Raw genomic sequence first — 288,358 nt, 5'->3', positions numbered from 1 at the left:
ACAGAGGTACGTGATGCGCAGGCGCGCTCGACGCAAGACCGAACTGTGCATGCGCGGTGGTGCAACGAACGCCATGACGTCACGACGTGCGGCAACTGCGGAGCCGCACATTTAAAGCGGCAATGTCCTGCAAGAAACCGACAATGCCTCCGCTGTGGCAAGGTGGGCCACTACGCTGCCTGCTGTCGAGCAGCTCAACCTGCCAATGTTCCCCAATTCCGACAACCTCGCAGGGACGTGCGGACCATTCAGCCTCCTTACTACGAGTCGTGCCCAGACGATATCCAGACCAGTGACACAGGCGACCGGGACGCCTTCCGTGTTGCGGTCATTGATGGGAACCGGATGTCTCCACCCAGGACCCATCAGCTGTTGCAAGTGAACACTGTCAATCCGGGTGATGAATGGAGTGCCACCCTAATGGTCAACCGATCACCAATAACATTCCGTCTGGACACTGGCGCCTCCGCCAACCTCAGAGCATGGTCAGCCTTATACGCCATGAAGGTCAGACCACCAATTCGGCCATCGCGTTGCAAGATGGTCGACTACAACGGGAACGTTATCCTGGCTATGGAATCCTGCCAGCTCCAGGTGACACACAACACACACACGGCCACACTCTCATTCGAGATAGTCGGATCATCAAAGGACTCCCTGCTAGGCGCACAGGCATGCAATGTTCTCTCCCTCGTGCAACGAGTCCACGCTCTGTCTCCAGAAGGCACATCTGACTTCCCGGATGCAGAATTCAGGGCACAGCTCCAATCGCTCCTCGCCCACAACCAGGAGGCATTCGAGGGCATGGGCACACTGCCCTACACCTACATAATTCGGCTCAAACCGGACGCCACCCCGGTCATTCACGCACCTTGCAGGGTCCCAGAGCCACTCAAAGACCGCCTCAAGCAGCAGCTGCAGGATCTCCAAGACCAAGGGGTGCTACCCCGGGTCACGGAGCCCACGCCATGGGTCAGCTCCATGGTCTATGTTAAGAAGCCCTCCGGCGAGCTCCAGATCTGCATTGATCCAAAAGACCTCAACAACAACATAATGAGGGAACACTACCCCATACCCAAACGGGGAGAGATCACGAGCGAAATGGCCCGGGCAAAAATCTTCACAAAACTGGATGCCGCAAAGGATTTTTGGCAGATCCAATTGGATCAGTCCAGCCGAAAGCTGTGCACCTTCAACACCCCTTTCGGCAGGTTCTGCTACAACCGAATGCCATTTGGCATCATCTCGGCATCCGAGGTCTTTCACAGGATCATGGAGCAGATGATGGAGTGCATCGAAGGGGTGCACGTCTACGTGGATGACGTCATCATCTGGTCCACCACATCAATCGTCTCCAGCGCATCTTTGCCCGCATACGGGAAAACGGCCTGCGCCTCAACCGAGCTAAGTGTTCTTTCGGCCAGACCGAGCTGAAGTTCCTGGGGGACCACATTTCCCGGTCAGGGGTCCGTCCGGATGCAGACAAGGTGAGCGCCATTACAGCCATGCCGCAGCAGGCAGACAAGAGAGCAGTGCTAAGCTTCCTAGGCATGGTCAACTTCCTGGGGAAGTTCATTCCCAACCTTGCCTCCCACACGATGGCTCTGCGCCACCTCGTCAAGAAGTCCACGGAGTTCCAGTGGCTGCCCACACACCAGAAGGAATGGGAGGAGCTCAAAATTAAGCTCACCACAGCCCTGGTACTGGCGTTTTTCGACACTAAAATTTAGACTGATGCCAGCCAGTCCGGCATTGGGGCGGTACTCCTACAGCGGAATGACACTGCGTCATGGGCCCCGGTCGCCTATGCCTCGCGGGCCATGACCCCCACAGAACAGCGCTACGTGCAGATCGAAAAGGAGTGCCTGGGTTTGCTGACCGGAATAGACAAGTTCCATGACTACGTGTATGGTCTCCCCCAGTTTACCGTTGAGACTGACCATCGCCCCCTGGTATTCGCCGGGAAACTGCAGCTGACCCCCTTCTACAACGGGTGATGCGCCACATGATGGGATGGTGGCTCAAAGGACAATGCCAGCAGTTCTATAATGGCCGAGACGACTTGGCCGTCATTGATGGTGTCCTTCTAAAGCTGGACCGGATTGTGATTCCGCACAGCATGCACAAGCTGGTCCTCGACCAACTACACGAAGGCCATCTGGGGGTCAAGACGTGCAGACGGAGGGCCCGAGAGGCGGTATACTGGCCGGGCATCAGTGATGTTTAGCACAGGGCTAAATCACTGGCTTTGAAAGCAGACCAAGGCAGGCCAGCAGCACGGTTCAATTCCCGTAACAGCCTCCTCGAACAGGTGCCGGAATGTGGCGACTAGGGGCTTTTCACAGTAACTTCATTGAAGCCTACTTGTGACAATAAGCGATTTTCATTTCATTTTTCATTTCAATATGGTGCTCAACTGCCCCACCTACCAAAGGTTTCAACCGGCGCAACCTCCTGAGACGCTTCAGCCCCATCAGCTGGTGACGTCCCCCTGGGCGAAGGTGGGTGTGGGCCTTTTTCACCCGCTTGGCAGGGACTATGTAATTGTCATTGATTACTTTTCAAACTATCCAGAGGTCATACGCCTGCACGATTTGACATCGTCCGCTGTCATAAGGGCCTGCAAAGACACCTTCGCTCGCCACGGCATTCCGATTACTGTCATGTCGGACAATAGGCCCTGCTTTGCCAGCCAGGAATGGTCGTCCTTTGCTGCTTTGTATGGCTTCACACACGTGTCGTCCAGCCCTCTGCATCTCCAGTCCAATGGAAAGGCGGAGAAGGGCGTTCACATCGTCAAGCGGCTCCTCTGCAAGGCTGCTGCTGCTGGATCGGATTTCTGCCTAGCCCTGCTGGCCTATCGCTGGGCCCCACTAGCCACTGGCCTCTCACCAGCCCAGCTGTTGATGGGTCACGCCCTCAGGACCACTGTGCCATCCATTCTGGTACCCACAACCAACCATGCTCCAGTACTACACAGAATGCAACAGCAGCGCATTCGCCAGAAGATGGCGTATGACACACGGGCAATTGATCTTCCCGCCCTGGCGCCTGGAGACGACGTCCGCATCCACCTACCAGAAGGTAGCTGGTCAGCACCTGCCGAAGTTCTCAGACGCGTGGCTCCCCGCTCGTTCCTGGTTCGCATGCCTGATGGATCTGTTCGTAGGCGCAATCGCCGGGCTCTTCGCCTGCTTCCACGCTCGCTACGGGAACTTACACCGGCACCGCGCCCTCCTGTTGTTCCTGATATCGACTTTGTGGAGCTTCCTGCCACCATTCCCCTTCCGTCGTTGCCCATGGCCAGGCCCATTCCTCAGCCGGTGGATCCAGACCCACCCTTGAGGCGGTCAACCTGAATTCGTCGCCCACCTACTAGACTGGACTTATGAGCCTGTTCGTACATTGAACTCATAATACCACTGTGTTAATATGTTTCTGTTCTTCCTTGTCGTTACAGGAGTTTGTTTTTGTCATTCAACATTTCCCCGTTCTTTGTTTATGGTACAACCTTGTTGTTATGTTGCACCTGACATCGCCCCTTGTATATAGTTTAGCCCCATGTACATGCTGTAGATATTGCGCACACACAAATTCAGCTGCACTCAGTACCCATCTCTATTTATAACCACATAGGCACTTGTTCTTGTAAAAAAAAAGGGGGCATGTCATGATCTACAGGTAAACATCATAGCACAAACATACATACATACTGATGGACAGATCAACGGACCAATCAACATAAACAAAACACCACAGCCAATCACAGGCAAGAGCATACACAGTACAAAACAGGGAACACGACACTTCCTGGGCATTCCAGCAGGAGACAGCTCCGGGCACAGAGCTCATAACAAGCCACTCAGACATCCACCATGTGCTGAGTGCCACTACTAGATAGTATTAGGAATAGGTCCACAGATTCAAAGGTTATGATCGAACCTCAGTGACCAGTTTACCACTGTAAATAAATGCTAGAAATAAAACTGAGTTGTACCATTCGCAACCGTGTTGGTTCGTCTGTGTAGCAGAGTACCCAACACATCAATGCCAACATGCAAATGTGGATCCAATAGCGGGCAACAGCAGGGCAGCTTCTGCCTGAACACACACTATGATGAGATGTCTCCCTCAAGTTGTTGCACATTTTTTTATTCCCATGTTCAGTCTTTATCTTATTCATGATACTTTCTTGGCAATTTCGTGCTAATCTAAAATCAGAGATGTTAGTGCTGCAGAGTGGCAGTAGCACGCATGTCTAGCTCAGGTACATTAAGTGGTCAGAACATATAAAACTCCTTGTGCATACTCATTATACACACTCAGGCCAGTTAGAGTACGGGTCAAACAGAAAGTAAAGTTCTGTCTAAGCTGCCAATTAAACACTGAGGTAACATATTGTACTGATTAGATATGGAATTAAACACTCCTCGGGTCATGCGCAAAACGGACTAGACACCAAGTCAGGTTCCTTCTACACTGTACTCCATGGAAAAACTCCAGGGCACGCATAACATGGATTACATTCAGAATAAGGCTCCCTCTACGTTGTCCACCATAAAAATACTCCAAGATGAGATAAGGCACAGGTTTGATGTAGCTGGACATTTTGTCAGACTCCTCGACGCAACATTGAGTTCAACAATTTTAGACTGCAACCTCTGCCTCATTTTGTTTCCTGTTTCTTTGTTGGGTTGGTTCTTTTCTCTCTCATTTGATTTTGGTTTCAGATGGAAGATATTCCTGATCCTCCCACTCACACCCCTGTAGACACATGTTTTGTTTCTTTACTTGTCCCTTTACAGCAGTGAAATAAATAACCAGATTTTTTTAGGTGTTGGTTAAGGCATTGATATTGACTGGGCCATCAGGATTTTGCTGCTCTTCCTTAAACAGTGCGCTGGGATCTTTTCACACCTACGAGAACAGACAGGGCCTCAACTTAATGCCACCGCCTGAAAGGCAGTACAACATTGCCTCTGCTGGAGTATCAGACGGGATCATGTGATCTTGTCCGATGACCTATTGATTCAAAGATGAGAGTGCTACCATTGAGCCACAACTGACTATTGTGTCATAAGCCACTGTGGCAGCCGTTTCCTTCAGCCTAAATTAAACTCCAGTTAACTTATCTTCTCGGGCCTACAGAATCTTTATGCTCAGGTTGCATACGCAGAATAAGGGCAGGGAACAGACACCAGGATTGTTATGGAGGTGACGCCTCCTTATTTAGTTGTGGTATGACAACTGCTCAGTCCAAGATCGCAAGAAATTGCAGACTGTGGTGAACTCAGCCCAATGCATCACACAAACTTGCCACCCCCACATTGATTCTGTAAACACCTTTCGCTGCCTCAGGAAGGCAAACAGCATCATCAGAGACCCCTCCCACCCAGGCATTGCCTTCTTCCAGACCCTTCCATCAGACAGAAGGTACAGAAGTCTGAAGACTCGCACATCCAGACAAAGGAACAGCTTCTTCTACAAGACTCCTCGGACTGATCTGTTACCTGTAAGAACACTATTCACGACGCCCTATGCTGCTCTTGCTCATGTATTTGCTTTGTTTGGCCCCTTGTTCCGCACTGTAACCAATCACTGTTAGTTGTTGTACCATTTGTCAATGTTCCCTGTTGATTATTCTTGTGTCTACTATGTATGTACTGTATACGTTCCTCGGCTGCAGAAAAATACTTTTCACTGTACTTCGGTACATGTGACAATAAATCAAATCAATTAATCAATCAACCAGTTGATAGAGCTCTCAATCTACAATTGGAGGAGGCGCCCTGAGACAAAGGTACCAAACGGAAGGGATGAGTAAGGGTCCTCGATTGGAGCCTTAGGGGGAGACCTGAAATCCATCTCTGACTACACAGCAAGGTTTGCTGCTTCCGCACAGCAGAAATCACACCTTCACATTCCCTCATAGTGATGGGGAATCTCTTACCAGATTCGCGCTTGTTGAATTGCTTCCTTAGGCTCTGAGCGGCCTTGGGTGGCACGTCATCATCTTCCTGGGGCACCTAGTGAAGGCCTTGCTGTCACTGTTTAAATTAAAATGCTGATGAACAAAGCTTGTAGCTGAGGCTGGTGCAGCAGCCAGCTGTACCACTCAACATGTCATGAGTCAGACTTTCCATTGTACACGGCTGCTGTGACGTTGTAGGATAATGAATAAGGAATGTCTTCCAGATAGAGTGCTGTAGGGAGAGACTAGCAGTACCTCATAAACAAAAACAAGAACATATGGACTTGGCAATGTCATTTGGAAACAATGAGTAATGCAATGTTTGGATTGTGCTAAATCAGCCCTGTAATAACTTGCAATCCCCAAAGTCAACCAGCCCAGAGTTCTACCTTTATATAGTGAGCCAGAGTACAGTATTTGGTGCAATGACCATGCAGCTTGTGGAATTTGTCCACTCATTAGTACATATGTTTGTTGTGTGCAGGTGGCCATGTATCTGTGCATTTGTGTCCATTTAAGTGTTTTGTTCATGCATCTCCATATCATATTTTGTGTGATCATCTATCAATATATTTCTGTAATAGTATACCTGTTAGTGTATATTTCTGTGTGCATTGTTGGTTGCATATCTGCCTGCTGTGTGTGTTTATATATCTGTGTCGACAGTGCATGTAGGTTAGTATAGTGATTGCCTCAGTATACTAGTCTGAGTCAGTGTCAGCAAGTCTATGGGGCAAATGTTAGCCCAGAGCAAGTTTCAGGTGGGCTGCTATGAGATGGGGAGAGTGGGGCTGGTGCCAAATCCTGGCTTAGATTTCAGCCCCAGGGTATTTTAGCTCTCAGGCCCTGGGTAAATTAAAGAAATATATATTTTTAATAAGAAATGTTTTTCCAATATGACATCTTTACAACCATATTCATACAACAATTATAATATTTCAAACCCCCCCATCCCCTAAAACCAAACCCAAACAGAACAAAAATCAATCCCCGAGATCCCCTGACACCACCCCCCACCAACCCTAAGATCTGACGGTGACCAGCTCCCTGAAATAGGAAATGGACGGCTGCCACCTTCCGTCGACCCCCTCAAGATATATTTGATACTTTCTAAATGTAGGAACTCCATCAGGTCATTTAACCACACTGCGGCGCTGGGCAAGACCGAACACTTCCACCCAAACAGCACTCTCCTTCGGGCTATTAGCGAGGCGAAGGGCAGTACATCCACCTTCGCTCCCGTCTGCAGCTCCGGTAAATCTGAAGCCCAAAGATAACCATCAAAGGCCAAGGCTCCAACTCAACTCCGAGAATTCCTGACATGGTGCTGAAAAAGGAGACCCTAAAGCTCATAAGCTTAGAACAAAACCAGAGCATGTATGTATGATGAGCCGGACCCCTAGAACACGGCTCCCACCTATCATATTCTTCTGAGGCTCTGAAACTGGAACCTCTACATGCACACCTCTCCATCCACCCCCACACGGATTCTGTCCCCGTACCAGCCTCCACCTTTTCAATATTCGCAGCCAACTGTAGAATAACAGTTGTGCAAAGCCAGGCCCCTCGACTGTCTATACCTTTGCAAAAACACCCTGCGAATCTGTGGGATCTTGCCTGCTCAAATAAAAGCAGATATCGAGCACGATCTAACCTAATGGGAACAGAGTCCCGTAATGAACGTATTTAGTGGGGTGTTTCCTCCGCACCCCATAGGGCACCCCCAGTCCCTGGCATGGGAAAAATGCACATGGGCACCTTGGCACTGCCTGCACCCCTGCCAGCACCAGCTGGGGACCTTGGAAGTGCAAGGGACCAGGTTGGCAGTGCCAAGGTGTTCAAGTGGCACCAGCAGTGCCAGTGCCACACTGCCCAAAGGGCAAGCACCCAGGAGCCTTCGATCCCCTGGAGACCCCTACAAGTGGCATTTTGCCTACTCCTCATTTGTGGAGACCAGCATTGAACAGCACTCATCCAAAATCTCCAAGGCAACAGGGGTTAGATCCCACATCTCAGGTAGATCATGGAATAGCATATTAGAGTGAGACTAGCTGTCTCACTGTAATATGCAGATTTGCAAAAGAATGACCCTGCTCACAATGGGCGGGATTCAGATCACAACGTCTCGCGAGATCGTGCTAGATCTCAGGAGGCGTGGCCATCCGGGTATATCCCAGAAGAGGGATCTCCCAGCATCTATGGGCCGGACCGCGCTGTCTTTCGGGTGCAACGTGGCCGGTAGATCGCGGCTATCATTTTACTGACTTTCATAAAGAACGATTTCGGGAGGAAAACTGGAATGCACTGAAACAAGAATTGAAACCTTGGGAGGATATTCATCTTTATCGACTGAATCTTAAGGTTCTATGGTGGATGTCTCCTCATGTGTGACTACTCCGCTACATGTTGCCACGCAAAGTCCAGCAGGTCCTGGGTAAATATGAAAGGCGGGTCTCCCATGCGTGTCAAGAATGGCAATCTTGCCTACGTTCTGGCAGTGCTTTCTGACAGGCCTCCAGAGACATAGTAGCTTCTGTTCTCCATTTCTCTGAACAACATGTGGCAACTGTGCTCCCCCAACTCCCAGAACATTCCGAGAACCATGAGAAAGGTCCCTCCCTGTATCATATCCTTCACTGCCCATCTATTAAGCACAAATAAACATTTCTCATTCTCAGTCCACCTCTTTTTGGTGCTTTCACAGCAGCCACTAACAGCATTCCTTCATCACAAGGTAATTATTGTTATTCCTTTCTCACTTCAAACTCCAATTATTTTGTTTCCATTAATGGGCTCAACTTAATGAAATGAAATGAAAATGAAAATCACTTATTGTCACGAGTAGGCTTCAATGAAGTTACTGTGAAAAGCCCCTAGTCGCCACATTCCGGCGCCTGTTCAGGGAGGCTGGTACGGGAATTGAACCGTGCTGCTGGCCTGCTTTAAAAGCCAGTGATTTAGCCCAGTGAGCTAACCCAGCCCCCAGGGCAACTGTGTTCCTTACAACAGTCCCAAACGTTGGATGCAAACCCGCCTCGGCCACTAAGGAGTTGATTTTAGACAATTCCAGAAACTAATTAGTTGCAGGCAGGACTCTTGTCCTTTTAAGGATGAGCTCACCTCCAAGTGCTGCCAGCCAAATGATGGCCAGCAGCTCTTAAGTTCCAGGAGTGTCACTGGGGGTAATGGCTGTTTGAGTTTTGAAATGTAACTAATCTGATTGACACATCCAGTTTTCCATAGTCATGTGAGTATGCCTTGAGATTGACTCTTAAAGTTTGGTCAATGAAGACTGTCACTGAGCCAAGACCCTAAGGGAGTTCTACTGCCCTGCTACTTAAAACATGGTGTCAGGAAGCAAAGGAAAAATTGATTTTTGAACCCAGGAAATAATGCAGAGAAGACTGTGAGAACAAAGGAACATAAGAAAGATTAACATTTTCACAAGAGATGCTGAAAAGTAGAAAGAAAAACAGACAAAGGCTGCAAGTGAAACATGGGTTGGAGAAAGAAGACACAACTCAGAAAGGCACACAGAAAGATTCAAGTCTGCAGAAAGCTATGAAAAATACAACAAAGGAAAAGCACTGAGCTGCAGAAAAGGGGCAATGGAAAACAGGTAACGGCCGAAGTAAATACTGAGTGAGTAAATGAACTGACTGCAATATGTTTTCCCATCACATCTCCAATATCATTGGATTGTGATAACCTGGCAAAACTGCCGAAAACTATAATTAACAAACCTGAACTGGTAGTGGTAGCCACATTTCTAACACGGCTGTGGAGGGCCTGCTACAAAATGTATACCACCCTAAACGTAACTGATAAGCCAAGCCAACAGATGGCAGAGATTCTGAAAACCTTGAATGCATATTTTGAACCCGGAGTGAAAGTTACATATGAACATTAGGTATTCAACACTAGAGCTCAGAGTGAAAGTGAGACCTTTGAATGGTATGTGACGGCAGTGACGCAGCTGGCAGAATCATGTGAATTTGGACAGCTAAAAGATGATCTGATTAAAGATAGATTAGCCTTAAGCATGGGAGACCTCTCGGTGAGAGCAAGTTTACTGAAGGATGAGGAACTTACGCTTAAAGAAAGTGATAGACTTGTGTCAAATTGCAGAAGTTGTGAAACGTCAGCTAGAGCATAAGTATGGAAGAGCAGAGCAGGAGATACATAATGCTGAGAGACAGTTCAGAGGTAATTGCAGACAAAGGGCAGGATGAAAGTCCTGTGGAGGACAGCATGCAAATGAAAGGAAGGATTGCCTAGCATGTGGAAAGCAGTGTTTTAACTTCAAAAAGCTTGGGCAGCACGGTGGCGCAGTGGTTAGCATTGGTGCCTCACGCGCCGAGGTCCCAGGTTCGATCCCGGCTCTGGGTCACTAGCCATGTGGACATTCTCCCTGTGTTTGCGTGGGTTTCGCCCCTACAACCCAAAGATGTGCAGGGTAGGTGGACTGGCCACACTAAATTGCCCCTTAATTGGAAAAATTAATTGGGTACTCTAAATTTAGGGAAAAAAAGCAGAATCATTTTGCACTCAAGTGCTTGGCCAAAAAACTCAAAACAAGGGCAGCACGGTAGCCTTGTGGATAGCACAATTGCTTCACAGCTCCAGGGTCCCAGGTTCGATTCCAGCTTGGGTCACTGTCTGTGCGGAGTCTGCACATCCTCCCCGTGTGTGCGTGGGTTTCCTCCGGGTGCTCCGGTTTCCTCCCACAGTCCAAAGATGTGCAGGTTAGGTGGATTGGCCATGATAAATTGCCCTTAGTGTCCAAAATTGCCCTTAGTGTTGGGTGGGGTTACTGGGTTATGGGGATAGGGTGGCGGTATTGACCTTGGGTAGTATGGTGAGCCGGTGCAGACTCGATGGGCCGAATGGCCTCCTTCTGCACTGTAAATTCTATCTATCTATCTAAGCCTACACAGATGGAGCCTGATGAAGAATAATACATGATAAAACAGGATCAGTCAAGATTATAGGTGACAAATATTTTGTGACTGTTACCATGATGACCGCAGAAGGAAAGTATCTAGCAAACAAGACGTGTCAGATAAACACAGGTGCATCATACAACATAATGACCGCCAGAGATCTTCGTGAAGTGGCTCAACATGGAGCCCCGACAATGAAGCCCTCGACAGTAGGATTGGGAGTATGTGGTGGGACGATACTCATACCAAATCAGTCTGAGAGCCCAATGCAATGACTGGAAGAAATTTAAAGTTCCAGATCATAGATGGCATAGAATGGCCACTCATTTCAGCTGAAGCTATTCTGAAGCTTAGACTGGTAACTCTGAAAGTGTCAACAGTGAGTCACAATGCGCCACAGTACACTAAACCAGTGACGGCAGAACAGATCCAAGAGGAATAAGAAGAAAGTGGAGTCCCCAACTTCCATGGGACAGGTGGCTTCTGGAGGGAATGGCAAGATCAGGACTTGGCTACCCGGGAAGCATTTTGAAGAAATCCTTCTGGAGTATTGGAATTCTATCACATAGCCGTGAACTGATGCTGAGAAAGGGTTAGAATGTCTACCAGTAGAATATCCTCGCGAGGCAGATGAGAGTGTAAGACCAATTCATCATCTGCTGAGAAGGGTTCCAACTGGATGCAAGGGGCTGGTTTAGCACACTGGGCTAAATTGCTGGCTTTTAAAGCAGACCAAGCAGGTCAGCAGCACGGTTCAATTCCCGTACCAGCCTCCCCAAACAGGCGCCGGAATGTGGCGACTAGGGATTTGTCACAGTAACTTCATTGAAGCCTACTTGTGACAATAAGCGAATTTCATTTTCATTTTCATTTCAACTTCCCTCAAGTCAAGCCTAAAGTACAAGATAGAAGAGCTGGAAAAGAGGGGAGTAATCAAAAAAGTGTTGACTCCTACAGACTGATTAGCAGCATGATAACAGTGAAATGACCTGGAAAGCTGTGAGTACGCTTATACCTAAAGGATCTAAATAAAGGACTGAAGTGATCTCACTACCCCTGCCAACCACTGGAGGAATTTTGCTGCAACTTGCCAAGGCAAGGATATGCATGACCCTAGATGTGAAGGGTGGCTATTGGCAAGTGAAGCTGAATGGAAGCAGCAGTTTTGTAATGACGTTCTGGACGCTGTTTGGGAGTTATAGGGGTGCATGTGCTGTTTGGCATTTCCATGGCTCCAGAAGAGTAGCAATGCAGACAGCATGAGATAGTCAGTGATCTTCCTGGAGTGTAAACCAAAGTGGATGATCTACCAGTTTATGGATGTGAAGACACAATGGAAGAAGCCATAGTCATGATCAGAATTTAATACAGAAAGAGCTCAGCAGATGAGCAAGAACAAATTGCCACTGAAGATGCCTGAAGTCAAGTGCACAGGTCATATATTGATGGCAAAAGGTCTTTGCCTGGATCCTGACAAGATGAGAGCTGTAGCAGAGTTCAACAGATGTGAAAGCAGTGCAACCATTTGTTGGATTTCTGAACTTTTTAGTTTAATTTTTGCCTAATTTGTCAGCAGCATGTGAATCATTAGTCAAGCTCACTGCCAGGATGTGCTGTGTTATTGAGGAGCAGAGCAAGAAGCAGCGTTCACTGAAATAAAACAGCTAGTGACAGCAATGCCAATGCTGAGTGAGGTACTATGATAGCAATGAGAAAGTCACCTTGCAGTGTGATTTCAACGAGATGGGTCTGGGAGCAACTCGGATTCAGCAAGAACAACCAGTCGCATTTGCATCCAGGGCACTAATGCAAACGGAAGGATGCTACGCAGATTGAGAAAGAGTGCCTAGCTATTGCTTTTGCCTATGAGCATTTTCAGCAGTACCTGTTTGGGAGAGTCAAAGTAACCATGGAGTCCGACCACAAGCTCCTTCAAAGCATTTTTTGGAAACCGTTACTATCTGCTCCAGAGGGACTGCAAAGAAGGTTACTTCATTTACAAAGATATCACCTGGATGAGATGTATAAGCAAGAAAAACAGATATACATCACAGCCATGCTGTGGAGAGCAGAGCTCCCCATGAATAAAGTTGAGGATACTACAACGGAATGCAATATCATCCAGATTCAAAGTGAAGTAGCAGCTTGATGTGATCTGAAAGCCATCAAGCCAACAGAGACAATGGCTCTGACAGACAGGCACCTTGTTCAAATCAAGTGAATTACCCAACAAGATGCAACTCTACAAGTATTAGAAGGAGTAGTGATGAAAGGATAGCCAGAGAGCATCAAGGCCAAACCTGTGGTCACAAGAGCACATTGGGCTTTCCGAGATGAATTGACAGTCCAAGATAATATCTTGCAAAGGCCATGATTCCTCAAGAAATGAGAGCAGAGATGCTGAAACATATCCCCACAAGCCATCAAGGAATCAATCATCTCTGAGAAAGGTGAGAAACATGCTTTACTGGCCAAAAATGAGCAATGAAATTAAGGACCACATTGACCAATGTGATGCATGTGATGAGTACTAAGCTATACAAGCTAGAGAGTCATTGGTGAGCCATAACATCCCAGGCAGACCATGGATGAAGCTAGGAGTAGACTTTGGCAGGAACTGATTATCTTATCACTATTCTGATTACTGGAAGTTAGACCAGCTGACATTAATGTCGATGAGAGAGCTAGTATAATGCCTGAAAGTCCACTTCTGTCAGTACAGCATTCAAGACATTGTGATGAGTGACAATGGCCCTCAGTTCAAAAGTGAAAAATACCGTCAATTCACAAAAGATCAGGAAATTCAAAACTACACATCATTTCCAAACAAAAAATTGCCGACTAAACAGAAAGGTTGTGGTGGCAGTGAAAATCGCCAAAGGATTCATCAAGAAATTGAGCCAATCTAGTACAAGCTAATCCTTGAGTGGAGAAGCACATTGACTAAGGCATGGAAAATAGTCCTGACCAAAAACTAATGTTCTGTCAAACATGCTCTTCCAATAGCAAAAAAACTACTGAAAACAGAAGTTGTAACAGGTGTGAATGAGACGATTAAGGTAAAATGACAGAAAGTAAAATTTCAGTTTGACAAACTGCCAAACCATTACCAGGGCTGAACATTGGAGAGACAGACAGGATAAAAGTCTTTAGTGCTCTCAAAGGAGTTAGAATCATACAATCCCAACAGTGCACAAAGAGGCCATTTGGCCCAGTGAGTCTCACCTAGGCCCATTTTCCCTCTGTATCCCCATAACTTCACCTAACCTCTTTTTGGACACTAACGGGCAATTTAGCATGGCCAGTCTACCCAACCTGCACATCTTTGGTCTGTGAGAGGAAACCAGAGTACCCGGACAGATAGTCACCCAAGGCCAGAATTGAACCCAGGTCCTTCGTGCTGTGAGACAGTAGGGCTAACAAATGTACCGCCCCATAGTTAGCCTGCATAGATACTTGGCACGTGTAGAAAAATTGTCACCTCGATCATACGCAGTGGAAGTGAGCAACCAGATGTACTGGCATAACCACAGGCACATTCGAATAACTAACAAAGTTGTTCTGTCACAGCGTAAAGCTGTCCTTTCACGGGAATTGAATGGTCAAGGTGAGGAGATCTCGCTGGCTATATTGAGTACAGAACTATCATCAATGACCCACTGGCTTGCAGGACAGGATCGAGAAAATCCTGTCCTGCAAGTGCAATGCATGTGCAGAGAATGAATATTAGAACAAACAGTTATTAATAAATGAGAGCAGTGGCTAACTTGGCTTACTCACAGTTACACAGGGTCGTGCATGTAAATGTGATTTATTTTCACGAGGAAAAGGGGGATGTTTGCATAATTTGTTCAAAATGAAAAGTGGGATGTTTGGATTACGAAATGTACCAGTCTGATTGACACATCTGGTTTTCTGTAGATGGGATAATGCCATGAGGCTGCCTCTGGAGGCAGACATCTTCAGGGAAGTTCAATAAAGACTCTCAATAAATGCACTTATAAGATTCTGTTGTCCTTCTGCAGGGCTACTTCTGGGACAGCAACCAGCTGAGAAGATACAACAATGGATGCTGCCCTTACAATGAGGTGAGTGGTATCTGGGGGTTGCCAGTATCACAGAATGCTCTACATAAGTGGCTCAATTGGTCTTTGGGCGGTATGGCCATCCTTCACCCTTCTGACCCTGTGAAATGCAATGGTGACGGGAAAGCAAAGGGCATTCTACTCACCAACTGTTCCTTGCCATTTTATGGGAGCCTTCACTTCCCAGCGTATCCCTAGCAAGAATGATAAATTAAGCCCAACATCTTCTCATCTTGCTTCCATCTTAGTTTCTCACATAGAAATTCCTAAAAGGAAAAAAAGACCAATGTCCATCTAGTTGTCCTTCTACAATCCTGATAGCTGCATTTTTATCATTCTTTCATGCGATGTGGGCATCATTGGTTAGGCCAGCACTTGTTGCCCATCGTCATTGTCAATTGTCGTTGAGAAGGTGGTGCTGAGCTACCTTTTTGAACCACTGCAACCCATTTTCTGTTAGGTTGGGGGTTCCAGTGTGTCGAAAAAAAGGCTTTGACTTATGAACCAACTCATAGTCGTCAGCACGCTGCATGGCATTTCTTGCAGTTTTAACTCTTTGTTCCTCCTTATGAATTCTTATCACTGCAGGTAATGAATCTTTAGATTCTTCTAACATAATTACGTGTTTGTTCTATTTTTAATGCTCTCGCCCAACTATCAAAATTACTTTATTTAACCCTTTCAAATTCAATATAAGTCTGTCCAGACTGTTTCCTTACATTTCAAACCTTTTGTCTGTAAGTCTCTAGTACTAACTTATAAGCACCCTATGTAGCTTTCTTCACCAGGTCTTTCTTCTGAGAAAAACTCATGGACTTCACTAACCAACCTGCAAGTTTACTCTGTAAGAGCAGTGTTCAAATATTTGGTGACCATTGAATTTGGTTGGCGATTTTCTCCAAGGAATTAAAAAGCATCTCAATTTCCTTTTCGGCAAATTTTGGAAGTGCCTGCACAAATCTAAACATCTCTCCATTAGGTTAATGTCTGGAATTATTTCCTTCCTCCACCTGCGCTGGTCTCGTTTCTCACTACTCGCATTTGAACTTGAAATTCTCTCCCTCCTGTTCTCTCTCTGCCATTGCTAACTTCGCCATTTCCAATTCCCTTGGAAAATCTTTCTCTTTTTCTCTTTCCCTCGCTTCCCTTTCATTTTGCTTTTCTCGCATTTCAAGTTCATTTTCATTTCTATTTCTTTCTGTTTTTTCTTTTTCCTGCATTTCTAATTTCGTCATTTCTAGTTGTAATTTAATTTTAGCTAATTCAATTGCCTAATTTTTCAAAAGACCTAGGGCTGGATTCTCCACTCCCCAAAGCCGAAATTGAGTTCAGCGACTGGGTGGAGAATCCGTCTTGACGCCAATATCGGGATCGTCGCCGGTTTTTGTATTCTCCGCTCCCTGAAAAGGTACGCTGCGTCAGTTATCCACGGCCTCAGCCATTGTCTGAGAGCCTCCCTGCGATACTCCGTCGCCGACCGGCCGAGTTCCCGACGGTGTGGGTTACGTGTGCTCACACCATCCGGGAACCTCGCCTGGTGGCTGCGGACTCAGTCCGGCACCGCCACGGTCGGGGGAGGGCCGATCCGCGGGCAGGGAGGGTTTCATTCGGGACTGGGGGCATTGTGGCCGGGCGGTCCGTGGCGTGCGAGCGGCCAAAGGGGGACACTATTTTTGCGGTCTGGGTCCGCGGGCTGGGTCCACCGTGGAGCACGACGCAGCCGTTCAGGATGCCACCGTGCACATGCGCGGCCACGGAATTGGAAATGCTCAGGGCCGTATCGGCAGCTAGAGCTGCAAGGTCTACACTGTCTCCCCGCTAGCCTCCAGCAAAAGGAGGAATCGGTGGCCGTTTTGCAGCAGTTTTCCTGGCGTAAAAGACCACCATTTTCACGCCAGGGAGGAGACAGTCTCCAAAATGGAGAATCCAACCCATGGTCTGTATGACAACTCTTGTACATTTAAATGCTTTTGCTATTTCTTCAACTATCTCATCTATCTTATTCCCTGTAGGTAATCCTAATTGTAAAGTATTCACCAATTCCGTCAATTTAGGTTTAGATACACTTTTAAAACTTTCCAAGGTTATACGGTCTACACCCAAACAGGTCTTAGCCAGTGCAAGAGCCATTCTTTTCAGTTTCCTTATTTTATATCACATACTTCCTCACTTGGGTCTTGGTCCCATACTTTCCTCACTCTCATGGTGTTTAAAAAGTCATAAATTCCCTACACCCAAAGAATTATGTTTTTTTTAAATCTTGGACGAGCCCCCAATTTTTGTTATGAAACATACTGACGTTAAATCCAAAAGGTATCCCAAAACCCAGAAGGGTAACTTGGAATGATGGAAATGTTCTTTTTTTGGTGAGAAACGATGTATAACCCAGTGAGGAACAATCCAATCATTGCGTGAACAATTAATAAAGAATATTTATTCGGGCTGCACAGTAGCCTAGTGGTTAGCACTAGGCTACTGTGGAGGCCGTAGCGGCGCTGAGGTCCCAGGTTCGATCCCGGCTCTGGGTCACTGTCCATGTGGAGTTTGCACATTCTCCCCGTGTCTGCGTGGGTTTCGCCCCCACAGCCCAAAAATGTGCAGAGTAGGTGGATTGGCCACGCTAAATTGCCCCTTAATTGGAGAAAATAATTGGGTAATCTAAATTTATTTTAAAAAAGAATATTTATTAAGTTAAAATAAAAACAAAAACACACTCAACAAGAAGGACTATAATACACTATGAAACCTAAGTAGACTGATGATTATACACACATAATTTAACATGAAACGAACTTTTGGTCCCCAAACCAACGTTACCTGAACTCTGAGACATGCCTTTTCCAATCCAATATTAAATAACATCTAATATTCAGTAACTCTAGGAGCTAAATACAGCAAATAATTACCACAAGCAAATTAAGGTGGCCACATCTGGGAAATAGTTTTCAGGTGGAAAATGACTGCTTCTTTCGGAGACTATGGGCGTCATTCTCCGACCCCCCGCCGGTACCGGAGATTGGGCGGGGGCGGGAATCGGGCCGCGCCGGTTGGCGGGACCCCCCGTTCAATTCTCCGGCCCGGATGGCCCGAAGTCCCGCCCAGAAATTGCCTGTCCCGCTGGCGTAAATCAAACCTGGTATTTACCGGCAGGACCAGGCGGCGTGGGCGGGCTCCGGGGTCCAGGGGGGGGCGCGGGGCGATCTGACCCTGGGGGTGCCCCCACGGTGGCCTGGCCCGCGATCGGGGCCCACCGATCCGTGGGCGGGCCTGTGCCGTGGGGGCACTCTTTCCCTTCCGCCTCCGCTACGGCCTCCACCATGGCGGAGGCGGAAGAGACTCTCCCCACTGCGCATGCGCGGGAAACTTTCAGCGGCCGCTGACGCTCCCGCGCATGCGCCGGGAAACTGTCAGCGGCCGCTGACGCTCCCGCGCATGCGCCACATTTCCGCGCCAGCTGGCGGGGAAACAAACGCCATTTCCGCCAGCTGGCGGGTCGGAAATCCCTCCAGCGTCGGCCTAGCCCCTCAATGTTGGGGCTAGGCCGCCAAAGATGCGGAGCATTCCGCACCTTTGGGCCGGCCCGATGCCCGTCTGATTGGCGCCGTCTTTGGCGCCAGTCGGCGGACATCGCGCCGTTGGGGGAGAATTTTGCCCATATGTCTGTCACTTGATACAGTTCTGATGTTACTTGTCTCTCTCTCTCTTTCCTTAGGGTTCTCCAGTTGTACTGGTTCTTTCGGCAGGTGTGTATCCATTTCCGTATCTCGCTACCTTGAAAGTTTCCACCTCCACAGTCCCGCTATTTATATAATCACAATGTCAAATTAAAAATTCCACTGATAGGCGAGTTCGCAACAGATCATGGGTGGGATTCTCCACTCCCACGCCGAAGTGGCTGCGCCGTCGTGAACGCCGTCGAGGTTCACGACGGCGCAGAACGGCCCCGGTCCCGACCGATTCAGGCCCTGGCAATGGGCTAGTATCGGGGCCGCATCATCTACCCGCGCCAGGCCTTGTTGCCCGTGTAAAAGCGGCGCCGAATAGATGACGCGGCCGGCGCCGCATAACGGACGTCATCCGCACATGCGCGGGTTGGCCAGCGCCAATCCGCGCATGCGTGGTTGCCGTCCTGTCCAAATCCGCCCGCAAGAAGATGGGGACGGATCTTGCGGGGCCGCGGAAGGAAGGAGGTCCTCCTTCAGAGAGGACGGCCCGACGATCGGTGGGCACCGACCACGGGCCACCCCACATTGCCGGTGAAGCCCGGTGCAGGATCTCCCCTCGCCCCCCCCACAGGCCGCCCCCCCAGCGTTCACGCACCGCCCACGACTGCAGCGACCAGGGACGAAATTCTCCCCCAACGGCGGGATGCCCGCCGACTGGCGCCAAAGCCGGCGCAAATCAGACGGGCATCGCGCCGGCAAAAAGGTGCGGAAGTCTCCGCATCTTTGGCGGCCTAGCCCCAACATTGAGGGGCTAGGCCGACGCCGGAGGGATTTCCGCCCCGCCAGCTGGCGGAAATGGCGTTTGTTGCCCCGCCAGCTGGCACGGAAATGCGGCGCATGCGCGGGAGCGTCAGCGGCCGCTGTCAGTTTCCCCGCGCATGCGCGGGAGCGTCAGCGGCCGCCGAAAGTTTCCCGCGCATGCGCAGTGGGGAGAGTCTCTTCCGCCTCCGCCATGGTGGAGGCCGTAGCGGAGGCGGAAGGGAAAGAGTGCCCCCACGGCACAGGCCCGCCCGCGGATCGGTGGGCCCCGATCGCGGGCCAGGCCACCGTGGGGGCACCCCCCGGGGTCAGATCGCCCCGCGCCCCCCCCCAGGACCCCGGAGCCCGCCCACGCTGCCTGGTCCCGCCGGTAAATACCAGGTTTGATTTACGTCGGCGGGACAGGCAATTCCTGGGCGGGACTTCGGCCCATCCGGGCCGGAGAATCCAGCGGGGGGTCCCGCCAACCGGCGCGGCTGGATTCCCGCCCCCGCCCAATCTCCGGGAGCGGAGACTTCGGCGGGGGCGGGGGCGGGATTCACGGCGGCCAACGGCCATTCTCCGACCCGGCGGGGGGTCGGAGAATGACGCCCCAGGTGTGGACGGCGCCGGGGGGAACCCGCCGTTTTGGCCTGGCCGCTCGGCCCATCCTGGCCTCAGAATCGCGGGGGTGCCGGAGAATCGCCATTTTGGGTGTCTCCGGCGATTCTCCGGCCTGCGGCTCGCGAAACTCGACCGGGCCGTTCCCGCCGCTTGGGAGAATCGCGGGAGGGCGTCGGACCGGCGTCCCCGGAAATTTTGGCAGCCCAGGCGATTCTCCCAGCCGGCGTGGGAGTGGAGAATCGCGCCCCATTTGTCCAGCCATCTGCCTTTTATCAACTCCCTGTTTTACTTTGTTTTTTTATCTTAATTTTTCCCAGTTTTTAACGAATTGCTGCAGTGCATCTTATAGACATCTGGTGCACACTGCTGCTCCTGTGTGTTGGAGGTGCTGGGAGTGAATGTTTAAGGCTGTGGATGAGGTGCCAATCAAGCTTTCTGCTTTGTCCTGGATTCTGCCGAGCTTCTTGAGTGACAATGGGGCTGCACTCATCCAGGCAAGTGAGTTTACCATCACACTCCTGACCTGTGTCTTGTAGATGGTGGATTGGTTTTGGGGAGTCAGGAGGTGAGTTACTCACGACAGGATTCCCAGCTTCTGACTCAATACAACACAGTGGAGTTTCATAGATTATCATAGAATTTACAGTGCAGAAGGAGGCCATTCGGCCTATCGAGTCTGCACCGGCTCTTGGAAAGAGCACCCCACCAAAACCCACACCTCAACCCTATCCCCATAACCCAGTAACCCCACCCAACACTAAGGGCAATTTATCATGGCCAATCCACCTAACCCGCACATCTTTGGACTGTGGGAGGAAACCGGAGCACCCGGAGGAAACCCACGCACACACGGGGAGGATGTGCAGACTCCGCACAGACAGTGACCCAAGACGGAATTGAACCTGGGACCCTGGAGCTGTGAAGCAATTGTGCTATACACAATGCTACCGTGCTGCCCCATCTTGACTCATCTTAATAATCAATCTCTATCAATTTGTTTACAACATACCCAGCCATGAGACAAGAAAAACTCCAGTTAAGGAGAGCTTTGGGAACTAGAGGTGCAAAGTCATCTGTTTCTCCCAAGCATGTTACACTTCCTAGCTAGGTTACTTTTGAGGAAAATGTCTTTCAGGTGACCTAATTAGAGTTTTCCCCACTGAGGAATTTAGAAAGCTGATTTGGGTGAATTGCTTCTTACGTATGACGAAGGGCCAGTGAAAAATGGCATAGGGAGATAAAAGGTGCAAAGCGGCCTCAATGTTTTCCACAGGAAAAATCGATTGAAATGAGAGGAGAAGGTCTCTTTAAATTTTAAGTAACTTGGAAATAAGAAAGGAAATCAAAAGCTTAATGATATTGCAGAATATATCACCGAGGTTACTGAAGCAGACAATTCAGGAGAAATCTTAAGCATTTGTGCACCTGACACAAATCCTTGCCCACCGATGTGTGTTTATTGAGAAACCACCCCACCCTCAATATTCATCACTACAGTCTAGTGAGAATTTGTAAAATTGAGCCTTAATTTTGTTTTCAAAGAATTACAATGTGCATCTGGAAAGAGAAGGGAAGAAAGGAGTATGCAGCAGGTTTTATCCCTAAAAGAGGTTTTCCCGTTTCGAACAAACTCTACAGTTATTTTCCTTTCGTCAAGGAAATTTGTGAGGCTGATTTTGTTGCAGAGTTAAGATAATCTGGTCCTGAAAGGATTGGGAGATATACACTGGCAGTCACCCACTGGTGCCCTGCCGGAGATTGTGGGACTAGTGGGAGGTACCATCTTTGCATGGGGGCAGAGGGCATCTTCAATGTCCTCAGTGAAACACTGGGGCAATTGGACATTGGAAAAAGGTTCTCCATGATGTGCAGGAGCCTCATTTAAGTAAATGAAATCTTCTGTGCTTTACATACAGCTAATGAGCATGTCTACCCTGTCCTTTATGGTGGGCGGCATACTTCGGGCCAGAAATATGTGCTGGCCTTTTGCAAACATATTGAGGGTTTACTAACTCCTGAAAAATTTACACTGTGTAGCACCGTCTGGGTTCTTATACCGGCATTTCTGGGTGGAGTCCAGTAGGTGGCAGATCCTATCAGGACCTGGCATCCCTCCACCAATAGCCTGTCGACACGTGGTGAACCGTATTACCTCTAATACATACCACAACACACTGGATGCCTGACTTTAAGAAATTGCTCTGAATCACTTGTTAGCTTGCTGTACTCCGTTTTCTAAATCTAGCCTGGGTCCTGTCCAGTCTAACAGAGGAGTATGTTCAGAATATGTTCTGACAGCTTGATGGACTCCCTGTTGTTCTGCTGATTACTTTATGCTGTTGCTTCTAGCAGATGATGTGATTTCACAGTGCTGCCTGGGCACATTAACTGTAACTCACCCACACACGGGCAGCTTCAGGCTCAAATAAGGTCTACTGCCGCAACCCCCCCCCCCCCCCCCCCCCCACACCCCCCACCCCTCGCCTCTCACCCTGCCCCTGGAGAGAGAATTCCAGATTTCCACAATCTAGCCCATACATTTTCTCATCACCGACTCCATCCCTCTCACTGACAACCATCTGAGGTATCCTATTTGATCCAGCCATGAGCTTCGGACCACATTCTGTGCCCTTGCAAGAGGCAGTTGGCTCACTTTTGTAGCACTGTTGCCTCTGAGTACATAATTTGTGGGTTCAAATCCCACTTTCAGAATTGGGCACACAAGTCAAAACTGACACTTCAGGCAGTAATAAGGGAATGTTGCAGTGTTGGAGATACTGGACGCAATGCTGCAGACCAAAGTTAAAGTCTGGCTTGGCACGCTTTGGCAGGGAGTTTCGCAATGGCCGTGTTGGCGAGATCACGGACTGTATTAAACAGCAATTAGTGCCAAAAATGAGCCTCCGCAAGAATCTCAACATTACTGGCTCCCTCGCCATCTGATTCGCCCGACTCATGCCTCAGCTGCTCGCCGCTAACAAGGGGGAGCAGCTTTTAAACACTCCCTCTCAACACACTCCCAGTCAATACACAAGCTTGGCCTGCAGCTCGCTTTGGGGATACTGGTCTAGCCAGGCTTCTCAACGCTGTGGATGAGAGGCAGGCCAACCAGTTCCTCTGAGGAGGTCAGAGAACCAGCAGCAGAATGAGCAATGCTTCCTGGCAGCAGTTGTCAGTGCGGGCAGCAAGACAAGGAGGACCGCCGTCCAATGTTGGAAAAAGACCAACGACCTCCAACGAGCTGCAAGGATAAGTTACCATCTCTTTCCTGGCATCGGTACCGCCTGCCACCCTCAAATTCCCAAACCTCCCCCCCACACAAACTGGCTGATACCTCACACCCTCCCCACATCCAATCTTCAGGCTTGTTCCTCAGAAACACCTGGCAACCACCAGCAAAACCCTTTCATGTCCTGGTGCAGTGTCCACACAGGCCACTCACTGTAGACCCCCTGACCCATCAAGCGTGCTGCTCACAATACCCTCTCTTTGTCTCCACAGGAGAAGATAGCCCCTAATAAACAGGAAAGGGCCAAGGGGGGATCCCAGAGTTCGAGCCCTCACCCACTATGAGGGACGGGCTCCAGAAATCGTGGATTGTCTGAGGAGAGATCAGTCACCAACAGCGAGGTTGGCCTGCGCCACAGAGGTGAGGATCCACTGCCGCTTCACCTAGATGACATGTCCACCGTACCTTCCACCAGCACAGAGTCACACACCTCAGTGGCCAACATTAGGGAACAGGCTTCTGGGGTACAATCTGGTGAGCACCAGACAATTGCTGATGCATATCCGATGGAGGCAGGAACAGTCGAAGGTCTGCTGGATCCAGGACTCAGCTGGGTCGCAACCAGATGCCAAGCCTCTGAACAAAGTACTTCCAGAGCTGATGCAGATGATAGAATAGAGCCATGAGATTCAGGAGGGGCAGTCAGCGACATTCCAGCGACTTCTAGGCTGCAAATGCAGGAGGTGGTGCCGACAATGCGTGGCACCAAGGCCAACACTGCTAGGGTGGCGATCACAGTGGTAACTCTGGAGCATGATGTCCACACCTTGAGTGGTGGTGTTCAAGGCATGTCTCAGTCTGTGATGACCATGGCTGAGGACCTTGACATCATGTCTTATTTGCTGAGGGACGTGTTTCAGACACAGCTGGACATTGCCAAGCCACTCCAGAGCATGGCCCATTCACGGAGAATCATAGAAACAGAGAAAATAGAAGCACAAGGAGGCCATTCGGTCCTTCGAGCCTGCTCTTCCATTCATTATGATCATGGCTGATCAGCAAGTTCAATACCCTGATCCCGCCTTCCCCCCTATCCCTTGATCCCTTAAGCCCCACGAGCTATATGTAATTCCTTCTTGAAATTACACAACGTTTTAGCCTCAACTACTTTCTGTGGTAGCGAATTCGACAGATTCACCACTCTCTGGGGGAAGAAATTTCTCCTCACCTCAGTCCTAAAAGGTTTACCCCTTATCCTCAAACTAGTTCTGGATTCCCCCACCATCAGGAGCTTTCTTTCTGAATCTACCCTGTCTAATCCTGTTAGAATTTTTAAAGTTTCAGTGAGATCCCTTCTCACTCTTCTCAATTCCAATAAATATAATCCTAACCGATTTAATCTCTCTTTATTTGACAGTCCTGCCATCCCAGGAATCAGCCTGCACTCCCTCCATAACAAGAACATATTTCCACAGATAAGGACACCAAAACTGCACACAATACCTCAGGTGTGGCCTCCCCAATGCCCTATACAATTACAGTAAAACATCTCTTTTCCTATACTCAAATCCTCTCGCTTTGAAGGCCAACATACCACTTGCCTTCTTTACTACCCATGGTAGGCTTCTGCAGAAAGTAAGGAGGCATGGGATAGTGGGAAATTTGGACAGTTGGATAACGAACTGGCTAACCGATAGAAGTCAGAGAGTGGTGGTGGATGGCAAATATTCAGCCTGGATCCCAGTTACCAGTGGCGTACTGCAGGGATCAGTTCTGGGTCCTCTGCTGTTTGTGATTTTCATTAATGACTTGGATGAGGGAGTTGAAGGGTGGGTCAGTAAATTTGCAGACGATACAAAGATTGGTGGAGTTGTGGATAGTAAGGAGGGCTGTTGTCGGCTGCAAAGAGACATAGATAGGATGCAGAGCTGGGCTGAGAAGTGTCAGATGGAGTTTAACCCTGAAAAGTGTGAGGTTGTCCATTTTGGAAGGACAAATATGAATGCGGAATACAGGGTTAACGGTAGAGTTCTTGGCAATGTGGAGGAGCAGAGAGATCTTGGGGTCTATGTTCATACATCTTTGAAAGTTGCCACTCAAGTGGATAGAGTTGTGAAGAAGGCCTATGGTGTGCTAGCGTTCATTAACAGAGGGTTTGAATTTAAGAGCTGTGCGGTGATGATGCAGCTGTACAAAACTTTGGTAAGGCCACATTTGGAGTACTGTGTACAGTTCTGGTCACCTCATTTTAGGAAGGATGTGGAAGCTTTGGAAAAGGTGCAAAGAAGATTTACCAGGATGTTACCTGGAATGGAGAGTAGGTCTTACGAGGAAAGGTTGAGGGTGCTAGGCCTTTTCTCATTAGAACGGAGAAGGACGAGGGGCGACTTGATAGAGGTTTAGAAGATGATCAGGGGAATAGATAGAGTAGACAGTCAGAGACTTTTTCCCCGGGTGGAACAAACCATTACAAGGGGACATAAATTTAAGGTGAAAGGTGGAAGATATAGGAGGGATATCAGAGGTAGGTTCTTTACCCAGAGAGTAGTGGGAGCATGGAATGCACTGCCTGTGGAAGTAGTTGAGTCGGAAACATTAGGGACCTTCAAGCAGCTATTGGATAGGTACATGGATTACGGTAAAATGATATAGTGTAGATTTATTTGCTTTTAAGGGCAGCACGGTAGCATTGTGGATAGCACAATTGCTTCACAGCTCCAGGGTCCAAGGTTCGATTCCGGCTTGGGTCACTGTCTGTGCGGAGTCTGCACGTCCTCCCCGTGTCTGCGTGGGTTTCCTCCGGGTGCTCCGGTTTCCTCCCACAGTCCAAAGATGTGCAGGGTAGGTGGATTGGCCATGATAAATTGCCCTTAGTGTCCAAAATTGCCCTTGGTGTTGGGTGGAGGTGTTGAGTTTGGGTGGGGTGCTCTTTCCAAGAGCCGGTGCAGACTCAGGGGGCCGAATGGCCTCCTTCTGCACTGTAAATTCAATGATAATCTATGATTAATCTAGGACAAAGGTTCGGCACAACATCGTGGGCCAAAGGGCATGTTCTGTGCTGTATTTTCTATGTTCTATGTTTACTGCGTGCTGTACCTGTTTGCTTACCTTCAGCGACTAATGCATAAGACACCAAGGCGTCACTGAGTATCCACCTCTCTCAATTTACACCCATTCAAATAATAACCTGCCTTCCTATTTTGCTCCCAAAATGGATAACCTCACATTTATCCACATTATACTGCATCTGCCATGCATGTGCCCACTCACTCAGCCTGTCCTCTCACTCAGCCTGTCCAATTCCGGCTGAAGCATCTCTGCATCCTCCTCACAGCTCACCCTCCCACCCAACTTTGTATCACCTGCAAATTTGGAGATTATACATTTAGTTCCCTCGTCCAAATCATTAATATATGATGTGAACAGTTGGGGTCCCAGCTCAGATCCCTGCGATACCCCACTCGTACCACCTGCCATCAGAAGAAGACCCATTTATTCCAACTTTTTGCTTCCTGTCTGCTTTCTATCCATCTCAAGGCACTACCTGTGATCCCGTGCACTTAAACTTTACAGATGAATCTGCTATGTGAGACCTTGTCAAAAGCCTTCCGAAAGTCTAAATAAACTACATTCTCCCTAGTCAACTCTACTAGTTACATCTTCAAAGAATTCTATTAGATTTGTCAAGCATGATTTTCCTTTCGTAAATCCATGCTGACTTTGCCTGATTACACCACTGCTTTCCAAATGCTCTGCTATGAAATCCTTGATAATTGACTCCAGCAGCTTCCCTGCTACTGACGTTAGGCTCACTGGTCTATAGTTCCTTGTTTTCTCTCTCTACCATCCTTTTTGGATAACGGGGTTTCAGTCACTTCCCTCCTATCTGTAGGAATCATTTCAGAGTCCGCAGAATTTTGGAAAATAACCACCTACGTATCTACTATTTCTGGGGCCACTTCCTTAAATTCTCTGGGATGAAGATTATCAGGCCCTGGAGATTTGTCCGCCTTCAGTCCCATTAATTTCCCCACAAACCATGTATTTACTAATACTAATTTCCTCAGCTCCTCACTAAAACTTGTACTTCTCAGAACTTCCAGTACATAATTTATGTCTTCCTTTGTGAAGACAGAAGCAAAGTACGAATTTAGCTCCTCAGCCATTTCTTTGTTCCTTGTTATGAATTCCCCCGTTTCTGACTGTAAGAGGCTTACATTAGTTTTTATTAATCTTTTTCTCTTTACATACCTATAGAAACTTTTACAGTCAGTTGTTATGTTCTAGCTTACTATGTCGCAGCTCTAGCTTACTTTCACGTTGTATTTTCCCTTACGTAATCAATCCCTTGGTCTGCTTTTCTCATTGCACAACACCCAGTCCAAGGTGGTCTGTTCCCTTGTTGGTTCCTCAACATACTGGTCCAGAAAACCATCCTCTACCACTTCGGAAAATCCTCCTCTATTGTACTGTGACTAATTTGAGGCACTCAATCTATAAGCAGATTAAAGTCACTGATAATCACAAATCTTCCTTTATCACATGCATCTCTGATTTCCTGTCGAATGCTATTCCCTCATGGGCATCAACACCATGGTGCCGACAATGGACAGCCTCCACAACTGGCAGTGTTGGATGACTCAGAGGCCTCTGCAGCTCACTCCAGCTGTCCCTCTGTCTCATGGAGTCCCCTAGGGCCCTACGGGCACAGCCAGGGAGGAGGTAAAGCTGGTGGCCAACCCGGGGCCTAACACCAAGGAAATTACTGCGGTCTCCAGTTCTTCACGATCTGTAGCTAAGGTGAATGGAAATCTAACATGTCTCACCTCATACATGTGAAGTCACTGTCATGTTAATGTCCACACATGATCGCACATGATCTGAACATTCAGGGTGAGAACCCCTTCCTGTTAACATAGGGCACACCTTGATGCCCCGTTGCTCAAAGGGCGACATGCGTGCCAGCGATCAACCCTGGACCAGGGCCACCCGGTGGTGGTGAATCCTGCAGCCCAGGCATCTTGGTAGGCCTGGTCCAGCTTGAACGTGGTATAATCTGATGCTCAGGCATACAGAGCATCCGTCAACTCTTAGATGCACCTGTGGGCTGATGACTGCGAGATGCCACACCGGTCCATGCTCAACCCTGGAATGACCCGGTGGCATAGAAGTTGAGGGCTGCAGTGACTTTCATGGGCACCGGGGGCAGGTGCTATCCTCCTCCACGAGGTGTCCTGTCTGTGAGGACGTGGCACAGGTGCTGCACTGTCTCTCTGTTGAGACGGAGCCTTCTGCGGCATATGCTGTCGGTCAGCTCATGGAATGACCAATGCACCTGTAAATCTTAATCTGTCAATGGTCTCCCCTTCTGGGTCCTTCCTCAACCTGATGGGCGGCCATGTCTTCAGGGAGTACGGTGGGACCCTGATCATGGGATGCGGCTTCCAGCCTTTGTTGATGTTGTCGCCTTCAACAGCATCTGCCCACCTCGGATGCGACAAACACTGTGAGGGCACCCTTCGCGAGAATAACACCAGCAAACACTATATTATCTGGAAGGAATTGGAGAAAAAAAGAGGCCAACAATCAATTAGGGCTTCCATCCTGGGACCCTCAAATCTCCCAAGCTTCCCCCACCCGTACCATGATTGTCCCAACGTCTCTCAGAGTGCCATCCAGTGAGCCAGTTGTACCGGCAAACCTTGCTCTGCACACTTACCTCCAGCCATATCAGGAGCCCGTAGACCTCAAACATCTGGCGGGAACATTGGGGAGGCCGTGCTCAGCGTCCTTCCACTCAGCCACACACTTACCCTTTGGCCGCGAGAGGATCCTCAGTGGTGAAGCCCTGCTCTTTAATGTTTGATTGTTGGCAGCTGCCTCTATGTTGCTGACGCTCCTCAAGTTCAGGCACACTGTTCAGGCATCAAAGCTTGCTGGACATACAGTGCACTAATCATCCTCTGAAACATGGGGCGGGATTCTCCCCTACCCGGCGGGGCGGGGGATCCCGGCGCCGAGGAGTGGCGTGAACCACTCCGGCGTCGGGCCGCCCCAAAGGTGTGGAATCCTCCGCACCTTCAGAGGCTAGGCCCACCCCGGAGTGGTTTGCACCCGGCCGGCGGGGAAGGGGCATAGCGCCACGCCAACCGGCGCTGAAGGGCCTCCGCTGGCCGGCGCGAGTTGGCGCATGCGTGGGAGCACCAGCGTGTGCTGGAGTCATCCCGGCGCCTGCGCGGGAGGGTTTGTCTCCGCATCGGCCATCGCGGAGGACCACAGCGGCCGATGCGGAGGAATAGAATGCCCCCACGGCACAGGCCCGCCCGCGGATCGGTGGGCCCTGATCGCGGGCCAGGCCACCGTGGGGGCACCTCCCGGGGCCAGATCCCCCCGTGCCCTCCGCGCCCCCCGGAGGCCGCCCGCACCGCCAGGCCCCGCCGGTAAGGGCCTACTCCAATTTCCGCTGACGGGACTGGCAAAAAAACGGGCGGGACTTCGGCCCATCACGGGCCGGAGAATACGGGCGGCCCCGGAGATCATTGAGTCGCGTCGGTCCCTGCCATTCTCCGAGGCAGGTGGCGCGATTCATGCCGGGGCGATTTTTGGGGGGCCGGAGAATTCGGAGGACGGCGGGGGCGGGATTCACACCAACCCCTGGCGATTCTCCGACCGTGCGCCCTCAAAGAGACAATTAAGAGTTCAGGAGAGTGAAGTGCTCTCACAACTAGCAAGGCTAATTGCTCATTTGAAATAGTATTCAGCTGTGAAACTAGAGACTGACAACAGCGAAGGGGGTGCAATTGACTCTCAGGAGAGAAGCAGCAGCAGCAGAGCTCTGTCCTGGAGGAGTTTTTTGTAGGGCTGACATGTTGAAGCTGTGGTTGCCCCGTTATGGTTTTCCACAATATTTCAAGAATGCTTGAAGGCCTCACAGACGCAAAGCAACCCCAGGGCAACCCCTGACCTGGAGTGCTTTAGCCCCACAACCAAGCCCAATCCCCTGCAGGGTGTCTGTCCCCCCGCCACCTCCCGAGCAGCGGGGCAGCAACTCCGGTTCACTGGAGCGACATGTCTGAAAATGGAAATGGCAACTCACTTTCCTCAGAAGCCATCGCTCCAGCTTCACGATTATGAAAAGAAGTACTAAACGACATCCGTGTGACTTCCTGCTGGGCAGTTGGGTAATTCCAGCGAGGCCGCTGCATTCTACTTCAATCTCGACAATGAAATTGAAATGAATGCAAATTATGGATAATGATATTCTCACCATATTTGGGCGAGATCAGGAACTTAGCATCCGGAGCAAGTTGGGTGAATGGCAAAATGGTTCACTCCCAGTGCGCATCTCAATTTTTCCCTTTCCAGCTATTCCCGCGGCGACCCCGATCCGCACCGGTCGCAAATCAGACACCGAATCACGCCCACTTTCTTTCAGGTCAGATATTGAAGCAAGGCCCTGTCAGTCGAACATATGAGATACCATAGCACTATTTTGCCGAGGTGTTTTCCTGGCAAATATTTATGCAAAGATTATCATTGGAAAAACATTTTATGGTCAATATCAGATTTGTTTGTGGGAATTTATTGTTCACATATTGGCTGCTGAATTTCCTATACAGCAGTGACCAGGGGCGAAATTCTCCGGAAACACGCATGTGCGGGAATGCCGTCAGTGGCCGCTGACGCTCCCGCGCATGCGGCGCCCGGAGATGTCATTTCCGCGCCAGCTGGCGGGGCACCAATGGCCTTTTCCGCCAGCTGGCGGGGCGGAAATACGTCCGGCGCCGACCTAGCCCCTTAAGGTTGGGGCTCGGCACCCAATGATGCGGAGCATTCCGCACCTTTGGGGCGGCGCGATGCCCGACTGATTTGCGCCGTTTTGGGCGCCAGTCGGCGGACATTGCGCCGCCGCAAAGGTGCGGAATGCTCCGCATCATTGGGGGCCGAGCCCCAACCTTAAGGGGCTAGGTCGGCGCCGGACGTATTTCCGCCCCGCCAGCTGGCGGAAAAGGCCTATGGTGCCCCGCCAGCTGGCGCGGAAATGACATCTCCGGGCGCCGCATGCGCAGGAGCGTCAGCGGCCACTGACGGCATTCCCGCGCATGCGCATTGGAGGGAGTCTCTTCTGCCTCCGCCATGGTGGAGACCGTGGCGAAGGCGGAAGGGAAAGAGTGCCCCTACGGCACAGGCCCGCCCGCGGATCGGTGGGCTCCGATCGCGGGCCAGGCCACCGTGGGGGCACCCCCCGGGGCCAGATCGCCCCGCGCCCCCCCCTGGACCCCAGAGCCCGCCCGCGCCGCCTTGTCCCGCCGGTAAGGTAGGTGGTTTAATCTACGCCGGCGGGACAGGCATTTTAGCGGCGGGACTTCGGCCCATCCGGGCCGGCGAATCGCAGGGGGGGGGGGGGCGCCAACCGGCGCGGCACGATTCCCGCCCCCGCCGAATATCCGGTGCCGGAGAATTCGGCAACCAGCGGGGGCGGGATTCACGCCAGCCCCCCGCGATTCTCCGACCCGGCGGGGGGTTGGAGAATCTCGCCCCAGATTTGAAATTTACCTCGTTCAGTATAAAGTACTTTGAGACATATGGTGAACATGAAAGGCACAATAGTAATGCAAATCTTTTCTTCACAAAGACAGCCTCTTTCCACCCATGTAACACTGTCTGCCTCAGCTTCAGCTTATCTCCTGCTGATACCATCATCTGTGCCTTTTGTTGCTACTGGACATGACTCCTCTACGTACTCCTGATCAACCTCACTTAATTAGCACTCTGCAATCTTGAGATCATCTTAAACTTTGTTGTCCATGTCATTAACTCAACAAGTCTCATTCACTATCATCCCATATTGACCTACAGTGGCTCCTGGTTAAGCGAAGCCTTGATTTTAAAGTTCTGATTCTGTTATCCTCTCCAGCTCCACAATCCTTTGAGACACCTGTGCTCCTCCAATTCTGCTATTTTGAGCATTCCAATCTCAGCCACTCTGCCATTGCTGGCTGCGCCTTCGGGTGCTGAGGCTCTAAGCTCTGGAATGTCCTCCCTGCACCTTGCGCTCTTACTCCTCAAAACCTACCTTTATGACCAGGCTTTTGGCCTTCAGCTCCATCTACTTATGTGGTTTAGGTTCAAAATTTGTTTCATAATTTTCCTGTGAAGCATCTTAGGAAATTGTATGATGCTGAAGGCACTATATAAATATGAGCTGTTGAAGATAATGAAGCTAAGTGACTGCCTGGATGATTATTGAGCGCACCATTGGGTAAAGCAGTGATCCAGGAGTTCAGGGGCCCTCAACATTGTGCCCCATGCAGTATCTTCTGTATTGCAGTAATGTGTTTCATACTTGTTAAGTTACCCTGCAGAACTGCATGTATTTGGGGGAGACACAAAAGCATGTGAAGCCCTCATTAGGTGAAGAAATCAATGGGGAAAAAGACGGAGAACCACTTAAACACCTTGTAGTAGGAGATGTGAGTTATTGAAGAGACTATGAGCTTTATATACCCTTTGTTGCTCTTCTGAGGTTATTGAACCTTGTCCGCATTCCACCTCGGTCCTGGCTCTGGTGTTGGTGGCATGGTCTTTTTCAGTCACATAGGCTTGCTTCAGGGCATTGTGTATGCCTTTGCTAGTTTGGGGGAAAAGCTGCTATGTCCTAGTCCTTACCTCTTCCACTCAGACCTGGGGAAGGAGTAGGTATGTATTGATGACAACTTTTCCACTCACCTGAAAATGTGTTTCACAGTTGTGCAAACTCACATCTAAGCAAGGGGTGCAACTTCGCTTTCAGAGATGCATGACAGCTTTAAATAGACAATGCAAATTGCACTGAAAGCTTGATTCTGTGGGGTTGTCTGAAACACCATGTGGTTGAGATGCCAAAGGTGGTTGGTATTCACCATGTGGTTGGAATGGCAGAAGGTGGTTGGGAATCACCATGTGGTTGGGATGGTGGGTGGCATTAGGAATCACCATGTGGTTGGGATGGTGGGGGTCATTGGGAATCACCATGTGATTGGGTTGGTGGAGGTGGTTGTGAATCACCATGTGGTTGGGATGGTGGGGGTCATTGGGAATCACCATGTGGTTGGGATAGTGGGGGTCATTGGGAATCACCATGTGGTTGGGATGGTGGAGGTGGTTGGGAATCACCATGTGGTTGGGATGGTGGGGGTCATTGGGAATCACCATGTGGTTGGGATAGTGGGGGTCATTGGGAATCACCATGTGGTTGGGATGGTGGAGGTGGTTGGGAATCACCATGTGGTTGGGATGGTGGGGGTCATTGGGAATCACCATGTGGTTGGGATGTGGGGGTCATTGGGGATCACCATGTGGTTGGGATGTGGGGGTCATTGGGGATCACCATGTGGTTGGGATGGTGGAGGTGGTTGGGAATTACCACGTGGTTGGGATGGCGAGGATGGTTGGGAATCACCATGTGGTTGGAGTGGCAAGGGTGGTTGGGAATCACTGTGTGGTTGGGATGGCAGAGGATGGTTGGGAATCACTGTGTGGTTGGCATGGAGAGGATGGTTGGGAATCACCACCTGATTGGTTGGGAATCACCATTTGGTTGGGATGGCGAGGTTGGTTGGGAATCACCGTGTGGTTGGGATGGTGAGGTTTGTTGGGAATCACTGTGTGGTTGGCATTTGGCATGGCACAGCGGGATTCACGCCAGCCCCGGCAATTCTCCGACCCGGCGGGGGGTTGGAGAATCTCGCCCTAGGCTGTCATTTATTGCTTATCTCTAGTTGCTCTCAGAACCCTAACTCCACCAATCATATAAATACTGTGGCTACAAGGGCAGGTCAGAGGTTGGGAATACTGAGGTGGGTAAATCATCTCCTGACTCCCCAAATCTTGTCCATCATCAAAAAGTCAAGAGTGTGATGGAATACTCTCCACTTACCTGGATGAGTGCAGCTCCAACAACTTGTCAAGAAGCCCAACACCATCCAGGACAAAGCAGCCCATTTGATTATCACCCCATCCACAAACATTCAATCCCTACACCATTGACATACAGTGGCAGCCATGTGTACCATGTACAAGATGCACTGCAGCAACTCACCAAGGCTGCTTCGGCAGCACATTCTAAACCTGTGATCTCTACCACCTAGAAGGACAAGGGCAGCAGATACATGGGAACACCAGCACTTGCAATATCCCTTCGAAGTCACTCATCATTCTGACTTGGAAATATTTTGCTGTTCCTTCACTGACATGGGATCAAAATCCTGGGCATCCTTCCCTAATAGGGCTGTGGGTGTACCTACATCGCAGCGGTTCAAGAAAATGGCTTAACTCATGATCTCAAGGACAATTAGGGATGGACACTAAATGCCCAGCCAGTGATGCCCCTTGAAAAAAAGAAAATGGTGGGCGATCATTTTGAACCATTGGTAGCTGTTGGAGCTGGTTTGCTAGGTCACATCAGATAGCAGTTCAGGTCCAAACACATTGATGTAGAATCACATAGAAATAAGACTTGATAAGGACACAACGTTTTCTTCCGTAAAGTACACAAAAAAAAATAATTCCTGACCATCTAACAGCTTCATGGTCACTTTTACTGTTTTCAATTTTTAACATTTCCATATTTTTTAAAAGATGAATTAAAATTCTTGAAATGACATGGTCCCACTCTAATTGTCTATAATATTAGTCCACGATTTTAGATTATTCGCCTCATAAAATCTAACTATACACAACTATGTGCCCTTAGACTCATCTGGTTGGCCCCAAAAGCTAATACCCCCTTCATTGGTCCCTCCCTCAAGTGTCTATCCAATTATACAGTAAGCATTTCCACACTAATATGTGTATGTTGTGAGCGTGTCTGTGGGATAACAGAACATAAACCCTTGTTCCCTTAAATCAGCAGCCCGTGCGTACAGTGGAACTTGGTTTAACCCTGGCGCTGCATAAACAGTAATCACTATTGACAGTTCAACACTCAGCACTCCCAGCCCAATACAGCTGGACATTTTGTCAAGCACGTTAGTGGAAATATTAATAAGACATGCTATGGCCCTCCCACCCTGGCCTCTCTAAACCTCAGGGCACCTCGCAGCACACAGTATCGCCATCCAGCACCTCATAACTCAGAGTCTCTTAGCAAAAAAAAAATAACCCCTTCACACATTGCTGTGTGTTTAGCGCATTGTTGGTGCAATGAATGAACACAGATTCTGGGTGTGTGTGATACTTTGCAAAGCGAATGACGTACTGCGGGGACTGAGTGTTCAGAGGGCATCAGCAGTGAGTTAACCCATTTGTCAGGATGGGCCTGAACGGATAGGGTAGCGCTCCCACCCTCCCACCCCACCACATCCCCTACCCCTGCCTCAGTAGCATTCCCATTTTATCTTTATTGTGAGTTTAAACCATCCGACATATCTCCACCAGACTGGGCACTGGACTATTCTGTCACAGCTCCCTCACCTGTTCCCCTTATGACGCACCACTTTACAAATCATTGGAGTGGAACTTTCAAATAAAATACAAACTTTGAAATGAACTACATGGAGACATTCCGATTTTCCTTCGATTGGCCCTCTAACATGGGTAAAGTACAAGCCCAGCCTGTGCATTTCCCACCTCAATTGTCCTATTCCCTGCATCCTTCCTTGTATGTTTCCAAACAACCTACCTGAAATGAATGAAAATCGCTTATTGTCACAAGTAGGCTTCAAATGAAGTTACTGCGAAAAGCCCCTAGTCGCCACATTCCGGCGCCTGTTCGGGGAGGCTGGTACTGCTTCAGCCATGGTCTCTTTAAATCTTTCTGTGAAAACTTGTTAAATTAGTTTTTCTGCATTAAGGGATGCGGGCTTCACTTGCTAGGCCAGTGTTTATTGTCCATCTCTAATCACTTCGCGGTGTGTAACTTTCATTCTATTTGTGTGGGATGTATTCAAAATCTGGGCAAAAAAGTGAAGAGACAGTTTACTAACATATTGCCTGACCCAACTATCCAGTCTTGAAATCTCACCTCCTTCCCTTTCAGAATGCCAGGAGTGGATTGGTTTGCATTAGCCACACATTTCTACCCTGTGTGGTTAGACTCACATGAAAATGAAAATGAAATGAAAACAGCTTATTGTCACAAGTAGACTTCAAATGAAGTTACTGTGAAAAGCCACATTCCGGCGCCTGTTCGGGGAGGCTAGTACGGGAATTGAACCGTGCTGCTGGCCTGCCTTGATCTGCTTTAAAAGCCAGCTATTTGGCCCTGTGCTAAACCAGCCACATGGTTGCATAATTGAGGTCTAGTTAAAATGTTTCCAAACTACAGAGAACTAATGGACGGAATATTCAGGGCAGAGCCTGATAATCAGTCGCTGAAACTGTTCTACTCGTTTTAGCCAGATCTGTGGCGGCCTTAACAGCCTAAAGTATGGGAGGACACCAGAGAAAGTGTCAAGCTTATTCCTTGATACTTACATATGTGTGGAGCTTGGAGGAGGTGAGCTCTGCCTGATTAGATGCTTTAAAATTGTGAGCCTCAGTCAACCTGGACCCGCCGGTTTGCCTCCAGCGCCCAGGACAGCTCAGTATAGTAAATGCCAACATTTCTGCAAGAGATTGACTGGCAAGCTGCACGATTGCCATCTGCAGCTCACTGATTTGGCGGAAATGAGGCCCAGGGTCAAATTTACAGCGAACCTCAGGCCGACATTATCTGCATTCCCAGGTGAGTCTCTGGCACCACATGAACGTCTCAACCTCCGCGTCCTTTTTGCTTGCGAGGAATTTTCTTTCTCCCTGGCCTCTCTTCAGATGTCCCATGTGGATCGTTCCTGGAAAATTAAAATTAGAAAAGCTGATCCAGGTGGATTGTGTATACTTCAACGCAAGAAGCATCAGGAATAAGGTGGGTGAACTTAAGGCATGGATCGGTACTTGGGACTACGATGTGGTGGCCATCACGGAAACTTGGATAGAAGAGGGGCAAAAATGGTTGTTGGAGGTCCCTGGTTATAGATGTTTCAATAAGATTAGGGAGGGTGGTAAATGAGGTGGGGTGGGGGGGGGGGGCATTGTTAATTAGAGATAGTATAACAGCTGCAGAAAGGCAGTTCGAGGAGTATCTGCCTACTGAGGTAGTATGGGTTGAAGTCAGAAATAGGACAGGAGCAGTCACCTTGTTGGGAGTTTTCTATAGGCCCCCCAATAGTAGCAGAGATGTGGAGGAACAGATTGGGAAACAGATTTTGGAAAGGTGCAGAAGTCACAGGGTAGTAGTCATGAGTGACTTCAACTTCCCAAACATTGAGTGGAAACTCTTTAGATCAAATAGTTTGGATGGGATGGTGTTTGTGCAGTGTGTCCAGGAAGCTTTTCTAACACAGTATGTAGATTGTCCGACCAGAGGGGAGGCCATATTGGATTTGGTACTTGGTAATGAACCAGGGCAAGTGATAGATTTGTTAGTGTGGGAGCATTTTGGAGATAGTGATCACAATTCTGTGACTTTCACTTTAGTAATGGAGAGGGATAGCTGCGTGCAACAGGGCAAGGTTTACAATTGGGGGAAGGGTAAATACGATGTTGTCAGACAAGAATTGAAGTGCCTAAGTTGGGAACATAGGCTGTCAGGGAAGGACACAAGTGAAATGCGGAACTTGTTTAAGGAACAGGTAATACGTGTCCTTGATATGTATGTCCCTGTCAGGCAGGGAAGAGATGGTCGAGTGAGGGAACCATGGGTGACAAGAGAGGTTGAATGTCTTGTTAAGAGGAAGAAGGAGACTTATGTAAGGCTGAGGAAACAAGGTTCAGACAGGGCGCTGGAGGGATACAAGATAACCAGGAGGGAACTGAAGAAATGGATTAGGAGAGCTAAGAGAGGGCATGAACAATCTTTGGCGGGTAGGAGCAAGGAAAACCCCAAGGCCTTTTACACATATGTGAGAAATATGAGAATGACTTGAGCGAGGATAGGTCCGATCAAGGACAGTAGCGGGAGATTGTGTATTGAGTCTGAAGAGATAGGAGAGGTCTTGAACGAGTACTTTTCTTCTGTATTTACAAATGAGAGGGGCCATATTGTTGGAGAGGACAGTGTGAAATAGATTGGTAAGCGCGAGGAAATACTTGTTAGGAAGGAAGATGTGTTGGGCATTTTGAAAAACTTGAGGATAATGTGGTGGTGGTGCTGTTGGTGAGTGTGGCGGTGGGGTTGCAGGTGAGTTTGGCGATGGGGCTGCAGTTGAGTGTGGTGGTTGGGTTGCGGGTGAGTGTGGCGGTGGGTTTGCAGGTATGTGTGGCGGTAGTGTTGCAGGTGAGTGTGGCGGTGGTGCTGTGGGTGAGTGTGGCGGTGGAGTAGCGGGTGGGTGTGGTGGTGGGGTTGCGGGTGGGTGTGTTGGTGGGGTTGCGGATGAGTGTGGCGGTAGTGTTGCAGGTGAGTGTGGCGGTAGTGTTGCAGGTGAGTGTGGCGGTGGAGTAGCGGGTTGGTGTGGTGATGGGGTTGCGAGTGAATGTGGCGCAGGTGTTGCAGGTGAGTGTGATGGTTGGGTTGTTTGTGGGTGTGGCGGTGGGGTTGCGGTTGAGTGTGTTGGAGGGGTTGCGGGTGAGTGTGGTGGTGGGGTTGCTGGTGAATGTGGCGGTGGCGCTGTTGGTGTGTGTGGCGGTTGGGTTGCGGCTGAGTGTGGCGGAGGGGTTGCGGGTGAGTGTGGTGGTGGGGTTGCGGGTGAATGTGGCGGTGGTGCTGTTGGTGTGTGTGGCGGTGGGGTTGGGTGTATGTGGCGATGGGGTTGCGGGTGAGTGTGGCGGTAGTGTTGCAGGTGAGTGTGGCGGTGGTGTTGCGGGTAAGTGTGGCGGTTGGGTTGTGGGTGAGTGTGGCGGTGGAGTAGCGGGTGGGTGTGGCGGTGGGGTTGCAGGTAAGTGTGGCAGTTGGTGTTGCAGGTGAGTGTGGGGGTGGTGTTGTGGGTGAGTGTGGAGGTGGGGTTGTGGTTGAGTATGGAGGTGGGGTTGCGAGTGAGTGTGGGGTTGGGGTTGTGGGTGGGTGTGGTGGTGGGGTTGCGAGTGAGTGTGGCGGTGGGGTAGCGGGTGAGTGTGGCGGTGGTGCTGTGGGTGAGTGCGGCGGTATGGTTGCGGGTGAGTGTGGCGGTGGGGTTGCGGGTGAGTGTGGCGGTGGGGTAGCGGGTGAGTGTGGCGGTGGTGCTGTGAGTGAGTGTGGCGGTGGGATTTCGGGTGAGTGTGGCAGTGGGGTTGCGGGTGAGTGTGGCGGTGGTGCTGTGGGTGAGTGTGGCGGTGGGGTTTTGGGTGAGTGTGGCGGTGGGGCTGCGGGTGAGTGTGGCGGTGGTGCTGTGGGTGAGTGTGGCGGTAGGGTTGCGGGTGAGTGTGGCGGTGGGGTTGCGGGTGAGTGTGGCGGTGGGGTAGCGGGTGAGTGTGGCGGTGGTGCTGTGGGTGAGTGTGGCGGTGGGGTTTTGGGTGAGTGTGGCGGTGGGGTTGCGGGTGAGTGTGGCGGTGGTGCTGTGGGTGAGTGCGGCGGTATGGTTGCGGGTGAGTGTGGCGGTGGGGTTGCGGGTGAGTGTGGCGGTGGGGTAGCGGGTGAGTGTGGCGGTGGTGCTGTGAGTGAGTGTGGCGGTGGGATTTCAGGTGAGTGTGGCAGTGGGGTTGCGGGTGAGTGTGGCGGTGGTGCTGTGGGTGAGTGTGGCGGTGGGGTTTTGGGTGAGTGTGGCGGTGGGGCTGCGGGTGAGTGTGGCGGTGGTGCTGTGGGTGAGTGTGGCGGTAGGGTTGCGGGTGAGTGTGGCGGTGGGGTTGCGGGTGAGTGTGGCGGTGGGGTAGCGGGTGAGTGTGGCGGTGGTGCTGTGGGTGAGTGTGGCGGTGGGGTTTTGGGTGAGTGTGGCGGTGGGGTTGCGGGTGAGTGTGGCGGTGGGGTTGCGGGTGAGTGTGGCGATGGGATTGCGGGTGAGTGTGGCGATGGGGTTGGGGGTGAGTGTGGCGGTTGGGTTGCGGGTGGGTGTGGCGGTGGGGTTGCAGATCAGTGTGGCTGTGATGTTGCGGTTGAGTGTGTAGGTGGGGTTGCGAGTGAGTGTAGGGTTGGGATTGTGGGTGAGTGTGCGGTGGGGTTGCGGGTGAGTGTGGCGGTGGTGCTGTGGGTGAGTGTAGGGTTGGGGTTGTGGGTGAGTGTGCGGTGGGGTTGGGGGTGAGTGTGGCGGTTGGGTTGCGGGTGGGTGTGGCGGTGGGTTTGCGGATCAGTGTGGCTGTGATGTTGCGGTTGAGTGTGGAGTTGGGTTGCGAGTGAGTGTAGGATTGGGGTTGTGGGTGGGTGTGGCAGTTGGTGTTGCGCAAGAGTGTGTGGGTGGTGTCGGTGAGTGTGACGGTGGTATGTGGGTGAATGGGAGGGTAGGGTTGCGGGTGAATGTGGCGGTGGGGTTGCGGGTAAGTGTGGCGGTGGGGTTGCGGGTGAGTGTGGCGGTGGGGTTGCGGGTGAGTGTGGCGGTGGGGTTGCGGGTAAGTGTGGCGGGGGGTTGCGGGTGAGTGTGGCGGTGGGGTAGCGGATGAGCGTGGCGGTGGGGTTGCGTGTGAGTGTGGCGGTTGGGTTGATGGTGAGTCTGGCGGTGGGGTTGCGGTGAGTGCGCTCTCTGGGTTGCAGGTGAATGTGGCGGTGGGGTTGCAGGTGAGTTTGGCCGTGGGGTTGGCGGGTTAGTGTGGCAGTGGGGTTGCGGTTGAGTGTGACGGTGGGGTAGCGTGTGAGTGTGGAAGTGGGGTTGCAGGTGAGTGTGACGGTGGGGTTGCGGGTGAGTTTGGCCGTGGGGTTGGCGGGTTAGTGTGGCAGTGGGGTTGTGGTTGAGTGTGACGGTGGGATAGCGAGTGAGTGTGGCAGTGGGGTTGCAGGTGAGTGTGACGGTGGGGTTGCGGGTGAGTTTGGCCGTGGGGTTGGCGGGTTAGTGTGGCGGTGGGGTTGCGGGTGAGTGTGATGGTGGGGTAGCGAGTGAGTGTGGCAGTGGGGTTGCAGGTGAGTGTGGCGGTTGGGTTACGGGTGAGTTTGGCGGTGGGGTTGGCAGGTTAGTGTGGCGGTGGGGTTGCGGGTGAGTGTGGCGGTGGTGTTGCAGGTGAGTGTGGCGGTGGGGTTGCAGGTGTCTGTGGTGGTGGGGTTGCAGGTGAGTGTGACGGTGGGGTAGCGGGTGAGTGTGGCGGCGGGGTTGCGGGTGAGTGTGGCAGTGGGGTTGCAGGTGTGGGTGGCGATGGGGTTACGGGTGAGTTTGGCAGTGGGGTTGGCGGGTTAGTGTGACGGTGGGGTTGCGGGTAAGTGTGGCGGCGGGGTTGTGCGTGAGTGTGGCAGTAGGGTTGCGGGTGAGTGTGGCGGTGTGGTTCGGGTAAGTGCGGCGGTAGAGTTGCAGGTGAGTGTGGCGGTGGTGTAGCGGGTGGGTTTGGTGGTGGGGTTGCGAGTGAGTGTGGCAGTGGGTTGTGAGTGAGTGTGGCAGTGGTGTTGCAAGTGAGTGTGGGGGTGGTGTGGGTGAGTGTGGCGGTAGTATGTGGGTAAATGTAGGGGTAGGGTTGCAGGTTGTGGTGTGGGGTTGTGGGTCTGTGTGGCAGTGGGTTGCAGTTGAGTGTGGCAGTGGTGAACCATGTGAATGTGGCGGTGTGGTTGCGGGTGAGTATGGCAGTAGTTTTGCAGGTGAGTGATGATGGAATAGCGGGTGGGCGTGGTGTTGGCGTTGCGGTGGGTGTGGCAGTGGTGTTGCGAGTGAGTGTGCCGGTGGGTTGCGGGCCAGAGTGGCAGTGGTGTTGCAGGTGAGTATGGTGATGGTGTTGCGGGTGATTGTGGTGGTTGAGTTGCTGGTGGGTGTGGCAGGGTGGTTGCAGTGGCAGTGGGGGGTTGTGTTGTGGGTGAATGTGGCAGTGGGGTTACTGGTGAGTGTGGCGGAAGGGTTGCGGGTGTGTGTGGCGGTTGAGTTGCAGGTGGGTGTGGTGGTGTGTTTGCCAGTGAATGTGCCGGTGGTGTTGCGGGTGAGTGTGGCAGTGGTGTTGTGCATGAGTGTGGCAATGGGGTTGCGAGTCAGTGTGGTGGTGGAGTAGCAGGTGGGCGTGGTGGTGGGGTTGCAGGTGAGGGTGGCGGTGGGGTTGCGAGTCAGTGTGGTGGTGGAGTAGCAGGTGGGCGTGGTGGTGGGGTTGCAGGTGAGGGTGGCGGTGGGGTTGCGAGTCAGTGTGGTGGTGGAGTAGCAGGTGGGCGTGGTGGTGGGGTTGCAGGTGAGGGTGGCGGTGGTGTTGCGAGTGAGTGTGGCAGTGTGTTGCCGGCCAGAGTGGCAGTGATGTTGCAGGTGAGTGTCCAACGGGTTTGCGTGTGAATGTGACGGTTGGGTTGTGGGTGAGTGTGGCGATGGGGTTGCGGTTGAATGTGATGGTGGTGTTGCAGTTGAGTGTGGTGTTGGGGTTGCAGACGAGTGTGGCGAGGAGGTTGCGAGTGAGTGTGGCAGTGGTGTTACGGGTGAGTGTGGCAGTGGTGTTACAGGTGAGTGGGGCAGTGGTGTTGTGGGTAAGTGTGGCGGTGGAGGTGCGGTTGAGTGTGACGGTGGTGTTGTGGGTGAGTGTGCCCATGGTGTTGCAGGTGAGTGTGGCAGTGGTGTTGTTCGTGAGTGTGGCAATGGGTTTGTGAGTGAGTGTGGTAGTGGTGTTGCGGGTGAGTGGGGCGGTAGTGCTGCATGTGAGTGTGGTGGTGGAGCAGCGGGTGGGCATGATGGTGGTGTTGCGAGTGAGTGTGGCAGTGTGTTGCCGGCCAGAGTGGCAGTGATGTTGCAGGTGAGTGTCCAACGGGTTTGCGTGTGAGTGTGACGGTTGGGTTGCGGGTGAGTGTGGCGATGGGGTTGCAGTTGAGTGTATTGGTGGTGTTGCGGGTGAGTGTGGCGGTGTGGTTCCAGGTGAGTTTGACAGTGTGGTTCCAGGTGAGTTTGACGATGGGGTTGCAGTTGAGTGTGGCTGTTGGGTTACGGGTAAGTGTGGCGGTGTATATTTGGTGAGTATGGCGGTGGGGTTGCAGGTAAATATGGCGGTGGAGTAGCGGGTGGGTGTGGCGGTGGGGTTGCATGTGAGTGTGGCGGTGGGGTTGCGGGTGTGTATGGCAGTGGGGTTGCAGGTGAGTGTGGCGGTGGGGTTGCAGGTGAGTGTAGCGGTGGGGTTGCGGGTGTGTATGGCAGTGGGGTTGCAGGTGAGTGTGGCGGTGGGGTTGCAGGTGAGTGTAGCGGTGGGATTGCTGGTGAGTGTGGCGGTGGGGTTGGGTGTGTGTTTGATGGTGGGGTTTCAGTTGAGTGTGGCGGTGGTGTTGCGGGTGAGTGTGGTGGTGGGGTTGCAGGTGAGTGTGGCGGTGGGGTTGCATGTGAGTGTGGCGGTGGGATTGCGGGTGAGTGTGGTGGTGGGGTTGCAGGTGAGTGTGGCGGTGGGGTTGCAGGTGAGTGTGGCGGTGGGGTTGGGTGTGAGTGTGGTGGTGGGGTTGGGTCTGAGTGTGGTGGTGGGGTTGGATGTGAGTGTTGTGGTGGGGTTGGGTGTGAGTGTGGCGGTGGGGTTGGGTCTGAGTGTGGTGGTGGGGTTGGATGTGAGTGTTGTGGTGGTGTTGCGGGTGAGTGTGGCGGTGGGGTTGCATGTGAGTGTGGCAGTGGGGTAGCGGGTGAGTGTGGCAGTGGGGTTGCAGGTGTGTGTGGCGGTGGGGTTGCAGGTGAGTGTGGCAGTGGGGTTGCAGGTGAGTGTGGCGGTGGGGTTGCAGGTGAGTGTGGCGGTGGGTTGCGGGTGAGTGTGGTGGTGGGGTAGCGGGTCAGTGTAGCGGTGGGGTTGCAGGTGAGTGTGGTGGGTGGGTAGCTGGTGAGTGTGGCGGTGGGGTTGGGTGTGTGTGTGACGGTGGGTTGCAGGTGAGTATGGCGGTGGGATTGCGGGTGTGTGTGGCGGTGGGGTTGCATGTGAGTGTGGTGGTGGTGTTGCGGGTGAGTGTGGCGGTGGGGTAGCGGGTGAGTGTGGCGGTGGGATTGCGGGTGTGTGTGGCGGTGGGGTTGCATGTGAGTGTGGTGGTGGTGTTGTGGGTGAGTGTGGCGGTGGGGTTGGAGGTGAGTGTGGCGGTGGGGTTGCGTGTGAGTGTGACGGTGGGGTAGCGGGTGAGTGTGTCAGTGGGTTTGCGGGTGTGTGTGGCGGTGGGGTTGCAGGTGTGTATGGCGGTGGGGTTGCAGGTGAGTGTGGTGGGTTGGTAGCTGGTGAGTGTGGCGGTGGGGTTGGGTGTGTGTGTGACGGCTGGTTACAGGTGAGTATGCCGGTGGGATTGCGGGTGTGTGTGGCGGTGGGGTTGCAGGTGAGTGTGGTGGTGGTGTTGGGTGTGAGTGTGGTGGTGGTGTTGCAGGTGAGTGTTGTGGTGGAGTTGGGTGTGAGTGTGGTGGTGGGGTTGGATGTGAGTGTGGTGGTGGGGTTGTGTGTGAGTGTGGCGGTGGGGTTGGATGTGAGTGTGGTGGTGGGTTTGGGTGTGAGTGTGGCTGTGGTGTTGGATGTGAGTGTGGCGATGGGGTTGCAGGTGAGTTCGGAACAGTGTCAGATCTGTCCTGCAAAGCAGTGACAAGAGATCTATTTCTCAGGGATTAACTCTGTAAAACAAATATTACTTTATTACAAGTGTTTAATGTGAATTAAGAGCTGAGATGGCCCATTTTCTTATTGTTTAAGTTGGAATAAAATGGGCAAGTAAAGGTATGATAATCACTGTGTTGAGTAGTATTGTTTAAGGGGTAATTGTAAGTTATTTTCTGGTGTGTTGTTCAAGATTTTAATACTGTGTTAGTAATAAATTTTGTTTTAAATTACCATATTCTTATTTCTTCTTGCAACACTCCTGGAGACAAGTATCATTTCCTCATCGTCTTACAAAATTAAAGTAAAATATTGGGGTGTCGTTCCAGTATCCTAGCCACTGTTGTGGTCTGGTCTGGGATCGTAGTATGTTCTATATTCCATCCATCCTGAGATAAAGGGTAAATGTCCTAGTATTTATGATTACTTTTTACCCTTTAAGTCCTGGTAACATTCCCACGAAGGTATAAAGATAAAAATATGAGATACAGGTATATTATTCAATACTACCGGTTCTTCTACATTATGCAGGAGATTACAATCTCCACGTTAATTAACTATGTTGGTAATATCCAATATTTTACTCCAGTCTTCTCAGGACAGAGAAAACAAATCACAATGGAGGTGAGACTATCCCAGAATTCCAAGCAATTGTGAAAGCCTTCTATTAAATTTGTAGGCCTTGTGGTTTGGTTCACTGCAGAGTGAATGCAGGGACAGTTTCTAATTTCCCCCTCCCCCACCTTTTCTTCTTCTCTCCAAAGAAAGCAATTGGGAATCCCACAGCGAGGAGTGAGTAGCCTGTGAAGGATGAAAGAGAAATATAGAAAATGGCAAGAGAGAGAAAAATAGAGCAAATATGGAAGGGAGTGAAAACAAAATACATTACTTGGCCATCTCTTGTGGCCCGAATGTGAACTTCCGTAATGTTTATGTATTTTGGTATGAGGGAAATAATGACAATTCTACAACTGGTGTTTATTTAGTGCTGAAAGTCTGAGTAACATTCAGGAATTTAACTTGAACAGAGTGGGGTTGATCTTAATATCGCCTCCACCTGCCTGGCAGAAACTAGTTAAAATTGAGCTAGAGGAAACAACCTTACATCATTCCTGTCTAGGACTGACTAACTGCTCTTTTAAATTACATGCATTGAGGACACCTGTCTGAAACCAGCTTTTTAAATATGCAATCAGTTTCCAACGACAGAATTGGGACCCTGATTTTAACTCAATGCCTAAACGGGACAGCTTTGAAAGTTTGGCTGCCCATCAGTAGCCAGGGCCAGAGGAGGCTCAGTGAGGTGAGCTTTCTAGCAATACGTTGGGGCATCCGCTTCTGAAACCTTGAACCGCTCCTGCCCCAATTCTCTGGCAAAACAGTCACAATGTGATGAGGACCGTTTTTCTGGCTACACACTGCCTGATTTTTACATTTGACAACTTCTTCTTACATCACCTCCCAGATTCGGAACTTGCCAAATGACATGTTCATGGGACCCCCAGCAATTGGTCTCCCTGGTGACGCCAACCTGATGGGGCGAGGCTGCTTGCTCCACTGTGTTCTTGCCCCAGGGGGTAAAACAGAGCCCAGTGATGAAAGGCATCTTGGTTTATTGGCAGTCACCCGTCCTGTGATTCAGAAGGTTGTGTGCTCGAGTTCCACATCAGAGATGTGAGTACAAACTCCAGGTTCACACTCCAGTGCAGCACTGAAGGTGTGCAGCACTGTCAGGTGCCAGTGTTAGGATGGGACTTTAAACCATGGCTCCGCCCGCCCTCTCAGGTCAATATGATATATTGCATGGTGGTAAGACTCTGAGAAGAACAGGAGTGTTTTCCCCAGTGTCCTAACCAATACTGATCCGTCAGGCAAAACCTAAAACAGTGATCTGGTTACTTAATTCACTTTTTGAGTTGGGACTTTGCTGCGCATACATTGCAACACAGGTTACACTTTGAAGAAATATCATTGGTTGTAAAGCACTTAGGAACACCCGGAGGCCATGAAAGGTGCTATATAAATGTAAGTCTTCCTTTCTTTCAGCAGCCAGCAGGTGAAAAACAGGATGAGCACAGCGGGGGTTAAATGATGGTGACTGTTAGTGATTACAGTCAGAGGAAGGGGGAGTAACTGGAGTAGAGAGTTGGTCTGAGCTCATTCTTGCAACATTTACACAGCTGTTCCTCAAGGAGGAAGTGAGGGAAAAGAGTCTCACCACATATTGTAAAATAAAATGTGGCCTTTTCTCTAGAGTTGGCTGTTTTTCTTTTACTTCAAAAAAAAGGCGAAGGTACAATTCCCTTTCAAACTGTGGCATGGATTAGCAAAGTGCAGCTGAAAACATTCACCATCCAACCACACCCGTTCCCCCACCCGCCCATCTTAATTACAGGTCGGATCCAGTCACCTCAGCAACACTTTTCCACTCGTTCTTCACTCAGATGCACACCGAAAATCTGTGGGTTAAGAAGTGCCCTCAGCTCAACAGGAACAGCCCTCACGTTTTGCCACACTCCGCTGCCATTTCTTATACCTCCAGTTGCATCCCGCCCACCCTGAAGATTCTGATTGATGGCAGGGAGGAGTTGAAGTAATTTAGTTAGTCCGGTTGCCTGGCAACTCAGTCTATTTGCTACTCGTAGCGTGTGAGGTGATGCAGGGACTGTTGCCAGGCTATGTAACCCCGGGGGCCTGATCCCATCATTTGCCCATCTTTTTCAGCAGTGCTCACTCGGTAGCCACCAGGGGGCAGAATCCCCAGCCAGATTCCTAAGCCCATGGACACTGACATCTACCACAACTACCCTCCTCCTCATTTGGAATGGGTCAGGTATGAAACCCCAGGTCCTCACAATGCGTTCAACAAAGATACCTTTTCCCCCTCACACAGGGACTGGAATCATTCAAAAAGTGAACGCATCACCACCTTCTCAAGGGATGGGCAATGAATGCTGTGCACATGATAAATATTGGCCTGGCCAACGACGCCCACATGCCATGAACAAGTACATATTGAGACGACATCCTTGCTTTCTCATCTGACTCTCAGTGAATTGTACTGCCCGCAGGCAAGGTTGGGGTGATTTTAGTGGAGAGCAGGTCCGGTCCAGCTTGGGAGATTTTAACTCATCGACACTTGCTATTAGTCTCTCCCAGTGAACATTTGTACCTGGTTATGAAGTGAGGTGGTTGGGATGATGTGAGAGTCAGACCAGCATCGCGAATGGAGGAGGACAGAGGTGGGCCAAAGGGAGGAGAGTGTCAAGGTCTTCATGCCTGCTCTTTCTGGTCCACAAGAAAACTAAAAACAAAATTAAAATAAAGCTTCCTTTCTGGGCCTCTTCTGGCCCTGTGTTGCCTTCCCTAAAGATCTGACCAACAGAGAATGCATGATGACTTCCTTACATAACCAGCATGTTAATATTCCATTTCGTATGTCATTGGTGCTCAATCTACGTATTTAAAGAAAGAACCCCTGGCCAGAGCAGATTGCTCTTCAGCGCCTCACTCTTAGCCTCTTTTAACTCTCAACCCAATCACTCTCTGTCTTCCACTCAAATATTTAAACATTAATTAACATTGATCTTTTCTGTCAATGAAACATAGATTAAGGCTAGAATTCTCAAGGAGACTGTTTTCCCACCAGAGATGAATTGCCTCTGTTTTGTGCTAAAAACACAAATCAGAGGCGATTCATTATTCCTTGCCATGCTAATTTATGCATGGTGGGGATTGCCTCACAAATCCTGTTATCAGGCCGCCATTTTGGCCGTGCGGCCTGATAGTGAAGTATAGCAACACGGCCCCCTCCTCCATGCAATGCAATTCTGCGCCTCCCACCATGGGATTTTCTGGGTCACCCCTTCCCACAGTATGATACCCCAAGACCCCATTACAGAGACCCTAATTGAGACCCCCATAAAATAGTCACCCACCAGAAACCCCCCATTACAGAGACCCAACCAGAAACTCGCCCATATGAGAGACCCCACCAGAGAGCCCCCATAAGAGAGCCCCCCACCAGAAACCTACCCCTACAAGAGAGACACCATCTGAGCCAACCCCCCCCCCCCATTACAGAAATGCCTAACTGGAAGCCCCTCAATTATTGAGACCCCTGCCTGGAAACTAGAGGGCAGTCCAGACAGAGACAGTGAAAAAAATTCACTTCTTTAAAACTCATCTGTGCAGAAGAAACATCATCTGTAAATTCCTAGAAAGGGAAATTCACATCAGCTGCATTTAAATTTGATCTGAAATCTTTCATTTATATCAATGTGAAATTGATTTTACTAGGCTGTGACTGATAGCATGCACACACAGCGAGCTGTCTGGACTTTTAATTTTATTTCCCTTCATGCTTGAGTGGGTTTCAAGTAGCCTGCTGTGCAACTCTTGATTGACAGCTCTTGGACCACATCAAAGCCAGTTAAGTGCTCTCACTTCCTCTTCTTCTCTGCAGAAAGCACTTAACTAACTTTGCATGAAGGGAAATGAGATTAATCAATCCAGACAGCTGACTATGTGTACAAGCTGTCAATCACAGCCGAGTTAAATCAATTTCACATTCATATGAATGGAAACATTGCTAGAGGAAAATTGGGCGCCAATAAATCTGAATGAAAAGTTCACAAAGGGATTATAGGGAAAACACGTTGTTTTCTGGAAGGAGATAAACAAAGACTCCAGATGTGGTGGGTAGATGTGCAATTGGGCGCATGTGCACCTCGCAGGTATGAACTCAGAGGGAGGGGTGGTTGAGTCGAGTAGCTGACTTCTTCTCAAAGCTGCTCGCCTTTTCCCTTTTGGTTGATCATATTCTTCAGGGTCTGGTGAAGACAGGTGGGCTGGAGAGAATGATATGAGTGTGCTGGACTGGTGTTTAAATGTGGCCTTCGAACCCGCCAGATAACGCCAGGAAGACGAATCAGATGCCGGCCCCTCGGGAGAGTCAGAGGGAAACTCACCTGTGCATAATTAATGAGGTTCCAAGCATAGAATCTGCTGCAGAATCTTGCCTTTCTAGTCAGCAGAAAAGCTGCCACCGGAGCTGCCCACTACCGCACTTAGTCTCAGAAATGGAGCATTCCGCCCTTTAGGTTATTAAATATAAAAATCTATAAGCATGTAATAAAACCTCTTATTTTTTCTCTGTCATGCATGCATGTATACACAAACACTTATTGCAGTATAAAAAACACTCAACAGAAATAAGTTTTGGCTCCAGTCTTTTGAAATTGGCCATTCTTTTTTTCCAAGTTTTTTTGATGAAGAAATCAGTAAAAAAATTTAGAATCCAAAGAAAAATATTACAGGACACTGAATGATATTGATGCATTCTTGGAAATAAGGCCTGAAGTATCCACTCAAATTGTGCATGCTGAATTTATAAAGAGTCATCGTGCTGGGCAAAGTATTAGTGATCCAAATTCAGTGTATTACAAGAAGTTTTTGCCTCAAGCAAAAACTTAATTAAGTTATTTAAAACCAAAAAGTAAATTCAGTGGACAAATATAATCATGTTATTGTTAAGTAGTTAATTTTTTTAAATTCAGGATCGTTATTTTGGACATTAGAAATTTCAGTTACGAAGGAACAAATGGTGAACCTAAAAGCATTCAAAAAGAATTTTGAATAATTAATGGCATCTCAGTCACCAGGTTGTACAATTACAGGGTGATATAAAGTCACTATAATACGGAAGCTATTCTGTTTATTACATATTGTCATAGGGAGGTCTGACACCTTTGACATTAAAGGCACATGTCACAGCTCCACCTACAGGAGTAATAGGTATTCCAATATCCAAGAAACATCTATCTCAGGTAGATGATTCAATGTATAATAGATAGGGTTAAGTGGTTAAAAACAGACTTTAAATTGGCAAATCAGTGAGTGGCTGAGCCATACAGGCCCAAATCCCCCCAGTTTGTTTCTCCTCTGCAGCATGGTAGCACAGTGGTTAGCACAGTTGCTTCACAGGTCCAGGGTCCCAGGTTCGATTCCCGGCTTGGGTCACTGTCTGTGTGGAGTCTGCACGTTCTCTCCGTGTTTACATGGGTTTCCTCCGGGTGCTCCGGTTTCCTCCCACAGTCCAAAGCCGTGCAGCTTAGGTGGATTGGCCGTGATAAATTGCCCTTCGTGTCCAAATCGGTTAGGTGGGATTACTGGGTTACGGGGATAGGGTGGAGGTGTGGGGTGTTCATTCCAAGGATCGGGACAGACTCGATGGACCGAATAGACTCATTCTGCACTGTAAATTCTATGTCTATTTCTGTCTATGCAGCCTTAATAAAACTCAAAAAAGGAGCAGGACAGAGGGTTAAACATTCGGCCGAGGAGGAAATCAAACAAAGTTGGACTTTTGATTGCCATTTGTCATGATTTACTGGAAATGGGTAACATGGCGTGAGAAATACAGCTGAACCTGACCCTGCCCACACGTGAACACATCCAGTACACATAAGTCATTAGAAATGGAATTCCCATCTGATTTTCCCTTCACGACCAGACACGAGAATGGACACTTGCTGAGGTATCCGGTGGCTACCCATGGAACTGTACTGCAGCAAACAGTCCATGTTTTCAGGAGAGAAGGAAAACAAAGGGATTGTTCTCCTTTCAAAGGTTAAAGGGAAATTTAGTAGCGCTGTTCTGAATTGGAAGGTAATGTCTGAAAGGGAAGCACATTGAATCGTAACATGAAATTAGCCAAAGTTCTCCGCTGGTTCCGGCCGGTGGGATCTTCCGGTCCTGCCAACGGCACCTCCCCGCCGCGGGGAGAATCAGAACAATGGGAAAACACGTCCATGGGTTTGGGGGGTGCGGGGGGGGGGGGGGGGGGGGGGGGTGCGGAATCCTGCCAATTGTATATATACACTTGAGCAGGAAAGAATTGCAAGGATATGGATAAGGCAAGGAGGTGTTGGAGAGGAAACCCACGCAGACACGGGTAGAGTGTGCAAACACCATTTTGTGGGATGTGGGCATCACTGGCTGGGCCAGCATTTATTGCCCATCCTTAGTTGCCCTTCAGACGGTGGTGGTGAGCTGTCTTCTTAAACTGCTGCAATCCCTGAGGTGTAGGTGACCTCCAATGCTGTTACGGGAATTCCAGGATTTTGACCCAGCAACAGTGAAGGAACAGAGATATATTTCCAAGCCAGGGTGGTGAGTGACTTGGAGGGGAACCTGCCGGTGGTGGTGTTTCCAAGTATCTGCTGATTTTGTCCTTCTCGATATTAGCGGTTGTGCGTTAGGAAGGTACTGCCTAAGGAACCCTCGTGAGCTCCTGCAGTGCACCTTGCAGATGGTACAGACAGCTGCCACTGTGCATCAGTGATGGAGAGAGTGAATGTTTTTGGATGGGTTACTAATCAAGTGGGCTGCTTTGTCCTGGATGGTGTTGAGCTTCTTGAATGTTGTTAGAGCTGCACTCGTACAGGCAAGTGGAGAGTATTCTATTATACTCCTGACTTGTACCTTGCAGATGGTAGTTAGGCTTTGGGGGGAGTCAGGAGGTGAGTTACAAGCTGCAGGATTCCTAACCTTTGTCCTTCGCTTGTAGCCACTGTCGTGTTAAGCACACTGAGATACCACGGGCTGCAACTGGATGCAGCTTTACTTGAAAGATACTCCAGACCTTGAAGTTAGTTCAATTTGATTTATTGAACCTGTTACACAGTTAGCACAATTCTCTGTGAGCTTGACTCTCTGCTAACCTAAGTGTGATTACTCTGTCTGACTGAACCAGACTAGCTCTTAGCCACGTGCTGGAGGTGTTATGTGATATATACACCCTGACTAACTCTGTAGATGTTCCCAGTGGAAAGAGGCAGAGTGTGAGTGCCTCGTGCCTTTTATAGTGTGAAACCACCCCCAAGTGTTCTGCCTGCTGATTGGTTATGTCCTGTTCTCTGTGTTCATTAGCTGCCTGTCTGTATCTCATTATGTGCATGGCTGCATATCATGACAGCCACAATATTTATATGGCTAGTCCAATTCAATTACTGGTCAATGGTAACCTCTAGGATATCGATAGTGCAGGATTCTGTGATCGTAATGCCATTGAATATCAAGGGATGATAGTTAGATCCTCCCTTGTTGGAGGTGGTCATTGCCTGCCACTTGTGTGGCACAAATATTACTTGCCACTTGTCAGCCCAAGCCTGGATATGTCCAGGTCTTGCTGTATTTGGACATGGACTGCTACAGTATCTGAGGAGAAGAATCACGAATGGTGCTGAATATTGTGCAGTCTCCTGCAAACATCCTTACTTCTGACCTTATGATGGAAGGGAGGTTATTGATGAAGGAGCCAAAGATAGTTGGGCCTAGGACACTACCCTGAGGAACTCCTGCAGAGATGCCCTGGAGCGGAGATGATTGACCTCCAACCACCACAATCATCTTCCTTTGTGCCAGGTATGTGCTGCTGCAGATGGACCACTGAGCCTCATGGATGCCCAGGCTTGAGTTTCTCGATCTGTTTGAAGTGCATTCCTTTTTGCACGGTGGTAGTACCACAGAACACAATGGGTGGTATCCTCAATGTGATGGCAGGACTTTGTCCCCACAAGGACTCTCTCATTTTTCTTGATATTTAACACATGCTTGCCTGCGAGGTGAAGAAAGATGCACTTCGGACAATGTCTCTATCCCTTTTGCAGCTTTTCTGTCACATAAGATGATGCAGTCTTCACTCCAGCCTACTGTCCAACATCATCAGCATTGAGGCCTATGTTTATGAGTTCCCGAGGCTGCTAAGCACACATCTCTTTCATGATCAGAAAGACTCCAAAACTCCTCAGGATGTTCCATTCTTTTGGACTCTGGTGACCAGGGGACATGCCATCTGGGTCTATTTTTAAGATCTTTAAAGGTCATTGAAATATTTCCAACATTGCACCCAGTTCCTCCTCAGCATTGTTGGCCACAGCTCTTTAAATCAGTCACGGCATTAAAGCCCAGTTTCTTGGCTTTCTAAGCAATCGCAGTATGCGTGCGTGACGATGAACTACCTTCTAACAATGAAAGATTTCTATTTAAAAGGACCCTTTGGAAGGGATTGGAATGACTCCAGGAAATCCAAATCATGTCTTTCATCTCCCACAGGCCTTTCAAGGGTGATGGAGGAACAGCAGCGGGAGGAGGCTGGGAAGTCCTGAAAAAAGATTGGCACACTGACGATGTACCATCTAATGCTTCATTCATACCCTTCACCAGCACAGACACACATCCCTCAGTGGGTCTTGCCTTAAAAATAGATAGATTGTCACATGGTAAACAGAAGCCACCACTGGAGACAGGGACAGTAGTCCTGTCGGATGTGCAAGAAACTTCACCTTACCTGTGCTGATGTCCATTTTGTAAAACGTATTGACTCCTACAAAGAACATCAAGATGCAGCAGGCAGAAGACTGATGCGCGCTCAACCTGCACGCTTAGTTTATCACTTTACCGAGGATGGACAAACAAAGAACAAAGAACAAAGAAAAGTACAGCACAGGAACGGGCCCTTCGGCCCTCCAAGCCTGTGCCGATCATGCTGCCCTAACTACAAAAAAGCCTTAAAAGAAAACAGAAAATGGAGAATGGCCTCAACTTGTGTGGCTCAATGTTTCACTGGAATGCAACTTTTGGCTCTCAGGGAAGAGTAGGTAGGCCCTGAGGGGAAACATGGAGAAGTGGCACATTGCGATTGGGACTCTCCTCAAGGTGCTGCCGCTCTTAGTCCCTCGACCTCCACAACCCACACATCAGGTAGTGCACCACATGATGTCTCCTGTCCACAGATACAGTGGGGTAGTCTTTGGAGGAGCCATCAAGGGCTCCAAACCCAGAGGACACCAACCAAGAGCATCTCACGTCTCTGAAAAGGGGCAACAATGTGAATGAAAATGCAATGGATGAAAGATTTTATTTCAATTATTTAGTCTCCTGACCTTTACTTTGTTGTATCCTGAATTCACCTTGGGCCGTAGTCTTCAGGTGACTTGCATGGGGAGTATGACTGGTGGGAGGAGGGAAGGATGCAAGTATGATGGTTGGATTTTTGACGTTTGGAACGAATTGTGTTGATTGCACGAATTGGGGGGGTGGAGGGGGGGTGGCAAGAGTACAGAGTCTACAGGTGGATGGCACTTCCTGTTGGCATCATGTACTCATATTAGCTGAAGTGTGCCGGGACCAGAACAAACGCAGCAAGCAGGTGCGAGTCAGCTGATATCCAATTTTGGTCTTTGCTGGCTTCTGTGGCAGCCTGTTGAGTGGCTGCCCTCACCATGGCCATATCCCCAGAGGAGGACATGACCGATCAGTTTTCACCTTCCTCTATCTGTAGCTCCATACCTCTCTGCAGCATGACCACAACTATTCTAGAAACCCTGATACAACATACTGAACGGTACCTACAGATCTGCTGAGGCACCTGAACTGCATCTTCAGCAACTCAATAGCTTATATTTTCAAGGTTAGTCAGGTCACTCCAGTTGTGTCTTTCCTCTTCCACGGCGGTAAGTTTCCTTACAGGAGCTATTCTCTGAAGATAACTCTTGCCTCTCAGAGCCACCCACTGATGCTGTGTGGCGGAATGAAAACCTGTAGGAACTGTAACTGCCACAGTTTAAATGAATCATGATAGTTTTCTGGATATTGTGCAAGGATATGCATGAAATCCTTCCAGTGGTTACAAATGAATTGAACATGATGGAGTGAAATGCTTTGTACACTATGAACACCCGAGGCTTATCTGAGAGTGCCACATGTGCACAGTCAATGCTCCCTGTAGCTGCGAGAACCCAGACTGCAGCAAAACCATCCGTCCTCCGTGTCTGTCCTCATCTGTATCCAAGTGAAGATTAGTCGCACCCTCAGAAAAAAAGGCTTTGGAGACCTGGGAGATTAATTTGTGGTTAGCAGATTATGAAATTCTGGAAAGATCATTCGCAGATCACCGGAAAGAACTGGAGGCAAAGAAATTCAGAGCCGTGATGAACTTGATGGCCATTGAAAATGCAAGCCCACCTGGCCCTCTGGTAAGGTCAGCAGTAACCTGTTGTGAAAGCCTGAGCCTCTGTAGGCCTTGTTACTGAGGAAGCCATTGCTCAGTCTGAATACCCTGTTTTGGGGGTTTTGCCTTCTCTGACCTGGAACTCTGTGTCCATGCACTCTGTCATTGAGCAACATAAGGCAGCTGCTACTGATTTTTAGCTGCTTCTGGTGTTGCTGGGGATGTGGCTGTTGGTGTGGCTCCCAATGTTACTGGTATCGGTCTGTCTGCTGTGTTCGACATCACAGATCATGCTATAGTTGCATAAGTTGCTTCCATGCTGCAGTGAAGGCAAGGAAGCGCAGATCAGTGTGAGTAAAATCCAAGGTAGGTGAAATATGGTTCAGAAAATTGGAAATCACCTATAAAGCAGTATTACAATACCAGGCCAGACCCCAACAGTGGTTAGGTTACTGGACCGAGACTCCAATATTTTAGTTTATGTTGTAAGACTGCGTGGAAAGAATGATTCGCAGGGGTGACTGCATGAAAAAATAGAGTTTTGGAATTTTAAAAAAAACTTTGTTATGAATACAATATTAAATTCTTTAACTTCACAACCAAAGAGACCAGCTTACAATTACGCCTTAACACTACTGCTCAATTCCCCCATTAAACAACAAGAAACATATTGCTCTCAAACCAGCTTAAAAATCAGCAGGGCATAGAGTAACACTTGCTTTGCAGAATCAATTTGGGCCCCAGTTAGAATCCCTTCAGCTGGTCAGCTGATATGCAACTTTGGTTTTTAAAATGATTTCCAGCCTGCCAGTTTCATTGTTCTGTGACCCCCGCTCTGCTATTGGCTTGTTGGCCCTGGTGGGTTCCCCATATCATTTCTGGCCTGAAGCCAGAAATTCTTCAACCTCCTGCCAACAAACTCAACCCTCTTGACAGCTAAAATTCTACTGTTTCCAAAGACTTCCAAGACAACCAATGGGCTACAGCTTCCAAGTTTGGATAATGGGCATGGAAGTATCAGAAGATAAAGAAAAATCAGAAAGTGGACAGCTCCAGGTGAGTTGAGGGCCGAATGGCCTCCTCTGTGCTGTCATTTCCAGGGTTATATAATTGTTGGGCTTATCTATCTTTGTTCAGAGTCCCAGAGTATTTGACAACAGTTTCTCTCTGGAGATTATGTAAATTGATAGAGGCCCATTATAGGACAGATTGTACCTGGGATGTAAAAACAGTGGGCTTTGTAATGTTCTTGTTGGATGGCCTGATTTATATTGCAAGAACACTTGTAGTGAAAGCTATAAATGATTTGTTAACATTAACTGTGGGTCAAATATATACAAAACAACAGACGAATAATAGTATGAACATGCACAAGAAACCTCTCGCCCAGCTACCTAGTCAGTCTGAGGTCACCTGACTCCAACATTCACTTGTATACTGATGAGACTCCTAGTCGTCAGTCGGTGAATTACAAAAAAGGGGATATCACTACTTCCCCTTTCCTTTGAAGGAATAAATTAATACATTATCATTAGTATATTGACATGTGATATCATTAGTCTGTGAGTCTAACAGTATTAATTTTTTCTTTAAAATTTTTAAAACTGGTTAACAAGTATATATATATACACACACAAGAACAGTAAAACATAGCATGTACAAATAGTCCAAATCTACAAATTGAGTCGGTCAGGTTTTATTCTGACTCTGGTTTATCTTCTCAAAGTTTGACCTTGCTGCTCAGAACGTGTAGATTCAATGTTCTCCATGACATTCTCATGCTCAGGAACTGCTGAACTATCTGACACTGCAGCTGACATTGATTCTTCCGTGGATTCGCCATCCATCATGTTGTTGTGAAAGTCTTCTCTGGTTTTCAAGTGTGTGTGACGATTTCCTCTTAAACCCAACCCATCCTCTCTGTACCTTGTAGGAACGAGGTGCTACTTCTTCAAGAACAATGTTTTTTTTGACCAATTGCCTGAATCTTCTACTCTCACACTGTCATCACTACTCAGAGGTGGTAAAGTTCCAGACACTCCGTCATAGAACTGCTTTTGTTTTGCTTTAATGTTTTGCATTTGCTGCAGTACCACTACATTCTCCTTCTTATTTTCCAAGTATGGAAGTGTGCTACGCAACCTTCTATTCATGAGTAACACTGCTGGCGATCTACCATGTGACAACGGTGGCGCTCTGTAACTCAATAGTGCGAGATATAGATGAGATTTTCTGTCAATTGCCTTCTTCAATAATTTCTTGACAATATATACACCTTTCTCGGCTTTGCCATTGGCCTGTGGGTACAACAGACATGACTTGACGTGATTGAAATCATACATGACTGTGAAGTGTTGCCACACTTTACAGCTAAAACAAGGACTGTTGTCACTCATGACGACTTGAAGAATTCCATTTCTAGCAAAAATGTACTTGGTATGCAGTATTACACTGCTTGCCGTTATGCTATCATAAGTGAAAGAGATCCACAGCTACTTTCTGCTATGGTGCTGTAGGTAAATCAGATATTTGCATAGGTTCTCTTGTTTGCTTGCAACGATGCGTCTCGTATGTGTCACAACAACTGACCATCCTGCCAATATTCTGGTTTATACCTGGCTAGTAAACAGAGTCATGAGCTCTCCGTTTACCCTTCTCAGTCCCGAGATGTCCTTCATGCATCCTCTTAAGTACATCCTTGCGAAGAGATTGAGGTATAACTATAGTGTTCAAATTAAGTACCACTCCATTAATGATACTGAGTTCAGATCTTATATTGTAGAACTCCATACATTGACCTCTGGGCCAGTGTGAGTTGATGTTCCTCATCACTTCTTGAAGAGTTTGATCCTTCCTGGTCTCTTCCTGGATCCACGTAACTTTGTATCTGATACTGGTAGTAGTGTGGAAATAAGATTGACATGCAGATCTGCACCTTCAGCAATTTCACTACTAATATTTTGTATCAATGCTCTTGATAATGCATCTGCTAAGAACAAATATTTGCCTGGCTTGTAGATAAGATTGAAGTCATAGCGTTGTAACATCATCATCAACCCCTGAATGCACGAAGACATTTGATTGAGATTCTTCCCGATGATGTTAACCAAAGGACAATGATTTGTCTCAACTGTGAAAGTTGGAAGCCCATAAACATAGCCGTGGAATTTCTCCAAGCCTACAACTAAACCTAGGCATTCTTTTTCGATTTGAGCGTACCTCTGCTCTGTTGTCATGGACCATGATATGCGACTGGTTTCCAATCGTCATGCTCGAGTTGCAGAAGAACTGTTCTTAAACCATCTTTCGACGTGTCTGTTGACACTTTAATCTGCTTAGATGGGTTAATAAATGTGAGAAATGACGTAGTGGTTGGTGACGTCTTGAGCTTCTTCCACTCTTGCTCATGTTGCTCACCCCAAGTGAAATCCATTGTCTTATGCAGGAGATCACATAGATGTGTTGTTATGCTGACAAATTTGGAATGGATTCCCCTATAAAATTGATCAAACCCATTACTCTTAAGATGGTTTTCTTGTTGTGTAGTTTTGGCATGTTGAGAATTGCTTATATTTTGTCTTTGTCAGGTTCAATGCCATGCAGTGAGAACCTGTCACTTCAGAATGTGACCTCAGTTACTCCAAATTGACACTTTTGCTTGTTGAACTTCAGCCCATTTCTCCTGACACTCGTTAGAACTTTAAGAAACCTCATATCATGTTCATCTATGTTTGAACCCCAAACGATGATATCATCCACGTACACACATACACCTTTGATGTCTTCAATTATGTGCTTCATGGCACGGTGAAATATTTCTGATGCTGAAATTATGCCAAATGGCATTTTCAAAAAGCAATACCGTCCAAATTATTAAAAGTGCTGAACTTTGTACTTTGTTCCTCTAGCTTTAGCTGTCAGAGTCCTTGAGATGCATCCAGTTTTGTGAAGAATTGTGCACCAGTCATCTCAGATATGATTTCCTCATGCTTGGTATTTGGTAATGTTCTCTTTTGATATTCTCGTTGAGATCTTTGGGAACCATACGGAAGCGAATATCACCATTCTTTTTCTTTACACATACTATGGAATTCACCCAATCGGTAGGTTCTTCGATCTTTCTGATTACTTTGAATTTTGTCATTCTGTCCAGCTCCTTTTTGAGGTGATCCCAAAGAGGTGCAGGTACTCTTCTTGGTGCATGTATCACAGATTTTGCATCCTCTTTGAGTTGTATCTTGTAGGTGAATGGTTGTGCACCAAAATGCACACTTCAACAAGGCCAACCACAAGAGTGTACTGCCAAAATTCCACCAGCACATCTCCTGTCCCACCAGGGGCGACAACACTCTTGGCCACTGCTACTCAAAAATTAAGGGGGCCTACCGTTCCATCCCCCGACCGCACTTTGGGAAATCAGACCATAAAACGGTGCTCCTTCTCCCGGCATACAAACAGAAACTCAAGCGGGAGAATCCAGCTAAGAAGGTTGTGCAGTGCTGGTCCGAGGAGACAGAAGAGCTCTTACGTGACTGCTTAGAGACAGTGGACTGGTCCATATTTAAGAACTCAGCGACCAACTTAAATGAGTATGCCACCACCGTCACCGACTTCATCAGCAAATGTGTGGACGACTGCGTGCCAAAGAAAGCAGTACATGCGTTCCCCAGCCGAAAACCATGGCTCAATCGTGAGATTGACTCCCTACTGAAGGACAGATCTGAGGCGTTCAAGGCAGACGACCCTGACCTATACAAGAAATCCAGGTACGACCTCCGCAAAGCCATCCGGAATGCCAAGAGAGAATATCAAACCAAGCTAGAGTCACAGACAGACTCTCGGCGGTTGTGGCAAGGACTAAACAACATAACGGGCTACAAAGCGAAGCCGAACAGTATCTCTGACAGCAGCACACCACTCCCCGATGAACTCAGTGCATTCTATGCTCGGTTCGAGCAGGTAACCAACAATCCGCTGGCGAGTGCCCCAGCAGCCCATAAGTCACCCAGACCCACCATCACAGCTTCCGAAGTCAGATTGGCCTTCCTGAAAGTGAACCCTCAGAAGGCGACGGGCCCAGACGGGATCCCTGGTCGTGCACTCAGAGCCTGCGCGGACCAGCTGGCAGAGGTATTCACGGACATCTTTAACCTGTCCCTACTCCACTCCGAGGTCCCCACCTGCTTCAAGAAGACCACCATCATACCGGTACCAAAGAAGAACCAGGCAACGTGCCTCAATGACTACCGACCAGTGGCCCTGACTTCAGTCGTAATTAAGTGCTTCGAGAGGTTGATCATGAAGCGCATCACCTCCATACTCCCAGAACGCCTTGACCCACTGCAATTTGCTTACCGCTGCAACCGGTCCACATCAGACACCATTTCCCTGGCCCTACACTCATCCCTAGAGCATCTCGAAAACAAGGACTCCTACATTAGACTCCTTTTTATTGACTACAGCTCCGCCTTCAACACCATAATCCCAGCCAAGCTCATATCAAAGCTCCAAAACCTAGGACTTAGAACATAGAACAATACAGCGCAGTACAGGCCCTTCGGCCCACGATGTTGCACCAAAACAAAAGCCATCTAACCTACACTATGCCATTATCATCCATATGTTTATCCAATAAACTTTTAAATGCCCTCAATGTTGGCGAGTTCACTACTGTAGCAGGTAGGGCATTCCACGGCCTCACTACTCTTTGCGTAAAGAACCTACCTCTGACCTCTGTCCTATATCTATTACCCCTCAGTTTAAAGTTATGTCCCCTCGTGCCAGCCATATCCATCCGCGGGAGAAGGCTCTCACTGTCCACCCTATCCAACCCCCTGATCATTTTGTATGCCTCTATTAAGTCTCCTCTTAACCTTCTTCTCTCCAACGAAAACAACCTCAAGTCCGTCAGCCTTTCCTCATAAGATTTTCCCTCCATACCAGGCAACATCCTGGTAAATCTCCTCTGCACCCGCTCCAAAGCCTCCACGTCCTTCCTATAATGCGGTGACCAGAACTGTACGCAATACTCCAAATGCAGCCGGACCAGAGTTCTGTACAGCTGCAACATGACCTCCCGACTCCGGAACTCAATCCCTCTACCAATAAAGGCCAACACTCCATAGGCCTTCTTCACAACCCTATCAACCTGGGTGGCAACTTTCAGGGATCTATGTACATGGACACCTAGATCCCTCTGCTCAGCCACACTTTCAAGAACTTTACCATTAGCCAAATATTCCGCATTCCTGTTATTCCTTCCAAAGTGAATCACCTCACACTTCTCTACATTAAACTCCATTTGCCACCTCTCAGCCCAGCTCTGCAGCTTATCTATATCCCTCTGTAACCTGCTACATCCTTCCACACTATCGACAACACCACCGACTTTAGTATCGTCTGCAAATTTACTCACCCACCCTTCTGCGCCTTCCTCTAGGTCATTGATAAAAATGACAAACAGCAACGGCCCCAGAACAGATCCTTGTGGTACTCCACTTGTGACTGTACTCCATTCTGAACATTTCCCATCAACCACCACCCTCTGTCTTCTTTCAGCTAGCCAATTTCTGATCCACATCTCTAAATCACCCTCAATCCCCAGCCTCCGTATTTTTTGCAATAGCCTACCGTGGGGAACCTTATCAAACGCTTTGCTGAAATCCATATACACCACATCAACTGCTCTACCCTCGTCTACCTGTTCAGTCTCCCCACTCTGCAACTGGATCCTTGATTTTCTGACCAACAGACCACAATCAGCAAGAATGAACAACAACACCTCCTCCACAATAGTCCTCAACACCGGCGCCCCGTGTACTTAGCCCCCTACTCTACTCCCTGTACACACACGACTGCGTGGCAAAACTTGGTTCCAACTCCATCTACAAGTTTGCTGACGATACGACCATAATGGGCCGGATCTTGAATAACGATGAGTCCGAATACAGGAGGGAGATAGAGAACTTAGTGGAGTGGTGCAGCGACAACAATCTCTCCTTCAATGCCAACAAAACTAAAGAGCTGGTAATTGACTTCAGGGAGCAAAGTACTGTACACACCCCTGTCAGCATCAATGGGGCCGAGAGGGAGATGGTTAGCAGTTTCAAATTCCTAGGGGTGCACATCTCCAAAAATCTGTCCTGGTCCACCCACGTCGACGCTACCACCAAGAAAGCACAACAGCGTCTATACTTCCTCAGGAAACTAAGGAAATTCGGCATGTCCACATTGACTCTTACCAACTTTTACAGATGCACCATAGAAAGCATCCTATCAGGCTGCATCACAGCGTGGTATGGCAACTGCTCGGCCCAGGACCGCAAGAAACTTCAGAAAGCCGTGAACACCGCCCAGTCCATCACACAAACCTGCCTCCCATCCATTGACTCCATCTACACCTCCCGCTGCCTGGGGAAAGCGGACAGTATAATCAAAGATCCCTCCCACCCGGCTTACTCACTCTTCCAACTTCTTCCATCGGGCAGGAGATACAGAAGTCTGAGAACACGCACGAACAGACTCAAAAACAGCTTCTTCCCCACTGTCACCAGACTCCTAAATGACCCTCTTATGGACTGATTTCATTAACACTACAACCTGTATGCTTCATCCGATGCCAGTGCTTTTGTAGTTACATTGTATATGTTGTGTTGCCCTATTATGTATTTTCTTCTATTCCCTTTTCTTCTCATGTACTTAATGATCTGTTGAGCTGCTCGCTGAAAAATACTTTTCACTGTACCTCGGTACACGTGACAATAAACAAATCCAATCCAATCCAATCCAATCTGTGAACACATCGCTGAATTTGATGATAATGTTCTCAGAATTGTTGGAGTGTTGATCCAATACTTTCTGGGTGTTATATACCAACTGCATTAGACTTAATTCTTCACAGGACTGATGACCTAATAATGAATCCAAGCCCTCAGATACAATACAGAAAGGGATGGAATAAACTGTGTTCTTCACCACCACACTCAAGTCACAAGCACCATAACATTTAATGCTTGAAACATTATAATCTCTCAGAGATATTTTGTGATTTCTTCTAATCGGCTGAATTTTTAGATTTTTTAAATCAGTCACGCTGATTAAATTGGCTTAGGCACCAGTGTCTAACTTCAATTGGACCACTGTACCGTTCACTTCAAGTGGTAGCAGCCATTTGTCCTCATCGACAGCATTTATTTTAAATGGACCATCAGTTTGCATTTTTTTTAAGTCTCCAAAAATTCTTCTTCTGTTATTACTCCAACAAACAATGATGTTTCATCAATGGAGGCTGTGTCTTCCGCTGTGCTGACATATCTGAGGGTGAGATTAGAATAACAATTCTGAGCAAAGTGATTTTTTCCTTTGCATCTGGAACAAAACTTGCCAAACGCTGGACACTGCCTTAATTTGTGCCTTTGACCACATCTTTTACACAGAAATACGTCTTCCTGATCTTCAACCTGTTTGGTGGTGGGTGAGGAGCTGCATGAACTTTCCTGCCTTTTTTCAGAAGTTTCCTGCCTTTTTGGAAAAAGGGCACCAACCGGAATGTTTTCCTCCAAGAAGACGCCGCCATTACTGAGAAACATTTTAGAATGTTGTGCTGCTAGCTCGTGAGCCTGACAAATCTTAACTGTTTGTTCCAAAGACAGCTCCGATTCCCTCAGCAACCATTCCCTCAGCTTATTTTCATTCACACCAAACACAATTTAGTCCCGAATCATGGAAGATTCCATCGCAGAAAAATTACAGGTTTTAGCTTTTAACTTTAAATATGTGCTGAAATGATCTATGGGCCCATCTGTATTCTGTAAATGTGATCTAAACACATAGCGCTCATAGATTTCATTCTTTCTAGGATTGGGGGGGGGGGGGTTGCAATGTGCATCAAATCTTTGAATTACTTTGTTAAAATTTTTACTATGTTCATTGTTTGAAAATTTAAACGTAGAAAACACAACAATTTCTTTGGGCCCTGCCGCTGTTAGGAGCTTTGATACCTTACGCAAATCTGATTGATCTCCTAAATTTACTGCAGTAAGAAACAGATTAAGCAGAGGGGCTGGTTTAGCACAGAGGGCTAAACAGCTGGTTTGTAATGCAGAACAAGGCCAGCAGCGCGGGTTCAATTCCCGTACCGGCCTCCCCAAACAGGCGCCGGAATGTGGCGACTAGGGGCTTTTCACAGTAACTTTATTGAAGCCTACTTGTGACAATAAGCGATTAGTATTAGTAGTAGTAAATTGTTGTTTAAACACACATCAGTTGCAGTCCACATTACCATGAAATCTGAAACTCATTGGGGGCTTCAATGACTCAATGTTAATTCTTGCAGTCTGCAAAAATCTTCAAATCTCTGTGGATCTTGTGGCAGGCTAATAGTTTTTTCTCAGTGTTGGATACCATCCAATCCTGGTATCATGTAATGTTCTTGATAGTTGGCCTGATTTATACGAAAAGACTACTTGTAGCTAAAGCTATAAACACTTCATTAACATTAACTGCGGGTATACTGTATACAAAACAACAGATGAATAACAGTATGATCATGCACAAGCAACCTCTCTCTTCCAGTTCCCTAGTCAGTCTGAGGTCACATGACTCTAACATTCACTTATATACTAATGAGACTTCTAGTGGTCAGTCGGTGAATTACAACACAACCATGATATCACTACAGGCTTGACAGGTCAAATGTTTCTTGTTCTTTGAATAAAGCTTATTCAAATATTGATTCCTATATCTGTTTACCTTTCCCATATGCTAAAGGCTCCAGCCTTTACCGATGCTTTGGAGGCCAGCGATCAGAGATCGGCTGGGACTTCCCTGATTTGTGTGACCCAGCGCCATGCCATATGGTGCAATTTTCCACCCAGCCATTGGGGGAGTGCTCTACTTACAAAGCTATCTCAGCCTATTTTGTGCATGTTTTACAGGATTCGTGAAATTAATGTGAAAGGCCCCACTAAATTTTCAGACAGTTTATTACAAAGCTTGCCAACTAATCTCTGTCTGCCTCAAACCTATCCTTTGTGCAGTCAAAGGCTTTCTCTTATTTCCTTCTTTCATGCCAGCTAATTCATATGTAATGTTAATGGGATATTTTCAACCTCAGCTGGAGAGGCTGCACTTGATTATTGATGTGTTCTTTGGACTGCTGTTGGCCTGTTTCAGACATGGGAATGCTCTGCTTGACAACGGTAAATAAATTTAAATGAACATTTTTAATATTTTCTTTGTGGCCGAATATTTTCTCTCCCTTTTTTTTCTTTCATCTTTTCCCACAAAAACGCTGAATTTCACTGGAGTACGATTTTTGGACACTGCCAGGTTGTCCACTCCCTATGGGTGTGTTGGCACTTCCACCAAGGGCATTACGACTGCACCTGCCACCACCTTCCTCCCCCCCCCCTTCACCTCGCCACCCTGCCCTCACTGAACAACCACATACACAGAAGCTTCAGCAGGGAGTCATTTGCTAGCGATCAGAAATAGGAATCCCTTGCTACTCCTCCATTCACCTCAGCCCTTGACTGCTGCATCATTGACTGCTGTCCAGCCTGAGGTAAGAAAACATAAGGTTGTAGGTTGAGTCTCGCTCTGTGCTGAGCCAAATGGCTCATTACCAGTCCTTACTGTCAGTACTTGTTTTCAACCTTGATTTCTTACAGATTTTGTTGATGTGCGAGACACTTGGCAAGGCTGCATTTATTGTGCAAAACTATTGTCCTTGAGGCGGCAGAATTCAATCGCGTGAGACTTTGGGCATACCTAAACCGACCAAGTAAGTGAAATGGGGTCCCTTCTCTAAAGGACAATAATGAACTAGTTGGGATTTTAATCCAAAAAGCCAGCCAGTGTGGTTATTTCTCAGCTCCCAACCCAGCAATTTTTACATTTGTTGAATTGTCATGGTTGGATTTGAATTTATTGGCCAAAATATTTGGCTCCAGAGTATTGCTGGAGCCAAGGGAACCAGAGGCCCTCTGAGTTGGGGCACACAGTGGTTCCAGATCTGATTCCAAGGTAATCCACACAGCGTTCCATGCTGGGGAGGGTGTTTGCATGGAGTATGGTCCATGCACTGGAAGCTTCCAAATGGCCAGGTGGCGATGTGAAACAGCCAATCTGGCTGATTCGATGCACTCATCCAAAACTTGGACAGCACAAGTTCAGAGAGCAAATATGGTTGCTTCTCTAGACTATTTAAGAGGCCAACCATCAGGGTGAGACCATCTTGAACAACTCCTGCTATTGACAAGCATGTGGCAGTGGTGTGGAGGCATTGCAGTGGGTGGCTGTATTTGGCAGAGAGTGTTGCTGCCTTCACACACAGACAGAGCAGAAGAGGAGGAGGCGGTGAGGAGGCATCCTGGATTCTTTAACTCTGAGCAGGCTGTCCATGAGCACCGACTCAGACCCTGGTTCCCTCAGCCTCCCATCACCACCATTGCAACACTATATCCCACCTTCCCATTCATCTTGGCCCACGATAGTGTGGTCTTGTCCAGAATCCTGAAACAGAAACCACAAACAAAATCCTTACCAAGGCAGCTTTATCAAACAACACACCCAACAATACAATCAAAAATTAACTATTCACTTTTGAGCATTCGTGGATTGCAAGTCTCGCAGATGCCCTTTCCTGTACAACTGATCCTGCACCTGCACTACCTCACTGCTGAGGGGAAGCTGCAGATGACCTTGAGGATACCAGCAAGAAACCTGAACCTCAAGGGCACGGTTTTGGACTGCACCACCTCAGAATTGGCAGTGTAAGCCTCAGCTGGCTGGTTGACTGAGGGGTAACAGCAAGTGCACTGATGGAGTGGCAGTGTTGGGAGCAGATCCTGAGAGACACGCAGGTTCGTGCCCATGAAATCTCTGCCAAATCCCCATGACTTCAATCCACCTCACCTTTTGCAGGGTGAATCGTTGGTTTCCTCCATGCGTCTTGACCGTAAAACAGGTTTTGTCTGGTCAGTCTGCTTGTCTCCAAGTACATTTGAGTATGGAAATGGAAACAGGAAGTGCTGGAAAAGTTCAGCAGGTCTGGCAGAATCTGTGGAGCGAGAAACACAGTTAATGTTTTATTATTTTTTCCATTAAGACACTTCCATAGAAAAATAGAACAATACAGCGCAGAAGGAGGCCATTCAGCCCATCGAGTCTGCATCGATCCTCTGAAAGAGCACCCTACCTCGGCCCACTCCATCCACGTTATGGGGTTATAGGGTGGGGGAGTGGGCTATGGTAGGTAGGGTGTTCTTTCAGAGGGTCAGTGCAGACTCGAAGGGGTGAATGGCCTCCTTCTGTATTGGAGGAATTCTATGATTCATGTTTTTAATTTTAGATCTCCAGCATTCATAGTGTTTTGCTTTCATAATAATGCACATTTTCATCAAATATCTGTATGCCACCAAATTTCTCATCTGAGCCCTCTGTATCAGAACTTGTCTACAACCTCGCCCTCCAATGACCATGAACCATACCGCCCCCCAACCCCCCACTCCCACCCCCTCCCCCCACCCCCCCCCCCCCCCCCCCCTCTCCCCACCTCCTGGCTGCAGCCCACTCATGTCTGGTGTCTCACTGCTCACTGTACGCAGATTCCCATTCTGCAGTACTCTAATGGTCACAAAATGTCAGTACCTGAATTGGTCACTGGAATTGTCTAATCAAGTGGTGATGTTTCTTTGTCAATGCTGTACTGTTGTGCCGATGGTTGCTGCTTGTGGTTAGTGGGCCGGGAGCTCTTGGGTATCTAAAAGCTGAAAATCTGATGAAGACTGGAATAAAGGAAATGAGGCGGGGTGAAAAGCAGATTGCACATTAGGCCATGTAGCAGTGTGAGGGAAAGCTGAAAGTTGACAACGGACATAAGGCTTCTTAGGGAACTGTCCTGTCAACCTCAATGTTCACAGTTCCATTGATGCCACAGGCAGTGTCAACACTGGCCACATGATTAGAAGGCCTTTCCCCTCACTGTTTCTGTTCTGATCCAGGCCGTGATGGACCACCTTATTCTCAAGACAGAGGAAAGAATGTCCGTGATTGTGTTGCACATGAGCATGGGTGATATGCCTGCCACAGTTGAATAGCTGGTGATATGTAGACATAGCAGTCATGAGGGACATGTGGAGTATTAGGATGTGAGGCCTGAGTTCCGAGCGTTAGAGACTGCTAATGAGCGAACGTTGCCTTGAGCAGGGTGAGAGATCGGTGGTGTGACGGATAGGACATATCTTGTGCAGATACTGATCTCGACCACACGGGTGATGTCATTGAACCTCTTGCAGCAATGCTGCTGGATGTTCAGATCAGACTCCAGACATTGACTTTCCTGAACATCTAATCTAATTTTCTTCAGAGAATGATCCACCTAGCCCTCCATGGAAACTTGACCTCTCTCTTCCTGCCGTCCTCAAGCACTGAGGCCTCCAATACTGCAACAGTGAGAACCAAGAAGCATTCTCTTTTCTCAGGGGGCAGAGGTAAGTATAGTGGCCATCACTAAGGAGAAGGTTCTGGGGAAACTAAAAGGTCTGAACGTGGATAAGTCACCTGGACCGGATGGACTACACCCCAGGGTGCTAAAGGAGATAGCTGCGGAGATTGTGGAGGCATTGGTGGTGATCTTTCAGGAATCACTGGAGGCAGGGATGGTCCCAGAGGACTGGAAAATGTCTAAAGTAACACCCCTGTTTAAGAAGGGAGGGAGGCAGAAGATGGGAAATTATAGGCCGGTTTCGCCTGACTTCAGTCATTCATAATGTTTTAGAGTCCATCATTAAAGGTGAGATTGCAGAGGACTTGGAAGTGCATAGTAAAATAGGACTGAGTCAGCACGGGAGATCATGTCTGACAAATCTGTTATTTGAGGAGGTAACAAGGAAGTTAGACAAAGGAGCACCAGTGGACGTGATTTAGTTAGGTTTCCAAGGTGCCGCATAGGGGCTGTTAAATTAGTTAAGAGCCCATGGTGTTAAGGGTAAGATACAGACATGGATAGATGATTGGTTGACTGGTAGAAAGCAGAGAGCGGGGATAAAGAGGTCCTTTTCAGGATGGCAGCCGGTGACTAGTAGTGTGCCTCAGGGGTCGGTGCTGGGACCACAACTATTCACAATATACATTAACGATTTTGAAGAAGGAACTGAGGGCACTGTTGCTGAGTTTACAGATGATCCAAAGATATGCAGAGGGACAGGCAGTATTGAGGAAGCAGGGGGCTGCAGAAGGACTTGGACAGGCTGGGAGAGTGGGCAATGAAGTGGCAAATGGAATACAATGTGGAAAAGTGTGAGGTTTTGCACTTTGGAAGGAGGGATGGAGGCATAGACTATTTTCTAAATGGGGAAATGCTTAGGAAATGAGGAGCACAAAGGGACTCAGGAGTCCTTGTTCAAGATTCTCTTAAGGTTAACTTGCAGGTTCAGTTGGCAGTTGGAAAGGCAAATGCAACGTTAGCATTTATGTCGAGAGGGCTACAATATAAGAGCAAGAATCTACTTCTGAGGCTGCATAAAGCTCTGACCAGACCCCATTTGGAGTATTGTGAACAGTTTCGGGCCCCGTATCTAAGGCCTTGGAAAGGGTCCAGAGGAGATTCACAAAAATTATCCCTAGAATGAAGAGCTTGTCATATGAGGGACGGTTGAGGACTCTGGGTCTGTACTCGTTGGAGTTTAGAAGGATGAGGGGGGATCTTATTGAAACTTACAGGATACTGTGAAGCCTGGATAGAGTAGATGTGGAGAGAATGTTTCCACTGGCAGGAAAAACGAGAACCCGAGGGCACAATCTCAAACTAAAGGGACGATCCTTTAAAACAGAGATGAGGAGGAATTTCTTCAGCCAGAGGGTGGTGAATCTGTGGTATCCTTTGCTGCAGAAGGCTGAGGAGGCCAAATCACTGAGTGTCTTTAAGTCTTTAAGAGACAGATAGGTTCTTGATTAATATGGGGATCAAGGGTTATGGGGAGAAGGCAAGAGAGTGGGGATGAGAAAAATATCTCCTTGATTGAATGGCAGAGCAGACTCGATGGGCTGAGTGGCCTAATTCTGCTTCTTTGTGTTATGGTCTTATGGTTTTCTTGATTGCTCCATTTGTGCAACTCCTACTTGCAGGCAGTGTGTACAGATAGCCAGTAGCTGCAGCTCCTATATAAGCAGCGCAATTCCCTTTTAAGATGAACAGGCTGCCTTCAAGAGGAGCAGGCTATCTGCACACAACTAGGACCCGTGCTGAGCACTCGGCCAGTCAACAGTACAGGCCTTGCTCAGCTTAATGCTACACTTAAATGAGGAGGTGGTGCTGAGTTTGCATCCTGCCTGTCTCAGTGGGAATGGGCAGATATCCAATGTCAATCTCACACTTGAAAATTGACCTTCATGAGTTTTTAACCCATAATCTTTGAGCTACAAATACAGCATTCACTTAATAAAAGGCTGGAAAAGTGGTTGAAAGAAGGGTAACTAAAAAAACTGGGAATAAGGCAGGCAAGTGGGATAGGCCTATGGCGTATGAACCAAACTGGACTCTTTGGGTCAAACAGCTATTTTGTTGTTGAAATTCCTATTTCTATTTCAATCTTCCAATACCAGGCTCCACATACTTATTTCAACATATGGCCAATTCAGATGGACATATATTTCAACACTACTTCCTGTAAATCCTATGGTCCCTCTTCAAATATTTATTTCTAAGTTAGTTTCTTTATGGAGTAAGATCTGTGGAGAACAACAATACGTTTACAAATAGTTTTGGTTCCCCATGTCCCTCGATACTCCCTTGAGTAGGCTTTTGGCCTATTTTGAGTATGCAGTAAACTAATCACGTGCCATCCAAAAGTATTCAAATGTGGTTCTGAATTTAAGCCCTGGATTGTAGTTTCGCTGGTGCCTCTGATCACACTTCAAAGTCTCTCCTTCTGTAAAAAGAAAATGGAAAAAGAAAATTAAAGTCGAGGATTGGGTTAACTAAAAATGATTAGAACAGAAAAACACTAATCTTCTTAATCTCACTGAAAGAACTGGTACAACCCAACCTTCACTGAAAACACATGTTCTAAAGAATGTTGTTCAGCCTTGCATTCTCTTTTTTCATAGACATTACATCTCCTCTGAGACAATATCACAGTGACCTGTCATAGCTATCTTGTTCAATTCTTTCCTCAATTTATTGCTTATTTTTTCCCAAGTATGTGAAAACAGAAAAATGACACATAGGGACAGGAGTCGGCCATTCAGCCTCTTTAACCTGTTCCGCCATTCAGTTAAGGCTTATTTGCACATGTGAACTTTATATTAGTAAAGTCACCAACATTCTAATGACCAGAGGCTGCTTTCCCCTTTAGAGCTGGCTGGTAGAGATTTAACTTGAGACGAGGGGCAAGGTTGAGAAGACAGCGTCTTCATGGATAACCTCAGCCGGTACAGGAATTAAACCCGCGCTGTTGGCTTCACTCTGCATCACGAACTAGCTGTCCAGCCAACTGAGATGTGATGGGGATCCGAAGGCACAGTCAAAGAGAGGGAGCGGAATTCTCACATTCTTTTGCCTAAGCGTCAACTCAGGCAGGAAATGCCAGGTGTCGCCCGCCGGCTGCACTGTCGGATTTACCTACCACATTTTTGGACATGATTTTACGGCCGCGTCACGCTTGAGCAAAAGTGCGACGTGGCCGTTAGATTGCGGGTGAGTCCAAAATCGAGACCCACGCCGGGCGCCTATCAGTTTGCGATCTAACTGGTCCAATCCCGTTGGCAAAATCAGGATCCCTCGTGGTGAGAAACCAATAATCACCACTTTAAGCCAATCTCCACATAATTAATGGGAACGTCTCCCTGTCTAATGGCCTCACATGATCTAACCGCTTCCCCAACAAGTGGTCACGCGGGCGCCGATTAGTACACCATCTTAAAAGTGTGAAGCTGGCGGAATGGCTGTTGTGGGGACCCAAGGAGGTGAGTAGCCATCTTCACCCTCAAGCAATGAGCCCTGGGGCATGGGGTTGCTGCCCTGGTGTTCAGCGGGGGGGGGGGGGGCACGTATGGGAGGCGGTTTCGGTCGGGACACTATGACACTTGAACACTGTGCCTGAACACTGCAGGAAGCTCCTGCCTGCTGAGTGCTTACTCACCTGCACATGGTGTGCCTGGGTGGGGTGGGGATTAGAATCCAAGACCACCATGCCTGGGGAAATGGGGTAGGGGATTGCTGGCTGGCCTGCGTTGCGGAGGAAAGTGTCAGAGGCATCATATTTCTCAAGTGCAACATTTTTAAATGTTGTACATATGTGTCCCCAATGGCCCCTCGACGGTGGTGCCAACCCCCCCTTTCCGACCCTTCCTAAATCCCCCCCCCCCACCCCCTCTCCCACCTCACCCCACCCTACCCCTTCCCCCCTTAACCTAACACTACTCTCCTCCCCCCCCCAGTGCACTCTCAGTGATCCTTGACCTGTTTAGCCTTCCGTGCTGCAGCGCTGCATCTGTGTGTCCCCAGGATGCACATCGGAGGTGGAGGCAGCCTGCTGATTACAGTGTCCCATGCCCTTCAATGCTCTTGGCGGGCTTCCTCTAGGGGTGCCAGGGCCAATGCTAGGGCATTGGCCGGGGCCAGTGCCAACCCACCCTTGCGGCCCGGGTGTTGTTGATCTTCTTACAGCACTGGGTGTCGGTCCTCCTGGTGACACTCCCTGAGCTGACAGCCGCTGTCACCTCCTCCGAGGCGAAACTGACTGCTCTGTAGCTGACCCTCCGAGTCCCTCAGGGGAACAAGGCATCCCTCCTGGACTCCACTACGTCCAACAATCTGACCAGGTCGGCATCCCCAAATCGTGGGGCTGGTCTCCTCGGTGGCATGGCTGCGGGCTGTATGGGGTTTGCTCTGCGGGATCGGTTTCAGTGCTGCTCCCCCTTATTGGTGGGGAGCTGGCGGGTGCAGTCCTGGCAAATCAGCCGGCGGGACCATCATTTGCAGCGTGAAGCCGGTGGGCCTCGATAAGTGGACAAATTAGCGTTTGATGTCTGTGACTGCCTCGCCAGTTCGAGCGTCAGGAAGCTGGCGGCAGTTCCTGCTCACTACCACACTGAGAAACATTTCATTAAATCACGTCTGTTGTCAAAGCAAAGCGAGGAGGTGGGTCCCACGATGTCTCGCTGGTGGGGTCGGCTCTGAATGAGATTGCTGCACCAGCAACTTCGGCTCAAGGTCACTCCAAAGGAGGCAATGCCAGGGCGTTCTCTCTCCCCTGGGGGCTGTCATCACCTCTGTGCTCCCGGCAGGTTCTGTAGTTCCTCATATTTAAAACCCTGTTGTAAACCCCGCCGACATGACAACACACCGTCGTTGGGGGGGGGAGGGGGGGGGGGGCGGGGGGGGGGGGGGCGGGGGGGGGGGGGGGGGGGATATTTTCTACGAGTCGAAGATGTTACATCAGTGAAGTCCACCATAACAGGGAATATATAACTGGGAAAGATGACACATTTCCATCTTTAAAGGACATTAGTGAACCAGATAGATTTTAAATAATAATAATAATAATCTTTATTAGTGTCACAAGTCGGCTTACATTAACACTGCAATTAAGTTACTGTAAAAATCCCCTAGTCGCCACACTCCGGCGCCTGTTCGGGTACACAGAGGGAGAATTCAGAATGTCTAATTCACCTAACAAGCACGTCTTTCGGGACTTGTGGGAGGAAACCGGAGCATCCGGAGGAAACTCACGCAGAAACGGGGGGAACATGCAGACTCCGCACAGACACTGACCCAAGCCGGGTATTGAACCGGGTCCCTGTTGCTGTGAAGCAACAGTGCTAACCACTGTGTGACTGTGTTTTTCGAACAATCAGTGATAGATGGGGGGTGTAAAAGCAAGTGGCATGTTGGAGGCACTGTGTAATCTTACCAGTGGTTGATAGATATCAGGCAGATTTGCCTGCACGCCCATCCTTAGGTCAATTGACACCACTGAAGAACCTCCACACATTGTTGCTGATATTTTACCAGTGGTTGGTAGATGCCTACATCATGTGGGGATCCTGGCTGTCGGTTCGGTCAATGAATTCTTCCTGGTTGTGCCTGTGCTCAATGGAGCCCCCCCTCCCCCCCCCCCCCACACAAAGGTGACCCCCAATAAAAACAGAAGGTTCTGGAAATACTTAGCAGGTCTGGCAGCGTGTGTGGAGATGAGAAACAGAGTTTACAGTTGCGATTTACTCACTTGGTGTCGCGGTAAGGTTATTGCATCTCACGAAATGCTCAAAACATCTCACGATATTCAACAGAATCTCATGAGGTGTCACGATCTGGACCCCGCCCTCACTGGGCGAGATCCGGAAGAGCATATTTAAGTGAGCTATTAGGCTTATTTAAATCTGTCTGTGCCAAATTCTCCCAGTGCCCGGGACCTAATGACTGCGCCTGGGAGACCTCGCCAGGGTGTCATTTAGCACGGTCCACACAAACGTGGACAGGTGTAACGGCACCTTTTGGGATCTCCTAAGCCATTAGCAATCCTTGGATGGCCAGGCTCTAGGCAGGATGGTACCCTGGCACTCCCACTGGCACCTAGGCACCTTGACACTGCCAATCTGGCACCTTGGCTCCTGCCACCCAGGGAGCCAAGGTGGCTCTATCAGGCTGGCAGGAGCACTGCCATGGTGCCAGGCTGGTAGTGCCAAAGTGATCAGATGTCAGGACTTTGGCCTGGGATGCCTTGCCCATAAGATGTGGGGTGAGAGGGGGCTCGAGAACCCCATAAGAAGTAAGTTGGGAGCAGTGGGGAGCGGGGTCCGGAGACAGGATTGGGTTGCTGAGGGCTGGGGGGGGTCGAAAGATCGGGACCGAGTTGAAAAATGGTGCCTCGACTGGTGAGAAGTCTTCCTGCACTGGTGAGCTCAATTCAAAAGTGCAGGACATTATGTAAGTGTGGTCTCGAGGGTGTTCCCGCTGAGGCCAAAAAAATCCGGCAAAGTGCCGTTGCATAGCAGGCTCTTCCGCGCCAAGAAACACTCTGCTAAACGCATCCAAACTGGGGCTCTGTTTTTGTCCCATTTGAATCACGTCCAAAGTTTCAGGATGAATACGACATATTCAGAACTGAAGGAAAGTCAAAATGTGACCAGTTTTATGCCTTAGAAAGTGGGAACAGGGAGAAAGAACAAAAGGGTAGGTCTAGGATTGGATACAGGACAGGGGAGGTTAAATAACCAAGATGTCATGGAGCAAAAGGCATAGGGAGCGGTAATTACTGTAGTAAAGAAAGAACGGATTTGTCCAGAGTGGGTGTGAATGACAAAATAATGAACAACTCTGTCGAAAAGCAAACACATGATAAACACGATTCAGATCAGCACATGGCAAAAACGCAGAAACAAAATAGGGGACAGAATTCATGATCTGAAATTGTTGAATTCAATGTTGATTACAGAAGTGTCTAATTGGGAGATTACTTTGCGTTTAGCTTCACTGGAACACTGCAGCAGGCCAAGGATAGAAATGTAAGTGTTCGAGCAAGGTGGTGAATTAAAATGACAAGCCACTAGAGGTTTGGAGTCATGCCTTCTGACTGAGCAAAGGTGTACTGCAAAGCACTCATCCAATCTGCATCCCCAAGGTAGAGCAGCGTTGTTGTGATGAACGGTTACTGCCTTATCATCATGTAAGATGATGTCCCCTTTAAGACCGGGCTTGGAACCCTGGGGACTCCGCCTCTGGCTCCGCCCATCTGTGAACCATATGTAAAGGGCTGCCTCATGGGCTGTGTAGCAGTCAGCACTTGTCTCAGCTCTAACATAGTTCTTAGTCTAATAAAGCCTTCTTTACAGTTTAATCTCTAAGCGTCGTTATTGAGGGTACCTCAGTTGTATCATTGGCAGTGAATACAGTATTCTAAATTGAAAGCTGCACAAGGAAATTAATGCTTCACCTGGAAGGAGTGTTTCGAGCTTTGGGTGGTGATGAGAGAGCCGGTAAGGCAAGTTCATGCGATTGCTTGGAAAGGTGCCGTGGAAAGGCATTGGCATGGTCATTGCTTGACACTTGTGTGATGCGAATGTTACTTGCTTCTTGTCAGTCCAAGTTTGATATTTTCCAAGTTTCTGAAGAGTGAAGCAGGATATCCTGGAGGGAACAGTCCCTTTGGTTGCTGACAGGGGAGGGGGAGATGTTTGGTGGTGGTGGCATCACGCTGGAGGGGGCAGAGGATAACCCTTTGGATGTGGAGGCTGGTGGGGTGGAAAGTAAGGACAAGGAGGACCGTATCATGATTCTGGGAAGGAGGGGGACGAGTGAGGGCTGAAGTGTGGGAAATAAGTCAGACAAGGTTGAGTGTTGGAGGGGAATAATTCCTCAAATGTGGAAAAAGGAAGAGCTCTTGTGGAAGGTAGGATCATCAGAATAGATGCAAAGGAGACAGGGAAATTAGGGGAATCTAATTGAGTCCTTACAAGGTGCAGGGTGTGAGGAAGTGCAGTTGAGCTAATTGTGAGAGCCGGTAGGATTACAATGACTATTTATTGACAACCTATTCCCAGAAACAGAAACAGAGAAGAAACTGAAGGTAAGGAATAGACCATATGAAAGTGAGAGAAGGATGGAAACTGGAATAAAATTGATAACGTTTTTGAGTTCTTGGTGAGTGAAGGAAACGGCATTAATACAGTCATCCTTGGACCAGATAAAGAGTTGGGGGAGAGGCTCTGAGTTGGACTGGACCAAGGAATGTTGAACATACCCCACAAAAAGACAGGAAAAAACAGGACCCATTCGTGTACCCATTGCAACACTTTTTATTTGGGGGAAGTGCAACAAATGGAAGGAGAAATTGTTTAGTGAAAGAACAAGTTCAGCCAACCAGGGGAAAACCCCCATTTTTTCTCCCATCCTGGTCACCCGATCGGACACATCCACCCTGATGTGTTGGGTGTTCTGGATCACAAACAGGTCACCAACACTTGAAGTGGTGCAACTCTATTTTATTATAAGGTTAACTATATTAACATACTTGAACTGTGGGTAAATGCAATACCAGCTTTAACTGTTGACCCTTGCCGAGTCCTAACCAGGTGATGCACTCAGCACATGGTGAATGTCTGTGTTGCAGGCTGTGAGCTCTGTGCTCCAAGCTGGCTGCTACTAGAATGAGCAGGAACTCTCCTGTCCCCTGTCTTTATAGTGCATGTGCTCTCACTGGTGATTGGCTGCAGTGTTGTGTATGCTGATTGGTCCCACTGCATGTCCATCAGTATGTGTGTGTGTGTCTGCACCATGATATACTGGTGTATATTATGACATCCCCCCTTTTATATAAAGAATATGTGCCTGCGTGACAATAAATATTGTGTAGTGACTATGTGTGTGCGTGTTATTTACATGTCTATGTACATGAGGCTAATCTATTTACACGGGAAGGTGCCTGGTGCCGAGAAATAGGGTGTCACACCAACAACAAAATGAAAATGATATACAAACTACTGGAACGATGAAACAGGATAACAGATCAAAGAGTCCAACATAATAAAACTCATAAGTCAAGTCTCTGAGGTGGGCGACTAATTCTGGTTGACCGCCTCAAGGGTGGGTCAGGAGCCACCGGCTGAGGAACGGGCTGGGCCACGGCAGAGTGAGGAGGATGCAGAGTATTCGGAATCTCCACATAGTCCAGGTTGGGGACAACAGGAGGACGTGGCACCGGTGGAGGATCACGTAGCGAGCGTGGAACGAGACGAAGGGCATGCCGATTGCGGCGGCGAATGGAACCATCTGGCAGATGAACCAGGAAAGAGCGGGGAGCCACCTGCCGAAGAACCACAGCAGTTGCAGACCATATCCGGAAGATGGATGTGGACGTTGTCATCAGGTGCCAGAGCAGGGAGATCAGTCGCCCGAGCGTCATGCGCCGCCTTGTGTTGTGCACGAGAATGTTGCATCCGCTGAAGGACCGGAACGTGGTCGAGGTCTGGGACGTGAATGGACGGCACCGTGGTCCTGAGGGTGCGACCCATGAGCAGCTGGGCTGGTGACAGGCCCATGCAGAGTGGGGCCGAACGATAGGCCAGCAAGGCGAGGTAGAAGTCGGATCCTGCATCGGCAGCCTTACAGAGGAGCCGTTTGACGATGTGGACGCCCTTTTCCGCTTTGCCATTGGATTGGGGGTGCAGGGGACTGGATGTCACATGCACAAAGTTGGACCTGCTGGCAAAGTTGGACCATTCCTGGCTCGCGAAGCAGGGGCCATTGTCCGACATCACAGTGAGTGGGATGTCGTGATGAGCAAGGGTCTCCTTGCAGGCACGGATGACCGCCGATGATGTGATGTTGTGCAGGCGTACGACCTCCGGGTAGTTCGAAAAATAGTCTACAATCAGAACATAGTCCCTGCCGAGAGCATGGAACAGGTCAACGCCTACCTTAGACCAAGGGGACATGACCAACTCATGGGGCTGTAGGGTCTCACCTGGCTGGGCTGGCTGGAACCGCTGACAGGTGGGGCAGTTGAGCACTGTGTTGGCGATGTCCTCATTGATGCCGGGCCAGTACACAGCCTCACGGGCCCTCCGTCGGCACTTCTCCACGCCAAGATGGCCCTTGTGTAGCTGTTCCAAAACGAGCTGGCGCATGCTGTGCGGGATCACGATGCGGTCCAGCTTCAGGAGGACACCATCGACTACTGCCAGATCGTCTCTGATATTGTAGAACTGCGGGCATTGGCCTTTGAGCCACCCGTCCATCATGTGGCGCATGACACGCTGTAGTAGGGGGTCAGCCGCAGTCTCGCGGCGAATGTGGATAAGGCGTTCATCCGTGGCCGGCAGATTGGAGGCCGTGAAGGCCACATGGGCGTCAACCTGGCAGACAAACCCCTCTGGGTCACACAGGGTGTTGACTGCCTTGGAGAGAGCGTCGTCTAAGATCAGGTCCTTGCCCGGGGTGTACAGGAGCTGGAAATCATACCGCCGGAGTTTAAGCAGAATGCGCTGGAGGCGAGAGGTTCTATCATTCAGGTCTTTTTGTATAATGTTGACCAGCGGGCGATGGTCGGTCTCGACAGTGAATTGGGGGAGGCCGTACATGTAATCATGAAATTTGTCGACCCCAGTCAACAGGCCCAGGCACTCCTTTTCGATCTGCGCGTAGCGCTGTTCCGTGGGGGTCATGGCACGTGACGCATATGCAACGGGGGCCCATGATGAGGTCTCATCACGTTGCAGGAGCACCGTCCCAATGCCGGATTGACTGGCATCCGTTGAAATTTTTGTTTCCTTCGTGGGATCAAAAAATGCCAATACTGGGGCCGTGGTAAGCTTGGTCTTAAGCTCCTCCCATTTGCGCTCGTGGGCAGGAAGCCATTGGCTGATTGGCTGAAGCTGCCCCCACCCTAATTGCTGAGAGGCAGTTATCTGGCAGTCACCTGAGGCCTGTTTAGGGACACAAAGGTACACATTGTAATCTTCTCTTTGAAGTTTAAGTAGTGTGAGTCATCCTGACGTCTGTATAAAAGACAGACAGAAAGCGCACTCAGTAAGCGTTGCGCAGGTCAAAGAGACACAGCCTGAGTGAGTGAGACACATCCAGAGTGGGAATTTGAAACTTGGTAATTTGGTGCAGTGAGGTAATTCGGTGCAGATTGGGAGAAGGTGCTTTGTCCCTACTGTTTTGTTCTCTCTCTTTCTTCTGGCCTGTAACTTTTAATCAGCAGGGAGAGAACCTGAGAGCATCTGAGCCTCTCAGAAGGTAAGTAAGTGATTTTTACCCATTTTTACTTTTATTATCTTTTCAAATTGTGTGGGGGGGGGGGGATGAAATTGAAGTGACAGCGCAGAAAAGCTGTGACCTGATTGGCTGGTTGGGAATCTACACTAAATTTAAGAAATTAAGCATTGGTAAACTAATTAAACATAATTACTTAATTATAATTTAGAGGGGTATCTAAGCCAGAGATCGGAGTGTACTGTGTTTAGCTTTCACATTTATAGTAGAAATCTAGTGCTGGGAAACATATAGTTAACAGTAACTTTTAAAAAAAACTTTTAACTTTAATTTACTAATTAATTGACGCAATGTCAGTTAGAGGGGTGCAGTGCTCTGACTGTGAGATGTGGCAGGTCCGGGAGGCTTCCAGCTTCCCGGATAGCTTCATCTGCAGAAAGTGCACCCAACTGGAGCTCCTCACAGACCGCATGGTGCACTTAGGAGCATGCAGGTGGCGGAAAGCATCATTTCATAGAATTTACAGTGCAGAAGGAGGCCATTCGGCCCATCGAGTCTGCACCGGCTCTTGGAAAGAGAACCCTACCCAAGCCCACACCTCCACCCTATCCCCATAACCCAGTAACCCCACCCAACACTAAGGGCAATTTTGGACACTAGGGGCAATTTAGCATAGCCAATCCACCTAACTTGCACATCTTTGGACTGTGGGACGAAACCGGAGCACCCGGAGGAAGCCCACGCACACACGGGGAGAACGTGCACACTCCGCACAGACAGTGACCCAAGCCGGGAATCGAACCTGGGACCCTGGAGCTGTGAAGCAATTGTGCTAACCACAATACTACCGTGCTGTCATAGATAGCAGTTATATAAATGTGGTCACACCCAAGGTGCAGGTAGAGAAATGGGTGACCACCAGAAAGGGCAGGCAGTCAGTGCAGGAATCCCCTGTGGTTGTCCCCCTCTCGAACAGGCATACCCCTTTGGATACTGTCGGGGGGGATAGCCTATCAGGGGAAAACAGCTGCAGCCATAGCAGTGGCACCACGGCTGGCTCTGATGTTCAGAAGGGAGGGTCAAAGCGCAGAAGAGCAATAGTCAGAGGGGAGTCTATAGTCAGGGGCACAGATAGGCGCTTCTGTGAATGTGAAAGAGACTCCAGGATGGTACGTTGCCTCCCTGGTGCCAGGGTCCAGGATGTCTCCGAACGGGTAGAGGGCATCCTGAAGGGGGAGGGCAAACAGGCAGAGGTCGTTGTACATATTGGTGCTAACGACTTAGGCAGGAAGGGGCATGAAGTCCTGCAACAGGAGTTCAGGGAGCTAGGCAGAAAGTTAAAAGACAGGACCTCTAGGGTTGTAATCTCTGGATTACTCCCTGTGCCACGTGCCAGTGAGGCTAGAAATAGGAAGATAGAGCAGCTAAACACGTGGCTAAACAGCCGGTGTAGGAGGGAGGGTTTCCGTTATCTGGACCACTGGGAGCTCTTCCGGGGCAGGTGTGACCTATATAACAAGGACGGGTTGCATCTAAACTGGAGAGGCATAAATTACCTGGCCGCGAGGTTTGCTAGTGTCACACGGGAGGGATTAAACTAGTATGGCGGGGGGTGGGCATGGGAGCAATAGGTCAGAAGGTGAGAACATTGAGGGAGAACTAGGGAATAGGGACAGTATGGCTCTGAGGCAGAGCAGACAGGGTGAAGTTGCTGAATACAGCGGGTCTGGTGGCCTGAAGTGCATATGTTTTAATGCAAGAAGTATTACGGGTAAAGCAGATGAACCTAGAGCTTGGATTAGTACTTGGAACTATGATGTTGTTGCCATTACATAGACCTGGTTGAGGGAAGGGCAGGATTGGCAGCTAAACATTCCAGGATTTAGATGTTTCAGGCGGGATAGAGGGGGATGTAAAAGGGGTGGCGGAGTTGCGCGACAGGTTCGGGAGAATATCACAGCTGTACTACGGGAGGACACCTCAGAGGGCAGTGAGGCTATATTGGGGCAGTGGGGCAGCATGGTAGCATTGTGGATAGCACAATTGCTTCACAGCTCCAGGGTCCCAGGTTCGATTCCGGCTTGGGTCACTGTCTGTGCAGAGTCTGCACATCCTCCCCGTGGGTGCGTGGGTTTCCTCCGGGTGCTCCGGTTTCCTCCCACAGTCCAAAGATGTGCAGGTTAGGTGGATTGGCCATTATAAAATTGACCTTAGTGTCCAACATTATCCTTAGTGTTGGGTGGGGTTACTGGGTTATGGGGATAGGGTGGAGGTGTTGACCTTGGATAGGGTGCTCTTTCCAAGAGCCGGTGCAGACCTGATGGGCCGAATGGCCTCCTTCTGCACTGTAAATTCTATGATAATCTATGATATAGGTAGAGATCAGGAATAAGAAGGGTACAGTCACAATGTTGGGGGTTTACTACAGGCCTCCCAATAGCTAGCAGGAGATAGAGGAGCAGATAGGTAGACAGATTTTGGAAAAGAGTAAAAACAACAGGGTTGTGGTGATGGGAGACTTCAACTTCCCCAATATTGACTGGGACTCACTTAGTGTCAGGGGCTTAGACGGGGCAGAGTTTGTAAGGAGCATCCAGGAGGGCTTCTTAAAACAATCTGTAGACAGTCCAACTAGAGAAGGGGCTGTACTGGACCTGGTATTGGGGAATGAGCCCAGCCAGGTGGTAGAAGTTTCAGTAGGGGAGCATTTCGGGAACAGTGACCACAATTCAGTAAGTTTTAAAGTGCTGGTGGACAAGGATAAGAGTGGTCCTAGGGTGAATGTGCTAAATTGGGGGAAGGCTAATTATAACAATATTAGGCGGGAACTGAAGAACCTAGATTGGGGGCGGATATTTGAGGGTAAATCAACAGCTGACATGTGGGAGGCTTTCAAGTGTCAGTTGAAAGGAATTCAGGACCGGCATGTTCCTGTGAGGAAGAAGGATAAATACGGCAATTTTCGGGAACCTTGGATAACGAGTGATATTGTAGGCCTCGTCAAAAAGAAAAAGGAGGCATTTGTCAGGGCTTAAAGGCTGGGAACAGACGAAGCCTGCGTGGAATATAAGGAAAGTAGGAAGGAACTTAAGCAAGGAGTCAGGAAGGCTAGAAGGGGTCACGAAAAGTCATTGGCAAATAGGGTTAAGGAAAATCCCAAGGCTTTTTACATGTACATAAAAACCAAGAGGGTAGCCAGGGAAAGGGTTGGCCCACTGAAGGATAGGCAAGGGAATCTATGTGTGGAGCCAGAGGAAATGGGCGAGGTACTAAATGAATACTTTGCACCAGTATTCACCAAAGAGAAGGAATTGGTAGATGTTGAGTCTGGAGAAGGGTGTGTAGATAGCCTGGGTCACATTGAGATCCAAAAAGACGAGGTGTTGGGCGTCTTGAAAAATATTAAGGTAGATAAGTCCCCAGGGCCTGATGGGATCTACCCCAGAATACTGAAGGAGGCTGGAGAGGAAATTGCTGAGGCCTTGACTGAAATCTTTGGATCCTCACTGTCTTCAGGTGATGTCCCGGAGGACTGGAGAATAGCCAATGTTGTTCCTCTGTTTAAGAAGGGTAGCAAGGATAATCCAGGGAACTACAGGCCGGTGAGCCTTACTTCAGTGGTAGGGAAATTACTGGAGAGAATTCTTCGAGACAGGATCTACTCCCATTTGGAAGCAAATGGACATACTAGTGAGAGGCAGCATAGTTTTGTGAAGGGGAGGTCGTGTCTCACTAACTTGATAGAGTTTATCGAGGAGGTCACAAAGATGATTGATGCAGGTAGGGCAGTGGATGTTGTCTATATGGACTTCAGTAAGGCCTTTGACAAGGTCCCTCATGGTAGACTAGTACAAAAGGTGAAGTCACACGGGATCAGGGGTGAGCGGGCAAGTTGGATACAGACCTGGCTAGGTCATAAAAGGCAGAGAGTAGCAATGGAAGGATGCTTTTCTAATTGGAGGGCTGTGACTAGTGGTGTTCCGCAGGGATCAGTGTTGGGACCTTTGCTGTTTGTAGTATATATAAATGATTTGGAGGAAAATGTAACTGGTCTGATTAGTAAGTTTGCAGACGACACAAAGGCTGGTGGAATTGCGGATAGCGAGGAGGACTGTCAGAGGATACAGCAGGATTTAGATTGTTTGGAGACTTGGGCGGAGAGATGGCAGATTGAGTTTAATCTGGACAAATGTGAGGTAATGCATTTTGGAAGGTCTAATGCAGGTAGGAAATATACAGTGAATGGTAGAACCCTCAAGAGTACCCAGAGAGATCTAGGTGTACAGGTCCACAGGTCACTGAAAGGGGCAACACAGGTAGGGAAGGTAGGCAAGAAGGCATACAGCATGCTTGCCTTCATTGGCCGGGGCATTGAGTATAAGAATTGGCAAGTCATGTTGCAGCTGTATAGAACCTTAGTTAGGCCACACTTGGAGTATAGTGTTCAATTCTGGTCGCCACACTACCAGAAGGATGTGGAGGCTTTAGAGAGGGTGCAGAAGAGATTTATCAGAATGTTGCCTGGTATGGAGGGCATTAGCTATGAGGAGCAGTTGAATAAACTCGGTTTGTTCTCACTGGAACGACGGAGGTTGTGGGGCGACCTGATCGAGGTCTACAAAATTATGAGAGGCATAGACAGAGTGGATAGTCAGAGGTTTTCCCCAGGGTAGAGAGGTCAATTACTGGGGGGCATAGGTTAAAGGTGCGAGGGGCAAGGTAAATGTACGAGGCAAGTTTTTTTACACAGAGGGTAGTGGGTGCCTGGAACTCGCTACCGGAGGAGGTGGTGGAAGCAGGGTCGGTAGTGACATTTAAGGGGCATCTTGGCAAATCCATGAATTGGATGGGAATAGAGGGATACGGACCCAGGAAGTGTCGAAGATTGTAGTTTAGTCGGGCAGCATGGTCGGCACGGGCTTGGAGGGCCAAAGGGCCTGTTCCTGTGCTGTACTTTTCTTTGTTCTTGTTCTTTGTTGGAAGTCTGTTGTCTTCCTGACCAGGTTCCGGAGAGCTATGGTATGGGAGGCGAGGTTGGGGATGAACTTCCCAGGAAGTTGACCATGCCCAAAAATCGGAGGACCGCCTTCTTATCCACTGGCTTCTGCATGGCCGTGATGGCTGCCACCTTGTCCGCATCCGGCCGCACACCCAACCGGGAGATGTGGTCCCCTTGGAACTTGAGTTCCGTCTGGCCGAAGGAACATTTGGCTCTGTTGAGGTGAAGACCTTGGTCCCGTATTCGTTTGAAAATGGGTGATCATGGGTGGTGGACCAAATGATGATGTCGTCAACATAGACGCGCACAGTCTCAATGCCCTCCATCATTTGCTCCATGATCCAGTGGAATACTTCTGATGCCGATATGATCCCAAACTGCATCCTGTTGTAGCAGTATCTGCCAAACGGGGTATTAAAGGACACAGCTTTCTGCTGGACCTGTCTAGTTGAATTTGCCAGAATTCTTTCGAGGCATCAAGTTTGGTGAAAATGCTGGCCCGAGCCATCTCGCACGTGATCTCCTTGCGCTTGGGGATAGGGTAATGCTCCCTCATTATGTTGCGATTCAGATCCTTTGGGTCAATGCAGATCCGGAGCTCGCCGGAGGGCTTCTTTACGCACACCATGGAACTGACCCAGTCGGTTGGTTCCATCACTCTGGAGAGCATCCTTGGTCCTGGAGGTCCAGCAGCTGCTGCTTGAGGCGGTCCTTGAGGGGTGCTAGGACTCATGGGAGGTGCATGAACCACAGGCGTGGCGTCTTGTTGAGCAAGATTTTGTAAGTGTATGGAAGCGTACCCATGCCTTCGAAAACATCACGGTGCTGGTCGATGATGGCATTGAGTTGCTCCCTGAAGTCCGCATCCTGGAAGGCAGACGTGTCCTCTGGAGAGAGAGAGTGTACTCGTTGAACGAGGTTTAGGAGTTTGCACGCCTGTGCGCCGAGCAGAGAGTCCTTCGAGGAGCCCACGATCTCGAAGGGAAGGATGGCTTTTCGCGAGTTGTGCGTCACTTCGAGTTGGCATGAACCGGTAGCAGGAATGACGTTGCCATTGTAGTCCACTAGTTGGCAGGTCGACGGAAGAATGGTTGGTTTAACCCCAAGGGTCTGAAAGGCTGACCACGCTAGGAGATTAGCGGAAGCATCAGTGTCCAGGCGGAATCGTATCTGGGATCGGTTGACCGTCAGGGTGGCACACCACTCGTCGTCTGGATCAAATCTGTGCACCAACAGCGGCTGGTGGTTTTGATTCAGGGACAGCCTGTTCTTTGTTATAACAGCGACTCAAAAAGGCTCCCTCGGGTCCTCGGTGTCACTGGTCTGCGGGAAGTCGGAATCGGACTCGGTTTGGGGGTAGGTAACTGCTTGTTGCAGGATTCTTCGGAGGTTTATTTCATTTCCTGGTTCAATTTGAGGCATTGTGCTGTCATTCCAGGTGAAGGAAGGTTGTTTTACAGCTTTAAAAGATCTTTTCTTTGATTTGGGATGTTTCCCCTTTAAATGGGCGTGACGTAGCACGTAGGAGGCTTTTGCACATATGCAGATCGCGGTTCCTTTACTGATGGCCGTTTTCATGATTGCGCATGCGCGCCGTCGCACAACTGCGCAAGTGCAGTCCTTTTAGAAAGATGGCCGCCGACCATAATCGTTCTCTGCTCCGGAATTTTGGCTTCGAGGTGAGTACTGGCGCTTCTCTTACCTTTTCTTGCTGGTTGGAGTGTGTTTTCCTCACAGTATTTGACAAATTTGTCCAGGACTGCCTGGAAGTGGCTCTTATTTTGCCCCTTGGAAAACTTGAACTTTTAAAAGATTTCTTCTGCCCTGGCACCGGCGATGGTGAGAAGCTCTGTTTTTTTCAGGATCGGCCAGGTCTTCTAGTTCGGCAGCCAGCAGGAAGATTTCAAACTTTTGCCGGAATGCCTGCCAGTTTTCACGGATATCGCCGTGGCATTGGAGCTGCTGAGGAACCCGGATCTTGAACATCTTGCCTGGGTATCATTGCTGGTGTCACTGTACGCTGAGGGATGGCTATCTGGACTGAACCAGTTCACTCCTGGTATCATGATGTGTTGGGTGTTCTGGATCACAAACAGGTCACCAACACTTGAAGTGGTGCAACTCTATTTTATTATTGGTTAACTATATTAACATACTTGAACTGTGGGTAAATGCAATACCAGCTTTAACTGTTGACCCTTGCCTAGTCCTAATCATGTGATGCACTCAGCACATGGTGAATGTCTGTGTTGCAGGCTGTGAGCTCTGTGCTCCGAGCTGGCTTCTACTAGAATGAGTGGGAACTCTCCTGTCCCCTGTCTTTATAGTGCGTGTGCTCTCACTGGCGATTGGCTGCGGTGTTGTGTATGCTGATTGGTCCCACTGCACGTCCATCAGTGTGTGTGTGTGTGTCTGCACCATGATATACTGGTGTATATTATGACACACCCCCCTCGCCGCTGCCCCCCCTATCTCAGGGTCTGGCTTCCATCAGTTCTCCTCGTGTAGACAGACTGCAGTCCCAGCAGACTGGAAAGCTGCCTGCCATCAGATTGGCTGATGGCTCTTGGAGGCAGGAATTCCTCCCGGATGGGGACAAAAGCTATGACATGAGCAAATTAACAGCCAGCTGGCAATAAATTCAGGCCCGGTCTTCCCAGCCATGCGGATGCGGGCTTGTCCCCAACTGGGGGGTGGGGGGGGGGGGGCTGGGGCCAATACCTGGCTGTAAAATTCCGGGCTTAGTGACTCTCAAACGTAAGCCAGTTAAATCACTCAGACAATCATTTCATGGCTGAAATTTTACTTGGGCCAATGTAAAAATAACACACACAAAAAGAAAAGCAGAGTATGAGAAAAATGCATCAGTCGCTTACCAGTTAAATTGGCCATTTAGGGGATAGTTTTCTGACCCTGCACAATGGATTTGAGTGCCTCATTGAGAAGCTTGTTCTTTGAGCAAGGCGTGCCCATTTGTCTGGAGCCTGAGGCTTTGGTTTTTCTTCAGTCTCAAGAGGTGGAAATTTCACACAAGACCTGCGTGCTGGAGGTTTCTGGCTTCTGCTGGCAATTCCAGGCGTGTGCAGCAGAGAAGTATCCTGTGAGTTATAGTTTTTTTACATTTTTTTCAGTGAACTACAATAACCAGAAACATTCTGTGACAGCCAGGCAGAAAATTCACAAATGGCAACTGGCAAATTTTTGTCAGTGTCTTAATTCAATTTAGCCATTAAGTAAAAATGTTGACGAAACAGCACATGCCTGCACTGGCCCTCCGCATGGTGCAATTCACCTCCTGTTATTCACCCGCCTTCTCCCCGTAACCTTTCACATTCTTTCTTTTACGATAACAATCTAATTTTGAATTCTACATTTGGGCATGCCTCCTTCACACTCTCAGTGCATTCCAGACCTTAGCTGCTCACTGTGTGAAAAAGCTTCTCCTCACATCTATTTTATTTCTTTTGCCAATTACATTGGGCGGGATTCTCGGATAATGGTGCTAAGTGTTGACACCGTCATAAACGGCGGAGCGTTTTACGACAGTGTCATCTGGCTGCTCGGAGCAGCGATCCTGCGCCGTACAGGGGGCCAGCACGGCACTGGAGCGCTTCACGCAGCTCAAGCTGTGATACGGGCACCAGCACGGGCAGCACGGATCCGCGCCAGCCCCCGGGCAACATGGCGGAGCCCTACAGGGGCTCGACGCGGAAGAACATAGGTCCCCCCGGAATTAGCCCGCCCGTCGATCGGTAGTCCCCGATAGCGGGCCTGGCCACCGTGGAGGACCCCCCTCCGGAGTCGGATCCCCCCTTCCCCTTACCAGGACGGCCCCCGCAGCCAGAACGCTGAGGTCCCGTCGGGTAGGACCACACGCAAACGGCGCTGGCGGGACTCGGCCGAATTTGGCCGAGGAGAATCGGCGGCCCAACGTCGGAGCGGCGTCGCGGAATTCGTGGCCCCCCCCCCACCCGGCATGGGATCGGAGAATCCCGCCCATTGTCTCTGTGCCCTCTTATTCTCAATCCTCCCATGAGTGAGAACAGTTTCTCCATATCTATGCTGTCCAGGCCGCTCATTATTTTGATTACCTCCATCACATCTCCTCTCAGCATTCTTGTTTCCAAGGAAAACAGTCCTAACTTCTACAATCTCTGTTCATAACTGAAGTTCCTTGTCTCTGAAACCGTTCTCATGAATTATTTCTGCGTTCTCTCCAATGCCTTCCTATCCTTCCCAATGTGCAGCATCCAGAACTAGGCTCAATAATAATAATCTTTATTGTCACAAGTAGGCTTACATTAACACTGCAATGAAGTTACTGTGAAAAGCCCCTAGTCGCCACATTCCGGCGCCTGTTCGGGTACACAAGGAGAATTCAGAATGTCCAAATTGCCTAACAGCACGTCTTTTGGCACTTGTGGGAGGAAACCGGAGCACTCGGAGGGAACTCACGCAGAAACGGGGGGAACATGCAGGCTCCACACAGACAGTGACCCAAGCCAGGAATCGAACCTGGGACCCTGGAGCAGTGAAGCAATAGTGCTACCCACTGTGCTACCGTGCTGCCCCAGGAGACCTAACTAGTGTTTAATACAAGTTTAACATAACCTCCTTGCCCTGATATTCTATTCTCCTGTTAATAATGTCTTGGATACTGTAAGCATTATTAACTGCTCTCTCAACCTGTCCTGCCACTTCAATGATTTATGCACATATACACACAGGTCCCTCTGCTCCGAAACACCCTTTTAATTTTACTCTTTATTTCATATTATCTTTCCATGTTCTTCCTACCAAAATAAATTACTTAATATTTCCCCACATTGAATTTCATCTGCCATCTGTTGGTTCATTCCATCAACTTGTCCAAAAATACTGAAGAAGCTCAAGACCATCCAGGACAAAGAAGTGCGCTTTATTGGTACCCCTCCCACAAATATTAAATCTCTCCACCACTAACGCACTCTAACAGAAATGTGTACCAATTACAAGATGCACTGCAGGAACTCACCAAGGTTCCTTCAGCAGCACCTTCGCAATCCACGACTGCTACTATCTAGAAGGACATGGGCAGCAGATGCATGGGAACATCACCACCTGGAAGTTCTCCTCTGAGTCACTCACATGCTGACTTGGAAATATATCACCGTTCCTTCACAGTCATTGGGTCAAAATCCTGGAACTCCCTAACATCACTTCAGCAGTTCAAGAAGGCAGCTTGCCACCACTTTCACTCGGGCAATTAGGAATAGGGAATAAACGCTGGCCTAGCCAGCGATGCCCACATCCATGAATTAATAAAATTATGGGGCCGAATTCTCCGACCCCCCGCAGTGCGTAGAATCGGCGCCATCAGCGCCGGCATGGTTGGGACAGCGCCGGACGGGGTATGTGCCGACTCTCTGGCCTGGGCCAGCACGCCGATTCACCGGCCCGGATGGGCCGAGCGGCCGTCATGAAAAAGCAGAGTCCCGCCAGCGTCGTTCTAACATCCTCTGAGCCGGCTGGACCTCAGCATTGAAGGGTCCTGGGATGGCCTGTGGGGAGGGAGGGGGGGGTCCGACCCAGGGGGGGCCCTCCGTAGTGGCCTGGCTCACGATCGGGGCTCACCGATCGGTGGGCCGGCCTCTCTGCCCCCGGCCTCCCTTCCCCCGTGCCGGCTCCTGTAGCCCTGCGCCATTTGGCGTCGGGGCTGGCAGGGGGAAGAAGGCCACTGCGTATGTGCGAGTTGGCGCCGGCCCAACAGCGCATGCGCGGACCTCGCGGTGCCGGGTTCAGGCCAGGATCGGCAGCTGGGGCGGTGTAGGCCACTCCAGCACCATCCTAGCCCCCTGTTGGCCGCAGAATGGGGTCCCGGAACGGGCACCGACGCCGGAGCAAAACACTCCCATTTTTACTCTGGCGCGGCGCTTGGCCGCCTGATGGAAGAATCCCGCCCATGTTCTTTTGATGTGCTACACTTGATGCGACCATCAATTCACTCAAGGACTCGTGTCGGAGTAAAACAGTGGTTTTAATTAACTATCAACTTTGCCTGCCTGCGACTGGTACATACTGAGGACAGTCCCACAGGCCAGCTACTGTTATACACCTTCAAAGGGGCGGAGCCATGGGCTGAGCCCGTACATGCTCCAACATCCTCCAACATCTCTCCCTGTGGGTGAAGTCATACAATGGCCCACAGATAAAACCCACAGGGTTAATAACATAGAACATAACTGGTGAATTAACTGTATTTACATTCACCACAACACTATCTTCATCATAGTTCACAATGCTTTCAAGTTTCGTATCATCTGCAAATTCTGAAATTATGCCCAGTACACAAGGTTTAGGTCAGCGCTATATATCAGGAAAAGCAAGGATCCCAACACTGACCCCTGGGGAACTCCACTATAAACGTTCCTCCAGCCCAAAAAACATCCATTAACCACTGCTCTATGTTTTTTTGTCACTCAGCTAATATCATATCCATGTTGCTACTGTCCCTTTTCTTCCACGAGCTATAATTTTCTCACAATTCCTTTGCATGGTGCTATATCAAATGTCTTTTGGAAGTCCATGTGCACCACACAAACAGCATTTCCCTCAACAACCATTTCTGCCATCTCTTCAAAAAGCTCCAGCAAGTTGGTTAAGCATGATGGTAATAGACAGGATTCCTTGCATATACTTGACCTGATGCCATGAGACTTCTTGGGGTCCGGAATCAATGTGAGGACTCCCAGGGTAATTCCCACACCAATGTGCTGTCATATCTCTTACATTATCTTACATTGTCATAACTCCACATTAACTCTGACCAACGTTTACAGATGTTCCATAGAAAGCATCCTATCTGGCTGCAACACAGCCTGGAATGGCAACCGCTTGGTCCAGGACCGCAATAAACTTCAGAGAGTCGTGAGCACAGCATAGTCCATCACACAAAGCTGCCTCCCATCCATTTACTCCATCTACACCTCCCGCTGCCTGGAGAAAGCGGGCAGTATAATCAAAGACCCCTCCCACCCGGCTTACTCACTCTTCCAACCTATTCCATCGGGCAGGAGATACAGAAGTCTGAGAACACGCACAAACAGACTCAAAAACAGCTTCTTCCCCACTGTTACCAGACTCCTAAATGACCCCCTTATGGGCTGACCTCATTAACACTACACCCCTGTATGTTTCACCCGATGCCGCCTGTATGTTTCACCCGATGCCGTGCTTACGTAGTTACATTGTGTACCTTGTGTTGCCCTATTATGTATTTTCTTTTATTTCCTTTTCTCTTCATGTACTTTTAATGATCTGTTGAGCTGCTCGCAGAAAAATACTTTTCACTGTACCTCGGTACACGTGACAATAAACAAATCCAATCCAATCGAATATCTGCTGGGTTTGTCCTACCTGTGGGACAGGACATAGCCTGGGATGGTGATGGTGGTGTCTTAGGACATTGTCTGTAAGGCTTGATTCAATGCACCGCTGCTTGACTAATCTTGTGGGGCAGCGCTCCCAATTTTTGGCAAAAGCTCCAAGATGTAAGGAAGGCTTTGTCGGATTTGATGTGCCTTTCTCATTTCCAGTGACTTATTGAGGGCAGGTGGGCCGTCCAGTTATATTCTGTCTTGATTTTTCTGTGGCTTTTCAAATGGTTTGCTAAGGAATTTTAAAAGGCAGCTCAGAGTCAATTAAATTGCTGTGGATCTGAAGTCACATGTGGGCCAGACCTAGGAAAGACATTTCTCTCCCCAAAGGATATTAGTAAACCAGATGCAGTTTTCCATCAATCGATGGTAGCTTCATAGTTAGCTTTCGATTCCAGATTTTTGTTAGTTAACTGAGTTTTATTAAATAATTTAATTTCAATTCCACCAGCCAGAGTCATAATGACATACAGCACAGAAAAGGCCCTTCGGCCTATCACATCTGTACCGGTATCATGGTGGGATTCAAAGCCACATCCCCACAGCATTAGTCTGGGCCTCTGGATTACAGTTCCAGTGACATTAACACTGCACTGCTATCTTGCATGCCAAACAGTGCAAGTGACAAGTGATAGACAGAGCGAAGTGATCTCACAACAAATGGTTCAGATCAAAGCTCCAGAGTTAGGGCAGCATGGTAACACAATGGTTAGCACAGTTGCTTTACAGCGCCAGGGTCCCAGGTTCGATTCCCAGCTTGGGTCACTGTCTGTGCGGAGTCTGCATAGAATTCCTCCGGGTGCTCCGGTTTCCTACAACAAGTCCCGAAAGACATGCGGCAGGATTCTACGGAAATCGGCGGGGCGGGCAACAATGGCATTCTCCGCACCTTCAGGGGCGAGGCCGGCGCCAGAGTGGTTTGCGCCACGTCGGCCGGCGCGGAAGGGGTTGGCGCCACGCCAACCAGCGCCGAAGGGCTTCCGCCGGCCGGCCCAGCGTGTGCTGGCGTCATCCCAGCGCATGCACAGAGGGGTTCGTCTCCGCACCAGCAATGGCGGACCGGCACAGCAGCCGGTGCAAAATAATAGAGTGCCCCCACGGCACAGGCCCGCCCGTGGATCGGTGGGCCCCGACCGCGGGCCAGGCCACCATGGGAGCACTCCCTGGGACCAGATCTCCCCGCGCCCCCCCGAGGACCCCGGAGGCCGCCCGCAGAGCCAGGTCCCGCCGGTAAGTACCAGCTCTAATTTACGCCGGTGGGACTGGCTTAAAATGGGTGGCCGCTCGGCCCATTGCAGGCCAGAGAATTCGGGTAGCCCTGGGGCCGATAGCGTCGCGCCAGTCCTCGCCATTCGCTGAGGCGGGTGGCACGATTCACGTCAGCGGGATTTTTGGGGGTGCCGGAGAATTCGGCATCCGGCGTGCGCGGGATTCACGCCGACCCCCGGCATTTCTCCGACCCGGCGGGAGGTCGGAGAATCCCGCCCATGCTGTTATGTGAATTGGACATTCTGAATTCTCCATCTGTGTACCCAAACAGGTGCCGGAATGTGGCGACTAGGAGTTTTTTCACCGTAACTTCATTGCAGTGTTAATGTAGGCCTACTTGTGACAATAAAGATTTTTAAAAAAATTAAATTAGTCCCGTCACACCAAGACGTGAATGGTGGTGGACAATTAAACAACTAACAGGGAGGGGAGGCTCTACAAAATCTACTCCACCAATGATAGGGGACCCAGCATATCAGTGCTAAAAGAGAAAGCTGAATCATTATCAATCATCTTCAGCTAAAGGAACCACATGGATCATCTACCTTAGCCTCCTTATGGGATTCCCAGCATCACAGATGTCAATCTTCAGCCATTTCGATTCACGCTTGTCATATCGGTTGATGGCGCTGGATACTACAAAGGTTACTGGTCCTCACAATATTCTGCTCATAGTACTTAAGACTTTTGCTGCAGGATTAGCTGCATCTCTGGACAAGCAGTTCCAGTGTCGCTACAACATTAGCATCGACACAATGATATGTAAAATTGTTCAGGTATGCCCTGTCTACAAAAAGCAGGAAGAATCCAACCTGACCAATTACCATCCCATCTGCCTACTCTCAATCATCATCAAAATGAGTGGCACAGTGGTGCAGTGGATAGCACTGCTGCCTCACAGCGCCAAGGACCCAGGTTCGATCCCGGGTCACTGTCCGTGTGGAGTTTGCACATTCTCCCTGTATCTGCGTGGGTCTCACCCCCACAACCTAAAGATAAGCAGTGTAGGTGGACTGGCCAGGCTAAATTGCTTCTTTATTGGTAAAAAAAGCTAATTGGGTACTTAAAATTTTTAAAAACAATAATTCGACAGTGCTTTCAACCCAACTTGCGCAGCAATAACCATATCATTAATGCACAGTTTGGATTCCACCCAGGTCACTCAGCCTTTGGTGGAATTTAATGAATTAATCGAAAACGTTCTCAGTGACGTATCAGGTGTGACTTCCTGGGTGCTTTCCGATAGCCAAGCCAGCAAGGCCGTGGTTCGTATTTATTGGTGCTTAGTGCCGGAAATGATCCCCCATGGGCTTCATGCCGGAACTGGCTGTCCCGCCAGCTGATTCACTAAACTCGCACCTGCCAGATCCCCGCTAACAACCGGGAGCTGCTCATAAGTGCTCCCTCCGAACTCACTCCCAGGCAGCATACGAGCATGGCAGACCTGCTCCACCTGCTTCGGGATGCCAACCTGGCCAGGCTGCTGGACGCCATGGAGGCAAGACGAGATACCCTGTTCCCCTGAGGGGATCGGAAGACCAGCTGCAAGGCTGCCAATGCCGCCAGGGAGGCAGTGGCAGGGGCCGTCAGTTCAGGCAGCGTGGCCAGAAGGACCGCCGTAGAGCGCAGGAAGAAGACCAACAACCTCCGCAAGGGTAAGTTAATGCAGGCCCCCTGGCATCAGTTCCGCATGCCACCCCCTGACCTTGGCGTCCCCCGCCTCCGAACAAGTCAGCGGCTGGCACCTAGCACCCTCCCCATATCAGATCACTGCGCTCGTGCCCCAGCACATCCTGGCACCCACCAGCACAACCGCTCATACCCAGGTGCAGTGCATGCCATTGACCCCCCCCCCCCGATGCAGCAAGTGTGCGACTCACAATGCCCCCTCTCTGTTGCCGCAGTAGAAGATAGCCCATAATAGGCGTGAAAGGGCCCAGACAGGCAGCGGAGTTACAGACATCAGAGTCTTCACCCTCTATAAGGAATGTGCCCTGAAGATCATGGAGATGGCTGAGGATAGAGCAGACACCAACAGCGAGCTTGACCTGCCCCTTCACCCAGATGACCTGCCTCAAATGAATTGTTCATGTCAGACAAAATGATCCTTCCCTCCCACTGACCACATGCCCCTTCTCTTGCAGGATTTCCACCTGATGGGGCCAGGCCATCCGGGTGGTCCCCCCCCCCCCCCCGTCACCCAAGAGAAGAGCTCTAAGGAGACCACCATAGAGGCGTCACAGCTGTCAGCCCACCCTCCACCAGAGCAAAGACACACACCGCGGTGGATGACACCAGTGGACAAGCTTCTGGGGCACATTCTGGTGAGCACCACACAGATGCTGGTGCACATCAGGTGGAGGCAGGAACATCCAAGAGAGTCAGCAGTCAGAAGTCTTCTGTATCCTAGGACTCAGCTGAGTCCCAGTCAGATGCTGAACTTCTGGGCAGGGTTATTCTGGAGCTAATGCAGAAGCTGGGGCGCGGCTGTGAGATTCAGGAGGGGATGTCAACGACACACCGGTAGGTGCATAGCCGACTGGAGGAGTCCCAAAGGCTATGGGCGCAGGAGATGGTGCCAGCAATGCGTAGCACCGAGGCCAACACTGCGAGGGTTGTGACCACAGTGAAAAGCCTGGAGCATAATGTCAGAACCATGAGGTCAAGGCAGTGGTGATGACCATGGCTGAGGGCCTCGACATCATGTCCCAGTCAATGAGGGACATGTCCCTGTTGCAGGTAGACATTGTTGAGGCACTGCAGAGCATGGCCCAGGTACAGGTGGACATTGCCGAGGCACTGCGGAGCATCGCTGAGGGTGTCAACACCATGGTGCAGATAACGTGGGGGCGCCAGGACCGGCAGAGCAGAATGAGGAAGAGGTCTCTGGAGCTCACTCCAGCTGCCCCTCCATCCCTTGGAGACTCCCAAGACCCTATGGGCACTGTCAGGGAGGAGGGAGCACTGGAGGCCGACCAGGTGCCTGTTGCAAGGGAGATGATGGCAGTCTCCATCTTACCCGAATCCGCCCTAACACCTGAGACATGTGAAGCCTCTGTCACATTATTCTGCACAGTGGAAAGTTGCATAACATTTCAGGGCTGCGGTGATCTTTAGGGCCACCAGGAACAGGTGCCCTCCTCCTTCACAGGGTGCCAAGTCCACAAGGGCATAGCACAGGTACTGCACCATCTCCTTGTTGAGGCAGAGTCTCCTGCAGCATATGCTGTGCATCATCTCCTCGTACGACCAATGATGCCTGTACACCTTAGGCCATCGCCGGCGTCCCCATCTGGGTCTCACCTGGCCCTGGTGGGCGACCAGGTCTACAGGATGTGTGCCTGCCCCCTACTCATGGGTTCCTGCCTCCAGCCTGCTTCATTGCTGCCTTCTCTGGTGTCTGGCCGCCTGGCCTGCCACCAGCAGAGAGGGCTGCCGCTGTGGGGTCAACAACACCATTCATGTTGGTATCTGTAAGGAATTGGAGAAGGAGAGAGACCGACAATCAGTTAAGACTTCCACCCTGCGTCCCTCATGTTCCCTGAGCCTCCCCCACCCTTATGTGTCCCACCTTCTCTCAGAATGCTATCTAGTGAACCAGTTTTGTTGGGCAACCCCACTCTGCACACTCACTCCTGGTCACAGCAGGGGCCCCTAGACCCCAGACCCCTGCCAGGAACACCTGGAAGACGTGCTCCGGTATCCTCCCCTGATCTCCACACTCATCCTTTGGTCGTGGGGAAATTATCAGTGCTGCAGCCCAGCTCTTGGGCGTTTAATTGTTGGTTGCTGCCTCAGTGGTGCTGACACCCCCAGGTTTCAGACAAAACGTCCAGGCCTCACAAGAATGCTTGGCAATAACACTCGTCTGAGACATGGCATGTGTACCTACGAGAATGCACTTGAGTAATATTTTATTGGCAAAAATGGTCAACATTAGCAAACATTTGAAAATTAACTATGTACCATTCCACATGTCACACTAACCATCAATCAACAAGGAAACGTCACCGTTCCATATTGGTAGCAATAAAAAGCTCTATGAGCTTTCTTTTCACAAAAAAAACAAATGCAGGTACCACCCCTCGGAGGTTCCTCAACAGAAATGGAGGATACGCCGGAGATTGTGCTATCATGTCCAGAACTTTACCTTAGGAATGATCTATTCATCAATGCATTACTTGTTGGTCATTCCACATATCAGGGCCATTCTCTGTCAATGAGCCATAGCAGTACAGGCCCTCCCATACGGCCCAACAACATTGGAACCAAATCCTGGCATCCACATATTCCACTGGCGCTCAAGATGCAGCTGAACATCCTTGACTTCCAGCGTGTTTGACCCGTGGTGACGTACTAATTACTTGCAGCATTCATCACACCAGCAACAGAAACATCAGCAATCTACAAAAGCATTTTTGTAATCTTCATCAGGTTCCTCATTTGGATTGATGTCATGCAGCTCCCACAGCTTCAAACCTGATTTCCTTCTGGGGTCATACGTCTCCCTGAGCCGGGTTTTCCAGTTTCCAGGTATCTTCGAAAAAATTGTCCTCCTTTCAAGGTTGAAAAAAGAAGGAAACAGCAGCAGCAGCCTCCAGGCATTTGCAGCTACAAGCAGCAGCAAGCAGCAAATGTAACCTGCAGCACCACTTGAGAATATTTTGTTTATTGAATGGTCAACAATACATTTATACAAAAAGATTAAATCAAACTACTTAACAGTTCATGTATCACACTAACCATTAACCAACTAGGAAAAGGCACTCCCTCTACTTCTCCAGCGCTGGTAGCAGGTCATCTTCCTCCCTTTCCTTACTCCAGGCCACACAAGCAAAAGAGGTGGCAGCAAACAAGCACATGGGGCGGGATTCTCCGACCCCCTGCCGGGTCGGAGAATCGCCAGGGGTCGGCGTGAATCCCGCCCCCGCCGTCCTCCAAATTCTCCCGGCCCCCAACAATTGCCCCGGCGTGAATCACGCCACCCGCCTCGGAGAATGGCGGGGACCGGTGCGACTCAATGGGCCCGGGGCTGCACGAATTCTCCGGCCCGCGATGGGCCGAAGTCCCGCCCGTCTGTTTCCGGTCCTGCCGGCGTAAATTAGAGTAGGTCCCTTACTGGCAGGACCTGGCGGCGTGGGCGGGGGGGGGGGTTCTTGGGGGGGCGTGGGGGGATCTGGCCCTGGGAGGTGCCCCCATGGTGGCCTGGCCCGCGATGGAGGCCCACCGATCCGCGGGCGGGCCTGTGCCGTGGGGGCACTCTATCCTTCCACATCGGAGGCCGTGGTCCTCCGCCATTCCCGGTGCGGAAGCAAATCCCTCTACGCATGCACGGGGATGAAGCCGGCATGCGCTGGTGCTCCCGCGCATGCGCCGACTCGCGCCGGCCGGTGGAGGCCCTTCGGCTCTGGTTGGTATGGTGCCAAGCCCCTTTCCAGCCGGCTGGCGGGGCGCAAACCACTCCGGGGCGGGCCTAGCCCCTGAAGGTGCGGAGGATTCCGCACCTTTGGGGCGTTCCGACGCCGGAGTGGTTCACGCCACTCCATCCCGCCGGGACCCCCCGCCCCGCCGGGTAGGGGTGAATCCCGCCTGGGGTCTCCAGGCATTAAACATGAAACAGTCAACAATACAATAAAGTCACCAGCAATCTGCAAAAGCATGTCTTCAATATCTCAATTAATTTGCTCATTCAGATCAATCCACCTCTCTCCCTCCTGCAGCTTCTAGCAGTAGACTCCTCAGCAAGGGAAAAATCACACTGACACAGAGCACACCAGAAGAGTGAAAGAGCGAAAGAGCTTCACTTCATCTTCTCCAGCACTGACAGCAGGTCAGATTACATCCTCACTTTCCTTACTCCAGGCACAGAAGCAAAAGAGGTGGCAACCAACAAAAATGCAACCTTCAGGCATTTGCAGCTACCAGCATGAGCAATCAGCAAACACAACCTGCAGCATCACTTGAAAATACTTTGTTTATTAAACAGTCAACAATACTTTAATGCAAAAAGGTAGAAACAACTACTCAACAGTCCATACAGCACACCAACCATAAACCAACAAGGAAAAAGCACCACGCCACACTTTATCACGACAAAATATCAGTCCAAACACAAAGCTGCAACAATGCATTTATATAAGGAAAACTAAACATACTTGGAACATTAATCAGTCAACAATACAATGAAATATCTCACCCCAGGCCACAGAAGCAAAAGAGGCAGCAGTGTGCAACCACACAGCCTCCAGGCATTGAAACATTAAACAGTCAACAATACAATAATGTCATCAGCAGTCTGCAAAAGCATTTCTTCAACACCGTCACCAAGTGGCCCATTCAGAGCAGTTGGCCCCTCCTTCCTCCTCCCGCAGCCCCCAGCAGTAGACCCTCAAAGATGGGAGTAATCACAGCGGAAAGTCACATCAACGCAGAACACGGCAGAAGAGAGAGTAAGTATGACTTCCCCCTCTCCAGCACTGGTAGCAAGTCATCGTACATCCTCCCTTTCCTCACTCCAGGCCACAGAAACAAAAGAGGCGGCAGAAAACAAACAGTCTCCAGATAAGAAACATAAAACAGTCTGTTAACAGTACAATAAAGTCACCAACAATCTGCAAAAACACTCTTTCCAAGGGCTTTGACAAAAGTCATCCAGACTCAAAATGTTAGCTCCCTTTTCTCTCTACAGGTTCTTTTTTTAAATAAATTTAGTGTACCCAATTCATTTTTTCCAATTAAGGGCCAATTTTAGGGTGGCCAATCCACCTACCCAGCACATCTTTTGGGTTGTGGTGGTGAAACCCACGCAAACACAGGGAGAATGTGCAAACTCCACACAGACAGTGGCCCAGAGCCGGGATCGAAACTTGGACCTCAGCGCCGTGAAGCAGCAGTGCTAATCACTGCACCACCGTGCTGCCCCTCTCTACAGATTCTGTCAAACATGCTGAGATTTTCTAATATTTCCTGTTTTTGTCCCTTACCAAGTGACCCATTCAGAGCAGTTCGCCGCTCTCTCCGCTTTTTGCTCCAGGCCACAGAAGCAAAAGAGGTGGCAGCAAACAAACACACAACCTCCGGGCATGAAACATGAAACAATCAACAGTACAATAAAGTCACCAGCAATCCGCAAAAGCATTTCTTCAACGCCATCTTCAAGCTGCTCATTCAAATGAGTCCGTCTCTCACTCCCCCTCCCACAGCTCCCAGCAGTAGACCCTCAAAGATGGGAGTAATCACACCGAAGGTCACACCAATGCAGAGCACATCAGAAGAGAGAAAGAGCACCGCTTCACCTTCTCCAGCACTGGCAGCAGGTCACCTTACATCCTTCCTTCCTTTGCTCCAGGCCACGAAAATAAAAGAGGCGGCAGTGAACAACAACACAGCCTCCAGGCAGCCACAGCAGCATTTGGATCACTCCGCCTCTTTCCCCCTCCCGCAGCTCCCAGCAGTGGGCCCTAAAAGGTGGGAATAATTACACTGGAAAGTCACACCAGTGCAGGTCATGCCAGAAGAGAGAAAGAGCACCTCTTCCCCCTCTCCAGCACTGGTGGCAGGTCACCTTACATCCACCTTTCCCTTACTCCAGGCAACGGAAGCAGAAAAGGCAGCAGCAAACAAAACACATGGGGCGGGATTATCTGATCCTGAGGCGAAGTGTTGACGTCATCGGAAACACCGTCGCGTTTCTCGACGGCGTCAACATGGCCTCAGGATCAGCAATTCTGGCCCCTACAGTGGGCCAGCACGGCACTGGAGCGGCACACTCCGCTCCAGCTGCTGATCCCGGCGTCAACTGGGTGCCGCAGGGTCCGCGCATGCGCAGTGGCTCCCTTCTCTACACCGTCCCCGACGCAACTTGGCGTCTGGCTAAAGGGGCCGGCACGGAAGAAAGGAGGCCCCCAGCCCGAGAGCCCGGCCCGCCGATCGGTGGGCCACGATCGCGGACCAGGCCACAACGGAGGCCCCCCAGGGTCGATACCCCCTCCCTCCCCACAGGCCGGCCCCGGACCCTTCCACGCCGAGGTCCCGCTGGCAGAGAGCAGATTAGAACGGCGCTGGCGAGACTCGGGTTTTTTTGTAACGGCCACTCGGCCCATCCCGGGCCGAGAATTGGCGGAGGGGGGGGGGGGCGCGTAGAGCGGCCACCGACCGGCGCCGACCACACCGGCCCAGGATGGGCCGAGCGGAGAACCTTGCTCTGCGGAGAATTGCGTCTCGGCGTCGGGGTGGCATGGCGTGATTCGCGCCGGTCGCGGGGATTCTCCGGTCCGGCCCCGGGCTTAGAGAATCCCGCCCATTGCCTTTAGGATTTGTAACTACCAGCGGAAGAAAGCAGCAAACACACCCTGCAGCACTTGAGAACTGTGAAGTGTTCTCACAACTAACAAGGCCAATTGCTTATTAATAATAGACTTCAGCTGTGCAGCTAGAGGGTGCTCACAGCCAAAGGGAGTTAAAATGACCTTCAGCATATAACCATGAACAGGGCTCTGCCCTGGGAGTGATTGGTGGGGTAGACAGTAGCAACCTAACTGCTCCTGTTATGGCTATACACAATATTAGAGGATGGCTTGTTTGCCCTGCAGGCACTAAACCCCTCACCCCCTCCAGCCCTGAGTGACCCCCTACCTATGACATCCAGCCCCCCGACCAAGTCCATTCCCCCGTTGGGTCCTGCTACATGAGAACAGGTGACCCTGCTGCTCCCTCTCACCCCACTAGATCCCTCCCCATCCGTTCTCCAAGAACGAGAGGATGCTGACCAACTGGTACACTGGCTGGTGACTCGGAATCATATGTCTTACTCCATGCTCCACCCCCATCTTGGTTTAAGAATTCAGCCTGCAGTATGAGTAACCACTGACATGCTTACATACTACCGTACGAACCAGATGTGCTGTGGATTTACTTGCGGAATAGCACCATGCTTACTTTCTGAAATTAACTATATAAAGAGACAACACACGTTCGGAGCTTGAGATAGTTTTCATGGGATTACCAAGAGTGGTCAGGTGACTCAAGCTCATGAAACCCAATGAGTTTGTTGCTGATGAGGATCAGTGCTGTGTGCATTGGATCTGTATCAGGTGTAGTGATAAATGCAGTTGACAAAGCAGGTGTCTTTCCATCACTTGAGCCCAGAAGCGTGTGTTAAAGTAAAGGATGCAAATTATCCTAAACCCACATTGGGCACAGCTGTGGTTGGTCAGAACCTCTGCCCATTGCAATGATGTGTCCCTGACCCCTGCTGGACTTTCTGCTTTGGGGCCACTTCCCCATGTAGGCAGGCTCTTCTACTGAGCAATGTCCCTGCGTTAGGAAAGTGTTTACTGTGGCAAACCATGGAAGCCTACAATCCAAAGCTGTCAGTAAAATTGTGTGTGTAACAGGCGCACACGTTTCGATGATGGGTTCCCGGTGAATGGTACTGCTTGACTGGAGCACCGGGTGGGAAATGTCCCCAACGACTGTAACCATGTTGGCAACCATGATGGCAGACAGACCATGGAATGGGTGAAGTACCAGCTATGTTGTCCCCGAATTAACCAATAAATATGTGAACCTCTCAACTCAAACGCCAGAATTATGGTCCTCAGGTAATCAAGGGATATGGAGAGTGAGCGATGTTTTGCATTCACTAGGTTGCTGCATGTCGTAGATGCCGAATGTATCTCAGAACAATGCAGAGATGCAACAGGTTTATTTATATTACTTTAAAATAGAGGTCCCCAAATATTTAGAGCTGTGGAACCCCTATTAACCCCCCACCCCCCCCAAGAGGATTAGAAAACTCAAGCATTCTCATAATGTTGATGTCCCTTTTTTTGCCCCGAAATCAAGTAGGGTCAGTATGGCTTCATGAAGGGGAAATCATGCCTGACCAATTTATTAGAATTCTTTGAGGGGGTAATGAGTGGGATAGATTAATGGGAACTGGTAGATGTAATATTCTTGAATTTCCAAAAAATATTCACCAAGGAGCACACAAAAGGCTACTTAATAAGGTAATAGCCCGTGGTGTGGGGGATAGTGCATGAACATTGATAGAGGATTGGCTAACTGATAGAAGACTGAGAGTTGGGATAAAAGGGGAATTTTCAGGATGGCAACCTGTAACTAGTGGAATGCCACAGGGATCAGTGCTGGAGCCACAATTGTTTACAATATATATTTTATAAAAATATTTTTATTCAGAAAATATTTTCATTGTATAAGGTAAAACATAACAATAACATACAACAAACACCCTTGCAAAATACAGCCACCCCCACCCCTCCATAAACAAACTAAACTGAGAAAAAATCAAACCCCCCCACCCAGCAACAGACGCCGACTAATTCCCTGAAAAAGGAGATGAAAGGCTGCCACCCCACATAAAACCCTTCCACTGACCCCCCTCATGGTATACTTAGCATTCTCAAGATTCAAAAATTCCATCAATTCCACCCGAGCAGAACTCGCCTCTGGACTATTAATGAGGCAAGAGTGAGGACCTCCTCCTTCACCCCTGTCTGCAGCCATGACTACAGTGGATACCCCTGTCACCCAGGAGACAACCCCTCAGCTGGGGTGCTCCTCGAAGAGGCCAGGAATCATCGAGTGTGCCAAGATGAAGGCAACATGCACACGACCCGCGTATCAGGCGCAGACGTGCGTGGTGCGCATCTGGTGGTCACGTATCATCTGCACGTTCATCGACTGGAACCCCTTTCGGTTTGTGTACCTGGCCTGTCATCTTCAGGTGTTCATGGGGCGACATGCATCCCATTGATCACCACCTGGACACAGGCATCCCATCGATGGCGCAAACTCACTGGTGGGGTATTGTGCCGAGTGGGCATATAGGGCCTCCGTGACGATGCTGATACATGTGTGCACCAATCTCTGTGAGATACCAGACAGGTCCCCACTCAGCGCCTTGAAGGACTCCGTCGCCGAAGAGAGTTCAAGGCGACCATCACCTTGCCAGCCACCAGGAGCCCGTGTCCTCCCTCAGTCCCTCACGGTGCCATGATTCTCTGCTCAGCCAGATTCTTCGACGGCATGCCCGGTCCAGCAAATTCTAGAAACATGCGCTGTCAGTAAACGCGAGGCCTCATGCGGCAACTCCCTTGTACCACCTCCTCCTGCTCCTTGGCCTTTTGGGCAGTTGGCTCTCCATCCTGGGCGGCTGCCTCCTGTTCCTCTGGAGCAGACACCGCTCCTCCTCCAGCAGCTCCAGCTGTTACAATCGCGGGCATCCCCAGGGCTGCAGCAACTAGGAGCAAGGCCACCATTGGTGGTTGTATTCCCATATCCATTGTCTACCCCTGTGCCAAACCCCCCCCCCCAATCTGCCTCTCTCTCTGATGAAACGTTGTACGAGTCCGTGGGGTTTTGTCCACCCAAATAAAGGAGGATCCATTTTAGTGACCTTACAAAAGAAAGTTTTGGGGAGAAAGACTGGAAACATTAAAACAAAAACCTCGTGAGGGCGTTCATTTTCGCAGTCTGCACCCTGCCCGCCAAGGACAGAGGGAGGACGTCTCACCTTTTTAAGTTGGCCTTGACTCCATTCACCAGACTAGCAAAGGTAAGTTTGTGGAGTGAGGCCCAATCGTGGGCCACCTGGATTTTCAGATAACGGAAGCTTGTTCTGGCCAGGTGAAATGGCAACTTTCCCAAATCAGCTCTCCTTCCTGGAGGAGTCACCGGAAAATATTCACTTTTGCCCAAATTCAGCTTTTGCCCCGAGAAGGAGACAAAATTCCTAAGTAGCTTTATTATCTCCTCTACATTGGAGAGTGTGCCAATGATGTACAGCAGAAAATCATCTGCATATAAAGACACCCTATGTTTCCTCCCCACCCACTGTATCCCCCTCCACCCAGTGGATCACAACGCCACGGCCAGATGCTCTATTGCCAAGGCAATCATAAGAGGAGACAATGGAAAATCTTGCCTTGTTCCTTTACCGGGGGCCCCACACTGCCTGTAGACCGCCTCACCGCCTCTCCATGCCAATCCCTCTCCATACCGCTGCCGTTATTTCTCCACGCTGCCGCCTCTTCTTGCCGCTTCACACCATCTCTTTTTGCTGCCGGCTTCTGCCTCGGGATCAATCCTCGTTGTTGGCTGCGGGCTTTTCTGCATAGAAACAGCAAGATGGAATGAATCAAATGGGCCAGAGAAAAGCCTCTCGGATCACTGGACACTGGTGGACTGACTGGTGAGCCTATCCACCTCCAGTGTTCCAAGAAACCTTGCTTGAATTGGCCTGTTTCATTGTTGTAATTATTTTTAAATTCCCTTTGAACCAGCGTTTGCCAGTCACATGGCAGCTGCAGCTGGGGGCCTGCAGGCCACAGTTTGGGAACATCTGCTTCAAAGCATCTTAGAACTTAGAGGGTTTCAACACACATGGGGCAGGATTTTCTGACCGTTCCTGCCAGCTGGATCTTCTGGCCCTGCCAATGGTGAACCCCGTGCTGTGGGTTTCCCAGTGAAACAGGTGCGGACAACAGGAAACTCTGTTAACAATGGCAGGACCGGAAGATCCTGCCATCAGTCAATGGCGGACTGTGTCCACCACCACAAAACATGCAACGGCGGGGGAGGGGGGAGAATATCCCATCCATGGTCTCTATTTAAAGTTGCAGACTTTCTCTCCAGAATCTTCCCTGTATAATTAGCTCTCTAGCAATACTCCTTGCAGAGTATGCGCTTCCCCACTAGGGGCAGGGTATCTCATTAACCATTGTGTAAAAGGTCATCCAGTAACGCACCGACCAGATCAGAAAACTGGCAGGGATCTACCGGGTAAGGTAAAGGTAAAGTAACCATGGTACCAGATGACCATAGGCTGCTTTCCCCTTTGAGAGGGGAGAGCTGACTGATGGTGGTTTAACCTGACGATCACCAGACCTCAGGAAGGAGCAAGGTAGAGAAGGCGGGACCTTCATGAATAACCTCAGCCGGTATGGGAATTGAACCCATGCTACTCAAGTCGCTTTGCATCACGAACCGGCTAGTGTATATATCGTTTGTGTAAATAAAACTTTGTTTCTTATTTTACTCTGTGTAGATTCCCGTGTCCTTATTGAAGACTGAAAGAGTTCAGTAAGCTTTTTGACCAGGCATTGATGTCCAGCCTTTTGGACGTCAGCTAGGATAGCATTAGCTCCTGGAGCTTTGCGCTAAATAGGTGCTTGCTAGCTTACATGGTTTTGAACTGTGTGGGAAGGTCTTCAAGAGAACAGTTGATGGCAACCTTTTTCAGCCTGTTGATTGTTCTTTATTGATGGATGAAGGTTGATTAATCACATCCACAAAATACTATGGTCCAGAATTTGGGCCTTTTGTGTGAGTAGTGTTGATCCATTGGCACAGAGGATACCTGATGAATAAATAGACTGGCACCCAGAGAAATATTTTAAAGCATTGTAGAATCAGTTCCATTCTTTGTGCTCTCAACAGAGCCAAGACCAATGTTCCCACTCAGAGGGAGAGTGTCATGGAATACTGCAAGTGTACAGCCAATAATTTCCCACCTGTTGGATGGAACCCCCCCTAGGGTTTCCTACAATCCATTTGCTGCTATCATTATTTCCTTCGGAGAGTGTGACAAATGGGTTATCAACACTTCTTCTCTCCTTTACAAAAAGTATCAAGTAGTGCTATTAATATCCCTCTTCACAGCTAACATTAATCTCAGTTATATTCACCACAAAATCCTCTGGGACTCTGCTCCATCAATCAACTATCCTGTAAGGGGTAAGATTGTATTCTTTTTAATCTCTCGAAGGTTCCTCCTATCTCTAAGGCCAGCCTTGTGGGATTATCAGATGATTGAAGGCTGTTGACAGTTAGTCGCCAGCACCGTGACTTTATTAGCGGTAAACAAAAGACCAAATACCAACAGAGGCAAATTAATTAGATATTTATCTGCTGCCGATTTGTCAGGTGTTTCTGGTATAGAATAGTTGACCTGTTTGCCTACACGATAAAAGATACTACAATTTGAACTAATTCATAGTGTATTATGCTTTACGTCACAATATAAACGGAAGCATTTCTTTCAACTTCTTGAGTTTGTAAGGAACTTGCTAAATCCTGGTCCGTTTCATGGGCGAAATTCTCCTACCCGCCCCGCCACATTTCTGCCCCGATTGGCCGGCGGGAGTCTCCGTAACACCGGCCGGTCAATGGGGTTTCCCATTGTGGGGCAGCCCCACGCCGTCGGGAAACCCCCGGGCGCCGGCAAAACGGAGACTCCCGCCGGCGGAGAATGACGCCCCATATTTCTCATTTAATGCCAGTCCTGCTGGCTGGAATTAAAATTACAGAATTTTGGATTTTGAACTGAAATCCTCCCTCTGCAAGCTGCAATGGGCCTGAACCAGCAGGTCCCCTCAGATTCAATATGCCCTGTGGTGTAGCTCATGATGTCATTCTGATGGACTTGGTAAGCAGCCAATCAACTTGTTTGAAATCCGGTCCTTGGACTGATTCCCATTTAGGAGCTTTTCAGAAAATTCTGGAACAGGAGAAGTAAGCCCCATTTTGTCAGTTCTGTGAAAGATCCAAGCCTGAAGCAGCTTTCAACCACTCTCTCTCAGCTTTCTCCCTGCCAGCCGATTTACGAGGCTCCCAGCCAGACCTGTGGAAGGCACTCCTATTTAAAAGAATGCAGTCAGTAGACAGACCTGTGAAAGGCTGTGAGCAGTTTCTCCCACCAAGTCTGTGACACTTTAATCCTCTGTTAGAATGGCTGGGGAAAGCCCAGTTTGAGAACTCTCTTCACAATACAGCCAGAATATCTGCACAGAGACCAGACACGCAGTTGTAAGACAGAGTGGATGTAAAACCTGCTGTAAACTCACGAGTAGAAAACTCCTATAATATATCAGGGACTCTGAGAGTCCCTCTGGTCATCCCATGATAGAATTTCACAGACCTGAACCCCAGCAATTCCCCAGAGGAAAACCTACAGTCTGGGAGTTCTAATGGATAGTAGTCCTTAAAAGATCTGAACGCACCGATGGTTTGCAACAATTCGCTTTCTGAAGAGATCATTGCCTACAAGGACCTCAACCTCAGTAGTGTACAAAATCCCAAATCTCTCATATCCTTTTAATCCCTGTTATTTTTAATCCTTTCCCTACCCCCTACCGTATGTTTGTCTTATGTGTGTCTGGGTGGGGGTGGGTGGAACAAGGTTTTAGGAGTAGTTGGACTAGTAGATTATTGTTTCATTATTTACATTATATGTTCAGCTTTTATTCTTGTTATAAATAAACAGTTTGTTAATGTTTTACTTATAAATATGGGGCCTGTAACTCATTGGAGCAGTCAAGGGTTAATGATCCCAGGGAAATACACAAAGTATTGGTTAACTCACTTATGTTGGGGTGCTGGGGTCTGTGGGACTGGAACTGACCGCACACTCACCCAGGGTGTCATAACAAGTTAGGGGCAAATTGTTAAAGAGCCAATCATGGTCACCCTTCTTACAGAAAACATGGCCACCCTCTTTACAGAAAACATGGCCACACTCCCTACAAAGACATGGCTACCCTCCCTACACAACCCATGGCCACCCTCCCTAGAAAAAACACGGTCACCCTCCCTACAGAAATATGACCACTCTCGCCAACCTTCCTAAAATAATATGCCCGCCTCCCAAGGAAAATTTGGTCACTTTTCCTATGGAAAATATGGTCACTTTCTGCACAGGAATCTGGTGCAATTTCATCACCTCTGATCCCCACATATTTCAAACAGTGAGAATGATGTAATGGTGCTGCTTTTCTTCGTCTCAGGCACATATTTACAGGTAGTCTGGGGCCTAAAGTGTGGTTAGCATTCAAGACCTAACTGATCCTCTCAATTTAAACTGTAGTGGGCAGCATGGTGGAGCAGTGGTTAGCACTGCTGCCTCACAACACCAATGACCCAGGTTCAATCCCAGCCATAGGTCACTATTCACGTGGAGTTTGCACATTCTCCCCACGTTTGCATGGGGCTCACCCCCACAACCCAAAGATGTGCAGGGTAGGTGGATTGGTCATATCTTTTTATTAAATCAGTAAAACATATATACAAGGCCAAATGGTGCAAACACTAATTTTGTGTTGGAGAAACAGGGTACCTGTTGTGTTGGGCGCTCTGGATCTGTGGAACACATACAGGCCACCAACACTTAAAATAGTGCAACACAGGTTTGGGGGGGGTTTAAACTAATGCAGCAGGGGCATGGGAACCTGGATTGTAGTTTTAGGGTATGGGAGAATGAGAGTATAGAGGTCAGGAGCACAGATTTGACTTCACAGGAGGGGGCCAGTGTTCAGGTAGGTGGTTTGAAGTGTGTCTACTTCAATGCCAGGAGTATACAAAATAAGGTAGGGGAACTGGCAGCATGGGTTGGTACCTGGGACTTCGATGTTGTGGCCATTTCGGAGACATGGATAGAGCAGGGACAGGGATGGATGTTGCAGGTTCCGGGGTTTAGGTGTTTTAGTAAGCTCAGAGAAGGAGGCAAAAGAGGGGGAGGTGTGGCGCTGCTAGTCAAGAGCGGTATTACGGTGGCGGAGAGGATGCTACATGGGGACTCATCTTCCAAGGTAGTATGGGCTGAGGTTAGAAACAGGAAAGGAGAGGTCACCCTGTTGGGAGTTTTCTATAGGCCTCCAAATAGTTCTAGGGATGTAGAGGAAAGGATGGCGAAGATGATTCTGGAAAAGAGCGAAAGTAACAGGGTAGTTATTATGGGAGACTTTAACTTTCCAAATATTGACTGGAAAAGATATAGTTCAAGTACATTAGATGGGTCGTTTTTTGTACAGTGTGTGCAGGAGGGTTTCCTGACACAATATGTTGACAGGCCAACAAGAGGCGAGGCCACATTGGATTTGGTTTTGGGTAATGAACCAGGCCAGGTGTTGGATTTGGAGGTAGGAGAGCACTTTGGGGACAGTGACCACAATTCGGTGACGTTTACGTTAGTGATGGAAAGGGATAAGTATACACCGCAGGGCAAGAGTTATAGCTGGGGGAAGGGCAATTATGATGCCATTAGACATGACTTGGGGGGGGGGATAGGTTGGAGAAGTAGGCTGCAAGTGTTGGGCACACTGGATAAGTGGAGCTTGTTCAAGGAACAGCTACTGCGTGTTCTTGATAAGTACGTACCGGTCAGGCAGGGAGGAAGGCGTCGAGCGAGGGAACCGTGGTTTACCAAAGAAGTGGAATCTCTTGTTAAGAGGAAGAAGGAGGCCTATGTGAAGATGAGGTGTGAAGTTTCAGTTGGGGCGATGGATAGTTACAAGGTAGCGAGGAAGGATCTAAAGAGAGAGCTAAGACGAGCAAGGAGGGGACATGAGAAGTATTTGGCAGGTAGGATCAAGGAAAACCCAAAAGCTTTCTATAGGTATGTCAGGAATAAAAGAATGACTAGGGTAAGAGTAGGGCCAGTCAAGGACAGGGATGGGAAGTTCTGTGTGGAGTCTGAAGAGATAGGCGAGATACTAAATGAATATTTTTCGTCAGTATTCACTCAGGAAAAAGAGAATGTTGTGGAGGAGAATGCTGAGACCCAGGCTATTAGAATAGATGGCATTGAGGTACGTAGGGAAGAGGTGTTGGCAATTCTGGACAGGCTGAAAATAGATAAGTCCCCGGGGTCTGATGGGATTTATCCTAGGATTCTCTGGGAAGCCAGGGAAGAGATTGCTGGGCCTTTGGCTTTGGTTTTTATGTCATCATTGGCTACAGGAATAGTGCCAGAGGACTGGAGACTAGAAAATGTGGTCCCTTTGTTCAAAAAGGGGAGTAGAGACAACCCTGGCAACTATAGACCGGTGAGCCTCACGTCTGTTATGGGTAAAGTCTTGGAGGGGATTATAAGAGACAAGATTTATAATCATCTAGATAGGAATAATATGATCAGGGATAGTCAGCATGGCTTTGTGAAGGGTAGGTCATGCCTCACAAACCTTATTGAGTTCTTTGAGAAGGTGACTGAACAGGTAGACGAGGGTAGAGCAGTTGATGTGGTGTATATGGATTTCAGTAAAGCGTTTGATAAGGTTCCCCACGGTAGGCTATTGCAGAAAATACGGATAATGGGGATTGAGGGTGATTTAGAGATGTGGATCAAAAATTGGCTGGCTGAAAGAAGACAGAGGGTGGTGGTTGATGGGAAATGTTCAGAATGGAGTTCAGTTACAAGTGGCGTCCCACAAGGATCGGTTCTGGGGCCGTTGCTGTTTGTCATTTTTATCAATGACCTCGAGGAGGGTGCAGAAGGGTGGGTGAGTAAATTTGCAGACGACACTAAAGTCGGTGGTGTTGTCGACAGTGCGGAAGGATGTAGCAGGTTACAGAGGGACATAGATAAGCTGCAGAGCTGGGCTGAGAGGTGGCAAATGGAGTTTAATGTAGAGAAGTGTGAGGTGATTCATTTTGGAAGGAATAACAGGAATGCGGAATATTTGGCTAATGGTAAAGTTATTGGAAGTGTGGAAGAGCAGAGGGATCTAGGTGTCCATGTATATAGATCCCTGAAAGTTGCCACCCAGGTTGATAGGGTTGTGAAGAAGGCCTATGGAGTGTTGCCTTTATTGGTAGAGGGATTGAGTTCCGGAGTCATGAGGTCATGTTGCAGCTGTACAAAACTCTGGTACGGCCTCATTTGGAGTATTGCGTACAGTTCTAGTCACCGCATTATAGGAAGGACGTGGAAGCTTTGGAGCGGGTGCAGAGGATATTTACCAGGATGTTGCCTGGTATGGAGGGAAAATCTTATGAGGAAAGGCTGATGGACTTGAGGTTGTTTTCATTAGAGAGAAGAAGGTTAAGAGGAGACTTAATAGAGGCATACAAAATGATCAGGGGGTTAGATAGGGTGGACAGTGAGAGCCTTCTCCCGCGGATGGCACGAGGGGACATAGCTTTAAACTGAGGTGTAATAGATATATGACAGAGGTCAGAGGTAGGTTCTTTACGCAAAGAGTGGTGAGGCCGTGGAATGCCCTACCTGCTACAGTAGTGAACTCGCCAACATTGAGGGCATTTAAAAGTTTATTGGATAAGCATATGGATGATAATGGCATTGTGTAGGTTAGATGGCTTTTGTTTCGGTGCAACATTGTGGGCCGAAGTGTCTGTACTGCGCAGTATCGTTCTATGTTCTATGTTCTACAGCTGGTTTAGCTCAGTGGGCTAGACAGCTGGTTTGTAATGCAGAACAAGGCCAGCAGCGCGGGTTCAATTCCCATACCAGCTTACCCGATCAGGCGCCGGAATGTGACGACTAGGGGCTTTTCACGGTGACTTCATACTTGTGACAATAAAATATTATTAGGGCAGCACGGTGGCACAGTGGTTAGTGCTGCTGCCTCACGACGCTGAGGTCCCAGGTTCGATCCCGGCTCTGGGTCACTGTTCGTGTGGAGTTTGCACATGCTCCTCGTGTTTGCATGGGTTTCGCCCCCACAACCCAAAAGATGTGCAGGTTAGGTGGATCGGCCACGTTAAATTGCCCCTTAATTCGAAAAAATGAATTGGGTACTCTAATTTTAACAAAAAAAAATAGTGCAACACTATTTTATTAAGTCAGAAACTGTTTAACATACTTTCACTGTGGGTTAACACGATATTAGATTGAACTAAAGACCTATGCCTTGTCCTAACCAGTTGATGCACTCAGTACATGGTGAAGATTTGTGCTGCAGGCTGTGAGCTCTGTCCTACTAGGAAGCTGCAGCTCGAATGAGCGGGAACTCTGATGCCCCCTGTCTTTATAGTGCGTGTGCTCTAACTGGTGATTGGCTGCGGTGTTGTGTGTGTTGATTGGTCCCACTGTGTGTCCATCAGTGTGTGTGTGTCTGCACCATGATATAGTGGTGTATATTATGACATCCCCCTTTTATAAAAGAATGTATATGTGTGGCAATAAATAGTGTATGGTGAGAATGTCCCTAACTAAGTGTGGGGTGTGAAAAACATATTTACAGGACTATGTACATAAGAACTAAGCTATTTAGATGGGAAGGTGCCTGGTGCAGAGAAACAGAATAACGAGATGAACGCTATATACAAACCAGGTAAACGATCAAACAAAGGAACGAAACAATTCAGAAAGTCTATGAGTCCGCAAAGTTCATAAATTAAGTCTCTGAGGTGGGTGACGAATTCTGGTTGACCGCTTCAAGGGTGGGTCGAGAGCCGCCGGTTCAGGAGCAGGCTGGACTGTGTCAGAGTCAGGGGGATGCAGAGTGACAGGGATCTCTGCATAGTCCATGGCAGGGTCAGCAGGAGGGCGAGGTAACAGTGGAGGATCACATAGCGAGCGTGGAACAAGACAAAGGGCGCGTTGATTGCGGCGCAGAATAGAGCCATCGGTAGACGAACCAGGAACGAGCAGGCGGCCACCTGCCGAAGGACAACAGCGGTTGCAGACCAGCCACCATCCGGAAGATGGATGCGGACGTTGTCATCTGGAGGCAGAGCAGGGAGATCAGCTGCACGGGAGTCATGAGCCACCTTGTGCTCTGCACGAGACAGCTGCATCCGACGAAGGACCGGAACGTGGTCGAGGTCTGGGACATGAATGGATGGCACCGTCGTCCTCAGTGTACGACCCATGAGCAACTGGGCTGGCAACAGGCCAGTGGACAGTGGGCTGAGCGACAGGCCAGCAAGGTCGAGGTAGAAATCGGACCCAGCATCGGCAGCCTTGCAGAGGAGCCGTTTGACGATATGTACTCCCTTCTCCGCTTTGCCGTTGGATTGGGGGTACAGGGGACTGGGTGTCACATGGGCAAAATTGTACCGCCTGGCAAAGTTGGACCATTCCTGGCTGGCGAAGCAGGGGCCATTGTCCGACATAGCCGTGAGCGGGATGCTGTGTTGAGCAAAGGTGTCCTTACAGACACAGATGACTGCAGACGATGTGATATCGTGCAACTGTATCACCTCCGGGTAATTTGAAAAGTAGTCCATGATCAGGACATAGTCTCTACCCAACGTGTGGAACAGGTCGATGCCCACGTTGGTCCATGGTGACGTGACCAACTCATGGAACTGCAGGGTCTCACGTGGTTGGGCCGGCTGGAAGCGCTGACAAGTGGGGCAGTTGAGCACTGTGTTGGCTATGTCTTCATTGATGCCGGGCCAGTACACTGCCTCTCGGGCCCGTCGACGGCACTTTTCCACACCAAGGTGGCCCTCGTGTAGCTGTTCCAGGATGAGCTGGCGCATGCTATGCTGAATGACAATGCGGTCCAGTTTCAGAAGAATCCCATCTACTACCGCCAGATCATTTCTGACATTATAGAACTGAGGGCATTGGCCCTTGAGCCACCCGTAGTTAGGTGGCGTATGACACGCTGTAGCAAAGGGTCAGCCGCCGTCTCGCGGCGAATTTGGACGAGGTGTTCATCCGAGGCAGGTAGATTGGAGGCCACAAATGTCACATGGGCGTCAACCTGGCAGACAAATCCCGCTGGGTCACATGGAGTGTTGACTGCCCTGGAGAGAGCGTCAGCAATGATGAGGTCTTTGCCTGGGGCGTATACCAGCTGGATGTCGTATCGCCAGAGCTTGAGAAGAATACGCTGGAGGCGAGGCGTCATGTCATTCAAGTCTTTCTGTATTATATTGACCAGCGGGCGATGGTCGGTCTCGACGGTGAATTGAGGAAGTCCATATACATAATCGTGAAACTTAACCACATCGGTCAGAAGGCCCAGGCACTCCTTTTCTATCTGCGCGTAGCGCTGCTCCGTGGGGGGTCATCGCACGTGACGCATAGGCAACGGGGGCCCATGATGAGGCTTCGTCACGTTGAAGGAGCACTGCCCCAATGCCGGATTGGCTGGCATCGGTCGAAATTTTGGTCTCCTTTGCTGGATCAAAGAAAGCTAAGACCGGGGCCGTGGTGAGTTTGGTTTTGAGTTCTCTCCATTCGCGCTCGTGGGCAGGGAGCCATTGGAAGTCTGTCGTCTTCCTGACAAGGTTCCTGAGAGCCGTGGTATGAGAGGCGAGGTTAGGGATGAACTTCCCTAAAAAGCTGACCATGCCCAGAAATCAAGAGGACCGCCTTCTTGTCCTCTGGCGTTTTCATGGCTGTGATGGCAGCTACCTTGTCCGCATCCGGCTGCACACACAACTGGGAGATGTGGTCCCCGAGGAACTTGAGTTCCGTCTGACCAAAAGAGCATTTGGCCCTGTTGAGGCGGAGGTCATGCTCATGTATACGTTTGAATATGCGCTGGAGGCGACTGACGTGCTCCTGCGGGGTTGTGGACCAAATGATTATGTCGTTGACACAGACGCGAACACCTTCAATGCCTTCCATCATTTGTTCCATAATCCTATGGAACACTTCTGAAGCAGATATGATCCCAAACGGCATCCTGTTGTAACCATGTCTGCCAAAGGGGGTATTAAATGTACACAGTTTCCTGCTGGATTTGTCGAGCTGGATTTGCTAGAATCCTTTTGAGGCGTTGAGTTTGGTGAAGAGCTTGGCACGAGCCATCTCGCATGTGAGCTCTTCGCGCTTGGGAATTGGATAATGCTCCCTCATGATATTGCGATTTAGATCCTTGGGATCAATGCAAATTCTCAATTCGGCGGAAGGCTTTTTTACACATACCATGGAACTGACCCAGTCGGTCGGTTCCATGACTCTGGAAATCACTCCTTGGTCCTGGAGGTCCTGCAGCTGCTGCTTGAGGCGGTCCTTAAGGGGTGCTGGGACCCTGCGAGGTGCGTGCACCACAGGCGTGGCATTCTGTTTCAATAAGATCTTGTAGGTGTATGGAAGCGTGCCCATGCCCATGAAGATGTTGTGGTGCTGGTTGATGATGGCGTCGAGTTGCGCCCTGAAGTCGGTGTCCTGAAAGGCAGAGGTGTCATCAGGAGAAAGGGAGTGAACTCTCTGAACTAGGTTCAGCAGCTTGCATGCCTGCGCACCAAGCAGGGAGCCTTTCGAGGAGCCCACAATTTCAAAAGGAAGGATGGCTTTGCATGACCTGTGCATCACTTCAAGTTGGCACGAGCCGCTAGCATCAATGGCATTGCCATTGTAATCCAATAGCTGGCAGGCTGATGGAAGGATGGCTGGTTTAACACGAAGGCTTTGGAGGTCAGACCGCGCAATGAGATTGGCGGAGGCACCAGTATCCAGGCGTAATCGTATTTGGGACCGGTTGACCGTCAGGGTGACACACCACTCATCGTCTGGATCGATGCTGTGTACTGACAGCGGCTAGTGGCTTTGCTTCGGGGACAGCCTGTTTTTTGTTACGATACCGACTCGAAACGGCGCCTTCGGGTCCTCGGTGTCAATGTTGTGTGGTAGGTCCGCATCGGACTCGGTGACCGTGGGTTGAATGGCCCGGACATTCCTGCGAGGCTGGCTGAAGCGATATGAGTTGGCAGGCTGAGCTGCTTGGCATAAGGCAGCATAGTGGCCAAGTTTGCCACATCTCAGGCATTGTCAGGATTTGGCAGGGCATTGCCGTTTTAAATGGGCGGAGCCACAGTTGCCGCACGTCGTAGCGTCAGTACGTTCGCTGCACCACCGTGCATGCGTGGTGCGGTCATACGTGGTGCGTGCCTACGCATTACATTCGTTGACGTCGCCTTCCCCTCGTTTGGTGCACACAAGCGCAGGAGTCCGCGAAAAGCGGGCGAAATGGCCGCCCTCATCCAGGCTGAGGCCCTGGTGTTGCTCGATTGCTTGGACCCATTCTGCCTCATGGGGACCTTGCCGCGCTGTTTCAGCTGCTTGGATGTGGGAATACCGACTCGTGGCATTTTCGTGTGGCACGCAGGTCTCGATGGTGGTCGTTAGGGTGAGCTGCTGTACCTTGAGGAGCTGCTGTCGTAGGGGGTCCGACTGAACACTGAAAACGATCTGGTCCGCGTATCATGGAGTCGGAGGTGGGCCCGTAGCCACAGGACTGCACAAGGATGCGGAGGGGAGTGAGAAAGGACTGGAAAGGTTCATCCTTACCCTGCAAACGCTGTTGGAACACATAGCACTCGAAACTTTCATTCACCTCTACGCTGCAGTGAGTGTCAAACTTGAGGAGGACCGTCTTGAACTTTGTTTTATCTTCATCATTCGCAAAGGTGAGAGAATTGAAAATGTGGATGGCATGGTCCCGGCCGTGGACAGGAAGAGAGCAATCTTCCTGGTATCCGAGGCATCCTCCCGGTCTGTGGCCTCAAGGAAGAGCTGGAAGCGTTGTTTGAATATCTTCCAATTGGCCCCTAGGTTACCGGCGATGCGGAGTGGCGGCGGACAGATGTTGTCCATTTTGCAGGATGACTGTATGCTGGCGGAAGGCAGATCACTTGCAGGTAGGTCTAACAAGTTCTAATATCCCTCAACTCCTGGTATCATGTTGTGTTGGGCGCTCTAGATCTGTGGAACACATACAGGCCACCAACACTTAAAATAGTGCAACACTATTTTATTAAGTCAGAAACTGTTTAACATACTTTCACTGTGGGTTAACACAATATTAGATTGAACTAAAGACCTATGCCTTGTCCTAACCAGTCGATGCACTCAGCACATGGTGAAGATCTGTGCTGCAGGCTGTGAGCTCTGTCCTACTAGGAAGCTGCAGCTCGAATGAGCGGGAACTCTGATGCCCCCTGTCTTTATAGTGCGTGTGCTCTAACTGGTGATTGGCTGCGGTGTTGTGTGTGTTGATTGGTCCCACTGTGTGTCCATCAGTGTGTGTGTGTCTGCACCATGATATACTGGTGTATATTATGACAGTACCCTCCTCTCAGTACCAAAGTATGGGGAGGTGGATACTCTGATTATTTTAAAAGTTCATAACAAATGGTACAAGCACTAAACTTTGCGCTGGAGAGACCAGATACCCTCACCTTTGTACCAACAGAAGGGAAAGGAAGCGGGGTGGTGGGGAGAGAGGAGAAAGGAGGGTGGTGGGTGTTCCTTAATTGGAAAATGTAAACTGTAGTAGAGTTAATTGTTGTAACAACATAAATAGGCACTTAACAGGTAAATTTGAGACTTTTGCAGGGGTGTGAGACTGGCTGATTTGTTCTTGCAGAAAGCCAGTACAGACACACCAGACCAAATAGTCTTCATTGGTGCCAATTGATGATTCTAATTATTGTTACCACTGGATGTATATTAGACTGGCAGCAGATCGGCTCCACTCCATAAGGAGATATCTCAAAGTTAGAAAACCAATCAAAAACAATTGGCTTTCTTTTATACAATGTTTTTATACAAATTTATACAATGTATTACATGTTTGATTTGTATTGATTTGATTTGATTTATTATTGCCACATGTATTAGTATACAGTGAAAAGTATTGTTTCTTGCATGCTGTACAAACAATGCATACCGTACATAGGGAAGGAAGGAGAGACTGCAGAATGTAATGTCAGTCACAGCTAGTGTGCAGAGAAAAGATCAACTTAATACGAGGTAGGTCCATTCAAAAGTCTGTTGGCAGTAGGGAAGAATCTGTTCTTAAGTCGGTTGGTACGTGACCTCAAACTTTTGTATCTTTTTCCTGACAGAAGAAGGTGGAAGAGAGTATGCTCGGGGTGCGTGGGTTCTTAATTATGCTGGCTGCCTTTCCGAGGCAGCGGGAATTGTAGGCAGACATATGTAGAGTGAGAAATGTGGGTCGAAATTCTCCACCAACGGCGCGATGTCCGCCGACTGGCGCCAAACACGGCGCCAATCAGACGGGCATCGCGCCGGCCCAAAGGTGCGGAATGCTCCGCATCTTTGGCGGCCTAGCCCCAACATTGAGGGGCTAGGCCGACGCCGGAGGGATTTCCGCCCCGCCAGCTGGCGGAAATGGCGTTTGTTGCCCCGCCAGCTGGCGCGGAAATGCAGCGCATGCGCGGGAGCGTCAGCGGCCGCCGACAGTTTCCCGGCGCATGCGCGGGAGCGTCAGCGGGCACCGACAGTTTCCCGCGCATGCGCAGTGGGGAGAGTCTCTTCCGCCTCCGCCATGGTGGAGGCCGTGGCGGAGGCGGAAGGGAAAGAGTGCCCCCACGGCACAGGCCCGCCCGTGGATCGGTGGGCCCCGATCGCGGGCCAGGCCACAGTGGGGGCACCCCCCGGGGTCAGTTCTCCCCGCGCCCCCCTCCAGGACCCCGGAGCCTTCCCACGCTGCCTGGTCCCGCCGGTAAATACCAGGTTTGATTTACGCCGGCGGGACAGGCAATTTCTGGGCGGGACTTCGGCCCGTCCGGGCCGGAGAATTGAGCGGGTGGTCCCGCCAACCGGCGCGGCCCGATTCCCGCCCCCGCCCAATCTCCGGTACCGGAGACTTCGGCGGGGGCGGGATTCACGGCGGCCAACGGCCATTCTCCGACCCGGCGTGGGGTCGGAGAATGACGCCCGTGATGTGTATATTGTGACCGTTACCATCTGATGTGTGGTGCATGTGGTACATTGGGCTGGATTCTCTGCTCCGTGACACTGGAAGCGAGAACCGCAATCAGGCAGAGTATTGCGCCAAACGGAAAAAATACATTTTGCGCCAGGCGCCGATTTCAACGTCATTCGCTGGTCCCTTGCTAGCGGTGATATCGAAGTTTGCGGATCCATGTAAAATCATCATTTGCATGGATTATAATATCATTAATGGCTTGGACACTTCATGCTCCACCCTCTGCGATGCTTGACCCATATTCACCTGATGAAGGAGCTGCGCTCCGAAAGCTAGTGATTCAAAACAAACCTGTTGGATTTTAACCTGGTGTTGTAAGACTTCTTACTGTGCTCACCCCAGTCCAGCGCCGGTACCTCCGCATCATGACCCTTATTCGGCAGAGGTCTGCGGGTGCCAAGGGCTGGAATTTTCCGTTTGGAATACTAAGTGTTCCCACCGGGACTGGATAGCAGGCAATTGACGCTTCTGTTGGTGGCGCTATACGGTATGCAAATTGGGACTTGCAAATCAGCCAGCACTCTGCCTGCACGAATTCAGAGAAATTCCCGGTCCAGCTGTCATTGTAATTGTTGGAGCCAGAATTAGCACCAGCTGGTGCTGTTTTTAAGCGCATCACTTACCACACACACTGCAGCCACGAAGGTGGCCCACAGAAAACCTGCCCTCCCCGCCCCCAAGTTCGGGAATCCGAGGTGAACCCACAGCTCCATGACAATGAGGAGAAGAGGTACGCCCTCTTCCCTAGGGTGGGCTGCATACTCAAGCCTGCTCTCCTGAACAGTGTCTGGGCAGGGGTGGCAGAAGCAGACAGCCCAATCAGCCTCACCAGGAGGAGATAGCTGGTGATCCTGAGAGTTGGGGGTGATTGGTGAGGCCTCTGTTCTGAAAGAGGCAGAGAACCAGGGAGGATTCCAAGGGCCACGGTGCAGGTGTCCTTCAGTTGTGGTGAGCTCTGCTAATCCCTTGCTTCCTCTGCAGTGGGGCAGGGCTTTGGAGCAGTTCTAACACATGGTGGGCCCCTAATTGAGCTTGGCCATGGCCATCCCCTTGATGAAACAGCAGGGGTATGAGGAAGTCCAGAGGGATGGCCTGGGTGGACTCCCAGATAACCAGAGGTTTCAGAGAATTCAAAGGACACAGGCAGCACTCAGCAGTGTGAGCAGCCAGGAGTCAGTAAGTAGCACCAGAGGAGTGTGTTTAAAACATATACTGCAGCAATGACAGTTTGAGCCAGGCCCCAATAATCCTCGGATACCCTGAGTCCATAGACTTGGCACCAAGTCGTTCCCAGCTACTGCCCCCGGCCTGGGCAGCCACCACACAGCAAGCCCGACAATCTTTGAGGCTTTTTCATATTTTTTTTAATCCTCTCGCTCCCCTCTTGCGCCCAGGCCCCACTTGTAAATACATGCACTAATTGCGCCACGAGACTTCTGCCTAAGAGGGGCAGAGCATCGCGGAAGTGTGGAGCATGAAGTGTCCAAGCCACTAATGATATTAAAATCCATGCAAATGACGGTTTTGCATATCTCCGCCAGCGAGCAACTCAGATCATGTTGTCAGAATCGACGTTGGGCACAAAATATATATTTTTTCCATTTCACACGATTCTCCGGCTGATCACGACTCTCACTTCTGGCAGGGCGAAGCAGAGAATCCAGTCCATGCTGTGTGAGGTGTGAAGTTTGTCATCTGAAAATTGGAGTGTAATGTGTGACATCTCGGGCGAAATTCTCCTACCCGCCCCGCCACATTTCTGCCCCGACCCGCCGGCGGGAGTCTCCGTAACACCGGCCGGTCAATGGGGTTTCCCATTGTGGGGCAGCCCCACGCCGTCGGGAAACCCCCGGGCGCCGGCAAAACGGAGACTCCCGCCGGCGGAGAATGACGCCCCTCAAGTCTGACATGTGGTAGAGCATCTGTAATCTGTGGATGGTTCTCATTTTTATATGAAAACATGTTGATATATGTATGAGGTCATGTAGCCGACTGCAGGCGGAGGAGGTGTTGATCCTCTTAATTGCTGTGAGACTGAATAGCCAGCAGACATAGACAACTTCCAGCCCATCAGCCAGTGCTGCACTTAGACCCACATCCTAGTTTGAGAGATCAATTAACTACTCAACTGGCCCTAATATGTCTGCCCGTTATCAATCCCAACACATTGAATCCTCCAGGCCAATGAAGAATCATTAGATGCAGAGTACATTTCTAGCTCTTATACCCACACAAAGTATCTTGGGCGAGATTCTCCGACCCCCCGCCGGGTCGGAGAATCGCCAGAGGCTGGCGTGAATCCCGCCCCCGCCGGTTGCCGAATTCTCCAGCACCGGATATTCGGCAGGGGCAGGAATCGCGCCGCGCCGGTTGGCGGGCCCCCATGCGCGATTCTCCGGCCCGGATGGGCCGAAATCCCGCTGCTAAAATGCCTGTCCCGCCGGCGTGGATTAAATCACCGACCTGACCGTCGGGACAAGGCGGCGCGGGCGGGCTCCGGGGTCCTGGGGGGGGTCGCGGGGCGATCTGGCCCTCGCGATCGGCGCCCACCGATCCGCAGGCGGGCCTGTGCAGTGGGGGCACTCTTTTCCTTCCGCCTTCGCCACGGTCTCCACCATGGCGGAGGTGGAAGAGACTCCCTCCACTGCGCATGCACGGGAATGCCGTCAGTGGCCGCTAACGCTCCCGCGCATGCGCCGCCCGGAGATGTCATTTCCGCGCCAGCTGGCGAGGTACCATGGGCCTTTTCCGCCAGCTGGCGGGGCGGAAATTCGGCCGGCGCGGGCCTAGCCCCTTAAGGTTGGGGCTCGGCCCCCAAGATGCAGAGCATTCCGCACCTTTGGGGCAGCGCGATGCCCGACTGATTTGCGCCATTTTGGGCGCCAGTCAGCGGACATCGCGCCGATACCGGAGAATTTCGCCCCACATTCCCAACTGCAGAACAGCATTTCACTCTAATGCCTCAGACCAGTCATGCTGGTAATCCTTTTGGTTGTAGAGATTTATGCTGTCTCTTGTAATTGGAGCTGGCATGACTTTAGCAAAATTCAGATTTGTTTTATGACCTTAAACAGCCAGAAGGGGAAGATTACTTTCATTAATCACACACTAGATTTGAGCCTGGGCCTGAAAAGATGATGACGGCTAATTCAACAGGATGGCACAGCTCACCCACCCTGGAGCATCAAAATTTCAGAAGACCCCCCCCCTTCCATAAACACAATCTATGTCTCCTTTTCTAATATTCAACTTACAAATTTGAAAAGATCCCCCTCCCCATCTATAGATCATTCCCTCATTCTGTGGCTTCCGAATTTTAGAAGCGAGAAGGATGAAGACAAAACACATTTGAAAAATAATTCACAATTCATTTATTTCCAAAATTCTCTTGCTTTTGTTATACCAAGGTGTTAAATAACTTAAATACATCCTCCACAGTCACTCTGAAGAATCAGTACATTTACCTACAAGCTATGCACATGAGGTAGAAACAAATAATTTAGGCTCCATTAGACTCTGTGAGAAAAAACACACATAACCTGGGTATGTTAGTGTCAGGAGTGCAATGGCCACAAGATTGGTTTTCTTTTTCCACTTTCCATTCAGCTAAATTTGCAATGTACGCACAGCAAAGGACTCCATCCCAATATTCCAGATTTCTGCACCTTGTCTAACTGGGTTATATATATGCTCATTAACATTGCAGTGCAGTACCAAGGGAATGCTGCATTGCCAGAGGTGTTGTCATTTGGATGAAATGTTGAGTCTAGATCCCATTTGCTTGTCCAGTTGATCATTATAAAGATCTCCTTGCGCGACCAGAAGGAAATCAGGGAGCTTTGCGTGCATCAATTGGTTATTCAACTCATCACTGTTTCTGCAATCGCATTTGCAAAATAACTGTCGTGTTTAACAAGTGATTGTATTTTAAATTCATTACAACTAAAAGTAACTTGCTAACAGTCCTTCAAAATCATTTGCCAAACACAAAACCGGCAATTTAGAAGGAGACGATCAAGAGGTGCATGGAAACACCATCACCTTGAGGTTCCCCTCAAAGTCACAGATCATTCCCACTTGGACATGTATTACCATTAACTAATCATCACAGGGTAAATAACCTGGAATTCTCAACCTAGCTGTGATGTTAGGATGCATAGAATGTATCAGTTCAAGCAGGCCCATCACCACCTTCTCAAGGGCAACTAGAGATGGGCAATAAGTGGCAGCCTTGTCAGCACTGCCCATTATTTTTAAAATATGAACTGGTTTGAAATATTTCCCAAGCGAAAGTCATTTTTCTGATTTCTTCTTTGGTGTTGGGGCACTGCGACTTGAAACTTTCAAGGGTAGGGCTGTGAAAGGCACAGACTGGCTTTTTGAAGCCCAACCCATGAGAGCAAAATGTTCACTGCACAAACACGTAGAATGAAGCCCATGTGGCAATCCCTAGAGTGAGGCAAGTTCGGAATCCCATTTTAAAAATGCCCCCTTTTATCACTGCTTCAAACTGTTGGGATACTACATAGTATCAGAGGTTCCATCAAAATAACTGCATTGGAATATAGCAGAATGTTCTCATTTGACTCTATCCAATATTAATATTGCTCCCCAATGAATGTGGTTGTGGCCATATTATACATTCACATCTATTTCAACCCCCTTTGTTTCAAACTGTCAAATATTGAAATAATAGGCTTTCAAATGGCCCACGTTGCAGGCTGCATCCATTGTGCAATGATGAACAAAGCCCCAATGGACAGAGGTATACTTAATGGTGAGAGTTTGGCTCTTTGCTCAGGAGCAGGTAACACTGGGTGCAAGTTATTTTGAGACAAGTTCCCTGCCCTCACCCTGCCCACTGCACTCCTTCTGCCACTCTTTCCAGTGAAGGGAAAATTTCAAATTCACTACAGGTGAGCGGTACTTGTTTAATAATGAATTGGAGATGAATAGAGATAGGATTAACACATAGTAATAATAATAATCTTTATTGTCACAAGTAGGCTTACAGTAACACTGCAATGAAGTTACTGTGAAAAGCCCCTAGTCGCCACATTCCGGTGCTTGATCGGGTACACAGAGGGAGAATTCGGAATGTCCAAATTACCTAACAACATGTCTTTTGGTACTTGTGGGAGGAAACCGGAGCACCCGGAAGAAACCCATGCAGACACCACACAGACAGTGACCCAAGCCGGGAATCAAACCTGGCACCCTGGAGCTGTGAAGCAACAGTGCTAACCGCTGTGCTGCCGTGTCTGTTGGGATGGACTTAATATGGTTCTAGGCCTTTACTCCATCAGTAAAAAGTTCCGAACTGTTAGGGCCAAATCATCCAGCAATATTCTGTAGTGTGGACTAAGAAATAAAATCAAAACAGCAGATCAATCACCAAACAATGTCGGGTACTGTTTGAGATACAGGCCTTTCTATCAGAAACTAGAATCCTTCCTAAATATTCTCAGGTGCTGGCAATTCCCTCCTGTGTATTTACAGAAATTTTGGTTATTACAGATGTTCAATGTTTGTTTTTCTCATTTTGTCTCCACCGCCTGACCATATCCTTGAGGCATTCTCGTCTACTGGTCACTCTGGTTTAAGGTGTCTGAAGTGGTGGAGATTCGGGAGGAGGCAGGTCAACGAATTAGTGAAACCGTGGGAACTGTCTTGGAAAGAGAAAGACTGCAACCATTGCACCCCTAATTAATGTCAGTATAAAGTATATGTGCCGCACTAACTGAGACGTATTAATACCACAGGAGAACAGGAGAAAACTCAGTATTTACAATTTACAAGAGCAAAACATATCCACATTAAATAGTATATATTTAAATAATTACAGAAAGCATCCAGGTTCAGTGCGAGAATCTGCTTTAAAGTCACACAGCAACCCTCATCCTCCCTCATATACACCTGCAGCCTCGCATTTACACTCCCTTCCATACATATACAGCCCAACCCACACATACACATCCTCACCCACACACAGATACACCCCTGCTCACACAATGCATAAAAACAAACACATAGGACCTCAGATTCTTCCCACCTTCTCACTTTTGGGGGAGAAACACTATTTCAATGCATTACCCCCATGGAACTCCTCCCTGTGCTCGTTTAATGAAGGGATTAATCCATTTTGTTTCCTCTAGAGGTGAGTAACAGTTATGAATATTGCAGACCACAACTTGCACCCTTCATACAGAAAGTATCTCAATGCACTAAACATTCGGAAGTCAAAAACAAAAGGCGCCGTGCATCCATGGATTTGGATGGCAAGCCAATGTAATTGTCCTGGCGAATGATGGAAGGGATTCAGTGGGTGGAGTCAAGAAAATGAGCTGAGTGATGGAATGTGCGACAGGAGGAAATCACAAACACAACAGCAGCGAGTTCGTAGGGGTGTTTGAGAGTGAGGCCAAGAATGTTGAAGGCAGCTTAGATGAGCAAGAGGAGCCAATGATGAGGGTGATGGAAACTCTGGATACAAACTCATTAACCCTCATACATTGAGGCTTGGACCTCAATTCTGTCAAAGATAAGCATGTCAATTGTAATAGAAGACTGAGTTTTAATATTTACCTGAATGCTCTGTCCAACTTGATCCAAATTTGACTAAAAAATGTGGAAAAAGTTTATTGCTATACATTTAATAATTTTCTGGTTGAGTCTTCCGAAAATACTATTGCCTGTCATTCATCATAAATTAGCCAAAGATACAAATGAAATCAGACCACCTTTGGCTCAGTCGGTAAATGTGTTGCTCCATGCCTTTGCTACCTCTTATCGTGACTATTCAAATATTTTCCTAGACAGCCTCCTACTTCCACACTCCATAAATTTAAGCTCATTCAAAACCCTGTTGCCAATGTCCTATCCCCCCACTATCCCGGTCTTCCTCCAACTATATTGGTTCCCAGCTCACTAATGCGTTGATTCAAAAAATTCTTAATCTTGGATTCACATTCCTCCATGGCTTTGCTGCTCACTATCTATGTATCTCCCTTCAGACCCGAAACCCTTTGAGAACTCTACATTCCTCCTAATCTGGCCCCCATTTCCATTGCCCTGTCACTGGCCGATGGCCTCAGCCATAAGCTCTGGAATTCTCTCCCTAAACCTCTCTGCCTCTCTTCCTCTTACTTTAGGTCTCCCCTAAACACAGTTCCTCAGCTCCCTCAAAAGTTCCTCCTTGAACAGCCTACAGAGCTAGCCCATTTGGCAATAGGAAATCTACATTAATCTCTCTCCAACAAAATGCTCCTTGAATTCTGGATCCTCATTTACTGCCCAAGAATTAAAGGCATGATTGTGCATGATTCCGAATTATTTTCCTACTTTTGTCCCACGTTCTCTCATTTCCCAAGCTGGAGGACTCAGCATTTGCCTGTTGACTCCAATCATAAAGAGTGGATCACTTCAATCTCAAAGTGTTTAAAATGGATATCATGCTGGGCACTCTACTCTATCAAGTGGCAAAGCTGGGTAGATCTGCGGATTTCCTCTCACTCCGATAGGTGATTTTGACAATGGTTTGAATGAATTATTCGATGGTCAGGTTTCATGGGGACCTCGGCATAACTTCAGATTCTTAGACAGTGTGTGGACAATTGTACTCCTCTAAATGACTGAATGGTCGCTATCACATGGGTGATACCATTCCAGTAACCTGAACACTACCACAAGTTGGGGTTGGGGCTTCTTGGTATTACTACGAGGAAAGTTAGGAGGTGAATTCTCCAATCCACACAGGTTATTAGACACAAGAGGGCTGACTATCATCAGAACCGAATAATAGAATTTACAGTGCAGAAGGAGGCCATTCGCCCCATCGAGTCTGCACCGGCCCTTGGAAAGGGCACCCTAATTAAGCCCACACCTCCCCCTTTCCCCAGAACCCAGTAACCCACAAAACCTTTTTTGAACACTAAGGACAAGTTAGCATGGCCAATCCACCTAACCTGCACATCTCTGGACTGTGGGAGGAAACCGGAGCACCCGGAGGAAACCCACGCAGACACGGGGAGAACGTGCAGACGCCGCACAGGCAGTGACTCAGGCTGGGAAACGAACCAGGGACCCTGGAGCTGTGAAGCAACTGTGCTAACCACTGTGCTACCATGCCACCCACGAAGGAACAAAGCTGAAATACAGACCCCGCTGCAGCCTGTTTCTGTGTATGGACAGAATGTACAAATGGAATGTAACTGTGGGCTCTCCAAACCTCTGCGATGATTAAACGAGAACTGTAGTCTTCATACCAGTATAGACAATTCTGGCTCCACAATTTGCCTTATTTTCCTTTTGTCCATTAATGAGCAGACAATTCATTCCAAGACCTTCCCCTGAACAGTCCACCCAGGCTGTTATCTGATGTATAAGCCCCAAGAGGCAATTTGCTGAATGGATTTTAAACATACATGAACCACCCCATTTCCCTATCACTTCCCCAACATACAGCTCACCCAAGTCGCTGGACTCACTTTGAACGCATGCTTCTGTTTGGTGCATACAACTATAATATCTTTCATAGGTGACAACATCTGTCTGAATTCAATGTTATGACTGCAGTAAGGAGTCTTATTATTGAAGTGTTGCAAGTACTATTTAGTGGTGTTTAATCAAAGCCTCTGCTCTGTTGTTTTAATTCCTTGCTCTCGTGTTTGTTTTTTAAACATTCTTTTGGTTAACAGTTATCCACTGAGCTGATTTGGAGGAAGATTTCCTTGGCTCACTGTGTATTAGAGATGTAAATCTACTGGGATGATCTGTGGCTTCATCAATAATGGACGATGTCTCAAAATCTTACATTTAGGTTTTACTGTTGTCACCAACACACGGTGACCAGAGACAACCTTTGCCTTATATGTTTCCACACACCACCAACACACAAACACACACACACACATTGCACCCCTTCCCTCCCACTAACATTTACATATTTTATAATATATAAAATATATATTTATGATTAGAACTGACCGGTTCTGTGACCGTGATACTATGGGTTACAGCAATGGGCACACTTTTATCAGCCAGTGGTGCATGGTGGTAGAAGGTTAAACTAAAGCCCTTCAAATACTTCTACCAGAGTCGATATACTCTGCACTGTGCTCGTCATTTATAACACACCCCGCAATAGTATGGGTCTGCGTCATCTTTATTTTTGCCTTTTTCTAAAAACAATTTGGTTTATGGTCGACATCTTGGTGTCAAAACACATTTAAAATCACTAAGGGACAACCTTCTTCAGATGTTTTTCTGTCAGCTCCAAATTACTGTCCTCTCTCTCTTGAAGGCACTGACTGGTGAGCTGTGGTTCCATTAGCATCATCTGCCCTTAGGTGCCTCATGCCAGATGGAGTTTTTCAATCAAACTCAGGAGAAATTGCAACTGAGCCCAGACTTGTACTGAACCAACATCTACACACACACATGAGTGCCTGCCAGTTGGGAGTCACTGGTAGCAAACTGGAGCAGAAACACTTCGATTTTTTTGGCTCTGTCCTTCTAGTCCAGAGGCACGGAGGCCAATGTAGCACCTCTCAGGGTTTACTGGCTGAGATCAGCTTACTCAGGGAATGAAACCCTGAACCTATCTGCTTTGCATGCTTCAGTTCCATACATGGAACTTAGCCATTGAAGGAATGTTTAGTTCCCTGGCACACTATGATCTACAGGAAATAATACTAGGGTGTGTTATAAGTAAGCATATAGCACATTAATAACAGTTATTACAAATATCTATCAACATTTTTGATAATTCTATACAACTAATATGAGGCTTTTCACCACAATCTGCATGCACTGATCCCTCGATCCCCATTTCCACTCTCGATGAACGTAGCTCTTTTCATTGGTTTTTAAATTGCTTTGGAAGACCTATTCCCAGTGTTGTTCAGCCATATCTTACTGAATTAATTTGGCCCAAGTGGTTTCCATGTCGTCATCCAAAGTATATCCAAAGAAACCATCTTGAGTATGTTCTGAAACCCAAGGTGCTAGAAATCTTGGTGTGGATCGATGTACTGTCAAATGATCTGATGCTACATGACACTGTGTCCGAATGAATGATACCAATCTGATGTGAGATGTACAGGCAGTGTGGAATGGGGCTTCAGCAGAGCAACAAAAAATAGTTTCAGTTGCTTATCAGTCCAATATTTACCAATTTCTGGATAAAAATTAGTCACTTTTGATTAGAATTAGATCTAACCAGACATTTGATCCTTCAACATTGGATCGGCATTCTAATTGGATCCCATGAACTCAAGCCACCCATTTAATCATTTTAAAAGTCGATGCAATGCTGATGTTCTGCCATCAGAGATGTCGGCAGCTGACTTAGTGAATACTATTTACAAGGCATGCTTGTAACACATGGAAAGCTTAAGTTTCAGAGGATGAGGCACAATGGCGTTTCATCTTCCTGCTGATCCTTGGTTTTTGCAGTCTGGTCACTTCAGTTCCCAATAGAGCTACTACTATCTGAAACCATCTTTCAAAAAATAGGGGTGTCTGGGTTAAATAGCAGTTTGTGAACATGCATGGTGATACGTCAAATTGTTAAAGTAGAGTGTGGAATATGCAATTACTGTCAGTTGTTTGGACCGCCATGCAATTAAATCCACTTAAACACAGTAGATTAGTATCAGAGACCAGCGTTTCCAGTGACATGGTCCACCATGTCTACATAAAAGTCTGCCGGTCTTCAGTCTGAAGAACCACAATAATAGGAATAAAATCTACTCCTCTCTGCATCCAACAGCCTTCCATAGTCAAGTCTGTGCATAATCTTATAAAAGCTCGTTAACTTTATTGGCTAGTGTTTTTCTTCTGTCATGTATAATTGAGCCATGACAGTCGTAGAGTGAGAATGATGTTCTGACTATTCCTCCAGCTGACAACTGGAGAATCCTGAACTTTCGACTGCGATGTCCATTTTCAATTTGGTTTCCACTGAAGGATACCCTGGGATGGTACACCACGATAGTCTTTGGATCCTAGTAGACGATATTTAAGGTAAGTAGTTGAGAAACTATTAGCCACATTTCTAGTCTGGTTTGCATCTCAAATCTTTTACATGTGTAAATCCTGTTTTCCTAGTACCTCAAACTGCCTGTTCAGCAGAAGACCACAGGCTATTGGCGAACATTTAGCTCACAGGCCTTGTTTATTATGAATACCACAACGTAATGAGATCATTACGTCATTGAAGCGTGGGAACCCACAGCCGTACTCTGGGGCCACATAACAGTCTAGAGTTCACAATTTATGGCCATTTTGTATGAGCTGTTTCACGCCAATTAAGATTAATCTGGGATGGTCCCAGACCCAATATAAACAGATCATTAATGTCTATTGGCATGGATCCTACTACACAGTGAGCCTGTATCTTCTGGGAACCTGACAATTAACAGCCTCTGGAGTGAGGAGACTTTCATCTACCTGACGCCTCAGCTGGATTCAAATGCACGTCCCAGGAATGAAAGGACCTGAACTTATTAGCACGCTTCTCTAAACCCTTTACATGTATAAAAGCTGCTTTGTCTGGCTCCTTGTTCTAATTGCACTATCGAGACCCATTTTCTTTTAACAACCCAATCTGAACCCTGCAGAACAAACATGAAAACCAAGTGACCCTTCGGAAAAGGCATGTTAAGGTTAAGGAAAGCTTTGCCAAGAAATTGCGAGATTCTAAATAAATCCACAAAATGTCTCATGATTTTTCCTTCTCATTACTCCTCCTAGTCCACACTCCCACCCTCCAACCCCGCCATTCTTCTCAGTGGAGTGCAATATGCTAGGAACAGGCCACCCATCACCTTGCTATTATTCTTCCAGCAAATGGCACAGTGTAGTGATTTGGAATGATGAGTCATGGTCCACTGCCCCCTCTCTAACCATGGTGCACTGCTATCATTTTACCCAATTGAGATCAGCTAGTTCAGAACTGAGGAATTGAGCTTCAGCTACTCAAAGGGTAGTTCTATTCACCAACTCGTTTTATTTGTGTTCACTTCACATTTTTATCACGTCCTTGAGACACTGGCTCTTGCTGGGACATCAGATGCAAGTAGCTGATCCTCTCTGGTACTTCACACAATATTTATGGGAGTTGTCCCAGTTAAACCCAGACCTACCCGCAGGTACATTTCCAGCAAGAGGTTACTGGAGAGCATTCAGAAATCGACACTTCCTTTCTCCTAGTCCTGGGGTGTTTAAGTAGTCCTATCTGTATCTTGGTGGAGATTAGTTAATTCAGTATGGACAGAAAATTAAATCAGAGTCTTCTCTGATCTATATGGTTCATCACAATATCAAATATTACATTACTCCCTAACACTCCAGCATTCTATGAAGCTATGTAGGGTGCAGTTTACATAAAATAAGTGTTGCACAATTATGCCTTGGGCATGGCCTGAATTCCCACCAAATATATGACATATTTGGGTTGTGGCTGTACCTTTTTGGTAATCCTTTACCCAATCAGATTAGGCTTCTTGTTGCACAATGTCCTTTAAAATAGCTTCTTTACTCTTCTGCTCTTCGGCCCAAATGGAGCCTGCTGGCTTTTCCGTCTCAACCATTCTCTCTAATATTTAGAAAGTTCCCATGTAACATCAATAATGAACTAACTGAATATTAAGTAACATGCAATGGACCTTTAACAGGCCCAATTGTGAGCCATTGGAAGTGAATTTTGTAGATTCTGGCCAGTGGGATAACTACTGAAGACCTTGTTGGCATGATCACTTGCTGTTGACTTGTGAAATGCTTAAGGTGGTCCATCATATCCAGCATGTTGCAGTGAACTGGTTTGCTAAGAATGAGGCATTGCACCTTTCAATATTTATCTATGTTCTGTGTTATTTTACTTTAGAACTTGGCTCTTTGAATCCAAGAGGTGGTGTGTAATGCACTTTATACATTTGATGGATGTTGAAAACAGAATTCACTGTGCATTTTTTTTTAAAAGACGATTGGGATTTGTTGCAGTATTTCCTCAGGCAGAACTTTCCTATTCCTCGCCGTGGATCCCCAGAGCCTTTTCCATTAAAAAGTGGAAGCTTTAGTCTTTGCAGGTGTAAATCTCTTCTCTTTGAGTACATTGCTTACACTCCACATAACAGCACCAGCGCACTTGGCACTGACAGGGTCGCGTCACCACTCGGCTCTGAGTATTGTGCCCTCGGCCACAGCAGATGCTCTCGCAGTTCTTGTCCTTGTAGCACTTGCGCGTTGCAGTGCCTGGTGAGTACTTGCTCGGCCGGCAGAAGCTCGGCGAGTCGTCGATATAGACCAAGTCAGTAGTCCTTGGAATCTGGTTCTGTTGGTGGTGAGCAGCAGCCACGGTCTTTTTTGGCGGTGTAATCTCTCCTTCTCCAGTTGCTTCGTTGGTCGTGCTGCCCACCTTGAGTGAAGTCTCGTACTTCAGCTTCAGTAACTTGCCAATCTCATGGAAAGGGGACAGCTGCCTCCAGCAAGTCCGAACGGTGCAGGAACCAGAAACACCATGGCACTTGCAGGTGGTCTCCACCCCCGACTTGATAACCTGCAGACGAGACACAAACACAGACATCAGTCAACATAAAAAGACCATTTGTGGCAATGCAGCAGTAGGAAGCACATTGGAAGTCAGACCATAAGACATAGTAGCAGAATTAGGCCACTGGGCCCATCGAGTCTGCTCTGCCATTCAATCATGGCTGAAAGTTTTCTCATCCCCATTCTCCTGCCTTCTCCCCATAACCTCTGATCATCTTATTGATCAAAAACCTATCTATCTCTGTTTTAAAGACACTCAGTGATTTGGCCTCCACAGCGTTCTGCAGCAAAGAGTTCCACAGATTCACCAACCTCTGGCTGAAGAAATTCCTCCTCATCTCTGTTTTAAAGGATCGTCCCTTTAGTCTGAGATTGTGTCCTCTGGTTCTAGTTTTTCCTACAAGTGGAAACATCCTCTCCACGTCCACTCTATCCAGGCCTCGCAGTATCCTGTAAGTTTCAATAAGATGCCCCCTCATCCTTCTAAACTCCAACGAGTACAGACCCATAGTCCTCAACCGTTCCTCATACGACAAGCTCTTCTTTCCAGGGATCATTCTTGTGAACCTCGTCTGGACCCTTTCTAAGTAGCGTTAGATTCATAGAATTATGCACCATTTGGCCCAAAGTAGTGATGCTGATTCAGGTTTTGCTCTCTTTGCTCCTTCCCCATTGTCCAGGAAAATTCTCTTTTACAAGTACGTATTTAATTCATTTTTAAAAGTTACTACGGAGTTTGCTTCCACTACTTTTTCAATCAGTGTTTTCAGAGCCACTCATAATGTAAAAAAATGGCTCCTCATTTGGTTACCAACCTTTCTGGCAGTGGAAAAGTTTCTTTCCATCGACTCTATCAGAGAGAAATCCCAGCTTTTCTAGTGTCTCCACATTATTGAAGTCCCTGATCACTGGTAGAGTTCTAGGGAATTTCCTCAAAATCATCTCCAAGGCCTTGACATCCTTTCTAAGGTTCGGTGCCCAGAATTGGATACAATATTTCAATTGAGATCCAACCAATGATTTATAAAGGTTTAACACAGCTTCCTTGGAGAGTTTTCCCTGAAAGGACTATTCCATTCCAAAACATCAACAGGCAATATTTCTGTGGCAATTGTTGCCAGAGTCCACAGTTACTTTAGCAGGCCAGGGGCAGAAGCAGAAGTGGCCAGTTATGTCAAATTCCTCCCCAGAGCTTCTAATAGGTTTTTGCAGAGATCGTACCGCCTCAGGGTTGAGACATTAGCATCAGGAAATGAAACTTTATCAGCCTCTAATATTTCTGAGGTCATATATGGGATGGTTAGAAGTGGACCTCCCTCTACTCGACCTCAATGAGACAGACGTGTATTTATTTAGCATCTGTCATAATCTCAGGATGTCTCGCAGTGTGGCACAGCTAAGTGAGTACTTTGTGAAATGTAGTCACTATGTGATGAAGGACATGCAGTAGCCGATCTATGCATAGTAATATCCCAGAAACAGCAGATAAATGACAGCTATGCAGTGATGGTACTTGCTTCATTTGTGAAAAGAAAAGGATTTATTAATAAGAAAACAGCAGTTTCATGGCTGCACCTAGCTCCCTACATGTCTCCTGATGAAGAGAGGACTCCAGCCCCTAGGGTGATTTCCCACTCTAAATCCCAATTGGTCACCCAAGCCAGGTAACATTGTGCTGTGTTGCTCTTAAAGGAACAATCACCACACATTCCTCCACTTTTAACTCTTTTACACAATCTTCGATAGCCAATCCATTCGGTCCCAAATTCCACCCATACATTATAAATGCAAATTGGACAATTATAAATATGGGGTGCGATTTAACACCCCAAAAACAGACCCCCGATTTTGGATCTGCGTAGCACCTGCAGTGCTGAGAACGACCCCGCTATCAAACTGGGACTGTTTTTTTTCTGGCCTCGGTTGGCAACGCTCCACCGAGATCGCACTTAACTCACTTCCTCCACTGACAAGCTCATCAGTGCAGAAACAGATGGGGGCGTAAATGCTACCCCAATCTCTCAACCTCCTGCGGACTTCCCAACGCAGTCTTCACCCACCAAATGCCCTGACGTACCTCTATGGGAGTCTCCCACCCCATCTCTGAAAGGCAGGGCATCCATTGCCCGATCCCTGGAACAAGCAACTGGCACGCGGGCACTTTGGCACTGCCATCCTGGGCCGCCCTTGTCAGCCTGGCAGTGTCACCCAGGTAGTCTCAGGGTGGCACTGCCATGGTTTCTGGATGGCAGAAGTGCCAGGGTAGTGTTGTGTTATTCTTCTTCATGTAGCATAAGCTGCTTCCTTGATGTATACTCTAACAAAGGAAGGTTCAGACTTGGAGATAGGTTTAGCACATTTATTGAACAGTTAACAATTCTCCTACTTGAGCTTGACTCTCCTGCTAATCTTACTATAGTAATTCAATCTAACTAACCAGTCTGCTCTCATCCATGTGGTGGGTGTGATGCTTCCTGATCTTCCCCTATCTCTCTGAATGTCACCTGTGGAAAGAGAAAGAACATGGGTGCCCTGTCCTTTTATATGGGTAGCCCCCTTGGGGTAGTGTCGCCTCTGGGTGTGTCTTGATTGCCCATTGGTCATGTCCTAACTTACTGACCTATTGGTTGAATGTCTGTGTGTCATGTCGTCTCTGGTACTCTCTCTAGTGTTTATTTAGTCCTAGTGTATCTACATTAACCCCTTGTGTATTTACAGTGATGCATATCACCACATCCCCCCTTTTTCGTGTTACATATTTTGTGTACTGCGTTAAAGAAAATTGAACAAAATAGATAGATAAGTGATGACATGTACAAATCATGATGACAGTGGTGATTATACAATACCAAATAATATTTTTGAGTCCAAAGTTCATGAATTAATATGGTCGAGTGGCTTTCTTGTTTTGTTGTTGAAGTGGTGATGTTGATGGTGGCATGTCCTTGTGAACGCCATGAGTGTCCCTGTACCCAAGGAACCAAGAAGTCATCAGGAGGTGTGCAAATGGTCAAAGCACTTTGTTGTCTGATTTGGACTCTTTTTTTTCTATGCTTGTGGTAGCGATGCAGTATGTCACCTGTGTCGTCCAACCGGGACTGTTTCTTGTGATTGCGATATTGATGCAGTATGTCATCTGCTTTGAAAGCTGGTTTGCTTGTTCATAGTGGTGCAAACTCATCTGCCTTGAAAGCTGGCTTGCTTGTTTGTAATGGAGCAAACTTGAATCGGTGAGATTTGCTATCATGCCATGGTATGGCTGTACTCTTGCCAGTGTTAGGAGCTGAGCTGTTACATTGTCCCGCATTTGCAGAGTTGTACCATGTCGTACCAGTCATTGTTCCAGCGATGTCGTTTTCATCATGCGTGTTATTGATGTTGGTGCCTTTGGTACGCTTCTTGTTGTTGTCTTTGTTGCACTCAATGACGACACTGAGTGGAGAATTCGAGTCCTTCACAAAGTTACTTGTGGCAGTGTCCTTTGTGGCCTCTGCTGTTTCATTGAGCGTGCCATCTCTGATTCCTCGGCGCTCCCCATCTGGAGTCATGTCCGGTTCACTGGAATCATCTTCAGCTTGTCGATGCTCCCCCTCTGGAGTCCTTTCTGGTTCACCTGAATCAGCTTTGCTTTCTTGACACACCCCATCCGGAGTCATTTCAGGTTCACTTGAATCATCTGAGGAGTCACTTTAATCATCTGAGGTGTCTTGATGCTCCCTGTCCGGAGTTAAAACGTTCAGGAATGCATTTCTTGTGGAGAGGCTCGAATGGATGAGGTTTGAATTAATGTGGTGTCACTGGAGTCACTAGTAACCTCACGTTGATCGTCGAGTGCCTCTGTGCATACTAGCGGAGAACTGTCAGTCTCGCTGTCATGTTGCACATCTTGTATGGGAATTGTGAAGCCTTTGTCACTTGTCGCACATACAGTGGGTAGACCTTCAGTGTCTTCTTGTCCGTTAGATGAGCTGGGTAGATTGTCAGAGTCTTCTTCTGGTGGCTCTAATAATCTGGGTAGACTATCATAGTCTCTTTGTTGTTCACGTGAGCGTGGTAGACTGTCATAGTCTTCTTGCTGTTCACTTGAGCGTGGCAGACTTGTATCATCTGCTGCTGGTTGCTCAGATAAGGTTGCTAGACCTTCATGGTCTTGTTCATGCAAATCCTGCACTCTGGAGTCTTGTGTTGCTTCTATCATGGAGTCTGTCAACGAGCTCGCCGTGGAGGCTTGTACCGCTCTCTTTGTGGAGTCTGACATCGTTTCCTGTGTGGAGTCATGCAGTGGCCTCGCTGTGGAGTCAATCTGTGCGCTCTCAATGGAGTCGTGCAGTGGTCTCGCTGTGGAGTCTTCCTGTGTTCTCTGTGTGGAGCCGTGCAGTGGTCTCGCTGTGGAGTCTGTCATCGTTTCTGTGTGGAGTCGGGGACTCTTCGTGGTGCATGGACCACTCTCTGTGTGGAGTCCGGGACTCTTCGTAGTGCGTGGACCACTCTCTGTCTTGTGTCGTCAGGCCGCTCTCTGTGGGCTTGTACCGCTCTCTGTCTCTAGGTGTCAGGCCGCAGAAGAATCCTGTACTTCTGGGTTAGGATATCGTGTGTGCTGGGCTGAGGATCCTCAAATCCGAAGAACTCGTCCATGTCTGTGTCGGATTCTTCACTGTACAACACATCTCGTTGCGGTTCGGATTTGGTAGTGAGGTCGCCACGTCCAATGATGAAATCATCGTCTGAGTCGTAGTCTTCAAGGACCAAATCATCACTTTCTGTGTTGGAGTTGTCATTGTGCTTGCGATGTCCAAAGAAATAATCAACGTCTGAGTCGTAGTCTTCAAGGAGCAAATCATTTCTTTGGGCGGTGCTAATTGCTTGTTGCCGGGTTCTGCGGAGGTTACTTTCAGCTACTGGTCGAAGTTCAGGCATTGTGCTGCCGTTCCAGGTGAAAGAATTGTGTTTTCCGGCTTTAACATTTTTTTTTCACTATTTTCGGGCATTTCCCCTTTAAGTGTGCGTGGTCCGGGGCCTCTGACATCATGACGCTTGTGACGTGGAGCGTAGGAATGGATTGCGCATGCGCAGATTGCTGTTCCTCTACTTTGCCCCATTTTCGCAACTGCATATGCGTGGCTTCTCGCGCATGCGCAAAACACTTTTGCCGGTACGCTTCTTTTGGGGAATTGCGCATGTGCAGCTCCTTTCCCAAGATGGCTGCCAATCAAATCTGCCGTTTTCTGCATTTCCAGGCCTACCTTCACCTCGTGGTGAGTATTGGCGCCTCTTTTACCGTTCTCTCTTGTGTTTTCCTTGCAGTATGCTTGAAACTTGTCCAGGACTGTCTAGAAGTCTCTCCTGTCTTGCCCTTTGGAGTACTTGAAGGTCTTGAAGATTTCTGCTGCATTTGCACCGGCAATGGTGAGCAGAAGCTTTATTTTCTCTGCATCCGCCACGCCATCTAGGTCGGACGCTACCAGGTAGATATCGAATCTCTGCCTGAATGCACGCCAGTTTGCACTGAGATTGCCATGGTACCTGAGCTGCTGTGGAACTGGAATCTCGAACATCTTGCCTGGGTGCTGTTGCTGGTAGTCACGGATATGTTGAGTTTAACTATATAGATTTAACAAGCACTCCTGGAACCATGTTGTGTTATGCTTCTTCATGTAGCATAAGCTGCTTCCTTGATGTATACTCTGACAAAGGAAGGTTCAGCTTTACCACATTTATTGAACAGTTAACAATTCTCCTACTTGAATTCGACTCTCCTGCTAATCTTATATTGTAACTCAATCTAACTAACCAGTCTGCTCTAATCAATGCGGTGGGTGTGATGCTTCCTGATCTGCCCCTGTCTCTCTGAGTGTCGCCTGTGGAAAGAGAAAGAGTATGTGTGCCCTGTCCTTTTATATGGGTAGCCCCCTTGTGGTAGTGTCATCTCTGGGTGTGTCTTGACTGCCCATTGGTCGTGTCCTACCTTACTGACCGATCTGGTTGAATGTCTGTGTGTCATGATGTCTCTGGTGCTCCCTCTAGTGTTTATTTAGTGCTAGTGTATCTACATTAACCCCTTGTGTATTTACAGTGATGCATATCACCACAGGTACCACCTTGCCCACAGCCTGGCACCCGGGGGCTTCCGATGGCCTGGGAGACCACCCCAGGTGCCGTTACGCCTGGTCCATGATTTGTGGACTAGTGCTAAACGGCACCCTGGTGAGGTCTTCCAGGCCTAATGGCTCGTTTAAACATGTAAATCTGTATCTCACCCGGCGAGGGCGAGATCGCGCTGTTTTGCGAGATCTCATTAGATCGCACGAGGTGTTCCGAGCATTACAAATCTTGCGAGAGGTCTCTTGTGAGATTTAATGGCCCTATCGCATCACTGAGTCAGGCATGATGAGGCATTTCGATCGTGCCTAGAGTCTGAGGGTTTTTTCTGCAACATAGAGTGGCGTAATTCTGTAGTCTGAGATGCTTCCACAGGATAGACATTACAGGAACTGCAATAACGAGTATCTCTTATGCTGTAGGCAATTCATTACTACTTGCTTCTACAGAGACATTAGTTATGTCCATAACAGGTTGATCAGGTGCTTTGGTGCTTGTGGGTTTGGAAACATTTCTAATTTTTTTCTCTTTATGTGGTCTTCTTCAAGAAGAACAGCCCAAGCTTTCTACAATGTATCTACGTGCAGAAGTCCCCAATCACTGGAAATATTCTCATCAATCCATTCCGAACTCTTCCCAAAGTGTGGCAACCAAAATTGAACAAAGTACTCCAGATGTGGCTGAACAAGTGTTTTATATATAGGCTCGTCATGACTTCCTTGCTTTTCTACTCTACGCAATTATTTATAAAGCCTTTATAGCATTCCCTCAACCTGTCCTGCTGCCTTCAACAATTTGTGCACAAACGGCACTTTCGGTGATGGCGGTCGGGAGGCCGCTCAGGAATAGGAATTTCGGAGTTTTAACGCCCGGTCCCAGGGGCAATGGAGGCTGAAAAGGCTGTAAGAAGGCACAGGGAGGAGAAATGTCCGAGTTTGGGAGAAAAACGGCCGTGAAAAAGGGGGTTAACAGAAGTCCGGCGGGGACTGAAAATGTCAGCGCAGGAACTGTGAGGAAAGCGGAGGCTGGAGCACCAGGGGAGGCCGCATCGCTCACAGCAGAAGAAATGACCAAGGTGATGGCTGTGGAACTTGAAAAACAGTTCACAAAGCACATGGAAGCGATGAAGAAGGAGATGGGGGTGGTATTGAAAGTGCTGGTGGAGGAGGCGATTGCCCCGGTGAGGGCGGCGGTATCAAGCGCAGTGGCGGAGGTGCAGGAGCAAGGTGAGACACTGAAGGAAGTGGAAGAGGCATTATCGCAGCACAGTCATCAACTCACCTTGATGGGGAAGGAGTTGCGGAGGGTGATAGAGACCAACAAGGGTCTGCGAGCCAAAATGGAACACCTGGAAAACCGATCCAGGCGACAGAATCTGAGGATTGTGGGTCTGCCCGAAGGAGTGGAAGGCCCGAGGCCGTCGGAGTATTTTGCTACGATGTTGGCGAAGCTATTGGGGAAGGGGGACGATCCCTCCCGATATGAACTGGATCGGGCTCATCAGTCGCGGAGGCCTATACCAAAGGCGAGTGAGCCGCCAAGAGTAGTAACTCTGTGTTTCCGTAGGCATAGTGTGAAGGAGAAAGTCCTGTGCTGGGCAAAGCAGAAGCGGTTGGTGCAGTGGGCTGGAGCTGGTATACACACATACCAGGACTTTACGGTGGAGCTGGCGAGGAGGCACGCTGCCTTCAGCCGGGTGAAGAAGGCACTGTACATCAGCAAGGTGCAGGGCGGCATAGTATATCCAGCTAAGTTGAGGGTGACCCACAAATCCAAGGACTTTTATTTTGGGATGGCGGAAGCAGCGGAGGAGTTTGTGAAGGCAGAAGGACTGTGGCAGAAGTGAGAAATGGTCGTGTACCGATGTAGCCTCATGTAACTTTATTTTTTTCACTGTGTGTTGGTGTATGTACTAAATGAGTCGACGCTGTATATATTTGGACAAGGGAAGAGATGGGAATTTCATTTGCAATGATGGTTCTTTGGGGCATGTGTGTGTATGCGGGGGTTGTGTGCTAAAGGAGATTTCTTGGTTTTCCTGGGACCGGGTAAGGGAGAAGGAGACCCGGGCGGGGGCCTCCACACTGGCCAGTTTAAGCCGGCCAGTGAATGGGAGTGAGGAGAGGGGAGGGGCTGCGACCATTGGAGCCTGGTAGAACAGGTTTCGGTCAGTCTAGCTGGGGTGAAAAGTTGGGGTAAGAAACCAAGGTTGAGGGGAGGGGTTTACAAGAGGAAGTGGATGGGAGGAGTCTGTGAGGTGGGTTGGGGGGGGGGGGGTGTCTACAATTCATGGGTGTCATTCATGGTACACTTGCGGGGAATGGATGTCATTGAATATTAGCGGGGGGGGGGGAGGTTGGGGGTTGGATTGTCTATGTCAATGGTGACCATAGGCGACTCCTGATTCCTTTTTCATTTTTCCATTTTTTCCCACCTTGGGAGGGTTGTTTTATTTGATGCTTATATTGTCAGGTGAGCCGTTGTTTAGGGGATGGTGGGAGGATGGGATCGTTGCTGTTATTAAGGGGATTGACATTGTAGTCATTACCGTTTACTGTTTGTTGGTGGGGTGTAAATCCTGAAGAAAATGGAGAATAAAAATATTTATTTTTAAAAAACTATTTGTGCACAAACACTCCAGGAGCTGGGGGCGGGATTCTCTCAGCCCGGGGCCGGGCCGGAGAATCCCCGCGACCAGTGCGAATCACGCAGAGCGGAGAATCGGCACCATCGGCGCCCGCGTGGTCAGCGCGGCGCCGGTCGGGGGCTGCTCTACAGGGGCCCCCTAGCGATGCTCGGCCCGGGATGGGCAGAACGGCCGTCGCAATAAACCCGAGTCCCGTCGGCGCCGTTCACACCTGCTCTCAGCCGGCTGAGGCCCCGCCGGCTGTGAGCAGGTGTGAACTGCGCTGGCGGGACCTCGGCGTGGAAGAATCTGGGGTGGCCTGTGGAGGGGGAGATTGACCCCGGGGGGGGGGGGGGGGGCGGCTCTGATGTGGCCTGGCCTGCGATCATGGCCCACTGATCGGTGGGCCGGCCTCTCGGGCTGGGGCCTCCTTTCATCCGCGCCGGCCCCTCTAGCCCTACGCCATGTTGCGTCGGGGCCGTCGCGGAGAAAGGATCCACTGCGCATGTGCGCGTTGGTGCCGGTGCCACTGCGCATGCACGGACCCTGCGGTGCTCAGTTCACACCAGGCGCAGCAGCTGGAGCGGCGTGGTCCGCTCCAATGCCGTGTTGGCCCCCAGTAGGGGCCAGAATTGCTTTTCCTGAGGCCGTGTTGACGCCGTCGAGAATGCGACGGTGTTTCAGACGGCGTCAACACTTAGCCTCAGGATCACAGAATCCCGCCCAGGGTTCTCCAAAAATGGGGCTATGTCCCCACGCGGGCGTAAAAACGCTGGCATTCTACTCCAGTCATTCCTTTAAAAAATATACAGCTATTCACCTACCTGCAGGGGGCTGGCAGGGCCCCGGAGTACTTGTTGCAGCTTTGGCTGCGGATACGGGCCCCACACTTCCGGTTGCGGGTCCGCTCATGCGCATGGCAGCAGCCTCCGGCAGCCGAGCTGAACACGATGGCGGACTCAGCTGGCGGACCCGGACCAACAAACAAGTTCCTAACGATCTGCCCCGCTCCATGCCATCTAACCCGCCTGATCACCGCCCCTGCCGCCCATAAGGCCCCCCCCCCCCCCCGCCCCGGTACTTGATCCCCTCGCCCCCCACCAGGGCAGCCGCGGGCTGAGTCAGCAGCCGCCACGCAAGAGTCCCGACCAGCCAGACATGGTTAGAACCACGCCTTCGGGAATTTGGCCTGTCGGGACTGGAGCATCACTGGGATGGGCCTCTGGCAATGGCTACCCAGCCGCGCTGCGTAAATCACGTGCGAGTAATTCTCCGGGGACCGGAGAATCGCGAGAGCGGAGCCGTGCCTGATACTCGCGTAAAAGTGGATTCTCGGCGCGGGGCTGCAGAGAATCCAGCCCCAGGCCTCTGTTTCTACACCGTGTGTAGAATTGCACCCTTTGGGCCGGATTCTTCTGTCTCGCCTGCAGCAAGATTGCCACAATCGGACCGCAGACCATATAAAGGTCCTCTGACCTTGGGCGGGAATTCCTGGTCGCCAGGCGGCCACGGCCGAAGAATCCCGCCCATTATTGTGTATTGCCTCTCCATTTTCCCTTCAAAGAAATGTATAAGTTCTTTTAGTTCTCTGTGGTACATCAAGTGTCACTCCATTCCGTAGCTTATCCTAGTAACTTATTCCAGGATAATGAAAAGCCTTGGCTTGACTTCTAATATTACTTGAAAGTTTTCATTCTTAATTTGGGTCCCTTGGAATTTGAACCATGGTTTTTGGTATAAGTCATTTGGATTTGATTTATTGTCACATGTACCGAGGAGCAGTGAAAATGATTATTCTGCATATAGTCCAGACAGATCGTTCCATACATGAAAAAAATATAGGACATACATAAATACACAATGTAAATACATAGACACAGACATCGGGTGAAGCAGACTGGAGTGTAGTACTATTCAGTACAGAAATGAAATGAAATGAAGTCGCTTATTGTCACAAGTAGGCTTCAAATGAAGTTACTGTGAAAAGCCCCAAGTCGCCACATTCCGGCGCCTTTTCGGGGAGGCTGGTATGGGATGTGTGACCAGTTAGTCGCTTCCTGAACTCAATGAACAGCTCCTTAGTTTTGCTGACGTTTAGGGAGATTGTTGTTGTTACACCACGTCACTAGGTTCTCTATCTGGCAAAAATATGAACCAGGTGATATCATGCATTCTGGGAAGCTTAGAGTAAGGTTTTCCTGTAATTTTCTGATGCACCCTCCTGATAGGGAAGGGCACTGGAAGCAGAAATATGTAATTTTACTCTTCACTTAACAGCTGGTAAGTGACAACCTTGAAATGGCATTGTGCAATATTGATACATGTAAGTGTTTTGGGTTCCTACGATCTTCCTCTGTCCAGTACAGGCATTGTTGGTGTATAATTTGATTTATTTATTGTCACGTACCGAAGTACAGTGAAAAGTATTTTTCTGCAGCCGAGGGAACGTACACAGTATGTAAATTGTAGACAAAAAGAATAATCAACAGAGAACATTGACAAATGGTACATCGATAAACAGTGATTAGTTACAGTGCTGACCAAGGGGCCAAACAAAGCAAGTACATGAGCAAGAGCAGCATAGGACGTTATGGCAACGCCCTATGGTTAAGGCAACATAAATTTCCAAAACTGAAATCCCCCGTATGAAATTCAATTTTGTTAACTTGTGCCTTGTTACCAAAAATAACCTGAAAATTTGTCAGATTCTTGTAAAAACAAACTTGGCTCACTAATATCCCTTCAAGGATGGCAACCTTTAGAAGAATAAGGGAAGATCAAATTGAAGTATATAGATGATTAAAAGGGATGGATTAAGTAGACGTGGAGCGGGTGCTTCCTCTGGTGGGGCATTCTAGAGTGAGAGGTCATTGTCTTAGGATAAGAGGTAGCAAATTAAAACGGAGTTAAGGAGAAACTAAGTTCTCCCAAAGGGTTGTGAATCTGTGGAATTCGCTAGCCCAGAGTGCGGTGGATGCTGGGACAGTGAGTAAATTTAAGGAGCAGTTAGACACATATTAATTGGTAATGGGTAAAAGGGTTATGGAGAACGGGCAGGATGGTGGAGTTGAGGCCAGGAGGAGATTAGCCATGATCGAATGGCGGAGCAGACTCGATGGGCTGAATGGCCTAATTCTGCTCCTAAATCTTATGAACCAGCCACCCCATCTGGTCTGTTTATTCATTCTTGGGATATGGGGGTGACTTGTAAGGCCGGAATTTATTGCCCATACCCAGTTGTCCTAGAAGACGATGGTTTTGGACCTTCATATTGAACTGTTGCAGACTGTGTCAGAGGTTCTCTCAAAATGCAGTTACGTCGGAAGCACCAGGATTTTGATCCAGTGATGTTCAAGGAATGGTGTTATTTATCCAGGTCAGGATTGGTGTAATTGCAAGGAAACCTGGTGATGCTGTTCCTAAGCACCTACTGCCATTGTTCTTGGTGGTAGAGCTGCAAGGCATCAAAATGGAGGCTGGCTCCAGCAGATCTCATGCCAACCAGCCAGTTTGGGCTGTACAGCATGCTGGAGAATAGTGGTTCTGTCAAAATGGCCTATTGCAAGAGTTGTTTGAGCCTAGGTTCATCTCCAGTGATCATTGCTATCTCAGAGGAGATGCGACCCCAGTTGCTCATCCCACGACCCCATCTGATGGCTGGGAACCCCTATGGTAGAAGTTGTGAAATTGCCTTGGGAGGGCTGCTGCAGTGCAGCGACAGAGCTCTAGTGGTGGAGAGAGTGGATATTTAAGACCACACGTTACTCCAGTTAGTTGGGGGAGGCTCACTACCTCCTTTGTCAAGATAAATGGCATGTGGGCAATGAATGCATCCCTGCAAGCATCACCAACACTCTGAGAACAGATAAGAAAATTAAACTGTTGGAAGTGGAGTTGTTACAGCTGCCAGACTACAGCTGGAAAAATTAGACACAAGTGTCTGAGGTTCTTGTTTCAGTGCAGAATTGTACAATTTCAATGCAGAAGCATTTGGATTAAATGTAATCAAACCTTCTTTTGGAGACCAAATACGAGACACCCTCATGAATAGAAAATGAAAACTGACACATATCAGCAGCAATTTCCCTTCCAAATCCTTTCAATTTACATCAGTTTGTGATATTGAAAGGGTTAATGTGGCGTTTGCACATTCACAGCTTTAGTTGCTGTCAAATTTACATTATTTCCTCTCTACCCCCATGCTCCCGATGGACTGCTCCACTGATGATGTCATGAGTTGACTCTCTGCCATGCTCTGTGCATTATCTGTTAACCCCATGATATCATCCAGTGGAAAAGTCTGTCTGAAAAACAGGGGAACAGTATTTGGCACAATGATTTAAGGTGTTGAACTGACATTTAGAAGACTTCATTAACCAAAAGGGATATTCCCATTCATTTTGTCCATCGTTTATCCTTTGGGCGATCAGAAAAATCAGCCTGATTTTCTTGCCATCATTTCTCCGTATCCAATTTATTCAATAAGTTTCCCATTTGAAAAAAAGGGGAGGCGGTGGTGGTTTACCAGTACTGTCACTGGACTAGTAACCCAGCGACCCAGGGGAACACTCTGGAACACCCTGGTTTGAATCCCAACAAGGCAGATGGTGAAATTGGAATTCAATAAAAATGTGGAATGTACTCTCTGGAACAGCCTCAGTTCAAGGGCAATTCGGGATGAGCAATAAATGCTGGCCAAGCCAGTGACACCCAGATCCCGTGGATGAATTGAAAACAAATATTAAATTACCCCATAACCTTCATAAGAATATGAGCAAAATTTATGCAGTTTGACCTCATAATTTAGCACTTCAAGCCCTGGTACCATTCTGTTGAATCTACCTTGTATCCCGTTCCAAGACTTTGAATTCAAAGCCCCAGAATTAATGGTCAACATTTCATTAGCTTTGTGATTGATTTTTATACCTGCACACTAGGTTTCAGTGGTTTGCGTACATAGGTACCCACAGAACCTAGGGCGGAATTCTCCGCAATCGGCGCGATGTCCGCCGACAGGCGCCAAAAGTGGCGCGAATCAGACCGGCATCGCGCCGCCCCAAAGGTGCGGAATCCTCCGCAGCTTGAGCGGCCGAGTCCTAACCTTGAGGGGCTAGGCCCACGCCGGACTGATTTCCGCCCCGCCAGCTGGTGGGAAAGGCCTTTGGTGCCCCGCCAGCTGGCGCAAAACTGACTTTGCCGGGCAGCGCATTCGCGGGAGCGTCAGCGGCTGCTCACGGCATCCCCGCGCATGCGCAGTGGAGGGGGTCTCTTCCGCCTCCGCCATGGTGCAGACCATGGCGAAGGCGGAAGGAAAAGAGTGCCCCCACGGCACAGGCCCACCCGCGGATCGGTGGGCCCCGATCGCTGGCCAGGCCACCGTGGGGGCACCCCCCGGGGCCAGATCGCCCCCCCGCCAGGACCCCGGTGCCCGCCCACGCCGCCTTGTCCCGCCGGTAAGAGAGGTGGTTTAATCCACTCCGGCGGGACAGGCATTCCAGCAGCGGGACTTCGACCCATCCGGGCTGGGGGTGAGGCCCGGCAACCAGCGCGGCATGATTCCCGCCCCCGCCGAATATCCGGTGCCGGAGAATTCGGCAACCGGCAGGGGTGGGATTCACGCCAGCCCCCGGCGATTCTCCGACCCAGCGGGGGTTCGGAGAATCCCGCCCCTGGTCTCTCACCATTAAGAAATTCCAATTTGTTTTGCTCAGATCCAAAGTGTACAACCTCAACACATTGAACTCCACATGCCATTCTTAGTCTGTCCACTTCCCTTTGTGCTTGCCCGTTCCTAAATATAGACAGTGCTTTATGACTGGATTTGAACTCAGTGGATATTATATGGCTGAGAGAATCAGCTGGGGAACCAGTAGACAACCCCCATTAATTACATGGAGGAGGCCTGACAGAATGAAGTGTCTATCAGGCACTTAACTGACCACAATCAGGCCACCCCCAGGATTGAAGACGCTGATGGGGGAAGGAAATCCCGCCAATTGTGTAGTGCCTGCCAGTCAGAGGGCGGCTGCTACTCTGTTGCAGGGTTCACTGGAAGCGGAAATGCACCCACAGGAGACATAGGTTCAGACATGAGGAGCAGCAAGGCCAAAAGTGAGGGGGGGGGGTGGTGAGGGGGCCAGGATGGGGGTCGTAAGAGGGGGTTACTGAGAGAGGGATGGTGGGGTGAGGAGGGTCAGAGGCAAAGGTGATGGTGTGGGGTGGGTTCTTTCAGTGGCCTTCCCGCTTCCCAATGTCAAGTCCATGGTTTCTTAAGATTCACCTGGTCCACTGGAACAGACCAGCTGGGCCTTGATTTAACATTTCTCCCAGCATCCTTCAGCCTGCACTATTGCTGTGCTCCCACAATACAGTACTGCAGTGCGAGCTTAAATTGTGAGCTCAAACTCTTTGTATGGGGATTGAATCTATGCCCTTCTGGACCTGACAGGGGAGTGCTTTCAACTGAGCCAAGATGACACATATGTACCAGTTGTGCCAAATATGCTGCCAGGCCTCCACCAATACCACTGTAAACGAGTCAACAGAAGTTTACTGTATGAATGGAACTCTTTTCAGTCATCGCTTCTCTCCCTCCCTGGCAGCACTGGGATGTCATTTGGCATTGCCCCATTGACAAGTTGGATGGAAATCCAATTGTGGAACTCCTGCAGATAGAGTATTATCCCTGCTATTCTAATGGATAGCATCGAGCTGCTGAAACACTGGTGTTTTATCGATGGATTGAGTACCCTTCAATCAGGAGTTGACGTGGGCGGCACGATGGCGCAGTGGTTAGCACTGCTGCCTCATGGCACCGAGGACCCGGATTCGATCCCAGACCTGGGTCACTGTCTGTGAGAAGTTTGCACATTTTCCCAGTGTCTGCGTGGGTCTCACCCTCACAACCCAAAGGTGTGCAGGGTAGGTGGATTGGCCATGCTAAATTGCCCCTTAATTGGAATTTTTATTTTTAAAAATCAGGGTTTGACAGGAGTATCAAAGGGAAATAACACGCGTGAACCCATTACGGTTTTTCAAAATTCACTCTGGCAATGTGGGTGTCGCTAGCAAGACTAGCCATTCCCAGTCTCCTTGACGGAGTGGCTTGCTGGGCTACACCTGGAATGTTGTGTGCATTTTTGGTCTTCTTATTCGAGGAAGGATGTTTTTGCCATAGAGGGAGTGCAGAGAAGGTTTATCAGACTGATTTCTGGGATGGCTGAACTGACGTATGTGGAGAGGTTGAGTCGGTTAGGATTATATTTGTTGGAGTTCCAGAAGAATGAGGGGGGAATCTATAGAAACCTATAAAATTCTAACTGGACTATGACAGGGTAGATGCAGGAAGGATGTTCCCAATGGTGGGGGTATCCAGAACCAGGGTTCATAGTCTAAGGATAGAGGGTAAACCATTTAGGACTGAGATGAGGAGTAATTTCTTCAACCAGGGAGATGAATCCGTGCTACCACAGGAAGCAGTTGAGGCCAAAACACTTTTCTAGAAGGAGTTCGATATAGCTCTTGAGGCAAAGGGGATCAACGGTTATGGGAGGAAGGCAGGATCAGGCTATTGAGTTGGGTGATCAGCCATGATCGTAATGAATGGCTTGAAGGCCAAATGGCCTTTTGCTGATTCTACTTTCTATGTAATTCATCACTTTTACATCATATGCATTGAGAAACCAATACAGAATTCTTTGAAACTCCCCACCATTTTCCTCTTCCATATTTCTATTCCACAGCTTTCAAAAGCTACAGATGACAACCTTTCATCTCTAATATCTGGCTTCAAACCCAGCGCAGATGAATGGAATAAAAGGCTGCTCAAACTTCTGCCTATAACGGATAAGGCAAGTTTAATCCACTTCACAGTGTACATGCATCGATCCCCAGCACAAAGCTGTTGTTTAATGTAGCAATGACTCAGGCCTGAATTTTCAACCTCGAGTCAGGAAAATTTCCAGATCAGCCATCACCTTGGGAGAAAATGGCCATATTGGCAGTAACTTCATTGCGGTGATGGCGGGCAGTTGAAATCTACAGTCAGGCCTGTCGACCTGGGAAAACGTTTCCAGGCAGCTACAGGAGCTACCGAGTGCTGTTCAAAAGGCCTGCCTCAGTGCTGTGGGACTTTGTCCCAGTCAAAATAAAAATGGCGGCCTTCCAGACCTCAAACTCTCGCCCGACACACTGCCCATGCCCCAAACCAACCTCCTATGCCAAGCAATGGCTCATCCACTCCCTATGGTCCCTCATACCCCTATGGAAGCTTTGGAACTTCTATTGCCCCCGCCATATACTATATAGAACCAATTGAAACCACTTAACCTTGTGTAAAATTGAGATCAGAGACACTGCGCTGTCAATGAAACAATATTTTCTCTTTTGGGCAGCTGTTTCAACAAACCTAATGGATGTCTGGGCTCCAGCTGAGTATACATAATAAGGTTTGGCTGAGAGTCCAGACATCCATTAGTCCTGTTAAAACAGCTACGCCCCAGAAATAACATTGCTTTATTGATACAGGGGTTGGTTTAGCACACTGGGCTAAATCGCTGGCTTTTAAAGCAGACCAAGGCAGCCCAGCAGCACGGTTCAATTCCCGTACCAGCCTCCCCGAACAGGCGCCGGAATGTGGCGACTAGGGGCTTTTCATAGTAACCACATTGAAGCCTACTCGTGACAATAAGCGATTTCATTCATACAGTTCTGTCTCTCTGACCTCTGCCATCAATTTCGCAAAATATATTTACACAGGGTTAAACGGTTTCAAGGGCTCGTGGTTTTTGTTGATTATACGTTTAAGGGTCTGGTTGATGGACACTTATCACCTTCATTGGAATTACTTTTTGAACATAGTAGAAAGTTATGCATTAATTACTTTTAAAGCTTTTTTTCAAACACATCCTGCTGTCACTCTCGTGTTCATTTACATGCTATACACTCGGTAGAATCAATGTACATGAAAGCCATGATCGTATTGAACGGTGGAGCAGGCTCGAGAGGCTAAATTGCCGGCTTCTGCTCCTCATTCTCATATTCTAAGAGTGAACTATTCTGTCTGATTTCACCATCCAGCTCTTGATCTGTAGCCCTGTAGCACCTCAAGCACAAATCTGGTGTTCTTGATTAAGAAGGGGATTGCTTAATATTGAGATCAGGGGTTATGGGACGAAGGCAGGAGAATGAGGAACATATCAGCCATGTTCAAATGGCGGAGCAGACTCGATGGGCCAAAAGGCCTAATTCTGCTCCTATATCTATGGAAAGTGTCATGAACTTACTTTCCTACGTTCCATGATTCCTGTGAACCATGACTCTAAAATCTTGGCCCAATTCCATAAAAATTACAGAGGAGTAGAACGTTCCAATTTCCTCAATGGAGCTGACCAATTTGGGGGCGTCGAATGCATGCCTTGGACAGGAACCAGTCCGTACCCTTTAAAAGCATTCCTAAAAATCAAACAGCCTGGGAATGGGGTTGGAAATCTTGGAATTGAGACCTGCCCATCATTCTGAAAGGCTTCCCAGGTCATTTGGCCTTGATGAAAATCCAGGCCGTAGTCTAACATGGGGAAACAATGGTATAGTGGTAAGGTTACTGGACTAGTAATTCAAAGACCCAGACTCTGGGAACATGCGTTCCCAGCGGCTGATGGAATTTAAAATTCATGAACAAATTGTAATATAAAACTAGTCTCAGTAATGATTCCATAAAATGATCAATTGCTGTAAAAACCCAATTAGTTCACTAATGAGGTAATCTGCTATCCTTGCCCTGTCTGGTCTACATGTGACTCCAGACCCTCACCTATGTGGTTGACTCTTGGCTGCCCTTTGAAATGGCCTAGCAAACCACACAGTTCTAGGGCAATTGTGGATGGGCAATAAATGCCAGCCTTGCAAGTGACATCAACATCCCAGGAAAAGATAAATGGAAAAATAGAACCGGAAAAGGCAACAAGATGGTATGGACAGGAAACTGGGATGAGGGGCGTTGTCATAGTGGGTGGTCCTCTGAGGTTGTGTGAAATATAAAGAGTTTCAGCTCCAGCTGTAATATTTCTGAAACGGAATAATAAAGAAAGGCAGAGGGGAACATAGCTTAGAATAAAATAATTCTTCTCATAGGGCTCTGAGATCATTGCTGCTGCCCCAGAAAGGCAAGTCCTGGGGTTTTAGGACAGGGACAGATCATGCGTTTTGTAGCTCAGGTGGTGCAAAAAGTGGGAGCACAGTGACATCTTGGTGGCAGTGACCCTGATGCCCACTAGGGCACCCTCCAAATGAGATGCTTCCCTTTCTTCATTCCCTTTATTTATGTATGCCTTACAAAACAGCTTACCCATTCCTGCCTCCCTGCGCCCACCAATCAGTGTGGTGTGGGCAGCATATAATTCAGCTCAATAGACTTGAAGTCAAATCTAACTTTAATTATGCATTTAAATATAGCAGGTGGACTTCAGAGATTGATGCCTGCACACCTAGCGGGGCATAAAAATTCCAGGCCATTTAGACAAAGCAGGTGCCAGTTTGGAGCCTGATCTGGGGGGAGCTCGGAGTTAATTATTCTCATCCTGGTAGTTGCAGTAATTCGACAAGTAAATGCTGTAGACTCTTGAATTAGTCAGACTGTCTGCTCCTAACCAATAACCAGAGGCCTTTACCCGGAGTTGAGTATACGCATGTAGCTATTGGTTTAAAAGCAATATTGTGCTATTCAGTGAAGCTCCACAAATGCCAAGCATTGACAGTTTGTTCTGCTTAGGGTCGCATGTGAAGCATAGGTACTTGGGAGAACTAATACACGATGCACAATGGTTGTGGATCTATTCTGCAGAAAGCTAACATGCTTTGGAGAAGGGAGAAAATTGGAGGTACCAAAAATCAATAGGAAAGGAGAATAAATGACCAGTGTGTAAAGCTATCATGGGTACTGTGAAGCTAGAAAAGTCATAGCCTGAACCGGAGTGTATTTACACCTCAGACTGTCATTAACATAAATCCTGAATTAGAAATTACTTTCACTTGCATTGGGATTAGTGCTTCTTTGCAGCTGGCTTTTTCTCAGGGAAAGAGCAGAACGAGAGTGTACTTGGGAGGAGAAAAGACATTCGTTTTTTTCATAAATGGCTCTTTGAGAGCTGGAGTTCAACCTCAGCACAAAAATAGTTGTAGAGGTTCTTCTTAATTACCTCATCCTCACTCCAGACAAACCCCTTATTCACAATGAGTTAGAACTCATTGAAAGTACTTATGGGCATTCAAACAAGAACATCTGTGGTGCAAACTATTGGTTTTTGCCTTTCCACATGCAATTAAGACTAAATATGTGTGAGAAACAAACAGACAAATAGGACAAAAATTGATATGGACTGATGAGAGGTCGGGCAAAATACAAAGATGGAGAGGAAAAGAGAATTAGAGTGAAGAGGAGTTGCAGTCAAATGGTAAGAGGGATAGAGAAATAGAGATGGGAAAAGAGAAATCGAGGTGGGAAAAGAGAAATAGAGAGAGGGAGAAAACAATGAAGAGAAACAGATGAAGAACTGGAAACAGAGGGAGAAGGAAGACGAGAATACATGGGCGGGAATTTCCAGTTCCTCCCTCCCTTAGACAGGAAATTCCCACCCGAGGTCAATGGATTTTAAATGGTCCATCAAATTTTCTGTCCCGCCTGTGACTGGAAAATTTACCTGATGGAGTGAGATGGAAAGATATCGACACAGGATACAGAAGTCAGAAGCACACAAAGCCAAATGGAAAAATTGGCATCCTGGCCAATATTTAACCCTCAATCAACATCAAAACCAGATTATCTGGACATTTTTCTCATCGCTGTTTGTGGAAAAATTGAATAGGGACAGGCAGTTTAAATGAGGAAGGAAGACACACAGAAGAAAACCAAGGCCTGGGATAAATGGAAAAATGAGGGAGAATGGGGAAAAAGAAGTTAAAGAGAGGGAAAGAAAACAAGTAAAAGTGAAGTAAGAATTTGGACGAGAAGGAAGCTGAGAATTCCAGCTCGCTACTCCAATATTGAATTTCACTTCCTGATTATACACACCTGCCCAATTTGTTTGAAAAATGATCATTTTCTCTTAAAGCAGTGAGTAGAGAGGAGGCTGGCAGAAGCCACCTTGCCCAGTCGGTGGGGATAGATGGGCCCTGTGAGCTGGCTCATCACTTGCTGCGATGATGGATAATTGAGATACTGGAGGTGGGATTCACAAAAATGTGACTGCTCTGTAGACTGGGTTAGGCATTTGCCTCTAAGTCAGATGGTTATAGATTCAAGTCCCACTCCAGACTGAGCACAAACTCTAGGCTGACTCTTCAGTATTGCAAGATCTGAGATGTCGTCTTTTTAGAACATAGAACATTACAGCACAGTACAGGCCCTTCGGCCCACGATGTTGTGCCGACCACTTATCCTAATCGGAGATCAACCTAAACTACACCCCTTCAATTTACTGCTGTCCATGTGCCTGTCCAAGAGTCGCTTAAATGTCCCTAATGACTCTGACTCCACCTGGCCAACTGACATAACCACAATACTACCACAACCCCTAGTAGCAGCAGTGAAAAAAGAATGTGGGTCAGTCCTTCTCCCAGAACAAATAAACCAATTCATTTATACTTCCAAGTGCAGCAAATAGCAGACAGTGGGTGCAATCTTGGGTCTACCCTCACCGCCTGTGGTATCAGCGACGCGGGCGGAAAGTCTTGCGAGAATCGGGAAATGTGATTTTCGTCAGCGAGATCAATGTTTCTCGATTTTCCCAGATCCTTGCCGGTGGCAGTATGAAATTTACGCCCAAGCACGTAAACCTGATTTGAATAACTTTCACTTCATTTAAATGTCATTAGTGCCCCCCCCCCCCACTCCCTCAGCCACATGACGCTCCCTCGCCAGATCATCAAACCCTTCACAACAAGTTGGGCCAGGCTAGAATCTGTAGGGACGCAGGGATCAGTACAGCCCCCCCTGTTGGTGGGGTGGGAGGGGTAGAGGGATATGCCCCGGGAATGCCCTGGCACAGGTTTGAATTTGCTGGTTGGCACCCTAACCATGGGGTGTGGGATTGCATGTATGTGGCCTGGAGGGGCACGGGGTGCGAGCAATGAATGTTGGGGGCAGGGGGAGGGGGTTGCAGCACTTTGCAGCACTGTTCGGGGGTGCCCTTTAAAGAAGGCATCCTGATCTGGAGAGAATCCTCGCCCCACCCGAGTGATGACATAAACCATGCCCACCCACTTCTTTCTGGCAAAGTGGTTCACGATCTGGAGAGAAAAACTGGAACTTGAGATTTCCATGCCAGTTTTCAGTGAGATCCTTACACTTTGCCAAATTCTGGTAAGATTCCCTGCAATGTGACATTAACAGAAGGTGGGAAAACTGCTCTCATTATGGACCTAAGTCTATTTAATAACTGAGATAATTGCTGCCCAAACCAATTTTCTCATTTAGGACCCTTACAACTGTCTGAAAGCGTGAGCTAGAATGACATTCATTCCCTCCTTTCTGGGCTGGATTTCAACACTGCTCCCAGAGGCGATAGACCACTGTTCCAACCACCTCTACGCCCAGTCTGAAGTTAACAAGACATTTTTAAAAATATTAACGGTCTGTGAAACCAAATATTCAGATGTAGCTTAGTCACTCAATGGTGGAATAAGTAAACTTAAGAATTAGCCAGCTATATATGAATGTAACACTCAATCAAAACCTAGGGAGTGTTCAAGACATGGTTTAAGAGAGGTTAGAGGCACTGTCAGTGTCAGAATGTGCCATATTAAGACATTCTCTGAACTTGTAACTTCTAATTGAACTCAATGCAATGTTGAACTGAGTATTTAATACAAAAGCAAATATTTCTCACACTGCTGTCATTTATTGCTCTCCAAGCATTCTCCCTGTTTCTCCTGGAGGATGCTGAATAATGTTGGAATGTTTACCAGTGGCCTAGATAGGTTATCCAGAGAACAACATTCAAATCCCACTACGGATAGAGAACGGTAATGGTAAATCTGAAATTTCTTTTTGCTCCCTGACCCAAAGCCTCTGAGGCCAACTGTCATTCTTCCCCTACTGAGATCAGCTGACTCACCACCAACTGAGGATCAAACTCGACCCTCCTGGTCAATGGGGCTCAGTACCAAGCAAACTATCAGAGAAACAAGAAGAGCATTTAGACAGGCAAGAGCTAATTAGGGAAAGTCAGCATGGCTTTGTAAGGGGAAAGTCATGTCTCACCAATTTGATTGAGTTTTTTTAAGGGGTAACCAAGAAGGCAGATGAAGGCAGTGTGGTCGACATTGTCGACATGGACTTTAGTAAGACCTTTTGACGAGGTACCGCAAGGTAGGTTGTTGCAAAAGGTTAAATCTCACAGAATCCAGGGTGAGGTAGCCAATTGGGTACAAAATTGGCTTGGCAGCCAAAGCCAAAGGGTGGTTGTGGAGGGTTGTTTTTCAAACTGGAGGCCTGTGACCAGCGGTGTGCCTCAGGGATCGGTGCTAGGTCCACTGTTATTTGTTATATATGTATATAAATGATTTGGATGAGAATGTAGGAAGCATGGTTAGTAGTTTGCAGATTACACCAAGATTGGTGGCATAGTGGATAGTGCAGAAGGTTATATAAGATTGCAACAGGACCTTGACCAATTGGACCAGTGCGCCGATGAATGGCAGATGGAGTTTAATTTGGATAAATGTGAGGTGATGCATTTTGGCAGATCAAATCAGGGCAGGACCTACTCAGTTAATGGTAGGGAGTTGGGGAGAGTTAAAGAACAAAGAGATCTAGGGGTGCAGATTCATAGCTCCTTGAAGGTGGAGTCGCAGGTAGACAGGGTGGCGAAGAAGGCATTCGGCATGCTGGGTTTTATTGGTCAGAATATTGAATACAGGAATTGGGACGTCTTGTTAAGTTGTACAAGACATTGGTAAGACCACACATGGAATACTGCGTTCAGTTCTGGTCACCCTATTATAGGAAGGATATTATTAAACTAGAAAGAGTGCAGAAGAGATTTACGAGGATGCTACCAGGATTTGATGGTCTGAGTTATAAGGAGAGGCTGGAACATTTTTCCTTGGAGCGTAGGAGACTTAGGGGTGAACTTACAGAGGTCTATAAAATAATGAGGAGCAGAGATAAGGCAGATACCTTTTCCCAAAGGTAGAGGATTCGAGAACTAGAGGGCATAGGGTTAACGCGAGAGATACAAAGGTGACGAGAGGGGAAATCTCTTCACACAGAGGGTGGTGAGCATCTGGAATGGGCTGCACTATTCACTATGCCACATGGGCAGGGTGGGTATAGAGGGATATGGACCAAATGTGGGCAAGTGAGACTAGCTTAGTGATAGAAACTGGGTGACATGGAAGGGCCTGTGTCCATGATGTAACCATCTATGACTCTATAATGGGGGGTCACACTGGACATGGGTGGGAATGCAAAGCTTGGAGGTTTAATCACATGGCATCCTGCCCTAGTTTCATGCCCCATCAATCCTTGCAGTAAATGGTCAATATTAGAGAGTACAATACTCAATCCACTCCCTGGTCAAAGCTCCCCCTTAATGGCTAACACTAAAACCGATTACCTGTTCATTTATTGAATTGTAGTTTGCAAAATGTAATTTCCTCCGTTAAAACGGTGATATATCAATAAAGTATCTTTTTTCCTGTGAAGTAGTTTGAGGTGTCCAGAGATGATGAAAAGTGTTAATACAAGTACACGTTTTTTTAAAAATGTGTAATTTGAAGTGAATAAAATGAGCACACAAAGGGTTATTTGAACTACGTGTGTCCTGGGCTGCACTGTGCAGACAACTAACGGGGACACCACGATTTATTAGTCTGTTAACCAAGACTAATGTCTTGAGCAAGATTGCACAGGTCTGGACGATGGGTGTATACAATGGACGATTTGCATGTTGGCATGTTTAGATCGTGACTTTACAACGAGTAACACAGGTCTGGAATGTTTGCCTCTCAGCAGATGTTGAATGTCTGAATAATTAATGGTCTCAAGCCCAATGCAACATGTGGAATTTTGCTTCAAAATCGTTCAGTGCTGACTTTCCTATTAAACCACTGGCTGAACTGAATTGTGCAGTGTGTCAGGACTAGCAGCAACACAATAGATGAAAGTCTTCCCCTTGGTCGCGTTGGAACTAAACAAGTTGAATTTATATAGCACCTTTCACAACCTTAGGACTTTCCAAAGTGAAATGAAATGAAAATGAAAATCGCTTATTGTCACAAGTAGGCTTCAATGAAGTTACTATGAAAAGCCCCGAGTCGCCACATTCCGGCGCCTGTTCGGGGAGCAGTGTTTCACTGCTCTGAAGTGTAGCCGCAGTGACAACATTAAGGAACAATACAATGGTACCACAAATGGCAATGAGATGAATAATCAGATAAAGCGCTGGAAGAAATGAATGAGAAAGAATAGAAAGAGAAAGAAAAAAAGAGGAGAAATAAAAAGAAAGAGAAAGAAAGAACTACTTTGTTCAGAATCTTTCAAAACCTCTGGATATTTTGGAACACTTTCCAACACAGACTGTGAGGAACAACATTGGCCAAGATACCGGCACTTTTCTGCAAGATGTTTTACATAGTCAGGGCCTCACATCTCAACCAAACAACATCAGCTCCGACAGTGCAGCCCTCGCTCGGTAATCTATTGGTTTAGATTATAGTCTTGTGGTTCAGAATTGGGGCTTTGGCCTATAAGAAAAAGCACATCTTGCTGCATTCAAGAATAACATCCACCACTGTCCTGACCAAGAAAGTGAGGACATTATCCCCAAATGCGAAGTAAGACTTACATGACATAAAAGAATGGCAGGCCTTCTGAACTCCAAATGTGGTATTGAGCAATTTAACTAAGCTTGCATTTATATATTGCCTTAAAGGAATAAAAATGTTTCAATGAGCATTATCAGCCATAAAATGAACCAAGTCAAAGAAGCAGAAGCTGAATGAGATAGGTTTTAAGGAACGAATTAAATAAGCTGGAGATGGAAAGTGATTTGGGTAGCGAATTCCAGAGCTTACAGCGAGTCAATGATGGGGTAAAGGAAGTGAGACTTGCACAACAGGCCAGAATCTGAAGAACAGAGGGCGGCATTCTCTGATAATGGGGCTATGTCCCCACGCCCGCGGGAAAACGGGCGCAAATCACTCTGGACTTTCCCGGAAAAAGTCCAGAGTGATTCTCCGTTTTGAAGGAGGCTAGTAGGCCCCTGGAGTAGTCCTCACAGCTCTGGCTGCTGTTACCGGGCCCTGCACTGCCGGCCGCTGGTCCGTGCATGCGCACGACGACTGCCTGTGGCGGCGGCCCCACGCAACATGGCGGACCCACACAGCGGGCCGGCCGCGACAAAATAGGCCCCCCCGAGATCGCGTGTGCCTGCCGATCGGTGGCCCCCGATCGCGAGCCTGGCAATCCTGGAGGCCCCCCCCCCCCGGTGACGGATCCCCCCGCCCCCCTTCAGGGCGGCTGCGGACCCGCACTCCGAGCTCCAGCCGGGTGGAACCATGAGTGAACCACGCCGGCAGGAACTCGCTCAGTTGTCGGCGGAGAATCGGCGCGGGGGCCCCTTTCAATGGCCCGCGACCAGCGCCGCATTGACCGCGCATGCGCGACTGGCGGCGATTCTCCAGGAAAGGCATCGGAACTGACGGCGGGTCCGACACCCCATTCTCCATCCCTGGGCCGAGCGCGATTGAGGAGGCTTGGAGAATCCCGGCCAGAGTTCCTGAAGGGCTGGAGGGCCAGAGGAGATTACAGGGATAGGGAGGAAACCGATTTAAACATAGCACAAGGATTTTAAAATTGAGAATTTGGTGGATAGGTTGCAGTCTTTATAAAGGGTAGAAGATGGGAGGCCAGCCAGGAGGGAGATAACAAAACCATGAAGCCAGGAAGGCTAGAGGTTCAATTCCTTGCTGATTCAAAATCTTGCTGCTTTTAAAAAAATTTAAAGTACCCAATTCATTTTTTTTCCACAATTCGCGTGGCCAATCCACCTACTCTGCATATCTTTGGGTAGTGGGAGTGTGACCCACGCAGACATGGGGAGAATGTGGACAGTAACCTGGGGTTGGGATGGAATCTGGATCCTCGGCACTGAAGCTCATGCTGAAATGATTGAGAAGCACAGGCAAGCTTCTGTAAATGGCTCCAGTCTCTCAGACTGGAGAAGGGAGGGGGAAAAAAAATCCGCCTGGCTTGCTTTTTCTGATCCAACATCCCCAGCTAGTAGGTGTGGACACCTAATAAAAGACAGGGTTGGGTTGGCTGCGATGCCTTCCATTAGCAAATAGCCTGTTGACCCTCACCGTCTGCACTCCCACATGAAGAAAAGCTACTGAATGAGCTAACGGTATCAGCATGAGCCAGTGCCTTAGGAGAGGAAGGAAGAAAGCTGGCTTGGCTGACATACAGAAAGGTATGGGCTTATGTCCAGAAACTCCCAGAACACAGGTCCATGAAATGCCCCACACTGAGTTTCTGAATGCAAGCACGTCACTGATGGGAAGGGGAGGGGTGCAGAATACTTCTTATAATGAGAAACAGGAAAATGTCTGATTGTTAGTAATCATGTTTAAAATCATTGAAATTCCACCAGCTAGTTCGCAGATTCTTAATAATGAAGACAAATTTCACTCCCCAATTGTTCTCCAAACAGAAAAAAGCAGATTTCCCCCAGCACCCCAAACTTAAATCAATGCAACTCCTTTCATACCTGTGGCCTCCAATATAAAGGATATGAAGAGCTCCAAGGAGTTCCTTCCCTACAAGGTCTTGGATTGGTTTGCCAACACAGCCTCTCAGTTGAAGTACAAGCGGTAACTCTGATTCTGCAATCCTGCTGTAACCTCGTTTCTCCTGTCTAGCTCCCAGCCGGAGCTGGGAGTCTTAGGTTGTAGAATCATGATCTGATGCCCTGTCCAACATCTACCCCTCAAACAACAGAGCATTGAATGAACATCAGAAATAAGATGATCTGATCAGTTCTCTTATCACTGTTTGAGAGAGCTTGCTGTGTGCAAATTGGCTGCTTATTTCATTACAACAGTGGCTATATTTCTTTAGTAACTTGAGGAAGCTGCAGTAGTGGAATAAGGATTTATTGAACCAACGGCAATAACGCTCTCCAAAATCCAATCCTTGTTGGGACAACCAACCACTCGGGGCCCTGCTTGTGCCGGCTTTTATGTGTAGGTGTTTTTTTAAAAATGCATTTAGAGTGCCCAATTCATTTTTTCCAATTAAGGGGCAATTTAGCGTGGCCAATCCACCTAACCTGCACATCTTTGGGTTGTGGGGGCGAAACCCACGCAAACACGGGGAGAATGTACGAACTCCACACGGACAGTGACCCAGAGGCGGGATCGACCCTGAGACCTCGGCACCGTGGGGCAGCAGTGCTAACCACTGCGCCACCATGCAGGTCTTTAACAAGCTCCAGTTGGGTGGCCTCTGCCCCCTACCTGGGAAGCTCGTGCTCCACAAGTCCCACGGGGAGATCTACAATGGTTTCGCAGTGGTCCTCATGGAGGGGGCGTTACAACACCTTTAAAAATATTTAATCGACTGCGAACACTGGGACATCCCAAAGACGTAAAGGCACCATACAAATGCAAGTCCTTCCTTTCGATGGACTATGGCATGAAATGTTTAAGAGGTAGAGGACAATCTGTGTCTATTCAGGTGGGGCTTACCAGTCTGAAATAAATGAAAATACTGTACATTTGTGGATCCTGTGTGAGCATCATAAATCCCCAAATCAGTTAAATAGCTGATAGGTATAAATCCCCAATTCTCAATCCCAACCTTATCTAATCTCAATGACAATCTCCTGGCACAGACCAGCATTCTTCAAGCCCAGTCAGACTGCTTAAAGCTAATGTTGTCCTAGGTGCTTCTACTAAGTAGAAATTGAGTTGCCATGTAAGTTATGAGAGTGGGCTGCATTCAGATCCTGGCACCAGAGGAGGAAGATTTGTAACCCATTTCATGTTGAATTGCACTTTGACTTTCTAATGGAGAGTTTACATGTTTGCCGCACATGTTAAGAATTTGGGATGTATAACTGAATTTATGATATTTATTCAATGATCTGAATCAGTGCGGAAATGAACATATTGATGCCCTTTCACACCCAGGTCCTGGTTTGAAACCCTACCAAGTCACAAACAAATGAACATACAAGGCTGGAAGAAATATTTTGCAGGCTCCTCCCAAAGGCCAAAAATACTTTGGTCCAGATTTTCGCTCTCAGGTCGGGTGCGCAGAGTCAGGAAATTTCCTGACTCAGGCCATCAGACGTAGGAAAAAATAAAAGAGGCCAGGAATTTTCACCCAAAACATGGAGGAGGGATGGGGAGTCGGCTGGATTAGAAGTTGGACCTACATCCCCGGAATGAATCATAGAATCTCTACAGTGCAGAAGGAGGCCTTTCGACCCATCGGGTCTGCACTGACCCTGAGAAAGAGCACCCTATCTCGGCCCATTCTCCCATCCTATCCCCATAACCCCACCTAACCTGCACATCTTTGGACTGTGGGAGGAAACTGAAGCACCCGGAGGAAGCCCACGCAGACACGGGAGAAAGTGCAAACTCCGCACAGTTTCCCAAAAGCTGGAACTGAACTTGGGTCCCTGGAGCTGTGAGGCAGCAGTGTTAACCACTGTGCCACCGTGCTGCCCTGTGGAGACGGGCTGGCCGGAAGGCATGCCTCTGTGCTCCAGTACTTTAAAAAAAATTTAGTTCAACAATGAAAAAAAACATAAAACATCACTCAAGCCCTCACCACACACACACCCAATGTCCATTCATGCCAACCCACCGTGCCCACTGCTCCCATGGCCTCTCCTGCCCTCTATGGTCCAAATCTGGACCAATGTATGTGTCTCTACCCACCTCTATAATCCCTCATAGCCCCTATGCCATCCTGTGTCCATCATTCCCCATTGCCGAACCTATGCCTCTACTCATCTCCAAGGCCTTTAATAGCTCCTATGCCCCTCATACTGTTCAATTTATATGTACAGATTAATCAAATTTCCTTAATTTTCTTTCTCTACTGTTGCTGTCAAAAAATTATCAGGTCAGAGGGCGTCCTGCAGGGGGACTAGCCTACAACCTATGGTGACGGCGCCGTTGCCGTTCTCACCGAAGAAATACACCACAAGCCCGGTGGTGGTGGCTACTCTGAAAATCTGGGGGCAGTGGAGACGGCATAGGGGAAGGACGGGAGCCTCGGTGCGGTCCCCGATAAGAAATAACCATAGGTTTGCTCCGGGGAGAATGGATGGGGGATTTGGAACATGGCAAAGAGCAGGAGTAACACAATTGAGAGATCTGTTTGTAGATGGGACGTTTGCAAGTCTGGGAGCGCTGACCGAAAAATACAGGTTGCCCCAAGGGAATGCATTCCAGTATATGCAACTGAGGGCTTTTGCGAGGCAACAGGTGAGGGAATTCCCGCAGCTCTCGACGCAGGAGGTGCAGGATAGAGTGATCTCAAAGACATGGGTGGGGGACAGTAAGGTATCAGACATATATAGGGAAATGAGGGACGAGGGGGAGATTATGGTAGATGAGCTGAAAGGGAAATGGGAAGAGGAGCTGGGGGAGGAGATTGAGGAGGGGCTGTGGGCTGATACCCTAAGTAGGGTAAACTCATCGTCCTCGTGTGCCAGGCTAAGCCTGATACAATTTAAGGTGTTACACAGGGCGCATATGACTGGAGCACGGCTCAGTACATTTTTTGGAGTAGAGGATAGGTGTGCGAGATGCTCGAGAAGCCCAGCGAATCACACCCACATGTTCTGGTCATGTCCGGCACTACAGGGGTTTTGGGTGGGGGTGACAAAGGTGCTTTCGAAGGTGGTGGGGGTCCAGGTCGAACCAAGCTGGGGGTTGGCTATATTCGGGGTTGCGGAGGAGCCGGGAGTGCAGGAGGCGAAAGAGGTTGATGTTTTGGCCTTTGCGTCCCGAGTAGCCCGGCGCAGGATACTGTTGATGTGGAAGGAAGCCAAGCCCCCGGGTGTGGAGACCTGGATAAATGACATGGCAGGGTTTATAAAGTTGGAACGGATTAAGTTCGTCCTAAGGGGATCGGCTCAAGGGTTCACCAGGCGGTGGCAACCGTTTGTCGAATACCTCACAGAAAGATAGAGGGAATGGAAAAGAAGAAGACAGTAGCAGCAACCCGGGGGGGGGCGGGAGGAACCAGAAGGACTCTCAGGGATGTTAGTGTATATGTAAAATATGTATAGGTTGTTGTTATAGGTAATTGTATATTGGACTGCTAAATTGTATTTTTGGAGAGTATTTATTTGGGACAAGGCAGTTGCCACTTAGTTTTGTTTTTTTTAATTTCGATGTTGTTTATATATTATTTATTTCTTGCTTAAAACTAGCCATTGTTATTTATATTGTTATATTACTGTGTAAAGGATACACAATGTACTGTCATGGTTGGCCAAAAATTGAATAAAATATATATATATTTTTTTTAAATTATCAGGTCATGTGGGAGGGAAGGCCATTATCACATGGATGAAGGCGCAGTGAAGTCAACTGTCTTTGCTCAATCCAGATGTGACATAGTAGATTTTTAACTTGGCACAAACTGGCATGGTGGACCAAGCACCAGTTAAAGAAGCCGCTAAATATTTATTTCATGGTGGCAGATTTAATATTATAGACACACAACCTTTAATGCCAGCTTTACACCCAGACAACAAGTTGAACAATTTCCCAGGCACCGTGGGGGCGATTCTCCGATATGCCGGCCAAGTTTTCGCAACGTCGGGAACGCCGTCGCGTTTCATGACTGCGCGAACAGGGCCCGGGCACGTCCTATTCTGGCCCCCACAGGAGGCCAGCATGGCGCTGGAGTGGTTCATGCCACTCTGTACATGGCACCAAATGGGCGCTGCGCCAACCCGCGCATGCGCAGTTGGGGCAGCTCAATCCTGCGCATGCGCAGTTGGGCCGCGCCATCCTGCGCATGCACAGGGGACTTCATACGCGCGCCGGCCCTGATGCAATATGGCATGGGTGTTCAGGGGCTGACCACGGCGTGATGTAAGCCCGGGGGGGGGGGGGAAGAGGCCGGGCCGCCGATCGGTGGGCCCCGATGGAGGCCCCCCCCCGGTGAAGGAGCACCCCCCTCCCACAAGCCGCCCCCCGAGCGTTCCCGCAGAGTTCCCGCTGGCAGTGACCAGGGGTGGACGGCGCCGGCGGGACCCAGTCGTGTTGGAGCGGCTGCTCGGCCCATCCGGGCCGGAGAATCGGCGCTCGCCGTTTGCGGCGATTCTCCGAGCAACCCGGCGCGATGCGCGCGGCGCTGGTTTCGGGGGGGGTGGGAGAATCGCGTGCGGGGGTCGGGACGGCATGGCGCGATTTGCGCGGCACCCCAGCGATTCTCCCACCCGGCGGGTGTGGGGGGGGGGGGGCGGGGGGGGTGCGGGGTGGAGAATACCACCCAATATCTATCCAGTTCCCTCTTGAATGGGTCAGTTCATAATCTAATAGTTAAAACTAAGCTGGTTAAAAAATTACTCCAGAAAAATAACTTTGCACAAAGAACGAATTTGGATTTATATAATCACATTATCATACCTCCAAAAGCTTCACAATCAAGAATGTGGAGTTACTAGGCTGGGCATTTCCTCAGAGCGGATTGTGTTTCCCATTGTGCTGTACTTCCAGTGCAGGTATAGTAGCAGAACAGCAGCAGCTTAAAGGAGCTTCTCAACCTACTTAGAAGGCAGCCGGACAATTTTCACGCAGCAATGTCCATAGATACAAGATAAGGAAATAGCTTGTTAAGTCTGTTTTTGTCCAATGTACTAAGACCATAAGACTATAAAAAATAGAAGCAGGATTAGGCCACTCAGCCCATCGAGTCTGCTCTGCCATTCAATCATGGCTGATATTTTTCTCATCCCAATTCTCCTGCCCTCTCCACATAACCCCTGATCCCCTTATTAATCAAGAACCTATCTATCTCTGTCTTAAAGACACTCAGTGATTTGGCCTCCACAGCCTTCTGCAGCAAAGAGTTCCACAGATTCATCACCCTCTGGCTGAAGAAACTCCTCCTCAACTTCGTTTTAAATTATTGTCCCTTTAGTCTGAGATTGTGTCCTCTGGTTCTAGTCTTTCCTACAAGTGGAAACATCCTCTCCACGTCCACTCTATCCTGGCCTCGTGTTCCACCCCTCACCCTTCTAAACTCCAACGAGTACAGACCCAGAGACCTCAACCGTTCCTCATACGACAAGCTGTTCATGCCAGGGATAATTCTTGTGAACCTCCTCTGGAACCTTTCCAAGGCCAGCATATCTTTCCTGAGATACGGGGCCCAAAACTGCTCACAATACTCCACATGATGTCTGACCAGAGCCTTATACAGCCTCTGAATTACATCCCTGGTCTTGTATTCTAGCCCTCTCGACTTGAATGCTAACATTGCATTTGCTTTCCAAACTGCCGACAGAACCTGCACGTTAACCTTAAGAGAACCGTGAACAAGGACTCCCAAATCTCATTATGCTTCTGGTTTCCTAAGCATTTCCCCATTTAGAAAATAGTCTATCTCTAAATTCCTCCTTCCAAAGTGCATAACCTCACACTTTTCCACATTCTATTTGATCTGCCAATTCATTGCCCACTATCCTAGCCTGTCCAACTCCTTCTGCAGCCCCCTTCCTTGCTCAATACCACCTGTCCCTCTACAGATCTTTGTATCATCTGTAAACGTAGCAACAGTGCCTTCAGTTCCTTCTTCCAGATCATTAATGTATATTGTGAAAAGTTGTGGTCCAAGCACAGACCCCTGAGGCACACCACTAGTCACCGGCTGCCATCCTGAAAAAGACACTTTCATCCTCACTCTCTGCCTTCTGCCAGTCAGCCAATCCTCTATCCATGCCAGGATCTTACCTTTAACACCATAGGCTCTTAACTTATTTAACAATCTTCTATGCGGAACCTTGACAAAGGCCTTTTGGAAATCTAACTAAATTACATCCACTGGTTCTCCTTTGTCTAACTTCTTTGTTACCTCTTCAAAGAACTCTAACAGATTTGTCAGACATGACCTCCCTTTGACAAAGCCGTGCTCACTCAGTCCTATTTTACCATGCACTTCAAAGTGCTCCGTGATCTCATCTTTAATAAAGGACTCTAAAATCTTACCAATGACCGAAGTCAGGCTAACCGGCCTATAATTTTCGGCCTTTTACCTCCCTCCCTTCTTAAACATTGGTGTTACATTAGCCACTTTCCAGTCCTTTAGGACCCTTCCTGCCTCCAGTGATTTCTGAAAAATCACCACCAATGGCTCCAGAATCTCCTCAGCTATCTCTTTTAGAACCCCGGGATGTAATCCATTCCGTCCAAGTGACTTATCCACCTTCAGACACTTCAGTTTCCCCAGAACCTTCTCCTTAGTGATGGCCACTACACTCACCCCTGCCCCCGGATTCTCCTGGAGCTCTGGCATCCCACTGGTGTCTTCCACCGTGAAGACTGATGCAAAGTAAATTCAGTTCATCTGCCATTTCTTTATTTCCTATTATTACTTCTCCAGTCATGATTTCCAATCGTCCAATGTCTATTTTTGCCTTTCTCTTACCTTTTATAGATTTTTTAAAAACTCTTCCCATCTTCTTTTATATTACTAGCTAGTTTGCACTCATATTTCATCTTCTCTCCTCTTATTGCTTCTTTAGTTGTCCTGTGCTTACCTTTAAAGACTTCCCAATTCTCTGGCTTCCCACTAATTCTCGCCACTTTGTATGCTTTTTCTTTTGCTTTTATGCTGTCCTTAACTTCCCTTGTCAACCATGGATGCCTTGTACTCTCCTTAGCATGTTTCCTGCTCCTTGGGATGAACTTTTGCTGTCTGTGCCTCCTGAATAACCCCCCCAAAACCACAGCCATTGCTGTTCCACTGGCTTCCCTGCCAGGCTCCCTTTCCAATCAACTCCGGTCAGCTCTTCCCTAATGTTTTTGTAAATCCCCTTATTCAATTGTAATACCATTATATCTGATTCCAGCTTCTCCCTCTCAAACTGCAGGGTAAATTCTATCATATTGTATCACTGCTCCCTAAGGGTTCCTTCACCTTAAGTTCCCTAATCAAGTCTGCCTCATTACACATCACCAAATCCAGAATTGCCTTTCCCTAATGGGCTCTACCACAAGCTGCTCCAAAAAGAAATCTCTTAAAAATTCCACAAATTTCTTTTCTTGGGATCCACTACCAACCTGATTTTCCCAGTCCACCTGCATATTGAAGTCCCCTATGATAATTGTAATATAGCCTTTTCTACATGCTTTCTCTCTCTCCTGATTTATTTTTTGCCCCACCTCCTGATTACTGCTAGGGGGCCTGTACATAACTTCCATCAGGGTCTTTTTACCGATGCGATTCCTCAACTCTACCACAGAGGTTCTATGCCTTCTGATCCTATATCGCTCCTTGTTATCGATTTAATTTTATTCCTTACTAAGAATGCAACACCGCCCCCGTTGCCCATCTGCCTGTCCTTTCGATAGGATACATATCCATGTATATTTAGATCCCAGCCCTGATCCTTTTGCAATCACGTCTCTGTGATGCCCACAGCATTGTACCGCCCAATTTCAATGTGCGTAACAAGTTCATTTACCTTGTTCCGTATACTGTGCGCATTAAGGTACAACACCCTCAATCCTGCATTGACCACCTCCCTTCTCATCTTTGACCTTTTTTGCTCTGCCTGAGGGGTATGTCATTCTCTTATTTTTGTTCTCTACTAAGTACACTTTCTACTCAGGCTTCCAGTCTTTGGGTCAGTTCCATCTACCTAAACAGCAAGGCCATTCAAGAGGATAAATTTTGACATGGGAGAGGGTGAGCCCCCCCCCCCCCACCCACCCCAAGAGCCCCCCCCCCACCCACCCCAAGAGCCCCTCCCCCACCCCCACCCACCCAAAGAGCCCCCCCCACCCTAACTCCTCTCCTCCCCCCCCCACCCTAACTCCTCTCCTCCCCCCCCTCACCCCCCCCCCAACATCCTCACCCTACAGGCTGACAAAAGTCCCAAGGATGACAATGCAATACTCCTTCACTGCTGCATTAATATGAAGACTTGGATTGCATGCTGAAGCCCTGGAGTAAGGTTGAACTATCAACCTTTAAGCGCAGACGTCGATGAAATACTTAGAATCAGAAAGATCGAGCTGGCACATTAAATGAATGGTGGAGCAGGCCTGACGAGCTGACTCCTATTCCAAATGGCACTATCAGACCCACCCTCTCCGCCTCCCTTCCTGTGGTCCACAGTTACGATTTCTGGAATATATTACCATTTATCAACACATAATAAGAAAAAACAATTACATGTCTCAGGTTTTATTGGAATCAGATGTGCTCTTTAAAAATGTAAAGGAATTTAAAAAAAAAAAAGATTTTTAAAAATGTAAACATCACAAGACAAATTTCTGGAATAACTGAAGGCCACAGATCAGAACCAGCCTTCCTGAAAAATAGCCATAAAGAAGTGTCAAAACTATTGCCAGTTCAAAAAATAGGGTATCACAAAGATCAAAAGAATGTTCTCACACAGGGCCATTTAGTCCATCGAACTGGTGCTGTGTTTGCCTTTGAGCTACCTGATCTATCTCATGCAGCTTCTCAGTATTGAATCTCCTGGGAATTGCTCAGGATAATCCAAATAATGGCTGGAAACTTTCTAGCCATTCACGACGGTGAGAGCTTCTGGACCTGCCAACGGTGCACCCCCCGGCGCAGGTTTGCCGGCGGCGAGGGGTACATTAAACAGGAAACCCCATTGACAACAGCGGGACCAGAAGATCCCCCCGCCAGCTAATGATGGGCCGCCTCCACGGGTGCGCGGAGATTCCACCCATTGCGTTGCTTTATAAGGACAGGACTGTTAAACCGCATAACGCGCGCCAAGCTCTCCATTTTTCTTTATGGCATGAGGCTGTAGCTGGCAAGGCCAGAAGTTACTGTCTCTTCTAAATTGCACTCAAGGTGATACTGTAATTTGTGGTGAAAGTACTCCCACAGTTCTGTTAGGGAGGGAAGATTTTGACCCAACAGCAATGAAAGAACGGTGATATATTTCCAAGTCAGCACTGTGTATGACATGCTGGGCAACTGTTCCAAAGGACACAGGATAGCATAATGGTTAACACAGTAGCTTCACAGCTCCATGGTCCCAGGTTCACTGTGTCACTTGGGTCACTGGCTGTGCGGAGTCTGCACGTTCTCCCCATGTCTGCATGGGTTTCCTCTGGGTGCTCCGGTTTCCCCCCACAGTCCAAAGATGTGCAGGTTAGGTGGATTGGCCATGCTAAGTTTCCCTTAGTATCGAAAATAGTTAGGTGGGGTTACTGGGTTACAGGGATAGGGTGGGGGCATGGGCTTAAGTAGGGTGCTCTTTCCAAGAGCCGGTGCGCCAACCCGATGGGCCGAATGGCCTCCTTCTGCACTGTGAAGTCTATGAAAGCAGCTGCTGCTCTTGTCCTCTCTAGCCAGTAGAGGTGCCATGTTTGAGGGATACTGTTGAAGAAGCCTTGGCAAGTTGTTGCAATTTATCATGCAAACAGTTCGCAATGTAACCCTAGGGATGGAGGGATTAAACACTGAGGACATCAATGGGGTGCCAATCAAGCAGGCTGCTTGGTCTTTGATGATGTTGTGCTTCTTGAGTGAACAGTATTCCATCACGCTCTTGACTTCTGCCTTATAGATAGCGGAAAGGATTTGAGGAGTCAGAAGTTGAGCCACAAGCTGCAGAATGTTCAGTCTCTGATCTACTCTTGTTGCCACAGTACAAAGGACATCAAAGAAAATTACAGCACAGGAATAGGCCCTTCGGCCCTCAGCCTGCGCCGATCCAGATCCTTTATCTTAACCTGTCGCCTATTTTCCAAAGAACATGTGTGTAGCTGGTCCAATTCAGTTTTTGATCAATGATGACTCCCAGGATATTGATGGTGAGAGATTCACCAACATTAATGCTATTGAATGTTATGGAGAGATAGTTAGATTCTCTGTTAGCGAAGATGATCATGGTCTGGCACAACTATCACTTGCCACTTATCAGCCCCAGCCTGAATATTGTCCTTGTTTTGGTGCACGCGGGACTTCTCTGAGGGGTTGTAAATAAGCACTACACACTCATCAGCAAACATTCCCACTTCAGACCCTGTGAAGCAGCTGAAGATGGTTGGGCCTAGGACACTACCATGAGGAACTCTTGTTGTGTAGTCCTGGGACTGAGATGAGTGACCTCCAACAACCATAACCATCGGCCTTTGTGCTGGGTATGATTCCCGCCAGTGCAGAGTTCACCCAGATTCCCATTGAAATTTCAAGAGCATCCTTTGATGTCACACTAAAGTCAAATGGCAGGGGCGGGACTGTGGTGCAGTGGTTAGCACTGCTGTCTCACGGCGCCATGGACCCGGGCTCGATCCCAGCCCCGGGTCACTGACCGTGTGGAACTTGTACATTCTGGAAGAATCGTAACTGAGCATCAGCAGCCAGATTATCAGTGAATAAGTGCCACATAATAGCTGGACACTTTCCACTTTGCTGATGATCAAGAGAAGCCAGATGGCAAGATAACTGACTGGATGGATTCCGTTGTCCTGCTTTTTGTGGACAGGGTGTGCCAGGGAAATTTCCCACTTTGTCATCAAGGCAAGTCCCCGTGTTGTAGCTCTGCTGGAGCAGCTTCTCTAGGGCTAAAGTTAGTGCATTATCTGGATTATTCTGAGCAATACCAGAAGACTTTCGATAGTGAAAGTTGTGTGATGTGGAGCTGGTAGATCGTGGGCGAAAGCAGCACACAGGGTCGATGAACTGAAAAGTCTTTTTTCGGTGTTGAAACATTTGTTGATGTCTGTTCTGGAGCACAACTCTTAAGCACTGTAACCAAAAGTTGTTGTTGCCTTTCCTGCATCAGTGTTTTATTTTTCCATTCATTCACAGAATGTGGACATCCCAGTCAAAGTCAGCATTTATTACCCATTTGTCGTCTCCAGTGTGCTACTCAGCCATTTCTTGGTATCACATGGAATGAATTCAATTGGCTGAAGATCGGATTCTATGATGCTGGGACCACAGGAGGGGAATGGGATGGGTCATCCACTTGGCACTGATGGCTGTAAACAGCTTTGCCTTTTGCAATCTCTACCATCATTGAAGATGGGGATGTTCATGGAGCTTCCTCCTGATTATTTGTTTAATTGCCCACAACTACTCATGGCTGCATAATGGCAGAACTGGAGAGCTTTGATCTAATCTGTTGGGTTTTCAGAATTGCTTAGTTCTGTCTATTGTATGTTGCATCTGCTGTTTAGCAGACATGAAGTTTGGTGTTATAGCTTCACCAAGTTGCTCCTCATCTTTCGGTGCAAATGGTGTTTGATCTGGCATACCTTTCTATACATTTCATTGAGCCAAGATTGGACCTCCTGCTGGATGGTAATGGTAATGCGAGGGATATGCCAAGCTCTGGAGGTTACAAATTGTGGCCAACAGCACCTAATAGAATCAGATCCCTCCAGTGAAGAAGGAGGCCATTTGACCCATTCAGTCTACACCGACCCTCTGAAGGAGCACCCTACCTGGCCCACTCCCCTGCCCTATCCCCGTAACCTCACTCACTCTTTGGACAATTCAGCATGGCCAATCCACCTAAGTGCACATCTTTGGACTGTGGGAGGAAAGCAGAGCACCCGGAGGAAACCCATGCAGCCACAAGGAGAAAGTGCAAACTTCACAGATAGTCCTCCAAGATCGGAATCGAACCCGGGTTCCTGGCACAGTGAGACAGCAGTGCTAACCACTGTGCCATCTTAGATGTCCAATTTTGATCTGGTGGATCTGCTCTGAATCTATCGCATTTAGGACATTGGTGGTGCCACACAATACGATGAAGGTATCCTCCTTGTGAAGATGGCACTTCAGCTCCATGAATACTGTGCAGTGGTCACTGCCAGCATGGACAGATGCATCTGCACAGGTAGATTGGCAAGAATGAAATCAGGTAGGTTGTTTTCTGGCATTGGCTCTCACCCAGTCTGACCGACCTGATCTTCAGGACTCAGTCAGGTAGGTCAGTAGTGGCGATGCTGATGGAAATGAAAATCCCCACTCAGACAACATTCAGTGGGCGGGATTCTCCCAGCCCGGGGCCGGGCCGGAGAATCCCCGCAACCGGGCCACGCTGCCCCGACGCCGGCACGCGATTCTCCGTGCAGCGGAGAATCTGCGCCATTGGCGCTGGCGCGTTTGGCCGCTGCACGTGGCCGGGCCACCGATTCTCCAGCCCGGATAGGCCGAGCGACCACTCTAAAAAGGCCCCGGCAGTGCCGTCCACACCTGGTCGCAGCCGACGGGAACTCTGCACGCAGGGTCGGGGGGGCGGGGGAGGGGGGCTCCGACCCCGGGCGGGGTGTCTCTGATGGGGCCTGGCCCACGATCGGGGCCCACCGATCGGCGGGCTGGCCTCTCACTCCCAGGCCCTATATTCTTCCGCGCTGGCCCCTGAACTCCAGCGCCATGTTGCGACAGGGCCGGCGCGTTGAGGGAGTCCACCGCGCATGCGCGGGTTGGCACCGGCGCGAACTGTGGGGCCCCTGTAGGAGCCAGAATCGGTACTCCCAGCAGCCCATTCACGCCATCGTGAAACGCGATGGCGTTTCCAACGGCGTGGACACTGCCACCAAATGGGAGCACCCCATCCGATATCCTTGCTGCCCTCTGCTTCTTCCAAGTAGTGTTCAACAAGGAAGCATACTGACTCATTAATTGACAGGTGGCAGTTGGTGGTAATCAGCAGGTTTCCTTGCCCATGGTTGACTTGTTGCCAAGACACTTCATGGGGCCTAGAGTCAATGTTGTGGACTCCCAGGGTCACTTCCTCCCACCTGTGTGCCACTCAACAAGACAGATCTGTGGATGGTGATGGAGAAGTCTGAGACATTAGCTAAAAGCTATGAAAGAGTATGATTATGCAAAACTGTTGCCTGGTCAGACTGTGGGCCAGCTCTCCAAATTTTGGCACAAGTCCCCAAATGTTTACAGGATTGACTGGGCTCGGTGAGCTGTTCTCATCTGCGGTGCCGAGCTTGACTTCTGGTGGTCCATCTAGTTTAATTATTATTTTAATACACCGGAGTGCACTAGCTCACTGGGCCATTTCAGAGGGCTGTCAAGCAGATCGCTTTGATCTGGAGTCACGTGTAGGCATTAATCAAGCATGTGGGCTTTTATGACAATCCGGTACTTTTATAAGCCCCATTTCAGACTCTAGCTTTTTATTCGGCTGCTGAGATACAACCGTGTTTAACCAGGTCTGTCAATGAAAGACCATGGGCTGGATTCTCCGAGTCTCCGCGCCAAAATCGCGATCGCGCTCAGGCGGAGAATAGGCATCAATGGTGGAATCCGGTCCAACGCCGCTCCCTGGAGAATCGCCGTGAATCGCGGTGCGCGGTCTATGCGGCGCGGGTAGGGGGTCATTGACAGAGGCCCCCGCGGCGATTCTCCCAGGAAAACTGGCCGGGTTCCCACTGGCGTGGCTCTAACCACGTTTTGCCTATCAGGAGTGGCCAGTGGCGGCTGTGGACTCAGTCCACGGCTGCCCTGGTGGGGGGGGGGGGATTCTTTATCGGGGAGGGGGAAGGGCCTCACAGGCGGCCAGGCAAGCGATCGGGCGGCACCGATCCGATGGCGCGCGCAATCTCAGGGGGACCTACTTCATTCATCATGGTCCGCGGTGTGCGTCCACTATGTCACACAGGGCGGCCGCTGCAGGCCCGCCGTCATGTGCATGCGTGGACTCCCAACCGGAAGAGCAGGGCCTCATCTCCGCAGCCAGAGCTGCGAGGAGCACTCTGGGGCCCTGCCAGCCCCCTGCAGGTAGGAGAATCGCCCATGTTTTGACGGTGGCGTGGGGACATAGCCCAATTGTTGGAGAATCCCGCCCCACAGTGTCCAATTGATTTCAACAGACAGAACTAGAGGTCATTTACAGAGGGAAATTTGAAAATCAGACCGATTGTGCATGCCCAACTCTTGGCCAGGCAACCCAGCATCGAATAGACAATTCTTATTCATTCTTCTCTATATATCCTTGACACACTGGTGAGCTATCTGGTTTGATGTAAAGTAGAACATGGGAACTGTTAGACAAAAAAAATTACCATCCATCTAGCTAACCCTTGATCTTACATGATACAATGATAGTGGGGTTGGTTACTAATCCACAGCAACTGGTCTACAACTCAAATGCTATTGACGATCTAGCAAGTTGATGGCAATCTGAACTGTTCGTCTTTCAGCTAGCTTCAGAATGGTCAGGAGTGGAGGATCATTAGCCTTGAACCAGGATTGTAATCAAATCAGGGTGGAATCCAGGTGCAGTACCAATTGCATGTGCCTAATGGGGCAGTGGCAGGATCACAGGAAATTGCTGTGTTGGACTCATTTGTTTGTTACTGGTGAGATGTAGGCACCAGTCAGGGTTTCAGACGCAGCTTGCTCACGACGGGGAGTTAGGCACAAGATCGACTGGCTCAGGCAAGGCAGAGGAATGAAGGCTGGTCTAAGGGGTGGTAATGAGGAGAGGTGAGCAATAGGTACCTTCAGTTTGTGGTTTTAAATGCAATGTAGGGAGGAGCACCATTGCTCCTTTTGGTTCCACATTCTTTAATTCATACTCCATACGTGGGCATTGCCATTAAGACCAGTATTTACTGTCCATCTCTAGATGTCTTTGGCATGGTGGAAGTGGATCTATTTTGCAAGCCAATTCAGGCCTTGAGTGAAGGTGCTCCCACAGTATGATTATGGTAGGAATGCCAGGATTTTGACCCGGCAACGGTGAATCAACAGAAATATGTCTAAGGCAAGAACTTACTTTAAGGGATAGTACATTATATTGAATTTAAATCTGGTGATCAATGAATGCAGCAGGCCTGAAGCATGCTGTGACTGGTGTAGACAGGTTTGGGACCTAAAACATGCATTTCAGCTCCGAGGAGCACTGTGGTGATGAGGCATGTTTTAGACATTCCTTGGTAGGCTACAACACCTGAACCAAAGTGTCCGGTAGCATATTGGTTAACACTGTTGCTTCACAGTGCCAGGGAGCCGGGTTCAATTCCCAGCTTGGGCCACTGTCTGTGCGGAGTCTGCACGTACTCCTTGTGCCTGCATGGGATTTCTCAGGGTGCTCCAGTTTCCTCCCACAAATCCCGAAAGACGTGCTTGTTAGGTGATTTGGACATCCTGAATTCTCCCACAATGTAGCCGAACAGAGGCCGTAGTGGCATCCAGGGGATGTTCACAGTAACATCATCGCAGTGTCACTGTAAGTCTACTTGTGACACTAATAAAGATTATTATTATTACCATGCCTCGGCAATATTCAGGAAGGTTAGACACCTGAATTAAACCTATGCACCAATTTTCATCTGTCAAGCAGTGCGAACTAGTCATGGATTCAGAGATAGCTCACTAAACTTGGGGGAAGATGGGCACAAGATTGGCTGCCTCAGATGTGTCAGAGTAAGTAAAGGAGAAACTGGGGTATGGTGGACACAGAGCAATCCAAGGTGTTTCACTGTGTAGTCCTAGGGTGTCTATGCTTTTCAGCTTGCCCACTTCAACTCTAGTGGGAGAACCTCTGCCCCTGCACAAATTCACTCTCCCGGTGTGGTTACCAATGTATTGTGTGTGTGTGTGGCCTGGGTAAAAGGAGGAAGAAGGTGGTGATATGGAGCTGGATGAATTCTAGTACAAGGAGTGGCAGAAAATTAGTCAGGTTACCTACATACACTTTCCACTCAGCTCCTGTGCAATATGTCTGAGGGCTGGGACTGTAATAGAAGAACCTACAGCATTGGTCTAAATTCGTTCAAGCAGCTCGTTCCTGATGTGGGAACTGGAACCATTCCCTTAGCTTTCCCCCCCTCCGGCCTAACTTAATACATTTCTACTTTAGAATAGTCCCTTTACAAGTCCCATATTAGCATTTTAAAAATCTTTAAAGCCGTATTAGGTTCTCTCTACTACAAAGGCAAATAGTTTGGCAACTCTTGGGTTTGATTGAAGTCAGCTGCACATAGCAGAGTCCCACGGTGATGTGGAAATCCAGGAGTGGCCATGCACCCACTGTTTTAAAGATGGAGTTAAGCATTCCAGAAAATCTTCCTCGAAAGCGTTTGGCAGTTTGTTTTGTTTTGTTTGATGTGATGGTCCAACTCAACTCATGGACATAGACGCCCATTGCTTACGCATGATATCACTGCAAAAGCAGCTGGTGTGCAACTCACCATCCTTTGGGCAGCGGTTAACAAGACCTTTAATTCTTCTGGCATGACGCAGAAAAGAAAAATCCTGCTCTGGTGATTGCGTCCTTTGAGTGGCCTGAATATTGGGTCATAATTTAGACAAATCAGAACCAAATAGAAAAGGGGCTGAGTGGGTAGTATCCTTGACTCAAGAGTCTAACAGTTAAAACCACACACCAGAACACAGAATCGAGGCTGGCACATTTGATGCAATTGCGAGGGACTTTAACGTTTTTCAGAGGTGCTGAATGAGGCATTACATAGATCTTAAAAATCCCATAAGACCATTTGACAAAGAACAGAGAGTTCTTCTACTGTCTCAGCCAATGTTCCTCCCTCAAGCAAAGTACAGGCAGATTCCTTCTACATACTGTTGCTGGCATTTATTTCCCATCCTTAAATGCAGATAACTTGTGGTGGTCCCCCTTCTTGAACCGCTGCTAATTTTAACAGTTGTGCCTCAATTCATTCATTCATTTTTCCTTTTTGTTAGCTTGTTTTTTCATTTCCATGGCATTTTGGGAAGCTCATCATTCATTTTAAACATCAGAAGTGTTAGGATGGACATTCGTCTGAGAATTCCTCTGGACTCTTGCGGTGGAGCAATCAGAATCAGGGCATCTGCACAAGCCCACCATTCACACGCTCGACCTGAAATCTCTGCCTCGCTGATGTGCTCAAATCCTGGAGTCAAGTGCAACTCGACAGTGAGAATGCTATCAACTGATCCAAGTTGAATAGTAATGTTGCATTCAAGATTATACACATACCACACCCCTTCAAAAAAACAATCACTTAATGTTGTCATCACTGGCGACCACTCACCTTGACACCAACGTTGGTATTGTGCAGATCAACGCGTGCTCGTAAATCTTTGTTGGATTTCTTTTGTCCCATAAACTCTTTGACAAATTTGTTGCTATACTTGAGATTGTCCCCGCAGCCTCCCCACTGCCATGCTTCCCGGTTTTCCAAGTCAGGAGCTTCGTCACAGGTACAGCGCTCCATCCGCCCAGCACTGCAAGCCTTGGCCAGGGCATGGGTCAGTCCAGCAGAAGAGATGGCATACAGAAAGGCAGTCTCTTTAAAACCTGTGGAGGTCAAAAAACAACATTGATGAGTTTTTCTGGCATAAAGGACAGAACTGAGGGCGTAAAACATAATGATAGAAAACAGAGAAAGGCAAGAATTTCTGGTCCAGCCTTGGTGTTTTAAAGCCAGGGGTTTATAGGCAGAATGGAAACTTGAATTTCAAATAATGCCATGAATCTAAGAATAAAGGCTATGGAACATAAGAAACTAGCTGACAACCCAGTACATTTCTGAACAAATGCTACATTTCCAGAGGTGTCCAGATGTTAAACTGAATCCCCTTCTTTCCTCTTGGGGGGATGCAAAATAAATCCCACGACAATGTTTACGAGCAGGGGAGTTGAACCCAGTGTTCTGGTCAACATGTATCCCTGAACCAACATCACTAAAGTAGTTGATTGGATTGCTGTCTGTGGTCATTGCCTATCCACAACTTGACTGTCAGATATCCTACACCTGTAACATCCTGAGGAGGTCATGAAAAGCGGGAGCACAAGTCCATTGTAATAATGAAATAAAAAATAATAATCGCTTATTATTTTTTTAAAAATTTTGTAGATGGAAACCGGGATGACCTTCAGGCTGCTATGTATAATAGAGTTTCCAAATGATGCAGATTCCCACACATCCAATGTTACAGGTCTCAGCTGCGCTTCCAGAGAAGGTACTGAGCAGAACACAGACACAGGCTCGAACCAAACAGTGGAAAATGCCTGTGGTGGAATTAGTGCAGGATACAGTTGGTCACCATCTGAAAACCTGTTTCATAGTGGCATTGGCAACATATCACTCATTTTAATGTAGATCCTGTTTAAAGGGGAACAATTCATTTTCTTCTGTTACTGAACAACTCACGCGTATCTCACTATCAACCCCTGGGCCTGAACATTATTCAGTGCAAAAGTCAATAGATACATTTCTTTCAGGAAACTACATTTTGCAATGAGTAAATTAAGTTATATATGGCAAGTGTAGCGTGTGTGTAAGGGACACGGGATTTTGAGCCTCTGGAGTCTCCAGCTGCAATGCCACTGGACTAGCATACTGAACTGATGCCCCCCCCCCCCCAATGCAGCATGGGGGGGGGGCACCCTGCTGCCAGAGAAATATTGGTGGCGTGGGAGAAATTGCCCATAACAGGGCCTACAGGTTATTTAAATTGGCTGCCCACCTCCATACAGTGGATAGGCTATCCATGCCTGGTCCTACTGCTGGGAAACTTCCCTAGAGCAGAACTGCAGTGCAATGCTGTCAAAAAGCAGCTCCTCGTTATGTTTCATCCCTACCCACCTCCCAGCCCAGCACCTTGGGGCAAGGAAAATCAATAGACCACAACCTCACCCCCTCCTTGGCCAAAAGTTAATCTGATGTTGGGAAACAAAGGATCAACCAGGATCAGGAGACCAATTATAGAGCGAGCACAAAGCCTACCCAATTGATTGTAAAGTCGGATTCAATCAGATTAGAAAATCCTGACCGAAGGCCGATGATTATAAAGGCTGTGGGTCAGGAAGCCTATGAAGAATGGGGTGAATGGAATCCAGGATGTAGCGCAAGGTGGGATACCAGTTGCCGTTCTCTGGAGAAGTTGAAGACAAATGTAGTTTCATCCAAGGACACAGGTAGTAGCCAGAAATAGCAGGAAAGAGAGGAGATCAAACACCGACATAAAGGACGTCTGCAAGAATCAGTTAGTATCCTTAAGCGCTGCGTGAGTTCGAGAGAGCGATTAATTACAAGTTGGTTCTTAATTTTGGGATTATGAGAATATTTCCAGCGATGAGGATACATGAATAAATTGCAGAGGCTGGGATTGTTGGCCGAAAGAAGGTCGAGGGGAGGTTTGATAGAGGCGTTCAAAATCATGAGATGAGTACATAGAGGGTAACTGTTCCCATTGGGTGAAAGGGCAGGAACCAGAGGAATGAATGAAAACCGCTTATTGTCACAAGTAAGCTTCAAATGAAGTTACTGTGAAAAGCCCCTAGTCGCCACATTCCGGCGCCTGTTTGGGGAGGCTGGTACAGGAATTGAACCGTGCTGCTGGCCTGCCTTGTCTACTTTCAAAGCCAGCGATTTAGCCCTGTGCTAAACCAGCCCCTGGTTTAGACAGATTTAAAGTGATTGACAAAAGAACCAAAGGCGACAGGAGAAAGAGCGAGTGGTGAGGATCTGGAAGCTGAGTGTGTGGAGACGACAGCAGCTTTCAAAAGGAAATTGTAGGAACACCTGAAGGAAAGGCGTCAGCAGAAGGATAGAGAAAGAGCCAGGGAGTGGGATTCATTAAATTGTGCTAAGAGTTAATGGGCTGAATGGTCTCCTTTTGTGCTGTGAGCATTATGAAATCCTTCACAGGTAATTTCCTCAGGTGAGAGGGTAGCTGGTACCAGCCATTCAGCCGAGGCAAGTCCATCTCAGGTAGCTCCCCAAGATGCAAGGAGCTGCATGCAAGTTTACAGTATTGGAAATCTGTTGATATGTCAGGTGAAGCAGACAGTGACCATGGTAGTTCATCGAGTGGGGCGGGGGAGGAGAGGATATTGATACAGGGATTCAATGAATGGCGTAATCAGCTACAACACAGAAATCTGGGTTTAATTCAGCCTAAATTGATGGGTTGAAAGTCTCCACTCTCACCCACACCTTCCCTCTCTGCTGGTTTATAAGGGATCTTGGGCCATTGCCATACCAGTTGCTAGTGGGCACAAGTCCACAGCAACAACTTATTCATCAATCATTACAAAAATTCCACTAAGTTGGCAACCTTACTCAGTGAGGCCCCAAGAGATATCTGTGTGGGAAACTGAAGTGCCACAGTGGTGTAGTAAGCATTGCTCCTGAGGTTTGAGAAGAGGCACACTGTGGAACAAACTTGGCTCTGCCTTTATATAACCCTGATGTGGAGATGCCGGCGTTGGACTGGGGTGAGCACAGTAAGAAGCCTTACAACACCAGGTTAAAGTCCAACAGGTTTGTTTCAAACACTAGCTTTCGGAGCACTGCTCCTTCCCTCAGGTGAATAACCCATTATATAACCTAGTATGGGAAAGTGGTGCCCAAAGAGAGACCTATGCCCTTCATCCATTTGTTTCCTCTGTATGCTACTTTTTGCAGCTTTCCAAACATATTATAAGGTTTTTTAAAATATATTTAGGGTACCCAATTATTATTTTTCCAGTTAAGAGGCAATTTTGCATGGCCAGATCACCCAACCAGCACATCTTTGGGTTGTGGGGGTGAAACCCACGCAGACACGGGGAGAATGTACAAACTCCACACGGACAGTGACCCAGGGCCGGGATTCGAACCCGGGTCCTCAATGCCCTAGTCACATATTATAAGCTTACGGAGTAACTGACTGAAGAAACATAGAACCAACTGAAAATGGGGAGCCCAAAAGGCACCTTTACCCATGCCAAGCGTATGCTTTAGTCCAGGGTTCCTTGTGCAGCAGCCAGTAGCAAAGCAGATTCATTGAATCTCTACCGTGCAGAAGGAGGCCATTCAGCCCATCGAGTCTGCACCAACCCTCCAAAAGAGCACCCTACCTTGGCCCTCTTCCCCACCCTATCCCCACCGAACCTGTACATTTGTTGGACACAAAGAGGTAATTTAGCATGGGCAATCCACCTAACCTGCACATTTTTGGATTGTGGGAGGAAACCGGAGCACCCAGAGGAAACCCACGCAGATACGGGGAGAAAGTGTAAACTCCTCACAGAAAATTACCACGGCTGTAATTGAGGCCAGGTCCCTGGCGCTGAGGCAACAGTGCTAATAATATTAATCGCTTATTGTCACAAGTAGGCTTCAATGAAGTTACTGTGAAAAGCCCCTAGTCACCACATTCTGGCACCTGTCGGCTGGCCGGTACAGGAATTGAACTCACGCTGCTGTTTTGTTCTGCATTACAAGCCAGCTGTTTAGCCCACTGTGCTAAACCAGCCCTCATCACTGTGCCACCATGCCTCAAGTCAACACTAAGCAGCACAGGATTAAACAAAGTAAGTACTCACCATAACCACTGTTCCTCTACTCCAACTATCAGACCCACCCATATCTCTGGCAAGCCCTGGTCCCGGCTTACTACTCTACTCACATTCCAAGGCCCAGCATAAAACTGTAAACACTGATGTTTTTTCCCGATCTCCTAGCCCCACATCCAATTGCACAAAGACCCAGTCTTCCTCCCCCATAATCACACATCTGAACTTAGGCTCACAAACCTCTGCTTCTACAGGAAAATGTCCAAGGCTCATGGCTGATAATTCTGTTCACTTTGGAACTTTCCCTTCAAGCATGGGTTCTTAGCACAATGTGGTAAGGTGCCCCAAATCTTTAGGCTGTAGTGTTTCATGGGTAAAAATTTTCCTCTGCCGCTAACCTGTGCTGTACCTGCCGTGGTCCTCAATTCTCACGTCGAATGAGATCAGAGCAGAGCACGGCAGATACTGCATTCCCCCTCACTACTGAAATTTCTAATTTGCAAGAAGAAAATGTCTCCTCTCGCACCCAAACAAAGGAAAAGCTGCGTAACAATTACCATCAGCCATCTTACTGCTTGAACAATTAACATCCTTCCCCATGTTTGACCAGCGGTGCAGAGCTATTTAAAATACACAGCTTAATGTATCTGCTAAAATGCTGCAACCAGATACTTGACACCGGCTTGTTCAATGAGTGGACATTGTGACTCTTGGTCAATTTTATATTGGACAAGTCACAAGTTGTGGTGAGAGATTCTTTATTCTTTGCACATGTTTTATAAAAGAGAAAGCGAAGTGTGCAATTTAATTTTTAATTAGATGATATTGCATATGTGGAGTTTATCTGAAGTGTACAGCTTGCAGAAGTCATAGGCTCATAAATCAGCACGCTGCTTGCCAGATGTGCTGTAATAAACTCATAACCTTTTCGCTGGCAAAGCAATTGAAAATGGAAAAAATAATTACAGTCAAATGTACTTGTCCTCTTGGACTGAATATGCTATTTTAATTTCTCATATTTAAAAAAAAAAGAAAAGTCAAATGTAATCGTCGTTTCAATGGAAGAAACAATTGAGGTCTGCTCCTTAGCCTTCTGATTATGGGTTCAAGTACCAAGACTGCCTGATGCACTAATCTGCCAGTCGATTCCAGTCTGGAAATCTTCCAACTAACTTTGACGTTTTCCTCTGTCTGCCCTTTTCTGATATATACATCTGTCCATCTTTCACCTCTTGTCTGTAAACCCACTGTGGCACTCTTTCCCTCTGATTAATACTGATCTTCCAAACATTAGTTTGAGCACTAAATGGGAAGTTCTGTGAAGTTTCATCCCCTTGGTCTGATCTATTTTACAACTAATAGAATCCCTGCAGTGCAGAAGGAGGCCATTTGGGCCAGCTAGTCTCCACTCACCTTCTGAAAGAACACCCTATCTTTGCCCATTCCCTCGCCCTATCCCCGTAACCCCACCTAACCTGCACATCCCTGGACACCAAGGGGCAATTGATCATGGCCAATCCACCTAACCTGCACATCTTTGGACTGTGGGAGAAAACCGGAACACACGGAAGAAACCCATGCAGACACTGGGAGAAAGTGCAAACTCTCAGACAAGTCACCCAAGGCCAGAATTGAACTGAGTATTTTGTTCTTTGTTTTCCACCCCTTTCATTTATACCTGTCAGTGGGCATTTTCGACAGGGCCAGCATTTAAATATTGCCCTTCACTCATTGACCCGAGTTTGGTGATGATGGGAAATCTTTTGAATACGCACAGTGTAATGGTTTAATAAAACAGAGTTGCTTGCTGGCACTTCAGAGGTGAAAGAGCTATGGGACTGGAGTCACATATAGCCCAGACCAGGTAGCACAACAGGTTTTCTTCCTTAAAATACATTAGTGAACCAGTTGAATTTTTACAACGACAAACAGCTACGTACTGACTCTTACTGGTCAGCTCTGTATTTCCTGAATTTTAAAATTAAAAGCAAATTTCCAAACTGCCGTATTAGAACTTTAACTACATTCTGTGGGTTAAAGTACAGCACCATCAGCATTCTCACTCCATGTAAAATGTACATCTCATCCTTCCAAGTTGTTTATCTGCTGCTGCCATTCCCCTCTCAGTATTGGGGTATCCTCTTATTGATCTCACTTTAATTTCACTCACTTTGTTTCTAGAAGATCATAAGACGTAGGAGTAGAAGTAGGCCATTCTGCCCATCGGGTCTGCTGCACCATTCAATGTGTTTAAGACTGATATGATAATCCTCAGCTCCACTTTCCTGCCTTATCCCCATCACTCTCAATTCCCTTACTGATTAAAAATCTGTCTATCTCAGCCTTGAACATACTTACCAACCCAGCCTCTACAGCTTTCCACGGTAAAGGCACACACAGTGGAGGCTTATGCTACTTAAACCCTGGGTGAAGCTTTCATTGTGAAACAGGGACCCCACCCTTTGTTATTGGTTCTGTTGCCCCATGCCCCTATATAGATTCACTACCCTCTGAGAGAAGAAATTTATTTTGTCTTTGTCCTAAATAGGTGACCCCTTGAGATTATGTCCTTTGGTCCAAGGCTCTTCCACGAGGAGAAATATCCTCTCAGCATCTTTTTCCTCAGGGCTGATAATGCAGTCAGACATGTAGATCAGGGGCGGGATTCTCCACAATCGGCGCGATGTCCGCCGACCGGCGCCAAAAATGGCGGGAATCAGTCCGGCATCGCGCCGCCCCAAAGGTGCGGAATTTGCCCCATTGGCATCATAATGGTCTACATTATTCTCAATGTTCTATTTTCTGCCCTTTCATTCCACTGCTTTGGTCAATGTCTTTTTTACTCCTCTCGATTTGTTTTCTGCCCTCAAGGTGCACTGTCAAACGCTGATTCCAGTGATAAACATATTCTTTTATTTCTCCCTTGTCTCCTTTTTCTTACTGTGTATTTTGTATGTAATTATGCCTCCCTTCTGTGGCTCTCTTTCTTTGCGTGCCCTTCTCCCTCTCTTTTTCTATCTATCCCTGTCTGCCCCTTACACTCTAGATGATCCTCTCGTAGGTTCTTTTGCCTTTCTCTCACTCTCCTTTTCTCATCAGGCCTGTCAGTTCCCTCTTTCTTTGCCCTTTCCCCCCCCCCCTCCCCCACTATATCATTTTCTCTTCCTCTAGATGATGTACATCCTTTCTTCCCCTTATTCTCTGCCCCACTCCACTCCTGTGTTCTAAGTTGTTGAGATGTGCATCCCTCACGGCAACTTTTACTCCTGTTAGCTAATAACATAGAGCCTTCGACAGGCAGCTCCCTCCCCCTACATCAGTTCATGTACAGCACAACAACTTTAATTGCCACTAAAACCTTTCCTGGTTCCAGAAAATGTGACTCAGCATCAACTCCAAGAAAAATATCCATTACTCCACCAGTGTGATATTTAATTTCCTACATCATCTACTCTGGAGTTTCTCAGAGTAAGAATGCACAATTTTGAACTGAATTAGAATGCAGCTTGGTGCCATGGACTCACGTCTATAATGCACTTGGATCAAACTCACCACATTTCAAATCAGCTCTCCCAGTTCACCCAAAAATGCCAACCAGGACCATCAATCTCCTGTGAAAGAGATTTTGTTTCTGGTAGCAAGCTGTGTCTTTTCGGTGCTGTCCCTGATGATAAACTTGTTGAAGTGGGTGATGTATTGGGTGAGCCACAAGAGGCGATCAATTGGCAAATAAAAAGGTCCAAGGCACTTGTGATCAATCCATGGAGCAGGCTCCCAGGGAGACAGTGGAAGCAGTCAGTATTGATTCGTTCAAATGAAAATGCGATGGGTTTCTTTCAGAAAAGAACACTTTGGGATACAGTTCATGAGTCATTTCAGACACGACGTGTGCCAAGTGTAGCGAGCTTGGGAGGAGCACATGATTTTGACCTATGATTCCCAAACCTTTCCACCACTGAGGTTTTTCTCGCCTCATGTCTGGTTCTGTTGTAGACTAATTGATAGAGATTGATTGTCAGGATTAATCAACAACTCCATTACTGTTGCCTCATGCAACCACCAGGGTGGCAGGACGAGAACTAGATGGACCGTAGAAATTGTTAGACGATTAAGGCCATGTTGAACAGGACATAACTTTCTGTCAAAGGCTCTCTCTCCAAAAGATTTATTTCTTTATAGAGACTGACTCAAGGAGGTGAGAATGCTACCACTGAGTCAAGGCTGACACCTAAACGCGCTGACATATATTTGAATTATACAGCCTGTCATTTTAATAAAGGGCTTTCAAGTGTCGCTTCAGTTGGAGGGAGCTTGACCCCCAGTGTCCTCGAGCTTTTTTCCATCTTAAGCCCGAGAAGATAGAAAGAAATATTTAGAAACCGGAGCAAGTTGGCCTGGTTAAAGTCTAAGAGAGAAAACTGAAAGAACGAGAGAGTGCGAAGGACAAAAGGGGATCAGAGCAAAGGTGAAAATAAATACCAGCAGAAAATATCATACATTATATTTAAATTACATCTACCATGCCTCTTGAAGTGTCTCACCCAAAGATGAACCTGCCTTTTCTCTTTCAGACTTACCTACTGCATGGATATTTGTTTTACTGATCTGATCAACAGGGGGTGAGTTGGTGGGGTAATGATGGAGATGGTGGTGGTGGGGGGGGGGGGGGGGGGTACCCACTATTAAACATTCCACCACATGTTGCTGAGTTTAAATCCATAACTGATCACTACCCCCCCCCCCCCCCGCCCCGCCCAATCAGAGGCAGGCTGATCAATAAGCTGGACCTCCAATCATGCAGGAGCAGGTCAATGATGGTCACAAGAGCAGGTAAGTCTGTGCCAGTGAGGGAGATCGGCCAGGGGACATTGATCACAATGGGAGTGTCATTGGTAGGGGTAAGTGGATCAGTTAGGTTTAAAGTGATGCTTCCTCTGGGGAGTGCAGCCAGAGCCAAATCCGTGGCACCAAGGTTGGCTCAGCTGTACAAGAGCAAACAAAGAAGACTGGAAGAGTAATAACTATAGGAGATTCAATAGATAGGGGAACAGACGGGCATTTCTGCCACCAGAGACATAAATCCAAGATGGTCTGTTACTTCCCCAGTGCCAGGATCAAGGATATCACTGAATGGCTACACAGCACCTTGGAGGAGGAAGGCCATGGAGGTTGGGGGTGTGAGAAGGGGAACAGCCAACTCTCATTGGTACCAACAACTTAGGCGGAAAGGTGGATGTAGTACTGCAGTCAAACGTTAGGGAGCTAGGTGGGAAATTAGCAAGCAGGGATTCTACAGGTTACCCCGGTACCAGGTACAAACTAGTACAGAAATAGGAGGATAAAGCAGATAAGTGTGTGGCTGAGAAGGTGATGCAGGTGGGAGGGCTTGGATTTTTGGGGTGATAGGACTAGCTCTGGGGCAATGGGACCACTGCAGGCTGGATAGGTGACACCTAAACAGAGCTGGCATCAATATCCTTGTGAGGCAATTTGGGAAGTGTTTAAACTAACTTGGCAGGTACGTGGGAACTAGGAGGTAATATCAGAGAAAAATATCAAGGTGCACAGAATACTGGAGGGGGCAGGGAGGTAGCACAAGAGTTGGAAATAGCAAGTTATTAGAAAAGTTCAGAGCAAGGTAGGAAGAAAAAGAGAGTCTAATTTAGGATTAGAGCCCATGTATGAATGAGTAGATTGTGGTAAATAAGATAGGAAGGTTGTAAATACAGAGAGACATCTGGAAATATGGATGTTATGGCAACAAGAGACACCTGGCTCAAAGGTCATGACTGTGTTAAATATTCCTGGATACAAGGTGTTCAGGAAAGATAGGAAAGGGGGAGGGGAGGTGGTATAGATCAAGAACATTGAAGTGCTGGAGAGAGCATGTCCCAGTGGAGTCAGGAAATAATCTATTTATATAGAGCTAAGGGCTTAAAATAAAAGGGCAGTTACATTGCTTGATGTATTGGTCACCAACTAGTTGGAAAGATACAAAAGAACAATTTGCAAGGAAATTACAGAGACGCTCAGGAATTATAAAGTAGGTATAATGGGGGACTTATACTACCACTATTCCAGACTAAATACAGATAATTAACAGGGCAGAGGTGGGCAAGAATTCCTAGAGTGTGTTCAGGAAAATTGTTCTGCAGCAGTACGTTTCCACGAATCAGAAAGGAGGCATTACTAGACCTGGGGCTGAATAATACAGAGATACACGAGGTGGGCTAATCCCAAAGAAGCAAAGTTGGTGTAGAGCTGGCATGCTTCATGCTGCCTGCCTCGCAGCCATAAAACACCGCAGGCAGGCTAAATGAGGGCCAAGTGGGACATCCGCCTCAACCAGGAGGAATTGCCAATCAGTCAGACTGGCCTGTAGTTCCATCACTCCCAGCAGTGCCAAGAGCACTCCAGTGGCCAGTGCTGGGACTGCAGGAGAAGGAAGAAGGCCCATGGATCCCCAGAGTAGGCAAGTCCAGGGAGAGTGTAGGGGGCCAGTAATCTTTAGGCTCCGGGTGGGTAGGATGGAAGTGGGAGAGTACTTTGATCTTTGGAGGGTGATGGAGCCAGCAAAGGGCAGCATCCAATAGATCAAACACCCCCTTCCTTTCCTTTAAGAACTTTGTTAAAACTAAATCAGGCAGCCTGCTGCCGCCCGACTGTCCAGTCCAAACATTTGATGGCATTGGCAGCATATTATTCTTAACTCAATTAGTTATTTTAAAATATTGTATGTGCTGTTGAGTTTGGCACCTGTATTATGAGGGTGAGCTCAGGGGTGGGCAGGAAGGTGGTGGGCTGAATACTTGCCAATTTTATGTACTCCCCTGCCCAAAATATACTCAAGTGGGGCACAAATTATAGCCCCTGGATTTTGGAGTGAGGTGGGCCAGTGTCAGTAGGGGAACATTTAGGGGACAGTGATCATTGGCTCGTTTTGTTTTGGTTAGTTATGGAAAGGGAAAAAGAACAAGTCAATGTAAGAATAATTAACTGGGGCAAATCCAACTTCAATGGGGTAAGAATGGATCTGACCCAGATAAACTGGAATGGAAGATTAGCATGCAAAACTGTAACTGAATCACGAGCTGTGTTTGAAGAGGAGATAGTTCAAGTACAGTCATGGTTATTTCCACAGAGGGGAAAGGTAAGGCCAAACAAATCCAGATGACAAGGCGAGATAAAAATTAAGATAAAGAAGAAAAAAAGAAGTGCACTTATGACAGATGTCAGGTTGACAATACAACTATGGCTGGGATATTCTGGCCCCACCAGCGGTGGGCATTCCCGCAGGCAGGATGGAAAAAGGTGAAAATTTCAAAGAATTTCCCCATCAGCCCGCAACAATGCCCACCACTGGCTGGGCTGAAAACCCCACCGGAGAATCAGGTGAATGTAGAAAAATCAATGGGGAAGTTAATCGGCAAATCTGAGAGGCAAAGAGTACGAAGAGAGATTGGGGGCCAACATAAAAGGGGCATCCAAACGTTTTCTGCAAGGATATAAATAGTAAAACAATGGTATGCAGAGGAGAGGCAGGGCCAATTAGGTACGAAGAGATGATCTACATTTGTTTTGGTTGTTCATGGGATGTGGGCTTTGCTGGCTGGGCCAGCATTTACTGCTTATCCCTGAGGGCATTTAAGAGTCAACCACATTGCTATGGATCTAGAGTCACATGTAGGCCAGACCAGGTTAGGACGACAGATTTCCTTCCCTAAAGGACATTAATGAACCAGATGGGTTTTTAATGACAATTGACAATGGATCCATGGTCATCATTAGACTTTAATTCCAGATTTTTCTGTTGAATTCAAATTTTATCATCTGCCATGGTGGGATTTGAACCCTGGTCTCCAGAGCATTATTACCCTGGGTCGCTATTACTAGTCCAGCGACAATACCACTATCCATTTGGTGGCATGGGACATGGCTGAGGTATTTAATAAATACTTTGCAACTATCTTTACCAAGGAAGATGATGATGCACAGATCATGGCGAATGAAGAGGTAATTGATAAGAAGGATTTACTGGATATGCTGCTTGTACTTAAAGTCAAAAAGGCAAAAGGGGCAAAATTCTCCGGAAACGGCGCGATATCCGCCGACTGGCATCCAAAACGGCGCAAATCAGACGGGCATCGCGCCGCCCCAAAGGTGCGGAATGCTCCGCATCTTTGGGGGCCGACCCCCAACCTTGAGGGGCTAGGTCGGCGCCGGACGAATTTCCGCCCCGCCAGCTGGCGGAAAAGGCATTTGGTGCCCCGCCAGCTGGCGCGGAAATGACATCCACGGGCGGCGCATGCGCGGGAGCGTTAGCGGCCGCTGACGGCATTCTCGCGCATGCGCAGTGGAGGGAGTCTCTTCTGCCTCCGCCATGGTGGAGACCGTGGCGGAGGCGGAAGGGAAAGAGTGCCCCCACGACACAGGCCCGCCCGCGGATCGGTGGGCCCCGATCGCAGGCCAGGCCACCGTGGGGGCATCCCCCGGGGCCAGATCGCCCCGCGCCCCCCCCCCCAGGACCCCGGAGCCCGGCCGCGCCGCCTTGTCCGGTAAGGTAGGTGGTTTCATTTACGCCGGCGGGACAGGCATTTTAGCGGCGGGGCTTTGGCCCATCCAGGCCGGAGAATCGAGCGGGGGGCCCCACCAACCGGCACGGCGCGATTCCCGCCCCCGCCAAATATCCGGTGCCGGAGACTTCGGCAACCGGCGGGGGCGGGATTCACAACTGCCCCCGGCGATTCTCCGACCCGGCGGGGGGTCGGAGAATCCCGCCCCAGATGTGATGGCTAATTCAAGAAAACCAGCACATATTTGATAAGGGCAAATTTTGTTTAACTAACTTGAGATTTTGATGAGATAACAGAGGATTAATATAATGCTGTTAATGCAACCTACATGACTACCAGAAGACATTCAATAAAGTACCACAAAACAAACTTGAGCAAGTTTAGAGCTCATGGAATAAAACGGACAGCAACAACACAGATATAACAGGAAACAGTCGAGCGGGTAATAAGATGATTTTCAGATTGGAGGCAAGTTTTTTGTGGAGTTCCCCAGAGGTCATTGTTGGGACCCCTGCTATATAAGAGTAAATAGGGAGGAACTGTTCCTGTTTGTGGAAGAATTGAGAAGCAGAGGGCAAGGCAATTGGCAAAAGAAGCAATGTCAATAAGAGGAAGGACATTTTTGTTCACACAGCAAGTTAAGGTCTGGAATTCACTGCCTGAGTGTTGTGGAGTCAAGTCAATTAAAGAGGGAATTGGATTATTATCTGAAAAAGATTGAGCAGCGCTATGGGGGAGAAGGCAGGAAGGTAGCACGAGAGGAATTGCTCCTTCAGAGAGTCGGCATAGACAAGATGGGCTGAATGGCCTCTTTCTGTGAGGGGTGGAAAGAGTCAGAGTTCAGAAGGAAATAATGGGAAAACTGGAGGCCTTGGGTGGGAGAGAAAGAAAATCATGACTTATTGTGTGGAGGAGTGAAGGTCAGAGTGCTCATGGTAGGATCTAGAGCCCTGGGGGTGAAGATTGGTGGTGCCCAATTAGGAAACATCCTCAGGCAGCCACCCGGATCCAGGAGATTGGTGTGAAGACACTTAACCATGACTTCACCAAGTCTTCACCTGGAAGATGCTGTGATTCTTGGGTGTCAAGAAAATCTGGAAGGCCAAACACACGGTGCAAATGTAAATGGCGATGAGACTCGCAGCCTCGTGGCCATACTTAAAATCCCAAATGCCTCTTTGGAGTGAGTTTGTTTCCCATATACTTTCCAACCTCAGTTAAAGTGGAAAATGGGTGGGTTTGAGGCGGTTTTGGGTGGGGAAACAAATTTCTGAGACCCAAATATGTCCCTATTCCAAAATAATTTTAGCTCTCCGAAACAGAAAATTAACTGCTTATTGGAGAGTAGGTTGTCATTTGAACGAAAATTGATGTGACAGCATCCCTTCACCTATATTGCCTCTCAAAAATATACACAACATACAAACAGTATAAGACATAAAGGACATAGAAAACCTTCCAGTGCAGAAGGAGCCATAACTGACCTCTCCTCAAAAGGCTTGTCCTGTAACGACCCTCCAGGGTGCAGTTCCACCTCTCAAATCTGAACTGGTACTGACACTCGAGGGCACTCATACTTATCGCTTCCATTAGGGTCTCTGCCACTCCGGGGTCCCGTCGGCACATCCGCCGCTGTTTCCGTTCCAGCTTCAGACGGTCGCAGACCTTGAAGTGGGCTTTCCCGTGAGTCTGTTCTGTTTCTTGTGTCAGAGGCAAGATGGTAAGTGGTTCATTACCAGTTAAACTGTGAGGGAAGGAGAGAGAAAATAAAAATGAGGGTTGAAACTGCGAAGAAAAGGCAGGTTTTCCTTGGAGAAAAACATTTGTGCATATTCCACTAGCTCCTTAATCCACTCCCTCCTCCACCATTGCCCACTTGGCTTTTGGGGGGTCAGGAGGTCAGCTTCTCACCGCAGGAATCCTAGCCTTTGACCTGCTCTGGTAGCCACAATATATATATATATGCATCGTCCAGTTCAGTTTCTTATCAGTGGTAACCCCCTGGATGTTGATGAATTCAGCATTTCAGAAATGCCATTGAATGTCAAGGGACGATGGTGAGACCCTCTCTTTTTGGAGATCGTCATTGCCTGGCACTTGTGTGGCGTGAATGTTACTTGCCATTCATCGGCCCAAACCGGGATGTTGTCCAGGTCTTGCCAAATTTGGACATGAACAACTTCAGTATCTGAGGAGTCACGAATCATCTGCGGATATCCCCACTTCTGTCCTTATGCTGGAAGGAAGGTCTTGATGAAACAGTTGAAGGTGGTTGGGTCTAGGATACTATCCTGAGGAACTACTGCAGTGATGTCCTGGAGCTGAGACGATTGATGTTCAACTCATTTACAGCCATCTTCCTTTGTACCAGGTATGACGCCAACCAGCAGCCAGTTTCTCCCTGATTCCCATTAACTGCAGTTTTGCTAGGGCTCCTTAATGCCATTAAGGAATGTCCAAAAACATTCACACCCTCTACCACCGACAAGCAGTGACAGCAGTGTGTACCATCTACAGGATGCACTGCAGGAATCACCAAGGTTCCTTAGGCAGCACCTTCCAAATCCATGACCACTACCATTTAGAAGGATAAGCAGATACCAGAGACCACCACCACTGGATGTTTCCCTCCATGTCACTCACCATCTGGACTTGGAAATATATTGCCTTTCCTTCACTGTCACTGCATCAAGATCCTGGAATTCCCTCCCTAACAGCTCTATGGGTGTACTTTACCACATGGACTGCAGCATTTCAAGAATGTAACTCACCACCACCTTCAAAGAGAATTGGGGTTGGGCAATAAATGCTAGCCTAGACAGTGATGCCTACAACCGACAGGTACATTTTTAAAAAAGGCCCGTGCTGATGCTCTGGTACAAAGCTGCATTGTTAGAAATAGCTATTCCATATGGACTGCAGCGGTTCAAGGTAGTGGCTCACTGGCAAGATTAATATTTATTGTCCTTGAGAAGGTGTCTGTGATGGCCACATCCCAAGATTAAATTATGAAATTCTTTGTGTAAGATATTGAAGTGCAGCTCTATCTCTCGGTTTGCGTGGGTACCTGCTAATTTAGGTTGCCACAAAATCTAAAAAGAAAATGGGGAGTTACTTAATCAACATATCTCAATCGATAACACTGTATAGAAAGGGTCATTCATCTCATTACACCTTTCAGGGTTTTGTCACATGTAAAATGGCTGCTGCTTTCACCGGTGTAACAATGGCGTCTGCACCTCAAATGCACTCTATCCCAAAGCAGTTCACAACTAATGAGGTACCATGGAAATGTTAAACTCTTTCTCACTGCATCATCATCGATCAACTTTCTGCAGTTCCTCAACATTTGCCAAAAGCTTCAGCTGCAGAAGGAGTAGCCTCAAGCCAATGCTTGCGAACTTGGTACCAAACAGCTGGCAGTGACATCAACTTACTATGAGTGAGAAATGAACCCGATCTGAGCAGAATTATGAAATCAAGACAGAGTTTTGTGGACAGCACATCGAGAAATAATTTAAGTTATCCTGCAATACAACTTCCTTGATGATGGTTAGTGGGATTCTGCTGTTCCAAAATGGATGCCAATTTTGCCTATATGTTAATATAATCGGACTTCAAAGAGTACTGCTTGTCGGTAAGAATGCTTGAGGGGCTTTAATTAATATGGGCCATAGCACATCACATGGAAAACAGATCACTGTATCTAACTTTAAAAAAAAGTATTTCAGGGAATGTGGGTGTCATTGGCTAGCCCAGCATTTGTCACCCAGCAATAACACCCCCCCCCCCCAACCCCGAGAAGGTGGTGGTGAATCACCTGCTTAAACCGCTGCAGTTCATGCAGTGTAAGTGCAGCCACAATGCTGTTAGGGAGGGGGTTCCAGGATTTAGACCAAGAGACAGAGAAGGACTGGCGATATATTTGCAAGTCAGGATGATGTATGACGCACCCATGCACCTGCTGGCCTTGGTCTTTGAGATGATAGAGGTTGCAGGTTTGGAAGGTGATGTTGAAGGAGCCTTTGAGTTGCAGCAGTGCACCTTGTAGATGGTACACACTGATACCACTGTGCGTTGATGGTCAAGGGCGTGATGTTTTAAGGTGGTGGAGAGGGGGCCAATCAAGCGAGCTGCTTTGTCCTGGACGGTGTCAAGCTTATTGGGTGTTGTTGGGGCTGTACTCATCCAAGCAAAGTGGGGTGTATTCCATCCCAGTCATGAATGGTGGTGGACAATTAAACAACTAACTGGAGGAAGAGGCTCCACAATTATCCCAAGTCTCAATGATGGCGGAGCCCAACACATCAGTGCAAACGATAAAACAGAAGAAATTGCAGCCATCTGAAGCTTGAATTGCCAAGTGGATGATCAATCTCGTTCTCCTCCTGAGGTCCCTAGCAGAACAGATGCAGTTTTTGGTCAATTCAGTTGACTTGTGGTATCACAGTTGAAGGCACTGGATAGGCTATGGGACCGGACAATATTCAGGTAGACTTAGTTCCAGTACAGCTACAGCACTGGCATCTACCCAGGAAAATGGAAATTGTCCAGGTTATGTCCTGTCCACAAAAGGCAGGATAAATCCAACCTGGCCAATTAACACTCTAGCAGTCTACTCTCAACCATCAGGAAAATGATGGAAAGTATTGTCAACAGCGCTATCAAGTGGCACTTACTCAGCAATAACCTGGTCATGGAATCGCAGTTTGGGTTCTGCCAGAGCCACTCAGCTTCTGACCTCTTTACTGCCTTAATCCACACATGAACAGACAAGCTGAACTCCAGAGGTGCGTTGAAAGTGACTGCCCTTGACATCAAGGCAGTATTTGAAAGAGTGTGGCATTAAGGAGCCCGAGCAAAACTGAAAGCTAAAATCGAGGGAATCAGAGGGAAAACTCTCCACTCGTTTGAGTCATGCAGAGTACAAAGGAAGATGGTTGTGGTTTTGAAGGTCAATCATCTTAATCCCAGGCCATTGCTGTTGGAGTTGCTCAGTGTAGTATCTTAGGCTGAATCACCTTTAGTTGTTTCACCAATGACCTACCCTCCATCATAAGGTCAGAAGTTAGGATGTTCATCACCATTTGCGACTCTTCGGCTACTGAAGCAATCAGTGTCCATATGCAGCAAGACCTGGACAATATTCAGGCTTGGACTGATAAGCAGCAAGTAACATTTGGGTCACACAAGTGCGAGGTAATGACCATCTCCAACAAGAATGAATCTAACCATTACAACTTGACATTCAATGGCATTGCCAACAGTGAACCCCCACTATCAACGTCTGGGGGATACCATTGACTAGAAACTCCACCAGCCACATAGAAACCATGGCTACAAGAGCAGGTCTGAGACTAGGAATCCTCTGGTGAATGACTCACCTCCTGACTCCCCAAAGCCTATCAACCATCTACAAGGAACAAGTCAGGATTGCGATGGGATACTCTTCACTTGCCTGGATGAGTGCAGCTCCAACAACACCCAGGCCAAAACAGCCCACATTATTGGCTTTCCCATCAACTTCAACTTTCACTCCCTCCACCACCGATGCGCCGCGACAACCATGAGTACCAACAACAAGATGCAACTCACCAAGGCTTTTCAACAACACCTTCCCAACCCGTGACCTCTACCACCTAGAAGGACGAGGGCAGCAGATACATGGAAACACCACTACCTGAAAGTTCCCCTCCAAGTCACTCACCATCTTGACTCGGAAATATATCACCGCTCCTTCACTATTTTTTATTCAAAATCCTGGAACATTCTCCCTCACAGCTTGTGGGGGTACCTACATCACATGGACTGCAGTGTTTCAAGAAGGCAGCTCACCACCACCATCACAAGGGCAATTAGGGATGGGCAATAAATGTTGGCCCAGTCAATGATGCCCACATCCCATGAATGAAAAAAAACAATCTTGACTTATTTCTTGCAGATGGTGGACAGGCTTTGGTAGGCAGGTGGTGAGTTACTCTCCACAGAATTCAGAGCTTCCGAACTGCTCTTTTAGCACGTTTTCTCCAAGGTTTCCCTGGATTTCCAGTTAAGTTGCATCAGTCGATTGGGAGAATCCCGATAGATATTAACGGTGCATGGTGAAGTTATTATAACGGCCATTTAAATTTCGGTTAGATGATTTGAAAAAAAAGGCAAAGAAAACAAAAAGTGGCCCTGCCTCAAATCATTGTCGATCCAAAGGTTCAAAGCATTCTCCATCTGGAGACAGAGCAGAAAAGAACCAGACTCTATTTCATTTGCTGGTCTCAGCTGGAGCCTGTGCCCCAATTTTCCTCTTGGTCTTTGGGGATAGAGGGCTGGGAAGACTTGTCCAGAATATTTGCTGCTGATGACCATAGCTAGAAACATACATCAACGGATGCCAGATGAGGACATGAATGGTCTTGGCTTTGACTTGCTTCAGAGACAAATTGACATAGATTGTCAAACACCTTCATGAATAATAGCCCATGGCTGAAAACTATAGGGTGTAACCAACGCCTTTTATGAGAATAGAAAACCTAGACTAAAGCACCCAATAAACACAATGGAAACAGGCTGACAGGAGTATGGAGGCACTGCTGCTTTACTCAGTGTACACCATGTGGCTGAGAAGAAGCACTTTGCAAACAGTCGCCCCTTGTCGCCCCTGACTCGATATTGTGACTAGGCTAGCAAATCTCACGAGAGGCCTCTCGCGCAATTTACGATGCTGGGGAATCCTTGCGAGATCTCGATCTGGATGTCGCCCTCACTGGGCGGGATCCAGATTTGCATATTTAAGTGAGCAGTTAGCTTCACCTAAATATGTCTACGCTTGATTCTCCCAAGGCTCAGGATCAAATGCCGGGCCTGGAAGACCTCGCCGAGGCACCTTTTAGAATTGGTTTCCACAGACGTGGACCATGGTCTCCCATGCGATCAAAGGCCATGGGTGGTCAGGCACTGGGTAGGTGGTACCTTGACAGCTCGATGCTATCCAAGCACTTTGGTGCTGCCAGCCTGGCACCTTGGAACTGCCACCATGGCAGCGCCATCCTGGGTGCCCAGTTGACACTGCCAGGTTGACAGGGGTACTGCCAGGTTGCCAGGCGAGCAGTGCCAAGGTGCCTGGGCGGCAGGTTTCCCGTGCCAGGGATTGGACCCGGGGGTACCCTGACCTTATGAGGTGGGGTGAGGGGGGTGGAGGGGGTAGAGGACCACATAATCAGTAAATTGGGGTGTGGTAAGGTTCCAAAAGATCAGGGCGGCATTTAAAAATGGCATTCCAATCCCCGGCATTCTTATCGGCGAGGCCCAAAACAAACAGTCCTCTTTAATAGCAGTGCCGTTTTCGGAGAAACACCCCACTAAATGTGCCCAAAACAGGACCCATCTATATCTTCCTGCAACCCAAGACGTTCATCACTATTAACCACCCTGCAAATCTTCATGTCATCCACAAACTTATTCATCATCCCCCCCACATTCTTATTTGTATCGTTTACATATATCACAAATTATAAGGGACCTATTATTGATCCTTGTGGTACGCCACTCAGCACCGGCCTCCAGTCACACAAACAGCCTTCTACAAGCACTGCCTGTCCCCTCAACTAAGCTTTTGGATCCAACTTGCCCAGTTGCCCTGGATCCCATCGGCTTTTACCTTCTTTATAAGTCTCCCATGTTCGACCTTGTCAAAGGGTTTGCTGATATCCATATAAACGACATCAACTGCACGATCCTCATCTATACCTTCTCGAAAAATTAAATCAAATTCATTAGGCATGACCTCCCTCCGACAAAGCCATGTTGACTATCCCTGATCAAACCTTGCCTCTCCCAGTGGAGATTAACTTTCTCCAATAGTTTCCCTACCACTGATGTGAGACTCACTGCTCTGTAATTCCCCGGTTTACCTCTGCCACCCTTTTTGAAAAGTGGAACTACTTTAGCTGTCCTCCAATCCTCTGGCACCTCCCCTGGGGCCAGAGAGGAATTAAAAATTTGGGTCAGAACCCCTGTAATTTCCTCCGTTGCCTCCCAAAGCAGCCTGGGATATAACTCATCTGGACCTGGGGATTGGTCAATTTTTGAAACCTGCCAAAAGTTCCAACAACTCCTCACTACCTATATCAAGCTGTTCAAGCACCTCTGTCCCTCCCCCAATTCTATACCTACATACTCCTTCTCCAGAGTGAATACAAATGTGAAGTATTTGTTTAACACCCTCCCAATATCCTCCGGCTCCAGGCACAGATTGCCCCCTTGGATTCTATTCTTTCCCTGGTTATCCTCTTGCCCATAATATACGCAAAGAATATCTTGGGATTCTCTCTAATGCTACTTGCCAGTGCTTTTTCATGCCCCCCACTATGCTCTCCTAAGTGCTTTACATTCCCCCTCACTTTCTATACTCCACCAAGGCCTCTGCTGCTTTGCTCCCTTTGCACCTATTAAAAGTCTCTCTTTTCTTTCTTACCTAGTCCTCAATATTCCTAGGTACCCAGAGTTCTCTGGGCTTGTTGCTCCTATGTTTCCCTAAAGGAAACATATTGGGCTCCCCCTCCCCCACTCTGCTGTGGATTTTCCCCATAAGAAGTTCTTCCCAGTCTACTTTGGCTAGATCCTGCCTTATCTTAATAAGATCTGCCTTACCCCAATCCAAAACCGTTTTTTGGAGACCATGGGCTGGATTTTCCTTCGGAGTGATCGTCCGTTTCGCCAGCAGCGCATATACACCTGCAGATTTCCCAGTGGCGTGGGGGCGCCCACAACGGGAAACCCCATTGGCCGGCTGCCGGGACAGAGGATCCCGTTCCCGGCGGGAGGAGGGGGGCACCAGAAAATGGGTGCCGTGGGACAGAGAATCCCGCCCCATCTTTTTCCTTTTTCACAACAAACATAAATTGTCCTGTGCTGTGGTTGCTAGAACTAAAATGTCCCCCACTGCCACCTCAAACTCCTGACTGGCTTCATTCCTCAGAATTACATCCAGTACTGCACCATCCCAGATTGGCCCTTCTACATATTGACATAATAAAAAGCTCTCCTGACCACATTGTGAAACCCTTACACTATGATTATCACAATTAATGTCGGGGAAGTTGAAATCCCCTAATATAATTACCTTATTATTAACTTTACACACGTCAGGTGAATTGTCTACATATCTGCTCCTCTATTGCCAGCTGACTGTTTGGGGGGGCTATAATACACTCCCATCAATGTGACTGCCCCCTTTTTATTCACAAGCTCTATCCACAAAGCATCATTTGAGGTCCCTTCCAAGTCCTGCCTTACTTCAGTGGCTGACTCCTTAATTAATCACATCTCCTCTTTTACACCCTCCCCTCTCTTGCCTGAAGATCCTATACCCTGGAATATTGAGTTGTCAGTCCTGCCTCTCCCTCAACCACGTCTCGGTCATGGTAACAATATCACAATTCCACTTGTCAATCCGCCCCCTTAACTCATCAGGCTTACTTGTAATAATCCTGGCATTAATGTAGAGGCCATCCAGCCTTAACTTACTCCCTTGGAACTCAACATGGCTGAACTTCCTCTGTCTTGGTTCCTTTGCTGTTGTATGTTGTGTCCCTGTTGTACAAAGGCTCTGTCCACTCCCCCTGCCAAAAACTCCTCCCAACAGCACTAGCAAACCCAAACCCAACCACAAGGATATTGGTCCCATCCTGGTTCAGGAGCAGACCATCCCGCTTGCACATGTCCCGCCTTCCCCAGTAATGATCCCAGTGACCCAGGAATCCATAATCGTCCCTTCTGCACCAACTCTTAAGCCACTCATTCATCTGCCCTATTCTCTTATTTCTGTACTCACTAGCACATGGTACCGGGCGTAATTCAGAGATTATACTTGGAGGTCCTGCTTCTTAATCTGCTGCCTAACTCCATGAATTCTTTATGCACGACCTCATCCTTCATTCTACCTAGATCGTTGGCAGCAACATGTACCACGACCTCTGACTTATCACCCTCCCCCTTTAGGATGATCTGCAATTGTTCAGTGACATCCTTGTCCCTGGCCCCAGGGACCATCCTGGAGTCACGTCTGCAGCTACAGAATCGCCTGTCTGCTCCCCTAACTAATGAATCCCCTATCACTATTGTTCTTCCGTCCTTCCATCCTGTACAGTCAGGCCATTTGTGGATTCAGAACCTTGGCTCAGACTGTATTCCCATGAGGAACCAGCACCCTCAGCTTCCAAAATGGAATACCAATTTGAGAGCGGGACCCCAGGGGTCTCTTGCACTACCCACCTGTTCCTCTGACTGGTGGTTCCTTGAACTGCAGTGTGAACACCTCTCTCAGCGTGCTATCTATTTAACTCTCAGCCTCACGGACTCGCCACAGTGTCTCCAGCCGCTGTTCAAGCTCCAAAATCCAGATCTCCAGGGCTGGATTCTCCGCCCCACCACGCTACATTTCTGCCCCGGCCCGCCGGCGGGATTCTCCGTTGCGTCGGCCGGTCAATGGGGTGTCCCATTGTGAGGCAACCCCATGCCGTCGGGAAACCCCCGGGCGCCGGCAAAACGGAGCATCCCGCTGGTGGAGAATCCCGCCCCCAGTTTCTGCAGTTGGGAGCACTTCCTGTGTATGTGGTCATCTAGGATGCCGGTATGATCCATGACTTCCTATATGACAGGTCACACGTTACACTAGGCTGACATCTTTGGCCAGATCTAAACATATTTCGTCTAACTTGCAAATTTTTCCAAATTACTGAGTCTTAAAAGATACTCCACTTACTACTTCAACTGAGTCTTGTCTAATTTTACTGATTCTTATATTACTTATTATAATTACTTATCATTTTGCTTTATTATGCTGGCTCTGACTTTTACTTATCCTTGTGCTTCAGTTGATTTTTTTCAACTAGAACCGACTGCAGGACACCTTTCCCAGATTGCTTCACTGCGATACTGACTGAAGGTCACCTTTCCCAGATTGCTTCACTGCGAAACTGACTGAAGGTCACCTTTCCCAGATTGCTTCACTGCGATACTGACTGAAGGTCACCTTTCCCAGATTGCTTCACTGCGATACTGACTGAAGGTCACCTTTCCCAGATTGCTTCACTGCGATACTGACTGAAGGTCACCTTTCCCAGATTGCTTCACTGCGATACTGACTGAAGGTCACCTTTCCCAGATTGCTTCACTGCGATACTGACTGAAGGTCACCTTTCCCAGATTGCTTCACTGCGATACTGACTGAAGGTCACCTTTCCCAGATTGCTTCACTGCGATACTGACTGAAGGTCACCTTTCCCAGATTGCTTCACTGCGATACTGACTGACGGTCACCTTTCCCAGATTGCTTCACTGCGAAACTGACTGAAGGTCACCTTTCCCAGATTGCTTCACTGCGAAACTGACTGAAGGTCACCTTTCCCAGATTGCTTCAGTGCGATACTGACTGAAGGTCACTTTTCCCAGATTGCTTCACTGCGATACTGACTGAAGGTCACCTTTCCCAGATATGTGACTCACTTGCGACTCCCACCAGCTTCTGAAATGGCTGAGCATGCTCTTCAGTCCAAGGTCAATTGGAGATGAGCAACAAATGTTGGCCTTGCCAGTAACACCCACATCCCATTAAAGGGGAAAAAATAATAAAATCCCCAAGAGTGAGTCCCAATCCAGAGACTTGAGTGAATAATCCAAACTGACACTCCATCACCGTACTCGGAGGAGTTCTGCACTACTGGAACCGCTGTCTTTCAGAAAGGTGACACATAAGGCCCACCAGGTCTCGCTGTTGGGTGTCAAGAAGAGCAGTGGAGTTTTCTCTTGTGTCTTGGCCAATATTTATCCCTCAGCCAACATCATCAACATAGATTATCTGGTTATTATCTCACTGCTCTTTGTGGGACCTTGCTTTTGGCAAATTGGCAGCTGTGTTTCACACATTACAATAGTGGTTACACTTTAATAATACTTCATTGGCTGTAAAACTATCCGGGATGTCCCAAGATTCATTTTTTTCTCTTTCCAACACTCCTTCTTAGTTTATGCCAATATTTTCAATAATGCATCCAAGGGGCCATGGAAAATATTTGAATGAAACAATTGGGGCAAGATTAGAATCTCATTCATTGCTTATAAGATACTATCAACAATATGTGAGGCAGGACATGCAAAGGTAAAGTTGTGCTCGCTAAAATTGTGCTTGCTCCAGTAAGGGAGGATAGTGCTAGTTGTTGTCATCAAGCTCTCTTAAGTCAGGTATGGCACAGGTAGATGTAAATAAAGCATTTGTCAATAGCAATCCCAATAGCATACCCCATACCCAACTTCAGAAAAGCACCCCACAATATAGCAGTGTAGCATCTTATTTCCCCATTTTCTAACTATTCTAAGCGATTTCCCTGGGTGGGATTGCCATTTACATAGGGCCACACATACAGTGGCCCAATGCCAGATTTAGCACTTTTATGGCCTGCATAAGTAAGAGATCTTTGTCACATTATTGTGGGCTGGATCGAATCACAAGTTCCAAAAGTGGGACAATGATTGTCTTACCAAACCCATCACCAGTTCTTGCCCGAGACAAATTTAATGACACACTTTCCATTCCCTCCCTTATTGATTTTGGAAAAGACTGGGGTTAACCCAAAGGCTTAAATTCCAAACTCTAAATCAAATATCTTTTGCTTGAGAATAACTCCAAGGGTTACTGCATCACAGGGTGACGGGACGCTGTTCTGTGCCTCTGATTCCCAACATGATGAGCCGCTGATTTGAAACATGCTGCTGTGAGCAGTTGCCAAGTGGAATCCACAACAACAGCTTAGGTTTCTATGGCAGGGCCCCACTTGCTGAAAGATGTCTCAAAACGTTTACAGAACAGAGCACTAAAAGTAGACACCGAGGAAGGGGAGAAGAAGACCAAGAAATGAATTAAAGGGGCTGCACCAATCCCAGTGCCCTGCCTTTGAGATTGACAAGCTGCAATATCAACCTAGAATTTCCATGATAATTCTTTTGATTGTCCCTCATAACTTTAGCGGAATAAATAGAAAACTGCCAAAGTTTGTGAATGAATGCCAGTTTACACATCATCTCCCTGGTCTCCACTGTGGTCAAAACAGACAACTGAGAATCCCCTCTGACCTCTTCCCCACAGAAATTCGACCCACTCACTTTTCTTCTCAGGCATGGGCAGTCAGCTGAGACAAGCCTTGACCAATACTGCACTGGGCTCAAAGTTACACTGCAGTGGGTGCAAACCTGAAATCCCATGCTGCAACTTTGCAGCCAAAGGCTTCACCAATCAAATGGCAGCACACATGAAAGCCAAATGGGATCAGACCCCACTTTTGGGTGAATTTACACCCAAAACTATCAGGGCCGAATCTCGTACCCTCGCCCCATGGTGAGTTTGCGGGTGACGGGTTGCAGGTAGGGATCAAGGCATCTTCCTGCCTCCAACCCAATGACATCCATGGTGGGAAGGCCCATGGGTGACCTCCTGCCCTGGCACCAATGGAGGTCCTCAAATGGGCAATTAATACTCATTAAAGTGCTGCATCCTACCCCCGGGGTTATCAACCTTGCAGCAGATGGAGAGTTTGCCACAAAGGGAGTACAGCATGTAAACTCTGATCTGTTTGCTTGTGGGTTTCTGGGGAGAAGGGTTGTGGTCCCCAATTCAAAGGCCTGATTGACAGATCCGACATCAGGAAGGGCTAGGCCCATGAAAGCTAATCCCCCTGCCTTAATTGCTTATCCCTTTCCCCACTATTTATCTGTGACCCCTACTCTGAGCCCCATTCCCACCATCACACGCCCAAGATGGTGGATAGGTGAAGTACTGGCAACAGCTACCACTTGCCCCACAGTGCTGCTGAGCACGGAAGGGTTGCCTGCCTCAGATTGGCAAGCATCACTCACACCCTCAGGGTCCTTGATCTACTGCTGGCCTGCACCAGTGGCACAAAATGTAGCAGGCCTTTCTGAAAAGAAGAGGATGTGGAGATCTCACCGGCTCCCTGGCCCAACAGCCAAGACCCACATCGCCTCCACAAGATGCTGTACTACTTTGTATCAGCACAACAACGTCTCGAATTTCCTTAGATGCAACTGCTGTAACAATGACATCAATCTCTCAGACAATCAACACACTCAGTTAATAGAGACATACCACTTCTTGGAATATTTGGACCTCAAGGACTGACATTCTTCGACAAGACCTGCATTTCCAAATTGTGGTATTCTCTTGATTTAAAAAAAATCTATTCAATTTAACACTGCGCAACCTTATTCATCATTTCAAGCATTCTCCTCTAGACGTTAAATGATGAGCTCTAGGGAAAGTGATATCACAAACACATCAAATCAGTTTAATTTTACCCATTCAGCCTCAAGAATACCCCTTAGCCCCAGCATTCGTGTGTCCCCAACCTTAAACACAAACATGTGTCTTTACTTCCTGCACCAGTTATTGCAGCCTTCCTTACAAATTTAGACTGATTATCTATATGTGTGAATGAGAGGAGAGAGAGAGAGACTGTGTGCGAGCGATCTCGTTATCCCATAAGTATCATATAAATTTGAACCCAGGTCAAAGAGAGGAATGAACACGGTTTTAACCCACAATGATTTTCCATCTCATCACTCTAGGCTGGATTTGGACACAGATCAAGGAGGTGAAAGGGCAGCATTCTAACATACACTGCCTTCCAGTCTCGAGAGAGAGAGTCCCAGAGATACTCTAACCTAGCCCATTACCCTTCAGAATAAGTCTTGATGACATCATTACCTTATGACATTATTGGCTTAGTTGAAGGCAATAGACCATTTTTGACAGCTCTCCTCATTGCAGGTTGGCACCGGCCCATCTCATTTTATTTTTATAAGGAAGCATTATAGCTGCAGCTGCTTTACTGAAGCATTTTTCCAGTCCCTGGTTTCACTTAACTATTGGTGCTCTCTTGATGGAGAAATTATCCCACGCATGGTATGATCTAGAGTGCTCCATGGCATCATACTCCAATAAAGGCACGTTCAGGCACTTGACCCAGTCAAGGCTCTAGAACCCATCCAACCAGCACTGAGAAATTAGAAGAGGCTTGTTGCATGACATATATCATTCACAATGAAATAGAAACTAATAGTTATGAGAGGGTATAGCTGGATTCCCACATTTCATTGCTGCCCTGGAGTCACGTGTCGAACAAAAACATATCAGCCACGCGGATAGTGGCAAGAAATATACCCAATGATGTTTAAGTCTAAAGTGATTATTTCTAACTTATGGGAAACAGAAGGCTGCTATAAAAGGTGTAGCCAGACTTGACGTGGAGCACATGTGCAGTTGCCTGGTTGTGGCTAGGAATATGACTGCCCTTGAAGGGAGCGCCCAAGATGATTCCAGGTAGCAGTTGTGATGGAATGTTAAAGAAATTGGCCATTCGCAGAAAAGGGATTTTTGAAGTGACTTTTTTTATTACTTTGACGAAAACTGACAAAAGTGACCAAAATAAAATAGAGCACCAAGTTAAAAATGAATAAGTGAGGAGTAAGGGGTATTGTCAGGGCAAATAATTGTGGAATAAATTACATGGCGAGCCACTGTGCAAAGGCAGTACAAGTGGATTCAAGAGCCAATATTGCTCTGGGAAAGGGATGTGGAATATGCCCCAAAGGCAGGTAGGTGGGACTGAGGGATACTGACTCAATCCCGTCTATCTACTTTTGCATTGTGTGGAACAAAAAGCAGGGTGGAGTCAGGGAGTGAGGCAAAAATGGGGACAAGGGAGAGAGAATGACACATTGTGAGGCATAGCGACAGGGTCAGGCAGACAGACAGACAAAGAGAAAACTGACACACAAGGAGAAAAAGACAGACTGAGGGATACATTGTGTTTCGATAGGTGCCTGATGCATAATGGACACCAGGAGCCTGGATATAGTACATAGAACAGTACAGCACAGAACAAGCCCTTCGGCTCTCGATGTTGTGCCGAGCATTGTCCGAAACCAAATCAAGTTATCCCACTCCCTGTCATTCTGGTGTGCTCCATGTGCCTATCCAATAACCGCTTGAAAGTTCCTAAAGTGTCCAACTCCACTATCACAGCAGGCAGTCCATTCCACACCCTAACCACTCTCTGAGTAAAGAACCTACCTCGGACATCCCTCCTATTTCTCCCACCTTGAATCTTTTAGTTATGCCCCCTTGTAACAGCTACATCCACCTGAGGAAATAATCTCTGACTGTCCACTCTATCTATCCCCCTCACTATACATCCAGATACATGGAGCATTTGAATAATTCTCCAATCGCCCTGCTGCCCTTTGTTAAAATGGCTCTGGAAGGGAAAACCCGTTAAATATAGTTGGATTTCTCCATGGGTAAAAACATTTCTTCTTCTGGCAGTGAGAATTTAAAGCCTGGTTTCCAATGCACTAACTGTGATTTTATGATAGTGCAGTCCAACTCTTGAGGCACCTAAGGAATGACATTGTAACAGAGAAAGATATTGTTGGAGACAGGATGGCAAACACAGAGAGAGCCAGACAGAGTGAAAGTGTTTGACAAATACACTGAGTAGCAGCACACTGGACAGAAAAGGAAAAGACAGAGGGACAGAGACAGACAACACATGGACAGGGGGAGTCAGGCAGACAGGGCTCCGCACTCACTCCGGTCGAGGGAGGAAATACTATCTTGCAGTCACATGGACTGCATTTCCAATTATAGTAATTATGCCTTACAAAAACACAGTTTACACAACAATTATTGAGAAAGCTGGAGCAGTTTATACGTGGTCAGGGAATGCGATGATTAACCTCCACCATCCCTCCCAGGCGTAAAGTTTATTTTGAAAGGCATGAGCTGTACAGCACCCTCTTGTGATCAGCCTGAGGACTGCAGCTCCGTTCAAAAAGCAAAGCTGTAAACCAGCCACATGTAAATAAATGTAAATGTCACCGTAGTCTCAGAGAACCATGGGCTGCTTGTCCCTTTGAGAGCTGATTTAACCTGAGGGTCATTACATCTCAGGCGAGGGGCAAAGTTGATAGGGCGGGGCCTTAGTGAATAATCGCAGCCGGCACATGAATTGGACCTGCGTTGTTGGCGTCATTCTGCGTGAAGATCCAGTCAACTGAGGTAACCGACCCTCAGCCACACACAGACCAAAATGAAAAGGGCTCATCGATCTGACTAATATTCCAACAGATAATACCACAGATGCTTTGTGTCCGTACTGGAGTTGACAGTGGGGCAGGCACACTGAGGATTTAAACACAATGATCCCGAGGAACAGTTCTAAATGCCGGCCTAGTCAGCGACGTCCACATCCCATAAACAAATAAAATATAATTTCCAGATAATGGCAGCATCCCAAATTTCCTGATACAGATTCCTCCAGGATCATTTTTCTGGATCCAGAACTTTTAATTCATTCTAAAGGCCTGTGTTTATTGCCAATCCCTATTTATTCCAAACGATGGTGGTGGGCCGAGGCTCTTGAGTTACATATCCTCCAGACTGGGTGACTTCTTTCTCCAAAATTCATTAGTGAACCAATTGTTGTTGTTCTTTTTAAATGACAGTCTGATGGCTTCATGGCATTTTTACCAATATCAGCTTTTTATTTGCACGGAATTCAAATTCTTAATTTAGTTGGAATTCAAGTGATGATCTCTGTATTCTTAGTCCAATCATCTGGATTGCTATAATTGACAGAAACACTAGACAAGACTGACCCTGCCTTTTGCCCCACATAAAAGAAGAAACATGGCAGCAGCTTTAGGCTGACCCAGGAAGGAGTTGAACTCTCCACGATTGGGAACAGACGCATCTTGAAAAGGGCTTGTACAAGTCTCACCAAAAAGAAATAGTGCAATGTACAATACGTCTTGGAATGCACAACAGTAATGGAGCAAGGCCGGGGTGGAGGGTAAAGACTGCCACCTCTGTTGGGACAAAGCTGAAACGGAAAGAACTGGCACTTATTTTAGTGCCTTTCATAACATCAGGTGATCTCAAAGGTACCTTACAACCAAAGAAGTCTAGTTACTGATGTAATACAAGAAATACAGCAGCCAATCTGTTCATTTCTCTGCTCTTTTTCAAATGGTGTCATGGAATGTTTTCTGTCTGCCCGAGAGAGCAGGTTTAAAGTTTCAACCGAAAGATGGCATCTCCAACAGGGCAGCACTACACGGAGGTGTCAGTCTGAATTACTTGCTAGAGTTGATAGAGGGGTATTTGGATCCACATTTTTCACCTGCAGAGGTCACTGAGCCAAGTGTTGAGGTTTGAAAGCTTTTATGTTGCTAGCTCATCAATAAAATATTCTTTCTACCCTTATATAAATAGCAGAGAGATTGGGGAGGGCTTTGTGCTAAATGTTCCAGCCAGAAAGATAGGAATAGAAATTAGAGGATTTTTTTGAGACTACCTAGACATCTGAACGTTCAGTCCCTTTTCTGGCAGCCATGGTCCAGTGGTTAGTTAGCACTCTTGCCCAAGTTAGAAAATTTCAGGTTCAAGTCCAAATCCGGGGTTTAAGCGCAAAATTCAAGGCTGATGCTCCAGGGCAATACTGAGGAAGTGCTGCACTGTCAGAGGTGCCCTCTTTCAGATGAGCTGTTAAACTGAGGCCCCATCTACATGTTCGGGTGGATGAAAAAGAACACATGGTACTATTTTGAAGAAGGGGAGGACAGTTAACCTCTGTGTGCTGGCCAATATTTATCTATCCATCATAAAACAACAACTGATTTGGTCATTATAATGTTGTTGTTTGTAGGAATTTGCTGTATGCTTATTGGCTGCTGAGTCTCCTACATTACAACAGTCAATACACTTTGAAACATTGATGAAACATTGAGACATGTCCTGTGGTTTTCCTTTTTATTCCAGAAGGAGCTGTCAATAGAGACAACAGATGCCTTCTTGGAGATCATGGGCGAATGCAGTTCCTGGAATAATTTTGAATCACATAGACAGTCTTGCCTGGGTTGACAACTGGCTGCAGTTAGTGCCAGATGTCCTCAGACTACAATAAGGAAAATAAGCTTGGGTTTTCACTTCTAATCCCTAACCAGTATGCCCTCTCAGGAGGGGAGTCTGTTTGTAGACAGGACTGAGCTCAGCTTTAATCTCTACAGCTCCACATTCAAATGCCCTGCTAACATTGAGTAGGTCACAAGATCAAGCTTGGATCCTGGTTAGGTTATCAAAGAATGATAAAGGAGTACATGCGAACTGTATTCCTGCCACAGTAGTCACAAGTGAAGTGACGAAAGTGAAACAAACAGGCTAAAGAAATTAATCATATTTACTATCTGTGTAAAACACTATTTTAAGATCCTTATTTGACACACAGGTCTGCATTCTTGCAATGATGGAGAGCCTTTCCATTGCCGTAAAAGTGGCATTTCGTGGAGGCAGATTAGACCTGGTAGAAGCAGGTCTGAACCTTGTGATTTATTTGGGTAGCCAGGGTACCTCTTTGGTAGTGGTCCCAGACACTATTGGGGGAAATTGGGTGCCCTTTGGGAGGGCAAATAGTAGCCATGAATGTGCATAAACTCACTGGAACAGTAAAAAATAACCGTTAAAGTGTCGAGGTGAAATGACAAGGCATTTAAAACGACTGACTGTCCTTTAATTTGTGGGGGAAAAAACTGTCTAGAGCCAGAAATAAGTAATTGCTTGCTATTTCACTAGAATCAGTGTTTTTTTCAAATAAAGGCCAGGATTCTCCGCCACCGGGATTCTCCATTATACTGGCGTCCGGGGGTTTCCCGACGGCGTGGAGCTGCCCCACAATGGGAAAACCCATTGACTGGCCGGCGTAACGGAGAATCCCGCCGGCCGGTCAGGGCGGAAATGTGGCACAGCGGGGCCGAGAATCCCACCCAAAGTTTGCAAAAAGGTACTTGGAACTTAATCTCAGCATGGTGCCGGAGGTCTGTCCATGGTGACAAGGTGCAAGAGGTGAGTGCATATGCTGGCATGAGTTAAAACTAAGTTGGCATAGGAGCTATAATGTCCACAGGGGAAGGGTAGAGGAGCAACGATTGGCATAGATGGGCATGGGGAGTGTGTGAGGAGATGGGGGGTAAAGTTTTCTTTTTAACCCTCCGCACCCAGCACTCTCCACACTCATTCAAGGTTTTCTGGCCTGACACTCAGAATGAAAATCCAACACTTTCTCCTGGGTTTGAATAACGCAGCCAGGAAATCTCGCAATTCTGCACTCCCAACCGAGGAGTGGAAATTCAGGCCACAGTCAGACCTGAACTCTCGACCTGTACCATCTGGTGGAATGTCAAATGCCCATTCTCACCTTTCGAGCATCACTAATGCAATCTGGGACAAATTCTCCCTACCATAACAATGCCACAGGAGATGTGCTAATGAAAAGAAAGCACACCTCATCAACCAAATACCACTCTTATGCACCTTCTGGCTGCTGGGCACCTCATGGTATTGCCAGAGGCCTCCTGCCCACAATTGCTGCCAGTGAAGTGCACGGTGTAAGGAGATGATGGCACGGTGTTGCCTTCTCCATAGATAGGGGAATAGAGAAGGACCCTGGCAGATATTGGGCAGGATTTACTGACTACCCTGCACATATTTTTCAGCAGCAGAGGCAGCCCGCCAGCGGGATCTACCGACCCCGCCGTTGTCAGTGAAATTTCCCGGTGACAGCACATCGCTGGGAAACCTATGTGCCGATGTCGAACCGGATTTTCTGCCGGTGTAAAACAGCCGGTAAATCCTGCACATTGACTGAGCTGCTCTCATGTCAGGGCAGAGCTGGGGCCCTGCAGTGGGCTTGTGCGCTCCTGATGGGTAACCAGTGACACAACCTGGGTAGTGAAAGTATATGGGCATCTGGTGAGAACCAGATCATACTTCTGCCTGCCCACCCCAAATGGTTTGTGATAGGCAACATCCATGGGACTGTTAGCATGTTCAAGGAAGGAAAGGTGAAATATATGTTTTATCTTATTGTATACACTCTATAGGTTCCAGGATCATTCGGTCAAAAAGCAACAATGGTTGTTGGTCTTCCTCCAGCTTTACTACTCTTTAAGTATGCAAGGCTCTCCATGGCTGTGCTTCTGGTTTTCCTCTGCATTTGTGGTGGGTCCTTTGCTCAATCTGCAATGTATATTCCTTATGAAATGTTCTTGTAAAAAATACAAAATTTCCCAAAGGCACATTCAGTGAATGATCCATGTTTTATAGCATTGGGCTATACAGACCAGGAAGACAAGATTCCCCTGGTCCACCCCACAAACATCTGGACCATGCTGTCAGGCAGGCAGCCTGACTGAGCTGCAGAAGTACATAGGAAGCTTGGGACTTATGGGCGAGATACCGCGACTGAGTGCCCAGTCAGCCTGCACCCAGGAAACAGTCAGCACCCTCACAAAGCTGGAAAGAGCATCATGGAGAAAGAGTGATGAGAAACAGAGGGCGGGATTCTCCCAGCCCTGGGACGGGCCGGAGAATCCCCACGAAAGGGCCACGCCGGCCCGGTGCCGGCACGCGATTCTCTGCAGAGCGTAGAATCGGGGCCATTGGCGCCGCCGTGGTTGGCGCGGTGCTGGTCGCGGGCTGCTCTACGCGGCCGGCCCGCAGATTCGCCGGCCCGACTGGGCCGAGCGGCCGTAAGAAAAGAACTGAGTCCCGGCGGCGCCGTTCTAACCTGCTCTAGGCTGGCGGGAGGCGGCCTGTGCGGGGGGGGGGGGGTGGTCGGACCCCGGGGGCGGGCCTCCGATGTGGCGTGGCCTGAGATTGGGGCCCACTGATCGGCGGGCCGGCCTCTGTGACTGGGAGCCTCCTTTCCTACATGCCGGCCCCTGTAGTCCTGCGCCATGTTGCATCGGGGCGTTAAAGGAGGCCACTGCGCATGTCCTCGTTGGCGCCGGCGCAACTGCACATGCGCGGATCCCGCGGTGCACAGTTCACGCCGGGAGCTGGCCCCCTGTAGGGGCCAGAAATAGTACTGGGAGCGGCCCATTCACGCAGTCGTAAAACACGATGGCGTTTACAACGGCATGGACACTCTGCCGAGGGATTGGAGATTGGCCCAGGATTCTAACTTTATTGTTAAGTAGTTTACCAACCCAATATAGCTAAACTACAGAGTAAAGCTCCCTCTACACTGTCCCGCAAAGCAAAGTACCGTACACACCCCTGTACAGGGGCCGAGGTGGAGATGGTTAGCAGATTCAAATTCCTAGGGGGGCACATCTCCAAAGATCTGTCCTGGTCCACCCACGTCGACGCTACCACCAAGAAAGCACAAAAGTGTCTATACTTCCTCAGGAAACTAAGGAAATTCGGCGTGTCCACATTGACTCTTACCAACTTTTACAGATGCACCATAGAAAGCATCCTATCGGGCTGCATCACAGCCTGGTATGGCAACTGCTCGGCCCAGGACAGCAAGAAACTTCAGAGAGTCGTGAACACCGCCCAGTCCATCACACAAACCTGCCTCCCATCCATTGACTCCATCTACACCTCCCGCTGCCTGGGGAAAGCGGGCAGTATAATCAAAGACCCCTCCCACCCGGCTTACTCACTCTTCCAACTTCTTCCATCGGGCAGGAGATACAGAAGTCTGAGAACACGCACGAACAGACTCAAAAACAGCTTCTTCCCCACTGTTACCAGACTCCTAAATGACCCTCTTATGGACTGACTTCATTAACACTACACCCTGTATGCTTCATCTGATGCCAATGCTTATGTAGTTACATTGTATATGTTGTGTTGCCCTATTATGTATTTTCTTTTATTCCCTTTTCTTCTCATGTACTTAATGATCTGTTGAGCTGCTCGCAGAAAAATACTTTTCACTGTACCTCGGTACACGTGACAATAAACAAATACAATCCAATCCAATCCATCAAAGACACCCAGATCAGATTACATTCAGAATAAAACTTATTCTGCAGGGTCCCATTAAACATTCACTTGATAGTTGCTGCATAGATTAGGCCCAGAATCAAGCTTGCTTTAAAATGTTCCATTGAGCACTCCCAGGACAGATACAGCACGGGTTATATACAAAGTCAAGTTGTCTCTACACTGTTCCTTCAAACACTTCCTGGCCAGGTACATCATGGGCTAGATCATCTAAAATTTCCCTCCACACCGTCTCATTAATTAGGCGTGCAGACGGTATGAACTGATAATTATTGCAGTCCCCAGCTGTAATTCTTCACCTGTGTTGATCCCTTGCGATTCCCTCATTTGCAAAACCCGTCAATACTTACGTGACAGCTTCATCTTAAGGCAGCTCTGACAGGAAGATAACTAAATGACCGAATATATTGTGTGAAACAAAATGTAAGTCTGAAGAGAATTGTATTGAAATGATTCAAATGCAAAACTGTGGCTTTATACCAGATAATGAAGAATAAACTCCAGCTTCCACAATGAGCAACTAGGAAATGATCCTTTGAGATGTTGTCTATTAGCAGAGGTCAATGACATCAATTAGAAGGAAATCAGATTCCAGTCACTTGGCAAGGATTGTTCAGTGTATTCCTAATGCAACTGTCACGGACGCCCCTTCCCTAGAAACAACCTCTTGCTCTGGTCAAAAGCCCTGCCGGCTTCCATGAGGGAAGATTAAAGATTGTCAGATGTCATACTTCCTGTATGGTTTAGTTTTGGAGTTAAGTGAGGAGTCAGCCACCAGCTCCCCTGGTAGGAGCTTGAGAATCAGGCTGATGACTGTTCCACATAAAAATGCCTTTGGTTACATTAACAACCCAGCGAGGGCAATTCTATTACAGGCTGGCAAATATAAACACATTGTAGAAAACTGCAACCTGCTGAATGTAATGCAAGATGATAGTTCAAGGGAGTCAAACATCTTGCTTTGGGCAGGCTGCAATGGAAGAAATGGAATGCCTCATGTGCCACGAGGCACAGAAGGAAAACTAACAAAGTTTCCACTAACTCAGCAGAATGGGGATTAAACTCAAAACCTTCTGACTTTTTACCCTGCGGCTCTCCACACCCAACACATGTCCCTGATGAGCCAGAGTTCTTTTATATCAAATAAAATGATAAGTCAACAGTACGAAAAGTCTACATGAGCCTACTGAAGCCTCTGGCACAACAACACTTTCATTATTACGTCCCTCTGAAGGTCCTTATTATCTCAACGATCCTGTCTGGCAGGTTAATCTAAACATCTATCTCTGTTGAGCAAAACAGCTTCTAAATATGGCAAAGGAATGAATGTGACCCAGGTCGGACAACCAGGAGTTGGGGAGGTGGTGGTGTAGTGGTATTGTCACGGGACTGGTGGTCCAGAGACCCAGGGTAATACTCTGGGGAAGCAGGATCGAATACCGCCCTGGTATATGTTGAAACATGAATTCAATAAAAATCTGGAATTAAAAGTCTCAGGATGAAACCATTGTCGATTGTTGTATTAAAAGTCCCAGCTGATTTACTAATGTCCTTTAGGGAAGGAAATCTGAAGTCCTCACCCAACCTGGCCTACATGTGACTCAGATCCACAGCCCTCTGAAATGCAAGGCATTCAGTTGTATCAAAACCACTACAAAGTGTAAAAAGAAAGAAACCAGACAGATCCAGGCACTGGAAAAATAACGGCAAACTCTGACCTGTCGAGCCTGCAAGGTCCAACTTACTAACATCTGGGGGCTTGTACCAAAATTGGGAGAGCTGTCTCACAGACTAGTCAAGCAACAGCCTGATAGTCACGCGTCCCAGACACCATTATCACCATCCCTAGGTTTGTCCTGCCAGCAGCAGAGGTGGCAGCACAGTGCTATACAGTTGGGAGGGACAGTTGGTGGAGTCCTCATCACTGACTCTGGACCCCATGAAGTCTCATGGCTTCAGGTCAAACATGGAGAAGGAAATCTTCTGATCACCACATTCTGTCCGCCGTCAGCTGATGAATCAGTACTCCATGTTGAACACCACTTGGAGGAAGAACGGAGGGCGGCAAGGGCACAGAATGTACTCGGATAGTGCACTTCAATGTCTACCACCAAGAGTGGCTCGGTAACATCACAACTGACCGAGCCCTAAAGGACATAACTCTTAAACTAGGTCTGTAACAGGTGGTGAGGGAACCAACACATGGGAAAAACATATTGGACCTCATCCTCTCCAACCTGCCTGCCGCAGATGCAACTGTCCATGACAGTATATTGATGGGAGTGACCACCGTACAGTCCTTATGGAGACAAAGTCCTGTCTTCACGTTGAGGATACCCTCCATCGTGTTGTGTGGCACTACCATCGTGCCAAATGGGATAGATTCAGAACAGATTTAGCAACTAAATACTGCGCATCCATGAGGCACTGTGGGCCATCGGCAGCAGCTGAACTGTACTCAGTAACCTCATAGCCCAGCATATCTCTCGTTCTACCATCACTACCAAGCCAGGGAATCAACCCTGGTTCAATGAAGAGTGAGGAAGGAATGCCAGGTGTAGCACCAGGTATACCGAAAAATGAGATGTCAACCTGGTGAAGCTACAACACAGGGCTACTTGCATACCAAACAACATTAACAGCAAGTGATAGACAGAGCAAAATGATCCCATAAGCAACGGATCAATTTTAAGCTCTGCAGTTCTGCCACATCCAGTGGTGAATGGAGGTGGACAATTAAACAACTCATTGGAGGAGGAGGCTCCACAAATATCCCCATCCTCAATGATGGAGGAGCTTAGCACATCTGTGAAAAAGAAAAGGCTGAAGCATTTGTAATAATCTTCAGCCAGAAGTGCCGAGTGGATGATCCATCTCGGTCCCTCCAGAGGTTCACAGCATCAAAGATGCCAATCTTCAGCAAATTCAATTCACCCCATTTATGATGCACAAGTGCCAGGCCATGACCATCCCCAATAAGAGTGTATCAAACCATCGCCTCTTGACATTCAAAGGCATTATCATCACTAGATCCCCCACTATCAGCATTTTGGGGTCTACAATTGAGCAGAAACTGAACTGGACTCGCCATATAAATACTGTGGCCACAAGAGCAGGTCAGAGGCTAGGAATCCTGTGGTGAGTAACTCATCTCCTGACTCCCTAAAGCCTGTCTGCCATCTACAAGGCACAAGTCAGGAGTGTGATGCAATACTCCCCACTTACCTAGATGAATGCAGCTCCAACAACATTCAGGAAGCTTGACACCATCCAGGACCAAGCAGCTTGCTTGGTTGGCACACCTTCCACAGGAATTCACTCCATCCACCACCGATGCACAGTAGCAGCAGTGTGTACCACCTAGAAGATGCACTGCAGGTACTTACCAAGGCTCCTTAGACAGCATCTTCCAAACCCACGGCCACTCCACCAAGAAGGACAAGGACAACAGATACATTGGAACATCAACACCTGAAAGTTCCCCTCCCAAATCACCAACACCTGAAAGTTCCCCTCCCAAATCACTCACCATCCTGACTTGGAAATATATCACCGTCCCTTCACTGTCACTGGGTCAAAATCCTGGAACAGCCTCCTTAACGGCACAGTGTATTTATCTACGCCACATGGACTGCAGAGGTTCAAGAAGGCAGCTCACCATCACCTACTTAAGGGCAACTAGGGATGAGCAACAAATTCTGGTCTAACCAGCAAAGCCCACTTCCCGTAAAAATGAATTTTTAAAAGTTGGTTGTTAATAATTCAAATAATTTATGGGTTGGCACCTGGAGAAAATGAAACTGGCCTTGAAAACTCCCATGTGTTGTAAAAACCCAGTTGATTCATGAATGTCCTTCAGGGAAGGGAACCTGCCACTCCTATCTGGTATTGTCTAAATGTGACGTCAGTCACACATTATGGTTCTTCATGCCCTATGAAGTGACCCAACAAGCGATTCGATTGTAAAAACTATTACTAATTGGTGAAGAACACTATCATTACCTTTGGAGACCAACTAAAGATGAACAATATATATGGGCCGGGATTCTCCAATAATGGGGCTATGTCCCCATGCCCATCACAAAACGCGTGCGAATCACTCTCGGCTTACCTGGAGTAAGTCCAGAGTGATTAGCATGCGTTTTTTCACGGGCGTGGGGAGCCCCATTATTGAAGGGTGATTCTGCGATTTGCAGGTGGTCTAGCAGGACCCCGGAGTGTCCCTTCCAGCTCCGGCTGCCGATACGGCGCCCTGCACTTTCGGTCGGGGATCCGCGTATGCGCGCGGTGGTGGCCTGTGCCGGCTGCCCCGCATGACATGGCCAACCCACACCGTGGACCGGCACCAAGAAGATAGGGCCCCCCCCCCCAGATCACGTGCCCCACGGATAGGTGGCCCCCAATCCGTAGTCTGGCTGTCCCGGAGGCCTCCCCCACCCCCGTGACTGAGTCCCCAGCTGCCATGCCGACTGCCCGCCGGGTGGAACCATGAGAGAACGATGCGGGCGGGAACTCGGCCAGTTGCACTTGGAGAAACGCCACAGAGGCCTTTGTCAATGGCCCCCGACCGGCGCCGCGTCGACTGCGCGCACCCGATTGGCGGCGATTTTCCAGGGACCGGAGAATCGTGCAAGCGGCATCGGATCTGATCTCGGGTCTGACGCCCATTCTCTGCCCCCGCGCCGAGCACGATTTCAGCGCATAAGCTCAGAGAATCCCGCCCGTGGTCCCTCCACACATTTCAGAAGCAAACACAAAATATGCTTTACATTTTCCACATTCCTACTATCCCGGTTCACCCTTGGGTAATCAATTCTATTTAGCTCAATGTAATCATCTTTTGTAAGCTCTTGTCATTGTAATCTGTAGAACTTCAATTTCTGTCCCAGCCCTATCCTCCTCAGTTAATAGGGCTGCCTTTCTCTCGGCCCAGGCCAATACCTAAACCCTGGGCGCGATTCTCCACTCTCACGCCGGTTGGGAGAATCGCCTGGGCCGCCAAAATTTCCAGGGACGCCGGTCCGACGCCCTCCTGCGATTCTCCCAAGCGGCGGGAACAGCCCGGTCGGGTTTCGCGGGCCGCAGGCCGGAGAATCGCCGGAGACACCCAAAATGGCGATTCTCCGGCACCCCTGCTATTCTGAGGCCCGGATGGGCCGAGCGGCCAGGCCAAAACGGCGGGTTCCCCCCAGCGCCGTCCACACCTGGTCGCTACAATCGTGGGCGATGCGTGAACGCTGGGGGGGCGGCCTGTGGGGGGGCGAGGGGGAATCCTGCACCGGGTTTCACCTGGAATGTGGGGTGGCCCGCGATCGGTGCCCACCGATCGTCAGGCCGTCCTCTCTGAAGGAGGACCTCCTTCCTTCCGCGGCCCCGCAAGATCCGTCCCCCATCTTCTTGCGGGGCGGATTTGGACAGGACGGCAACCACGCATGCGTGGGTTGGCGCCGGCCAACCCGCGCATGTGCGGATGACGTCCGTTATGCAGCGCCGGCCGCGTCATCTATGCGGCGCCGCTTTTACGCGGGCGATAAGGCCTGGCGCGGGTAGATGACGCGGCCCCGATACTGGCCCATTGTCAGGGCCTGAATCGGTCAGGACCGGGGCCGTTCCGCGCCGTCGTGAACCTCGACGGCATTCACGACGGCGCGACCACTTCGGCGTGGGAGTGGAGAATCGCGCCCAGGTTGTTTCCTGTAAAATAGACCACAGTATTCCAGTACAGAAATGTTTCCAATTTGGTACTTCCTGAAAGGTACCTCAGTCATTGGGAGTGGATATTGGAAATCAGTGTATACACGGTGTCAGAAGGTTAAACACAATATACACTTTAATGTATCATGTGTGCTCTGAGTGAGAGTGGTTCCTTAATGGGAGGGCAAAAATCAGTAAAACTACCTGTCAGGCGTGGTCTTCAGTGATACAAGTGCCATACAAAAATCAGTAAAACTTCTAAATTGTAGGATAATTTTAACTCTTGGCTAGTGGGGAAGATTGGTGTGAGTGAAGAAAGGAAAACCAAGGAAGGACATCAGCTTGCTTGATTTGTGCCACTTCCTATATATTTTACTGGAAAATTGAAACTAACTCCCTCCCACACGAGTAGGAGGAGGGTAACTGACCTCGGTGACGGATTCTCCAGTTTATTATTCCCCTCAAGGGGGGCTGCTTACCAGCCTGGTAGTTCTTGGTGAATCTATCCTTGTATGTCAACATTGAGGCTTGGCACCACAGGCCAAGCTTCCAGTACAAGCAAGTGGGCTGAAGAGAGACAGATGCCAATCTTGTTGACTTGAGGTCAGTAGAATTGGCAGATCCTGCCTTTGGCCAGTCCGCAGTGCATTCTGGGTTAATCCTCGATATGCAGCTCCACTCCTGCTGAGTTTCACCACCCAGAAGGCAAGGGACGCCCTAGTTGTATCACGTAACTTAAAATGAGGGAGGCAGCTTTCAGAGGACAAGCTAATGGTGATCCATTGCTAGTGTGTAGTCAAATGTCTGGTGGTAAATATGGTATGCAAGGAAAGCTGTTCTGGTACTGGACAAACAATACAGAGGTTTTGTAACATCCTTCAACAAAAGAGATTTGCCACCACTATCTGGTCCAGCCTCCAGTGCTACATTGGCTATTAATGCTCTCAGAACAACTAGGTATTAACAATAAATGTGGCCTGGCTAAGCATCAGTCACATCCCAATATAATTTTTTCTTTAACTCAAAGACTCCCAGTACAATCAAAATCTATATGCAATATAAAGCTCACTGCTAGTGGGATTTCCCTTGGCTTTTTAATACTCCACCCTGCATACTCCCCATCCTCCCTACATCCTCCACATATGGGTCCTGAATCTTCTGAGGAGCAACAATCACCATGGGAGTCAGTGGGGAATTGCAATGAATATTGGTGGTCAGCCTACCTTCAGAAATAGAGACGGAAGGGAAGTGTTGAGATGGACCATGTGAAGGAGTGAGAGGGGTGGAAAGTGTAAGCAAAAAAGGAAAATTAAAAAAAATTTTAAATGAGAAATGTTTCCAGGTCCAGAAGAAAGCATAAAGTGGCACCGCACCGTCATCGATAAGTCAGAAGAAGTGTGGGAAGGGGTCTGAGTAGGACGACAACAAGTAATGTTCCACATACCCCACAGAAAGACAAGCATAACTGGAACCCATGCTGGTATTCATAGCCATACCTTTTATTTGCAGGAAGAGACACGAGTTAAAGGAGAAACTATTGAATGCCAGAACAATTCAACTAGGCGGAAAAGAGTGCTGGTGGACAAGAATTGCTCAGACTCTCCTGGTGGGGGATGGAGCTGTAAAGAGATTGGATGTCCATAAAGAAGAGGTTAGGCCCAGGAAACTGCAAATTGTTGATATGACATTGGGCATCAGAGGAATGTAGGTGGGAAGAAAGAGAAAAAATGGAGTGAAGATAGGGAAAGGTTAGTTCAGTGGTTCAGGAACAGGCTGACACGATGGGAATGCCAGGACAGTCCGGATTGTGGATTTTGGGAAGGAGGTAAAAGTGGACTGTATGGGGTTGAGGTACTATGTGGTTGGAAACTATGGAGGGAAGATCTCCAAAGGAAATAAGGTCAGTGACAATCCCAGAAACAGTAGCTTGATGATCAGAGCTGGGGTCAAGATCCAAGGAGAGGTAAGAAGAAGTGTTCGAAAGTTGGCACAGTGCAAGTTAGTATGCATGTCCTTGTGTGTATTCTTAGGTCAATGTAAAAGCCTCAAAGTCAAAAAATGTTGCCGCCAAGTGAACATGTTATCGGTTTATCTGAAAACGTAAGAGTGTAAAGTCTCTTTGGGAGTTTGGGGGGGGGGGGCAGTTCTTCTTCATATTGTAGCCAATATTTATCCTTCTACCAACATCACGCAAAAAGAGATTAAATGACTGTTTCTTATTGATGTTTTCTTCATGCAAATTTCCTACATTACAACAGTGATTAGCCTTCAAAAGTACTTCACTGCCGAAGAGCTTTGGGATGTCCTGAGGGAATAAACTACGCTCTATATAAGTGTGAGTCTTTCTAGCCGATTCAAGCCTCACTCCAGAATTTGAACTGAAATTCCAGATACGTGCCACATTATTGTTGGAGGTGCATTTCTTTCATGGTATATAAAAATGCCAGGACATCATAAAGAAATGCAAAAGAGGTCTCAAAGGCCTGATCAACAATTCTCTGAAACAACACAGCACAAAAAATAACTAATCATTCATTTCAACAGTATTGTTTTGTGGGTGCTTTGTACAGAGTGCTCAATGGCTGCCATGTTTAACTACATTAAAACAGCTGCTTGCATCTCGACATAACTCATTGTTAAGGGTTCGGAGAGATATCCAAGTGGCCTGAAATGGTACTCTAAAATTGCAATGTATTTTCTTTTCAAATTCCGCCAGGCAGTGCATTTACCCATTGAGCACTGGAAATTAGTGCCAGGGAAAATAGACTCTATAGATTAGAGAGAAAAAAAACAAGAAGATATTATTCTCTCTCCCCCATCCTAATCTTCTTCCACATGCCTCCAATTTGCAGTACCTGAAGCTGCCAGCCAAAAGCAGCAAGGCTTGGTTTGAGAGTCAAGTCAGAAACATATTGGAATGATCTGCACTCTGCTGATAGAATGAACACCAGTTCCAGGCAGACCAGGCTCGCAGCCAGAAACTCATTGGCTCGGATTCCGAGCCGAGCACAGGGTCAAGCCAACAGCACGCTAACAGGTGATTGCCGAGACCCGGCACTGCACAGAGTGCAGTCTGCTATCCAAGTACAGTTTCAAAAAAGTTCCAATTAAAACTACTCCCCCACCTCCTTGCTCGTCAGGCTCCACTAGAACAGTCGCTTTATAGTCACTGACGGCAGGTGTTAAATGTGTCATTTAAATCCAACCCCCTCTCCCAACCTCTTCCACTCTGCTGAAGGTGTAGATTCCTGTGGGCACTGCAATCCCGTGACAGCTCTTCAACACTTTGACCAAATCGTTATTCGGGAGAGAGAGTGATTGCAAGTTGCTCGTCTTGAGGGGCAGAATCAGTGGTATGGGGGAAGTGGGTGGCACTAGTGCTGCCAGCATTCTGCTCCCACAGAACACTAACATTTCACACATCACTATTTAACGGTTTTGGCAAACAAGGTTAGCCTATTGCATGCAGCAAGATTCCACAAACAGCAATGAGTTGTACATTAATTGCATTTTGGTGGTATTGGTTGTGATAAGCATGTTGGCCTGGGATATCAGGAGAACTCACTGCTCATCTCTTGAAGATCTATCTGAAATGGCAAGCAAGAGCTCAGTTTAATGTTTCAGCTGAGGTTATGGCACCTCCGACAGTAATCCAGATTGTGCGGTTAACTCCACGATTTGGCCTTGAACTCCAAGTTTTCAGACCCAAAGAGACAGTGTAATACCAACTAAACCTCGAAATTGGTGTCAGTTGATCTTGGCTTGGTATGGGGAGGGGGGGGGGGGGGGGGGGGAGGGGGAGAATCACTTGTATTTATGCTCAAAATTGCCATCCAGAAGGTCCTACTGGAGTGTAGATTTATGTAAAATTGGGTGGGGATAGGCTAGGGAATTCCACAGCTTGGTTTAATTGGTACTACTCTCGCTGCAGAAAATGTAAATTTGTAATTACCCTTACGTGGCCTACAAGGATACACAAATCAATCTTGCCGTGGAACACAAGCTTCACCGCTAATGGTGAAGGCCTGCCCAACTGGGGCACATTACCTTGCTCTGTAAATGCCAGCCCGAACTGAACATAGAACATAGAACATTACAGCGCAGTACAGGCCCTTCAGCCCTCGATGTTGCGCCGACCTGTGAAACCACTCTAAAGCCCACCAACACTATTCCCTTATCATCCATATGTCTATCCAATGACTATTTGAATGCCCTTAGTGTTGGCGAGTCCACTGCTGTTGCAGTCAGGGCATTCCACGCCCTTACTACTTTCCCCTGCAACAGCCAATCAACAGCTCCGCTCTACTGCCCTCTGCTGGATGCTTGTCTTCACTTGAACAGCTAGGGTCTCTTGCTCAGGTACACCTTCAAGTTAGGGTGAGCACAACGGAAGTATGCAAATTTCCCCCGCAACAGCCAATCAGCAGCTCCGCTCTACTGCCCTCTGCTGGATGAACTGGGACCGACATTGTTCTCATCCCGAGTGGGGCTTCTTGTAAGTACAGTACCATAGCGGCCGTTTCCGTTCACCTAAATAAACTTCTGTTTACTTAGCTTTTGGGGCCTGCTGGGTCTTCATAGAGTCCGAGGTGTGAAGATAATGAAAGAGACTTGGGGCATGACTCATGGCATCATCGAAACAGTGGAGGGGAACTTTACCCATGAGCTAAGATGGCCAAACAAGGATAAAATGGGGACAGGAAAAAAAAAATCAAGTCCATTTCCGATGCTCAAAATCACCTCCCTCATGACCATTGCTAATCTGACATGATTGCTTGAGTGCGAGGTGTACTCCGCTAGGGAGGGGGGGGGGGGGTGAAAAAAAGATTTGCAAAAGTCTCATCTCACTTTCCTAGAGTTTGGTCTTTCATGATCCTGAAAACTAGGCCAAATGTGCCAATCCTTGTTGCAGCAAGGGAATAGACTATCTCCCTGTATTCGCAGATCACTAAGCTAAGAAGCAAAAAGCAAAAAACAAAGACAAGTTTTGAAACCGTCTTTATATCTCGCAGCTAATTTCTCCATCTCAGTTTCAGGACAGTTCCATTTTCAATTAAGCCTGTCTTTAGTTCAAATCCCCCATTAGGCTTGCCCCTCCTGACCTCTAATCTTCTCCAGTCCCTACAACTCTATACATTCCTTTATTTCATAGAATTTACAGTGCTGAAGGAGGCCATTCGGCCCATTGAGTCTGCATCAGCCCTTGGAAAGAGCACCCTACCCAAGACCACACCTCCACCCTATCCCCATAACCCCACTTAACTTTTTTGGACACGAAGGGCAATTTAGCATGGCAATTCACCTAACCCGCACATCTTTGGACTGTGGGAGGAAGCCGGAGCACCCGGAGGAAACCCACGCGCACACAGGAGAACGTACAGACTCCACAGAGACAGTGACCCAAGCCGGGACCTGGAGCTAGGAAGCAACTGTGCTAACCACAATGCTACTGTACTGCATTATTCTGGGTTCTTCTGCATCCCCCTCCTCTTTCGCCCCAACATTGGCAGATGTACCTTCAGCTGTCTAGGCATCCATCTCTGGAATCTCCAGTTTGAAATGAAATGAAAATCGCTTATTGTCACAAGTAGGCTTCAAATGAAGTTACTGTGAAAAGCCCCTAGTCGCCACATTCCGGCACCTGTTCGGGGTGGCTGTTACAGGAATTGAACCGTGCTGCTGGCCTGCCTTGGTCTGCTTTCAAAGCCAACGATTTAGCCCTGTGCTAAACTAGCCCCTAGTTTCCAGTTAACTCTGCCTTTCCAGTTACCTCTCCTCCTTTAAGCCAACCTAGCTATATAGCTAAGCTTTAGGGTTACCTGTCTAATATCTCCTTGTATGATTTGGGTCTAATTATATCTGAATTAAAACAAAATTATTTCATGGAATGTAAGCCTCTCTGGCAATACCATACAATCCTGAATTGCCCTCGAGTAGAGTGGCCTTCTCAGCCACTTCAGAGGACAGTTAAGAATCAACCACAGTTCTGTGGGTCCGGAGTCAATTGTAGGCCGGACCAGGTAATGATAGGGGGTGTGATTCTCCCAGCCCGGGGCTGGGCCGGAGAACCGCGCGAACGGGCCACGCCGCCCCAATGGCGGCACGTGATTCTCCGCAGATCGGAGAATCGGCACCATTGGCGCCGGTGTGGTTGGCGCAGTGCCGGTCGCGGGCCACTCTACGTGGCCGGCCCGCCGATTCTCCGGCCCAAATAGAAAAGAACCGAGTCCCGCCGCCGCCGTTCCAATCTTCTCTGGGCCGGCGGGACCTCGGTGTTGAAGGGTCGGGTGGTGGCCTGTGGGGAGGGGGGGTCCGACCCTGGGGGGGGGGGGGCCTCCTGATATGGCCTGGCCCGTGATCGGGGCCCACCGATAAGCGGACCGGCCTCTGTGGCTGGGGGCCCCTGTTGTCCTGCACCATTTTGTGTCGGTGCCGACACGTTGAAGGAAGCCACTGCGCATGTGCGCGTTGACACCGGCGCGCATGCGCAGATCCCGCGGCGCACAGTTTGCGCTGGGATTGGCAGCTGGAGCAGCGCAAACTGCTCCAGTGCCATGCTGGCCCCCTGTAGGGGCCAGAATTAGTCCTGGGAGCGGCCCATTCGCGCTATTGTAAAACGCAACGACGTTTACGACGCCATGGGCACTCTGCCGCGGGATTAGAGAATCCCACCCAGGAGGTTTCCTTTCCTAAAGGGCATTAGTGAACTGGATTCTTTTTACAACAATTGATGGAAGATTAATGGCCTTCACCGTGAACGGCAATGACGTAGTCACGTACAAGAAGTGAAGTGTTCATCAGAGTTCAGACTAGAGCCAGTATGCAACTGGGGAAATGTTATTTTTTTATAAATGAGACGCTTTGGCCTGACATGACATACTGTGACGGGCATTGACTGTTCGCCAGTTTGCTGTTTATTTCAGCCCCACCTTGAGGTTGTTTGGAAACATTAGAATGGTTCTTCTTCCTCACCCAGCTTTTAAAGGAAACTAAATGTAGAACCAGGGACAATTACAGCAGGCTAGATTCTTCTGCCCTGCCTGCCGATGGGCAGGACGCGGACCGTGTAAAGGTCCATTGACATCGGGCGGGAATTTCCTGTCGCCGGACAGGAGTGGCCAGAGAACAGTATCTACGAACGTGGTTTTCCCATTCCAGTCACATGGATTGTTTAGTTCAGGCAGGACAGGTAAGAACGGAATTGACACAAGTACAAGCTTCAAATAACTACACTGCTGCACTATGAAAATCATGAAGACTAGCTTCGCATTCCAGATTTTCTAAACTGAATTCATATTCCACCCACTGCCATGATGGGATTTGAATCCATGTTCCCAGAATATTAGCCTGAGCCTTTCGATTACAAGTCTACCACTAAGCTACCATCTCCCCATGAGTACACTCCTATGAAGCACCTTAGCAGGGGCTGTTTAGCACAGGGCTAAATCGCTGGCTTTGAAAGCAGATTCCAAGGCAGGCCAGCAGCACGGTTCAATTCCCGTAACAGCCTCCCCGAACAGGCGCGGAATGTGGCGACTAGGGGCTTTTCACAGTAACTTCATCGAAGCCTACTTGTGACAATAAGCGATTTTCATTTCATTTCATTGAGCATCTTTCTATGGTACAGATTCTATATAAATGCACATTGTTTTGTCCCCTATAATTGGGCTCAGCACCACTAAGTTAAAGAGATGAGTCAGCCAGGCAGGGAGTCCTGCTCCTGTAAAGTATTCAGACATGTACAGATGTCAGAGCCTGCATGAAATTGGGCATGGCTAGCGATTGCTGTCACTACTCACTGCTATTGGTCACAGATGAAAAATTGCCAATCAAATAGAGTTTTGAGTAAAGCAGCACTGATGAGCCTGGACAACCAAGGTGGTTGAGAGGTACAAGAAACTTTCACCAATTCAACACTCTGTGGCAAACAGTCAGTGCCTAATACATTATGTAATATCAGGCTAAAGCAGATCATTTAAAAGAACAGTTTTCTGGGCAGCACGGTGACGCAGTAGTTAGCATTGCTGCCTCACAGCGCCGAGGTCCCAGGTTCGATCCCGGCTCTGGGTCACTGTCCGTGTGGAGTTTGTACATTCTCCCCGTGTTTGCCCCCACAACACAAAGGTGTGCAGGGTTGGTGGATTGGCCACGCTAAATTGCCCCTTAATTGGAAAAAATGAATTGGGTACTCTAAATTAAAAACAAAAGAACAGTTTTCTACCCAATTACACACTGGCTCTCATCTAAAGTTTGATGAACACTTCCTGTACATGACTATGTCATTGCCCTTCCCGGTGAAGGCAGTTTACTCCAGCCACATCTTAGCAGTTGCTTGGAAAGATTAGAATTGTTCTTCTTCCCCACCCTGCTTTTTAAAGGAAACCAAATTTACAGGCAGAAACAATGACACCTCCTATGAACATGGTTTCCACATTCCATCACAGGGATGGTTTAGCTAAGGAAAGACAAAGGGCAGCACGGTGGCGCAGTGGGTTAGCCCTGCTGCCTCACGGCGCCAAAGTCCCAGGTTCGATCCCAGGTAAACAGGGGATTTGCATAAGTGCAAGCTTCAGGTACTGCACTGCATAAATTACAGCCTCCCCTTCCCACAGGTTCCTGTGGGTGCATCCGCTTGCGAAAACCAATTCCGGAGCTACTTCACAAACTGATGAATTGGGAGTGGGCCAGCTGGGGTTGGCAGGTGGAAAAATTCTGATGAGAGACATCGCCGAATATATGCCAGCTCCTCAAAGATCTATAATCGGTCAATGGAATATGAAGCCATCTTACAAATATCTGGTAGGAAATTATTTTTGTATTATGTTGTGGAAAGGGAGTGTTGACCTGCACCTTTACACAGCATCAACTGTTGCTGCAGCTGGAAACCAAAGCCACCACCCTTAACAGTGTGTGTGATGTGCAAGTGTCTCTCTCTCTGCATGTGCGTCTCTCTCGCGACATGCTGTGCATGTGAGAGAGAGCGCAAGTGTGTTGCTCAGTGTGTCATGTGTGTACAAAAGTATGTGTATGAATGTGCCCGTGTGTATGAGCATGCATCTCTATGTGTGCGTGTCTCAGTCTGCATGTCATGTGTGTATGTGTGAATGAGTGTGTGTGAGCGTGTATCTCTATGCATGTTGTTGTGTGTGTCAATGTGAGTGTCTTCCTCTGTGCGGGTGCCTCCTCTATTTATGTTCCAGAGATTTCCCTGGGGTGGGAGCAGTAGTGCTCCCACAGGGCATACTAGGAACTGTTGGGCATTCCTGTCAAGTGCACTCACAATCATATGGTATCCCACACTTTCTCCCAACCTGCCACAGAGTTTGGTCAGCAGTTGGGCCAGGCCTATCAAAAAATAAGAGACCTAATCCTTCACATTGACAAGTAAAGGCTTAAACTAATGACCCAATTCTACAAAAAAATAAGGTGGTTTATTTTATGAACACATGGAAAGAAGGAGATTGAAAGTTGCATCAGAGCTCTTGAGAGCCGGAGCTAGAGAGAAACATTTAAATAGCTTCTCCTCATCCAGTGAGACCTGTTGAAAAGTGTTGAAATACAGGACTAGGATAAGAGCAGTGCGAGCTGCAATGCCCACCCCATGAATAAACGCACTGTCGGGGGTCTCAAGACATACTTGAGCATTGCCTTTCCTGGAGCGTTGCCCTGGTTCAATGTGCAACCTCATATTGAAGTCAAAATATGAAAAGGAACTCAATAGGAAGACTTCCTGTTAAATAATGTTACACAACCAGCTCACCAAGACCTAATGACGAGCTCAGCCCTGCAAAATGGCAAAGCCATGATGTGGTCAGGTAATTAGTGTTTCAAGAATGGTCCACTGCTCTCTGCTCAAGTAGTTGATCAACTGGGTGGTAGTGTAATCATGCTTAGGTAAAGGAAAAGAAAGGCTTTAAATTTATCTAGTGTCTTTCATGGCCTCCCAATGCACTTTACAGCCAAGGAACTACTTTTGAAGTGTAGTCACCTTGTAATGTAAGAAATGGACAACCACTTCCTGCATATCAAGTTTCCACAAACAGCAGTGAGATGAATGGTCTGATTAATCCATTTTACATGTTGATTGAAGGATAAATATGAACTGGGACACTAGAATTCCCCAGCTCTTATTGTGCTATCCATGAGAGTACAGATAGGGTTAACATCTTCTCATCTGGAAGACAGCACCTCGAGCAGAGCAAAACTCCTTCAGTGCTGTAGCCAAGTGTCAGCCTGAAATTTGGACTCATGTCTCTGTTAAGATTTGAACCCTCTCACTCTGATGAGTGCAATGCCCTTTCCAGTGAATGAAAGAAAAGTCCCGTGACACAATTGGAAGATGAGCAGGGGTGTTTCTGCACCTCTCCCCCCCCCCCCCCCCCCCCCCCCGCCTACCACTTCCCCAGTGCAATATTCATTCTTCACCCAACATCACGAAAACAGATTACTTGGTCATCATCACAATGCTGCTTGTGGGATCTGGTTTTCATAAGTTGGCTGCTGTGCTTCCGACATTAGTTACCAAACATCAAAAAATACGTTATTGGCTGTAAAGTGCTTGGGGAAATTCTGAGATTGTGAAAGACATAAATTGCTTTGAGGTCTGACATTCATCTCCAGCAGTGAATAAGACTGTATTCGGTCCTAATGCTTGGGAATAACATCATAAAAACAATTACTACCAACATCCATTTACTTCCACCAAACTTAGAACAGACAGCAAAGACTGAGGAGTGATGGCTTATGTCTGCCCCAGTGAACGGGTACTTGGAGGACTGAGAAATTGGCAACAGGCACAGTGGAAATCAAAGTGCGAGAGTGACAGAGTGGATTACAATAATAATAATCTTTATTGTCACAAGTAGGCTTACATTAACACTGCAATGAAGTTACTGTGAAAAGCTCCTAGTCGCCACATTCCGGCGCCTGTTTGGGTATACAGAGCGAGAATTGAGAATGTCCAATTCACCTAACAAGCATGTCTTTCGGGACTTGTGGGAGGAAACCGGAGCAACTGGAGGAAATCCACACAGACAAAGGGAGAACGTGCAGACTCTGCACAGACAGTGACCCAAGCCGGGAATCAAACCTGGCACCCTGGAGCTGTGATGCAACAGTGCTAACCACTATGCTACCATGCACCCATAAGTTGGGTAAAATAACCAGCATCTGTCAGCGAAACAGAATGGATTTGTGAGCTGCAGAGAGAATGAGAGAAAGCAGACATTGTTGTAATATGCCTATAAGAGAGAGAAGGGGGGAGGGGGGGATTATTTGCCATGTGTGGAGCAGATTCATAGAGAGCTCCTGGCAGAGCATGGTATTAAGCTCAAGGGTCCTGCCGAGAGGAGAGAAGAGGCAGGTTCAGGGGTGGGGTTTGCAGAACATGGCAAAAACTTCATTCAACCCTTTGGTCTGAGCTTTAGGACTGGGTAAGGGGCAGAACAGCTATGGAGGGTGTAAAGGATTCCTCCAAGGGTGAAAGTGAAGACCCATGTTGCATGTGTCCTCCAGGGAGGAAGAGACAACATTCACCCACTGCCTGTGGTGTCAATTCATAACGATGAAGATTACTTTAACTAAACATCATTCAGCGAGCAAAACTTTGATTATTTAAAGGGGAAACAACCTTTACTAATTGATCAGCAGTCCCAGTGAAGAACAACAGAAGGTGAATGTTTAGTCTGTTCAGTTTATACCACAGCAGGATGACTTAAAATTGCATATTTCTGGAGAAATTACTTAAAGAAAAATTTGCGGTTTTATGAAGAGTAACAGTTTACAAATACCTTCCACTCAGCTCATGGTGGCACCAACCAACATATGTGGAAACGACAGTGAGTGATATTGATAAAGGTGATGAATGATGTTGATAATGTTTTGGTGGCAGGCCAGAACTTAGCTCCAATTCACTTGACTTGGTAATGTTAGTCGATGAAGATTAATGGTCCCAGGATATACTTGTTTAATTTCGCAAAAATGTTAGCACATTTAAGGTTCGCTCTATCTCTCTTCACCCCCCCCACCCCCCCTCCCCCCACCTGTGCGAAAATGACAGAGAGCAGATTATCAGCACAAACTACCTCTTAGCTTCTGACCCTTTAGGCTGGGCAGGAGAGATACACGTCCGATGTGGGTGCGAAAGTCAAAGATATTACAATTAGGGAATGTCCCTAAATTATCATTTTTTTTTAAAACGCGTGTGCCCGTCCGTTAATTTCACCAACTGTAAAATCTGGACCTCAAAATAATAATCACAGGAGGACAGACCTTGCTGGACAATGACCTTTCCGCAGATCGGACCGCTCCGTTTTGCCAGGCAAAGAACCGGGGGTCCTCCCATCGCAGTCTGGCTAAACGGGGACACGGTCCCTTTAAGACAGGTGCTCCGTGCAGAAACTTTAGGCTGCACCATATCCCAGGCAGTTTTTATCGGCGGACACCGCCTGGGTCTGCATTTCAAACTGCTTAGCACCGGACTGAGGTGTTTTTGCCCCTGGTAGTTCACGACAGTTTGGAGACGTTTCCTAATGAGAAAAACATTGCATTTCTCCAATAACGCCTGGATTACAGTTTGGATTAAAGAGATGGGAAGGTCTTGGGGGGGGCGAAGGATCGTTGCCGTCCGATTTTATTTATTGCAAAATAAATTTCATCTAAACAAATAAAGAGCTTGTAACTGTTCGAGTTACAAGAAGGTAAATTTCCAACTTCATCCAATGTGCTTAATTGTTTTAAAAAACGTGCTTTATATATATATCCACAAGGTGGAAAGGATTTTTTGGGAATATTATTTTGATCTTACTTATTACGTTCCGTCTGAAATATTGAGAATATTATGGGGTGCACCTTTACTTGTTCGGTACTTGTTTACCCCCCCCCCCTCCCTCCTCCTGCTCGACCCCAGCCTCACTTCACACCCCGAGTAAACACAGGAGGCTTGTTGGGATGGGAAGGTTGGCAGATTCCCTGGGATTCGATCCCCGATCTTTTTCTCCCTTCAATTTTGATTCCACTGGGATTTTGGAGTGTGTATGTGTGTAAAACAGCATGTGTTATTATAGCTGGGAACTGTAAAAGCAAGCCTCCAAAATACAAATGAATCGGGTGGTCCCACTGAAAAAAAGGAGGAAGGTCTCTGAAATAAAAATACTTGTCTGCATAACTCGGAGCCATAAAAAGATGACTTCCAGACCCCGAGTCTAACTCAGAGCTTGATACAGACCCGCGCGATCCAGCATTTCAAATGTCCCCCACACAGTGCTGCCCTCTCAACTCACGGCGTTTCACGCTTCCCATGTTTGACAGATTAAGCACGCGTTTAAATCTCCTTTTTCTGTTGCAGGAGAAATAAAATACAGAAGTCAGCAAGTATTAGGTAGTAGCTGAATCCATGCGGGCAGGAGCAATAATTCACAGGAAAATGCAAACCCCTCACCTCTCCCAAACACACTGCCTTCTCGCCCAGCAGTGAACTTTACAGTATAGACCATTGCAGTAGGATGTAGCATAACAGTACGAGAGAGACACGTTTGCAAAAGATCACGTAGCAAGCCTTTCCAGCCTCCCAAAAAACATGAATCAAATTAAAATGTGTGAGCAATCCGCCCAAAAGGGATCAACCGGCATTCAGGATAGAAGAAATATTAAAATCCAACTTGCACACAGAGCAACCTGCAGCTAGGAGCTCTGAAGGACCCGCTTCAATATCCAGAAGGCAGAGAGAGGCGCACCCAACTCATTGAGGATGGGGGGGGGGGGGGCAGGATTTATATACATTTGCTCTGGTCACCATAAAAAAACACACACACAAAATATTGACATTAGAAATTCAGGGGGACAGTGAAACAAAACACCGCTTCAAAGAGGTGAAAAAGCTTGAAAAAATAAAGAAGTTTGGAGGAAGGTTTGGGGAAAAAAACTTAAGTTTTGACAAAAAGTTTTTGGAGAGTTGGAGAAGAAGGTTTCGGAAGTTTCCAGGACGTACCCGAAATAGGCAGTGGTGTTGCCGATGGTCAGGAAGACTATAACAGCGAAGATTTGCCATCCCAGAGAGCGGTGTCCATCCAGCATTTTGCTGTAGCGGCTCGGAAGCTGACCATCTCGTTTCGCATTGAGGTTAGTTTCTGGTGAGCTTCGCGCGATCGCGGCTCCTTCTTATAGAGCAGCCCGAGAGAGCTCCAGGGCCAGGCGCAGGCGCGCTGGCCGCTCCGCCTCCCCACTCAGCCAGCAAGAGCCACAACAAGCGGAGAGAGCCCGGGGAGGGTGGAGCTGCACTCAGGGAGTCGCATAGCGGCTAAATAGCGAGAGGCAGGGAGAGGGAGTTAGTTGCAAACAGGTTGGGATCCGACACACAGGCAGAAAGGATGCAAGTGGGCTGGAATCAGGAGGAGAGAGAGAGAGGTTTCTGGCGTGAGGGAGGGGAGTGGAATTACTGAAAGAGGCAGAGAAACATCCAGAGGAGGACGAGGTGGATTCAGGCAGACAGAGTTTGAAAGAGGAAGGGAGAGAAAGCTGCCATCTGAGAGAGCCCGTTTCAATTAGACAAGGGGTGCAAGAATTAGATGAAGTGAGAGACCAGGAGAGACCACTACAACTGGACTGGGAGTGTAGGAATCAAACTGAGAGAAAGAGAGGGAGCTAAAATAGACTGAGAATGGGGATTAGACAGAGAGGGAATGTAGAGATTAGGCAGAGAGAGAGCGAGAGAGAGTAGAAATTAGGCAGGAAGAGATAAAGTCGGAATAGATTGAGAGGATTAGACAGAGAGTGAGGTTTAGACAGAGATTATTAGACAGAGAGCGTGTGGGGATTAAACAGAGAGAGGGTGTGAGGGGTTTAGCTAGGTAGTGAATTAGACAGATAGTGAGTGAGGATTAGAGAGAGGAAAGAGTGTGATGATGATAGAGAGAGAGGGGATTAGACAGAGAATGTGGGGATCAGAAAGAGAGATTGAGGCTTCAAAACAAAGTGTGTGAGAATTAGAGAGAAAACGTGGGGTTTAAACAGAGAGCGAGTGTGTGGGCGGATTAGAGAGAAATTGGGAAATAAAAAGAGAGTATGGAAATTCGAAGGAGAGGGGATTAGACTGAGAGAAAGAGGGAGAGAGTGGATAAAAGGGAGGGAGAGATTGGGGTTTAGAGAGAGCGTGTGGGCAATAGAGGGAAATAATGCAGGAAATAGATTGCAAAAGAGAGGTGGAAGTAGACAGAGAGAGAGGCAAAAATGGAATTATACTGAGAATGTGGTGATTAGAGAGAAAGAGAGTGTGGGGATTAGACAGTGGGAAAATGTAGGGATCAGAGAGAGTGTGTGGGTTATTAGAGACGGATAGAGTGTGGCAATTAGACAGAGTGAGAGTGTGGCGATTAGAGAGAGAGTGTGTGTGGATTGGAGAGAGGGAGAGAGTGTGGAGATTAGCGAGAAAGTCAGTGTTGTGGGGAGTAGAGAATGAGAGAACGGGGATTAGACAGAGAGAACAAGTGGGGGAAAAGAGTGTGTGTATGTGAGAGAAAGTGTATATTTGTGGGGATTAGAGAGGGAGAGGGGACTACAAAGAGAGAAGGCGTGGGCATTGGAGAGAGGGAGAGAGCATGGGATTAGACAAAGAGAATGGGGATTAGAGAGAAAGAACAGAGTTTAGAGATAGTGTGATGATCAGACAAAGAGAGTGACAAAGTTTGAGGATTCAAAAGAGAGTGTATGGAGATTAGAGAGAGAGTGAAGATGAGAGAGCTGAGAGTGTGTGGGGACTAGACAGAGAGTGTGTGTGGGGATTAGACAGGGAGAGAGAGTGTGTGGGAGGATTAGAGAAAGGGCTAGAGCGAGAGTGTGGGATTAGAGGGAGTGTGTGTGGGGATTAGCGAGAGGGAGAAGGTGTGAAGACGTGAGAGAAAGTGAGTGTTCATAGGGATTACAGAGAGCGGATTGCAGAGAGAGAGTGGGGATTACAGAGGGAGACAGACAGAGAAAGTGTGGGTATTATACAGAGAGCTCTGGAGAGAGAGAAGAGAAAGTGTGGGCATTGGAGAGAGGGGGAGAGTATGGAGATTAGACAACAAGAGAATGGGGTTTAGAGAGAGAGAGAGAGTAAAAATTAGAGATAGAAAGTGTGATGATTAGGCAGAGAGAGAAAGAGAGAGTTTGAGAATTCAAAAGAGAGAATGTGTGGCGATTAGAGAGAGAGAACATGTGTGGGGTTTAGAAAGGGAGAGGGGGATTGGAGAGAGAGATACAGAGCGAGAGAGGGGGAATTAGAGAGGGGGAGAGGGAGAGAGTGTGGAGATGAGAAAGAAAATGAGTGTGAGAACTGGAGCGAGAGTGCGAATGGTGGTTAAAGCGAGAAAGTGTGGGTATTGGAATGAGGCGGAGACTCTGCAGATTAGAGAGATAATATAGGAATTAAAGAGAGCATAGGTTTTAGAAAGAGAAAGAATGTGGAGATTAGACAGAGAGAGAGTGGGGATTAGAGAGAGAGAAAGTGTGGGGATTAAATTGAGAGAGAGTAATTAGAGAGCGTGTGAGAGGATTAGAGAGAGGGAGCGACTGGATTAGAGAAAAATATAGGAATTAGAGAGAGTAGGTGTTGGAGAGAGACAAAGTGTGCATATTAGACACAGAGAGAGTGGGGATTAGAGAGACAGAAGGTCTGGGAATTAGAAAGAGAGAGAGTGGGGATTAGCGAGAAATTGTAGGAATTAGGAGAGAGTTGAGACTAGAGAGAGAGTGCGGTGATTAGAGAGAGACAGAGTTTGGGGGTTAGAGGGAGAATGTGGAGATTAAAGAGAGAAAGGCTATGTGGGGATTAGAGAGAGAATGGGGATTCAAAAGAGTGAGTGGATATTAGAGAGGGAGTGTGGTGATTAGACAGAAAGAGACTGAGTTTGGGGATCAGAGGGAGAGTGTGAAGATTAGAGAGATAGAGAGGGTGTGGAGGTAAGGGAGAGAGAGAGTGCATGGGTATTAGAGAGAGGGTGGGGATTAGAAAGAGTGTGTTGAGATTAGGGAAATAAAGTGTGTAGGTATTAGAGCAAGAGTGGGGATTTGAGAGAGAGTGAGTGTGGGGATTGGTGAGTGAACGTGTGTAGGGTTTAGACAGAGAGAGACAGGGTATTAGAGAGAAAGAATGTGGGGTTTAGAGAGAGAGTGGGGTTTAGATAGAGAGTGAGTGCGGTGATTAGACACAGAGAGAGTGTGGGAGAGTGAGAGAATGGGGCTAAAACAGAGAGGGAGTTGACACGAGAGAGAGTGTGTGTGGGGGGATTAGAGAGATAAAGGGTGGAGTTTAGAGAGAGAGAGAGAGTGTGGTTATTAGAGTGAGAGAAAGAGAGTAAGGATTAGACATTGACAGAGTGTGGTGATTAGGGACAGAGATAGAGGAGATCAGACAGAGAGAAAGAGAGTGTGTAGGGATTCAAGAGGGAGAGTGTGGAGGATTAGAGAGAGAGAATGCGTGGAGTTTAGAGAGAGGGGATGAGACAGACAGAGTGGGGATGAGAGAGAGAGCAAGAGAGAGAGGGATTAGACAGAGAGAGAGTATGAGGATTAGACAGAGAGCGAGAGAATTTAGGGGTTCAAAACAAAGTATGTGGAGATTAGAGAGAGAATGTGAAGATTAGGGAGAGGCAGAGAGTGTGTGGGGATTATACAGAGAGGGGGGGGGGGATGAGAGAGAGAGAGTGTGTGGTGTTTAGAGAGAGAGAGTGGAGATTAGAGAGCGAGACCAGGGAAAGACAGACAAAGTGTGTGGGGTTTAAAGAGGGAGAGAGAGAGAGTGCGGTGATTAGACAGAGTGAGTATGTGGGGATTAGAGCGAGGGTGTGAGTGGGGATTAGAGAGAAAGAAAGTCTGGGGATTAGTGAGAGGACGAGACTGTGAATTAGAGAGAGATCATTTAGGAATGAGTGAGAGTAGTTTTTAGAGAGAGAAAAACTGTGTATTAGACAGAAAGACGGAGTGGGAATTAGAGAGAGAAAAGGTTGGGGATTAGAGAGAGAGTGTGGGGATTAGAGAACTGGAGAACGTGTGGGATTAGACAGAGAGAGAGAGAGTGGGGATTAGAGAGAGAGGGAGAATTTGGAGATTAAAAAGAGAGATTTGAGATTAAGAAGAGAGTGAGATTATGAGGATTCGAGTAAGAGTAACTAGTAATTTAGAACAAAGAACAAACAAAGAACAAAGAAAAGTACAGCCCTGGAACAGGCCCTTCGGCCCCCGAAGCCCATGCCGACCGTGCTGCCCATCTAAACTAAAATCTTCTACACTTCCTGGGTCCATAATCCCTCTATTCCCATCCTATTCATGTATTTGTCAAGATGCCCCTTAAATGTTACTATCGTCCCTGCTTCCACCATCTCTTCCGGCAGCGAGTTCCAGGCACCCACTACCCTCTGTGTAAAAACTTGCCTCGTACATCTCCTCTAAACCTTGCCCCTCACACCTTAAACCTATGCCCCCTAGTAATTGACCCTTCTACCTTGGGGAAAAGGCTCTGGCTATCCACTCTGTCTATGCCCCTCATAATTTTGTAGACCTCTATCAGGTCACCCCTCAACTTCCGTTGTTCCAGTGAGAACAAACCGAGTTTATTCAACTGCTCCTCATAGCTAATGACCTCCATGCCAGGCAACATCCTGATAAATCTCTTCTGCTCCCTCTTTAAAGCCTCCACATCCTTCTGGTAGTGTGGCGACCTGAATTGAACACTATACTCCAAGTGTGGCCTAACTAAGGTTCTATACAGCTGCAACATGACTTGCCAATTCTTATACTTAATGCCCCGATCTAAATCCTGCTGTATCCTCTGACAGTCCTCATCGCTATCCACAATTCCACCAACCTTTGTGTCGTCTGTAAACTTACTAATCAGACCAGTTACAATTGTGGGCAGTAAAGAAAGAGAGGGGACAATAGAGAGAGAGAGAGTGGATATGTGGAGGTACAGAGAGACGGAGAGGTGTGGTTTTGAGAGAGAGTGAGGATTGGAGAGAGAGAGGGGGGTTAGAGAGAGAGAAATTGTGGAGATTAGAGAGAGAGTGGGAATGAGAGAGATTGTGGGGATTAATGAGAGAGAGAGTGGGAATTAGAGAGAAATTGTATGGAGTAGAGAGTGGGGATTAGCGAGAGAGCTAATATATGGGTTTAGAGCGAGGGGTAGAGTGTGGAGTTTAGAGAGAAAGAGTGTGTCGGGATTAGAGGGAGAGAGTTGGTTGGTTGCAGAGTGAGAGAAAGTGTGGGAACTAGACAGGGAGAGAGTGGGGATTGGAGAGAGTCTATGGAGATTAAAGAGAGAAAGTGAGAGGATTAGACAAACAGAGAGTGTGCAGGTTTGAGAGATAGAGGGCGTCATTCTCCGACCCCTGCCGGGAATCGGGCCGCGCCGGTTGGCGGGACCCCCCGCTGGATTCTCCGGCCCGGATGGGCCGAAGTCCCGCCCAGAAATTGCCTGTCCCGCCGGCGTAAATCAAACCTGGTATTTACCGGCGGGACCAGGCGGCGTGGGCGGGCTCCGGGGTCCTGGGGGGGGGCGCGGGGCGATCTGACCCCGGGGGGGTGCCCCCACGGTGGCCTGGCCCGCGATCGGGGCCCACCGATCCGCGGGCGGGCCTGTGCCGTGGGGGCACTCTTTCCCTTCCGCCTCCGCCACGGCCTCCACCATGGCGGAGGCGGAAGAGACTCTCCCCACTGCGCATGCGCGGGAAACTGACAGCGGCCACTGACGCTCCCGCGCATGCGCCGGGAAACTGACAGGGCCGCTGACGCTCCCGCGCATTTCCGCCAGCTGGCGGGGCGGATATCCCTCCGGCGTCGGCCTAGCCCCTCAATGTTGGAGCATTCCGCACCTTTGGGCCGGCGCGATGCTCGTCTGATTGGCGCCGTCTTTGGCGCCAGTCGGCGGACATCGCGCCGTTGGGGGAGAATTTCGCCCAGAGTGTGTGGAGATTAGAGAGACAGCATGCAGGGATTGGAGAGAGGGAGAGGGGATTCTGGAGAAAGGGAGTGTGGGGTTTAGAGAGAGAGAGAGAGTGGGGATCAGAAAGACGGACAGAGAGAGTGTGTGTGAGCATTAGAGAGAGAGTGGAGATTACAGCGAGAGAGGGAGTGTGGGGATTGGAACGAGAGAGGAAATGTGTGGGATTAGAGAGAGATGGTGAGTATGTGGGGATCAGAGAGAGAGGGATTAAAGAGAGAGAGTGTGTGGGGATTAGAGCGTGAGAGTGTGGTGATTAGAGAGAGCGGGGATTAGAGAGGGAAAGTGTGTAATTGGAGAGAGAGATAGTGTGGGTTTTAGAGAGCGAGAATTTGTGGGGATTACACAGAGAGAGAGAGTAGGGATAAAGTGAGATAACGTTTGGGCAAAAAAGCCCAATACTGGCCCACCTCTGTCAATATGGGTGGCACGGTAGCACAGCGGATAGCACTGTGGCTTCACAGCACCAAGGTCCCGGGTTCGATTCCCCGCTGGGTCACTGTCTGTGCACAGTCTGCACGTTCTCCCCGTGTCTGCGTGGGTTTCCTCCGGGTTCTCCGGTTTCCTCCCACAGTCCAAAGACGTGCAGGTTAGGTTGATTTGCCATGATAAATTGCCCATAGTGTCCAAAAAGGTTAGGAGGGGTTATTGGGTTACGGGGCTAGGGTGGAAGTGAGGGCTTAAGTGGGTCGGTCCAGACTCGATGGGCTGAATGGCCTCCTGCACTGCATGTTCTATGTTCTATATTCCACAAAATAGAACTCCTAACAACAAAACCCACGCTCAGTCCCCGGATTTGTGTGCTCCGGCCCAAATGGACCTATGAGTTACATGACCCTCCGAGAACTCGCCCTTTAAAAAGGCACGCTATCACATGCCTCTCCCTTTAAGTCCCTGATTAACATATTACAACAACAATGGGACTATTTACAATACCATACATTAAATGGATCGCAGCATAGTCCTTTATAAGATAAGTCAGTCCGGGGACTTCCTAATCGTTTGGGAGCATCGTAATTCCCTAGCGGCGACTACAGTAATAAAGGAAACTTCGGTTTGAACCTGAATGGATTGACTCTCGGCTTGCGAAGGTACGTCCGTGTGGATAACTTCTCCAGTTGCCCCTGGAATATTACTGAGCTTGCTGCTGCATTACTTGCATCATAGCAATATCACTGTCAGACATAATGGGAGTGGGTTGCCCCACTGGCTGTGCAATTCTCTTCTTCTCAAATGGTCCTGGTGTTTCTTTATCCTTTATCCCTAGACACATATCTCATATGACACTGGGCCTGTTATGGCCATGGCCATTCTAGGGATCCAATTTGGACCAGCACAAAAGTTCATTACATAAACCAAGTCGTCCACCTCAAATGTTCTCTCAGGTTTGCTTGAGTCGTGATGTTTCTTCTCTGCAATTCTATTTTACCTTCACCATCCCCACAAAATTGTTGGTTCACATGAAATGTTGGAACCCTTCACAAGTAAAAGCAGTTCCATTATCTGAGACCAGTACCTCGAGCAACCCGTGGGTGGTGAATGCCTGTCGCAATCTTTGTGCTGTTGCTGATGAGCTGGTGGACTTCATTTTGTTCATATCCAACAACTTGGAGTGAGCATTTATGATGAGCAAGAACATGGAGCCCATGAATGGATCTGAAAAATCGACGTTTAGTTGCACCCATTGTCGACCTGTCCACTCCCAAGGGTGCATTAAGGTCACAAACAACAAGTTTGATATTGGTCACATTGTTTGGCCAGATTCTCTATGTCGGTATCCATCCAGGGGGGTTCAATTTCCGTACCGGCTGAGGCTATTCATGAAGGTCCCACCTCTCAACCTTGCACTACTGAGGAGTAGTGACCTTCAGGTTAAATCGCCACCAGTCAGCTCTTTCTCAAAGGGGAAAGCATTCTATGGTCCTCTGGGACCGTGGCAACATTTACATTTACATCCCTCCCGCTCCACCACACATAGCCAGCATTTTCATCTTTGTCATTCCAGGATGGGCACAGTGTAGTTCTTGCAATAATAGCTGTCTAGTGGGAGTGGGAATGAACACCCTTGCTCCCCATAATAATACGCCGTCTTCACAACTTAACTTGTGGTTTCTTATCTCAAAGAGTTGTAACTGTTATCGTGATGTCAGCCGTGGAAGCCCATGGGCGCAATTTCGCTGAAAAATATCAAAGTGTCATTTTGGGCACATTTGGCCTTTCCCGCTATTCACCCAGTGCGCCCGATCCGCGCCGGGCACAACATGGTGGTTAAATCGCATCCCATGTGTTTGACGCGTGATAATATGGGGTCTTTTGAGGTCCAAAAATGACTTGAAACATCGATACTAGCAACTTAACAAGAAATTTTAAAGGAAGAACAATTTGCTCTGGTACATAGAACATAGAACATACAGTGCAGAAGGAAGCCACTCGGCCCATCGAGTCTGCACCGACCCACTTAAGTCCTCACTTCCATCCTATCCCCTAACCCAATAACTCCTCCTAACCTTTTTGGTCACTAAGGGCAATTTATCATGGCCAATCCACCTAACCTGCATGTCTTTGGACTGTGGGAGGAAACCGGAGCACCCGGAGGAAACCCACGCAGACACGGGGAGAACGTGCAGACTCTGTACAGACAGCTACCCAGCGGGGAATCGAACCTGGGACCCTGCGCTGTGAAGCCACAGTGCTATCCACTTGTGCTACCGGGCCACCCATACTGGCAGAGGTGGTATACTTTTGGGTTGGGGAAGGTGGCTTAAAGCATCCGTGTTTGAAATGTGTGTGCTTCGCTATGTTGAAACAGATACTCATAAGATGCCAACAATAGAGCCCAGTGTTGGACCCATGCTGAAGCTAAGAGGGGAATGGTCTTATCCTCCCTCAATAAGCCCGACCAGGTTAGAGGTCAGTAACTACTATGGAATGTTGTACATAGACGTATTGGTGGAACTTTTTCACTCCAAAGATTACAGCTGGTCCCCTCTTTTTTGATTTGCGAGTAAGCTTGTCAGAGACCTCGAGGCATAAGCAATAGGCCTTTCTGCACCATCTTCCACCTTGTGCACTAAAACCACTCCAATTCTGTAAGGAGATGCATTGCAGGACAGAACTATCTCTTTTGAGGGGTCAAGATGAACTAAGAGGCTTGATGACTGCAAAGATAGTTTGACCTGTTCAAAGGCTTCTTTCTGATTCTCTCTCCAATACCACCTCTGGTGTTTCTTGAGCAGTGTGTGTAGGGGTTCCAACATTGTAGAAAGATTGACAATAAATCTGGCGTAATAATTCACTGTTCCTAAAAAGATTTCATTTCTGACTTATTTTTGGGGCTTGTGCTTCCTCAATTGCTTTTATCTTTTCCTCATCGGATGCAGCTGTTTGGCGTCTACCCTAAATCCTCAGTACGGCACTTCAGGAGCCTGGAACGTACATATTTCCCTTTTCAGCCTTACTCTGGTCTTCTTCAATCTTTTTAAAACTTCCGCAAGATTTACTAGGTGCTCCTCAAGGTCCACATAAATCTTTGCTTTTAGTCCCTATATCTTGCCTAACTCATCTTGGAAAACCTCCTGGTATTTTTTTAAGACGTGAAAATCTCCTTCGTTAATTTTGAATATTTCTAGCCAATTTAATCTAATTTGGAGAAGTCAATCATGGCCCATTAGACTTGGCCCTAGGCCCTCCCCCACTGCTATTACAGGCAGTTGAGCTCACTGGGGCAGGTAGCTCACGGGCCTTGTGGCTGTTCCCAGGATCCTTAAATATTCCCCAGTATACATGGCTAGCTTGGCTGTCATGCTTGTTAACTTCAGGGGCTGGATCCCACCTTGTAGATAACAATATATTTGCTCACCTACAACTGTATTGAGGCACCCATGTCCACCTCCATTCTCAACAACTGACCATCTTCCATTAGCACAACTGTAATTGGGGCCGCCTTGCCCACCTTTAATGTTGTTTAAACTGTATACTTCAGATCCGTTTTCAGGGTTATTCCCAACACTGTAGAGTCAGAGTTTCATTTTGTTGGCCCCCTGTAGGCTCTGCCTAGCCTTGCACATCCTCCTAATGTGCCCCCTCCTACTGCAGGCATAACACATAGTTTCCCTTAATTGACATCTCTCTTGGGGGTGATCTTCACACTGGTAACATTCTTCATAGCTCCTGGTCTGTGGACCAAATTCCCAACATCGCTACATTCTCTTTTGTTCAGCCTCTTTGCTCATTTACTTTCTGCGCCTTCATCCCTGGCACAAAGACTGCCAGCAACTTCCCGCCAAACCTGGTGAACCGCGCCTGCTTGCACTCTCTGCAGTCCTATTGCCCCCTTTTCAGCACTTTCCATATCCTAGACAACCTCTGTTGCCTTCTTTAAGGTAATCACATCCTCTGCTATGTTGTTAACACCACAGACTAGCCTGTCTCTCAACATGTCGTTTAGTGTAGTCCCGAACTTGCAATGCTCAATCATTTGTTTCTGGCATGCCGCAAAAGCTGCTATTGTCTCCTTGCCCTCAAAGTAAATTTGCACCATTGTATTATCACCGAGGGCTTTGGGTGATAATGTCCCTCGACTAATTCCACAAGCTCCTCAAAGGTTTTGGAGTCAGAGGCATCTGGAGAAGTCGGATGATCATAGGTAGGAGCCCCACAGGCTGTTAAAAGGATTACCCACTGCTTCTCTTCCCCCCGAATTTCATTGGCCTGAAGAAATAGTGCAGGCATTCGACATACAGTACCAACTGCTCCATGTTAGGATCAAATGGCTCAAGCTTCCCAAAAAAGGGCATTTTGCCACTCAAAGCCTGCTGAACAAGTTTTCTTCAGAGGAAAGGCTTCCACACGAGGGCTGCTCTCCTAATTTCTGTAGCAATAGAAAGCACTCTGGTTAATCCTCTTTGTCAAATGTACTATCGTGAAAGACTGGCGAATACCAAATCGATTAATGAATAAATGGTTTATTAAGGCAAATAACTATTTACAGAGAGTGAGATAAAGGCGACCGACCACACTCCACAAATCCAATCTGCTAACTAACAGTAAAACCTGCGCTCAGCCTCAGACTTTGCAAGCTCCAGCTCAATTGGCCCTCTGGGTCACATGACCTTCTGACAATGTGCCCATTTAAAGGGGCACGCTACCACAGTGGGGACTAGAGATGGCGAGAGTGTGGTGATTAGAGAGAGAGTCTGGGGTAAGCCCCAATCACGGGCCGGGCCAGGCCACAGCGGAGCCCCCCCCCCCCACTCCCCGGGTCGGACCCCCCTTCCTTCCCACCAGGCCACCCCCGGATGCATTCACACCGAGGTCCAGCCGGGTAAGAGCAGGTGTGAACGGCACCGGCGGGAGTCGGCTTTTTTTGCGTGGCCGCTCGGCCCGTCCTGGGCCGAGAATCGCCGGGGGGGGGGGCCCCATAGAGCGGCGTTCACGACGGCGTGGGCACTTCGGCGCGGGAGTGGAGAATCCCGCCCAGTGTGTATGAGGGTGAATTAGAGTGGGGAATAAAGAGAATGTCTGGATTAGAGAGAGGGAGTAGGGATATTCGAGAGAGAGCGAGTCAGAGGATCAGAAAGAACAAAAGTGTCAGAGTTAGATAGAGAGAGAGAGTGGCGATTAGAGAGAGTTTGAAGATTAAAGAGAGAGATTGTGGGGATTAGAGAGTGTGGTTGTGGGATTAGAGAGAGAGAATGTGTGGAGATTAGAAAGAGAGAGTGTGGTTTTGGAGAGAGAGATTGGTGATTAGAGAGAAAGACTGGAGATCAGACAGAGTGTGACAATCAGACACAGAGAGAGAGATAGTGTGGGGATTAGAGAGAGCAAGATTGTGGTGATTAGATAGATATAGAGGGGGAGAAAGTGGTTATTAGAAGGAGAGAGTTAGGATCAATGAAAGAGAGAGAGAGAGGGTGTGGGTATGAGACAGAGGGAGAGGGTGTGGGTATTAGACAGAGGGAGTATGGGTATTAAAGAGCGCGAGAGAGTGCGGTGATCAAACAAATAGGGTGTAGGGTTTCGAGAGAGAGATTGTCGGGATTAAAGAAAGACAGTGTGGATTTGACACAGAGAGTAGGGATTAGAAATAAAGAGATGATGTGGGCATTAGAGAATAAGAGAGAGAATGTGAGTATTAGAGTGTGGGGATGAGAGAGAGAACAACAATGGGGATTAGAGAGAATGAGTGTGGGGATTAGAGAGAAGGAGAATGTGTGTGGGAATTAGGGAAAGGGAGATTTTGTGGGAATTGGACAGCGAGAGAGAGAGAGAGAGTGGGGAGTTTGGACAGAAAGAGAGAGAGTGTGTGGGGATTAGAGAGAGAGAGGGGGGATTAGAGAGAGCGAGAGTGGGTTTAGAGAGAGAGGATTAGAGAGAGGGAGAGGGGATAAGAGAGAGAGGGGGGATTAGAGAGAGAGCGAGAGTGGGTTTAGAGAGAGAGAGGATTAGAGAGAGAGGGGATTAGAGAGAGCGAGAGTGGGTTTAGAGAGAGAGAATTAGAGAGACAGTATGTGGAGGGATTAGAGACAGGGACATTTTGTCGCCATTGGTCAGCAAGAGAGTGTGAGATTTAGACAGAGAGTGAGTGAGGATTAGAGAGAGAGATTAGAGAGCAGCATGGTGGTACAGTGGTTAGCACTGCTGCCTCACAGCTCCAGGGTCCCGGGTTCAATTCCGGCCTCGGGTGATTGTCTGTGTGGAGTTTGCACTTTCTCCCCTTGTGTGCATGGGTTTCCTCCGGGTGCTCCGGGTTTCCTCCCACAGTCCAAAGATGTGCGGGTTAGATGGATTGGCCACGATAAATTGACTCTTGTTGTCCAAGTTAGATGGGGTTACGGGGATAGGGTAGAGGCATGGGCTTAAGTAGGGTGCTCTTTCCAAGGACCGGTGCAGAACAATGGGCCAAATGGCCTCCTTGTGCACTGTAAATTCTATGATTCTATGAGAGTATGTAGGGATGGAGAGAGAGAGAGAATGTTGGGTTTAGACAGAATGACAGTGAGTTTGGGGTAGAGAGAGCGAGAGTTTGGGAATTAGAGAGAACGAGAGAGTGTATGTGGGGATTAGCGGGAGGGAGAGATTAGACAGAGATAGAGTTTTGTTATTAGAAAGAGGGACAGTGTGGGTATTAGAGTGAGGGATCCAGAGTCTTTGGATTTGACAGAGAGAAAGAGTGTGGGGTTGAGAAAGTGATGGCTGGGGTTAGAGTGAGGTGATTAGAGAGAACGGGAGTGTGAGGTTTAGCGGGAGGGAGTGAGAGTGCAGATTAGACTGGTAGAGAAATTGTGGGTTTAGGGGGCAGCACGGTAGCCTTGTGGATAGCACAATTGCTTCACAGCTCCAGGGTCCCAGGTTCGATTCTGGCTTGGGTCACTGTCTGTGCGGAGTCTGCACATCCTCCCCGTGTGTGCGTGGGTTTCCTCCGGGTGCTCCGGTTTCCTCCCACAGTCCAAAGATGTGCGGGTTAGGTGGATTGGCCATGATAAATTGCCCTTAGTGTCCAAAATTGCCCTTGGTGTTGGGTGGGGTTATTGGGTTATGGGGATAGGGTGGCGGTGTTGACCTTGGGTAGGGTGCTCTTTCCAAGAACCGGTGCAGACTCGATGGGCTGAATGGCCTCCTTCTGCTCTGTAAATTCTATGATAGACAGCGAGAGTGACTATGGTGTTTAGAGAGAGGCAGAGTGAGGATTAAATAGACAGAGGGAAAATGGTGATTATACAGAGAGACCAAGAGTGTGGGGATTAAGTAGAGAAAGAGAGCGTGGGGATTAAAGAGAGGGAGAGAGTGTGTGGATTGGAGAGAGAGTCAGGATTAGAAAGAGAGGTGTGTGTCTGAAGATTAGAGATAGAGAGATTTTGTATAGATTGGACAGTGGGTGAGAATGAGTGAGAGAGTGTGTGGGGACTGGAGAGAGATACAATGTGGGGATTAGGGAGAGTGTGGCGATTATAGAGAGAGAATATGTGTGGATGAGGGAGAGAGTATGGGGATTAGAGGGAGAGAGAGAGTGAGTGTGGATATTAGAGAGAGTTTAGGGATTAGAGCGAGACCTGGAGTTTGGGAAATAAATAGAGAAGAATGTGGGGATTAGAGAGAGGGAGAGGGACTGGAGATTAGGAGAGAGAAATGATCTGGGGATTGGCGAGGGAGGGAGAGCGACTGGGGATTAGAGGGAGAGTGAGGATTAGTGAGAGGCAAAAAGAGAGAGAATGCGGGGATTGGTGAGAGAGTGGGTGGATGAGAGACAGAATCTGGGGACTAGCGAGATTGGGGATTAGAGTGATGAGTGTATGGGGATTAGAGAGAGAAATAGAGCGAGAGAGAGTTGTATTAGAGAGAGCGTGTGTGGTCATTGTAGAGAGAGTGAGAATTAGAGTGTGGGATTAGCGAGTGGGGATTAGAGAGAGTGTGGATGAGAGGGAGAGATGGGGATTATAGAGAAAGAGTGGGGATTAGAGGGAAAGAGATTGTCGGCATTAAAGAGGGAGAGAGATTGGGGATTAGAGAGAGAGTGTGTGTGTATCAGAGAGAGGTTGAGAGCATGGGGATTAGAGGGAGAGCAGGTAGTTTGTGTGTTAAACAGAGAGAGAGGTGGGTATTAGACAGAGGGTGAGAGTTTGTGGATTTGACATATGTATGGATTAGCGAGATAGAGAGTGAGTGTGCAGATTAGACTGGTAGAGAAAGTGTGGAGATTAGACAGACAGACAATGGGTACGGGAATTAGAGAGAGGGAGAGAGTATGTGGATTAGTGTGATGATTAGGCAGGCAAAGAGAGAATGGGGATTACACAGAGATCAAGAGAGTGGGGATGAGATAGAGAGAGTGTGGAGGATTAGAGAGAGAGATGGAGTTGAGAGATTAGAGAGAATGTGTGTGGGGGGATTAGAGAGAGAGGGAGAGTGTCTTTGATTATAGAGAGAGTGTGCGTGGGTATTGGAGAGAGAGTATGGGCATTAGAGAGAGAGGGGGATAAGAGAGAGAAAGGAGATTACACAGAGATATTGTGCATGGGGATTAGAGAGAGAGAGAGACGGAGTTTAGGGATTAGAGAGAGAGAATGTATTTACAGATTACCGAGACACGGGCCGGGATTCTCCGAGCCCAGGCCGTGTTGGAGAATCGCCGGGGGTGGGTGGAACGTGAGAATCCCGCCATGCCGCTCCGATGCCGGGCCTCCGATGCTCCGGTCGCCGGAGAATCGGCGGCAATCCCACCCGCGTGGTCGCCACGGCCCCCGCGGTGATTCTCCACGTTGGCCCGCCGAGTCCCGCCAGCGTGGTTCACATATGGTCCCACCCGGTCGTTCTGGCTGCGGGGGCCGTCCTGGTGGGGGGACGGGGGGTGGTGGATCTGACTCCGGGGTGTCCCTCCACGATGGCTAGCCCGCGATCAGGGGCTACCGATCGGCCAGGCGTGCTCATTCCGTGGGGGTGGGGAGGGGGCTATGATCCTGTGCGCCGGGCCCCTGTAGGGCTCCGCCATGTTGCGTGGGGGCCGACACGGAGACGGCAACAACGCGCATGCGCCGGCGCGGAGATGGCCGTCGCGCGCATGCGCCGGCCGTGCAGGGCCGGCTTTCGGCGCCAGAGCAGCGCACACAATCCGGCGCTGTTCTAGCCCCCAAAGAACAGGAGAATTACTGGGCCTGGAGGCCCATTGACTCTGGTGTCGCTCGTGCCGGTTTTGACGCCGGCGTCAACACATGGCCACGATATCGAAGAATCCCGGCCAAGGTGTGTGGGGATTAGAAAGAAAAAAACATGGAAATTAGAGAGAGAAGAGAGAGTGCCTAGATATCAGAGAAAGGGGCATTTTGTATGAATTGAACAGGGAGAGAGAGTGAGGATTAAACAGAAAGGAAGCATGTGAAGACCAGAGAGAGCGATTGGATTAGAGAGAGCAAGAGAGTGTCTGGGGTTTAGAGAGAGAGAGGATGGGTATTAGAGAGAGTAAAAGTGTGGACACTAGGGAGAGAGTGGGAATTAAAGAGATTGTGGGTATTAGAAAAAGAGTGGTGACTACACAAAGAAAGAGAATGTGCGGATTAAAGAGCGAGAGGGAGTGTGTGGGGATTAGAGAGAGGGAGCGAGTGTGGATTAGAGTGAATGAGGGAATGTGTGAGCATTAGGGAGAGAGAGTGTGTGTGGTTAGAGGGAGTGCGGGGATTAAAGAAAGCAAGAGGGAGTGTGGATGATAGAGTGAGTGTGGGGATTGTAGAGAAAGAGAGAGTGGGGATCAGAGAGAGAGGTAGTTTGGGTATTAATGAGAGAGTGGGCATTAGACAGAGGGGAGAATATGTGTATCAGCAAGAGAGAATGAGTGTGATAGACAGCATGTGGAGATTAGACAGAGAGACAATGTGTGTGGGAATTAGAGAGAGTGAGAGAGTGTGGGGTTAGAGAGAGACAGAGTGTGAGGATTAGGCAGGCAGAGAGAGAATGGAGATTAGAGAGAGAGAGTGTGTGTGTGGTGATTGGAGAGAGGGACATTTTGTGCGGATTGAACATGGAAAGAGCGAGTGAGAGTGAGCCTTAAACTGAAAGAGGGGGAGTGTCGGTATTAGGGGGAGAGTGTATGGATTAGAGAGTCTGGGGATTAGAGAGAAAGAGAGGGGGTGTTAGAGAGAGAGAGAGAGAGTATAGGTATTAGAGATACTGTGGGGATTAGAGAGGAAGTGAGGATTACACCGAGACAGACATGGGGATTAGAGAGAGGCAGATACAAGGAATTAGAGATAGCGAAAGAGGGGATTAGAGAGACGGTGTGTGAGGATTATAGAGAGAGAGAAAGAAGGTGGGGATTAGAGAGAGTGTGTGTGCGGAGGGATATTTTATGGGGATTGGACAGGGCAAGAGAAAAAATGAGGCTCAAACAGAAAGAGTGAGAGTGTGGGGATTCAAGAGAGTGAATGGGTTAGGGAGACGAAGAGTGTACTTGTGGATTAGAGAGCGAGAAAGCGTGGGTAGTAGAGAGAGAAAGAGTGTGGGGATTAGAGAGAGTGAGGATTAGACAAAAAGAAAGAGTGTGCGGATTAGAATGAGAGAAAGTGTGTGGATTGGAGAGAGAGTGAGTGTGGAGATTATAGAGAGAGAGAATGAGTTTTTGAGAGAGAGAGAATGCGTGGGGATTTGACAGGGAGAGTGGAGATGAGAAAGAGAGGGGGATTAGAGAGAGTGAGAGAGACTGAGGATTAGAGAGAGTGAGAGAGACTGGGGATCAGAGAGAGTGCGAGAGAGGGGGATTAGAGAGAGTGCGAGAGAGAGGGGGATTAGAGAGAGTGAGAGAGAGAGGGGGATTAGAGAGAGTGAGAGCGAGACTGGGGATCAGAGAGAGAGTGGTTATTCGAGAGAGAAAGTATGTATGGATGAGAGGGAGATTGTGGGAATTAAAGTGGAGATTAAACAGAAAGAGAGAATGTGGAGACCAGTGAGAGCGATTGGATTAGAGAGAGCAAAAGAGTGCAGTTTTAGAGATAGAGTGTATGGGCATTAGAGAGAGTAAAAGCGTGGATACTAGAGAGAGAGTGAGAATTAAAGGGAATTAAAGGTATTAGAAAAAGAGTGGTGATTACACAAAGAAAGAGAATGAGCAGATTAGAGAGAGAGAGGGCGTGTGTGGGGGTTAGAGAGAGAGTGTGGGGCATTAGAGAGAGAGTGTGTGGGGTTAAAAGGCATGCGGGGATTAGAGAGTGGGGATTAGAGAAAGCAAGAGGGAGTGTGCCCACATTCTCCACTTTGTGGGCAGCACGGTAGCACAAGTGGATAGCACTGTGGCTTCACAGCGCCAGGGCCCCATGTTCGATACCCCGCTGGGTCACAGTCTGTGCGGAGTCTGCACGTTCTCCCCGTGTCTGCGTGGGTTTCATCCGGGTGCTCCGGTTTCCTCCCACAGTCCAAAGACGCGCAGGTTAGGTGGATTGGCCATGATCAATTGCCTTTAGTGACCAAAAAAGGTAAGGATGGGTTATTGGGTTACGGGGATAGGGTGGAAGTGAGGCCTTAAGTAGGTCGGTGCAGACTCGATGGGCCGAATGGCCTTCTTCTGCACTGTATGTTCTATGTTCCAGGGAGAGAGTGTGGGGATAAGAGAGAGATACAGGATGCAATCTTCTGGTCACGCTGCGCTAGAAAAGCAGCTCGCACAGCGTGGCCAGTGAAAGCCGAGAGACCCCACTCCCGGGATCCACCCGGCTCGCAATGTCTCACGAGATTCAACGCAATCTCGCGAGATGTTGCAAGGGAATCCCAGCCACAATGGGCGGGATCAGTTTTGGTAAATCTGCATATTTGAGTGAGGCAGTAAACCTCACTCTAATGTGCAAATTCCCAAGGTACCTGAGGCTTTGGGATTCAATCCCTTTGTTTTGGGGACCTTGGGCGAGCGCCATTTGGTACAGGTCCCCAAAAACGGGGACCAAATGGAACGGCACTCATTGGGGTCTCCAAGGGGATCGGAGGCCCCCAGTTGCATGCCCTTTAGGCAGGGTGGTGCCCTAGCACTGCTGGTACCAACTAGGTACCCTGGCAGTACCAAGGTGCCAAGCTGGCATTTTTGTGCACGTGTGATTTACCTGTTCTGGTGGCTGGGACCCTCCCATGTTGCATTTGGGCTGGGGTGGGCTGGGAGGTGGGGTGGGGGGGGGGGGGGGGGAAGAGTTAGGGGATTTTTTTTGTGGGCCTTGGAGATCGTGATGCCATTTAAAAATGGCGTCCCGATCTCTCGCTACAATGGGGAGTTCCAGCGAGCGGACTTAGGCAAAAATGAAGACCAACTGAACCACACCGAACACAGAAAGCTGCTGTCTCCAGATATAAGTGCTTTTCCAATGCTCACCTTGCATAGACGTAAGCCTACCCAACTCTGTCCATATCCTGACTAGCACCACGTCACCACTGTGCTCACTAACCTACGTCAGTTTCTTGTCTAGCCACACTTCAATTAAAAATTCTCATCCTTGTGTTCAAATTCCTCCAATACCTTCACTCCTACCTATCACTATAATCTCCTCCAGCCGTATAACCATCCGAGATCTCTGCACATCTCTAATTCTGGCTTCTTGCGGCATCTTTGATATCTCAGATTTCTTTGGGCCCTCCTTTAACTTCCATGTACGCAGCTGCCATATCCAGGTGCCAAGCTCGGAAATTTCCACCTTAGACCATCTGTCTGCCTCTCTCTCTTAATAATAATCGCTTATTGTCACAAGTAGGCTTCAATGAAGTTACTGTGAAAAGCCCCTTTGAAATGCACTTTAAAACTTACCACTTTGATATTGCTTTCTGCCACAACCATCTTAAATAGTTCAGTGTGACAGCTTGTCTGTTAATTCTCCTTGGGAAGTTTTACTACATTTCAAACGCTACATAAACGCAAGCTATTGTTAGAGTGAGTAAAGGAGTGCTGGGCAGAATGAATGAGAGCCACCGTTAGAATGAACAAATTAAAGAAAAAGAAGTTTGCACTTTGCACAGCCGCCTGAAGAGCTCGGGACATCTGAAAGTGTTTTACAGCCAACTAAAGGTTCTTTTGAAGTGTTGTACTGTAGGAAACCCAGCAGCTGATTTCCAAACAGCAAGGTCTCACTAACTGCAGCGAAACAAATGACCAGATAATCTGGTTTTAATGATGTAGATTGAGGGATAAATGCTGGCTAGGAATCCTCCCCTCTTCTCATGTAGTGCCCAGGGATCTTTTACATCTTGAGAGGGTCGACAAGGCTGCTGATGCATTGCTTTCAGCTTGTCTGACTCAAGCTCTGCTCTCCCAATTACCACTCTCCCTCTGTAACTCTGAACAAACCTTTCATAACTGTCCTTTAGCCAATCCCACATCACTTAAGCCATGTTTGCCAATGTTTTTAATGCAAGTCTACTTACGTGGTGAAATTATCAAATCGAAATAGCTCAAGGTTTCAGAGTTATCTCTCTCTCTCTCTTTCCATCTATCTCGCAGCACCGTAGCACAGTGGTTAGCATTGCTGCTTCACAACGCCAGGGTCCCAGGTTTGATTCCCGGCTTGGGTCACTGTGCGAAGTCTGCACAGTCTCCCTGTGTCTGCATGAGTTTCCTCCGGGTGCTCCAGTTTCCTCCCGCAAGTCCCAAAAGACTTGTTAGGTGAATTGGACATTCTGAATTTGCTCTCTGTGTACCCGAACAGGCGCTGGAATGTGACGACTAGGGGATTTTCACAGTATCTTCATTGAACGTAAGCCGACTTGTGACAATAAAGATTATTATTATCTATCTATCTGGAAATGATTTCTTACATAAAATATTCCAACGTATATTTATATAGCGCCTTTAACATGATAAAACAGCCTGAGCCACTTTACAGGAGCATTCTGAAATGATGTAAACACCGAGGCACCTAAGGATGACCAAATGCCTGGTCAAAGATGTCATAATATACATCTATGTATACAATGGAGTGCAGACAGGCAGTGATTGACACACAGGATGACCAGTAAGCACACAGAACAGAGCAGCCAATCACCAGACAGGACACAACCACTATAAAGCCAGAGGGCACCAGTTTTCCCGCTCTCTCAGGATTTTAGCCTCTGAGACAGTCAGAGTTAGTGAGCTGGCCAGTGCAAACACCATGTGGTAGCTAGTAAGTCTGGTTAGGCTAGTATCAGGTCTCCAGTCAAGTCAGCATAGTGTCAACCCACAGTTGAACATGTATAATAGTTTAGATATTAAACAAAATTGTGTTGCATTTTATCAAGTGTTGGAGGTCTGTCTCTTGCCACACTGCATCAAGTGCAGTCCACATCGACCCAGCCTACCCAACACATCATGGTACCAGTGAGTGATGCTGAAAATTGACGGATCTACCTTGAGTGAATCAGCGTTGACCAGCAAACAGACGGACCTACCTTGCGTGAATCAGCGCTGACCAGCAAACAGCCATTCGGTGACATGGAAAAAATCCGTCCTCCTCCGCAGCTCCGCATCGCCGGCAATCTCTTCAACCAAAAGTTCCAACTCTAGCTAGAAGCCACCGACCTTGAGGCCGCATCAGACGCCAGGAAGATCGCACTATTCCTCTCCACAGCCTGGACCGCGCCATCCACATTTACAACTCCCTTACATTCGCTGAAGGCGAAGACAAGACAAAATTGAAAACAGTCCCACTGAAGTTCGACAGCCACTGCGACATTGAGGTGAATGAGAGCTTTGAACGGTACGTTTTCCAGCAGATGCTTCAGGGTAAGGATGAACCTTTTCAATCCTTTCTGACCCATCTCCACATCCTCGCGCAGTCATGTAACTATGACTCGACCACTAATTCCATGATCCAGGATCAGATCATTTTCGGGGTCCACTCCGATTCCCTTCGCCAGCAGCTCCTGAAAGTCAAGCAGCTCACCCTCACCATCGCCATGGAAACGTGCGTTCTCCACGAACTTGCTAACAATCGATACTCCCACATCAGGGTGGCAGAAACGGCAAAGCTAACCTCCCACGAGGCGGAATGGGTGCAGGCCATCGCACAAATGCAGGGCCTAAGTATCAACGAGAGTGGCCATTCCGCGCGCTTTTCCCGGGCCCCTGCGCATGCGCGCTACGACCGAGGGGACGGCAAGACCGACGACCAGACTGCGCAGGTGCGTACGTCGTTCAACCGCACTGCGCATGCGCGATGGCGCACAGAGCGCGCTGACGTTGGCGTCATGATGTGTCCGAATTGTGGCTCCGCCCATTTAAAGCGGCATTGACCAGCAAAATCACGACGGTGCCTACAGTGTGGCAAGCTTGGCCACTACGCAGCCCTTTGCAGATCTGTTCCACTGCCCAGCATCCAGCGATCTCAGCCGCGGCGCAGAAGCGTCCGTTCAATACAGCTGGCCATGCCAGACTCTGACCCCGACAGCCCAACAGATCCTGATGCTGCATTCCTCAAACCTCCATACTGGGTGGGCATCATTACGAAGTATGCACTGCCTTTCTCCAAGACAGCGAAGCACCTCCCGATCCTCAGTGTGGATCCCGATGACGAGTGGTGTGCTGTCCTCACAGTCAACAAGGCTCGCATCCGGTTCAAACTGGACACCGGCGCATTGGCGAACCTCATCTCCAACTTCGATCTCGACACCATCCGTGTCAGACCAAGCATTCTTCCACCGGTCTGCCAACTCCTTGACTACAATGGCAATGCCATAGCTGCCAGTGGCTCATGCCAACTCGGTGTTTCCAATAAGTTATTTAAAGCGACACTGCGATTTGAGATCATGGACCTGACAGAGCATCCCTGCTCGGTGCTCGGGCCTGCAAACTCCTGAACTTGGTTCAGCGAGTCCACACCATGTCATCCTCACAGGCGATGGCCTCACCTGATGAGAACTTCCAGGCTGAAATTGATGACATCACGCAGTACCACAGCGTGTTCGACGGAATGGGCACACTCCCATACCGATACAAAATCCTGCTCAAACCAAACGCCACCCCTGCGATCCACGCACCACGTCGGGAACCGGCAACCCTCAAGGACCGCCTCAAGCAGCAGTTACAGGACCTCCAGGACCAGGGCATCATATCAAAGGTCACAGAACCCACGGACTGGGTCAGCTCCATGGTCTGCATCAAGAAGCCGTCAGGGGAGCTTCAAATCTGCATCGACCCCAAGGATTTAAACCGCAACATCATTAGGGAACATTACCCGATACCAAAACGAGAAGAATTGACCAGCGAGATGGCTCATGCCAAACTCTTTACGAAGCTGGACGCCTCCAAGGGGTTCTGGCAAATACAGCTGGATGCATCCAGTCACAAGCTGTGCACATTCAATACCCCATTCGGTCGCTACTGCTACAAACGGATGCCTTTTGGCATCATCTCTGCCTCAGAGGTATTTCATCGCATCATGGAACAGGTGATGGAGGATATCGAGGGGGTGCGCGTGTATGTTGGCGATGTCATAATCTGGTCCACAACTCCTCAAGAACACATCGATCACCTCAAGCAGGTATTCCACAGAATCCATGAGCATGGCCTCCGACTCAACAGAGCCAAGTGCTCGTTCGGTCAATCAGCAATCAAATTGCTTGGTGACCACATCTCGCAGCAAGGCGTGCGGCCAGATGCTGACAAGGTCTCGGCGATCAACGCCATGGAGACCCCAGAGGACAAGAAGGCGGTCCTCCGCTTTCTAGAGATGGTCAACTTCCTCGGAAAGTTCATTCTCAACATGGCGGCACACACCACAGCCCTCCGCCATCTCGTCAAAAAGTCGACGGAATTCCAGTGGCTGCACGCTCATGAAAACGAATGGCGTGAGTTGAGGGCAAAACTCACTACAGCCCCGGTCTGGCGTTCTTCAACCCTACTAAAGAGACCAAAATATCCACTGACGTGAGCCAGGATGATTTTGGGGTGGTGCTCCTCCAACGGGATGACTCCTCCTCATGGGCCCCAGTTGCATATGCCTCCAGAGCCATGACGCACACTGAGCAACAGTACGCTCAGATCGAGAAGGAATGCCTGGGCCTCCTAACGGGAATCGACAAATTTCACAACTATGTGTATGGCCTCCCAAAATTCAAGGTTGAAACGGACCACAGGCCATTAGTCCACATAATCCAGAAGGATTTGAATGACATGACGCCTCGGTTAAAACAAATCCTTCTCAAGCTACGCCGCTATGACCTTGAACTTGTCTACACGCCAGGCAAAGAACTCATTGTTGCAGATGTCCTTTCCAGGTCTATTACCACACCGTGTGAACAAACTGACTTTGTCTGCCAAATCGATGCGCAGGTGCAATTGTGTGCCTCCAACCTTCCGGCCACTGATGAGAGGGTCATCCAAATTTGTGAGGAAACGGCCAAGGATCCTCTGCTACAGCGTGTGATGCAGCACCTCACGAATGGCTGGCAGAAGGGACAGTGTCCCCAGTTTTACAATGTCAAGCACGACCTGACGGTGGTGGACGGCATCCTCTTGACGTTCGACAGAATCGTAATTCCTCAGAGCATGCGAGCTATGGTGCTCGGCCAACTCCATGAGGGTCACCTGGGTGTCGAGAAATGTCGACGCAGAGCTCGAGAGGCAGTCTATTGGACGGGCATCAGCCAGGATGTTGCCAAAACGGTCCTCAACTGCCCCACATTTCAGAAATTTCAGCCAGCTCAACCCAAAGAAACTCTGCAGCAACATGAGATAGTGACCTCCCCATGGTCCAAAGTCGGTGTCGACCTTTTCCACGCCAAGGGGCGTGACTATGTCCTCCTGGTCGACTACTTCTCCAATTACCCAGAAGTGGTGAAACTGTCCGACCTCACGTCGAAGGCGGTGATTAAAGCCTGCAAAGAAACGTTTGTCAGGCATGGGATACCACTCATGGTGATGAGTGACAACAGTCCCTGATTTTACAGCCAGGAATGGTCTGATTTTGCCCGCCTATACAACTTTCGTCACGTAGCCTCCAGCCCCCACTACCCGCAGTCAGAAGGGAAGGCCAAAAAAGGGGTCCATATCATCAAGATATGGTCCATATCTGCAAGGCTGCAGACTCAGGCTCCAACTTCAACCTGGCGCTGCTGGCATACAGAGCATCCCCGCTGTCCACTGGGTTCTCTCCCGCGCAGATGCTTATGAACCGCACTCTGCGAACTACGGTTCCAGCCATCCATGTTCCAGACCTTGACCACCTAACGGTCATACAAAAGATGCAGCAGTCTCGGGCCCAACAGAAATCAGCATACGACGCTCATGCCACGGATCTCCCCGAGCTGGTCCCAACTGATCGTGTTCTTGGGCAGTTGCCTGACGGCGGCTGGTCCACCACAGCTGTGGTGGTCAAGCAAGTAGCCCCGAGATCGTTCCTCGTCTGCATAGCTGATGGCTCCTTCCTACGACAGACGGGCGCTGCGCAGAGTTCCATGCCCACCACCCACCATGATGTCCTGCCTCACACAATGCTTCCACCGGACGTGCCCTACCACGAGGCCACCGATCTACCAGCAATCCTGCCGACCTCTGCGACAACCGCATTGGCGGTGGTCCCGCCTATCCAAGTGCAGGCAGCCCCTGATCCACCCTTGAGGTGGTCAACCAGAATTCGTCGCCCGCCGCAGAGACTAAACTTATAGACTGAACTTTTGCACAACTGTGTTACCTTATCGTTTTGACCTCTGTAAATATTGTTTTTTACCGTTTCATCTGGCCTATATCTGCACTAGCGACACCTTCCTGTGTACATAAGTCTATTTTAGCACATTCTGTATATAGTCACGCACATATACACATCCACACGCACATGCACTTTAATATTTATTATCTCAACACACACAATATGAAACAAAAACAAAGGGGGGGAGATGTCACAATATACATCTATGTATATAATAGAGTGCAGACAGGCAGTGATTGACACACAGGATGACCAGTAAGCACACAGAACAGAGCAGCCAATCACCAGACAGGACACAGCCACTATAAAGCCAGAGGGCACCAGGTTTCCCGTTCTCTCGGGACCCAACCTCTGAGACAGTCAGAGTTAGTGAGCTGGCCAGTGCAAACACCATGTGGTAGCTAGTAAGTCAGGTTAGGCTATTATCAGGTCTCCAGTCAAGTCAGCATAGTGTCAACCCACAGTTGAACATGTATAATAGTTTAGATGTTAAATAAAATCGTGTTGTATCTTATCAAGTGTTGGAGGCCTGTCTCTCGCTGCACTGCATCAAGTGCAGTTCACCTCAACCCAGCCTACCCAACACATCAAAAGAGACAGATTTTAGGGAGTGTCTTAGAGGAGGTACAGAGGCAGAGACGGAGAAGGAGGGATTTCCAGGGATCGGTTACTTAAGGCACAGCCACCAATGGTGGAGCGATTAAAACCAGGAATTCACATGAAGTCAGATATGAGGAGCACCGATACCGTGGGAGGTTATGGGGTTGGAGGAGATTATAGAGATAGGGACAAGCAAAGCCATGGAGAGGTTTGTGAAAAAGGATGAGAATATTCCATCTATGGCATGGCTCCGTGTTGAGGTTTCTGTGCATTCAGAGTATTTCTTCTTCCTGTCTCTCTTATAAATAAAGTGAAGGTTTCCTTACATAAATTATATAATATTCTCACAAATATCATGCCCTCCATTGAATTCCAATTATAAAACGTCTGCATTCAACCTGTTGCACCGACCATTTACATTTCCCTGTAATACCAGTAGATGGTGCTCTAATTGGCCATCGTAATCTTGAGAGTGACTTCCCCTCTGTAAGATCACCATCTAATACAGTATTCAGTATTACTCGAATGCTTTAATTTTTTAAAAACTTAAATGCATTTTTGAAAGATATTTACTGTGAAGATTAGTGCTTCACTACCTTGCTGACCCTGACTTCAGACCACTAAGTCCTGGCCCATAGCAATGCAAGCCATAAACCGCTGGGTTTCAACAAAGGTGTTCTGGATCTATTTAAAATGTTGATCACATTCTCCAATGCTCTCAGGGGCAGCATTTCTTTTTAAATATATTTTATTCCAGACTTGTTCAAACAGTTACAAAACATAAATAACCCGGGGAACATGCTCTCCAACTCACAGTTTTACAGTCTGTACAGGTTTTTTCCTCATTTCACCCTGCACCCCCTCCTCGCCACTTCGAACAGCTCCTCGACATGGCCACAAACAGTCCCCACCGTGTCTCAAAGGCCTCTGCTGAGCCCCTCACTTCATACTTGATTTTCTCCAACCGGAGGAAGTCATACAGGCCCGCTAACCAAGCAGCCACCCCCAGCGGCATTGCCGATTGTCATTCCAGTACAATTCTCCACCAGGCAATCAGAGAGGCGAAGGTCACGACGTCGGCCTTCCTCCCCTCCTGCAGCTGCAGCTTCTCCGATATTCCGAAGATCGTCACCATTGGGTTTGGTCCGATCTCTTCCCCCACAATCCTTGTTAGTGTCCCGGACACTGATGCCCAGAATCTCTCCAGCTTCTCACAGCCCCAGAACATATACGTGTGGTTCGCTGTCCCCACCCACACTTCTCACACTCATTTGCCGGTCCCTGGAAGAATTCACTCATTCTCGCCCGAGTCACGTGCACCTTGTGTACCACCTTAAACTGTATCAAACTCATCCTTGCATACGAGGAGGTCGAGTTCACTCTGTGCAATGCCTCCCTCCACACTCCCCAACCTACCTCCCCTCCCAACTCCTCCTCCCACTTCTTCTTGATCCTCAACACCTGCACACACGCCTACTCTCCTAGCCACCCAAAGACGTCCCCAATCCTCCCCTCTCCTTCCCCAACAGAAGGACCAACAGTTCCAATAGGGCATACGTCGGCATCCTGGGAAACTCCGCACCCTCCGTGCAAAGTCCCTTACTTGTAGATACCTAACTTTACTTCCCTTCGGGAGCTCTGCCCTCTCCCACAGCTCCTCTATGCTGGCTGATGTGCCAACACACTGCTTGCCTTCTCTCCATACTCATACTGCATCCCCCTCGCCATGGGCAGCTGCCCCACCGCCCTCCCCGTCGTCAATTTATCGAACTGTCCCTGGAGCTTTTTCCTTTTCAACAATCCATCCCCGGTGGGAGCCCTCGAATAGTCCCTGTCCACCTCTACTATCTCGCCCAATAAACCTTTGTACTCCTCTCTCATTTTCCTTTCTTCATGCACCTTGAACGAGATAATCTACCCCTGAACCACTGCCTTCAGTGCTCTCAGGGGCAGAATGGTGGCACAGTGGTTAGCACCACTGCCTCACAGCTCCAGGGACCTGTGTTCAATTCCGGCCTTGGATGACTGTCTGTGTAGAGTTTACATTTCCGTTACATGTCTGCGTGGGTTTCCTCAGGGTGCTCTGGTTTCCTCCCACAGTCCAAAGATATGCAGGTTAGGTGGATTTGCCATGCTAAATTGCCATTAGTGTCCAAAAAATGTTAAGTGGGGGTTACTGGGTTACGGTGATAGTGTGGATACGTGGGGTGCTCTTTGTAAGGGCTGGTGCAGACTCGAAGGACCGAATGGACCCCTTCTGCACTATAAATTCTATGAAAAGACTCCATATCTATTTGGACTGCTTTTCCATATTGTGTGCATGCTCAGCAATCTTAATAAGAAGGGGCTGGTTTAGCACAGGGCTAAATCGCTGGCTTTGAAAGCAGACCAAGGCAGGCCAGCAGCATGGTTTAATTCCCGTACCAGCCTCTCCGAACATGCGCCGGAATGTGGCGACTAGGGACTTTTCACAGTAACTTGATTTGAAGCCTACTTGTGACAATAAGCGATTTTCATTTCATTTCATTTCAAGAAGGCTAAGTTCAGCGACGCTCCAAAATGGCAGCTAATTGTCACCGCTTTGCTCCGTGATTGATAATGGTTTGATAGTGGTCTGAATGGGAAAGGCACACACTCTGCCTTGTTTATTTCCAAATATGGCAATTGGATACCTCTGTATATTGTCAGACAACCTTAGAACAGGAGTAAGCCTTTCAGCCTCCTTAGTGCCTGATTCAGGAGAGGGGGGGGGCAGTATTTTGACTGCCCAACAGCAGTCTTGGGTTGAGACATCGCTGCAGAACAGCAGCAGGAACAGGGTGGAGTAAGTCTTTGCCGCTCCCCACTGCCCCCGTCTCAAGACTGCCAGAGGGAGGCCTGAGAATTCAATGGATTTAAAGTTGGAGTAATAACATTCCAAGTGTGAGGAACATGTTTGATTTTACATGTAAAGAGCTGAATTCCCATGGGATGTTACTTGGATCAACACCTGCTTTTACTTTTTGCCTGGTTGTTCGAAGTTTGTGTTTGGAATGAAAATGAGATTGCCTGGGGCAGAAGGGAAATTTCCAGATTAACAACATGCTCCCAAACTGGTGACAGCGACCCCTTCTAATTGAATTCCATCTCATTAATTGTTTTCACCCTTTGTTTTCTCATTCTCGCCCCCACCTCTGCTGATTTGAGATTAACATACAGAGGCACAAGTCTCTCTTTAGTACCTCATTCAAGTGGTTGTTGTGTGTAAGCCTAGTCAGTATGTGTTACGTGTTACCTCAGCTGTAGCCAGAGGAGCTAGGGGTCAAGATATTATAGGCTCATCCATGTGGCCTTTCATTGGGGCTTCACCTTTGGCTATGTTGGATCAATAATGTACCCTTAAATGATGCCAGGGTGGCGGCCATGGCGTGAGTGGTCGCACATTTGGTGGCGTTTGTTTCAGATCTTTTCCCCGGTTAATAGGTGGGTGTGAGGAGGAACAAAAGTGCAGGAATGCTGGCAGAAGAGAGTGACCCATTGGTGCATGGAGCTGAGGGCCAGAAGCGGTCGCAAAAGAGGGGAACAGAGTGCAAAAGCTGGTGCGGTGCCTGCGACACACGTGGAGATGGTGTAGGGTCAGGGAGAAACCCTTCCGGTCAGTGGTCAACAGAGCAGCTGGTGGGCTTTCTGAATGGGAAGTTCACCCAGCAACATAAGGAGAATCTGGAGGACCTGGCCAGGGAGGTGGACTCGATTAAGGCGGAGATCGACCACGTGGAGATGAGGCTGGAGGCCCAGGGTCAAGCGATCCCGAAGATGGAGGAGGTGGCAGGGGAAGACGAGGAGCAGCTTGCCTCGATGGCAGCGGAGATGGGGCTGATGCGGGATCAGCAGAGACGGTAGGGGTTGTTGTTTGGGAGACTTGGCGGGGGGGGTGGGGGGCATATTGTTGACAGGGGAAGGGCTTCTAAAAGGTAATAGGAGGAGGATCGATGACGGCAGGTGCCCGAGGGCAGGCCTTGGGAGGTGTGGGATGCAGGCTGGAGGCTGGCTCAAGAGAGGCTATGGTTGATCGGCAGGGAGGGGGCTAGGGTTCCCCCCGACGAGGATGATCACATGGAACGTGCAATAGTTGAATGGTCCGGTCAAGAGGGCCCGTGTGTTCTCACATTTAAAAAGATTGTAAGCGGATTTGGCCATGCTACAGGGGACTCACCAGACTAAACTGAGGAAGGGATGGTTAGAGCAAGTATTTCACTCGGGATTGAAGGGGGTGGTGATTTCGATCAATAAGCGGGTGGCGTTTGAAGTGGGAAGTATAGTGGCGGACTCTGGGGGGGAGGTATGTTATGGTGAGTGGGAAACTGGAGGGGATACCAGTGGAACGAGTGAACATTTACGCCCCGAACTAGGATAATTTTGAATTTATGACGTGGGTGCTGGGGAGGATCCCCGACCTGGACTCCCGTTGGTTAATTATAGGGGGAGGACTTTAATATGGTTCTAGGTCCGAGACTGGACCGGTCGAGCTCGATGTCAGGAAGGGTGTCGGCAACAGCAAAGGAGCTACGGGGGTTCATTCAGCACATGGGGGTGGGGGTGGACCGGTGGAGATTTGGGAGACCGCGGACGAAAGAATTTTCAATCTTCTCCCATGTGCACAAGGTGTATTCCTGAATAGACTTGATGCAATAGTGGTGCCGGACCATGTCACACACTGGGTGGGCCTACGGGTGAGCAAAGGGGGCCCAGCACCGCAATGGAGGCTGGACATGGGACTGTTGGCAGAGGAAGAGGTCTGTGAGTGGGGGAGGAAGGCCATCTGGGGATATGTGGAGATTAATGATATGGGGGTGGTCTCGGCAGGAATGGTGTGGGAGGCACTAAAGGCAGTGGCCAGGGGGGAGTTTATTTTGATTCGGGCACATAGGGAGAATGCAGAGCAGGTGGAGATAGAAAGGCTAGTGGACGAAATGCAGGAGATATGCGGATGCCCCGGAGGCAGAGGCTGCAGATGGAGTTTGGGCTATTATCTACAGGTAAGGCAGTGGGGCAGTTGAGAAGGGTGAGAGGGGCGGTATATGAGTATGGGGAGAAGGCGGGCAGGATGCTAGTGCACCAGTTAAAGAAGCAGGAGGCGGCGAGGGAGATTGGGAAAGTGAAGGACACAGGAGGGAGGACGGTCTTGGACCCGGCGGGGGGTGAATGTGGTGTTTAGGGGCTTCGATAGCAAGCTGTTTGAGTCGTGAAGGGGAAGCATCTGGCGGCCAACATCAAGAAGTTACTTAATGTGATCATGATGCCTCCATAAGGGCGAGAGATAGTGGTTGCCATGGACGCAGAGAAGGCCTTTGCTCGAGTGGAGTGGGAATACCTATGGGAGGTCCTGGGGAGGTTTGGGTTTGGGCAGGGATTTGTGGACTGGGTCCGGCTGTTATATCAGGCACCGGTGGCGAGTGTGCGGACGAATCAGGTGAGTTCAGACTATTTTAGGCTGCACCGGGGGACGAGGCAGGGGTGCCCACTTTCCTCGCCGTTGTTTGCCCTAGCTATAGAGCCGTTGGCAATGGCACTGAGAATGTCGGGGGTCTGGCGAGGGATAGTACAGGGAGGGTGGAGCACAGGGTCGCACTGTATGCGGATGATTTACTTCCATATATTTCAGACCCGCTGGGGGGGATTGGAGGGGTTATGGGGATATTAGAGAAATCTGGTCGGTTTTCGGGGTATAAATTGAATATGGCCAACAGTGAGGTCTTTGTGATTCAGGCGAGGGGACAGGAGAAGAGATTGGAGAGATGCCATTCATGGTGGTGGTGGTGGTTTCGGTACTTGGGTATCCAGGTGGCACGGGAGTGGGAGCAGCTGCAGAAACTGAATTTGGGCCGGATGGTGGAACAGATGGGGGGGTACTTTCGGAGGTGGAATGCACTCCCACTGTCATTGGCGGGACGGGTTCAGACAGTGAAACTGACTGTTGTCCCGAGGTTTTTGTTTGCCTTGCAGAGCCTTCCAATTTGTATCCCCGAGACATTCTTTAAAAAAGTAAATGTGTTGATCTCGGGATTTGTTTAGTTGGGTGAAACCCCGCGGGTGAAGAAGGTGCTGCTGGAGCGGGGGCGTGGGGGGAGGGCTCGTCCGAATTTTATAAATTATTATTGGGCGGTGAATATAGCGATGGTCAGGAAGTGGGTAGTGGGGGAGGGGTCGGTATGGGAGCGGGTGGAGGCGGCGTATGTAAAGGCATGAGTTTGGAGGCACTGGTAATAGCATCTCTGACGTTCTCACCGGCCACGTACTCCACAAGTCCAGTAGTAGTGGCCATCAGGTGCGTGTCATGCACGTCTGTGCCTGATACCCAGGCAGTGTGCATGACACTTTCCCGCCTGCCCGTGGATCTGCCCTCCCCCAACTGTGGCGGCGTTGGGCTGAGTCCGCAGCCACCACGCTGAGTTCCCGCCGGATGAGACCACACGCAAACCACTCCATCGAGAACTCGGCTTGTCGGGGACGGAGCATCGAGGGGCGGGCCTCAGCCAACGTAAGGAGAGTGTGGATCCGGCATGTGGCGTACTCTTGATGATTCCTGATATGTTCGAGATGCCGACCCCCCTTGGCTGGGGGGTTGGCTCCCTTGGTGACAAGGGTTGTCCACTGAAGTTGTGGCTGAAGAACGCCTATCCGGAAGCCACAGACCGACGCCAAGATGCACTACATGACGCCCATGCAGCGTCTAGGAGATGCAGTTGAGGTGCCTGGACCGCTCTGGAGGGGCCCTCCAGTATGATGCTGAGAGGGTTGCTCGCAGCCGGCAGCTGGCTGCATCCTCCACAACATCATGCAGTAGAGGGGGGAATTGCTGGAGGAGGAACATAAACACCAGGCCTCATCCGACGAGCAGGATGCGGGGCAGAGGGAGGATGGGCAGGACATGGGACCCAGGCAGGCACGGGAAGCCGCACGATGTGTGAACCTGGGCCAACATGCACGTAACGCTCTGATCGCCTCCGGATTCACTGAATTTGGGGGGGGGGGGGGGGCGAGACTGGCCAGGGGAATGGACCGCATCCCACCCCCAAACATTCCCTTCCCCACCCACCGCCCCCCCCACCCCCCACACCCACACTCCCGGCCACCCCCACCTGCAACACCCTCTGTGATAGCATAGTTTGACAAGGTCTGACTCCTGTCCACGGTAGCACTTTCCTCTGTCCACCTGGGTGATCCCTGCATGCGAGCTGGCCGTTCCATCACACAGTCCCATTGGAGCCCTGGGGTGGCAGTGGTGGGGATAGTCAGGGGCCGGTGGTGGGAGGTGTGGGGGTAGGGAGCCCAGGCCACCCACAGCATCCACTCATCCCCCCACCCCTCCCCCTCCCAACCGCACTCCTTCTTTGGCCAGCCCAGACCAGCCCATCCGTCACACCACTCTGACAGAGCACCGAGACAGGTTTTAGCAGTGTGAACAGGTGTTTAATGTGACAGCATATATACAGATTTGTGCCCTAGGCCCTATGACTAAGCTGTGTCCTGCACCCGTGCCAATTTAACTTGTGTCTAACTTTCGGGCCTTACAGGCCCTAACACTACATCTCGGTGGATCCCCAGATTGTACATCAGGAGTGGAAGTGGCCAGTTGTGATTCTAACCATGCAACCTGGATCCCCGTTGGTAGCTGCCTTCTGGAGCGACCGGGGCCTGGATGGGCTCGAGTGTCCCAGTGGCGTGGTGCCACCCTGACCAGATGTGCCAGGGACAGGAGTGGGGTGGGGGGAGGGGGGGAGTCCGAGGTGCTACAGTGTTCCGGCACCTCCCCTGCGGGAGTCACCCGCAAAGGCCCCATCACCTCCTCCTCCCTCGGGGTGCCCGATGGCCCCCGGACTACCCCATCGGATGGGGGTGCGAGCGGAGCTATCTGCTTAGGCTGCCCCACCACCTGCCACTGCCAGTCCTGGAGGCCCGCTCTGGTCTCGACCAGGGTCTGTCTCGCCATGGAGCACAGGGAGTGAAGCAACTCTGTCTGGAACTGCACCACATCACCCATTGACTGTGCGACCACCTTCTCAGTCTGTTTCACATCAGCCAGTGAGGATCATCCAGTAGAGGCGGCAGAAGAGGATTCTGGGAGAAGGCAACTCAGTCACCTTGAATGTACTGTGAGTAGCCGAAGAACTGGTCTCAGGGTCCTGGATATCTGTAAATGGCTACAGGGCATCATTAAACAGGAGGGTAAACAGACAGATGTCATTGCCTCCATTGGTGCTAATGAGATAGGCAGGAAGAGGGAATAGGTCCTGCAAAGACAATTCAGGGAGTTAGGTAGGGGAGCTTAAAAAGCAGGATCTCTAGGGTAGTAATTTCAAGATTGCTCCTCCTGCCACATGCTAGTGAGGCTTGGTACAGGGAGATAGATAGTATAGTTGACCACGTGGCTAAAGAGCTGGTGTAGGAGGAAGGACTTTTGATATTTGGACCACTGGGATGTCTTCTGGGAAAGATGGGACCTGTACAAGTAGGACAGTTTGCACCTGAACTGGAGGGCACCAATATCCTGGACGGGAGGTTTGCTTGTGCTGTTCGGGAGGGTTTAAACTAGTGTGGCAGTGGAGTGGGAACCAGACAGCAGGCTAGTGGAGGGGGAAATGGGGATAAAAGTGAGACTGAGATAAACATTGTGGTAAACACCACTAGTGATATATTGTATGTATTACAGCACTGCCTGTGTATTAAAGGTACTACGGTAAATCCCTGCCTGCTGGCTCCTCCCAGCAGGCGGCGTATAAAAGTGTAAGCTCTCCTGCGCTGCTCCCATTCTGGTTCCAGCTGCAGGAGGCACAACATCTTGTGCAATAAAGCCTCGATTGTTTCACCATTCTCGTCTCGTGGTAATTGACGGTACATCAATTTATTGGACAAGGTTTTAAAAGATGAACATCTTAATCAAGCCTGATCGCCTGGAGCTGAGCCCTCACGCAGCCAATGCCACGTCCACCTTCGACCACTGGCTAGCCTGCTTCGAAGGCTACCTCAGAGCATCGACTGAAGAACTCTTGGACCCACAGAAGTTCCAAGTCCTCTACTCACGGGTGAGCCCTGAAATTTTTCCCCTCATCCGGGATGCGCCCACCTAAACAGAAGTGATGACGCTCCTAAAGGGACATTACATTAAGTCAGTGAATCAAGTGTACGCCAGGCACCTCCTGGCCACGAGACGGCAACTCCCGGGGGAGACTCTGGACGATTTCTTGCAGGCCCTACAGATTCTCGGTAGGAACTGTGACTGCCAGGCAGTTTCGGCAGTCCAACGCACTGAACTATTAATCAGAAACGCTTATGTCAGGGGCATGAAGTCTACGTACGTTCGCCAGCGACTATTGGAAGGGGTTACGCTCGATCTTGCGGAGACTAGGCAGCTTGCCAATTCACGAGAAGTGGCCTCCCGTAATCTGGAGGCCTACACTCCTGACCGCGCGGCACCTTCGTGGGCACCGTGGGCCCCACCAGCTGCCGACTCCAGCTCACCTCAAGCCTGCTCCACGCGGCAGCCAGCCAACTCCGGGGGGCCCAAGTGTTATTTTTGTGGACAGACTAAACATCCCAGGCAGCGCTGCCCGGCGCGGAGCGCGACCTGCAATGGGTGTGGGAAGAAGGGACACTTTGTTTCCGTTTGCCAGGCCCGGTCGGTCGCCGCTGTTTCCAGGCCCGGCATTACTACACCCCCCACATGCAATCCAGAGGCGCCGCCATCTTCTCCATTGCAAGCCACGTGCGGCCCGTGGGCGCCGCCATCTTTGATGCCGCCCGCCATGTGCGCCCCATGGGCACCGCCATCTTCGGCGCCATTTTGGACCGCGCATCAGGACCCCTGCTCATCTGGCCGTTCGCTGCCTACTGACACCTCCGCCACCGCTGATCAGCCCGGGACCTCCCAACATCTTCTGCAGCTCGCCTTCATCACCCTGGATCAATCTCGGCCCCGTAACCTCGGGACCGCTACGATGACGGTGAAGATCAACGGGCACGAGACGACCCTCTTTGACTCCGGGAGCACAGAGAGTTTCATCCACCCTGCTACGGTAAGGCACTGCTCCCTCATGGTACATCCCATCACCCAGAAAATCTCCCTGGCCTCCGGATCCCGTTCCGTTGAAATCCGGGGGTACTGTGTCGCGACCCTCACCGTTCAGGGTGTAGAGTTCAGCAACTTTCGGCTCTACGTCCTCCCCTACTGGGCCTTGATTTCCAATGCCATCCCCAAAGCCTTACTTTGAAATTCGGCGGACCCCTGCCCCGCCTCACCATCTGCGGCCTCACGACCCTTAAGGTCAAACCACCCTCACTGTTTGCGAACCTCACCCCGGACTGCAAGCCCATCGCCACTAGGAGCAGACGGTACAGTGCGCAGGACAGGACCTTCATCAGGTCGGAGGTCCAACGGCTCCTGCGGGAGGGGATCAGCGAGGCCAGCAACAGCCCCTGGAGAGCTCAAATGGTGGTAGTGCAGACTGGGGAGAAGCACAAGATGGTCATTGACTACAGCCAGACCATCAATCGGTACACGCAGCTCACTGCGTGCGCTCTCCCACGCATATCTGACATGGTCAATCAGATTGCGCAGTATCGAGTCTTCTCCACAATAGACTTGAAGTCCGCCTACCACCAGCTCCCCATCTGCCCGGAGGACCACCAATACACTGCGTTCGAAGCAGATGGCCGCCTCTTCACTTCCTCAGAGTTCCCTTCAGGGTCACCAATGGGGTCTCAGTCTTCCAGCGAGAGATGGACCAAATGGTTGACTAGTACAGGCTGCGGGCCACCTTACCGTACCTAGATAACGTCACCATCTGCGGCCACCATCAACAGGACCACGCCACAAACCTCCAAAAATTCCTCCATACCGCCAAACTCCTTAACCTCACCTACAATAAGGAGAAATGCGTGTTCCGCACCAACCGCTTAGCCATCGTTGGCTTCATAGTGGAAAATGGAGTCCTAGGGCTCGACCCCAACCGTATGCGCCCCCTTCTCGAACTCCCTCTCCCCACTGCCCCAAGGCCCTGAAACGATGCCTGGGGGTTTTCTCGTATTACACCCATTGGGTCCCAAATTATGCAGACAAGGCCCGCCCATTTTTCAAGTCTACAGTTCTTCCCCAGACGGCTGAGGCCCGCCAGGCTTTCAACCACATCAAGGCGGACATCGCCAAGGCCACGATGCACATGGTCGGCAAGACCCTCCCCTTTGAGGTGGAGAGCGATGCATCAGACATATCTCTGGCCGCCACACTCAACCAGGCGGGCAGACCCGTGGCTTTCTTTTCCCGCACCCTCCATGCCTCCGAAATTCGGCACTCCTCTGTTGAAAAGGAGGCCCAAGCCATTGTGGAAGCTGTGCAACATTGGAGGCATTACCTGGCCAGAAGGAGATTCACTCTCCTCACTGACCAACGGTCGGTTGCCTTCATGTTTAACAATAAGCAGCGGGGCAAGATCAAAAATGACAAGATCTTAAGGTGGAGGATCGAGCTCTCCATCTATAATTATGAGATCTTGTATCGCCCGGGGAAGCTCAGTGAGCCCCCTGATGCCCTATCCCGCGGTACATGCGCCAGCGCACAAGTGGACCGACTCCGGGCTCTCCACTATGACCTCTGCCACCCGGGGGTCACCCGGTTCATCCATTTTGTCAAGGCCCGCAACCTGCCCTACTCAATTGAGGAGGTCAGGACAATAACCAGAGAGTGCAAGCCGCACTTCTGCCGGCCAGATAGAGCACACCTGGTGAAGGCCTCCCGCCCCTTTGAACGCCTCAGCGTGGACTTCAAAGGGCCCCTCCCCTGCACCAACCGCAACGTGTACTTCCTCAATGTTATTGATGAGTACTCCCGGTTCCCTTTCCCCATCCCATGCCCCGACATGACTTCTGCCAGGGTCATTAAAGACCTGCACAGCATCTTCACTCTGTTCGATTTCCCCACCTACATCCACAGTGATCGGGGATCCTCTTTCATGAGCGATGAGCTGCGTCAGTTCCTGCTCAGCAAGGGCATCACCTCGAGCAGAACGACCAGCTATAAACCCCGGGGAAACGGGCAGGTGGAGAGGGAGAACGGGGCGGTCTGGAAGGCCGTCCTGCTGGCCCTTCGGTCTAAATATCTCCCGGTCTCCTGCTGGCAGGAGGTCCTCCCCGACGGGCTCCACTCTTTCCGGTCGTTCCTCTGTACCGCCACTAATGAGACCCCTCATGAACGCATGTTTGCCTTGCCCCGGAAGTCAACCTGCGGGGTCTCGCTCCCAACATGGCTGACAGTTCCTGGGTCTGTCCTCCTCCGGAAGCATGTGCGGAGCCATAAATCGGGCCCCTTGGTCGAGAAAGCCCACCTCCTCCATGCTAACCGGCAGTACGTCTACATGGCAAACCCCGACGGGCGCCAGGACACAGTCTCCCTCTGGGACCTGGCACCTGCTGGGTCCCCACCCACGACCCCCGACCTGACATCGCTCCTCTCCCCCCCTCCCCCGGTTGCTTCATTCATCCCTGCGCCACCCACCCTCCCTCCAGCGCACCTCACCGCAGCCCCCACCCCAGCAGGATCCGTCCTCCCACTGGATCCACTCAGGGGTGACGAAGACGAGGACAACACGCTCCCGGAGTCGCAGGTGACCAAGCCGGCGCCCACACCACCACCAGGACTGAGGCAATCGCAGCGGAGGGTCAAGGCCCCCGACAGACTTAATCTGTAATGTTGTTCTTCACCCCCGCCGGACTCTTTTTTAAACAGGGGGTGAACGTGGTAAACACCACTAGTGATATATTGTATGTAGTATGGCACTGCCTGTGTATTAAAGGTACTACGGTAAATCCCTGCCTGCTGGCTCCTCCCAGCAGGCGGCGTATAAAAGTGTATGCTCTCCTGCGCTGCTCCCATTCTGGTTCCAGCTGCAGGAGGCACAACATCTTGTGCAATAAAGCCTCGATCGTTTCACCATTCTCGTCTTGTGGTAATTGACGGTACATCAAACAAAGCACAGAGTAAGAGCAGGCAGAGGGAAGCCACCGGGCTCAGCGGGACTGTAGGTCTGGAGTGCGTTTGCCTCAATGCAAGAAGTGTAACAGGTAAGACAGATGAACTGAGAGCGTGGATTACTGCATGGAACTATGATGTAATTGCAATTATAAAGACATGGTTAAAGGAGGGACAGGACTGGCAGCTTAACATTCCGGGATATTGTTGTTTTAGACACGACAGAAGGAAACAAGAGAGGTGGGGGAGTTGCATTGCTGATTAGTGAGCAGATCACAGCTGTGTTGAGAGGACACATTGGAGGGATCTTGTAGTGAGGTGTTATGGGTGAAGCTCAGGAATAAGAAGGGGAAATCACAATGTTGGGACTGTACTATAGACCTCCCAACAGCCCGCTGGAGACAGAGGAGCAGTTGTGTAATGAGATACTGAAAAGGTGTGACGAAAGCAGGGTAATTGTGATGGATGACTTTAACTTCCCCCATATTGACTTGGAATCCCTTACAGCCAGGGGCTCAGATGGAGAGCAGAGTGTTAGATGTGCCCAGGAGGGCTTTTTGATACAGTATGTTGACAATCCAACCAGGGAGAGGGGAATACTAGACTTGGTACTGGGTAATGAGCCAGGCAACGTGTTTGATGTTTCGCTGGTGGAGCATTTTGGGCTTAGAGATCATAATTCCATAAGTTTTTGAGTAAGTCATGGATGAGGACAAGAGTGACCCCCGGGTGAGGGTGCTTAATTGGGCGAGGGCCAATTACATCCAAATTAGACAGGAACTGGGGAATGTGAATTGGGAGCGGTGATCTGAGGGCATACCCACGTCTGGCATGTGGGAGGATTTTAAAGGCCATTTGAAGTGCAGGACAGGCTTGTCCCCGCAGAAATGAAGGATAGAAATGGCAGGATTCGGGAACCATGGATGACGAGGGAAATTTTAAGCTTAGTCAAAAGTAAAAAGGAAGCATACGATAGGTCTGGGCATCTAAAAACTGACAAAGCCCTTGAAATTGGGAAGGAACTTAAACGTGGAATTAGGAGGGCTGAAAGGGGCCATGAAATGTCTTTAGCAAACATGATTAAGGAGAAAACCAAGGTTTTTTATGCATATATTAGGAGCAAGAGGGTAGCAAGAGTAGCAAGAGTGGGCAGCACAGTAGCATTGCGGTTAGCACTGTGGCTTCACAGCGCCACGGTCCCAGGTTCGATTCTCCGCTGAGTCACTGTCTGTGCGGAGTCTGCACGTTCTCCCCCGTGTCTGCATGGGTTTCCTCTGGGTGCTCCGCTTTCCTCCCACAGTCCAAAGACGTGCAGGTTAGGTGGAGTGGCCATGCTAAATTGCCCTTAGTGTCCAAAAACTTTAGGAGGGGTTATTGGGTCGGGGGATGGGAAGTGAGGGCTTAAGTGGGTTGGTGCAGACTCGATGGGCCAAATGGCCTCCTTCTGGACTAAATAAAAGGGCAGCACGGCAGCACAAGTGGATAGCACTGTGGCTTCACAGTGCCAGGGTCCCAGGTTCAATTCCCAACTGGGTCACTGTGCAGAGTCTGCACGTTCTCCCCGTGTCTGCGTGGGTTTCCTCCGGGTGCTCCGGTTTCCTCCCACAGTCTAAACATGTGCAGGTTAGGTGGATTGGCCATGATAAATTGCCCTTAGTGTCCAAAAAGGTTAGGAGGGGTTATTGGGTTATGGGGATAGGTTGGAAGTGAGGGTTTAAGTGGGTTGGTGCAGACTCGATGGGCCGAAAGGCCTCCTTCTGCACTGTATGTTCTATGTTCTATGTCTATGTTCTAAGAGAAAGAGTTGGCCCACTCAAGGACAATGGAGGGAAGTTATGTGTGAAAACACAGGAAAGGGGTGAAATCCGTAATGAGTACTTTGTATCGGTATTCACCAGGGAGAAGGACATGATGGATGTTGAGATCAGGGATAGTTGTGTGAACGGTCTTGAGAACGTCAATATATCAAAGGAGGAAGTGTTGAGTATCCTAAATTGCATTAAGGTAGACAAGTCGCCTGGGCCAGATGGGATCTATCCCAGGTTACTGCAAGGGGAGAAATGGCTGGGGCCTTAACCGATATCTTCACATCCTCTTTGACCACAGGAGATGTTCTAGAGGATTGGAGAATAGCCAATGTTGTTCCCTAGTTTAAAGAAAGGAAACAGGGACAATCCAGCCAATTATTGGCCGGTGAGCCTGACCTCAGTGGTGGGGAAGCCTTTGGAAAAAATAGTGAGGGACAGGAGAGATGCATATTTGGAGGAAAATGGACTAGTTAGTGCTAGGCAGCATGGTTTCATACGGGGAAGGTCATGTCTCACCAACTTGATTGAGTTGTTTGAAGAGGTGTTGGCTATGGGGAGAAGTTGAATAAACTAGGATTGTTGTCACTGGAAAGATGGAGGCTGACGGGAGACCTGATAGAGGTCGACAAAATTATGAGAGGCATAGACAGGGTGGATAGTCAGAGGGTTTTTCCAAGGATGGTAGTATCAATGACAAGGGGGACACAGGTTCAAGGTGAGAGGGGGAAAGTTTAAGGAAGATGTGCGGGGTAAGTTTTTCACGCAGAGAGTGGTGGGTGCCGGGGACACACTGCCAGAGGATGTGGTGGGAGCAGGCACATTAGCAACATGTAAGAGGTATCTGGATGGGTACATGAATAGGGAGGAAACAGAGGGATTCGGACTGAGTCAGGGCAGAAGATTTTTTTTTTAGTCAGGGCATGTTCCTGTGCTGTAACTTTCTTTGTTCTTTGACTGCATCATCTCCCTCTGGGAATTGGCTCTGGCACATGGCTGCCTGTGAGGCGGCAACCCTCACCTGGGCCTCGGCCAATGCCTGCATAGAATGCCCCAGGCCTTGGACCTGCTGATCCACAGCCAAAAGAATTTCAGCTTCTCTTGTCTCTCCAGATAATTGTAGTCCCTTTTCAGCAATATACTTTGCATCCTTCCCAAGGCCTCAGCACCTTCCAAAATGTGGTGCCCAGAATTGGACCCAAATGAGGGCTAACCATTAATTTATGAATGTTTGGCTCAACCTCCCTCCTTATGTAGGATTGTCTGGCAAGCTGGCATCTGAGCAGTACTGGTATCTCAAAGGAAAGAGTAAAGATAGAAGGCAGACTAAAAGGGATGGGGTGGCCAAAGTGGTAAACAGATGAGGAGCAAAGTGAGGGCATTAGTAGTTGGGACTCTAATTAAATTCCCCCCTTCAGATTCTTGATCAATGTATTTGGGTTTTACGTCCACCTGTGAAAAGCCCAGATGACATGACACAAATACAAATACATTGATCCCTATGTGGGACTGGTGTCATTACCCGCCCCTTGACCAGTAGTGTGACTGCGGAGACTCATTGTTGCTAGCTTTTGTTTTCTTCTCAAGACTTTGGAGTCATTGAGAGGTAGATGGTGATGTAATGGTAAAGTTACCCAGTGGCCCAGGTTAATGGGTTCAAATCCCTTTACCCGAGCTGGTGGAATTTCAGTTCAATGAATTGATCTAGAATTGAAATGTATCAGTCGTGGTGATCATGCAACTATCATTGCTTATTGCAAAAATGAAACAGGGTCTTCTCAAAGTTTGTTGCTGATGCCTCCTTCGGAACTCTGCATTGTGCTGCTTTGCACAGTTTGGTGTCTGATTCGCTGTTATTAATAGTTTGCTCCTTTTCTTCACATCTTTTCACTCGAATTCCAGCCTGCAGCTTTCTTTACAGCAAGACCAGCATTTGTTTCCCATCCCTAATTTCTTTAGAGAAGGTGGTGTGGGTGGCCGACTTGAATCTCTGTAGAGATACCCAGGGTGCATTTTGAAGGGAAGCGCCAGGTTTTTTGACCCAGGGACGGTGAAAGAATGGCAATATAGTTCCAAGTCAGGATGATGTGTGGCTTGGAGGAGAATTTGCAAGTGATGGTTTTCCCATGCGTCTGCAGCCCTTGTTCTTCCAGGTGCTGAATGTCACAGATTTGGAAGGAGCTTTTGAAGGAGCCCTGGTGAGTTACCACACCAGTTCCCCACTAACATCGTTGACCCTTGACTGCTTTCAGGAATATGCCAGCAAGCCACTTATCTGGATGGACAAAAAAGAGTGCATCGGTTCAAGTAGAAGATCCACTACCACCTTCTCAAGGGCAACTAAAAGATGCAATAAATGCCAACCTTTGTCGGAATGACCACACCCCAGGAATAAATTTTGACAAAATAGCAATGCTTTATTTTCTTCCCGTGTCTGAAAGTCCTTGAAGCCACTGCCTTCTGACTCACTGCTAGCAACATTGGCAGCTGGATAAGGTTAAGATATAGGGTGAAATTCTCCGCCTGGCGACACCGCAAACGCAAACTGTGCTCAGGCAGAGAATCAAGCATCTGGCTAAAATCGAGGTCCGCTCCCGGCTCTGATTCGGAACCATGCTCCGGTCCCTCACTGTTGGCGATAATGAGGTTTGCGCCCCAGGCTGGAGTGGTGTTGGGCAGTTGGCATTCGCAGGCCACTTACATCGGCTATCCTGAGCCTCAGCGATTGACTGCACAGTGTGCCCCAAGCTTTGGATGTCTTGACCCATGCCTGTGACCTTTTGGCCCAAGACTTCCACTGCAGACCCCACCTGTTCAGTGTTGGCACAATTTCCTGCACTTGAAGGCGGTTAGACTTCCCCAACTGCACCTGCAGGTTCTGGAAAGTTGCTGACATCTCCTCCTGTACTTCCTGGCTCAGCAACTGCATCTCCACCAATGATGGGATCATACTTTCCACAAGCACAATACTTCTCTGGACTGTAGCTGGTTCCTGCCCTCCAACTGCCCCCTCCCACGGGAGTCCTTTCCTCCACCTGATGTGGTGCAGCATGTGTGACATGCACACCAGAAGGTGACCCAGGAGCCTCTTCACTAAAATGACCCAACGAGTTAACATCATTTTGCATTGAGGCTCATTTGTTTGTCACATGCCAACCTCCGCCTCGGAGATTGCCTTCTCCTGCACCTCCCCGGTTAATGCCATGGACCTCTGCTCGGCGGGGGTGACGACCCGGAGGTCGGGAGGCTCTCCCCCCCCCCCCCCCCCCCAATTTGGAGGTCTAGCTTTACAATGAAAAAGTTGCCGCCGCCCCGCACCGATGCTCCGCCCAGTGGGGGGGGGGGGGGGGGGGCGAGCAGCCACGCCACATAAATCTCCCGGCTTTACCTGCTGATACGGATGGAGAAATGCCGGTCCGTGTGCGGACCCGAACTGCCAGATAGTGCCCCCTGTAAACCCCGTTGCCATGCCCGGACCACCCCCCACCAGTCCCCCAGACTCTGCTGAAGTTCCCCCTCCGCCCCCCCCCCCCCCCCCCCCCCCCCCCAGCCAGCGGAATGGCTTCCCCCCGGACTGGGGAGCTGCTGACCATGCGAGGTCCCCAAGAACTGTGAGCACACGTTAATGACGCCATTGAGAAGTTGCCCCATCGGAGGTGGAGCATCGGGGGAGGGCCGCAGGTGATGTCCTGAGGCCGTCCCAACGGCGTGCCGCGTACTCAGCGATTTCCCCGTTTTTGAGGGGACAGAGCACCCGAAAAACAGCCTCACCCCCCATTTTGGCGTAAATACGCATTTTCTGGCCAATCACCGCACGGAATTCCGGCGTCGACAATCGCAGAATCCTACCCTTGGTCTCAGGAACAGAGAATCCCACTGAAAGTGTCCCAAATGGAGAATTTTGCCCTTGTTTGCCAGCAAGCTGCTGTGCTCAGAAGTTGAATGGGTTGGACGATCTGTGTCGTGGTGCTGCAGTCAGAGCAATGTGGAATCAGTAAATCAGTTGCTACATGTTATAAGGTTCAAGTTGGTCTCAAGTGAGCTGGGCACATATTCCAGGATAATACCATTGTATGTGTTATCTTCTGGGTGAGATGATGATCTGGATCACTATCTTTAGGGAGATCCAAAAGAAGCCATAACACTCAGTGGTGTAGAGTCCTCTCAGCGTCCTGGCCAATATTTATCCCTCCACCAATTCCCAAAATACATTGGACTGAATTCTCCGGTCCCCCAACCACGTGTTTCTGGGCGTTGCGCCATTCGCTGATGACAGGATTCTTTACTCCTGCCGCTTGTCATAGGGTTTCCCATTGAAGCCACCTCACACCACCGGGGACCATGTGCGCGGGGGTGCGCTGCCAGCGAGAACAGAGAATCTCAACGGCCAGAGAATTCCAGCCATTATCTGGTCATTGGTGTTTCTGGGCACTTGCGATGTACAATTTGATTGTGATGTCTCCTACATTCAACAGAGAATAAAGGCAGAATCCTGTGTCCTTCAGGTGGCGAGTTTGGTGGTGAGGGGCATTTAATCGGGTGGGGATCTCACCACCTTCCCGCTTCTATTCTAATTATGTCTGGGTGAGAAGGCCTCTAACGGCCTTCTTGTCTTCCTGTCAATTGAGGTCTGATGGAAGAAATGAATTCGCATTGAATTACCCCAAAGTCATCTGACATAATTCATGCCGTTTAAAAGCCTCATCCACTTGTATTTCCCCAGCAGTGGGCATGTGGGAAACATGACAATCAAACCCTGGCATGTTTGCTTGCAAGTCCAAGTGGAGGTCCCTCGTTCAAAGGCACTCAGTATCGAGTCTTCCCTGAAAGCCACACCTCCCTTTCTGTACTGCCAACCCACCAACCCCCACCCCCCCCAACCCCTCCACTGTGACCCTCGTCCCTTGACTGCCTTCCTGCCATGATTCACCAGTGCCTTGGTCCATTCTTGATCTGAGGCCTAGGGTATGTGGGGTTCCAACAGCAGTTACTGCCTCCCCAGTGGTGCTATTGTGTACAGATTGGCCAGCGACTCTTGGTGGGCAGGACCTCCACCCTCAGGAATCCTTGATTCTGCTAAGTGCCTGAGTGGCAAAAGCTGCGGCGGGTCTTCTCGAAAAAAGGCATCATGAGGGTCTCGCTGGCACTTCAACTGGTGGCCCAGACCCCTGTCGCCTCCACAAGATTGCACTCGATGCTTCAAAAGTCCTTAATTAACGACAAAGCACTTTGGAATGCCCTGATGTCATGATTTGTGCATAAAGATGCAAATGTTTCTGCCACGAATATGTGCATTTTTGCATTCTGGGTCTTGTGAGGTTGCCAAGCAACAAATGTTTCCAACAACATGTTTTGTGCCAGCCCCTAGCTTGGTGGTGGAGTTTATTCGGTGACTATATGAGTGCACCTGTCAGCATATAACATTATTCATAATTTTATATAATAACACAACATTCATCTAAAAAATAATTCTGTGGTATTCTCAACCAAACGTGAGTGTAAAGTGGAAAACATGCAGCAGACTTGGGTGATGTAATGAGTCAGGACTCTATCTGGTCACTGTTAGCGTGGAATGGAATAAAATCCCTCTCGCTCTAACAGCTGCAAAGTGTAGAACTGGTTCAGCTGTACTTTAGCACAATTCCTCATGGTCTGGAATCTAAATCACAAAAACTGCCTCCATCTCAGTGCTGCCAGTTCTGCTGTGGTAACCCATAAAATTGGTCTAGGCAACTGAATTATTGTTTTGGTCCTGTAAAGGGCGGCTTTTATAACATTAGGCATAGAGTAGGACGAGGTTAACCTCAACAGTGTGTCCCCCATCGTTCAGAGGCAGCACTCATGCCTCTGAATCAGAATATTGTGGGTTCAAGTGAGATTTGAACACAAAATTGAGGCCGGAACTCCAGTTATGGCCCAGACTGCGCTCTCGGGCAGACATTTAAAAAAATCCCAGGTCACTATTTTTTTTAGAATACCCAATCATTTTTTTCCAATTAAGGGGCAATTTAGTATAGCCAATCAACCTAACCTGCACATCTTTGGGTTGTGGGGGTGAAACCCATGCAGACACAGGGAGAAGGTGCAAACTCCACACGGACAGTGTCCCAGGGCCAGGATTCGAACCCGGGTCCTCAGCGGGCAGTCCCAGTGCTAACCACTGTGCCACATGCTGCCCCCCCCCCCCCCCCCCCCCCGGCCCCAGGTCACTATTTTAAAGCAAAGGTAGGGAAGGGTCCTTGGGAATACTTACCTCCCAACCAACATCAGAAACAGATTATCTGATTGTTCATCTCTGCTCTTTGTGGATCTTGCTATGCTGAAATACATTTCCTACATTACACCATCTAGGTTGTAAGTGTAAACTGTTTTGGAATGCCCTGAGGTTAAGAATGGTCTAATATAAATGCAAATTCCTTCTTTTCCTGGCCAAGGATACGTCGCCTGGAAGTTCTGGATACAGCTGAAGTATGCTAATAATAGGAAATACTCCAGGTCCGAGTTTAGCATGCCTCACTCTGATGGCTACAAGAATATAGACTACCAATTACTGAGGGAATAATAATGCAGTAGCTATGTTATTGCACTCATAATCTAAAGGGCTAGGATAATAATGCAGTGATAAAAACAGAACATACTTAACGACCCAGCCTCTACAACTCTCTGTGGTGAAGAATTCCACAAATTCACTGCCATCTCAGAGAAGAAATTCCTCCTCATCTCTGACTCCTTATTCTGAAATAATGTCCTCTGGTCCAAGACTCTCCCACAGGGTCGGTGCAGATTTGATAGGCTGAATGGCCTTCTTCTGCACTGAGAAATTCTATAAGGAAGAATAACCTCTCAGCACCTGCCTGTCAAGTCCTCTGAGAATCTTATGGGCTGGATTTTCCGATTTTGAGGCGATGTCCAGAGGAAGTGTCTGGTTTTATGCCGAACAAATTGACGAGGCCTAAGCACCGATCCTCCGACCAGTGACGGGCTAGCAGCCATGCCACGTGAAATGCACGGCCTTCCCGATATAAATGCCTGGAGAAGGGTTAATAACATAACATAACATAATACAGTGCACTGGTGAATCATCAGTAATTATGCATTCACCACATTCACCCACTGTTTAAAAAAAGTCCGGCTGGGGTGATGGGCTCATAGATTCAGTCGGTCCCGTGCCCGGATCGTACGTTGCGACCGCCGAAGCACTGGTGTTGCAGCCGCTTCGGGTGGATGTGGAAGTGGGTCTGGAGCAGGCACAGGCGTGGACTCTGGGGGCGGCTCATCCGGCGCTTCATTCCTGTGGACCGGTGCAGCGGGTGGGAGGGAGCACGGGAACCATATAGGGGTGGGGACGCTGAACATGGGAGGTTGGACGGGACATAGTGTGGGGGATGCAGTAGTGGTAGTGGTGGTGGAGCCTGCAGGCGCCAGGTCCCGGTGGGAGACGGTATCTTGCCAGCCATCGAGGTGTTCGACGTACGCATAGTGTGGGTTGGAGTGCAGAAGCTGGACCCTCTCTACCAGGGGGTCGGTCTTATGGCTCCGAACGTGTTTTCGGAGGAGGACTGTGTGGTGATGTGCATCAATGTAAATGCATGGAGGCTAGCTAGACACTAGAGGGAGCACCAGAAACATCACACACACACACTCAGCCAATAGATCAGTTAGATAGGAGACGACCAATGGACAATCACGATACACAAGGAGGTGACATGACCACAGGGGGGCATTACACCAACCCATATATAAAGGACACCACACACATGATCTGCCTCTTTCCAGTGGAGACAGTCAGTGAGTACAGACACAGGGTTGATTCAATATTACACCCACCACGTGGATTGCAGCAACTGGTTAGTCAGTCTGGGTAGCTATAGTAGGATTAGCAGTAGTGTCGAACCCGAGTAATAGAAGTGTAAATAGTTTAATAAACTTGTTGAAGTTATCTCCACGTCTGAACCTTCCTTTGTCAAGTGCACCACTAGGAAGCTGCTTATGTTACACCCACAACATAACAAATCAGACTGGAACCGGTGTCATCAGCCAAGGCGGAAGCGAGGCCCCCGAGGTAGCTCCCCTAGGGAAAACAAACAAGTAGTCATGAAGAGTCTGGTTTGTGGCCGTGCAAAGGAGGGACCTAATAGCGTGGAGCGCATCGGGTAGGACCTCCTGCCAGTGAGAAACTGGGAGATTCCTGGACCATAAGGTCAGTAGGACGGTCTTCCAGACCGTCGCGTTCTCCCTTTCCACCTGCCCATTTCCCCTGGGGTTATAACTGGTAGTCCTGCTCGAGGCGATGCCCTTACTGAGCAGGTACTGACGCAGTTCGTCGCTCATGAACGACGAGCCCCTGTCGCTGTGGCCATAACTGGGGAAACCAAACAGGGTGAAGACACTATGCAGGGCTCTAATGACAGTGGGGGTGGTCATATCGGGGCAGGGGATTGCAAATGGGAGGCGGGAGAACTCATCTGTGATGTTAAGGAAGTATGTGTGGCGGTTATTGGAGGGGAGGGGCCCTTTGAAATCGATACTGAGGCGTTCAATGGGCCGGATGCCTTTACCAGGTGGGTCTTATCCGGTCGATAGAAGTGCGGTTTACACTCCGCACAGATTTGGCAGTCTCTGGTTATTGCTCTGACCTCCTCGGTGGAGTAGGGCAGGTTGCGGGCCTTGATGTAATGGGCGAACCGGGTGACCCCCCGGGTGGCAGAGGTCATCGTGGATAGCCCGTAGTCGGTCATCTTGCACGCTGGCGCACGTGCCGCAGGTCAGGGCATCTGGGGGCTCATTGAGCTTCCCAGGATGATATACTATATTGTAGTTATAGGTGGAGAGTTCGATCCTCCACCTCAAGATTTTATCATTCTTGATCTTGCCCCGCTGCGTATTATCGAACATGAAGGCTACCGATCGTTGGTCGGTGACAAGGGTAAACCTCCTACCAGCGAGGTAGTGCCTCCAGTGCCGCACGGCTTTCACCATGGCTTGGGCTTCTTTTTCGACCGAGGAGTGTCGAATTTCAGAGGTGGTGAGGGTGTGTGAAAAGAACGCTACCGGTCTGCCTGCTTGGTTGAGGGTGGCGGCGAGAACGACCTCTGAGGCATCGCTCTCCACCTGGAAGGGGACGGACTCGTCCACTGCGCGCATTGCAGCTTTGGTGATGTCCACCTTGATGCAGCTGAAGGCCTGGCGGGCCTCAGCTGCCAGTGGAAAGAGGGTGGCCTTAAATAGTGGGCGGGCTTTATCCGCATACTGGGGGACCCACTGGGCGTAATAGGAGAAAAATCCAAGGCACCTCTTCAGGGCCTTGGGACAGTGAGGGAGAGGGTGTTGTAGGAGGGGGCGCATACGTTCAGGGTCGGGCCCTAGGACCCCGTTTTCCACGACGTAGCCGAGGATGGCTAGCCTGGTTGTGCGGAAAACGCATTTCTCCTTGTTGTAGGTGAGATTGAGTTTTTGGGTGGTTTGGAGAAATCGGTGGAGGTTGGCGTCGTGGTCCTGCTGATGATGGCCACAGATGGTGACATTGTCCAAGTACGGAAACGTGGCCCGCAGACCGTACTGGTCCACCATTCGGTCCATCGCTCGTTGGAACACCGAAACCCTGTTCGTGACGCCAAAGGGGACCCGGAGGAAATGGAAAAGGCGTGTAGTGGCGGTCCTCTGGGCGGATTGGGAGCTGGTGGTATGCAGACTTCAGATCCACCGTGGAGAACACGCGGTAGTGCGCGATCTGATTTACCATGTCTGCAATCTGGGGAAGGGGTTATGCATCGAGTTGCGTAACCCGGTTAATGGTCTGGCTGTAATCAATCACCATCCGGAACTTTTCCCCGGTCTTGACGACCACCACCTGAGCTCTCCAGGGACTATTGCTGGCCTCTATGACCCCCTCCCGCAAGAGACGCTGGACCTCGGACCTAATGAACGCCCTGTCCTGCATGCTATACCGCCTGCTTCTGGTGGCTACTGGCTTGCAATCGGCGGTGAGGTTTGCGAAGTGGGGGGGGGGGGGGGTCGATTTTTAGGGTCGCGAGGCTGCATATGGTGAGCGGGGGCAAGCCCCCCCCGAACTTAAGAATTAGTCTCCTGAGGTTGCACTGGAAGCGCAGAGGTCTGGGAGCACATATAGTTGACAATTAGCGTACTCAGCGCCCTGTATCGCGAGGGTTGCAGTAGTGCACCCTTGGATTTGCACCGAGCGCGACCCAGAGGCGAGGGAGATAGTTTGTTGCGTCGGGGATATTGGACGCGAGCAGTGTCTTACCATGTCCGGGTGAATGAAGCTCTCTGTGCTCCCGGATTCGAAAAGGCAAGGTGTCTCATACCTGTTAACCCGGACGGCCATCATGGAGCTCCGGAGGCGCTTAGGTTGCGACTGGTCCAGGGTTAGCAAGCTGAGTTGTGGGTAGCCGGTGGCGTGATCAGAGGTGCTGGGGCGGCCCCGCGATGGCTGTCCGTGTAGGTTGTACCCGTCGAGCGGCGTCGCAGATGGTGGCCAAGATGGCGGCCCCCATTGGTCGAGCATGGCGGGCGGTGAGGAAGATTGCGTCCAAGGTGGAGGTCCCCATGGATCGCACGTGGCTGGCCGCGTGGGGGAGGATGGCCAAGATGGCAGCCCCCATGAGTCGCACATGTTGTGCAGAGGCGGAGGCGGCAGACACGCTGCCACCTTGCAGGGTCTGCGGGCCTGTGAGTCTGTGGATCGGGTCTGTGAGTTTGAGTTCTTAGACCTGGCCAGGCAGGCCTTGGCGAAGTGTCCTTTTCGCCCGCAGCTGCTGCAGTTCGCGTTGTGGGCCGGGCAGTGCTGTCGGGGGTGTTGGGACTGGCCGCAAAAGTAGCAGGGTAGCCCCCCATGATATGCGGGCGGCCGCGCTGCACAGGCCTGGGGTAGTCTCTGGTCGGGGGCCCACGAGGGGGTCGCGGGGTCGGCCAGGAACGCAGTAAAGCTCTGAAAAGCGACCTCCAGAGAGGTAGACAGTTTTACCATGTCGTCCAGGTCCTGGGCCCCTTTTTCGATCAGGCGCTGTCCCACATAGTTCGGTCGGACCCCCACCACGTAAACGTCTCGGACGGTGAGCTCCATGTGCTGAGTGGCCATAACGGCCTGGTAGTTACAGTTGCGCGCGAGGGCTTTGCGGTCGCGTAAGTAATCATCTAGCAACTTCCCGGGGCACTGGCGGCGAGTGATGAAGACGTGTCGCGCGTAGACCTCGTTCACAGGCCGCATGTAGAGGCGTTCGAGTAGTGCGAGGGCCTCTGTATAGGAAGCGGCTTTGTCAAGCTGGACAAAAATTTGATGGCTCACCCTTGCGTGGAGGAGGCTCAGTTTCTGTTCATCAGTGACGGATGATGTAGATGACGCGACGAGATAGGCCTTGAAGCATCAAAGCCAATGTGAAAAAAAAATTTCCGCCTCCGTGGCCTGTGGATCGAGTTCCAGCCTGTCAGGTGTGAGGGCTGGTTCCATAGTAGTATTTTAAGCTGATTAAATTGATGCGACCATCAATGCACTCAAAGACACGTGGAGAAGTAAACCGTGGTTTTAATTAGCTTAGAACTGTGCCTGCCTGCGACCGGTACAATACTGAAGGCGGCCCCACAGGTCAGCTGCTCTTATACTTCCTCTAAAGGGGTGGAGTCATGGGCGGAGCCCATACATGCCCCAACATATCCCCCTGTGGGTGAAGCCCCACAATGGCCCATAGGTGGAACCCACAGGGTTAATAACAACAAAATACAGTGCACTGGTGAATTATCAGTAATGATAAATTCACCACAGAGTGATTGGTGTCTTTACATCAAAAAGAAAAAATGACATATGCCTTCCACAGACAGCATAATCATTTTGTTTTGTACTACACCCTATGCCTTTAATGACATTAATAAAAGCTCTTGAAGTATCTGCTTCAGGTTAGATGTTAAATTGAGGCCCCATTTATCTAGTAAAATGCAGAGTAAAGTGTTAATGGTTATGTTAATTATGATGTAAGCAAAGGGGCAGCACGGTGGTGCAGTGGTTAGCACTGCTGCCTCACGGCGCAGAGGACCCGGGTTTGATCCCGGCACCGAGCCACAGTCCGTGTGGAGTTTGCACATTCTCCCTGGGTCTTCCTGGGTCTGACCGCGACAACATAAAAAGATGTGCAGGTTAGATGAATTGGCCACGCTAAATTGCCCATTAATTGGAAAAAAGAATTGGGTACACTAAATTTTTTTTAAAAATTGATGTAAGCATAACTTCAAGAGTCAGATGACTAAGAGGCTTTAAAAGAGGAAGGCACCAAACAGTTTGTGCAGAGAAAAATGTACTTGCCACAAAGTGATTGTAATTATTTCTTACTAAATAGTTTCAGAAAAAGATATGTGCTGAGTATCTCCAAGTCACTTTTAGGATGGGATTCTCTGGTCTCGGCTTTTGGCTGGGCCACCGAATCTCCCGCTGGGGGCCCTGCCTTGAACAGGCTGGAAAATTCCTACCATAGAGTAAGTAAAACCTAAAAAAAAACATAAAGATCCCAAGGCTCTACACAAAGATGAGGTGACGCAATAGCCAAGGGTGAAGTTCACATAGCGCTATGGGCTGTGATAGATCCAACACTCAACAAGTCATTGTCGAGGAACAATAGCAAAAGAAATCTGGCAGGTCATTGACCTGAAATGTAAACTCTGTTTCTCTAATATAGAAACATAGAAAATAGGAGAGGAGGAAGCCATTCGGCCCTTCCAGCCTGCTCTGCCATTCATTATGATCTTGGCTGATCATCCAACTCACTAGCCTAATCCTGTTTTCCCCCATATCCTTTGATCCGCTTTGCCCAAAGTGCTATATCTAACTGCTTCTTGAAAACATGCAAGGCGCGATTCAATGGGAAAATATCTACGACCGATTTTGGTGCATTTAGCGGGGTGTTTCTCAATGGCTGCAGTGCTGAGAAACAGCCTGCTATTCAGTTTAATATCTCATCCGGACAACAGCAACTCTATTGATAGAGCACCTCCTCATTACTGCACTGGAATATCAGCCTGGCTTATGTGCTCATGTTTATGGAATGAAATTTGAGCCCACAAATTTCTGACTCAAAGGCAAGAATGCTGCGACTCTCTTGTCCACCTACACCTCCGT

General features: G+C 48.7%; 1 protein-coding gene across 1 annotated transcript; it reads right to left on the bottom strand.

Annotated features, from left to right (window-relative positions):
* Nucleotides 1-124,097: 124,097 nt before the first annotated feature.
* On the bottom strand, nucleotides 124,098-234,856 carry wnt9a (wingless-type MMTV integration site family, member 9A). The gene is made up of 4 exons (XM_072468185.1): nucleotides 234,707-234,856; nucleotides 193,592-193,851; nucleotides 179,282-179,547; nucleotides 124,098-134,308 (listed from the first exon to the last, which is right to left on the bottom strand). Exons 1-4 carry the CDS (start codon nucleotides 234,790-234,792, stop codon nucleotides 133,826-133,828), a joined length of 1,095 nt encoding a protein of 364 aa, XP_072324286.1. The 5' UTR covers nucleotides 234,793-234,856; the 3' UTR covers nucleotides 124,098-133,825.
* Nucleotides 234,857-288,358: the final 53,502 nt, after the last annotated feature.

Source organism: Scyliorhinus torazame, chromosome 11, assembly GCF_047496885.1.
Source record: "Scyliorhinus torazame isolate Kashiwa2021f chromosome 11, sScyTor2.1, whole genome shotgun sequence".
In the NCBI taxonomy this organism is placed as follows: domain Eukaryota; kingdom Metazoa; phylum Chordata; class Chondrichthyes; order Carcharhiniformes; family Scyliorhinidae; genus Scyliorhinus; species Scyliorhinus torazame.
Note: the sequence above shows the minus strand (reverse complement) of the source record. Positions and strands in the feature narration are given on the sequence as shown.

What these genes read in the sequence shown, in the direction of transcription:
- wnt9a (XM_072468185.1), bottom strand. Translation starts at nt 234,792, where the DNA reads ATGCTGGATGGACACCGCTCTCTGGGATGGCAAATCTTCGCTGTTATA. An exon ending in AACACCACTGCCTATTTCGG is followed by an intron (nt 193,852 to 234,706) that starts GTACGTCCTGGA and finishes CTTCCCTCACAG; the next exon opens with TTTAACTGGTAATGAACCAC. An exon ending in GACAAGCCTTTTGAGGAGAG is followed by an intron (nt 179,548 to 193,591) that starts GTCAGTTATGGC and finishes TGACCTCCACAG; the next exon opens with GTTTTAAAGAGACTGCCTTT.